The sequence below is a fragment of the Drosophila subobscura genome, chromosome A, assembly GCF_008121235.1.
Source record: "Drosophila subobscura isolate 14011-0131.10 chromosome A, UCBerk_Dsub_1.0, whole genome shotgun sequence".
NCBI classification, from domain to species: domain Eukaryota; kingdom Metazoa; phylum Arthropoda; class Insecta; order Diptera; family Drosophilidae; genus Drosophila; species Drosophila subobscura.
In genome coordinates this window covers 9449052-9728213 of record NC_048530.1, presented here as the reverse complement: position 1 = coordinate 9728213, position 279162 = coordinate 9449052, and the positions used below count along the sequence as shown (strand labels likewise).

The 279162-nt window shown below is 46.2% G+C and overlaps 31 protein-coding genes across 47 annotated transcripts; 16 read left to right on the top strand and 15 right to left on the bottom strand.

Moving 5' to 3' along the window:
• Positions 1–48258: 48258 nt before the first annotated feature.
• LOC117896615 (pyruvate dehydrogenase phosphatase regulatory subunit, mitochondrial) lies at positions 48259–52541 on the bottom strand. Its single transcript, XM_034805052.1, has 6 exons — positions 50674–52541; positions 50307–50604; positions 50014–50227; positions 49793–49946; positions 49605–49720; positions 48259–49525 (listed from the first exon to the last, which is right to left on the bottom strand). The coding sequence occupies exons 1-6, from the start codon at positions 52229–52231 to the stop codon at positions 49037–49039; spliced, it is 2829 nt and encodes a 942-aa protein (XP_034660943.1). The 5' UTR covers positions 52232–52541; the 3' UTR covers positions 48259–49036.
• A 5227-nt stretch (positions 52542–57768) lies between these two features.
• LOC117903297 (1-phosphatidylinositol 4,5-bisphosphate phosphodiesterase) lies at positions 57769–73445 on the bottom strand. 3 transcript variants are annotated; one of them, XM_034815229.1, is made up of 14 exons: positions 72728–73445; positions 72585–72644; positions 67105–67251; positions 66874–66953; positions 63784–64020; positions 63547–63713; positions 63182–63486; positions 62954–63118; positions 62517–62883; positions 60806–62069; positions 60559–60715; positions 60394–60483; positions 58521–58613; positions 57769–58489 (listed from the first exon to the last, which is right to left on the bottom strand). In XM_034815229.1, exons 1-13 carry the CDS (start codon positions 72905–72907, stop codon positions 58545–58547), a joined length of 3288 nt encoding a protein of 1095 aa, XP_034671120.1. In that variant the 5' UTR covers positions 72908–73445; the 3' UTR covers positions 57769–58489; positions 58521–58544. The 3 variants fall into 3 exon arrangements, with proteins under 3 accessions (XP_034671120.1, XP_034671119.1, XP_034671117.1); XM_034815228.1 differs by lacking the exon at positions 66874–66953 and adding an exon at positions 66462–66541; XM_034815226.1 differs by lacking the exon at positions 66874–66953 and adding an exon at positions 66462–66541 and having other exon boundaries at positions 63182–63713.
• Positions 73446–104421: 30976 nt separating this feature from the next.
• Positions 104422–105981, bottom strand: LOC117903302. Its single transcript, XM_034815235.1, has 2 exons — positions 104816–105981; positions 104422–104757 (listed from the first exon to the last, which is right to left on the bottom strand). Exons 1-2 carry the CDS (start codon positions 104855–104857, stop codon positions 104422–104424), a joined length of 378 nt encoding a protein of 125 aa, XP_034671126.1. The 5' UTR covers positions 104858–105981.
• A 142-nt stretch (positions 105982–106123) lies between these two features.
• Positions 106124–119604, bottom strand: LOC117903298 (nuclear RNA export factor 1). Its single transcript, XM_034815230.1, has 10 exons — positions 119126–119604; positions 118890–119050; positions 118721–118813; positions 109394–109915; positions 109215–109324; positions 107476–107512; positions 107167–107396; positions 106909–107086; positions 106323–106846; positions 106124–106246 (listed from the first exon to the last, which is right to left on the bottom strand). The coding sequence occupies exons 1-10, from the start codon at positions 119244–119246 to the stop codon at positions 106147–106149; spliced, it is 2076 nt and encodes a 691-aa protein (XP_034671121.1). The 5' UTR covers positions 119247–119604; the 3' UTR covers positions 106124–106146.
• On the top strand, positions 112061–119993 carry LOC117903304. The gene is made up of 3 exons (XM_034815236.1): positions 112061–112335; positions 112406–112554; positions 119983–119993. The coding sequence occupies exons 1-2, from the start codon at positions 112267–112269 to the stop codon at positions 112538–112540; spliced, it is 204 nt and encodes a 67-aa protein (XP_034671127.1). The 5' UTR covers positions 112061–112266; the 3' UTR covers positions 112541–112554; positions 119983–119993.
• LOC117903300 (probable 6-phosphogluconolactonase) lies at positions 112476–120917 on the top strand. Of its 2 annotated transcripts, XM_034815233.1 has the most exons (4): positions 112476–112554; positions 119983–120073; positions 120190–120680; positions 120747–120917. In XM_034815233.1, exons 1-4 carry the CDS (start codon positions 112552–112554, stop codon positions 120855–120857), a joined length of 696 nt encoding a protein of 231 aa, XP_034671124.1. In that variant the 5' UTR covers positions 112476–112551; the 3' UTR covers positions 120858–120917. The 2 variants fall into 2 exon arrangements, with proteins under 2 accessions (XP_034671124.1, XP_034671123.1); XM_034815232.1 differs by lacking the exon at positions 112476–112554 and having other exon boundaries at positions 119882–120073.
• On the top strand, positions 115180–115797 carry LOC117903301. The gene has a single exon (XM_034815234.1). The coding sequence runs from the start codon at positions 115275–115277 to the stop codon at positions 115683–115685; it is 411 nt and encodes a 136-aa protein (XP_034671125.1). The 5' UTR covers positions 115180–115274; the 3' UTR covers positions 115686–115797.
• On the bottom strand, positions 115745–117836 carry LOC117903299 (putative sodium-dependent multivitamin transporter). The gene has a single exon (XM_034815231.1). It carries the CDS (start codon positions 117601–117603, stop codon positions 115795–115797), a length of 1809 nt encoding a protein of 602 aa, XP_034671122.1. The 5' UTR covers positions 117604–117836; the 3' UTR covers positions 115745–115794.
• A 143-nt stretch (positions 120918–121060) lies between the features above and the next one.
• On the top strand, positions 121061–124693 carry LOC117903825 (zinc finger protein 629). Its single transcript, XM_034816274.1, has 4 exons — positions 121061–122197; positions 122254–123253; positions 123356–124056; positions 124138–124693. Exons 1-4 carry the CDS (start codon positions 121174–121176, stop codon positions 124203–124205), a joined length of 2793 nt encoding a protein of 930 aa, XP_034672165.1. The 5' UTR covers positions 121061–121173; the 3' UTR covers positions 124206–124693.
• Positions 124694–125137: 444 nt separating this feature from the next.
• On the bottom strand, positions 125138–127821 carry LOC117903826 (protein regulator of cytokinesis 1-like). The gene has a single exon (XM_034816276.1). The coding sequence runs from the start codon at positions 127504–127506 to the stop codon at positions 125359–125361; it is 2148 nt and encodes a 715-aa protein (XP_034672167.1). The 5' UTR covers positions 127507–127821; the 3' UTR covers positions 125138–125358.
• A 502-nt stretch (positions 127822–128323) lies between these two features.
• On the top strand, positions 128324–135112 carry LOC117903824 (AF4/FMR2 family member lilli). The gene is made up of 7 exons (XM_034816273.1): positions 128324–128626; positions 129100–129194; positions 129275–130042; positions 130123–130344; positions 130434–131797; positions 131870–131998; positions 132139–135112. Exons 1-7 carry the CDS (start codon positions 128613–128615, stop codon positions 133096–133098), a joined length of 3552 nt encoding a protein of 1183 aa, XP_034672164.1. The 5' UTR covers positions 128324–128612; the 3' UTR covers positions 133099–135112.
• A 4866-nt stretch (positions 135113–139978) lies between these two features.
• Positions 139979–141178, top strand: LOC117903178 (glycine-rich cell wall structural protein 1.8). 2 transcript variants are annotated; one of them, XM_034815035.1, is made up of 3 exons: positions 139979–140093; positions 140168–140519; positions 140623–141178. In XM_034815035.1, exons 1-3 carry the CDS (start codon positions 140082–140084, stop codon positions 141048–141050), a joined length of 792 nt encoding a protein of 263 aa, XP_034670926.1. In that variant the 5' UTR covers positions 139979–140081; the 3' UTR covers positions 141051–141178. The 2 variants fall into 2 exon arrangements, with proteins under 2 accessions (XP_034670926.1, XP_034670918.1); XM_034815027.1 differs by having other exon boundaries at positions 140168–140525.
• LOC117903151 (acid phosphatase type 7) lies at positions 141135–149486 on the bottom strand. Of its 4 annotated transcripts, XM_034815008.1 has the most exons (5): positions 149098–149459; positions 145540–145703; positions 145132–145475; positions 142692–143253; positions 141135–141440 (listed from the first exon to the last, which is right to left on the bottom strand). In XM_034815008.1, the coding sequence occupies exons 1-5, from the start codon at positions 149240–149242 to the stop codon at positions 141300–141302; spliced, it is 1356 nt and encodes a 451-aa protein (XP_034670899.1). In that variant the 5' UTR covers positions 149243–149459; the 3' UTR covers positions 141135–141299. The 4 variants fall into 4 exon arrangements, with proteins under 4 accessions (XP_034670899.1, XP_034670890.1, XP_034670906.1 ...); XM_034814999.1 differs by lacking the exons at positions 145132–145475; positions 145540–145703 and adding an exon at positions 143323–143833 and having other exon boundaries at positions 149098–149449; XM_034815015.1 differs by lacking the exons at positions 141135–141440; positions 142692–143253 and adding an exon at positions 144072–145055 and having other exon boundaries at positions 149098–149470.
• Positions 149487–149732: 246 nt separating this feature from the next.
• Positions 149733–152740, top strand: LOC117894498 (RNA-binding protein 4F). The gene is made up of 7 exons (XM_034801610.1): positions 149733–149886; positions 149952–150169; positions 150238–150413; positions 150490–151389; positions 151460–151897; positions 151967–152211; positions 152280–152740. The coding sequence occupies exons 1-7, from the start codon at positions 149863–149865 to the stop codon at positions 152553–152555; spliced, it is 2277 nt and encodes a 758-aa protein (XP_034657501.1). The 5' UTR covers positions 149733–149862; the 3' UTR covers positions 152556–152740.
• A 79-nt stretch (positions 152741–152819) lies between these two features.
• LOC117894509 (something about silencing protein 10) lies at positions 152820–154241 on the bottom strand. Its single transcript, XM_034801622.1, has one exon. It carries the CDS (start codon positions 154153–154155, stop codon positions 152851–152853), a length of 1305 nt encoding a protein of 434 aa, XP_034657513.1. The 5' UTR covers positions 154156–154241; the 3' UTR covers positions 152820–152850.
• Positions 154242–154531: 290 nt separating this feature from the next.
• LOC117900124 lies at positions 154532–157321 on the top strand. Its single transcript, XM_034810388.1, has 6 exons — positions 154532–154805; positions 154862–155482; positions 155563–155694; positions 155755–155837; positions 155904–156461; positions 156541–157321. The coding sequence occupies exons 1-6, from the start codon at positions 154641–154643 to the stop codon at positions 156857–156859; spliced, it is 1878 nt and encodes a 625-aa protein (XP_034666279.1). The 5' UTR covers positions 154532–154640; the 3' UTR covers positions 156860–157321.
• On the bottom strand, positions 157094–159183 carry LOC117900610. Its single transcript, XM_034811071.1, has 2 exons — positions 157430–159183; positions 157094–157371 (listed from the first exon to the last, which is right to left on the bottom strand). Exon 1 carries the CDS (start codon positions 158962–158964, stop codon positions 157573–157575), a length of 1392 nt encoding a protein of 463 aa, XP_034666962.1. The 5' UTR covers positions 158965–159183; the 3' UTR covers positions 157094–157371; positions 157430–157572.
• Positions 159184–159230: 47 nt separating this feature from the next.
• LOC117901256 (thioredoxin-1) lies at positions 159231–160263 on the bottom strand. Its single transcript, XM_034811984.1, has one exon. It carries the CDS (start codon positions 160137–160139, stop codon positions 159687–159689), a length of 453 nt encoding a protein of 150 aa, XP_034667875.1. The 5' UTR covers positions 160140–160263; the 3' UTR covers positions 159231–159686.
• A 222-nt stretch (positions 160264–160485) lies between these two features.
• LOC117901030 (thioredoxin-2) lies at positions 160486–161880 on the top strand. 2 transcript variants are annotated; one of them, XM_034811669.1, is made up of 3 exons: positions 160486–160627; positions 160697–161272; positions 161333–161880. In XM_034811669.1, the coding sequence occupies exon 2, from the start codon at positions 160710–160712 to the stop codon at positions 161217–161219; it is 510 nt and encodes a 169-aa protein (XP_034667560.1). In that variant the 5' UTR covers positions 160486–160627; positions 160697–160709; the 3' UTR covers positions 161220–161272; positions 161333–161880. The 2 variants fall into 2 exon arrangements, with proteins under 2 accessions (XP_034667560.1, XP_034667641.1); XM_034811750.1 differs by having other exon boundaries at positions 160697–161276.
• Positions 161881–161917: 37 nt separating this feature from the next.
• On the bottom strand, positions 161918–162826 carry LOC117900868 (U1 small nuclear ribonucleoprotein A). Its single transcript, XM_034811428.1, has 2 exons — positions 162375–162826; positions 161918–162308 (listed from the first exon to the last, which is right to left on the bottom strand). The coding sequence occupies exons 1-2, from the start codon at positions 162725–162727 to the stop codon at positions 162011–162013; spliced, it is 651 nt and encodes a 216-aa protein (XP_034667319.1). The 5' UTR covers positions 162728–162826; the 3' UTR covers positions 161918–162010.
• Positions 162827–166989: 4163 nt separating this feature from the next.
• Positions 166990–168504, top strand: LOC117900946 (28 kDa heat- and acid-stable phosphoprotein-like). The gene is made up of 2 exons (XM_034811554.1): positions 166990–167813; positions 168386–168504. Exon 1 carries the CDS (start codon positions 167107–167109, stop codon positions 167662–167664), a length of 558 nt encoding a protein of 185 aa, XP_034667445.1. The 5' UTR covers positions 166990–167106; the 3' UTR covers positions 167665–167813; positions 168386–168504.
• On the top strand, positions 168323–169306 carry LOC117901175 (apoptosis regulatory protein Siva-like). Its single transcript, XM_034811866.1, has 3 exons — positions 168323–168518; positions 168586–168889; positions 168959–169306. Exons 1-3 carry the CDS (start codon positions 168380–168382, stop codon positions 169020–169022), a joined length of 507 nt encoding a protein of 168 aa, XP_034667757.1. The 5' UTR covers positions 168323–168379; the 3' UTR covers positions 169023–169306.
• Positions 169307–169621: 315 nt separating this feature from the next.
• Positions 169622–184368, bottom strand: LOC117899854. Of its 2 annotated transcripts, XM_034810146.1 has the most exons (7): positions 184363–184368; positions 179343–179352; positions 171689–173765; positions 171061–171620; positions 170634–170993; positions 169985–170542; positions 169622–169918 (listed from the first exon to the last, which is right to left on the bottom strand). In XM_034810146.1, exons 3-7 carry the CDS (start codon positions 173727–173729, stop codon positions 169757–169759), a joined length of 3681 nt encoding a protein of 1226 aa, XP_034666037.1. In that variant the 5' UTR covers positions 173730–173765; positions 179343–179352; positions 184363–184368; the 3' UTR covers positions 169622–169756. The 2 variants fall into 2 exon arrangements, with proteins under 2 accessions (XP_034666037.1, XP_034665987.1); XM_034810096.1 differs by lacking the exons at positions 179343–179352; positions 184363–184368 and adding an exon at positions 174248–174339 and having other exon boundaries at positions 171689–174190.
• Positions 174392–177102, top strand: LOC117900038 (ATP-binding cassette sub-family B member 10, mitochondrial). The gene is made up of 6 exons (XM_034810268.1): positions 174392–174842; positions 174917–175123; positions 175195–175397; positions 175462–175743; positions 175806–176549; positions 176606–177102. Exons 1-6 carry the CDS (start codon positions 174464–174466, stop codon positions 176876–176878), a joined length of 2088 nt encoding a protein of 695 aa, XP_034666159.1. The 5' UTR covers positions 174392–174463; the 3' UTR covers positions 176879–177102.
• Positions 177264–179780, bottom strand: LOC117900203 (probable methylmalonate-semialdehyde dehydrogenase [acylating], mitochondrial). Its single transcript, XM_034810514.1, has 2 exons — positions 179610–179780; positions 177264–178982 (listed from the first exon to the last, which is right to left on the bottom strand). The coding sequence occupies exons 1-2, from the start codon at positions 179637–179639 to the stop codon at positions 177450–177452; spliced, it is 1563 nt and encodes a 520-aa protein (XP_034666405.1). The 5' UTR covers positions 179640–179780; the 3' UTR covers positions 177264–177449.
• Positions 181112–182647, top strand: LOC117901352. The gene is made up of 2 exons (XM_034812104.1): positions 181112–181378; positions 181444–182647. The coding sequence occupies exons 1-2, from the start codon at positions 181331–181333 to the stop codon at positions 181813–181815; spliced, it is 420 nt and encodes a 139-aa protein (XP_034667995.1). The 5' UTR covers positions 181112–181330; the 3' UTR covers positions 181816–182647.
• Positions 184326–199667, top strand: LOC117899707 (carboxypeptidase D). Of its 2 annotated transcripts, none has more exons than XM_034809960.1 (9): positions 184326–185187; positions 191177–191412; positions 191469–191948; positions 192035–192135; positions 194434–194551; positions 194620–195946; positions 196005–196228; positions 196293–197536; positions 197605–199667. In XM_034809960.1, the coding sequence occupies exons 1-9, from the start codon at positions 184705–184707 to the stop codon at positions 197793–197795; spliced, it is 4404 nt and encodes a 1467-aa protein (XP_034665851.1). In that variant the 5' UTR covers positions 184326–184704; the 3' UTR covers positions 197796–199667. The 2 variants fall into 2 exon arrangements, with proteins under 2 accessions (XP_034665851.1, XP_034665936.1); XM_034810045.1 differs by lacking the exon at positions 184326–185187 and adding an exon at positions 188843–189749.
• A 399-nt stretch (positions 199668–200066) lies between these two features.
• Positions 200067–221724, top strand: LOC117900785 (arginase-1). Its single transcript, XM_034811305.1, has 5 exons — positions 200067–200364; positions 200530–200733; positions 200807–200993; positions 219750–219849; positions 221271–221724. Exons 1-5 carry the CDS (start codon positions 200127–200129, stop codon positions 221628–221630), a joined length of 1089 nt encoding a protein of 362 aa, XP_034667196.1. The 5' UTR covers positions 200067–200126; the 3' UTR covers positions 221631–221724.
• Positions 209187–215401, bottom strand: LOC117900283 (protein elav). 5 transcript variants are annotated; one of them, XM_034810874.1, is made up of 3 exons: positions 215102–215401; positions 213018–213319; positions 209187–211545 (listed from the first exon to the last, which is right to left on the bottom strand). In XM_034810874.1, exon 3 carries the CDS (start codon positions 211471–211473, stop codon positions 209986–209988), a length of 1488 nt encoding a protein of 495 aa, XP_034666765.1. In that variant the 5' UTR covers positions 211474–211545; positions 213018–213319; positions 215102–215401; the 3' UTR covers positions 209187–209985. The 5 variants fall into 5 exon arrangements, with proteins under 5 accessions (XP_034666765.1, XP_034666524.1, XP_034666607.1 ...); XM_034810633.1 differs by having other exon boundaries at positions 209187–211481; XM_034810716.1 differs by lacking the exon at positions 215102–215401 and adding an exon at positions 214283–214408 and having other exon boundaries at positions 209187–211481.
• A 14-nt stretch (positions 221725–221738) lies between the features above and the next one.
• Positions 221739–223639, bottom strand: LOC117900699 (endoplasmic reticulum-Golgi intermediate compartment protein 2). The gene is made up of 3 exons (XM_034811193.1): positions 223221–223639; positions 222336–223151; positions 221739–222270 (listed from the first exon to the last, which is right to left on the bottom strand). The coding sequence occupies exons 1-3, from the start codon at positions 223339–223341 to the stop codon at positions 221876–221878; spliced, it is 1332 nt and encodes a 443-aa protein (XP_034667084.1). The 5' UTR covers positions 223342–223639; the 3' UTR covers positions 221739–221875.
• Positions 223640–224016: 377 nt separating this feature from the next.
• On the top strand, positions 224017–250174 carry LOC117903672 (serine/threonine-protein phosphatase beta isoform). Of its 3 annotated transcripts, none has more exons than XM_034816004.1 (6): positions 224017–224021; positions 225351–225413; positions 247867–248214; positions 248273–248616; positions 248694–248828; positions 248887–250174. In XM_034816004.1, exons 2-6 carry the CDS (start codon positions 225362–225364, stop codon positions 248998–249000), a joined length of 993 nt encoding a protein of 330 aa, XP_034671895.1. In that variant the 5' UTR covers positions 224017–224021; positions 225351–225361; the 3' UTR covers positions 249001–250174. The 3 variants fall into 3 exon arrangements, with proteins under 3 accessions (XP_034671895.1, XP_034671893.1, XP_034671894.1); XM_034816002.1 differs by lacking the exon at positions 224017–224021 and adding an exon at positions 227459–227857 and having other exon boundaries at positions 224748–225413; XM_034816003.1 differs by lacking the exon at positions 224017–224021 and having other exon boundaries at positions 224754–225413.
• The last annotated feature ends 28988 nt before the right edge of the window (positions 250175–279162 follow it).

Below are 279162 nucleotides of genomic sequence, written 5' to 3'. Positions count from 1 at the left end.
ACTCTGAGTCGGAGCTGAAATCCAGTTCTGGTCCTAGACCTCCCCTCTCCGCTCTCCGCTCTCCGCTCACGTCTTTTGCTCGTTGGCAAAGCCAAAACCGGACTGGGGGCTTGAGATATTATGTTTTCCGCAGCTGTCAAATTTGATTTGACAAATGTAAATAATACAGAGCCGGCGACAGATGCGAAGCGACAGACAAACAGATTGGCCTGGCCTGGCCTGGCCTGGCCTGGCCTGGGCCCATTGTTGCTCTGTGGCTCTGTGCGGCACTCTGTGGCACTCTGTTGCTCGGTGGCACGATGGTGGTGCCAATGGGAGTTGACATAATGGACGGGGCATGGCGTGAAGCGGGAACTCTGATTTACACTTGAAGCTGCGTGTTGAGATCTGATCATGATCTCGGTTCTAGCCACAGCAAACCCCGCGTTGCCCCGCGTTGCCCCGCGTATCAGGGGACAGGGGGACTGTTGACAGACACGCCTGAATGCGTTTCCCCCCAAACGCGGGAGCGGGCGAGTCGACCCGCATCGCAAATCTGTTTGCTGACTGACTGAGTGACTGCCTGGCTAATGGCTACAAATTGTCACATCAGCGAAATACAAAAGGCACAAAGCGAAGACAGGCAGAGAAAACAATTTCCGAGGCGATAAACTGATGATACTGGCTGGAAAAGAGTTTGCTAATTGGATAATGATTCGGATTTCGTTATGCCCGAGCGGCACGGCTCGGCTCTGAGAGATCTGCCTGGCAAGTGACTGACTGCCTGGCAGTGGGTGTGGAGGGTATAGCAGGGGAGCGGAGGAGGCTTTAATGGCCATGCCACTGCGGGAGAATGTGTTTGAATGTTTGCTTTGACAGATCACCACAACACGCCACCGGGCAGCTCTGTGGATTGGATGGCAGAAGAATAAATGGGGATGGGATGTTAATTATTTCAGTTGAAAATGCATCATCAAGACTCGAATGTAGACTCAGTACTCGATGCCTAGACTGACGCAAGGAAAATTCGGAATTCTTGAGTTTACTTTGCCTGATTCAAAGACAGCGCGAGGCCCGATCCCAAAGGTTCCCGCCAAAACGTGCAAAACTTAAAGCCAAATCCCATGCGCGGGTTTTGTTGATCCCAATTTCGGTGGAGTATCTGGAACACCAGCTATTGGAGCATCAGCCATAGCTCCAGCAAGAAAAGAAAGAGTAAAGAAAGGGAAAAACCAATCCAAATGCAGACTTAATCTCGCACCTTTATCTGCTCTCTGGCGCAGTTAATTATCTCCAATGATTTCTGTTGATTGTGGCTTAGAGTTGGTTTCACTTTTATGTTGGGGTCAGCACTGGGGGAGGGGGGTCGCACTTGTAACATTTATTCGCGGCTGAGGGTAGTCGATTTTGTTGCTTCTTTGCTTCTTTGCTTCTTTGCTTTTCTGGCCAACCAACGAACAAAAAAAAACAAAACAAAACGTAAAGTCTTGGCAAGATTCGTGGTCCGGAATGGATTGGCTGTAAATCTGTTGGGATCAATGGCAATCCGAATCGTTTTGGGTGCGAGGCGGTGGGGCGGGGACACACACTTGTACGCGGCGTGGATCTATGGATCTGTGGATCTCTCGATCTCTAGATCTGTGAATGTCGGGATCCGGATGTCGTGGACGTAGTCGTTGTTGATGGTGTCGCGACGGCAAAATGTACGGCAAGGTGGAACGACGTGCAACAGCGGCGATTGCTGGGCCGAGAACGTGTGTGTCCAAGCCAAAGGCAGCGTAGGCCGGTTCGTTCGGGCCAAGACGGCGACAGCGACAGCGACAGCCACGACGACGACGTCGACGGCGACAGCAAACAGCCAACAGCAGCAGACAAGAGCAGAGGACCTCAAGTCGACAGCGAAGTCGCGTCGCAACGGCAGCGTAAGCTGCGCGACAAAAATCCGCACAAAAGAGAGAGAGCAACAAAGTTGCCAGTGCCACAGTGGGCAGGGGGAGACTCTGCCCCCCCACACAACTTGTTCACCACACGCACACACACACACACACACACACACAGTCATACAGGCACACAGTCAGACAAGTAAAGTGAGAGAGAGAAGCGCCGCTTAGCCGAGCTTAGCTTAGTTTTTTGCTCCCTGGGCTCTGCTGCTGCTGCTGCTGTCGCCAGCGGCGGCTTCCACTGCTTGACAAGCATTTTGACACCGTTTCTTTGTTTAGTTTTTTGCCCTCTGCTCCAGCACCCAGCGCACACAGCACACACATCGCACACAGCGCCCAGCACCCAGCACCCAGCACCTTCTCCACCCACACCTAAGCCAGCAGCGGCATTACGCCTCCCCCTCCAGCACCCACCCACCCAGCCATGGCACCTACACCCACACCTACAGCAATCCTCGAGAGCAGCAGCACCCACCCGAAAAGTGATCGGATCTCCTGCTGAGCGCAGTCCGGGAAGGGGGGGTCCACACTTCTCGTCTCCTGTCTCCTGTCTCGTGTCTCGTGTTTCGCGTTCCATCCATCGCCCGCCATCAGTTGGCTTCAAATGCAGTCATGACTGTCGCTTCCCTGCTGCTCGCTGCCTGCTGCCTGCTGCCTGCTGCTCGCTGCTCGCCGAAACCCACCACAGCAGCGACGGCGCCAGCGGCAGCGACAGCGACAGCGACGCTGAGTTTGCAGAGTTAATTAGGCAATGGCGGCGTCGACTGAGGCTGAGACTGAGGCGGAGACGGAGACTTTGGCTTCGGTTTGAGTGAGAGGAAATCACTCGAAACCGGTTTTAGGCGGGCTGTAATCTTGCTACGAGTACACACGCACACAGGCACACAGACACACACGCACGCACACAAACATGTGTGACAGGATAACAACACGCAATACACGCACTTCGATTGCTGTACATTCGCATCCTTTGGCGCTGTTTTACTGCCGCGTCCTTTTGCAGCTGTAGTTCAGACTCCGCCATCAGTCTGCTCACCCCCCTCCCCCCCACGAACACACGCAAAACCAAAAGAACAACGGTACAATCCCACTCTCAGTCTGTGTCTGTGGGTGGCCATTTTGGGGTCCCGCAGGAGCCGTCGCGGGCTCCAAGTCTAGGAAACTGGAGCAGCAAGCAAAAATCGTTGAGATTAAGTCTGGGTCTGGAGCCCGTGGAGCGGCGTAGCGCCGAGCAGAGCCGAGCAGAAGATAAACAAATTTGCAAATATATTGGATGAGACATAGATGGAGGAGGGTCGTGGAGGGGAGTGTCTGCCATCGGAATGGGCGCCCATGAAACTGGGGAAACATTTAAGAACTTTAAGCAGACTCTCATAAGAACTGAAAGCAGATACACACATGCCTTGCCTTGCCATGCCATGCCTTGCCATGCAGTGGGAAAGGACTTTAATCAGATGAGTTGGCAGAATGAAATAAGTATGCAAATACCCGAAAGGATATGCGAAAGTTGAACTTCATGAATTGGACTAGGGAACTCTAAATGTTTCACGGCTTCAAAGTGCATCTGAATATTAAGCAAAACAAGTTCAGATGGAAACTCATTTGCGGTAAGTGTCTTCGGATTATTGAGTATTTTTAGGGGTTATTGATGGGAAACAGATTCTCTAAGGGGTTCCAAATTGGAGGCATATATGACAGCTTTGTCCCAATAAAGATGTTTGATATGTGGCTATGCTTCTATGCATATTTATGGATAACTTTTTTGACAATTTGTGAATGTATTTATTGTTTATGTTCCACAACACGTAGCATACAAGGTGCATCGAACTTGGATAAGTTGTGGAATGCTTGAGGCTGAATGTTGATTTGAATTGCCACCCAAGCCGCAAGCGTAATCCCCCTCAAACTGGCTGGAATTAGCATATCCTTCGAGACGATTGCAAGAGTCAGCGAGCAAAGAAATCTTTTGGTGGGTTGGCGGGAGAAAAATGTGTCATTACTGATACAAATGAAATAAGGGAAAGCACATAAACGGGGAGAAACGGCAGTAAAAGCCAAAGTGGAGGGTAGAAGCTGCTCAGGAGTGGTGTGTGAGGGGGCTTAGGGATGGCCGTGCAGAGATCAGACGTTTAACGGTGGCCGAGGCCGAGGCCCAAGCGAATCGAATGCCTTATGACACTTTCCCGCTGCGTCCTCGTCGCCATCTTCGTCTCCCGCCATCCACTCCACGCTCCGCGGAGCGCCAGAACGAAATGAATAAAATATGCAATAAACAGAAAGAAGCAAAAATATATGCAAATTCGCTTACAGCGACTCCTGGCTCTGGCTCTGGCTCTGGCTACGGCTGCCCTTCCTCACGCTCTCTCTAGCACGCCTCCGCCCTCGCCCGCGCCCTTGCCAAGGCCCTCACGTTCGGTCTCTCGCTCTGGCCCGTGCCCTTAGCTGTGGGCAGTGCGAGCGGGATGGCTGCTGAGCAACGCCCCCTGCAGGTCGACCATTTTACACACAGAGCCCAACGGTTGTTCGCCCGCCTCGCGCTTCGGGTGGCCGTGCAGGCGAGAGCGAGAGAGAGAGAGACAGTGAGAGCGCATTGCACACTGCGCCGACGCTGGGAGAGAGCAGCGGCGGGCGAAGTGCAGCGTCGACGTCGCTGCTTCATGCTCGTGTGCTCAGGTGTGTGTGTGTGCGTACTCTCTCTCTCTCTCTCTCTCTCTATCACTCTGACAGAATTGAGCATACTTTTGCTGTGGTGAATTTCGCTCTCACACGATCGCTTTGGGGGCGGAGTCTCGCTCTCTCTGTGTGTGTGTGTGTGTGCAAGCGAGACAAGACATAATGAGCATCGGCAACACACACAGCCAGAGGCTGCCAGCATTTTGTCACACACAAGAATGTCCTGGTCCTGGGCCTGTTCCTGGTTTTGGTCCTGGCTCCTCGTTCTGTGCAGAGCAAATGGCATCCTGCCTCCCCACGGCCTGTCCTTGCCTCATGCTGCTACGGACTGGCACTCCTTCTGCCTCCCTGTTGTTCCCTCCACTCGGCACCATCCTTAATTGTAGTTTTTGGCGCGAAATCCAATGCACAGGAATCGTTCATAGAAGTGCAATAGAGAATGGAGAACCCATGCCAAAAGATGGCAATGGCATGCAGGTATTCTGCCAAAGATACTTGCACAAAAATATCACATTAATAGTTCATCAAATAAATAGTAAATAATAATAATACAAGAACACAAATAAACTGTATCCCTATATATGTAATTCTTTCTTTCCTAACTAATATTTGGATTCCAACTATGATCATCCAGAACAAATGTAAGTTTTCCACTGCATGAAGCGAGTTTCCCCCATTAAATGTTGCATTTAAATGCTTTGCGTGATTCAATCTTTAAGAATACAAACACTTGGCAGCAATGCGCTCAGAAAAACTCGAGATATTTCGTGGTGTTCCAGATGGTGTATGTAAATATGTACAGATTTATGTATGTATGTATGTACATTTGTTGATGTTTATTATGGCATTTATTGTGGACACAATTGTATGATTATTTCTTCTGTTGCATCTTAATTGCTGTTTTATAATAAGAAAAGTTTTAATGAAACATTTGTTGAGCACAACAAGCAGCAGCGATGCCTATGACAGAGAGCGTCAGCCGATCCTGCTTCTATTTTTTGGCACCCTCTATTCATGACATTTGAGGATGAAGAATATACACACATACTATGTACATATGTACATACATATGAATGCACATTTGTTCATCTGTTCTGATTCAACAATAACTTGGAAATTATTCCTTCTTTAGAAGTGAAAGTAACGCAAAATCGGAATTTAGTTAAAGATTTGGAAGCAAGTTCGGGTGCAGCTTCGAGCAGTGTCGTTTATGCACCTTTGTTCCTCCCCCACCTTCCGAATGCCCCTCTTTTCCCCTTCAACTTTTCCACGGAAAGAGCAAAACCCAAGCCAAAATTTCATAATTAACAGTTTTCCTATTGCCTCTCTGACATTCCGCAGAAAAATACAAATTAAGCCGAAAAAACACTGGAGAAACAATTAGGAGCAAAAAAGAAACAAAAACAAGGCAAATAACGCACTGGCGAAACTTTTTTGATCAAAGTTTCATTCCATGCCTCCGCCCGCCCAACCCATTGCAGAGTCCCCTTCGGAATCCCTGCGAAATGGGATTGCCCACCATCCTGGCAGGGGAGGGCTGGGGAGGGCAGGCAGCAGTGAGGAATCCTCTGAAATGGCAGCTGAAAATTAACTGTAAAATGTGGCACAATGTGCAATTGTTGATAATGGGGCATGTGGCGCGCATATCCTCCCAACTCCCGATTCCCGACTCCCGATTCCCGATTCCCGACTCGACTCTGGCGCCTGCGCCTCGCCTGCTAATTAGTCGGAGGCTGGATCGTCCGCAGGGGCCTGGGCCTGGGCCATGGGCCATGCAGAGGTGGCAGGAGGAAGCTGTGCCCTTTGCCGTTGTATTTGCTAAACTTTGCATTAAATTTTGGCGCTGCCCCGGCTGCCCCGGCTGCTCGGCAATTAATTTGGAGGCGCAACAAGCGTTGAAAGCGTTGAAATGAAGTGTGACGCGCATCGGAAGGAGTTGCCGTTGCCGTTGCCTGGCAGCCAGATGAGTGGGAGAAGGCAGTGTGGATGGCAGGGGAGCAAGGGAGCAGCAAGGAGAAGGAAGCCTGCTCTCCCACCTTTTTTGTGGCGGCTGCTGCTGCTACCCCGTAACCCGCAAAGATTCTGCCTCCAAATGAGTTCACGAAGATGTTCCCAGGGTGGCGACTGATGGCCACCAAAGTAAACATTTGCTCAAGTAATTTGGGATTGTTCGTGTGTTGGCTTCTAGCTAGAGTCCAGATCTACGTGGCAGCCACTGTTCGCCATTATCCACTATGATGTCTGTTCAGATTATCGGGTATTTCCCTTGTCTATATGTCGACTCGATCCTCTGCTGACATTTGTTTCGCTTTTTGTCTCTTTGGCTGATGTCAATGTGCGTGACTTCGACTCCTCGACTTGCTGCTGCTGTTGCTGTTGCTGCTGTTGCTCTTTCCAGTTGCATCATTGAAGCATGACAGCAATCATCTCCTTTGCCTCACTTCTCCCCCGGGGCCCTTGCTGGCTGCTGTTGCCGTTGCTGTTGTTGTCAAACACTAGACAACAAATTGTTGTAATTATGTTCAGGTTGCGTTTCGCTTGTCGCTTCCCGATGTCATAATGCGTCTGGCCATCTCTCTCTCGCTCCCTCGCTGCCACGATGCCCCTTGCCTGCAATTATGGTAAAAGTTGCATGGGACAAAACAAAACCCGGCAGCAACAGCAACAACAATAATAATAGTAACAACGTCCAAACAGAAAGCGTTTCATTTTCAGTTGTGTTAGGAATTGACAAGAGAGCATTTTCTTTGTGCCGTGGTCGCTCCTTTTGTTTCGCTTGGCGTGGACAGCGTCGGACAAAAGGCTGAAAATTAATGTCGAAATGTGCAGAAAGCCTAGGCAAATCCAAAGCCGAAGCCAAGCATGCCCTGCAGAGGGCAGAGCAGACCAGACCAGAGCCGCAGCTACGAATGCCCTGCAAGTGAGAGAGAAGTCTCTTGAATGTGGGATGCTGCGGGGAAGGTAGCTGCAAAAATATCCATAAAACAATGCCATGATCTAGCATGACAAATGGTATATAAATGATGTAATAACTAACGAATCTGGACGATGGTCCACTGGCATTTTCATGATCTACTTATTGCCCTTGCAAGCCATGACAAAAAGTCAAGTAAAATCTTCAATTTCCGAGTGCCAAAATAATGATGTACGAATATCGTGGCGCTGCTTCCTTCCTTCACAGCTGACACACTCGGCCAGGAGATGGCGTGCAGCATGATCCATGGACACCGACACGGATAAGGAGCAGGGGGCAAGGAACATCCATGGAGACGCAGGGAGAGAGAGAGCGAGAGAGAGATCTTCGACATGCAACAAGCAGGGGCAGCGCCCATCCTCTGGAGGGGAAAGAGTTCACCCCTCGTTGGCTATTTTGATGATTATTAAACTGTCTCCGTGGGTCGGTCTGGGTCTTCAGAAGGGCAGCGAAGCGAGGAGATAATTATGAGATGCGCGTTGAGCTGTTTTGACCCCCCTCCCGGGAGACCCAGTAGTCCGGAGTGAGAATCGAGAGAGAATCGTTTGCATGTTCGTGTTTTGGCTTTGGTTACGCCTGAGTGTCGTGTCCTCCTGCAGCTCTCCAGCTCTGTACCTGTGCATGGCACACATACAAATGTATGCATGTGTATTTACTTTGTATCCTGCACACACACACACACACACGCACACGCACACTCGTACATAAGTGAAATGCAATTTAGCGTAAGTGCCTCTAGACGCGACAATTGTCGTGCTGCTGCTGCTGCTCCTTCTGCTGCTCCTTCTGCTGCTGCTGCTGGTGCTCCTGTTTCTGGACTGGACCCCCAGAACTTGCCTCTGGCCTGCTTACATATGCAAGTTCCGTTTGCCGCTTCCGCTCCAAAAGCAGCGCCCAAAATGTCACCCGGGTCGCCCACCAGCCCACGCTCCATCCATCCAACCATCCTCCTCCAAGTCGAGTGTCGAGTGTGTGGCTGGAGTGGCTCCAGGCACCGGGCACCGGGCACCGGGCTGCTGCTGTTCTGCTTTTCTGCTCCTGTGCGTCGTCCTGGCTAATGTGCTAATAATAATCACATGGCAGGAGCAGCAGCAGCAGCAGAACACCAGCTCGACATCAAATGGCATGTTAAATGTAGCCAGGCCCGGGCCCAGCCTCCGCCTCCGCCTGCGCCTCCGCCTCTCTGCATCATCGCAACCCATTCCCGGAAATATTTTCCACTCTCGGTCTCGGGCCCCGGCATTATTAGCTCTCATTTAGGTAAATCCCATTAAAAAAAACACACAAAAAACGAGCAGAGGGAAACCCGGGGCAAAGGGCCACAGCAGAGCAGCAGAACAGCGGAGAAAAAAAAGCCGAGCAAATTTGCCTCGTTTGACATTTGGTTGGCTGCATTTGGGGTGTTTGCTGTTTTTCTCGGCTGCACGTTTTGGGTGGTGTTAATGCAAAGCCTTTTACGCCACCACCCCAAAGCACCCAGCAGCAGCCACCCCACACAGCCCACTCGATCGAACCCAGCCCAACCCCACCCGAGAATGGGAACCATTCAGATTTTGCCCAAAAGCCAGTTCAAGTTCGTCAAGCCGCGAAGCAATTTTTTGCACAGGATTCTCAATTTCATTTTGCGAGAGCTGCGCGCAAATTGCCCCAGGAATTCGCGTGAGCCTTCCAACGGATTATGGCCACGAGGATAATGTCTAATTATTCGGACAATTAACTTGAACCAATTCGCAGCTAACTCTGTACTCGTTTCAATCGCTTGGCAGGCGGGTGAATATATTCGCAGATACTCAAGCAGCTACCTAACATTTTGCATACTTTATTATCTTACATTCAGAGTCATCATTTATGAGCAGCCATCATCCAGGTGTTCGGGCAGCCAAACTCTTCACTTGAACTCATTCTGGCCGCAATAATGATCTTTGAGTAGTCATCAAAATACTGGAAGGCACAAGCTAGCTCGAGTGTAGCTGGATCGAACACAAGACAGAAGAGGTGGAGACAGTATGTACGACTCTTATCATGACTCTTGAAGCAGGAAGTTCAGAGTGGATTTTACAGATCGTTCATTCAACGCCCACAATCCCTTCAAAATCTTAGCACTCGTTCAGTTGATTCGGTTCGAAGTTCCATCGTAAAGCTATCACCTCTTCGAAGTCCAATGGGAGTCCATGTCGTTCCATAATATATTCTTCGAAAATGCTTGCTGTCGCTGCTTGAACTCTGAATTATCTGGCGGGGTCCTCCTTCTAATGAGTGCGCAGTGCGAGTGGCAGCCAAGCCTCTACCCTCTACGCTCCCCTCCACTCCCTTCACTTGTGTGTACGAGCATTGTGTGCATATGATAATTATGTGAGCCCCGATGCCAGCCCCATTCAAAGGAATTCTCGATGGCCTTTTGGGGTGGCGGCATGAACGATGGGGGCCTAGAGTGGGCGTGGCGTGCGGTAAAATAAAATTGCACATTAGATTCTTGTGACAAGACCCCTGCCCCTGCCCCCAGCCCACAGTTGCGGCACTCCTGGCGAGGGCGCACAAAGCGTTGCAAGCGTCTGGTCTGGTCGGGTCTGGTCTGGGCTGGGCGAGGGGGTGTGGCATACACTGGCGAGTCGCGGGGAGGGAGAGGGGTCGCAGCGATGGTTGGAAAATTGTGCAGTTGCAGCCATAATTATTTTTACGGCACATTGCGTCGGTGCCATGGTCGGAGCCAGCCCCCAAAAGATGGAGACGCTGCCCGGTACAGTGGGGCAAAATGCGTCAATCAATTCCACAACATTTGCGCACTGTGGGGCAAGCTTGCTCACAGATGAAACTCGCATCCATGGAGCCCGAAACAAATGCAAGTCCCGCTGCCATCCGTCTGTGTGCTCCCTGCTTGCCCCACTGTGCTCGGTGGGCGCTGGAGTCGGCGACAATCTGTGCCCAGTGCCAGAGGCAGTGCCCCGCAGTCGATGAGGTTGCCACTGCCACTGCCACCTCCACTGCCACTGCCACAGTCGAGGCATAGAGAATAATAATAAAAATAATTATGCATATGCCACCCTCCGGTCTTACGGGTCCTACGCCTGGCGGCTGGCTGGCTGGCTGGCTGGACGGACTCTCCTACGCGGCATGGCGTGGCTGTGTCGCCGTATCGCTGTGGCTCTGCCTTTGCTGCTGCTAATTTAGAAGAGCATGCTCGACAGTAATTTGCATGCCAGTTCCAGTCGCAGTCGCAGTCGCAGTTCCAGTTGCAGTTGCAGTTGCAGTCGGTTGGGAGTGGGAGGGAGCTAACCCGAGACCCCAACCCGAGCAGCGGCCGAGAGCCACTTGTCTCTGCACACACACTTCGCTCTCTCTCCCGCTGTCTCTGTCTCTCGCTGTCTCTTTTGCCTGTGTGACAGTTTGCAGCGTCGACAATGCCGCCTCCATGTGTTGCCGTTGCCGTTGTTGTTGCCGTTGCTGTTGCTGTTGCTGTTGCTGCTGTTGTCTCAATGCAACTTTTGTACATATGTCGTTGGTGCTTGCTTTGCCTTTGCCGTTGCCGTTGCTGTCTTCTCCACTGGCTGGCTGGCTGGCTGTGCCGTGTCATTCACACACAAAGTGTGCGACTCTCGACTAAAATGGCATTCACTTGTGCACTTTGCTTTGATTCGCCCACATACCCACAGAGGCAGGGCCAGTGCAGTTCCTGCTCCTGCCCAGTCCCCCCCTCACCGTGCTCTGGCTTTGCCCGCGCTTGCGCTTGTGGAGTGCCACTAATTGAGGCACCCAACTGCAGCCCCCTGCCAGCCAGCCTGCAGCGATGGTGGCAGTCCCCAACTGGGGGGCCACCAGGCACAACTGTACCCACCAAACGCATCGCCATGGACTCGAGTGCAGCCCAGCAGCAGTTCCCGAAAAGTATGCCAATGCACCGACGATCGGCACAGGATCGCAGCAGGAGGAGAAAGAGTTCGCATATCCATAGCCAAGTCATCATCAATCCGTGCATCGAATGGACAACACTTGAAGGATTGCCTTTGCCTTTGCCTTTGCCATTTGCCAGCCACTTGACTGCAGTTTCATCTAGTTGCACCCCAGGATCAATCACAAGGCGAGTCCGGCGAGCGCTGCTTGCTCTGTGTCAGCTGCCATAGACATATTTTTGGGCATTTTGTCTGCTGGTTTTTTCTTTGTCAGAGCTCCACATGGGGGAGGAGGAATGCCACACAAAACTGGAATGCAGCACTGACAATGAGGGCATCCAAGTGAGCCAGAGCCAGAGGCAGACACCAAAGGAAACCGTAGAGCTGGCGACTGGCGACGGGCATTGGGTGCAAAATGCAAATGGTGGCCCCGGCTGAAGGCACTAAATGATCCAATGTGTGGCTGGTGTGGCAGGTTTCAGGGCAACGACAACACCTTCCAAAAGGCAAATAATGCAACGAGCAGCGAGCAGAGGAAGCGGAAAAACAGTGGCAAGAACAGCAGCAACAACAAATCATGGCAACGACAACGTCAGCCAAAACGGAAGCCATGCCAAAGCCTAGCAAAAAAAGAAAGAGAAGGAAAACTCTGGCAGAGGCACACAGGGACAGAGGCAGAGACAGAGTGCCGCACAGCGTGGGTGAGCGAGAGAGAGAGGGGAGCGACACATGCATCCACTTCAGTGGCAGAAGGAGGAGGCAGGTGGCACGGGTGGCAGTTGGCAGTTGGCAGCTGGCAGTTGGCAGTTGGAGGTGGCACCAAACTGTAAACTATGGAACCGCCATTGCTGCACAGCGACCAGCAACAAAAAGAGAGAGGGAAACCCCGGCCCCAGACTCTGACGAGGGGGGCTGGAACGGGGACTGAATGCAGAGTATAGGGAATGGCACAAGACCCAAACTCTGTTATGGATTCGGTGGGGTTTGAGACTCCAGCCTCGGCGACAGAGTTTTTATGGCACTCAGTCGCCTCATTGTTTCGTAGTTGGTTTCTGGCCACTGCCACTGCCACCTTCTCTTTCCTTTTTTACCACTTTCAGCGATACACTTGCCGAAAGGGCCACACTGTACCCAAAGTACAGTGCTGGCCATGGCCCAAACAGCCAACAGAGGGAGGATCGAGGCAAGGCGACAAATGCGATTCGGTTGGAGAAGTTCAACCCAAACGCAAGTCAACAATCTGTTGCCGATCCATGAGCACACTATACACCCATTTAGGTGTGTATTATGCACAGCTGTGAGTGTATCTAGCATTCGTATAGCCCGTAGATTCCATTGTAGATTCTTGCTGGAGTGTGGCCTTACTTTGTTCAGTTTTGCGTTGAAAGCGTTGCAATGGCGTGAAATAATATGCAAAATACTCTGCCACACACACACACACACACACACACACACACTCTCAATGAGAGTGAGAGAGAGAGAGAGGGAGCAAGAAAACAGCACTCTCATGGGGCACTCGAATGCTACCAGAGAAGGATGTACGAAGGATGGCTGGATGGGCTGGATGGGCTGGGCTGAAACGAGTGACGAGTGGTGTTGATCGCCGCACGGTTGCTAATTAGGCCACTTAGAGCTGCGTTGCAGGCACTTTTCGCAGGAAATCACAGCGAACGAACACCGAAATGGGGTGGAATACGCTTCGATTGCGGGCTTCGGGATTCGAAGTGCAAGAAGTACACACCAATACACGGCTCCAGGTCCGGCCATTATTGCCTAGTGCCATGTAAGTGGCGACTCCAAGGTACCGTCTGGATCTGGTGTGCTGTGTGGGGTGTCCTGTGTGTACTTGCGTGTGAAGGAGGTCAATGCATCATTGGCCTGCCACTTGACGCCACTCCCTCCCCCATTGCGTGGGGTTGCTGGGGGGTTGGGGGGTTGCGGCGACAGCTTTAAGCAGACTTAAAGCCCAAAAATCAAACCAATCTCCAAGTCCAAATCGAACTCGATGACTGAGCAAAGAGGCGCTCCCCATGTGGCTCCCAAGTGCCGCACAGATCAGCCTGAACTGAATTTGTCTTGGAACAAGCATTGAGAATGTTTACAAATTATGCAAAAGAAAGGCTTTCAGTTGGAATATGTTGAATGCAATTTAGGAGTGTATTTCCAGACAAACTTAGTGGCCGTTCGAGGACCTTTTACTAGGCAACCAAATCAGCGTTCGAAGAAGGATGCAAGTAGGTGGCTTGTAAGGCATTGCCTTTGGATCGTTGAATAAGTTGGATGGGAAATACAATTAAAAGTTCAAATGGCTTGCTCGAATTTGCATTTATTGGCTGGCTAATGTTCACTGCTCAACAGTTATGGGCGTAAAAGTTAACAAAAAGAAAGAGGAGAAGGAGAAGGACCAAAGAAAAGCAAGCAAAGAAGGAAGAGATGGAGGAGCAGCCTTCCCTTGAGTCTCTTTGACTCCGCAGTTGAACGACCCAGTGAGTTGTGTTGGCTTATCCTGCTGCTGAATGATGCACACCCACACATGCTTGCTGTTGTGTGTGTGTGTGTGTGTGTACGAATTTATATCCTTTTGGGGGCAGCTCGAATTACCATAAGTTGTCGTCGCGTCGTCGCAGCGGATCCTCTGATCTTTCTTCTGTTGTCTAAGTTTTCGAGGCAGTTCTGCCGTCCTACCGCTTGGGCGGATCAAACGCGCCGCATATCCTGTGCTTGAGTTTCATTCATTGAGCCAGGAGCCAGGAGGCAGGAGCCAGGAGCCAGGAGCCGTGGGTAAGCTTATATGGGGTCGCAGTCGTCCTGTTTCTCCGCTCCTGCGCCTGCTCCTGCTCCTCGTATGCGACTCGATTCGAAGGCATTGCCTAATTGGTTCAACGCAGAGAGGCTTAATTAAGTTGTTGCCATTGTTGACGTTCGTCTCCTCTTCTTTTTGCTCGCCCTCCTTTGTGACAGGAGTCTAGGCCGGAATGGAGATGGGGGGATCGCACCTGGCACCTGGCACCTGGCACCTGGCAGCGGGTAGTCGTAGACATCTGCCGCAGCTTCGATTCGCTCTGGAATCACAGCTGTGACGACACAAACAGTTCTTCTATTCGGAATGATTCGATCACTTTCATAACTAATTTCTGCCAAGCAATCGATCGATCCTCTCTGATCCTCTCGAACTCTCTTTTCCCCCCCTCAAACATTCTGTTGTCCAGTAAAAAGTGGAAGCGATTCATCAAAGATCACCTGCTCCAGGGGCCCAGGGGTCCAGGGGTCCAGGGCCATGCGAAAGGGTAAGAAGTCAAAAAAGTAGCAGACAATCAGACCATCAAACGATCAAACGATCATTTCGATCAGCCCAAGGACCCAGGCCAATCATAACTCCAGCTGAACGGACATTGGCGCGCCAGCGTTGACATCCACCAGAGATCCAGCAGATCCCCGGGATCTTTCAGGATCAGATCCACAGACTTACGAGCTGCTGTCAAGCTCAGGGCAAAGGCAGTGATGTGACCCTTTGTCCACTCTGCCTCCATAAATTGGCGACAGCAACGGCAACGGCACTGGCAGCGGCTCCGGCGGCTCCGGCGGCGGCTCTGCTCTCCACTCCATTGAGACGAGTTCAGCGGAAAGGCAAGTCAGAGTCAGGGGCCCATCACGGTGGTCTATGTATGTCAATTAAGAGGCAGCGACCGCTGATTTATGCAATTGCCCTTAGACAGAGAGACGGGAGCAGCGAGGAGATCCGAGCGAAGAGCCGAGAGCAGAGAGCAGAGAGCAGAGAGGCAGGAAAGAGCAGCGCCCACGGCTTTGGGTTAGATGAAGACTTGAACTGGGATTTGGAATTGGAATTGGAACTGCCATTGAGGGGGGAGCAACAGCAACTTCCTTCCGTTACAGTTGCCCCCCCCTTCACGAAAAAAGTACAATATTTTCGGACATTTGGGGGCCAGCTAATTGGCGGACGTTGCCCGCTTTGGGGCACAAGACACAAGACACACAGAGAGAGAGAGAGAGAGAGAGAGCAAAATGACAGGGTCTGGAGTCGAGGAGTCGGGGAGTCGGGGCACCGATAATAACTTCTTCAACGAGCGCCATGAAGTGAAATTATTCGGGTAAACATGCACGCTAATTACAAAACCCTCAAACGACCAACGAACGAGCAAACAACAACAACAACAACGAGCAACAACGAACGAGCAACAACAGCAACCAAAAAAGAAAGAATACCCAAGGAAGAGCAACTGGCAAGGGGGGCTGGGCCGGGCAGGGCGGGGCAGGGCAGGGCAGAAAAATGATATAATATTTTATGAATCAATTCACGAGAGCGCCAAGTGGACCACCGTCGCTGTCAGCGGCGACGCCAGGCAGGCCCCCAGTTACCGGTGTACCCCGCGAGTACCCCTTAGCCAGGCTCCACAGCCACAGCCACAGCCAGAGCCAGAGCCAGAGCCACAGCTTCAGCTCCAGTTTGAGCTCTGAGGCACACGAATATCGCCGTCGTCGTCGCCGTGGTCGTCGTGCAGTTAGCGAATGAGCCACTTAAAGAGCCACAAATAATAATAACGACTTTAACGACAACCACAACAGCCCAAAGACGAGGCCCAACCAAGACGAGCAGATCCGAGGCCGTCGCTGCCACACAACGAGCTGCCATCCACAGTGCCCAGTGCCCAGTCTCTGTCCAGCAACTGAGATCCCGTTCCCGTTCCCCGTTCCCCTCTCCCCACCTCGCCCCCTCCTGGATTCCACACACAAAGTTGAGCTTCGCGTCCGCCCGCTTATGACTGAAGTGAAGTTTCTTTTTTTGCTGTTTTTATTCATCTTTTTTGAGTCGTTTTTTTAGTGATTATGACGATGAGCATTGGACATTGGACATTGGCTTTTGGGGATTTTGGGGTTTGGGGTTTGGGTTTTGTGTGCTGTGGATTTCTGGGCCTTTGGTGTGGCATGAGAAGGGTCGTTCAGGGCTGGGATGGGATGGGATGGGTTGGATATTGCCATTGCCATTGCCATTGCCTCGCCCTAACAAGCATAAATGAACAGGTTTATTATGATCAGAACATAATGCTCCCAAAAGAGCTGCCACAGCCAATGGCTGTCAAACTGTAGCAGTCATTAACAGAGCCAAAGGAGCAGAACGGAACAGCAAACAAGTCAATCAAAAACGGCAAACAGCAACAGCAAAACCAATTAGATATATTCAAGGGCAATGGGAGCTTTAATTCGAATCTTACATCCAATTTTAATTTGTGGAAATATTGTGAATTGGGCAGGATTCACATCCTTCCGTTCTGGATTAAAAATGTGTCAGGAGTTGAAGACAAGTCGTGACAGCAAGTGAAAGTACGTTTAGAAGAATGAAATGAAGAAATGAATAGTACATTTCGACTTCATTTGGTAACCAAATACGCGAGAGATTTATTTTGAGATTTATAAGTTTGAGCTGAAAATAATTCCTACAAAAATTGGGAGGCATGAGCATAAAATGTTGCAATATTTGTACAGCATCAGTGCACTCATTGCAGAGATCCACTCCATGTAAATAGATGAGTAGGAAGTATTATTTTATGATTGCAATTCTGATATTGCACAAAGTACCAGAGATTTCCCATAGCGCACACTTGGGGCTTACCTGCAGCCTGCATTCCAGACTCGATTTCATTTCCCCATCAAGCAATTCATCTCGAACCCCAACGCAAACAAATTAATTTAACGATTTGCAAAGCGTTTAAGGGAAACCCTGCCAAGTGGCAAAGTTTGGCTTAGAGCCTTTGGTTAAGTGGACATTTGATCCGCATTGAATCACATCATCTGAGCGTCAGTTCCTTGAGTCCGATTTAATTCGTGTGTTTAAATCGAAGCTTTATTTCGATCGATTCGTGTGCGTGTGTGTGGCGTGGCTTGGCCTTTGTTTGAGCTCTCTGCAGTTCCATTGTATTCGTGTATTAGCTGTCAATCAATATTTGCACCTTTGACCCGACGCCTGCGCCATTATTGATGGCCGCCAGGCAGTGGCAGACAAGCGACTCACACCTCCTGGTCCCTTCTTTTGGTGCTTTTGGGCATGCGAAAATCATACACGAACTTTAACCGCAAATTAATACCGAATATTTGCTACATTTCGGCTTTGGCCAAATTCAGGTAACACAATAGACGTCGAAGTTAATCGTAGGCCATCCCGGCCAAAGGCTTTGTCTGGACAGATGTCAGGGCGGAGTTCAGGGACGCGTTCGGGGAAGAGCTTATGGGTGAAAGGATAAGATGTACTCAGTTCTTGCCATGAGCCAACGTTTTCCAAAGTATCCACTAAATAAAATAAAATATACCAAAACCAAAGCAATCCGAATTCAAATCTGATTTTCCGTCTTCTTGATTTGACGGCCATCCCCAGGCTCCATCAATGTGGGTCGTAAAATGTTCTCATTCAGCGGTTTTTAACAAGCCAACGAATCAAGTAGTCCCCAGCTCCAGCTCCAGTTTCTGTTTTGTGCCTCGTCGAGACCCTCCATCGATAGACCCATCACATCACATCGCATCCCATCGCATCACATCCGCGCGTAATAAAATGCACGCACGCACGTCCGACACCCAAGTAGATATGAAGATGTGGATGGAGGCAGGGGGAGGCTCGAGCGGAGAGGAATGGGAGGAGAGAAGGCAGCTACAGCAGCATCCGTCGTCGTCATCTAATCAACTCGGATCGCATCTCAAAGCCCTAAAAATGCCCACCACACGCTGATTTAATCACGTCAGCGCTTACCTTTGCCCCACAGCCACTGCTGCTCCCCAGACACCGTCATTCCAATCCCCATCCAGTCCATCGCAGGCTGCGTGTTTGGTCATTTGTAACACCTAACGGTTTGATTTGTGTAATCGTTTACCCCTCCCAAAGCATTATAATTACCATAAGTTGCTGCCTCGCGGTAGAGCGGTAGACGAAACGATATTTCTCGATACATAGAAAACCCATCAAGGGATCAATGAATCAATGAATCTATAGCCCCAAATCGATGAAAGGCTTTTGCAGTCTGTTAATTGAGAATTGACTTAAGTTGACCCATTAATGGATTTTGGGTTGTACGAGTGAATAAATATGAATGGGTCATGGGTAGGGTATGCCATAGATGGCGGAGTTGTCCCAGGATAGGTAATACTTACACATTCAATGCATCTTCCTCCAAGCTTTATCCTTTAGATGTATGATAGACTTAGGCTTATTTTTAGCTGAATATCCTGCTATTCCTACTGTGACAAGCAGCAACCGAGAATCCATAGAGTTGTAAAAGATTTTAGTAATAATTTAGGATCGATTTGGATGGTATGGGAAGTCATATGGGTACAGTGAGCCGGAGGTGCTCCTGCCTGTTGCATGGATGTTACGATCATTATTGTGTGTTTCTAGCTGTGTGGATCTCTAGCCACATGTCTGGAGAGCTGTTGTATCTGTGGAAGATGTTCTTTAATTGAGGAACAGTTACCCCCGAGTATCTGTTAGCCGTCCACAGCTCTGGACCTCCCCAATGGACCACCCAATCCCAATTCCAATTCCAGTCTCAACGAATCGCAACGGAACGAATCCAAAAACCAAAAAACGAGCCAAAAAAGTTGTCAACATTTTGGACGTTGTTGTTGTTGTTGTTGTTGTTGTTGGGGCTGGTGAATTTGTGCAATGTCCAGTGGCCAGCGGCGGCATGGGTAGGCATGGTGAGGCATGAGGCAACCACGGCCTGGCCTGGACCAGAGCTTCAGCTTGAGGTCTAGTGAAGGGGCCACCCACGCTGCCTGCTGTCAAGCGGGGGATTTGTTAGTGGCTGGAAGGTGCGGGGGAGGCACTTGAACAAACGGCCATTATTGTTGTTGTTCTTCTTCTTGTTGTTGTTGCTGTTGTTGTAGTCTTTCAACATTTTTGACTTGTTGTGATTATGGCGGGGGACGTCGTCGTAGTCGTAGTCGTAGTCGTCGCCAGCATCCCAGCCGCTGCCTCTCCCCTTTTGCTTGTCGCTTGTTGGGATGATGGCGACTGATCATTGCAGCAGCCACATGCCCTGCCAGAGGGTACCATGCACAAGAGAGGAGAGGATGCACCACCAAAAATATAACGAAAAGGAAGCACCATCCATTGGAAATAGAACTACTCCAAGATGTACATAATTCCACCCTGGACTCGAACGTTTGTTTCGATCTGCATCTCGGCAAAGGGTATTCAAAGCTTCGTTGAGCCCTTGGAACTGGGTTCCAGTCCCGCCGCCTTCCATGTTTCTTGTTCTGCTGTTGTTTCGTCTGTTGTTTTCGTCTCGTTTCGTCTCGTTCGTTCGTTCGTTGATTTCATAATCTCTTCCGTTGCTTTGCGGGATTGATGGTTTGAGGATTTGATGGTTTGATGGCTGTTGCTGTTGCTGCTGCTGCTGCTGCTGTAGATTTGTGGGTGACCGCGCACTCTCTAAAAACGTCAATCACTCAATTAAACTTAATTATAATTGCGAAGCGATGATGGCGGGCGAGCAGCAGCAGTTTATGGGAATGAAATTCAACACAACCAGCAGCAAAGCAGCAGCAAGCAGCAAGCAACAGGCAGCCGGCAGAAGGCAGAAGGCAGCCCTGCAACAAGAATCAATCAGCAATAACCACGAAGCAGCCACCAATTTTTAACAGACAACCAAAACTAAAGTAGAACTACGTGGGAGGCGACATGCAGTGGGACATTGATCAACGTTTGCCTCAGAAATCAGAAAAAGATCTTGGCAGTTCCCACTTTAACCCACAATTGATTCTCGCTGAAGAACTCAAAACTTTCTTTGCACCGAAATAAAAGATGTAAAGATGGGAAAGATTAACTGATGGAAAGATCTTCAAGTCTATCCTGTAGTAAGGGCAAATGGGGATGGCTGGAGCAGAGGTTGGCTAAGGGTTGGGAAGTTGTCTAGGGTTTGGGGGCTTGGGGCAGTCAACAGTCACTCCAATCACTTTGACTGCAGCTCATTCAGATTTCAAGCGAAAATTCGAAGAAAATTGTAAATGCACGAAGACGTTGCTGTCGCAGTCGCAGTCTCAGTCGCTCCCTCTGCTGCTGCGACGGCAGCTGCTGCTCCTCTGCTGCTGCTGATGATGGCGACGCGTCGCCAGCACTTTGGTATCAAATTTTGTTGCTTCGTTGTCCGTTGTCTGTGCCGTTTCTGCTGCTCCCCCTGCTCCTGCTCCTTCTCTTCACATTTTGATTGCTAGCCTGAGAAAATGAAAGACTGAAAGGCCAGCAGCGGCAGAGCTAAAGCACAGCTCCAGCATGACTTGCATGATGTTGTCGCTTTATGCAAAATGCCTTCCACTCGCAAACTGGCCACTCGCTGCTCACTCTTGCACTCTCTCTCTCTCTCTCGCCCTGACTCTCTCTTTCTCCTATTGCTGTGGCGATCCACGCATTTTGGGCGCCCACCCAGAAGACGAAGCGCGGGCCGAGCGAATGGGAGAATGTAGTGGAAAGACTGACTGGCAAGACCGGGGGGCAGTCAGTCGCAGCTCTTGTCATGCAGCAACGAAGCATCTCAATCAGAGACTCATTGCAATGGGAACAGGCTCTTGGAACTGTCGAGTGCCAATGTTCCCCTAAGCAAACGGACTCATTCGCTTCGATTTGCTGATTTTTGACATCTACAGCTCGACATTCAAACTGCAAATAAATATTAATTGTTATCTTAATGGGTTAACGGCAAGTGGGTGCTAGATGGCCAGTATCAGGGGGTGGGGGGACTGCAGGGGATAGGTCAGGCCAGTCCATTGTCCCATCCAGACTTTCACCTAGAGAGCAGCCGAAGCGTAACTCTCGCGATCTTTCACACACTCTGACCGTGGCTGTGGCTGTGGCTTCCTTTTGGGACAGACAGTAGCTATCCCCCACCCCCGCACCCGAACCCAACCCTTGCACAACAATTGCATTGTTCGCCGCGTGTTCGCATGAAACTCTTCCTCTACAGCTCTCTGCATCTTCGATACTCCTCGGTCCGGTGTGCTTCCAATCTGCTATCTCCATTATGTAAAGAGGCGACGCAACGTGTGGGCGTCCACGCCGTAGCGGCCACTGGAGCGGACAGTAGACAGCGGACAGCGGACAGTAGACAGCGGACAGGGGACAGCGGACAGGGGACAGTGACCATTGGAGCGCTGCGTGGCCGTTGTCACATATTTTTACGCTTTTGCGATTTGCGGCGGACTGCGGCGGACTGTGGCTGCCATTGTCTGTAATTAGGGGCGGCGTTTTGTTGTCGGTCGGTTGACAAAATGTTAGGCAACCGAGCAATTGGGAGGGGCACGAGTGGCAGGGGAGTTGGGGCGGGTGTGGCTGCAACAAAAAGAAGGGGGGCTGGTGCCCACAACTAGATGGCGGAACGGGAACGGGCAGTCTCGCTACCGCTTCTCTGGGAACGCTGTAGTTCAGGGAGTTTGCAGCTCAAAACTGCCATAGATTTCAATTCTCATTCACGTTTCCCCCCACGCTGCTGTGCAAGAGTTCAACGCAGAGTCCAGAGAGCGGGAGAGAGAGAAGGCCACAGAGTTGACGCAAAGATGTGACAGATAGTTCTCCTGTCAAGTTATAGCCATAGAAGGAAAACACTCTTAGGCAGAATTTTGTGCTGCTGGAAAGCTGCTTCTCTGCTGATGAGTTGGCCCGAAATGTGCTCCAGCTTTAGCCAGAAGTGCCGCACCATTAGAAAGAGAGTTTAAACAATTGCCTGGCAAATAGGTAGGAGGCGAGACGAGCCGCATATCGATTACACATGTACAATAATTCGCCATCGGAAAAGAGGGAATGGGAATGCGAGCGGGATTGAGAGTTGGAAATGGGAGTGGGAGGCCGTGGAAGAATGGGAAATTGAGTGATCCTCGCAGGAGTGAGAGTGTGTGCAGCCCAGGTAGAAGGAGCCCAGGGTACATGTGCTCGAGAGAGGCAGTCCTAATGGCCTTAAACGATTTGAAGCCAGTCCATTGTTGCACCATGCACCATGCCCCCTTTTGTTTGCCAGCACTTCCCATTCGGCCAGGGCACGGCACCCCCGCCAATGCCAGGGTCATTGTTGTTTGAGTATTTATTGTAATCGATATTTGGGCAATGCAACAATTGAAATCAATGAAATCGAGAACATTTTCAGCAAACAGCCAAACCAAAAACTGAAAACCAAGCGCCGAAAACCGAGAACAGGGAACGAGCAGAGAACACAAGAACTCCACTCCAGAATGTTAAGCGGAAAAGCAGCACACAGGATAGAATATAATAGAAGGGAATAGAATAAAACTCCCCCGATAGCGATTGAGGGCTTGCAGCAATTAAATCTACTTGACTGCATCCCAACTGCAACTGCAAGCCCGAATCTCTGAGCCACTGCCACTGCCACTGGCCACCCCCATCTGTGGGATCTTCGTGTTGGAGAGAGAGAGAGAGAGAGAGAGAGAGGCCACGAGAGATCTCTCATCGATCCCGACAGCTGTGCTGCCCTATGCCTCAAAATAAAATATTTCCAATCGATCAATTAACAGATAAATGCTATAAAGAAGCAGCCCAAATGTAGGTAAATATATCCCCAAATTCAACCTTTGGCAAGGGCTTTTAGTGATATATTTGTCTCGCATTTGTAGTCGATCTATGATAAAACTATCGATGCATTCAATGTTCATAAACTAAAGTAAGACTAAATCCAACAAGGAGTCTCGAAATTTGATTAGAAATCAATAAATGAATAAGCAAGCAAGCTGCCACCCGATCCACTCATTTGCTTGGACATCGATAAGACTTTTCACACTCGTGCTAGCTGGTGGCCCCAGGAAAAGTCTCTCTCCTCCACCCTCTCCCCATCCTGGTTCCTGTAACCACGTTTAGGCCTCGGGTCTCGGGTTTGGGCAGTTGTTTGGGCACTTTACGCGTAATTGACGCACATCTTCCCATCTCCAATCTCCACTGCCATTGCCGTTGTCATTGTCGCAGTCGCAGTCGTAGTCGTCGTCGTCGGTCTGTGCCCATTCATCAAAGGGGCCATCGATTGGTAGCCGGCGTGCACCCGTGCACCGCCCGAACAAGACCTATTATTTGTAGGTCATAAATTTTATTGCTCAACTGGCGTTTGTGCAATTAAATCTCAATGGCTTGACGGCGGCCGCCGCCTTTGTCATTTTAGCCATTTTAGCCCTGACGAACGACGCGTGTGCACTCGACAGAAAGAGAGACAGTGAGAGTCGTGGAGGGAGAAGCGGACTGCTGGCCACTCAATCGAGTAGATAGTTATCGACCTGCACCACCCACCCACCCATGCAACCCATGCAAGCCATGCAACAACGGTGCACCCCTCTGCCACCATTCAGCAGCAATCGTCCGTGTCGTCCCTGCAAATATTTTGACAGCAATTGCACGAATAACGACCGCCTGCAGTCTCGCGAGCTTCATCCTGGGACTCATCCAGCCACTGGTTACTGCCACAAGCTCCTGGAAGGGGCACGATCAGCTGGCCTTATCGCTGGCCGCTGCGTACCACAAATGTTTGGGTTTCTTGTCTCCCCGCTGGCATCTCCCACTTGCCTCCTCCCATCTCCCATCTCCCATCTCCCATCTGCGATGAGCCATCAGTGGCAGGTTTGAGGTGAAAGTAGCGCCCGCAAGACTCTTGATTGGTTCGATATTTTGTACATTTTGTAACGGAAATTCATGCGAATTTGGAAAGAAATTAGAAAGAAATTGGCCCATTCCAGTGGCACTGCTGCCTTGCGGCACAACAACTCACTCAGCAGATCCCCGTGCCACAACCACTTGCTGGCCGGTTGGCAATTCACGCAAAATGTTTTGTCAAAAGGGCATCTGGGGATGGCATCTCGGACATGGACATGAACATGGCTTAATGGACATGCAGATGACTGGCATGACGTACGACAATGTAGATGTAGATGTAGATGTCGATGGAGTCAGAGGTGGACGTGAGCCACACCCAAGTGGCGACCAGGCGAGAGCCGGACAGCATTTTCCCACAGGCGCCGGCCCAAACGTGCTACGTGTCGCCTTCAGGTGGCTGTACACCGTGCCCAACCTCCACCCACCAAATGCACAGCTGTATTCCCAGTTCATCATCTTCATTATCTTCATCATTCAGCTGAATGCCACTCCCACAGTCCACTCCCAATTCCACTCCCAATCCCAATCCAGAAGGCGCTTAGACAAAGTCAACCCTTTGATAAAGTTGCAGGACTGTGGGGAGGGGGATGGAATGGGAGGGGGATGGGAAGGGAAGTGCTTCTCTGTGATTCTATTAGCAATTTCTGCGGAAATCGACGCGCATCTCTAGAACCGTTATGGGCCAGACCCAGAGCCAGCCTCAGCCTCAGCCTCAGACCCTGCCCGACCCAATCCGGCCATCATCAAAGGGGAGCGCCACTTGGCTCTCGTTCCGAGCCGTCAGGGAGCTCTACGCTTGAGCGAAAACAGTAGCGCCAGACCCCAGACCCCAGACCCAGTTCCACTGGCTGCAAAAACAAATGCTCGAGTTCAAAGCCTAATGCGAAAAATTCGCAGAAATCTGTCATCGCCTTGTCAACGCTTCGTCATCGTCAGCGGCAGCACAGGAAGAAGCCACCAACCAGCCATCAGCCGCAAGCCCCCAAACAGCCCAAAGCCGAGAGAGTCGAACCCAATGCCTCTCCTCCCCCCCGCTCCTTCGCTTCTCCACCCCGACCACGACCCCGACCCCGACCCACTTCCAGTTTCAGTTCCCGTCGACCAAAGGCAAAGTGTGGCGCGTAGCCGGAGCTCCAATTGGCGCTTGACATGCCCCCGACAGACACCAACGGACGGACAAGCAAAAATATTGTTCCATCAAAAATCTCAGCGACAACGTTGTCGCATCGTTGTTGTTGTTGTTGTTGTTGCTGCTGTTTTTTGTTGTCGTTGTTTTAATCGTCGGCGGCGATCATATCAAAGCGGCGCAAATTTCCTGCCGGCAAACAGATAAGCAAAAGTGTAGGAGTTGTGTCAGGACTGGCACTGGCACTGGCGCTGGAACAAGGGACAGGGACAGGGGCTGGGACTGGGACTGGGAATAGCAGGCACAGAATACTGTGGGAAGAAGCTGTTTGGGGAGAGGGGAAGAACTACCAATGACCAGGTACAGGTCCGGCCTGTGACAGGAATCTCTGTGACAAAACATCAGCCGGTGGCGTCTATCAAATTGTTTTCCATACCCTAACCCAAGGTGGGTGTTCGAGCAGACATTTCAGGGGCTCTACTAAGAATAGTCTCAAGGAGTTGCTGTCAGAAACGTAGCAAAGGATTTTGCTGATTTTGTAAGCCTTTCCTTTGATTATTTAATGGCCGAAAAATCATCCTAGATCCACCTACTTTTTATCTCCGCTTATGAAACTGAAACTGTGGACATTTTTCAGCAGCCATTCAGCTGCTTGCCAGCCAGGACACAGCCCGGAGACGCTGCTAGAGCATCTCCTCGCACTGTCTGTGCCAATGATTTCTTTCATATTCTGTGCCCTGTTGCATGTCATTTGCCGCTTGTGTGTGGGACAGACAGTCCCAGGGCAGAGCCAGCGTCCGCTTGGCGCTATTTAACTTCAAAAGGCGCAGCGCAAACTGGGCGCAGAGCATTTAACGCCAAATTCCGTACAACAAAAGGCAGGCCAGGCCATCACATTCCAACCTGGTCGAAACAGCAGCCCCCCCTCTCCACCTTTTGGGGGCAGCCAGCAGCCAGCAGCCAGCGGGCGCATGCCACAAATTTTTGTCGTTAGATTTTTGTGCACTTAATTGCCGCAATTAGCGTGGGGCGCTTTGTAGTGATGCCACGCTGCAAGTGAAATGGTCCATTAAATATTTTTGGACTGTTCCCCCTAGCCCCCTTGCCCCTTGCCGCCCTGGCAACAGTCCCGTTGAGATCCCCTTTCCAGCGCCAAGCAAACAACCCAACATCCCATGACCCATCCACGTCCCAATCCCTGGCTCCAAGCCCGCCTGCCCCTCGCCAATTTGGCAAACAAAATGAAAGGAAACCCAGAAAGGGAGCAGCGGGGGGACAGGGGGTGGCCACAGGTCAGCCATGGGGCCCATGCCCAGTGGCGCCTCGAATGAGTGCATTCGTGACTCATTTTAACGATGCAATGAGTGATGAAACGAATACCAGAGAGCAGAATGCGCTGCAGCGTGCATGGAAGACTTCTCGCTGAACTCTTTCAGATCAGCGTTAATTGTTATCGAGGAGGGGGATACGTAGATACCCTCCTAAGACCTATGTACTCGCATTATTTGTGTTATTTGTGAGTGCACTCACTGCCCTGAACTGATCTGAACTGAACTGAGTGCCTGCCTGCTTGTTCACACGAGTGCCAAATGCTCGAGCTGAGCGTCTCAGAGCCGAGCCTCAATGCTCGCTGCCAACTGGCGCTGTCAATAAAATTTGCGTCTGCCCCAAAAGGCAAGGCCAGGCGTGGCAGGGGCAGGGGCAGTGGCAGTGGCAGGATGGGTAGCGGGGAGCGGAAAGCGGAAAGCGGGGAAAAAGGCGCCGACGAGCGACCGGCTGGCGCGCCTGTCGTGGCCGATCAAAATCAATGCGAGCCATGGAATTGCGAATCAATTGCCGGTGCCCCGAAAAAACAAGAAACAAAAACCTCAAGCTTAGCTTCAGCTTCAGCCAGAGCCCCACAGAGATCCAGATTCAGATTCAGATTCAGATCCACATCCAGGGCTGAGGGCTAAGGGCTGAGGGCTGAGGGCTGAGTTTCGGTATGGGAGTGAACGGTATCGGGCCAGACGCGACATCCAGGTCGAGGCAGCTCACTGGAGTTGAACAGTCGTCGATCAAAGACAAAATCCCGGCGCTCTGATCCTGATCTGCCGTTTTCCAGCTCAGAGCTCCGCGAGCATCAAGCTTCAGGCTTCAAGCTTCAGGCTTCAGGCTTGAGGCTTCGAGCCGAGACAATGAGCCTTGTGGCTTGCCTGTTCTTCCGATCCCGATGAAGACGACGCTTTGGCTCTTCTCTTTTTTTGGCGACAGCGACAGCGGCACTGACATGCCGCGTGCGGGGGCGCCGACCATAGAGGGGGAATACAAATACTCGGCCTCAGCCTCGGACTCTGACTCTGACTCGTACTCGAACGAATACAAATGCGAAAACGAGTGCGACTTCCAGGCCACAGTCGCGCAGTCGCACAGTATTCAAATGCAGTCAGAGATCTCAGCCAGGCGATATTTGGGATACCCTCTGGAGGTGGGGTATGTCCATTCCACTTCTCACTGGCTCTCATTTGGGCGGATGCTTCAGCAGGAGGCTATAGAGATCCCTCTGGTTAGGGTATTGCTAGCTTAGGTCTGTGAGCTGTGAGCTGACCTTCTTTATTGTTGTGTCTGCTGCAGCTTCTGGTGCCGCCTCACGTTTCTCGTTTCGCGTTTCTCGTCGTGGCGCTTGCAACTTGATCGATGAATGGTCATTCGGCGGCCGGCCTGCCCTGGCCCTGGCCCTGGGACACAGACATGGACTCGGGACTCGGGACTCGGCGCCGCTGCCGTTGCTAATCCAAGCGCCGCTTTTGAGTTGGGCCCAACACAATCCACAATCACAATGGCAACGAGAGAGACGGCAGGCAGGCAGTGTCAGTCTCAGTCTCAGTCTCAGCCTCTGAATCTTTGCTGGGCTTTTGTTTTTTCCTTATTTTCGGAAGCGTTTCAGCAGCCTGCAGCCAGCAGCCGGCACACACCGAGTATATTCCCTACGCCATGGATCCAGCATGCATTGAGTAATGCCCTAGAGAATTGGTAACCCCGAGTATTATCGATTTTGATCAAAGCATACCCAAAATGTGAAGCACAACACTTCTGTTTGCATTTATTGTGGTTAATTAAGTGTCTCTGCTCTTTGGTAGTTCCACAGGGACTAAATCGATTGGTGGTGACCCCGACTGACCACGTGCAATGCTGTTACCACTGCCAAGGTGATCCTTTGGGACTATACCACAAACTACCCAAATGCCATGACTCGAGTGAGTGGCTTGCGCGTTGGGGCTCTATGTCTTTGGCTATCTACCCATCTACCCATCTGCACATCTACCCATCGATCCAAGGATCAGCGAGGATCCTTAATTAGTCGCCCGAAAATATGATGCCCAATTTGGGTGGGTGATTAAGGCTCATTATGACGATTCCAATCGGGCGGGGCGCAACCTGTGTTTGAATGTTTTGACCACCGGCCACTCTGCAGGGCATCCAATGGATCGCTGTTGCTGTTGCTGTTGCTGCTGCTGCTGCTGCTGCTGGCTCGAACCCTTTATGGCCGGCAAATGCAGTTGCTGGGGCTGTGGCCTGGGGCCGGGGGCAGAGCCCCGGTCATGTCCACTTTGTTTGCCTCCAAATGACAGCTGATTGCCTTTCAGCGTGGATCCGTTTCGGTTTCAGTTTCGGCATCAGCTTCGGCTTCGGCTTTGGCATCTCGTTCCACGTTCGATGGTTCCGGGACGTTCGTTCGTTCCTTTTTTTTCGTTCGTTCGTTCGTTCGTTCTCAGGTTCTGTGTAAGCCGGCGCCTTTAATTGGCATTTGAATGATGTGCACACACGCCCCCCGCTCGGCTCTGGCTGTGGCTGTGGCTGCGACTGCGGCCTCTGCACCTCGTTGAACGGCTTATCACGCAGAAGCAGCAGCAGCGACAGCGGCAGCGGCAGCGTCAGGCTCTTATCAAACTTGTCGATCGACTCTGGGCTGGCGCTTATCTGATGCTCGTTTTGGATAAACGCATCATTATTACTGTCGCCGCCACAGCGACGACCGACGACCGACGCGAACACAAACACAAACACACACAAAAAACGGTACGAAAAGGAGACCGTGGAAAAGTAGAGAGAGAGCAGGAGATGGAGAAGAGAAAGGGCGAATGGGGGAAAAGGGTTAGGCGCAGAGCGCAACCATTGAAACCATTCCGAAGCAGCAGCAGTCGGAACAGTCGGAACGGTCGGTGGTCGCGATGCGTGCTCTCGCGTTTTGCCCTATCCGAAAAGGGTAGCTTAACTCCTACTAGCACTATGCCGCAGGGTGGAGAGAGTGCAGCAATTGGAGTGGAATATTCCCAGATGGATATCTGAATTATGGATGAATTGTAGAACTCCAGTTATCTATCACTAATACGTAATGTGCACCCACTTTTAAGCATTTATCTTATTCAATTGGATGGCCTTAGGTTGTTTTCCCATATCACAAGAAGAGAGTATTTAATGCTTCGATGCGCAGTCTCCCTTCTTCTTTCGCTCTGGTTCTTGTTCTTGTTCTTGTTGTTCTGATGTTGTTGTGGCTGTTGTTGTCATTATCGAGTGATCTCAATCGCTGCTAATTAATTTCTAGGGTATTTAAGTTAATTTACATACAGAAACGAATGCCATGCCCCCGACATGCACCCGCGTACAGCTGCCCGCAGGCACCAGCAGCGACGCGACGGATCAACGGGTGACCACCACGCTGTTCTGAGGAGTGGGCGATAACTTTAAATACGCACTGTACTGCACTGTGCGTAGGCGTAGGCGTAGGCGTTGGCTGTTGGCCGTAGGCGTTGGCTGTTGGCCGTAGGCGTCGACGTTGGCTGCGCTTAATTTCCGTTAATTAAAGTAAATGTCAGACAGACCCGCTCCCCCCCTCCTGCTGTGTCGTTGGAGTGGCGGTGGGAAGGGGGAGAGGCAAAGTGGCGGAAAAGCGTTCAGCTGACATTTGATTTCCGTGTCATTAAGCAGCTCCCATGCATCCAGACCCGAAGCAGTGTCCTGCATCGGACTGAGTGCAGCACTTGCCAAATTAGCCAAATACTCAATTGGATTGGACAAAGATAGTAAATGGGAAGAGCAGAAAGTACTTAAAGTTGCTTGAGAAATATGAATTGGTTCGGGGGAAAGAGACAAACAACCGAAGTCCCCCTGGAAAGGCATTTAGGAAGAGTCTAAAACACTCATTGGATGCGCGCAAAACTCTTTCAAGATATTTGGCAAGCTCCTTGAGCTGTCTTTGATACAGTGGAAGCACACTCTGACCTTGGACTAGAGACTGCAAAATGTAATGTTTAAACATGAAAGATCTGCTTAGGATGTGCTTAGGATATTACTATTGTAAGTTGCATATTGCTATGTATCTATAAACATATGCATACCTTTTACATGACTACTTGCTGTGGCTCGAAAGTCTTTCGCTTTGTCTTTCGCTGCTCAGCCTTGGCACTGTCCTTGAAGCAGGTTTGGGGGAGGTTGGTGGGGGGTGGGGCAAGCAAGCAAGCAAGCAAGCAAACAAAGTGGCTAAAGCACATTACAGATTCGATCAAATCGAATCAACAACAACTACGAGCAGCTAATAGCCCTAGCCCTAGCCTTAGCCTCAGCCAACTCCGTGGCCTCAGCCACCCCTCCGCCAGCGCCCTGCCCGTGGCAGTCTGGAGAAATGTTTTCCTTTGCTTTCATTGTGGCGAAATTGTTCTCCATTGCGAGACGCTTGCGATAAAAACTTAATAAATAAATTGACTTTATGGTTATGGGGCGCACACAGATACAGATGCCAACAGGGAGAGTGCGCGGAGGGGAGGGGAGTGGCAGCAGCAGCAGCAGCAGCAGCAGCAGCAGATTGGGTTAGAGATAGAGAGACAACAGCAACAACATGTGAGGCGACAGCTTACAATGTCCTCAATGGCTCATCCTTCGTGTTTGCAGTTGTGCCTCCTCCTCGTAGTCGCGACTCATCCTCGAGCTCGCGACAGGCTCGTGGCAGGCTTTTGTGTTTGCCACAAATAAAACCATAAATAAAACGCAAACGGCGGCGGCGGCGGCGGCGGGAAACCCGCTACCCCCTGCAACCCCCTGCAACCACCATGTAGTGCCCGCCCACCCCCTCGTGTGGCACAGTCATTCAGGATTCACTTTTATCAGGCGCAAAATGTATTCATGAGTAATTGTCACGCGGCCAAAGGACGCCGAGGGGTGAATGGACGAACAGGACAGGGCACGGGCTCCCCCCTGAATGAATGGATGGATGGATGGATGGATGGTTGGGAGATGGATAGATGAGTGAATGAATGGTCGGAATCGGTAGTAGGTCCTTCTGTCCATCGGTTTGAAATGGCTGCTGGATGCTTGGATGGAACGGACGGAAGCTATCGGCCGGGCGGAAGTGAACGAACGGCTGGCTGTACGGTTGGCGTTGGCGCTGGCGTTGGGCCACGTGATCGGAAGGAAACTCAACTTGCGAATTGAAACATCCGATGCAGACAGCGGGGAGGACAACAGCAACGACAGTGTCAGCTTCAGCTACAGCGTCAGGAAGGGCATCCCAGCATCCTTGGAAGCCTCATGGAAATCTCATCGCTGCGAAAGTGACACCAAATTGTCGGCTAATCTGCCGCTGACTTTTCAATTTTCCCCTGACTGGCAGCAACCACCAGCAGGCAGCAGGCAGTAGGCAGTAGGCAGCACACAACCCAACGCAAGCCCAACCCAAACCCAACCCCAACCCAAATCACTCAAGGGACGAGCTTAGCGGGCACAGACAGAGTCCAGTATCCTGTATCGGACGCCTTGTCACTTGAAGCAAATCTGCTTGAGCCACAGGACAAACATAAGTACTCGAAATAAATCGTAATTGTATCCCCTTTATTCCTATTCGCATTAGAACTACTTACGCGAATTATTGTCAAGGCAAGCATTTACATAGCTGAAAGAAGATTCTATTATTATTCAGATTACTTCTGGATAGATTTAAGGATAGATATCTCATGGTAAGCATTCAAGTGGATATGGATGCAGCCTTATGGAACCTTTTGCTTGCAGTTGAATTTGCAACACTTTAAACTTGAGACAAATAATATTAGGCAAACGTTGGGGCATCAATTGGGGAATCGCTTGGAAAGAATATTTGATCTGTGGCCAGTTCATGGCTCAACTTTCGAATGTATTTTGTGTGCGGATATTTATTAAATATGAAATGGAAAATGTGCAAAGAGCCCAGCCACGCCCCTCGTGATTGAATGTTTGATCTTGGTTCAGTCTTCGCTGATGTCATTCACGGATTGAATGGATGACTGACTGACTTCAGGTGGAGCAGCAGCAGCAGCAGCAGCAGCAGCAGCAGCCCATGGCCGATTGAGAGCCACTGACTCCACTCTCTGACTTTCTCCGTCACACACATTCGGTGCTTGTGTGTGTGTGTGTGTGTGTGTGTGTTTGTGTGTTTGAGTGTGGTGGCAGAGCGCCATTCATTGTTGTCGCTGCGCCCCGAAATGTTGTTGCTGTTGCAGCTTACTGGCAGCATTTTGTTGCCGGGCTGTGATGTGCTGTTTGTTTGTTGTTTTTTGCTTTTGTTTTGTTCTTGCACAAAAAATGTTTGACTGGCGCCACTTGAATAACTTTGCCGAAGATGTCGCTGGACGCCAGACGGACAGCGAACGGAGGGGGGAAGTGGAGGGGACTGTGCTCCTCGCCGTCGCCGTCGCCGTCGTCGTCGTTGTCTCGAAAATAAAGACGATCCAATCCGAACGAAAAAAATCGAACGAGTGCACACTTAAATGCAAAAGGACATGAAAAGAACACGACTTAAGGATTGCCCTGCCCCGCCTCCCCCCTCCCCACACTCTTGCTCTCTCGCTCTCTCTCTCGCTTAGCTCCTCTTTTATGTATTTTGTGTGCTTTGCGGGGCTGCCAACGCGCTTTTGTTTTAAAGCTTCGAAAAGGGGACCCGGCGCTGGGGCTGGGGCTGGGGCTGGGCCTGGTGCTGGGCCTGGATTGTTGGTGTTTTGTACCCCAGTATCCGAGGGCATTGAAGCCGCCGTCTTTGCCGTCCTCGTCGTCATCGTTTGATCAGAAGCCGATGCCGACGACGACGACGACGACGAGGACGCCGCCGCTGCCGCCTCAGTGGAGTTATGCGCCCGTGCCCCGTTGTGTGTCCAGGGCTTTGGCTACTTGAGGCGCCACCAGGCGGCGGCTGCGGCGGCGGCACCGTCTGCCTCATACAAAAATGCCATGTTTCCTCTCTCTCTCGCTCTCAGAATGGGTGGGGGCTGTTGCTGGCGATGGACCTGGACCTGGAGCTGGAGCTGGAGCGCGCTGTGTGTGTTGGTTGAAGCGCCTGGCGTTGGCGCTAAGCAACTCAGGCCAATTGGCGTCATCCTTCATGCCCAGGGTCCCACTTCTTTTGGGTGTACTATTCGCATACATAAGTACACCTACACACACACACACATATGTACATATGCCTGTGTGTGTGTGTGTGTGTGTGGCGAGGCACTTGCCGCCTTCATCCTCATTGGCAACAAAACACTAAATCAAATAGCCGCCACACGAGAAACATGAAGGAAGGAGTAGCAGCATGGGCAGGGGCAGGGCCAGGGGCAGGGGCAGGGACAGGACGGACAAAAACCTAGGCGGTGGTCCCTTGGATCCTACGCTTGGGCTCCCCTGTTGCTCCACCCCTCTCCCACGCCAAACTGTCGGCATATTTCTTGTTTTCATTATTTCACATTTTCATTTTTTTCTCCACCTCCCCTGCCCTGCCCGGCCCTGCCCAGCCCAGGCCCAGGCAATTCCGCAACATTTTGGCAATTTATTATTATTAGTTATTATAAAGTTAGTGCTTAGTTTTTTGTTTGTTTTCCTCTTTGAAATGCTGCGCCTGCCAGTGCTTGTCGAACTGTGAGCAGTTCCAAGGGGGTTGAACGGGACGGTTCGATCTCGAGGGAGCTGCTAGAGTACGGTCAGCAGGCACTCCGTCAGGGGCAGGACGAGAACTCTCTGCCCAACTGGGATTAAATTAAATTACATATTTAATCGCTTTTGAATGCCAACAGAGACGAATTAGCTAATGGCTAATGTGTGCATATTTTCCACTAATTTCCCTCAAACTGAATATTCCAAGTGCTTGTCAGACTGTAACTGCAGGCAGCCGGGTAGCTGAGGGTAGCTGAGGGTAGCTCAAACATGTCACACATTCCCCACATGCCACAGGGGGGGACGAATGGCAGATCCCAGGCAACGCCAAGGATGTGGAGGGACAGAGGCAATTAGCTTTGTGCCACACGTAGGCCAGGACATGGCTGCCTGCCTGCCTGCCTGCCTGCTGCATCATCATCAAAAATAAAAGAAGCGAAAGCAGCAGCAGCAGCAGGAAAAGCATCGCCAGAAAGCAGGTCAAGTGCTGCTCCATGAAGATGAAGAAGATGTAGAAGTGCCACCCCATGTCCACTCCACTTTCCACTCTCCACTCTCCACTTGCCACTTGCCACACTCCAGTCCGCATTTTGGACAAGTGGACTCCCATTAGGACAGGGAGCGGCACAGTGCTGGAGGGGGAACACGACACGACTGGAACAGCGGAGCAGCACCAGGAGTGAGAGTGAGAGTGAGAGAGAGCTTCAGCTGCTCGCCAGGATTACGATTGCGATGACATGACAAACATGACATGGCCAAAAGTTTGACAAGCGCTGAGCCGCGTTCAGTGCAAAACAAAAAAGCGACTCGCACTCGTATGAATGAACAAAGTCGCCCACGAGAGCACCGCCCATGCCGCCCATGCCGCCACCCAGTTGTTGATGTGACGCTGCTCTGACAATGGCCCGGGGCGGCTCAAGGACTCTCTGATGATGATGCTGAAACCCAACTGGACTCCTCCAGCCGCAGGACTAAAGCTGCACATGTTTGCATTCAATTAGAAGCTCTTGGGCAGGCTTTTGGGCCAATGCCCCGAGGCTTGTTTGCAGCAACAGCTGAAAATTAGAGCAGAGCCAGCCAGCGGGAGCTGCAGCCCCCACCAACAGAAGCAGGAAGAGGAGCAGCAGGAGGAACAGCAGCAGGAACAGCAGCAGGAACAGCAGCAGGAACAGCAGCAGGAACAGCAGGTGCCGTACCCAAATGCCCTGGGTGGGTGGCCAACCAATTGAGATATTAGTCGGGGCCAGACCGAAGCCAAAGCGAGTTCCATGCCCATTCGAAACGTTTCGGAATCGATCCCAATCGAGTCAAGTCAGAAGTCCATCTGTTGGCGCGGGGAGAAGGTGGGTTGGTGGTGGGGGGGGGGAGACCCTGGACGGCGCCTGGCCTGCAATTTGGCCAACACTCATTCATTATGTCTCACAGTTATTTGGCCTCTCTCCCTCTCCCTCTCCCTCTCCGGTCTCTGGTCTGCAATTGGATTCAATTTAGTTACGAGATCCCGCTGATGGGATCTACCAACCACTCAGTCTCTCTCTCTCTCTCTCTCGCTCTCTCTCTCTCTCTCTCTCTGTGTGTGGCTGCAGTTTGTCTGGGGAGGGGTGGGGGGCGTTTTCCAAGCAAAACGCCCAAGACACGAACAAACCACGCCAAAATCGATATGACTCGATTAACGTGGTTGGATCGCCGACGTAGTCGTCGTCGTCGTCATCATCATCATCGTCATCGTCATCGTCGGTGGTGCTATTGATGGCTGTGCGGGCTGTGGCTGTGGCTGTGGCTGTGGCTGTGTCTGCAGATGGAGCTGAAGCTGAAGCTGAAGCTGGGGCTGAACTCCAGTCGCCGCCCGAAGCTGCTGTTGGTGGTGGCGCCAGCCGAGGGTTGATTCAGTACTGGCTGCTCAGCTTTTCCACTTCCCTCTGCCAGTTGCTGGATTTGTGTGTTGCTTCGAGCCACAACTTTGCAGGCAACCCACCGTACAGCAGGGCCCAAGATCAGAGAGTCGGCCAGGGCCAGAGCCCGAGTCGGTGCCAGCGCCAGGCAGCTTCTACTTCTACTTTGCGTGGTCGCGTTCATCATTTTGGTGTCTTGTTTTGTGGGTTTCATTGCTTTGGTTGCCCCCCCTGCGCCCTGCGCCCTGCCCCCGCCCACTGCCCCCTGTCTTGGGCCTCCTCCTGCCCATCCTCCTGCTGCTGCTCCTGCTCGTTGTGGCTGTTGCCGTTCTTGCTGGCTGGTGCTTAAATAGCTGGGCGGAACTTGATGAGATGATGGGCAATTATCTGCGGGAGGTCCGCACACACTCACAAGCGCAGCAAGTCCACGATGAGTGTGTGTGTGTGTGTGTGAGTGTGTGGCACGGCGCACGGAGGGGCAACACAAATATGTCTTACAACGTTGCCCCGTCTACGTTTTGGGGCTGGCTGGCTGGCTGGAAATGCGATTTTGTGGTTGAGCTCTGCGCATGCGCGCCAGCTTCAGCGCCATCGCCATCAACGCCTCACACACAGCGGCCGAGCAGGCAGACAGTCGTCGGCGATGGCGTTGGCAGATGCAAGAGTGGGACAGCGACACAGACAGAGACAGCGAGAGTGCGAGAGAGAGAGAGAGAGAGGGAGAGGGAGAAAGAGCGATACGCGTGCGCACTAACAAGCGACGACAGCTGGGATCAGTGCGAGTGGAGAAACGCAGCAGCAGCAGCAGCGAGAGGAGGAGAGGAGAGAGGAGAGGAACGGAGTCCAAGCCACAGTCCGTGCGGCAGGTTGCGGCAGAGGGAGCATCGGGAGCATCGGGAGCATCGGGAGCAGCAGCCAATCATTGCCTCAAGGCCAATTTGGGGGACTGCAAACTGGGCCTGGACTTGCAGGGAGGCTGCGAGATGGGAGATGGGAGCGGGGGGCATGCGTATAAATATTTGCAAACACGATGCTGATCACGACGAGCGTCCAGTGCCACCAGACAGTGCCAGACCTGGACGCGGACCTGCGCCTGCGACTGCGCCTGCGCGCGGGGCAGCCATCGTGTGGCGTCGCTTCGGTGGCGGCTCTGACGGCGGCTAACCAAACACGATGAGGCGTTGTTGGCGTCATGAAACTACAAGCGGCCCACAAAGCAATTGACGATGGATGTGGACGTGGATGAGGGGCCCAGCACAGCTCCAAGACGGCGACGCCCTGGCGTCGAGCCTCGAGAGTCGAGAGAGCTTGGAGCTGGGAGCTTGAAGCTGCAGCTGGAGCTGGAGAGCTGCAGTCGGGCATAGAGTCTGACACGCTGGCATTCGATAATTGCTTTAGAAAGTATGCGGTCCTCCTCCGACCCCCCCTCGACGCTGCCACCGACTCCGAATCGGACCTCTGCCGCTTCGAACTCCGATTCTGGCTGCAACTTTCGCTTCGATTGGCTGTCCGCTTGGAAATGTACTCATCAAGGCAGGAGAGCAGCTGTGGAAGTATTGGAGGGGCATTTGCCAGGGGGGGGGAGCAAAACTGAATCAACTGGCAATTAATTACTTTGGCCTGGACTGTGGAAAAGACCGAAGACCGAAGACAATCCAGCGGTTAGCTGTGAGAAATGATTTCATTTTGTGGCATCAGCTAATTGGCCGCAAAACGCTTCAAAACAGAAGCAGAAGGAGCAGGAGGAGGAGGAGGGTGCTTGTAGGGAGTGGGGGAATGCAATCCGTTCCCGAAACGTTGCACAAACGATCCACAAGAACCGTTGCAACGGGTGGAGCCACTCACTAATGAGACTCTGCTGCGACTGCCAGTGATCTGGGGAGCAGAGCAAACCACAAAAGGATCTGCGGCCAAGCTAATAGTCACACCTATGGCAGGAGCTTGAAATAAATGTGTAAATCGAATACCTCATCCTATGCACAAATATCTAATCCAACGACACGGAGACGGAGAGTCCATTCTGCTTGTGTTATGCCGAAGGAAAAGCTCAAGTCCTCCAGGCAAGTCCTCCTCATTATTGGGGTTTCCAGTCTGTCATCAACAATCACAACGATCCCTAATGAACTCTCAGCCCATTCTCGATACTCACCCCTTCTTCTCCTTTTTGCGTGGCTTTGGCTTATCCCTACTTAGGCAGGAGTTCCGCTTGTAGCGTACTGCTTATCGGGATATCGAGGCATCGGGATCGGGATCAGGGTCGGGATCTGTGCAGTCGGCTCTTCAACTTAATTAGTGCACGCTCAACAAACCAATCATCGAACAAAGCGACTGAGGGACTGAGTCGACTGAGCCACTTCAGGATGTCAACCCTAAAACGACGCAGCTCGCAGCTCGGCAAAGCAATGGGAAATGGGAACGGGAATGGGAATGGGAGCACAAATGCCAAATGGCAAACAACAAATGGACAAATGACAAATGGAGAACGACGACGAAGAAGAGTCACAGATTCAGAGTCCGGAAACAGTTGGCCATATGATGATGTAGATGTAGATGTAGATGTAGTTGCAGATGTAGTTGTAGCTGTGGCTAGTGATGCACACATCCCAGATCCCAGTTGGAGGAGCAGCAGTAGCAGGAGCAGGACATCCATCCATCCATCCATCCATCCATCAGCCATCACTTGAGTTCACCTCGAGTGTGTGATTGCCATCAACAGCTTGATTTTAATTTGTGTGCTCCGGCTGCTCCATCCTTGTTGTTATCCTTGGTATCCTTTCATCTGCTGCTCTGATTCTACTCTGCTGCTGACTGCCGAAACAATGCCACTGTGTGTGTACCTGTCCCAGTATGTGTGCGCGTGTTTTTCCAACTGTTTTTTTGTGTGCATGTTGCCTGCGTCCTGCGGCCTGCGTCCTGCATTGGCACTTCCTTGCGGCGTGCAACGGAGCGGATGAGCCGCATAGTTGGCCAGCTAGGTGGAAAAATCAGAGCGCCGAGGAAAGGATGCTAAAGACGAGAAGGATGTGCAAAGGCTAAGGAAATGTGTGCGGCACAGTGGCTGCTCTACACAATGCGGCTGATGCCTGATGGCTAAGGATGAGCCCAAGCATAATTACTTTCAGTGCAATTATGCGATTAGTTTATAGGCCAATAACTTTCTAAGGAATCCACCATCCATCCACCTTCCATAGGAACACACACACATAATGGATGCGATGCGATGCGATGCGAGGGAGAGAGAGCGAGAGCGAGATCCTTGACTGGCAGCGCATCAAAATGTGAATAAATGGATGCAGATAAAGATGCAGATAAAGATGCAGAGGTTTATGCATTTATTTATATATTTCTTCGATTTGAGCACACAAATATCTGCGAGCGTTCGTCTCCGCCAAACTGCGGGGCCACAGAGCTGCAGATGTCCAACCCTCTGATCTCCCCCCCAATCGATCTATAATCCACATTGATTCAATCAACAACGGGGGGGCACACACAGCCATTTGTGTGGCATGAAGCGAGACTAACGCACAATTCGAGACTCGACTCGACTCGCCTCGACTCGTCTCGACCATTAATAAAACGTTATCAAAATTGGCTCAAGAGGAAGTGGCATTGTCTGTCTGTCTGTCTGTCTGTCCGTGTGGTGCCACCTGCCACAGCTCAGCGGGTGGCTGCTGCTTGGGGGGTGGCTGGGGGGTTTGGTGTTTGCCAGTGATATATTTTTCACGCTCATAAAATAAACGTCAACCATAAACCGTGACTAAGTCGGGAGACAAACAAATTACTAAATAAGCGCGCATCGAAAACTGGCTCCGACTCGTAAAGGACACCCATAACAACGCTCGTAGCCAGAGAGAGAGAGAGAGAGAGAGAGAGAAAGGAATGCGGCAATCATATGAGGACAAAGGCAGTGGCGTCGGAACAGCAAGCTGCAAAGGGGAATCAGTTCTGGAAATGTTTTGGTAGATACGAGTTGGATTGGATGCTCCTCCGCCCATGCAACCCACGTGACAAGTGGACACGGACACTGGACACAGGACACAGGTCCGAGGGAGAGATACAAATGTAGCCACGAGTGCGAGTATGTGCAAATAAATCCACTGACAGATAGCCGGACACAGCAGCAGCAGCAGCAGCAGCAGCAGCAGCAGCAGCAGCAGCAGCAGCAGCCACCACCATCATAGATGAGGGGCACACACCCCACATCCACATGTCCACCCATCCTCATGCACACATGCCGCATGCTGCATGCCGCATCCGCATACAAAATGTAAATATTTAATTTTGAAACAGTGTAACTAAAGGGATTTGAAACGCGCGTGGCTGCGGGGCAGTGGCTGGGGCTGGGGCTGGAACTGGGAGCAACGCGGAAATCAACGCAAAACCCGCAGCATTCGCTTCGGTCCAACCCATCAAGATCTGAGCGGCAGATGGGTAGGGGGAGACATGGAGGGGGAACTACTTGCCCTCGTTGTGACATGTGAAAAGTGGCAGTTTTCTTTTGCCACAATCCCGTGTTGTCGTGCAACATCTCTGCAACATCAGTCTTGGTTGGTTTCTTTGAGTTTCCGTCTTGGCAGGGCAAACGATGTCTCATCCAGTGTGCAGTGTGGGCAGTGTCCTGTGTCCAGTGTCCTTTATCCTTTGTCGCTTCGAATTTTTGGCTACTTTACAACATTTTGCATCGGTCGCTGCCACCCCTGCCCGGGCTGGCCACATAACAAATGACATGTGTCCGTGTCCGTGTCCGTGTCTGTGTCCGTGTCCCTTTCCCTTCCTGACTCTCTTCTGTTTTTATGGCAAAATAATATCAAGATAAGCGGGGCATTAGACAAAGCCAGCAGACTTCAACTTTGCTCTGCCTCTGCTCCAACTACTGCGGGTAGTCCCTGCCTCAGCCCTGTCCCTGGGGCGTACTTGCCTGAGAGCAGGACCTCCGCTCCGAGTCGATCCTTGGCCCCACAGAATCTCCAAAAGTTTCCCAACTTTTGTTATTTTCCCCTTTCTTTTTTTTGGATTTTAATCGATTGATTGCCGTGTGTTTAGTTTTTTATGCGGGGCTCCGGCTTCTGCCCTTTTCCAGCCTTTTTCCCTGGGTGTCCGTTCATGTCCGGATAAGATCAAATTGCAAATTGGCTTTGGCTTGTGGCAAACTTTACATTTCTGGCCCCCAGCCACGCAGTGAAATCGAAGATTTCCTTCGGTTCTTAGGCGCTCCTTGACATCGGACCAAGGAAATTGCAACCGCAGGTGAGGCGGCTATGTTTTAACGGACACACATTTATCTATGTATCTTCGTATGTAAACATGTGTAGCTGGGTAAGAGACTTTGCCAAAGAATCCAATGAACTTTTATGCTGCTGAATAAGTTTGAGGAACGAATGCTCAGTATTCGATCACAGTTGCACTTTCAAACAAGTACCTTAACAACCCAATTAAGACATTACATTATGGACCAAGCAGCAGGGACTATCAATGCACAAATTTACCTAGTGTTTAGCTAGTGTTAAAAGTCTTGGCACAGCCCAATCTCTTTAAGCGTCTCAGAGGCCGTGCAGGTAATAAACGCCTTGCGAGCAGACTGCGGTGTCTTATCAGCCTGTCCCTGTACCTGCTTGAATGTCCTCCAATTTGCTGCGCCACATACCACTGTGTGCACCGGGTGTAGGGTGGAGCCTCGCACATGCCACGGGCAGCTTGTCACCTGTCTCAATGCTCGATTTATGGCTTGTTTTATCAGCGATTCCCCAGCCAGGCAGTGGACATATGCTGCTGATTCTTCTGTTTATAAGCCACCGCAATTGCTGCATCCGTGGCCCACACTTTCTGGCCGTGGCGATTTGCCATAAGCCTCTACCAAACCTTGGATAAGAAAGACAGAAGACTTGTGGGCCTATAGGACTCCGGCTCTTCTTCAGATTTTCCTTGTGGCTTGTAGATCATCAAGATTGCAGCAATTTTCCACCGCATTGGGAAGCGAGCTGCACCCTGAACATAGCGTTAACGATTAACGCCATGTAAAAGTATTGCCCCAAGAGGCAATGCTTTCAGCGTGGCATTGCATACCCTGTCAATGCCAGGAGCCTTCCTCTTTGCTAGAGACTTGATGACCCCAACAGTCTCCTCAACCCTGGCTATAATAGGCAAGGACCGTGTAGAGGTGTCAGTAGACTGTCAGAGGTCTCTCCATGCTGCTCTGCCGTTCCTTATGCTGTTCCTCGTTTCTGGCAATATCGCCGATAGGACACCGGATGGGAGCCTGTCTGATTTAGTGCACTTCCAAAGCGAATACCCAGCATCCACTGTGCAATCCATCGACCCCAATTCCTGCTCAAAGAGTTGCTTGGACTGTCTCCTATATCTCTTCCATAGTAGTTCCATAGTTCACAGTAGTACTCGTAGGATTCGTTGCACTGTTGTTCGCCTTGTCAGATGCATCAGACATCACCCAGCAATAGTCACAATGGTTCCTGAGTAGCTTTCATCGAGTTTGCAGAGGAAATACACAACTCTAGGATCTGTTCGAGAATTGCATCTATTGCCTGAGGGTGTGGTGGGTGTGGTTGCCGCTTCTACAACTTTATTGGATCAATCCAGTGATGGCCATCAAATGTTTTGGCAAAGGTTTAAAGACCGCAGAAACAGCGGGAGATATTCTAATCCAGTGCCAGTGGCCGTGTCCTCACAATAATAATGATATCAACAGCAGCAGCAGCAGCAGCAGCAGCAGCAGGAGAAGGAGCAAGGGAAGGACCAAGGACAGGTCACACCTCTTGACTATGCTATGCAAATCCCTGCGCTGCTTAATTTGCTCTGCGTTGACAGCAATTTAATTTCCCAAAGCCATAAAAGTGTAATAAAATTTTCAATTGTAACTGTTGGGCGTGGATTTGGGATGCGCCCTGTGTCCCGTGCCCCGTGCCCCTGCCCCTGCCCCTAGCCGCTGAGATTCGGGGGTTGGCCGGAAAGCGATGCTGGGATGCTGGGTTGAGGGGATTCTGGATCTGATTTGGATATTGGATTCGGTTCTGGTGGCTGCACTTGGCAGTGCGCAAAAGTGACGCAGTCGCTGCCAATGACACTGTCATCTCCTGCCACCCATCAACCCCTTCCCCACCCATCAGACCACAGAGAGAGAGAAAGAGAGAGAGAGAGAAACCTCTTACGACAGCAGCAAAATCGGCGGCTGGCAGCATCCTGCTGACGCCTGCAACTGGCTGACGGGCTGCCTTTTTGCCTGCCACTGTTCTTGCCTCATCAAGCCCAACGCAACCCAACCCAACCCACAGGCAGTGGCACAGCCCCCACCCGCCGCGTGGATGCAACCCTCTCTCGCACATAAATCACAGTGACAAACTCGTCGCATGCAAAGGCGCGGAAAGCGGAGCGCGTGCCGCAGACACTGCCCCGGTGACGTCGACTGTCTGCAGACACAGTGTCCCAGCAGCGAGTGTTCCATGGATGCATATTCATGCTCATTGGCGAATGGTACCCTTGGCGACAGGTGGCGAGTCCTCTGCAAAGCACTTAGAGCTTGCCACAGACATGATTGTGATTGAAAGTACAACCTTCCGCAGATGTGCGGAGAGTACCTGCAGATATTCTCAAAATGTAAAGGAAAGTCTAGGCCTACAAAATATCCCTAAAGGTCACTCGAAACCACAATTATAAAAGTAGCAACACAATCCACATAAGCAGCTTCCATTTTCGGTAACTAAAGTCTGTATCAAATCATTGGCTTTTGTTCTATTTTTGCTAAAATTTGACTTCGTGTATAACCATTTTGGTTTCTTACAAATTTTGAAAATACAACCAAAATTCCTGCTGTATCTTGCACCACTGTGGCATCTGTGGCACAAGGCTCTGTGCGTTGTGTAACCGCGTATTAAAATGTTCCCATTCAGAATGGCTTGACTTTGACACCCACACCCACAAACACACCCCAGCCCCAACCACAACCCCAACTCCAACATCGAACCCAAGCGAACCAAACCAAACCGAACCGAACCGAACCACTCCCGATCCAATCCGAACCGATCTGACGCACGAGAGTATTCAAATGCAATTTGCTGAAAGTGCGCATAAGAATCTCATAAACAAATTAGTCTTGATTTGGGTTTGGTTTTGGTTTGGGTTACAGTTTGGCTTTCGGCTTGTGTTTTGCGGGAAGGGAGACAGACAATCTCTCGGTCTCTCACTCTGAATCTGGCAATCAAAGGCTTAGGCTTAAGGTCACTAATAACTTCTTGGAGCGTGGAACGTGCCCGGCACTCGAAAGTTGTAATCCCCCACAGACCGAACTGGCTAAAACTTGTCGCCATCCCATCCCCGTCCTCCACCCGACTATTGACAGACAATCAGCCACTTGAGAGGAAGCATACGGTCGGGCACGAGAACAAACAAAAAAGCCAAAGGAAAAAAAAACCAAAGCTAAGGCGAGAGTTGAAATCAAAGCCGAACCGAACCACAAGATATCACAGATTTTCATTATGAAGCATTTAGGCAAACTCCCAGACAACCCATCTCCCCCCCCCAAAAACTCTCTCTCTCTCTCTCCCTCTCTCTGGCTACATTGTGGTCCAGTCCAGGGGTGGCATGGCCCATCCTTCAGCGCTTTTTGCTGGACTCGCTTCGGGTTGGTTCGTTTCCCCCTCTTCGATATCTCTGCAAATTAAATTAGATGCTTAATATGCAGCGGGCGTTTCATTTGTTTTGCGGCTAGAAAATCAACGTGGAAAATTAGGCAAACAAAGCTCCGGCAAATCCCAGCGGGTGAAGGATGAGGATGTGGATGTGGATGTGGATGTGGTGGCACAGCCCCAAGGCCCTCGGCCCAAGTCCATTCGAGGCCAGAAGGAGCTTAACCTCTAATGAGGCGCATTACTTCTGGCCGGAGATTTGAAATCATTATACCATCGAAACAAATCCTCAAATCCTGCCCCTGCCCCTGCCCCTGCCCAGGCATTTGTTAATTTTGTGCAAACATTCGGAACGGGGGGTGGCCAGTGCCAGCGCCATATCCATCCCATCCTCAAGCTTCCCCTGACCAGCGGCATATCAAATATTGACTTTGTGGAGCAATGAAGAGAAGACAGTTTAAGATATGGATAAGGCCAGATACTGTGGATACTCAGCGAGTCCTCCTGGATAATTCTCCTGTCGAAATCCCCAAAAGCAGGATGAAATAATTCAACTAGATCCCTCTCTCCTCCCTTCCCTAGAATTCACAATTTAAACGCAAAATGTTAATTTGAAATCATCCAAAAATGCTACACATTTGGCATTTACAGCGACGATATTCAGAATAATTGATAAATGCATCGCATCGCATCGAAAAGATGATTGGATTGTGTTTTATTGAGTGCATTGTAGCATCTGAATTTTGATGGAGAGTTCTTATGGCTTCGACACAATGGCCATATCTGCAGGTATAGTGGAGGTTGAAGTAATGTTGAAGTTTCCAACAAGATTTCTGATATCTTTGGCATTGAAGTTGTATTCTATGGCATCGTACAATTTTGAGACCTAAGTTTTTTGGTGTTTTTAATTCGGAACAATGAGATCTACTAATCCCTAATCCCTAGTTGCAAATTAACAAGTTTTTATATGACGCCAGGAAATAATTGTTTTGAAAGTTTGGAATTATGAATACAGTTTTAAAATCAAATATTAAATAGATATGTGCACATGTACCATGTGGTTTTAGACCCTTATTCCAGCTCGATCGAATTTCATCGAGCCACATTATTGAAAGAGCCAAAATGCCTCGGAAGCTGAGGCAAATGCCATGATAAATGCAATTAATCCTTTTTCAGGACTGCATTAAAATAACTTGAATAAAAACAAGACTGTGTAAAAACAAGTAATAATTCTAGCAGAATGTACCTTGAAGTATATTCTCCACTCCGCGAAGACATCCTCGAGGGACATCCAAACGAGCACTGCAGTACTTATGATGAATGTATGGCATGATCAAATGTTTAGCACTCTCTAAGTAGGGTCTGGTGTTTGATGTCCATATCCTGCTGTTGCTCCCATCTCTCTCACTCTCCCCTCACCTCCCTCCCTCCCCTGGTCTGTCCGCTTGTGTATGTTTGGCTAAGAAATTCAGGCGTGTGCTAATGCCCAAAAACTCTCTGGCCAAAGATTTGTGCACATGTTTTGGCCAAGTTTCGATGCTGTGCTTTGCTGCCTGAGAGCCTTGGCTTGTGCTTTCCTTCCGCTTGGTCCACAAACTTTTCCAAGAGCCAACTTCTGGCTACTGGTGGTCGTCATCATCGGCGACGTCGACGACGACGTCGGTGTTGTTTCTGCCCCTCAACCCTTTCCATCTCATGGGACTTCTGATGCTGTGGCTGCTGCTGCTGCTGCTGTTGCTGTTGGTTTATCCTGGGGGCACTTTCGGCCACGCTCGGCTGGCTCTTGGCCTGGTCTTCTGTGTTGCGCCAGCCGGCCCTGCTCTCCGGTCTGCTGTGTAGGATTACAAACTATCTTTTTGTTAGTAATTAGCTGCACACGATAAACGTGACATTATTATTGTTGCCAGTTGTGCAAAAGTTTCGGCTCTGATCTGCTCGGCCGGCCTGGCCCCAGCTGCTGTCTTGCGCCCCATGGCCACCCGCCTGCCACCATCCTGCTGCTGCTGCTGCTGCTGCTGCTCCTCCTCCTGTTGGCTCTTCACTAAGTCTTTGCTTGGCTTGATTTGTTGCCATCGCTGCACATTTGAATTTTTGTGGAGCTGAACTGAGCTGAGCTGCGCTGTGTGGAGCTCCCTGTTCTCGTTGCCGTTTTACAAATGAGCATTTGTTAAATCAAAAATTCAAGTGGCAACGCCGCACTCCGGCGCCAGGGACAGACCCCAAGTCATAGCCATGGCCGTAGCCGTAGCCATTGCCATGGCCAATGCTGCAGCCAGTGCACTAGCCAACAGCCAGCAGCCACAGACAGGGACATCCCAAAGAGAAATGATCAATTTTGAACTGGCGGCAACGGCAGCGGTTCCTCTCTTCTCCTCTGTCCTCTGTACTCCCCCTTCCCTCCTGCATCATGTCTTGTAATTTATGCCCATTTATTGTGTGGTTGCTCCTACCGTCTTGGCCTCATCTTGTGGTTTTTTGCTGTTGTTTGGTTTGTTTTTAAACGGACCCCGGACAGGCGGCGGCAGCCCGTTGCTGCATCTAGAGAGAGCAATCAGCAAATTTGCATACATACTCGTATGTCCAGGCTCTGATTCAAATACAGATTCCGCTTCACTCACCCTGAGTGGGGTATTGGTCTCTTGCTCTCAGACTGGGTCCCAGTCCAAGGCGGAGTCCGCCTCCGAGTCCGCGTCCGAGTCTAGGGTCAATTTCAATTTGTGGTCGCTCTGTGGAAAAGCGGCGACAAATCGCTGTCAGTGGCGCCATTTCTGCGGACCCATATACAAATATACATATGTACATGCATACATATATTTATATACATATGTAGCATGTATTTATGTACATACATATGTGGTATGTATGTATGTATGTTCACCTCAATGATTGTTTCTGCGGCACAAATGTTTTCGCTGCAGAAGATTGCTGCCATCTTAAAGGAATTCCTCCAGAATTTACTCCCGATCAACCATTTTGGCTATGATTTATTAATTCCTTTCCCCTTTCCGTCCTTTTGCATTGCATATACTTTGTTGAGGCATCGATTTTGACACTAGTAGTACATCAAATAGATCAGGTATTTGTACATCCATTCACTTCTGATGTGACTCAAAGATTCTAACGATCACTGGCAGTTCCAGCGGAACACCTACAGGCTTAAGTTGAAAACTATTTAAAGTCCTAATCTATTTAACCACTTTACCAACAGGTAATCAGTTGCTCTGCTATCTGTCTCCCTCTCCATGTCTCTCTTTTGGTACCTGGCATAGAAATCACGAACTCGATAGGAGATTGATTGAAGGAGTTAAACCACCCGTACAGTAATATTCGCCCCAGAAGAGGAAACTGAGTCCCACAAATGAGCATTTGTTCGTTAGAAGGCTGATATGTACTGACTGATCTAATCCACAGGCCAAAGGCACTGCCGACCGAGGGGCACTGCCGCAAGACGTGCAATCCGATTTACCATCGCACGCACATTTAAGTAAACTGTAAATTTATTGACACAGGTCCATACGTACGACATACATAGAACATATGTATGTACATGTACATGTATAAAAGAAGATGTAATAATAATAATAATATATTTAATATGTATACATACATTAATGTACACCAGCATCAATGCACACCAATGTGAAAAATAGAAACTGTAGAACGTTGTGTTAGTAAAAATCTGATTATAAATATGTATATTGTATGTCTTAAAGAAAAGCTTTCGCTCAGATCGACCCCTAGACGTATCCCCGTTCCCTCTGTTTTATTGTTTTCTTTCTTTTTCATTTTGTTTTGTTTTTTTACTAGAGGCATTTTTGGCTAAATTTGCCCAAATGCCATCGCTAACAATTGCAAAGCAAAGCTGATGGATGGAGGCAAGCTTTGAGCAAAAACAAAACGTTTCCTTTGTGCCAGACTTAACAATGTGCAACAATTCAAAATCACCGGAAGATCATCCAATATACACACGCACACACGCACACAATCGTGTGTATATCTATGGTATAGCTATAGCGTACATCATTTGGGGTGTTGTATCTGGATTAATTGACGCACTTTCACACAGAAAAAGAAAACAAAGTCCACATCAGATCAGATCATATCGGATCAGCAGAGTATGTGGGGGGGGAAGGCAGGTGGGAGGGTTCGATGATTGAGCAAACAAATGTTATTTGTTGTCTCCCACTCCGACACTCCGACACTCCGTCTCTCTTCGTATCATTCGCTGGTGGAATTCACTACATCAAAATAATATCGCTTGGCTTTTGAGACTCTCGAGTTAATCTAGAAACGAAGAAACGAACGCACGAGCGGGGGGATGCCAGGGCTTATGGCGCTCTGGTTTTGGCTCTTTGTCCTGGACTTTCTTCTCAATGGCCCACGCCGGTACCGCCGCCGCCGCCCCTTGTCACCGTTGTCATTGGATTGAAGCTAAAGGACAAGAGATCCGCCTGATCGGGCTTGTCGCGCGTCGCATGGTAGGCCTCGCGCTCGCGATCTGGGAACTTGGTGGGCAGATTGGGCGAGTGCAGATTCACCTTGGCCTCGAAACGGACACCGGCCACCTCCACCTCATAGTGGCCGGAGAGTATATAGTCATTGGTCACGGCCAGCTCGCGGCCCTGGTCATCGAAGTTGCGCACAAAGCCGAGGCAGACCTGCTTCTCGAACGTGTAGCCGTAGCCGGTGGTGGTGGTCATGCCCACGTAGACGCCGTCGCGGTAGATGGGCTCGCCGCCCCAGCACCACATGTCCACCTCGTGGTCGTGATCGTTGAGCAGCAGCTGGACATACATTCGCGTGACGCCCTCCTCCCGCTGCTTCAGCAGCGCATTGCGTCCTATAAAGTCGATGGGTTTCTGCCAGGGAGAAAAGGAATGCCACGAGTATAAATAGAAAGTACTCTGCACTCCTGTGCATCCTGCGCGCCATTCTCACATTGAACTTGACACGCCAGCTGCGGCCGCACTCCAGTGGCGTGGTAAAGGTATCCAAATCCTGGCCCCAGAACGCGTAGAACTTTTCAATGCGCAGCGCACGCGTTGCATAGTAGCCTGGAAGGATGCATTGGATAGCGGATTGCAGATTAACAGATTGGTGAACAGATTGCTTGACCGAGCACTCACCTGCATGCTGGATGTTGAACTTGTGCCCGGCCTGATACAGCCTCGAGTAGACGTGCAGCGCATACTCGTTGGGTATGTACAGGACGTAGCCCAGCTCGCCCGTGTGGGTGATGTTCAGGACACGGATGCCATCGGCCAGGCCCACATCGAGTTCCTGCAAAGGGTTCAGGGAAGAATGAGCACCAGTGCAGCAGCAGGCACCACTCTCACAGCATACCCACCTTGTAGGTGAAGAAGGGAAAGTTCTTGGGCGTGAGATCCGTGTCGGTGAGTTCGGAAAGCAGGATGCGCGAGTAGGGGCCCAGGATGCAGATGGCCGTGTACATGGAGGTCACATCCGCCACATTCACCTTGGCCCGCAGATGGTCCGGCATGTGTTTGCGTATCCAGCACATGGAGCGCGTCTGCTGTATGGTGGGTGCAATCATCATGTAGCTGAGGAGAGACGAAATGCATTTGGGATTATAGCGAGTGGGAGCCAAAGCCAAAGGGAAGGAGGAACTCCTTTGCTCACTGTCGCTCCGAGAGCCTGGCCAGCGAGCAGTCGTTCTCGTAGCCACCGTTGTGATTCTGCATGCCCGTGTGTATGATGGAGCCCACGGCCACGTCCACATCGTTCGAGCAGAGATATTGGAGCAGCTCGACGACCTCGTTGCCCTTCGACCAGAAGTCGTACTTGGTGAAGGAGCTGTAGTCGGCAATGCCGACACGTTCGCGGCACGCTCGATACTCGGATGCCACGTGGTCGAACCACGGCGGCTTGCCAAATGTCCTTGTCTGGGCAATGCGGAACCGTGGCAGACCAAACTCATCTACAGATGGAGGGACACAAATGACAGATTACAGATTACAGAAAGGACTGTGACTGACTGTGCACCCACCTTGCTTGTCCTGCTGGTCGAAGTAGTTGGCACGCTCGTAGCCCATTGACTGGCCAAAGACGGCGCCCGCTTCCTTCAGCTGCGGATAGATGGGCGACATGCGCAGGTTGCGCCCCGTCTGGAACTCCTCGAAGGGATAGTTGATCTCGAAGTGCTTGCCGGGCGCCTCCTTGCAGCGATCGCGCAGGAACTTGCGATTGTTGTGCAGCCCCAGGAAGCGGCTGATGTCGAGGATGTGCAGGTCGAGATACGTGGAGCCCTTGGTGATGAGATCGGTGAGGACGCGGCCGATGCCGCCGGACGCCGACACGCCCATGGTCTTGTTGCCGGCGGCCACATAGTAGTTCTGGATCTCCGGCGCCTCGCCCAGTATCCACTTGCAGTCGGGCGAGAAGACCTGCAGCGAATTGGTGAGCCTGTCGAGGCTGGCCTGCCGGAACGAGGGCACGCGCACCAGCAGGGCGTCCAGCAGCTCGTGGAAGTGGTCCCAGTCCGGCGGAAACTGGCGCGCCGTCTGCGACAGTGGGATAACCCCATCCTCGTACACCATCTTCGCCTCGCGCTCAAAGCCGCCGGCCAGGATGTGGCCCTCGCACTCCCGGAAGAAGATCCTCCCGTCAAAGTCGCGCACAAATGGTGTGTTTGGGTCGAGGCCCTCTATGGGCTGGGTGTGCAGATAGTGGTGCTCCACCGCCTTCAGGGGCACCTTCACCACCGGCTTGGACAGTGTGCCCACCTCGCGGGCCCAGAATCCGGTGCAGTTCACGAAATACTCGCAGTCCACATCACCGGCCGTGGTCTCCACCCGCTTCACCTTGCCGTGCTCGCTGTGGATCTTCTTGATGGCGCAGTGCTCAACGACCTGTACGCCCAGGCGACGGGCCTCGTCCATGTAGGCGTGGCACACCAGATGGGGATCACAGACGCCGTCCTCGGGTATCCAGAGACCGCCCTCGATGCCGTCCAGCGAGAGCAGTGGGCAGTGCTGCTGGCACTGCTCGGGCGAGAGAATCTCACAGTTCATGCCCCAGGCCACGGCCTGGGATTTCATGCGGTTGAACGAGGTCATCCGGTCGAAGTTACGGGCCAGGTTGAGGCTGCCCACCTGCCGCCAGCCAGTGGGCAGGCCGCGCTCCGTCAGTCGCTTTATCAGATCGATCGAGTACTCGGCCAGCTTCAGCTCCGTGTAGCTCGGCTCGAAGCGCCCGGCCAGGCCGCAGGCGCTCCACGGCAGCTCCCCGCCCACGCGGTCCTGTTCGATGAGCAACGTCTCGGCGCCCCAACCCTGCAGGCCCAGGTGGTAGGCCACCGAGGCGCCCGTAATGCCGCCGCCGCAGATGACGACACGCGCCCGTCCGGGCAGTTGGCCAGCCAGCTGCTCGCTCAGATCGGGCGCCTGCTGGGGCTGGAACTTGCGCTTTCGTAAGACCTGCTCATCGGCAGGATCCGTGTGCCCGGTGGCAACACTCAGAGTGCGCGTGGACACGACACTGCGGCTCCACACATGTCCTCCGGCTGGGATCGAGCGGCACAGGCCACCGAGCAGCACCCTATACATGACTTTCGCTCTCGCTGTCGCTCACGCTCACGCTCCCGCTAGCAACTCGTCCGGCGTCCGGGTCCGGGCACTTCCCACTGCACCCACGCGCAGACACACACATACACGCGACGAGCGCAGGTGTCACACGACCCCGAAATGTCACAACGCACTCGGACTCGGACAGGGATTGATGGACACGAGGTGGGCTATGCTCCTGGGCATGGAACGGGATCAGTTGATTGTCTGGAGGGTTTCACTAGTGCTGGGGGCAGGTGCGTATCGCTAGCAGCTGCTAAAAGTGTGCAAATTAATTAACAAAATACTACTAATATCACCCCTGGTTTTGTTTACGTTTTGCAAGCAGCTGTTTTTGAGACCGCGGAACTATCGATAAAATATACCGAAAAATCTTGAAAACATACCGTAAGAATACCGATGAAAATCATATTGCTTGATTTTGATGTTCTGTTTAATACTACTACAAAGATAGAACTTATGGCGCTCAACGAATAATTTTACTAGATAGTCGATTTAATTGTCCACAAGACTGGTAAACTTTTCTTTAAATAAACTTTAAACATTTAAAGCATTTACCAGAGGAAGCACTTCGAAACAGGGTGGCAGGGCTAGGATTTTAGGAGAAGGGCGGAGCAATAGTGGCGCCACCTGGTCGGGTTATCCGGGTGTTCAGGAGAGATGATAGATCTGAAGAGCACAAAACAAATCTCTCCTGTTATTTTTGTCAAATTTTGACAGTTACCTCTTTGCACAGTGGCGCCCACGCGATGAAGACGGTCATTTCTGGAACTAAAATAACGTAGTTCGAGAATTGGCCGATCTGTGTAGGGACGCCACTGTGAACTTTTAAAATTGCTTCACTGAAATGGTCGAAAACAGGAAAATTTTCAGACAAAGTACCAGGCGAACAGAAGTCAGTAGAAGGTAACTGGTTTCCATGTTTTTTCACTGTGTCAAAATCTGGATGCTATGAAACCGCAATTCATTTTTCAGTCGCCAAGTAACAGCACGCCATCAGCAACAACCAATCGGGCGGCGAATTCGAAACGGATCCGAACCTGTTAGGAAAACTATGAGCCACGCACTGCTTTTCAGTTAAAGATTTATTTATTAACCACCAACACCCATCAACTTTATGGATATTTGTTTTTTTGTACAACTTTGGTTAAATTGTGTTTAAATTGTATTGGAACGGGCATGCGTATGCAGTTGGCTCGTTTAACAACCAAATTAACAAACGTAAATAGCACACAAAATATGAAGTTGCATTCGAGAATTCATCTAATTGTAGTAACTGTATATTTGTATGTTTTATGTATGTATATAATGCATTGCCTGTGTGTGTGTGAGTGAGTGTGTGTGTGTGTGTTTTAACATCTATATTGTTTTTAATTAGTTTTGGTATTTATTTTCCGCCAGATTGTTTTCGTTTCGTCTCGTCTCTTGCTCCAGCCGAACAAGTTCCTATACTAACATTTCGTGGCGCAGATATTTGTCATTTTCGTAATCGTTTTGCTCGGGAGCAATTGCATTGCCTATCAACAACAAATGGAAAGTGTGTGCTAAACCATGTACAATGTATGTTTACATCGTGCCGAGTCGGTGATGATGAAACAGAACTTAAATTTTATATTTGCTGTGTGTGCACTGTGAATGCTCGGGGGTGGGGTCGGGACAAATGCGCTTACAACTAAGTAAATCGAAAATAATTGCCCTGGTAGAGGGAGCTTCGTGTTGGCTTCGCATCGGGCCCCTAGATCAAAATCAAGCCCAAAATGAAGACTTGTCAATTGGCAAACAATAGACAGAAACAGGATAAACCAAAGCGAATACAAAAATCAAATGAAATCAGTACTCGTACTGCCAGTAACACGTACATATACGAGCAGGTGCGGGCGGTAAGTGGTGTTAGGAATCGGTTTCTAGTATTTATCGATTGCTCGCTCGATTGTTCATCGGTAATCATAATCATAATAGCTCTAATAATGGTACATAATCATAATAAGTAGTGTAATATATAGTTCATAGTATATAATCATAAGTTCATACGCAGCATTGTTAATACATACAAGTTAATATAATTTCTTTGCTCCTTGCTCCTAGCTTCTTTCTCTTTGCTCAACTACCTTCTAGCATCTATCCTCGGATATCTTCGGATCTGATCTCGATAAGCTATAGATCAAACATTCTGTAGTCACAAGAATATTTATACAGTGGGTTTATGTTGGTTGGGTATAGTTGGGGGCGGGGGCTCCATTCTCCGCTCTTACCATTTCACATGGGTGGGCCATCAAATGGTTCAATATGGAATAGTAATTGTGTTTTGTATTTGCATGTCTGGCAATCGGTGTAAAATATTCGTAATGTTGATCCCACCCCACTATCTCTCTCTCCTTCTCTCCTCATCGCATACTACATTAGCTGAGAAGCCCAGAAACTAGCGTGGCCTTATTTTAAGACATTCTTTTAGGCATTTTCCAATTGGATTGGATAGCGAAAGCGATACTCGTCTTAGTAGGTGCTCTTACGACCAAGTGAATATACATACATACATATTTATCCTATTTAGTCTATGCTAGATTATATTCGGTCAACAAGTGAGAACCCAAAAGACCAGAGGACGCCACAAGGGCGGTACCGGGTGGCTTTAAGCATGAAAAAAACAAAAAGAAAGAAGAATTCGAAAAGAAGAATATTAACATGGATCATTTGCAACGGTTTTTTTTCGAATCGAATTTAAAAAGTCGGTTGATTTTATGTCTAATTGTATGTAGATTATACATGTATCTTGGATTTATTACATCCATGCCAGCTGGCGGCACCTGTCGGAACGAACTATCTGCTCGTAAAAAGCAACAGAAAGCGCCACTTTGCGCTTGCATGTTTCATACCGTTCAGCTTTTGACCGCATCTAGTTCGATAATAAATCGCTATAATTCACCAAAGGCCAAAGTGCAAGTGATATCGAACTTAATTTCTTATCATTTTCTAAAATCAGAAAACACACTGAACAATTTTAAAATACGAAACGTACTGTGTACACCCATGTGAACACTAAATCATCTCTTTGTCCTCAGACGACAAAGCTAATTCCCAACCAACTGCCTGGACTGTACATATGTAAATGTATGTGTGTGTGTGTGTGTGTGTTGGGTGTGTGCCAGGATTTTGAGGACATGTCACGTGTGTCGACTAAGAGGCTAGGCCTCTATCTAATGTATAAGTACAAATAAATCAATTAGTTTGCAATTTTCAGTTGGAGGATGTTCATTTCATTTAGTTTTTGTTTTTTAAGTTTTTTTTTTTTGTTTTTTAAAGTTTTTGTTTTGTTTTTGGTTAACATTGGGATTGGCACATTATATTACATATCATACAAAGCTTTGCATTCGTTTTTCCTCCACATATCTTTTCACCTCCAATGCTCGATTTTCGCTCTACACACATTTTCTCAACGAAAACACAGAAACTCCGTCTGTGGTGGGGAATAAAGACTAGGGACGTGGAGTGAGTGAAAGAAAGATTTCATTTTCAAGGAGTGTGTTGTTAGTGTTGGATAAGGCCGAAATAATTGAAAGGGAACTTGGGTGAATCCTTTTCTTTCACATTTTCTAGGGTTTTGCTTTTTGCTTTTCACTTGCATGGTTTTGTTTGTTTCGTTTCGTGTAATAACATGTAACCGCTTATCACATTCATCAAACTTGCTCAATTCTCTAAATACACTTGTAGTCGTAGTCGTAGACGTAGGTTAAATATACATACAATACAATACAATACATCGATTTTCTGTCGTACAATAACCTTGTAATATGAGTTAACTAAATGGTTTCGTTTCGTTAATAGCACAGTGTAAACTTCTTCGCATTCATCTTCCTCATTAATCATCATTCATCATTCATCAATCACTTATCATCTTTGGGCACATTCACATCCACAAATATTTCGATTTCGATTCAATTGGGGGCAAATAACAGGTCGTAATATGTGTAGGGGGGATTCATGTGTTCTGTAGTGTTACATTTCCTTTGTTTCTTGTTTCTTGATTCACTTATTTTGTATGTTTAAGGTATTTTAAATATTTTTTGTATCTTTTTGCAACAACTACAATACATACAAACTTCAAAATTCGGGTGCAACATAAACGGTCTGACCAACGCACAGTTTGTTTCATTTCTTCTTCGTTTTGTTTCTATTGGTTTTCATTTTTACTTTCTATTTAGTGTATAACTATATTTATGTATGTGTATGTGTTTGGTGTGTGTGTGTGTGTATCTATATGCTTTGGCTACTTTTCTACTCTTCCTTAGCAGAGAAACGGAAATCATGTCTAAGGAGAACTCAAAACCAACACAAATAAACACAACAACAAAATAGTTTACATTTGATGTAAAGTTCAACAAGTTTCTAAGTAGTTTCCATCAGCCCTTATAAATATACATTAATATATCTATACATATATAGATTTGATTGTGTATTTGTGTGTGTACTTCTGTGTGTGTGTGTGTGTGTGTGTGTGTGTATATAGTATATCATCCGGTAGGGGTGTTTCATTGTTTGAATTTCACACATATCTTTCTTCTCTTCTTCTTTTTGTTTTACATGTATGTATATGTAAGTAGTACTTAGGTTTTCTATAACATTTACTTAGCCAACTATTTTTTTCAATCGAGAGTTCGAGTTACGAGTTCGAGACGCCTATGACACTCCATGCCATGCCGAAGGAGAGGCTCCTCCTAAGTATACTCTTTTCCTTTCCTTTCTCTTCCTTTCCTTTCGAGAAATAGCAATTGGTTTTCCCACCTCTCTCTGCTGCTCTTCTGCTATTTTTATTTGTTGAAAATAAATGCTTTAGATTTACCTTTTCCTCACCAACAAATAAAAAACAAAAAAACACTGCTGCAATGTCTCCTGAATCGCCACTGAACTCGTATTTCTATAGAATCTTTTTGTACTCCCCCCCTCGTGTATGCATCTCTTATATTTGTTGTCCAGCCTCACCTCTGTGTGGGGCTTTTTGTTTTTACTGATGTAGCGATTACTCTGTGTTGTTTGCTGGCTTGTGTTTTTAAGAGGGGGGTTACACCGGGCTTCACACTGGTTACTGGCTTACTGGTTAATTAGGTTGCTAAGCTATTAGGTGGAGAATCGGAAACTCATGTAAGTAGTTCTCTTGAAACGTACGATTGTTGGGGAAGAGAGGGGGATTCTTGTGTGGGTTGGGGACATATTTATGGGATTCTTGTTGTTGGATGATTATATTTGTATATGTGTGTGTACTGTGTGTGAGTGCAGGGGGTACAGTGCATTCCATAGTCATCATATATCATGATTCCCCATGGCTATGACTGCATGCCTGGCTCCACTCGTATCTGCATCTGTGTGTAGTTTCTGTGTGTGTGTGTGTGTGTGTGTGAATTGTGAGTGGTGGTGGTGGTGGGGGAATCTAAACTTATCGGTGTACCGTTATTGTGTGGCTAGCACAAAAATACCTATCAAGTGTTATTTTCTTTTGTTTATCAGTTGTTGATTTTTTTGGGATCTTTTTGGTTTCGTTTGTTATTAAAAAAAAAACAAAAAAAATAAATTACATTGAGTTGGAGAGGGGAGCCAAGCCTCGGCCCTTTGCTGTCGCTGTTGGCAGCATGGCCTCCACCCCCCTCCCACTCCCACCTGCCCCTAAGTAAAATACATATAATATGTAATCCTTCAACATCAGCATCTCCACTAACATCATCATCAGCACTATCGGATGAGCGTGTTCCATTTCATTTTCATTTTCATTTTCAGTTTCATCTTCATAAAGATCTTAAATAAATATAAAGCACAAAGTGTTTGACTTTCCAGTTTGAATTCTAGTTGATAATTACTACACAAACATATACATATGTATGTATGCTTAAAGGCATTTACATATTCTATACATATGTACGTATGTAGTATATAAATATATGTATGAATGTTTGTATGTATGTATATAATATATTCTATTAATCGTTTCAAGATGCTTGTGTCTATGGGTATGCGCGTGTGTGTGTGTAAATACGTTATATAAATAAGTATATATGTATGTGTATATTTATGTATCGACTATGCTTCGTCGTCTTCCATCTTCCATGTTAATCTTCAGCGATGATTCAACCATCCATCGGACATCCGATCTGGCTATCAGATGCCGATGGATGCACTTGCAATCATTTATATAACTTGTTGTATTTTCTTTTTGGTATGTATCTGTCGGTGCTCTCCTCCACGCCCTGTGACCTGTGACCTGTGACATGCCCGTGTGACCAGCCTGTGTAAGACAACAGGCCACAACTTAGGCATAAAATTCCGTTTTTCCTTGCGTCTTATAGGCCTCCTCCTCGATTTTGTACATATCCATAAGCTATGAAGCGGCAGCGTCACAAACAAAAATTCAAAGGATATTTCCACACAAAAAATATAAGCAAGATATAAAGAGAAGAAGCATGTGTATGCATGTTCGTGTGCGTGTGTGTGTGTGGATAAAGAGAGATAAGGAAAGAGAGAGAGAGAGAGAAAGAGAATTTGGTTAACTTTTGCTTTCGGTTATTTTCAATATTAGGGCGACACAGCAAACGATAAATGATAATGCTTAGCAGGGCGTGGCAGATCGGGGGGCGCTTCACACAAACAGATAGAGAGACACAGAGAGAGAGAGAGAGAGAGACACACACAGAGAGATATATAGAGATAGAGAGAGAGAGAGAGAGAGAGAGAGAGAAAGATAGGGAGTTCGATAACGAAGCTGGCAGATGTGGGTATACAGGATTCAGGTGGGAACAGTACATCAAAGGACACTTTCTATAAGCTCTTTAACAGGAGGACTTTGGCAGGATGGAAATTATCTGTATGCATGAAGTATAAAGTGACACACACAGAGTGAAGGACGCGGAGTGACACAAAAAACACACACGGAAAAGCATATAAAAAGCACAGAGGGTAGGGGAAAAGCAAATCCAACAAAATGTTTGAACAAAATATTATCGAAATTCTATCGAAAAATAATGAGTCACCCAACGGATCTCCGTGTGGATCGTGGGCAGATCGGACGGTGTGGAGTGCAATGCCAATCCATCATGGCAGCGTTGCCGGATTAGACAGAGGTACAGTCGGAAGTGGTTCCGTTCCCCTAGGCTCCATTCTATTATTATTTAAATCAAATGCCTGATGAATACAGACGGAAAAATAGGCACTCTAATTTGCGTTTATGATTCTTGGAATACTTTATATTTAGATGGAACGAAAAATCACGCAAGTTCACACCTACATCTACCATAGATCCCAGTGGGATGTCAGAGGAATACGTGGTATGCTAGGCACCCGCATATTTCCTCAATGCATCATCGAAAGTTCGGCAACGCGGGAGCCAACACTCCGACTGATTTCCACTTAACAATCTTCTCAATAAAAAATCGAAACAAAAACAGAGTATGACACAAGGGGGTGGCGGTGGAGGGGGGACAGGCAATCGATGAATTACAATAGATAGATATATATATATATGTATATACGACTACTATATATGTATATACGAGTATAGGAAATAGTTTGTATAGATAATTACATCTTAGCAGTTAGTTTGAAAGTTTAGCAGCTACTACGACTGGTTACTGATCGATTATTGATACAGATTCAGATACAAGTTGGGTTGGGTTGTGGGTTTTGCGGTTCGATTCGATTCGATTCGAGTCGATTCAATTTAATATTTGATTCGGTTAGGTGTGGTTGTGGTTCATTGGTTATCGTTATCGTTATTCATTATCGGAAGATGCATCCCCAGGGCCGCTACTCCGATACTCCCATACTCTCTCACAGCACTGCACTGCACTCATCTCATCTGATCTGATCTCATCAATACGGATACGGTTATGATTACGGTTACGGTTACGGTTACGGATACGGATACGAATAGGGATGCATTTCTTTTTCTGTTCGTTTCTGTTTCGGTTTCGACTTGCTTTTAGTTGTTCTATTTCAGGTTATTTTTGATCTTTTATCGTTTATGTTTTTGCTTATATCGTTTATCGTTTATCGTTTATGGTTGATCGCTCTCTAGCTGTTCATGGTATGGTAGGTATAGTTGTCTAAAGTACAGTCTCAATACTGGTTATAGTGTCGGTTTCAGGCCGTGTTTCGTTCAGTACCTTTTGCACATCGGTACTAAATTCCTCGACCTGTTTCGAGTGCGCCAGCTTCAACTTCTCCATGGCGCGTCCCTGCTTAACGCCGATTTGCTGCAGAAGAGAACGACAATGGCATGAGTCACAGACTTGATTCTATAACAAGTTTTGTGGATTTCATTTACTTACCTTCTTCTCCTCCATGAAGCGCTTGACATTATTCTGACGCTTCTCGCGCAGACGACGATCCTTCTCGTTCTTGGTCTTGAGTGTCTTGTCGTTCTGTACCTCCTTGGCGGTATCCGCCGAAGTCTTTGCCTGCTTGGCATTCAGTTCCTTCAGATCCCTTCAGAGGCGACACGAAAAAGAAAAACAAGTTGCAGTAATCCAAGGAGAAATTAAAGAGGGAAAGATGGAGAATTGGTGCGCGGCATACCTGGCATGACGATCCTCCAGCTGCTTGATCTGGGCCGCCTGTACGGTCAGCATGAGGGCCTTCATGGCGTCCTGCGAGTCCTGGACATGCTGGCGCAGCATATCCCACTCCTCCTTGCGGTGGCGGGCAATCATGTCGGTCCACTGCTTGGTCTGGTCGTTGATGGCGTTCTTGATGTTCGCATCGTTGCGAATGTCGTCTTTGCTCTTGCCCTTGATCAGCTTGTCGATGGCCGCGTTCTGGGTCTTCTGGACGGAGGTGCGCTCCTTGGCGTGCTTCTTGCGCAGCGTGTCCAGTTCCTTGATCTGCTTCTTGCCCACCTTCTGGAAACCCTTCTCCTGGCGCAGCGACTCAAGCGTGACCGGCTCAAAGACCAGCGGCGGCTCCTTCTTCTCCTCCTCCTTGGCCTTGCCGGCATCCCGGGCGGCCCCGCCGCTCTGCTCCTCGATGCCCAGGGCCTTCATCTGCTCGTTCTGCTGCTTGGCAGCGCCGGCAAAGCCGCGCGGATCCGACAGCATGGCCATGAAGTCCTCAAAGCCATCAGGTACGTAAATCTTCAATTCGATGTTCACAAACAGCATCGGCAGCGACATCGGGAAGTTGGCCTCTGTGCGCAGCGACACGTGGCGATATCCCGGCTGGAGTCCGTCCAGCGGCAGGATCCGCTGACCGATCATCTTGCCACTTTCCTCATAGACGCCGAACCGCAACACGGCCAGATCCGGCAGCACCACCTTGCGGAACACGAACGGGTCCTCGTTGTAAACTGGATTCAAGCCGTTGTTGGGCACCAGACGGGTGCGGAACTCCTTCTTCACGGTGTCCGAGGGCAGACCAAACATGTCAACCTCCACGTAGGTGCCCACCTTCTTGTCCGACAAGAACTGTCCGGCAATCACCTTCACCGAGCACATGGCCGCGATCACGCCGTCCACGGGTGCGTCTGCGAACGGATCGAAGTCCTTGTCCGCACGCCGCATAAAGTCCGGCTTCAGCAGGTATCCACATCCGCCATTGTACTCGAACTTGCCCTGATTCAGCTGCATGGGCAGATCGGAGGTTTGGAAATTTAGCGACACCATCTGGCAGCCGGCATTCCAGAACACCTGCGGCATGTAGTTCGAAGAGTCCGCCCGGGTGCCCTTCGGATAGATGCGCGACATCTGGCGCTTGTTGTAATTGACAAAATCAATGGAGCTCTGCTTCAGATAATTCATGCCCGCCGATTCCGCAAACGAGGACATGTTGTGGGCAATGTTCTTCTCTGTGGGTGGCAAAGAAACGCATATACAAGAAAATCGGTTAAAGACTCATTTTGAAACATAATGGAAGTGCGTTGACAACTCGAACTTGATCGTCCTTGTCCATGATCATTACTACTGGTATCAAAATGACTACTGGTATCTATCAGACCACATATACTAATCTCATCGAAGTTTTTTTAAACTTAATCGATCAAAATCGAAGAAATTTCTACTACAAAATTGTGTTTCCCATCGAACTTCGAGGATCTAGCATAGATGAACAAAGTAGCATTTGAATACCCCTGAAATCGAAGTGACCTAACAAATAATCGATACATATCGATTATTTATCGATTTAAAACAGTCATTCCTATCGAACTATATCACTGTGCTTATAAACTTAATGGATAAAATGTCAATACGATTTCGATAAAGCTTCGATAAAATATCGATAACATTTCGCTTACCGATTGCCTTATCGAAGCCCTGGAACTTAATGGGCTGCGCATAATTGACCATCGATGAGAGCCAGGGATGTACATTGGTGGTGGAGCCACTGTAGTTGGCCGCCGCTGCCTCAGCCTCGGCACCGCCACCACCCTCGGCAGCACCATCGGCAGCAGCTGCCGCCTCGGGTGCTGGTGCGGGTGCGGCCGCAGCCTCTGGGGGCTTCCCGGCACTGGCGTCCTCCTCGGGATCATCATCGGTCTTCAGTTCGCCCTTCAGCCACAGCTCCAGCTCGACCTTCTCCACGTCGGGCTTCATACGCTTGTTTTTGATGAGTATCTTCTTCTTCAGCTTGCACGGCGGCGGCAGGGGCAGGCCCGGATCCAGCTGGATGATGAAGGAATGCCAATATCCATGAGTGGAGGCTGGAGTGAGGGGGCTGTGGAGGTGCACTTACCGGATGATCTGCGAGGGGTTCCTTCAGCAGCAGCTCCCCGAAGAAGTCATCACAGTATTTGGCCAGCTTGTATTGCTGGGCCCGATTGCAATGATTCTCAAAGGACAGAATCACCGGATACTCGGACGAGACAAAGGCGCAATCCGCAATGGCCTGGATGCAGTCCTGCAAAAGCCAACACGTTCAGAAATTGCACACACATTTGGTGGGTTGAAGCTTGAAGCTTACCTTGAAGAGAATTTCCGTGCAGTAGGCATGACCGTGGGTGACAATCGGCTCCTCGTCCTCCCCCTTGCCGTTCCAGCAGTCGAGCTCCACGCACCGACAGCCGGCGAGCAGCGTTTGGCGGTACATCTCCACGGAGCTCTTGCCGCCGATCTGTCGGCCGGACAAGTAGGTGTTATGCGAGCTATTGATGTAGTAGTGGGCCAGTGGCTGGTCCATTTCCATGTAGAAGTCCAGTCGATCCAGGAACACGGGTGCATTCTCATCGGACATCAGATAGCGCTTGAAACCGTCCAGCGAAAGTTGAGCTGCAAATGAGCAGAGAATATTACAATAGCAGCACGCGAAATAAGTGCAAGGACACTTGCCGTTCTTCTTTTTCTCTTCGTCCAGCTCATAGTCGTTGATGATCTCCGTGCAGCGCTTCTCTTCGTAGAGCGGAAAGAGGATCTCGTTCATGCGCGGATCCCGCTGCTTCTCGTTCATGAACTGTATAAACTGCTCCATGCTGATAAAGTCCTGTTTACCTTTGGTACTACAATAGTGGGGGAGGGAGCGGAGGATTAGCCAAGTGATTATCCCCGAGTGTGTTCGGCGACACCTACATGGACGTGAAGAGCTCCTCGATGTCGTTGCGTGGACAGACCTTGTGGTAGAGGGCATAAAACTTGTCGAAAGTGAACTGATCCATGGTCATGGTGGCATTCTTGTCATCCGGCAGACCCGCATCCTTGATGCACGTGTAGACCAGCTTCTCGGTTTTGCCCGAGGCGAATGTTTTTGCCAGCGTCTTGACCGGTATCTTGCCGCTCTTCTCCACGCAATAACTCAAACGCATCCAACTAAGATTTGGATAACAGATGTAAGTATATCCCAGAGTATCTTTAGACTAATTAAGACTCTAAATAACAGAAAAACCAACACTAGAAAGCAACAGCAACTGGATGGATAAATACTTATTTGGGTGCATATTTGTGTACATACCTTTAATGACTCTGACTTAAATTTACAGCAAAGATATTAATTGAAATTGAGTTGGCAAAAAGACTTTGTAAGCTGATGCTGAGACTGGGACTGGGACTGAGGCTGACCTAATCCACTTTTAATACACCGATGGCAGTAAAATTAACATTTAATTTGTAATTTAGTTAAACGCTGACACGACCCCGTATCCAATATCCAATTTTCCAATATCATATTGATTGGCAGATGATTAACGACGTGCCGGCCATCGGGCCTGCAGTTGCCTGCCCCAAAAACGAGGCACAACCTCATAACTAATTGAAATCGAATCGACTTGAATTTGAATCAATTTGCATGGATAACCGCAACCGGAACGGAGCAACAGAACGGAGAGGATACGTGAGAGACCGCCTGCTCGCCTGCTCTCTGTGTCCATGTCAATGTCCATATCCGTTCAAGCGATTGCATGTCGAACTCTCGCTCGGGTGGTGGGTGGTGCGGGTCTACCGCCTTTTAGGCCGTTTAGGTGCGGGTCAAGTAATTGCGACGGCACCGGCACCGGCACCGGCTCCATGCCCCATGCCACCCAACGCTGCATGAATGACGCATGAATAATGCAATCAGAAACAAATTGCAAAGTAGGACAACTAATTTACAATGGCAACATGCAACGGTCGTGTTACCTACATGCCACTGCCACTGCCACTGGAACAGGTGTTGGGCTACCACGTCCGTGTGGTTAACACGGTTGTTCGATTGCAACACACATCCCAGCCACCCCACACTATCCTGCCACCCTTTTGCATTGCTTTACAGAACAGCAGCTGAAGCTGAAGCTGAAGCTTAAACTGAAGCTGAAGCAGTGCCGTGCCACTGGCAATGCATATTCAATGAACCACATCTCAAAGCTGCCAGATCCCAGATCCCAGCTCCCAGTTTCCCGAAGAGTTTCCTTTCCTCATTTTCCTCCGGCCATTGACCACTGACTAAAACTGAAACTGAACTGAACTGAACTGAAACTGAATGCAGCGGCATACAAAGTACCAACTGGCACGAGTATTGTAGATATATATAGAGCAGAGCTCCAGACTAGTGAAAACTTTGAGCGGTTTAACCCAATTTTGGAGATGTTGCCAGCGCATTCCCACCCATCATTTCCACAGCAATTTATTCAACGAAAATGCCCCAACAGCAACATTGAAACAAGCCAAGCCGAAAGATGGACCCACAACCAAAGCCAGACGCAGTCGCAGTCGCAGACCCCGAACCAGAACCAGCCCGAGACGAAGCAAGCATAAATATCCACGGAAATTGACTTTTTTCCTGGCAGGGTATATCAGGCAGCCACAACAGCAGCAACAAATAAACAATACATGGAACTACACAATATTCCATTATGATAAGATAGAAAATTATCAACCAAGTAACCGGCAGCTGGATGATCCCATTTATTTATACTACAATTTATTCCCATCTACACTTTCTATTCCTCCTCGTTTATCTTCCTATTCCTCGTTTTTAAAGTTATTTTGTTGAATGTTTCACTATTTTTTGTACACACCTCCTGAGCTAGGCAGCTCCGTCATAGTCCTAGCTAGGTGTCACCATAGCCGTTGCTCCCTGCTTCCGTTTTATTCGCTTCGATGGGAATGGGAACAGCAGCCACTGGGCCCCCATCTACACCTCCCAAGCCCTGGCCTGTCCTATCCTATCCTATCCTGTCCCCCAACCATTTCCCCAGCCCATTTCTCTCTGTGTTTTGTGGAGCAGCTAACGAAAATGGCAGGAAATGCAAATTAAATGAATTTATTTTGGGTTGAAAACAGAAACAGAAACAGAGCCACCGACAACGACTGCGAATGGGTTTAGGTTTGAGTTTCTGTTTGACTTTTTCCATGGATCAAATTGCAGCGAGGTATTTCCCGGAATCGCATAATGACCAATCAGGAATATTAATGCTGCCGGAATGAGAATATTTGAGTGGAAAGTGTAGCCATCGATGGAGAATTGGATATGCGCGGATTGTTGTCAGTTTTCATTTTAAAGTTTGCCATCTACCAAGAGAGAAAAAGGTCCATGTTCATTCGACAAGAAGGTTCCTACTGTACTTACCCAGGACGCAGGATAACCAGAGAATGGTGTTTGATGGACTAGCATCTGTATGGAGGTGTCTCCAAAGCAAACATAAATAGTCAGACGAGCAACGAGCAACGTCCAGGCTGGTCTTATGGTTACGCATCTTACTTTTATACAGGCTTTGGTGAGTCACTTAGCTAGTACACAGGAGGGTATCATAGATTCAAGCGTGTTTCGTACTTACTGCTTCATCAGGTTGGTGCGCGGACAGACATTTGTGGCGCGATTGTTATGCGTTATGATACGCAAATTCGTTTGCCAACTCTGTCTCAAGAGACACACAAACATGAAGTGATAATAGAGAGCAAGAGCGTGACGAGAAAGAGTAATAATAGATAGTAAAGAACAAACGCAACAGCAACATGCAACATGCAACAGATGGAGATAGAAAAAGAGTCAATATAGAGAGTAAGTAAAGAAGTGGGTGGTAGATGAATGCAATTGTGAGAACTCGTAATCGAGTGACGGTGAAAGAAAAGAAAGGGAGGAAGACCCATCATGCAGACACCGCTCTAGGTCGGGTCGAGTCACACGCAGAGTTACAGCACAGAACAAAGAACCCATAACCAGCAGGGAATGGAAGGAAGTGGACTTACTGTTTTCGCAAACACATCATGGGACAGATATTATTCGCTTTGACATTATGGGTGATTTTTCGGATGCCATCTAGCCAGATCTAAAAGAGTAGAAAGGATTGATTGTCGGTGATGGTGATGGACACAAATGTGATATGATATTCAGATATTCAGATGAAGGGAGAGAGATGCAGGAGAAGTACTGTCAGTTCAGTCGTCCCCTGGCCGGCCACTCACTCACTTGGCACTTACCTTGGCTGTTGCCGCGTCGGGGCAGATAACATGATGATATGTTATATTGATATAGTCCGTGTTCGAGCATATAGTGAGAGATCGCTTGTCCAGCTCCGGTATATTGGTGCCATTCTTTTTGGTCACTTTATCCAGTATCTTGGGATCCTGCAAGCAAAAAATCAACAAAAAACGAACATAAATAAGAGATTAATTTGCTCAAGCTGTTCTGCCCTGACTGCAATCTGGGCACAAAAAAAGGGAAACAGCAGCAGCAACAACATTAATCTCGTGGGTCGCATCATTAATCAAGGCGTGGGCATCAAAGGGCATTTATCAACATTCAGTGCAGCGCTCGAATGCGCATCGGAAGCCAAAAGCAACAACAAAAAACAGACGTCAGACGTCATATTTATATATTTGACCTTGCCCTTCATTTCGGATTTCGGAACTCAATTTTGGAATCGAATTATATTTGCCGCAGTGCCACCAATTATTTTGCCACCCTCCAATTTATTTTTTTGTTTTTTCTCGGTATCAAGTAAACAACATTTCCTATTTATAGAAAAAGAGAGAGGAAGGGCGATACTCGTACTCTTAATTGCATTAACTTCACTGCGCCCACGGTTTCTTTGATCCGTAAATATGGTATCCGTGGTAAGGCTGGTAACACGTACACCACTCGACAATAATACCCCAAATCAGTGTGAAGGCGGGGAGCACTTTTCGGATTAATTGTTCCATAAATAAACTACATATACAGGAAAGTAATGCGATTATTGTGGCTTCTCTGCTTCCTGCTTTGAGTTCTCACTCTCTCTCCTGCCTCTCCTACTCTCCTTCTGTGGAATGCTTAACATTGAAACATTTATCCTTAGAGTTTGATAAAACATTCTTGTTTATGATGGGGTTTCAGTCGTTGCCTTTCTGTCTTTTTCTGTTGGTTATCTGTCGCTGTCCATGTCCATGTCGCTGTCTGTCGCTGTACGTGGAGATTCTTGGCCAATTCTAGCATCCTTCCTGGACGCCTTGGGGCTCCAAACCACCCACTTGAATGATTCAGTTCTTGTAGGAAATTGAATTATGCAAGGATCCCCCTGCTCGCCTCCCCGCATTATGGACAGGACACACACTCAAAGGCTCAATCAGTTCGAGTGCAATTTGTGTGCAAAAAAAAAAGAGAGAGGGGTTACACAGAGAGTGACAGAGAGAGTGGGTGTGGGACAGGGTTTGAGCAACTGTAGCATACTTTCCAGTGCTAAATAAGTCGGCTGCTCCTTCGTCTCCGTCTCACCCCTCCCTAAACCGAAATAAAGTGAAAGCAAATGTTATAAAAGTTTTTTTTGCTCCATTCGGTCTTTCTTCCATTCTTTCATTCTACAGTGTGTGCGTGTGTTGGTGTGTGTGTGTTTTTTGCCACTTGCTTTGCTTTCAATTTCCATTGTTGTTGCTGATTCTGCTGCTGCTGACGTACTTTTTCCGCAGAGCAGATGAGCGCCAGATGGAGCAGGGGGGTGGGTGACAGCAGGCGGAGAGTGAAGCTGCTGGCAGAGTGGGGATGGCAGATATTGAAGTGCGAGTGTGGGGAGTGGATCGAAAGGAGGGGGAGGGGAGACGGAGACGGAGATGGAGGAAGAGGCGGATACGGAGACGAAGGCAGATGCAGAAGCGGAGGCGTTAGCTAAAACGGTAACAGAAACGAAGGCGGAGGCAGAGGCGGTGGCTTTGACGCTTCAAGCTGGGACTTCTTGCATTATTGAAAAGCTCAAACAGGAGGCGGGGACCAACAAAAGAGAGGAAGAGTGAGAGAGCGTGTGTGTGGGAGTCCGAAGAGGCTAACAAAATTGCATTCAAGGTATATGGAAAAAAAAGGTAAGTCAGAACAGAAGATAACTTTGCGGCTATCCTATTTTGGATGCTAATCATCCATGCATTCACCTGGGATATCAAAGCTAAGTCACACTGGGAGAGAGAGCGCAAGAGAGAGAATGGGAGATTGGATGGGGCCACCTCGCACCTCTTTCATTTTAATGTACCTTGAATGCAACGTAGCTCGAAATGATTTCGTTTTCAATATTTCGTTGTTCCCCAACCACCCCCGTCCTACCCATAAATCGCATCTCTTCTGCCCCTCCTCCTCCTACGCCTCCACCGCATTTCACTTCTCACCTTTCCCTCTGCATCCTCACCTTGCGTGTTTCACTCGTTTTTCAGTTATCACCTCTTGCCCCCTTCACTCTTCACACTGCGCTGCTAGTTCTCACCTCAACTCAACGCAGCTCACCTCTCCTCACCTCTTCGTTCCTTTTTTGTCTTCCAGTGCCCGTCTGTGGCTTACTCTTTCCCTCTCCCACTCCCACTCCCCCTCTCTCTCTTCACATTCTCTCTGTGTGGCAGCGACACGAGGCTGCTTTTAATGGTCCATTGTGCGACTGCCACTTAGGAGGCTTTGACTCGTGTATCGGTCTTGCACTCAAAACTCTAACTTCCCCCTACATCCACTTGCTATTTCTACCCCTCCGTCTCTATCTCCTTCTCTTTCCTACTTACTCCCACACTTTCCCTTCTTTCCGTGTGTTTGTGTGTGTGTGTGAGTGTGTCTGTGTGTGTGGCTCACTGATTTAATATTGATGACCAAACATTTCAAGTGATGGCAGAGCACTAAACACACACACACACACACAGAGAGAGAGAGAAAGAGAGAGAGAGAGAGAGACCCCGCCACCTCCCACACCTCCTTGCCCCTTTGAGCCACACTTCTCCTGCTGTTGCTGCTGCTCCTCGGCCTTCCCCTCCTTCTCCTTTTTCTGCTCACATGGCACCATCCTTTGGAAAGTTTTTGCATCTCCTCCGACTTCCGTTTTTTCTTTTGGCCATCATCTCATTTGTGGTCAACATTTATGGCACGCAGCAACATGCTGACATCCTTTTGGTACTGTTCCACCCGGCACTCCTGCACACAGCTATAGCTACACCCACACATACACACGTGCCCACGTACATATATTAATAAATGTATCTTTGATCATTACACCCATTTCTTGCCAGTTTTGCTCATTTTAGCTGCTGCTGCCACTGCTGTACGAGTGGCGAGTGTTGCACTTTAGAAAAGCTTTCTTCAATCCACAACTAAACTAAATACATTTGTAATTCATTAAGTATTTCATAAATATAATGCAAATAATGCATACATATCAATCATCGCTTAGCTTCCGCTTGAATATCAGACAAATAAACCATCATGAATTAGAATATTATGGTTCCGGCTGGAAGTTTTTGTCACAGTGGGAAACCTTCCTTTTCATGGTCTTATGGGTATTTTTCTTGTGCATTTCTCTGGGTTACTTTTTTTGTGGATTTTTACACTTTAAAATTTGTTATTTAGGTATTTTAACGGCTTATTAAACGCCACAATTCGATCAAACTGAAAGTGACTAATCAGCTTTTCCGATATGTACCTTTACCTAGCGATAATCTGCCACCCGGCCTCAACATTCGACCAAACTTGTTTTTGTGCTGGAAATTATACATTGTATGAGGAACAGTTTTATGAATTTAAAAACAAATCGCATTCAACTTCAGCGGAAAAAGTTTGTCATCAAAGTAATGAAGCAATTTATGTAGAAAACTTCATGAATGTTCATGAATGGAAATGTACACACTCGGACGAGTGCATTAACGTGAATTATGAAAACAGAACAGAGAAGCACTCGCCCATCCATTAAGCTGCTTTGGCAGATTACATTTTCTGTTGAATTGTGGGATAATATTTTGTTATCGCCAAAAGTTTAATTTTTATTCCAAAGAAAACTGTCAATGAAGTCTGGCTGGTTGGATGCTGTTGCAGCAGGATTTCTGGCTCGACTCTCTCCCTTTCATCCGTCACATATTTTCCCGCTGCCGCAGAATTCTGAGAGCTGAATTGAAAGGGTAATTCGAATGCCAATTTGCTCTCGAGAGTTTCAGTTGCATTTTCAGTTGGTTTTGAGTTTGTCGGTGAACGTGCATAAAACTTTCTAATGGAATTATCTCCCATCATTCTCTCTAGACACGCAAAAGGCATGTGGAAGGCTTTTCGAATATGTCTAGCTCAAAATTCGGTTCAAGAATGTTTTCCCTGAAAATTAAGGCAAGTTCCTTTACTCGACACGCCTTTTGGGGCAGCACACACACACACACACATCTGTGCATCGAATCAATGGAACACCTGTATCGTTGTCAAAGGTCCGGATGTGTGTCCGGCTGTGTGTTGCACTGTTAACCCAATTGCTGTGGCGTCTCTTCCTGCTGCTGCTGCCCCTCCTCCTGCTCCTCCCATTGCCACTCCTCTCGTATGTCGTGCAGCAAGCAGTCTTGTGGCTTGGCATATTGGCCAGAGGCCAGGGCGTGTCCGTCCTGGATGAATGGATGGATGCACTTTTCCAAGCCTCAGTTTCACTTTCACTTTCACTTTCTCTCCTCCCTGTGTTTGTGTGTGACCCATTAAAATGTGTGTCATCGAGGTGGCATGGGGCATGGTCGCTAGGCGGCAAATCTAAATTAGTTAGCAGCAGCACCTGCCGCAAAGATAAACCCGTATACCCCTGCACCTTGCACTGTGTATAAGTAGATCTATAGGTTATTTTGCCGTTGACTCTCTCTGAGCTCGCTTGGTCGTAAATTTCCTTTAGGATACCCCGATGTTCACAGAGAAATACAAACACAAATACATCACTCGGTGTATCTGTCCCGTTCTGTCTTGTCCGCTCCACTAACAGTTTTGTTGCAATGTGTCATGTCTGGCGAGGAGGGGGGGGGCTGTGGGACGTAATGGTGTGAAGCAACTGGGGCGTGGCCGGTCACCGGGTGACAATAAATCCAAACGCATTGGAAACGAAAATGCCTTCAAGTCGACGATACGACGACAAGGACGACTTTGATCCCAAAATGGCTCCGGCTGCAAAACAATTGAGAGCAAAAGTGACATATTGACACATTAACAGACACACACGGACTGCCACACTGCCACAGACACTCTGCCACATCCACACACGCTCGTTTATGCTTGTATGTATCTATTTTTGAACACATGGATAGTTGTATGGCTTTGTGTGTGGGTTGACAGGAGGAAGGAAGAGGAAACTGCAGCTCAGTCAAAAGTTGTTTGCATAGATTAAGGCTGTGATGAGAATAGAAATTGGAACAAATGAGTGAACAAAACTGGCAGCAGGCACTTTGACAGCAGAGAGAAAGTCCTGCTGCAGGCAAAAGACATATAGACATCATTCCCACCATAGACATTCCTGAATGATTTACCCTCAAAAGAACAATTAGGTTGCTTTTAGTTGTGGATTGATTGCAGAGGAAGGTTTTCAGTTATTTCGATCCGAAATGCAGCTGGTGCAGCCAGAAGTGAGTGGCCAAAAAGGACATGTCACGGGCAATGGTTAACTTTTGGATGGTACGAGTAGTAGCATTCCCTTAATAATTATTCGAATGAAATTCTCCCTGAAGATACTCACCTTGGGTGTGCCGCCCGCACGAATATCGCTCACTTGGCACAGCTCAATGACATCGCCATCCTGCGCAAATGGAGTACAAATGCAATAGATTTAGAGATCAGAAAACAAAACAGACTTATGATTATAGTCTCCTCAACACTTACCCGACCCTCGCTCTTCCAATACAAAAAGAATCCATATTCATCGACCTTGAAGAGGGCATCGCGCTCAAAGTCGTTCTCCTTGGTCTCCTTCTCGTTCTCGAACCAACGATCGAAGACACAGCCAGTGGTCAGCTCCGGCGGCACCGGGATAATCCAATCGAATTCGTACTTCTTGGTCATATTTGCTACTCAGCTTTACAGCTCACAGCGTACAGCTTAAAGCTCCACAGCTTAACAGCTCACAGCTCACAGCTCGCAGCGGGGAAGGAGGGCTCACAGCTTTGCCTTTGCCAAATGTGGGACCCACGCATAAATATCTCTGCGACCTCTTTGCTATAACCTATATCCTATCTATGCTTTGCTGATCTCTCTCTCTCTCTTTTTGTGATTTATCTTCTCGGTGCTTAGTTCTGGAACATGTTCGATATATTTTGAATTCGTATGCTATCGATTGTATCCCGTTTGTTGCGGTTCCTGTGTGTATATCGGTGTCTCCGTTTGGTTTTGCTTTCAGTTTTGTGTGTGTTTTTGGTTTATATACATTTGCGTTTATTGTAGAAGATCACATGGTCTTCACAGCAGCAGTCCATGCCCTCGAAACGAGTGGGAATTGTTTGTTTGGATAATTGAACTAATTCTTAGGGATTTTCCACCTGCAACGTGCAAGGTTTCCACTGCCTTCCGCGTTTCCGTTCACTGGTTATGCAATCCGTTTTAGCTGCAATTAGAAAATGGAGAAAAATACACCCATTAGACAGACATAGGAAACCTGATGGTTAGTCCACAAAAACAATCCAGCTGTGAGGCATGCAGCCACACAAGCAACCCACAAGACAGACAATCGGACAGCGCGACAGACAGACATACTCGTATTGTGGAGGTGGGAGCGTGGTCTTCGATAATTGTTGGTCAGGAAATGGAAACGAAATTCCAGCTCCCACTTCCTGTAGCTTGTCTTTTCCCCCGTGCCACACACACACCAACACACACACACACACAGGTCGAGTGCATTGTCGAACCATTTCCAATTTTGAATCGAATGTGTGTGACCTTCGCTTCGTGGTCGAATGTCTCCACCATTTCTCTCCCATTCTACTGTCTCTACTGTCTCTGTTTTCATTTCTGTGTGTGGCCTGCCATCTCTGGGTCTTGTTTCGGTTTTGTGTCCTTTTGTTTTAGTTGATTTTTTCGGGGAACCCGAGACCCGGAACCCGGTACTTTCGAGACTAGCAATTAAAATGCTTCCAACCATATATTCATAAATCCTCAATTATTAAGGGGAATCGATTGCCTCGTTTCCAGCATGGAGCATTCATCAAAGGGAATGCTGAGTGCTGAATGCATTTTCAATTGGGATTTTCATCGCTTATGGGTGTTGTCTTATTCCACAATCAATTCCCATTGGCATATTCGAGTAGGAGAAACGCTTCGTAGTGGTTTTGAGCTGATTTCGATTCGAAGGATTTTTTGTTTGTGTCGTTTTTGAACAGGATTAACAAATTCTGGCATGTAATGAGATTTTCTATTGGGTTATAAGCCTTGACTGGTTATGTATAAGTTTCTTATTCTTATTCAGAATTGATAGTGTTAAATAAATTTGTTATCGTTTTCGAACCGGTTAAGGACACCCATTCAAGCCACAATTTAAAAGAAAAACTCACTTAAAAAAAGGGAAACATTTTGATAATCTCAAAGGAACACCACACTCACACAGGTACAAACACTGCAACAAAATGGAGGCACACACACACAGGATTCGATACACACTGGCAGATCCTCTAGAGCCCTAGCACATTGAAGCACTATCAGACTTTGGTTGATTTTTGGGGGCAATCTGTTGGTTCGACCACAGCTGGTTGACTGACACAACGGTTGAGGCTGAGTCTGAATCTGAGTCTCGTTCGAGCCGGAAGCCACGTAACATCCGATTTCTTGGACAACGCTTTTTGACGTTGGCGCCTAATGGAATTAGCTGATGGCGTCAGCGTTAGCGGCACTATGGCCGTGTGGCAGTGTCAGGGCCATGACCGCAGAGGTTCGCTTCGATTTCTTTGGGCTTTTGGTTAGCACTTTTTCGGAATCACATTGGGGGGCTTCTTTCACTGCAGCCCACGGTCATAACCTCGTGCACCTGACTTTGGCGCGGTTTTTCCTCTCTCTCTCTCCTCTCCTCTCTCTCTCTGTGTGTGTGTGTGTGGGAGTCACCAAGAATGGGACTGCTGTTGGGCTGCTGTTCTGGTGGCTGTGGGGCTTTTGGCTGTGCTGCTTGTGCTCGTGGCGAAGTCAAGTGGCTGGAATTTTCTTTTGCATTGTTGGCGTTTCAATTTGTTAGCGGGGCCATGCCTACTGATTTTTCTTTGTGGCGGCGGCACCCACCCGCACCTCCGCCCCCTTGATTCCTCGTCGTTTGGGGCTTCTCTTTATTTATATTTTCGACAGCAGACGCGACGCTATGCGACGCGACGCTCTCCAGGAGGCGTCGAGTCCTTTGTGTGTGACATTTATGCCCGCAGCTGGTGGCCCAACCAATGGTGGACTCTGAGCAGTACGAGCATAGCTGACTGATTACACTCGTGCCCCTTGCGCCAGCGCCCCCAAATCGGGCGCCCCCTGATTTCCTTTACGTTTCTCTTTTTTTTCGGAGCACCTTCTGTGCTGTCATGTTACACATGACTTCAAATTCAATGAGCTGCAAAATTTTCGCTCATTGTTAAAGCGGGAAGCTCGTTAGACTTGGGGAGCGGGTTGTTGCGGTTCGGGCATCCTTTTGGCTCTGTCCAAAAATAGTCCAACGAGCGTTTAATGAATTTACGCTCTTTTGCGCTTTTGAACTTTCAATTTCTGCGAGCTGCCAGACAGAGAAAGACAGGGAAACGGTGAAGGTGAAGGTGGAGGTGGAGGTGGAGGGAGTACATCGCCAGCAAATGCACTCGTCTTGGATTACAATTTGCTGCCTAATGAGCAAGGAAGCCCAAGGTCCCAGCACCCAGAAGCCAGCAGGCAGCAGGCAGCAGCCCGAACTCAGGACCCAGGACAAAGGCCCATAACTCAGGGCAGAGTTGGGTTTCGCTTCGTTTCGTCCTAGTTTTGTGTGTGTTTGGATCTTTCGGGGAATGGATCCAGGCATCTCCTGATTATGCTGCTGCTGCTTCTGGGCTCCTGTGACGGCCATTAAGTGCAGATACCCAAGGGCACACGGGCAAACGGCCGCTCAGATTTATTGAGAGTTTTCCCCCTTCCTTATTTTAGTTGCAATAATAATTATGTTACAGCCAGAAATGTAGGGGTGGGTAGGGGCGAAACCTGAGTTGCATTTGGAAGCCCTTGAAGGATGGGGTCCATTCCATTGCTCCTGGTTCTGTTGGTGCCACGCCTTAGCCACCTGTGTATCTGTGTGTGCGATGAATCGACCAGAAATTCGGCTCAAGTGAGGAATAGAGTGGCAGGGGGAGGAAGAAGGGGGGAAAAGGTTGAAAGTAAAAATAACCTGCATAAACTTTCCCTCAAAAGGACACACACACAACGTGGCAGGAGGTGGCAGGAGTTACACTGCCTCACGTACGCCTCAGAAGTGTGCTACAAATATGCTCATTACGTGCGCGCCAAGTGCCAGCAACTCCAGCGTCCTGCCCGCACATGCCACCTCCAGCCATCCAGCCATCCTGCCATCCTTCCGCCCCTTAACCCTGCCACAGCGACAATTGCTCAATTTATTATTGCATACTTTGCGGCCATAAAAGTTGCGGCCTGCCCTCCTCTTGTTGCATGTCCTATAAGGGCCGGGCCTCGGCTCGGCTCGGCTCGTTTGAATATCCTAAAGATACACATATTCTACTTATAGACAGGAGGAGCATTCAATTTGCGCCAACTTCTGCACGCGACATACACCATTTTTTGTGCCCAGGCCAGCATTTGTCTGTGGCATGCAACACAAGCGACTGGCGAAGTTACGACTGGAGAAAAAGGAAAGGGGGATAAGGGGAGAGGAAAAGATGTTGCAAATATTCATAGAAAACAGCTTCGAATTCAAGCAATTATTATCCTCACTCTCTCTCTATCTCTCTTCCACTGGAGCTTAGCAGTCAAGATTGTGTTCAGTCTCAGCCATAAAAGGGCTTACAAATATTCTCTCTTCTAATATTTTACTACTCGTAGTCGTAGTTTCCCCTCTTAATTATTCTCTTTCTCCCCAAAAACTTATCTTGCCACTAGAAATATTCAGTAGAGTTTCCGTAGAATAAGCCACAGAATGAGCTCCAAAAAGAAATTAACAAACACAAAAAAAGAGAATAAAAAAAACATTAAAAACCCAAACATTTTTGCGGAAAAATGTTGAGCATTAAGAAAGGCTAAAAAAAGAAACCGAATTGTTCTTTGTGGCGTCAGCGTCCTGTGAGATGTGCTCAGAAAATTGCTACTGAATATTTTGGAAAACGAATACCTTCTGCAGAGCTTTAAGATAGTGCCGTGGGTGAGTTGGTCGTGAGTTTGCTCCAGTCCTGTGGTAATTTGAATCCAAGTCGTTCCTCCGAGTCTCTGTTAGTGTCTCTCGTGGCGTCCTTATGGGAGGCTTATGGACAAAGTTCAATTAAACTTATGGACAAATTTCAACAGCAAATCGAATGCCATCTATGCTCGAGAATATGCTGCACTTTTGCGCCCAATGCTGATGAGGTTGGATTTTGTTTCTTGTCTCGTTTTGTTTTGCTTCTAGTTTCCTACTTTGTTTATCGATGAGGAGATGTGATTGTTTGTTTCCTGCTGCTTTTGCTGCCTCTGCTGCTTCTGCTGGCCATTACATTTACGAAATTGAATTTGCGAGTCCATACAATATTTGTGAAATTGGCATTTAAATATTTGATGAGCGTCCAAGCCCCAGAGAAAGTGAAGAGAGATGCGTGGATTGTGTTCCCGTGCCCACTTCCCACACCCCATGGCCGGGCACTGATTGCACAAATGAAATATTGAGTAGAGGGAATCCCTTTGGGGATAGGGTTTTGGGGCGAGGGCTTCTGCGAGGGCAAGGGTCACACAACTTGACCTTGTTTTTTGGCATCCATCAACATTTGATGTCATGGCATGGCGTGGCGTGGCGTGGCGTGGCATGGCATGGCATTGCATGCACTACTGTCTCTCCATTCGCATGGTCTCACTCCGTCCATCTATCCTTCCATCCATCCCGTCCGTCAGTCAATCAATCAAACGCTCACTCAATTACATCAATCAGTGAGCAGTGCGGGCTGGGACGGGATGGCAGTGCCGGGAAATGTAATCCAAAACCCAAGTCCAGGACATATCCAAAAGGGCGGCAGGCGGGCAGCGGCTGAAGGCCAGACCAGAAGTAATTGCCGTGCGATAAACAAAGTCCTTTTTTTCATTGTATGCACAAACATTTGCTAGGCGAGATACAGGATATCCATCCACATAAAAATACACAAGCTCAGAGGGAGGGGAGAGAGAGATGGAGATGGAGATGGAGAGTGCGAGAAGCAGCTTCTCTTCTCTCTGCTGAAAAACGAAGCTCTGGTGAAATGACATGGAAATGCAATGAACAAATTTGCCCAAATCATTTAACCGAATGCAATTTCGCTCTACCCATGCACTCTCCTTCTCTTCCCTTCTCTCTCTCTCTCTCTCTCTAGATCCAATTTTGTGTGTGGAGATTGCGGATTTTCAGAGTTTTGAATAACTTTTTTGCCCGTTGCTAAATGAGAATTTTTCATTTAATTAAAGCAAAGCACACACAATATTCTACATAAATATTTATGCATATACAGTACACATTTTTACCTGTGTGTGTGTGTGTGACATTTTATGAAATTCCATCAAAATGTAAAAGGACAGAAGGCAGCAGAATGAGCAGCAGCAGGGCCATCAGGCAGAAGGCAAAACTGCGTGGATGCACATCAACAGGAAACAGCATTTAGTTGACTCCGATCGGTCTCTCCCGTTCTCTCTCTCTCTCTAAGCAATTTCAAAATTGATATATAACACATAGCACCCCCATCCCCCATCCCTCATCCCTCTAGTTGATGTGGGTCACTCCAGTGTGTTTGCGGCAAAGGAATGAAATTCCCACAAAATTGTACAGCAGAATGCTGTGCCTTCCCCCTCCGCCACACAAATGGGTCAGGCGACCTTAAGGTTGTACCTTAAGGATGTCCATCAAAGACTTATATGTCTTCAATTAATATTCCATTGGCAGTGATGATTCAAGTAGGTTAACTGGCTGGGATCCGCTAAGGATTGATCCTTATATTGCTCCAATAAAATATTGCCTCGGGCTGGGAATAATCCATTTCTATTTTGATTAAATGTCAATGTACATCATAAAGGGATGATTCCACGTGAGTATTATCGCTAACCGTTTCAAGCACACCCACACGCACTCACACACCCACACAGCCACACATTATGCGGCTACAGATGCAGATACATTTACAGGTGATAGTAGATACAGGTGACCTCGTCGCCAGATATACGGGTGCGTGCTGATACTGTGGGAACAGTTGGGTGGGTGGATAGGTGGGCGCTTGGGGTGGGATACGTGCGATGCGTGGGAATATGCAAAGTCCCCCGTACCCACACCAACCACCACAACCACCCACTCCCCCAGCAAGACACTCGCTTAGGCACGCACCATCCGTCAACAAAGGGACAGCGGGACGAAACGCATGTACCGAAATGGCAAAGGAAGAGAAAAGATTCAGGGACAGGGACAGGGGCAGGGGCATGGACCTGAAGGTGGGACGCAGCCAAATCAAAACTGAATGATGGGCGTGGGTGGTGGGTCTTGCGGCATCCTTCAAACAAACTGTCAGCAACTGTCAAAAGAAGTTAAACGAAACCAAAAAGAAAACCTGACGACCAAAAAAATATATACATATAAGAAAGAAATAAAACAAAGGAGCAAAAGGTCCTGCGGAGGGAAGAAACAGAACGAACAAAAAAAAAGTGAACTGAAACAACATTCGACAGCAGATCGTTGGGAGCGAACGGAACGGAAAGGAACTATGGCCCCGTGTGTCCGTGCCTCTCGGGGGACTCTGGGTTCTCGGCCTCTCGGGCTTTGTGGCCCCGCTGTCATATGGCTTACAGCTGTTGGCAGCAGGCAGGAGGCAGTAGGTAGGTGGCAGGAGGCAGTAGGTAGGTGGCAGGAGGCAGGAGGCAGTAGGAGTGCCCGCCCTGCCGCCCAACATCAATGTGGCACGTAGGCGACGGGCGATGGTTGCTTTGCCGGTGGTTTATTTTTAGAACAAAAAAACAAAACAAAAAACTTCGAATCCCCAAATCAAAACAATACATCATCAAGGGGGCGGGAAGCATTGCTGAAAACTGGAATGCCACACCCCAGTCCCCAACTACCTATAACCTTTGTTGCTGTTTTTGTTATTTGTGTGTTGGTGTTGGGAGTCCTTGGGAGGAATTGTGCATATTAAATACATAAATGAGAGAGGAAGTGAAAGTGTAGGAGCCCGAGAAGAGAACAGAAACATCAGCAAGACTTTAAAAAAAAGACACGAGATGGAGACAAAATTATCGTCAAAGTTTAACTCTCTTCGGGAAAAAAGGAGAGATCCACGCGACACAACGAACTTTTCAAATTCTTTAACCGGGAAACGGATAACTCAGCCCTTGGGGTTTCTATGAACACCACAGAAACTCACTTGAGTAGAACTCAAACGAGTATCAAGGGAATAAAAAAGTAGATCCCATAAGGATTCAAACGCTATCCAAGCTGTTCATAATCAATGCCTAACTCGGTGCATAAAATCCGTACTTGTTACTCCCATCAAACGGATAGAAAATAGTTTCACGGCTTAATTTCTCAGAGGTGGGTGGAAAACCACACCGAAGAGAGGAACTTAAGTGGCACCAAAAAAACCCAAAACAAAGTTCTGGGTTTCCTTTTGGATCAGAGGAGGAGCCCATTCAGCATTTATACCTACACCTACTAATTTCTCGATAATTTCGCTGGGCTCGTAAAATATACGGATAGCAACAGTGGGATTTGTTTTTGTTGTTGTTTGTTTGTTTGTTGTACTCGCAGAAGGACATGGGAATTTAGACGCCTGTGAGCCTAGTTGAGTGGCTCTAATAGACATTTTATCGATTGACCGTGTGGACAATTTGTATTTGATGAGCTTTTAATTGAATTGATTTACTTTCGCTTTCGCTTTGCCTTTCATAATTTCCCTTTTTTCCTTGCTTATAAATACATATATTTGAATACTCGTATATAGTTGGAAGGGGATGCATACATAGATTTACCATCGCTTGTGGCTTTACCTAATGCACAAAGCTAATAAGTAAGAGCAAAAAAAGCCAGATAGTGTCCAGTCCAGTACCCTCCTAAGTACTCTTTCGTAAGAACAGTCCAAAATTAAAACAAAAACTAGAGGAAAATTCAGTGTTGTGCAGTGTGGCCCCTCAAGTATTTTGTATCCGAATGAAAAGCAAACGAAACCCAAACCAGAGTCAAAGCCAATGTCAGAGTAAGAGACAGAAACCGAGTACAACTTAATACAATCTAATAGAGAGTATCTGATAGAACAAAGAGCCAGCGATCAAGTTACAAATTGGAGTAGCCAAGTGGCAGGGCAATTGTCAGAGACAGAAGCCCAAAAAACGTTCTCTGTCTTGTGCTGGCAGCAAGAAGAGTTCATCTCATTGCGTTTTCAGGCCCACAAAGTCCACCACCAGAGGGACCGACAGACAGACAGATACAGATACAGATACACGGGCAGATACAAACAGAGACACTGATGGAAATGCCAAAAGCATCAGAAACAGTGAGGCACAGGAGGCACAGCCAACAACAAAGTTTCTTTTCCCATCAAACAAAGTTTACATCGAAAAGTTGTAATTCCGTGCACGATGGCTCCATTTTCCTACCAGTGACTAACCTACAAACTGCATTGAAAACAAGTTTGTTTCCCAATTTTCCGTCCTCGCTGTGTTTCTTACTACGAGAATACTTTCATTTTTGTTCGTTACGTTTCTCCAATGGCCTCCGGATGCGCGCCACTCTATAGATTCTGCATTCTTTTGTCCTGCGGGATGCAGCTTTTGTTGTAAGCCGTGAGCATAATTTCATTTTAATACTTTTTAAGCGCATTAATTGCAGGGGAACAGGGAGAAACAACGAGAGAGTGAGAATGAACTACACCAGGGAGCATTGAGATGCAGTCACTTGCATTTTCATTTCATTCCCAATTCATTCAGTCATTCAGACACTCGTTCATTCATTCTGAGAGCTGCTCTTGGCTCTTTAGCTCATACGAGGAAGCCACTCCATCGTATTGTCCTGTCCTCCACTTTTAAGTGGATAACCATGCGAGGGGTAATGCCATCAAGTGAATGCCAAGAATACCCTAGGGAATTCCCCTCCCACTCACTGTCCCACTGTCTCTTTTCTCTCTCTTTCTCCCACTATCTATGTATTTGCGAATATGCAAATAAAATATTTCTGTTTACTCAATTTGTAAGCTTTACTGCCAACGTCATTAGTTCTCGTTCCTCTGTGTCATCTCTGTGCTCTCTCGCCCTCTCTCCCTGTCTCCCTGTCTCTCCATCTCTCTATCTCTTTGGCTGTGTGGTCCTGGGGCCCTTGAACAGGATTCGTAATGCAGTTTCACGTCAATAGAGCGCATTGTTGGGACATATTACGGGGGCCCTTGGCTTTCTATGGGCCCCACTGGTTGGCTGCCACTGAAAACTGAGAATTTTGGTGGGGTGGCCGGGAGGGCGAGGGATAGGTATCCAATTAGGAAGCTTAGGGAAAAACCTCGAGAAAATACATACATATGTACGCTCAATACGGCCGTGGAAGTGTTTTGTGGAGGCAATGGAAAATGGCCAATTAGCGTCAAATATTGGAAAAGAAATGTTTCTTTTGTAATAGTAAATTATCGGCAATTCAGTTATTTTGTGAATTTCATGTGGATCCCAATAGGATTATGTTTAAATGGGTTTCTTACCAACCACAAATTTTGTATGCAGCACAACTAACAGAACAGCAAAATATGTGCGTGGAGTCCATGTGGATCGTATTTTGATTCTATTTACATTGATATTTTGCCAAACAAAATGTGTGCCTCTTGGCGAGGGGGCGAGCTTAAAAGACGTGTTGGCGTAAGAAGTGCTGTATGTAGATATAGATGTAGATGGCAAATGTAGAAACAATTTAAAATTTGGAAAATAACCCTTAAGGTAAAGATGTACTACTGAGTACCGGGTATAAAAGTTGTGACGCGTAACAAGCGTCTCACACGTCCCTTCTCTTTGTATATAAAGTTTAAAGGCTTTAAGCTTAAAAGTAATATCAAAAAATCAGAATTGTTGTGTGGATCGTATGTGAAATGCATCTCACAATGTACGCCATTGCTATTTCCATCGACAATTTGGAATGATAATGACGAGCACGAACACGTTGCCTGCTCCCAATCGGTAATGTGTCAATATCATAAATTAGAGCAATCTATAAAGTGCAGAGCATTTACGACCTGGTTCTCCGACTGCACTAATTAACAGAGTGACAGATACATAGAGAGAGAGAGAGAGAGAGAGACAGTCAAATGCACATTCCTTGTAAGCAAGGAGACAGATGGACAGGACGAAATGGAACGAATCGGAACGGGATGGTCAGCGTCAGCCTTCACCTGAATGGACGGACAGACAGTGACGCCATTGCGACATCCGACCCGAACAATTTTGCAATCGAGAAGCCAAACCTGTGTGTGGAAACTGCCACCGTTTTGCCATCTCCCCCACCCTTTTCAGAATCCCCGTGTGCCCACACACACACACACACACACACACACACACACACAGACACACGCAAGCCACTTTGATTAGCGGTGTCGTTGAGTGCATCCGAGAGACCGTCGTGTGTGTCTGTAAGGAGGGAGGATGGTAGCAGCAGGCAGCAGGTAGCACGAGGCAGCACGACATGGAAGGTGGAGGATGGATTGCATTACGTATACGTAATCAGCTTAGTTGCTGTCATTTAATCAAATAATCAATGGCTCCAGCCCCTGTCCCAGCTGCATCACCTCCTTCTGTGTTGACCTCGACCCCTTTCTGGTTCTACCTCCGCCAGCAAATAGATCGACAGCAATTGAGCAACTTCGCGCAGATCCCCATCCCCAAAGACTCATTGTATTTTCCACTCAACATAGTAGCCTAATAGACTTACTTTCGGCATCCAAAATAGTCAGTAAAAGGAACCCGAACACACAGTGATTTTGTAACCAAATTTTTTTCGAGGACATTTCTCTGCAGAATGAGTGATTTAGAGGACTTTATCCCACTAAAAATATTAATTTGTCGAGTGGTTGAGGATCAGTTAAAGCAATGCCAAGACGGAGAATTGCCAGTTGAGGTTTCACCAAACAATGAGAGTCAATGCCCAGAGCTACACAAGTCCCTTGTGGACGCAGTCAATAAACGACTGACACACGACCGGCAGCAGATGCAAAATCTTGAGCGTGAGTTGACCGAGACTCGCGCCCTATTGGCGGAAGTCCGTGAGTGCGTCCAGAAAGCCAAGAACGATGTCGAATTTGTATTGGAAATGATCAGAGGTGCTGCCGCGACACTCGAAAAGGATTGCATGGAGGATTCAGAGTTGCCAGAGGAGCCAGAGGAGCCAGCTACAGCGATGCCAGAGCAGCCCAAGCAGAGAGTGTTGCCAGAGAAGTGTTCGGTGAAGCGAAAGATGTCCTAATATCCAATCCGATTTCCCAAAACTACAAACATGAACTAAATTCTTGTCAATTAAATTACCAATAGCCAGAAAATTATGAATTAAGTGGAGATGAATCTAGATCAAGTCTCTTGAGTGGCAATTGCATCTTAAGCTACAAACTCTGTCCGTTGTGCGTATCTTCTGGCAAAGTGACATTTTAATGTTGACTCGTGGCTCCTGGTCGCTGATTGCGTATATAATTCCTGGCTCCAGCCACTGGCACCCCAAACAACGGTGTCCCGCTGTGGTGTCACTTTGGTCTGGCTCTGAGTCTTGGTCTTGGTCTGTCTGTTTGTCTGACTGTCTGACTGTTCCCCCCTCCTGTGTATGTGTATCTCTTTTCTGGGAATTTGGCTGCAGTCGCTGTTTGAGCTATTTATAGTCTGTCATTTGAATGGCAGCAGCATTCCAGGCAGCAGCAACAGCAGCAGCCACTGCCGCAGCCCACGCACCCGCTGAGTGGCATAGTGGCATAGTGGCATAGTGGCATAGGGAGACGGGACGCCACAGTGCGGGGATGGGACGAGCTCTGAATCGTAAACACATTTCCCCGTTACACGTGCGGACATTTTGTTTAGTTAGTTAATTTCTTTGCATAGCTGTGTGTGGGAGTGTGTGTGCGTGTGTGTGTGGCCCCGCATTGCGCATCGTAATTACATAATGATTTATTTTCGCATACAATTTACTCGATTATACACTTTTCAAATGGTTGAGAGCATTTCCAATTACAAATTGATTTGATTTTATTGGAACGGAACTCCCCAATCATAGCCGATGCATGCGATTGATGATGAACAATAAATCCCTAAACAATCTTTAGACTACAATCCTTGCGAAGAGATACCAGATAGGAGAGTGAAGCCAGAGTTGCCAGAGGGTAACCAGAGTTGCCAGAGAGTATAAAGAGATGCTTGAGATGCTGTGAAATTCATGCCGGACTCTAACCTTTTCTTAATCAAAATAAATCATAGAATATCCATCCCACATAGTCGCGTATCGGATCTTTAAGGGTATCCATTAGGTTGCTATGTTTTGTTGTTGTTGTGTACAGAATATGATGTGTGTGTTCTGTTGATTTATTTACATTGAATGCGAGGCCATCAGCATCATTGAAAATGCTGTTTCTAATGCACGATGCCCAGCCCCATGTGCAACAATGTTATCGGCGGATGTATTGATCACAGGGACGAGTGTTTTCGCTTCTCTTTGATCCCCCCAGAGCAAATTGATTCTCTCCTCTCCGCAACTCTCTTAATTGAGGCAGTGAAATTAATTTGATTTATTTATTAGCTGTCTATTATTTGTTTATAAACAATTAAATCGAATGGAATGCGCATTTGAGGTCTATGAACATTTCAAGCGCCACAAAAAAGCAAAGCCAAAAACCAAAAACCAGCAACGAGAATTATTTTTATGGCAAATATTTATCTAGCAGTATTTTAGCTGCTAATCGAGGGGGCTAAAGATGGGTGGCAAGGAGGGAACTGGGCCTGTCAAAGGCAAACAAAGCATCGAAGGTTGCTTAATGCTGAAATATTAATGTACGTTAATTACACAAAGGGGGGTGCAGCTGCTGCTGCTGCTGCTGCTGGCGTAGCGTGGCATCTGCCAGAGATTCTGAATCCGTGGGTATTATGTTGATGCCAACAGCCAACAGGAGGATCATTGTGTCTGCATCAAACAGACTTTTAGGTCCACTTTGTGGATCCACAGGTGGAATAAGTACTCAGATAACCTTCAATAATCCCATCGCTAATCATCAGCTAAGAGTTGGGGTAACCCTTTGGATACCTTTCCATATTTCTAATGATTTGTATCTCACAATACTTTTTTTACTTTCATCTGCTGTGTATCCCCTCTTTGTTGGTTTCTTGAGCAGCAGAACCAATCGATTATATTGGGTGATTAGACTATTGTTTAGTGTGGGTTATGCATCCCAAAATTCTCATAGAAATTTCAATTTTAATTAGCATTTTTGGGTGCACACACAGCTACAGCTACAGCTACAGCTACAGCTGCAGATATGTACACAGAAATTAAAAGATACACAAATAGAGGCAGATGCAAACTGATGGACAGATATATATGGTATCCCGTGCTCGTGTACTCGTTTGCTCGTGTACTCGGTAGGCAGTTCATTTATTCGGTTCTCTCGCCCGTAGATTACGCATTTTGTTTATTGTTTTGATGAAGTGATGTTTCTGCCACTGCCACTGCCGCATGCTGGCTGCCCCTTCCCCTTCCCCTTCCCCTGCCACTGCCTTTTCTCGGTTTCTTTTGTTATTCTTAATTTATTTTTACTTCTACGCCGCCTTCTTCGTTCCTTTTTGAGGCAGAAAATTAAGCAATTTCCATGGCGACCAATGCGAAAACGGTTAAGCGCATCAAATTACGAGACCTCCCCCCTTCGCAGACCCGCCTGACCGCCGCCTGGTTAAGGAAAGGTTAAGGCCTGGTCCATCAAAAATTGTGCGTACATTTAATTGCAAATCAAAACCAAAGCCAAAGCCAAAGCTAAAGCTAACTCATGGCTAAAAGTAAATACCAAGAAGATCCGCACTCGCGGATGCCCGCTTCTCATATTTATTTGCTGTATCTGTGTGTGTGTGTGTGTAAAGTGTGTGTGCATTTGGTCGACAAAATTCGCTAATTGGACTACTGGACTTGGTTTTCCAATTAACAATCAAAGGCCACCCACAGTTTCCTGGCACTGGAACAGTACGATAACGGTAGATCCCTTTCACTTAGGGTGACATTTACTCAGCAAATGCTGTGCCCAAAGACCTACCAGCACAATAAAGTATCTCGGGGATACAGACGTTCTTCACGCTTTGATCAATACATTTTCTTGCTAGAATGTTCCACAGTCCATGGTGGCTCTTCGAAGGTTACCCAAGGGATAAATCGACTTAGTATTGACTCTACAGGATAGACAAGCGCTTCCTTCAGTAATCTATGCACACATAAACGTCGATATCTCGTCGTACCACTCGAGTCCACTACAATCGATAGTGAAACAAAACATAAGACAGAATGCTAGAATGGCAGACAGAAGAGCAATAAATAAATTTAGAATGCCCAAAAGTTAATGAGCGGCACCGGAAATTATTTTCAGCGCCCCATCAACCATCAAATGAAAGGCAGAGGCGCAGAAAAAAAAATTAATCAACACATGGGAGGGCTGGGCTGGGCTCCGCTCTCTCCCAAACGGACAACGAACGGCCAGGGGCAAGGAAAAGCGCAAGAAAATAGTTTAGCTTCGTCAATATTGAGTGGAAAATGACTGCCAAGCCAATGCTTTGGTCTCTTCCAAAAAAAAACCTGCAAAAAGCCTGCCCAACACCGCAGCTCCAAGCTCTTTTCTATCGCTGATCTTGGCTTAAAGCCACTCCACTCCCTGTCAAATGTAAATCCGGAGCAAAGAGTCCTTAAATGAGTGACGCGACACTCACCAGATGACACTCCAGACGTTTGCACGTCATTCCGAGTGAGACAAGAACCCAACAGAGTGAGCAAGAGCGGGGATATACGAGTGTGGGAAGTGTGGAAGTGGGGAAAGTGTGGAAAGAGTGAAATTTGAGGGGATATTGGGGAGTCAAACCAATGACAAATAATTAATTGCGCACACTTTCGACGTGAATGGCTTGTGGATGGAATGGATGAATGGCTGGTTGGTTGGTTGGTTGGTTGGTTGGTTGGTTGGGGCGAGACAAGCAACCGACTATCCTCGTAACGTATCCATTTATAAACAGAACACAAACATCGTCTGCCAAACTGAAGGGCAGCATGGCTGCGAAGGCAGAGTGGCGGTATGGCTGGATGGCTGTGTGGCTGAAAGGAAGGGTGGATATTGCTGTTGGTGCTGAACTGCTTGAATTGGGATATTCATTGAGGTCCTTCTATTGGCACCAATTAACTTGGGCGTATTGTGTAAATAATGCGTTAGACATGGTTAGACATTCATGTCGGCCCATAGACACGTCGTCGTCATCGTCATCGTCGTCCCTGTGCTCCTGCCTCGTCCTCTCGATACACGCATTTGATTGCACTCACCAGCCAGCCTCTAATTGAAGACCGGGCTAAACGGGATACACGACCATATACACGGGTTAGTAGAGAAGACATTCGAGTCGTCCTGATGGGCCTGTTGACATTGATCCCTTGTTTGTCTCATGCCTTATGCGTGATACCTAATGCCGCCTACCTCATGCCTCATACCGATTCTATATGATTAGATATGTCGGTGAGTGCTGCTTGAATGGTTCAATGCCTGAATCTATGTCGGATGCTGTTGCTTCTTCGGGGTAATTGCCATCAAATCGACAGATAAAAAGAGGCCCGGCCCAACAAAGAAAACATAAAAAAAGAGGCCACAAAAGGGACCCCAGGCTCCAGGCTCCTGGCTCCCGGCTCCAGGCTGCTTCTTCCCACCACCCCCTTTTCGGGACTTTTGTGCATATGAGGGGGCAGAGAGGCAGACCGAAAGAGAGGAGAGAGCGGAAGAGCCGCACAGCTGGATACTTTGTAAATCATTAGTCAAACAAGAGAAAGCGACGCTGCCTGCCCCGTTGCCTGCTCCTGCGGCATGGCACAGCGACATGCGGTACGTGGGGGCCACCGCTGGAGTGCAGCTAGCAGCCTAGCTCCCAAGATGTCATCAGCATTACGGCGTCAGCTGGATGAGTGGCGATCCATTACCGCCATTATTGCCATCAGAAGCCATCAAAGTTGATCATTGGATCGAGGCAGCGCGGCGGCGACTTTTGGGCTACAAATAGAGAAAAACATTCACACACAGTGCCACAGACGGTGTGGCAGTGGCAATGGCAATGGCAATGGCAGTGCTAGTGCCAGTGGCTGCCCCTAATGTGAAAGTCAACTCTCGTTCACTGAGAGAAATTGCCGTGCAAAGACAAATCGAATCGGCTGAACATCGTTTCAAATGAATCGCTTATGAAGCGGGTGCGAAACGGTTATGGGAAATTTAAACCACAATTCCGCGAATATTCCCGTTTCCCGTGGAACTTGTCTCAGTGCAAAAATCGACTGCTGGCAGTGCTGCAAGAAGCAGTGGAGGCAGGGCGCGGCGGGTGGCCAAACGACAGAAAGGTGGAAGAAAATGAAAGGAGGACAAGGCAGAGGATAGTGTTGGCGAGGGGTGTGCGCTGTGTGTGTGGTGGGAACACGGCACTGAGGCCTGGGATCTGGGGTCTGGGGTGTTTTCGGTGTTGGTGGCGCGGCTAATGACGCCGACATTAGGCGGCCGTTTAATGTATGTATGTGCACGTAGCACCGTAGGTCCATCCAAACACACACACACCCCGTACACTGTGAGTCCCTCCTGCTCTGTATTCTCTTATGTTTCTTGTTTTTCTTTTTCTCTCTGTGTTTCTCCTTTATTCCCGCTATCTTTCTGTTGCTTGCTGCCGCTCTATCCCCCCTGTCACTCGCTCTCTACTTTTGCATTCGCATGGAAGTCAAGGCGCAGGCAGACAGAGGACAGGGCAGACAGGGCAGGGCAGGCTGTCGGCAGGGGGCTGAGCGGGGCAGAGCAGACAACGCCGTCAGATGCTTGAGCATTACATAAGCGACGCAAAACTGTATGCTACACTTTTTGATGGCCACCCATCCATCCGTATGTGTGTTCGTGTGTGTGTGCTAGTGTTATTTCTGTCCGTGCCAAAAGTGGAATAATGAAAGAGGAAGAGAGGAAGCGAAAGAGAGAGAGAGAGAGAGACCGAGCAGCAGCAGCGTTCGAGGGTCGGACAAGGATACGCACGGCACAGGCACAGGCACTGGGACAGGGCGCACGGCGCACGGCACGCCACTCAAAAGCCATAAGCCCGGCAAATTAACATGCCCCAAAATTATGACAAAAAAAAGAAGGAAAAACGAGGCTGAAAAACAAAAGGGATGCCCCTAAAAACCTAAGGGGAAAGCGCACCCCGAAGGGTCTGCCCCGCCCTGCCTGTAAGCCGAAAAAGGCAAAAGTGAGATTAGAAAACTTTTGAAAATCAAATACAATTTTGGGAATACCCTACAATCGGGTCGGCTGAAAGAAAACCCCAAAAGCGTGAAGATATGAGAGGGGGGTGAGGAGGGGTAATAACATATTCACCCCCACATAAATATATTCAATTGTATTTCATTCTTGGACCATTGTTCATTTCATCTAATGAGCGGTATAAATGTCCCCTAAACAAATGACAAATTGTGAGTCACGTGTGAATGTGAAGGTGACACAACGTGTGAGTGTCCTCCACCAGTGTCCTGGGATGGTTCTCAATTATTCAATTCAATCATGATAAAAGTAATTAAAAGGTCACAGTTCACTGGGAAAGAACGAGAAGAACCGTGTCCGACCCATCGCCATAAGAAAAACCTCAACCGATTCATTTCCAGTCAGTTAGCGGGTCATTAAAATCTGTTTAACCCTTTTGTTGTGCCGCACAGAGAAGGAGGGAGAGGTGGAGACAGAGAGCCATCGACACAGTGGGTAAGGGAAGGGAAGGGAAGGGAAGGCAAGGGCAGGGAACTTCAAGTGCAGATTATGCCTCGGAAGTAGACACAGAAGCAGAAGCAGAAGCTGCAGACAGAGAAGCTGATGGTTCTGCGGTGTTGTTGTGGTGGAAGTGGGCCACTGACTCACCCATCCACCCACACACGACATGTAACTGTCATAATCAGGGACTGCGGACACGGAGCATAAACTCGAATGGGGAGCAGCAACAACAGCAACAACAGTCCTTTTTCATTCCACAAACAAAAAACACAACAAAACGAAACGAAAAAGGAAAAAGGTATAGTTTAATATCCATTTAGCATGCTCAGTTCCGTGCTGTGCTCTCTGTTTTGCTCTATTCTGCTCGTTCTGTCTCCAGTTCTCTCATTCTTTCTTTTGGGGATAAAATTCCCAAAGTGATTATATTAATACAACATGAGCCACAAGTGTGTTGCATACTCCCAACGTACGTTCCGTACGTTCTGTTCGGGTACGTTGAGGCGTGCCGCATGGGGCGACTACCGACAAATCCACGACAAAACTTTTACCCCCTCGCGATGCCAGCACATATGAAATATACATAAAGCAACCAACCAACCAACGAACGAGCGAAGCAGAATAATAATAAAATAATAAAAACCCCGAAAAAGAAAGAAAGTTTTCAGCTTACCCCAGCCACGGCCCCAGTGTCGAAAAGAACGCTGAGGTTGAAACCAGGATCCCACACACACACACACAGCAGCAGCCCAGGACCTGGGTCTTAAAACCAAAGAAATTAAGGGAATTAGGAGGCAAAAAAGGAGCAGAAGGAGGAGCTGAAGCAGGATATGTGTGGTTCGCTTTTGGTAATCGATTCTACGGTTTTGGACACAGAGAAGTTTCCACAACAAAATGCTCTTCATGCTCATTTCCAGCGATTTATCGATACAATCATTCGAGCTCAACTATCGATTGTTCAATGAAAGACCAAAGCATTGCCAGGATACGCTTTTATCTACACTATATCTACAGATTTGTACCAATTTTTATCTCATTCCTATCAATATTGATCGCTCCTCTATTGTTATCAATTCATATACGATTTTTAGCGTCAATTTGATCAATTTTTCCCATATTAAACACAAGAACTTACCCAAAGCATTCAGCATAGAGCTTAGAGGTCCTGCCAAATGGCAACGAGCTGCAAATATAATTTAAAATAAAATTATTCCACATATAAATACACATATTTGTATGCACATAGATAGAGATCCTACAGGTATGCCACACACATATCTATGTACACATGTACATTTGTGCATTCAGGTTCTCATGTTTGAATGAGTCTCTCATCCTCTGCATTTGGCCTTAATTTTTCAAATCAAAAAAGGGACCAACTAAAAAGTAAAGACAACCAACAAGCGGAGAAAAAAGTCTGTGTGTGGAGGTCATTCCATGTTGCATCTCCTGAAGATGACACTTTCACTCTCTCTCTCTCTCTCTCTCTCTCTCTCTTGCTCTCTCTCTTCCGTACACTTCAATTACTTTCCCTCTCTTTTCTACACACACGAGAAAGAAATCCACGCTGGTGCCTAATGAACTAAATTTCCATTTCTTGGCCCGCCTTTGGACCATGTTTTCATGCATTGAGAGAAATGACCAGGCTGACTTCCGTCCCACTGCTTTATGTAACTCGAGACAAATGTATCCGTTCGTTCATGGGGAATACAACATTTACCGACGTGGGACCCGAAGGAGTACCAGGTGCTCCATTCAATTATGAAGAATGGATCGCTTGCATTTGGCATATCTGATGGATAGGCTTCTATCTAATTATCTATACCTGTTCTGCTCATTCAATCTCATTTCAAGAGGATGCAAAAAATGTATCTTTAAGCTTGAAAGATCTTTCATTGTTTGCAGTGTATTAATCTTCATTCTGCTGTACGATTTCTGCTCCAGCTGCTTTTTCTCCCACCTTCAAATGCTGCAGAAGCCAGTGGCAGAGACAGGGGGTTCGGATAAGGATACGGATGCGGATACGGAGAGGCGGCGCCTCTTTTTGCACTGCTGCTTATCTCTCGCTCTCTCGCTCTCGCCCTGTGCACATTAACCTCTTTGTTAATCATTTACAAACAAATGCAAATAAAATAAAATACAGAAGGGCAGAAGGGAGGTAGGTAGAAGGCCGGAGGCAGAGCAGGCTAAAGCAGGAGGCAGAAGCCGGCAGGTTCTGGTATGAGGATGACGCTCAGGTAAGTGGAGTAGAAGGAGGCGACGTGGCTATGCAAATAAAAACCCTGGCAAATGAGCAGCGAAATTGCAAAAAAAATAAAATAAAATAAAATAAAGACGAACTATGGAGGAAAGAGGGAAGTATGAGGAAGGCTGTGGCACATACACGCTGATGGGTCCTGAAGTGCCACGCCTGCAGACGCCCTTCACAGAGTCTCACAGAAAGGACACAGGATATGTTGCTGTTACACCTAGAGAAATGTATGACCTTAAACGACTACAAGGCAAATCCCCTACTGTGCAAAGTTAAGTCTCACACCGTGAGAGAGAGCGCAAGGAGAACTACAGACTTATCATCCTTAAACTCTTAGTCGGTCTTCCATTTAAGCCCTTCCCTCTTCAGCTAAGCCATACTGTGAGAGAGAGCGAAGAAGAATTTGAGCATCACAAAAAAACCAACAAAAATCCTCTTTAAATTCTTGCATTCCCCCATAGAAATCCCTCAACCTCCGCATTCACAGGTAGGACTTATTGAAAGGGTCAAAAGTTCTTGGGTTTTTTTCCCCCAGTGTAGACTTTCGGTTCCACATCTTTCTGAAGGTGGAGACGGCAGGGAGGGAGATTCCCTTTCCTTCACAACAAAAAACATTGAATAATTCAGTTCCAACTTTTGTGACTCTTTTGAGTGCAAATTGCAATTGTGGATGGTCCAGAGATGATGATGATGATGATGACGATGACGATGGTCTACTCCATATCCCTCTGCGTTGTAGTCTTGCTGGCCTGTGTTCCTGTGGCGCTCCTGTGCCTCTCCTGTGTTGACTTTGTGGAAACTTTTAATCAATGAGCAGGAGGGTGGGACTAGTCTGTCCTGCTGCTGCTGCTGCTGCTGCTCCTGCTGCCGTTGACGGGGTTAGAGGGCAATGTTCCAATTTCAGAACTGCTTTCATATGCAAAAGATACCCGTAGTTAGTCGTAGATATTCCATAGGCTGCTGCCTCCTGCTGTCCGGCCACTAGCCTGTTTCTCACATTTCTGCGCTTTATATCCTGGTTTTCTCTGGCCTCATAATTAGTTTGATGATGTTTGTACATGCCACACGCCGCTGCCACATCATCATCCTTCAGACCAGCCTTCATCCTTCGTGGTTTTGGTTGGACCATTATGCGCCTCCTCACTCCCACTCAGGTCTCTCAGGGCTCTCAGGGCATTCATTTCGTTGCCCTAATGATATTTTAATTAAAACTATGCAGCCAAGGACACTCTTCTCCTGTACTGTACTCTGCTCTGCTCCGTTCCCACTCTCCCACTCTCTCTCTTTCTTTCTCTCTCAGTGAGTCAATCAAGCGGACATGCCACAACCCCCCCTTGTGGTGGGGAGGAAAGGCAGTGAATCTCTGAGTAGGGAAAACCTTTTGGCTTTTCACGCAACACGCGGATGCTTTAATAAAATGGTTCACTTTGCTCTCTTTCTCACTCACTCTCTCTCTCTATCTCTCTTTCTCTCTCTATCTTTCAGCGTGCGTGTGTGTGTGCGTTTTAAGTTGAAGACTGATTCGATTTTCCTCCTTGATTTCCAGAAATCCCCACACCCCATATCACAGCCCAAGCGGAGGCCTTCCTGCCTGGCAGGAATCTTTTGATCAAATGGAAAGGCATGTCCAAAGTGTAAACGTATCCCTGCGCTACCTGTATCTTAAGTGCTCATAACAGCCACTTGCTGCAGCTCTCGGATACAGATTATCATATGATTGGCCCCTTCAGATAGTTATCACTGCCCAAAGATACATTTCGAGGGCTTGACACGCCATTGAGATCCGCTTGAATGAGCACAGCAGATACAAAGATGCTCAAAGCAAATCATCTATCAAAGACGAATACTGCTGGGGTCGCATGTTTCTTGTGGGGTCACTCCTATGTACCTTCGAAAGGATTCGGACTCCCCTCGATTGCAGATGCATCTGCAGATACCATTCGAAGGAAATGAGGATCAAACCTAGATTTATATACACAATTACATTGGACATAAATTCCATTAGATGTATCTTTCGTTTTGCCAAGATACATTCTGCATTAATCGATGCAGATACGACTCATTTCCCGTATCTGTCCCGTTTCCGTATCTAATCTACGTTGTATCTGCTGCCCCTGGCCTCTATCTGTCTGTGTAGCCGCCGTCTGCCACGTTGTACTCGGGTAATTGCTTGTCCGGGGGTAAAAAAACGTATCTGAACTACACTGCAACCCCCAGTGTTTCCCGCTCCCGAATCTATCGTACATCTGCAGCAGTCTAGCCCCGGCACCGGCACCGGCACCTGCCCCCAATCCGTCGTCTGATATCACACAAGTCTCCGGTGTTCCCAGTGAGCATTTATCAGGCAGCAGGACGATGACTATGATGAGGACGAGGACGAGGACGACAGGCGACGGCCGTCAACGCCATGCCATGCCATTCCATGCCATGCTTTGCGCCTCCTCCTGACGGTCTATTTGCAAAGCGTTCAAACTGTCAAAATGGCGTGCGGTGCGGTGCGGTGCGATGGCCATAAAAAAAAACCCAAAAGGAAGAACCAGAGGAGCAAAAGCCAAAGTCAAAGCAAAAGTGAAAGCGAAAGCCCAAGCAACGACGTCAGTAAGTCAATAATGTAATTTTCCTCGTTTGATATTTTCGCAATGCCGACAGCAGAGTGAGAGAGAGTGAGGGAGGGGGAGGCCTGCTGCGACTGTAGGGACAACTGGGAGTGAAAGTGAATGACGGAAATGAGTTAAAGGCGGAATCATTAAAGGAATACGGTTTATGGCGCGGTGGCATCATCAGAACGAGCTTCCCAATCATCGGATGCTGTTGCACTTGTTTTGTGTCCAAAAGAAATAATTAAGAAGCAAGAAGGAACTCCATCACCAGGATGGAGAGCCCATCAGACCATCAACTGCATATAAACCAATGCGAAGAAAGATACGAAATGATTGGAGAACGGGACACACAATTATTTTCAGTGTATTAATATCTGACGATGTACACATGTACATAGATCTTGGGACAGCATCGAGTGCATCTATTGAAAAGATATTTTTCGTTGTCTTTCCGCTCTTTAAATCTCAGGCCAGCATGAAATTTCGCTAGAGATAATTATAAGAATAAAAGTTAATGATTTTTTTAGCTTTGCTTATGGATTCTGGAAGGCATTCTTGAATCACTTTGTTTTTGTTACATATTTCAAATACAAATTGGGTCACACTCATCCATATTTCATTTTCCACTTGGTCTCCATTTCTCTCTCGCTGCCTGCTCCGCGGCTGCTGGTCACTGTCCAACTGCATCTCTCGTCACTTTGCTCACTTTGCGGTTGACCGCAAATTCCATTCAAGTTCATTCCGAATCGGTTATCCTACTCAAAATGGTAAAATGGGGATGGATTCCCGTACAATTAAAGGCCTACAAAGATAATAATAATACTAATTTCCTTTCCTTTTCAGCTAGGAATCTGAATGTGAATGTTTTTTAGTGGCAGAAATTATTTAAAAGGATCCCAACTAACGATGGGAATCGGAATATACATATGTATGTACATATGTATCTGTCTTAATATGTATCTACACTTCTTAACTCCTTTCGCTTGAAAGTGACACAAGAAATTAAGCATACGCCGCGTGTATACTGCTGCACGTACATTTCACTGAGCGTTGTGGTGGGGAGGGGAGGACCCCAACGCCAGTTGATTGAACAGAAGCGGTGGCGGCTCCACTCGGGCGATGTGAACTGAGCCGGATGACAAAAGGCCCGCCGAATTGATGGCATTAACTAGATTAACACATAATGCAATGCGAGAGCCCGTAATTGTCAGTATGTGCGCGCTGCCTGTGGCCTACACATGGGTAGGTATGAATTGGGGGGAGCTTACAATGGGAATGGGAATGGAAATGGGACTGGGACTGGGACTGGGACTGGCACTGTTACTGGGAGGTTGGTGACCACACCACATAATCATCACCACCATCATTATCATTGAGAATTTGCATACAGCTCATCGGATAATGGTGGAACCTGAACATCGACAATACCGACAAACAAAAGGGGTGTACTCTGTACACAATTGTAGTATACAAAACCACAGCCCAAAAACTCAATTTAAACAAAATCATTTGTAATTAGCTGAAATCGCCAATGCAATGAGAGAAGTTAGTTCAGTATGTATCTCCTGGATGGATATAGAAAGATGGATGAATGTGATAGTACTAGCTGGAGCACCTCAAGCAAAGTGCTATCTCTGCCACTTGATAAATGATAAATGTATGATAATTCCGGTCTGTTATTTACTGCTCACAACATAATAAATACATCAATGTGCGCTTACAGCAGCGATACCAGCAATTTTCAGTTGGTTTTATTCAGTTTTTATTATGGTATGCGGGGGAAACCTTCAATGCTCTGAATAAAGAGTGGTTTACATGGAACCTCAGTTGGATACCATTTTACAAGTATTTCTTTCGCTATTTTCTTGGAATATTCGATTCGATTCAATCCAACATGGGCTAGTGATATTGTTCAGGAGCATCAAACATAAGCATTCTCTCCCTTGCTGGGGAACATCCGTTTTTCTTATCAGATATTTTTCTAAAATTTGTGGATACTCTCTATTTTCTGTACTTTTGGAGAGGCAACGGCTGGGGTTAGTCATCGAGTGGTGTGAAATTTCCCAAGAATTTATGCAAGCGAATTATGAATCAAACAACATTCCTCCCCTACTGTATTTCCTATCTGTTTTTAGTACCCCCTGTTGCAGAGGAAGCATTATGATTAATGCTTAATGATTATAATGATTATGATTAATGCACAACTTAAGATCAGATATTGTTTATACATATGAAGTTATATGGCCAGAATGAGCATAATAAGTCGAAGGGTATTTGCCATCAAGTATCGATACATTTGGGGTATTCTTTGGATTAACAAAAAAAAGAAAGGGTATCGATACCTCCACAAAACAAAACAACTAAAGAGCATGGATGCCTTCACAAGGTATATGCTTCTTCTCTCCTCTTCTCTATCTCTTTCCTGCTCTTTTCTATTGATCTTAACCGTTAATCGATGTGTGTTTGTGTGTGTGTGTGTGTGTGTGTGGCTGGGTGTTTGCTTTATTTTTTGTATTTGTGCTTTACTCACGTATTTAATTAGTTTCTGGTTTTGTTTTTCCGTTTTTCCTTTTTTGTTTGCTTTGCATTCGCACATGTGGGTTTGAGAAGCATTGTAAGCAGCTTTTGGCGCTTACTGTTTTAACAGCATTGATCGAGGAGAGCTCTCTTGCCTCCTCTCTCTTTCTTATGCTTGCGCTCTCCGTTGTTTTTCTCTCTCCCTCTAGCACTGACACCTGATTGCCGCTTGGAGGCTAATGAATTTGTTGCATTTTTATCACACGCTCTTTTCCGCTCTCACTCTTATTGTTTCTATCCGTTTCTTTCTCTATTTTCCACTGGAAAGAAATACAACACTTTGATCGCAACGAAATGTTTTTGCAAACTATAAAAAAAATCAACAAAAGAAAACGTTTTTGTATATTTTGTGTAGGCCCGTGCCCGTGTAGCAAAGGCGGCGGCAGAGCCAGCGCCAAACGAAACCGAAACCGAAACACGTTGCCTGCTCCCCTTAAAACCGTTCTTCTACTTTCCCGTTCACACTCTCTGCTGACAACCTCACTCTCTCCCTCTCCCCTCCCTCCCACACTTGTGTTTATTGCGAGTGCGAATTTTCTCCGACTAGCGGGAAAAGCTCAGCGCATTGCTCAATTTCGCGTTCCATTAATGAGCCCTGCAAATGCGAGAGAGATAAAAAGAAAAGAGAGCCCTGCTAACTCGAATGGCCGTCCCTTGTATTAAATATACCTTGTTTCGGACTAAAAAAAAACAAAACATTGCCAAGCTGTAGAACATGAGGGTGAGGTTTGCCCAGAAAGCTCTCTTGCAATTGCTGCATTACGTGCGACACAATTAGAACGATATTGAAAGAATAGCCAATTTAGAGGAGTGGGTGGGCATACACACACCTCTCTTAAGTACACCTTGGCACCTCTCTCTCTCTCTCTCTATCTTAAATCTGTGGTTGTGTGTGCGTGCGTGGGTGCCAGCAGCCGTCTGATCGTGGGAGAGAGAGAGAGAGAGAGAGAGAGAGAGCCAGAGCAAGTGCAAATATGATTATTGTTCTTGTTCCCCACCCTCTCTCTATAGGGGGATTTTCGATGAGTGTGGCTGTAACGTGGATCCATTTGTTTGTTATTGTAGCTTTTATTGCACAATCCATATCGCAGCAGCAGCAGCGGGAGCAATTGAGGGAAGCAGACAGCAACGCCAGCGTCGGGAGCAGCCCGGCAGAAAGCAAACAAACAAACGCAGCGGGAAAAAAGGCAGGAAACAAGAACAACAAACATGGGCGAAACGTGAGAGGTGCAGGCACCAACACTTTTTGATACCCTTACAAACGCATCGCTCCGCCAAGAATCTTTTTGATTGCAACTAATTGTTTGTTGATTAGATTATCTCCAAATCAGAGATGCCAAGTTTAATCCAGATATCTTCCAAATCCTATGCGATCCGACATCTGGCCAAAATCATAATACTCTCTCATCAAAAGTGTATCAGAGCACCAAGAATTTCGAACCCCTGCACCTGTACGATGTACCCTTAAGAAAATGTAGTACATACATATGTACATATTTACGCACATGTATGTACATTCGCATGTATGTACATATTTATGTATGTATGTATGTATTTCCATATCTAACTGCTGGTGTACTTCTGCCGCAACTCTAATTCTGCTGTCGTCGCTGCTTCTATTTTACAGTTGCTGTTAAGGGAAGACGGGCGGGGGCTGGTGCCAAAACAAGTGTCTGGCTGATGCGGTGTGCTGCACAAACTGTTATAATAGGTGGGCTGGGAGAGAGAGATTGAGTGTGGAGAGGTGTGAATTCTGTTTGCTCATCCACTTCCCGGCCCCCCTCCACATGAGCGCACAAGTAAATTGTTTCTAATTTAATATTTTGTTTACATTATTTATTCATTTATTTATGTATTTGCGCCGATTTCCTCCTGGTTCCGCCTTCCGTTTTTGACCCTGGCCCTCCCCCTACGCCTCTGCATCCGCCCACTGAAGATTAGCTCTCCCCTCAGAGGGTGGCGTATCTATGGGCACATGCAGCTCTTCATAATCATTGGGTGCATTCAGGAGAAACTTCCACAGCAGCACCGCACTGCCAGTCATGCCCGCCAAGCGGCGGTAGTGGCTGTAGCTGTCTTCTTCGTCCGCTCCGTGCTCCACGTCATGCCAAAGCCACCTGTCACCCACGTCGAGGAGCAGGCGCCGAGTACCTCGAGTATTTCGACGCCTTCGCCCGCCCATTCCTGCAGCCGCATGGGCATGATGTCGCGCACCCAGAGCAGGCGGATGACGGCAGATGTAGTTGTGTAGATGTAGGGTATCTCTGGTAGCCGCCTAAGCAAGTGGATCAAGACGGCCAGGAGCAGTGCAGATTTGTTCGATTCGTTTCGAATTGCAATTGAATACGGGGAAATTTAGAATACGATTTCGAATGAGAGAACGTTTTTTGTGATTGTTTTTGTGAACGACTTGTGATTCCAGGCAGGGGTATCAAGGCCCTGCCTTAGCAGCCTTCTGAGATAGATTGTGGTCTTGCTTAAGGGATCAACACTGAATGCATTCCAACGGATCGGTCGAGACGATGAGCTTCCTCGTCGACCCCTTCCTGTATGGTAGATGTATACATAGAAAGGAGGGCCATACCATTGTCCATTGTCCATTGTCCACTGTGCCTGTTGCAGTACCAGATGCATCTCTCCATGGGAATCGAGGAAGCTTTTCCCACCCTGTTGTACACACATTCTTGAATCGACAAAGCACACACATCCTTCCCTATTTTCAGAGCGGATCTACCCCCCCTACATTCCCCCTACAGTTGCAAAAACCAGTAATGAACCAGTCGTAACGTTTTTTTTCGAGCCACAAGTGCTATACTCCATAAGTAATGGGGCATACAAGTAGCTGGCACCATTTATCACTGTGATCGTTCTAATCGAAGCAGCTACGAGCATGTGAGACAATTGTTCGATCGTGCTGAGGAGAGAGAAAATCAGATAGACAGACTGACTCCTGTGTGAAAGTTTACAAGGATATACAAATCTGCACTATTCATTTATGTCCTGTCAACATTTTACTGACAATTGGCAGTCCCTTCATTCGAGTCAGGCCCTGGCCTGCGCCTAAAAGCAGACAAAGCATGCACTCGCTCAGGGTTTGTTTCTGACCGGGTGTGAACGGGAACTGAACATAGCCAGCCATGGGCATGCAATTGATCAAAGAAATGCTCTTACCAGTTTCTGCTCCACACTTTCTCCTCTGATCCTCGTGAGGATAGCCGCTTCTGCTTCTACATATGTTGCACTTTCTTCTCCTCTCCTTTGCTGCTCTTTTCTTCGAGAGGAATGTCCTTATCTCTACCTTCCCTTCCGAAGGATTTCCTGCTGCTGCCGCCGCCGCTGCTCCACGTCCGCCGCTCTCGTTTTCCTTTTTATGCTGCTGCTTCTGGCTCCCTCGATGTTTGTTTATATTTATATTTATCTTCGGTTTCCTTTCAGGTTATGCACTTTCATTCATTTACCGCTGCAAACACAATCAAAAAAATTGACAACAAAAAAACACACACCGAGAGGAGCACGAGAAAATTTGTTTACACGCGCCACACGCGAAATAAATAACAAAAAAAAATTACTCTGCTTCTTTTTGTGGTCGGTCGGTCGGTCTCTCGCCTCGCTCTTCGTCTTCCTTTATCTCTCTATTTTTCTGCCTCCTTGCCGCAGAGAGCGGCGGGGCGGTTGGTTGGTAGGCGCAAGAGCAACAACAATGTGACGGAGCGGGATTATTTTGCGGGTTTTTGGGCGGGGAATGGAAATAAGAGAGCGGACAAAAGTAACAGTTAACACAAAACAGGAGTCGCAATTCGCGCGATTTCTTTTGGGGATTAGTTTTTCGTAGGAGCAGCTACCAACTTTTGTCTCCGGCTCTATCTCTGGTTCCGGCTCCAGGGGCGAGCTGGCTGGCTGGCTGTCTGTCGACTCGAGACTCTGGTCACTAAAGCTTCCTCTACTGCTTCTACTGCTTTTCCTCTACTGCTTTCTCTACTGCTTCTACTTTGCTTCTACTGCTGCTGCAATCTGTTCTGACGCTTTTTGAGGCCGCTGCTGCTACTGCTGCTGCTGCCTGCTTCGCCTCGCTCGCACGAGTCAAATGTTGCTGTGGTAGTGTGACGGTGGGGACAACACAACGCGAGCGGGCGCCACGAACCATGAAGAAACTATTTAAGGTGGGCCCGTCGGCTTTTTTGAGGGAAACGTAACAATGCTGTCAATAAGTGCGAGTGAAAGGGCTTTCGCTGTAAGTGTGAGTGAAACGAGTGTGTAATGGAGTGTGCGCCTGGAGCACTGAGCTCAGAGGGAAATGACCCGAGGAACGCTGCCGACGACGGGCCCTCCTTTATGGTTTCTTCATGCCACGAACCTGCCTCCACGAATAAGGTATTTGGCATATACAGTGGGGGTCGGGCTTTCGGGCCTCGGCATGTTGCTGGAAGCCCGTGCAAATGTTGAGTGTACCATATTTTTTGAACAAAATGTCCCATAATATATGTACATATGTATATTGTGTTGGTACACATTAAAATTCGGTATTTTATTCTTAAACAATTTTCGTTCTCGTTTTATTTCTGAAATTATTTATTAAATACAATTCTAACTATTAAAAAGGTGCAAAAGGTTTAATTGAAATCAAAGACCTACTTTCAATAAAGTCGCTCTTAAATCGAAAATAAATTGTCATTTTTTGCGCATATTTGCGCATCTGCTTTTTAAACAGTTTGTGTACATTTTTGATGCATATTTTGTAATACACCTTTTAAAGGCTTAACTAAAAAACATTCCAAGATTTTTATGAAAATGTGATCCAATTTTACCGCATATTTATATGTACAATGTGGCTGGCATGTTGCAAAAGCTCCACCTACCTCGTTGTACCAATAAACACTGAACATGTATTCCAGCAACATGCAGATTTTTTAACAGCCCAGCAACATTTTCTGCCAGGCGAGAGAGAGACTGAAAGTTGAGAGAATTCAGCGCGGGAGACAGAGAGAAAGAGGGCTTTTTTCTTAAGTGTTGGCCAGTGCTGCCATCTTAGCTTATTTCGGGCTAGTTTAGCTTTTCTTAAGCGCAGCCAAACCATCGATGGTTCCCTGCCATTGCCCAGATTATATTGACTCTGACGTTCTGGCAGCACTGCTGTCTGCGAACGCTCGAAGACGTAAGAGCTTTTGCAGCTGCTTGGCTCAACAGGAAGACGCGAAAGGAAGGACCTGGGACCAACCCCTTGGCACAACACGCGTCAGAGTCAACAAAGCAGCGGCAGCAGCAGTTGTCGTCACTTTTCTGAGGTTATGCATGCGAGCGTTTGTGTGTGTACGTGGGTGGCTGGGGGGCGGACTCTGAGCGACCCTGACAATGAGCCCCTCCCTCTATCCACCTACCTCAACGCCATGCCCTTTGCCCCTGTTCCATTCATTGCGACATCACTTGGCGTTCATTTAATTTAATTTGTCGCATCTTAAGCTGCTTCACGAGCAAGACTTCCCCATCCCTACCGCACACATGCAGGACCTCACTCATGTCTAGTCAGCCGTCACATGTGCCGGTCACAATGCACATATGTACATACATGCATATAAATGTACATATGTACATAAGTATGTATGCATTCACAACAGGGGTCATAAAGCACTCACATTGTATACCGTGAATTGGTATTTAAGTGCAGGCACCGCAATGACGTGAAACGCTTTTAAGGTGGCAGGATGATTTTTTTTTGTTTTTTAGTACATTGCGCGCTTTTTCATGCACTTGGCAGCCCGGTTCATGTCTAACGGTCTGGCAGCAGCACCATATTCGCAGCATGTATGCAATTTCAAAATCTGCAACATCTTCAAAAAAGTTACGTATCAACCTCCATTTGTCATGGAACATTATGACGGCGAATTTAAGATTTTAATTTGAACTTTTAATTTTAAAATAATTATTTTAAAAGACACACGACACAAATAATAAAGTGCATTATTTACTACTTGTAGAAAGGAAATATTTATTATTCGTAAAGAGATTTACTCTGTCGTGGCTCTAAATCGGCATTCTATGAATTCGATAATGGACGCCATTTTCCTGACTTTCAGCAGCAAGCAGAGCCTCGCAATACAGTTCCTCAATAAGCCTGAGCCTCTTTCTGTTCGGTGATTCGCAATCGATCTGATTTGGTGCGCTGAGTTCTTCGTCTCTGGGCCTCGGTTCCCCAATGCCATCCTCGTAGAGGATTCCTCCTTGCCCTGCACCCATGGTGTATTCCCAGTCGGGGTTCGTCTCCTCATCGATTGGCAGCTGCAGCGGCTCCTGCCCTGCGTTCGATGCCTCTGTGGCTCGAGGAATTGGCCTGGCTACTAGTGTAACAAAATGATTCATCTGTTGGTGTTGGAATTGTGGCAGAGGTTCCAGTTAAATGCTTCGTTCCCACACTCACTTCAATCAGGCAAACGATGCACAGCACAGGGATCAAAAGCATCTTGTGCTGAAAATTTATAAACGACTAAGGACAAACGAAAGCTAACAAGTGATTGTTAGTGGAAGGCACACTGGGACAGAGCAAAGTAACCAGTAACCAGCCAGACCTATTGGTCGATGCAGGAACATGGAAACAAAAGAACGATCCCAACTACCTTTTATACCTCACCCAAACAAACATTGATCTGAAATTGAAATGAGTTTCGAGCAAGACCAAGAGAGCCTGCTCCTTTCTCTAAATCCAGGGACTCTCCGTACATTTATTCATTTAGTTACCTAAACTATAATTAACCACGCACAATCTGTACACACTCTGCTGTATGTATGTCATGTGTAATTTCTAATCTCATTGATTCACGACTTATGGACTAGGGCTCGTGTGTGCCAGGGAGTTGCAATTTTCTCCAGCAGCTATTTGTTGCTTGCGCTATTACTTAGTTAAGGAAAACAGGGCAAAACATTCAAAAAATGAACTTCTTTATCGCTATATCATTATTACATTTACAATAATCGATCATTAGTTGTTATGTTTTTGTCTGTTTTCTCTTTGTTTGTTACTTTTTTTTAACAAAAAAACTCTTATGGGATAATCTCTCTCCATCTCTCGGCTATTCAATTTTGATTGAAGATAGTGTTTTCATTTTGTTATTTTGTTTCTTGTTTGTCGTTGGTTTGCTGTGTTTGCATTTATACAATTTTAAGGCTACATGGAGGGGATTTTAATTTGGGTATGGGTTTGGGTATGGGTATGGGGTGTATGCCTTCTGTGCCAGACTTGATTCAATTTTGTTTTTATTTCTTGTTTTATTTTGGGTGTTTAAAAACAAAATGGAAACAAAGTACATATAGTGCCCGCCCGCGCCCTAGTTGAACGCTCGAGAGAGATGCGGTTCCATCGATCCATCGAGGGTCCACGTCTAGGGTCGAGGGTCCATGGCTTAAAACGAAATAACTTAACCTATCAAAGGGTGGGGGCGGCGGTTGGGGCTCGCTGCTGGCTCATTTCAAATAATAATATATTCGAATATCCAGCTATACATATTTATATATAGATTTATGTATATTAATATACAAAACAAACATTTCACAGAGCCCTGGCCTGGCACTGCAGCGGGAGGTGCAGTTTGTGTGTGTAGAGTGTGTGTGTAGGCTGTGTTTGTGTGTGTTCGAAGGATATACATTTGCAAGGGATCTGGTATGCTCTGTTCGTGTGTGTTCACTGCTGCTTCTCCTCCTGTTGCAACTGCGCCAGCCACTGTTTTTTGTCATTGCTGGGCCAATGTAGCAAATCTATTTGATAAAGGCCTCTGGCGGTATTTTGTTCTCCTTGAAGAGTTTCTCAAACACAAATCCAGCGTGGTTATAGTCCCAATTCGTCTCCTCCAGGCACCTGCACAGCGACAGATAGAAATATATTAGATATATTAACCTCCTGCTCCTCCTAATGTCCTCCTCGATCTACTTACTTCTTACTCCATTCTAGATTCATTTGACTCTGTGAACTCATGGCCTGAACCATTTGTATTTTGGTTGCTTCATCTGTCGCTGATCCGGTGCTGGCAAAGGCGGTTGGTGGCTGAGGCTGGGGCACCCCGGTGGGGCTGCTCAAAGCATTCAGGGACAATGAGCCAACTTCTGGTAAGATTGCAACCGTGGCCGTGGCCCCGCCGCCTACCGACCCCAAACGATTCTGTAGCGCGGATGCGGGTGCAGTTGCCATTCTCGAGCCTGTGGTGCCGCCGCCGGCAGCAGTTGTGGCACCGCCGGGAGCTGGCTGATGCTGCGAACGCTTGAACTCGCGCACCTGCTCATTCGTGGCGGCCGTTATGAATATCGTCTCGTTGCGTATGCAGAAGCCAGAGTTCTGTGGCACCACCACAAACGTGCGCATAAAGTGGCGCAGCTCGTAGGCGTTCGAGGTGGATGGCCTATCGTCTTCGCCGTTCAGCTCCTTGAACAGACCCGTCACAGTGAACACAATCATTTGGGGCTGAAAATAGGAGCACAATAGTGATTTGGAATGGCTGAATGGCTGGCAGGCATTATGCTTACGTTGTAAATGGTTAGATCGACGGTAAAGGTGCGACGCTCGTGCAGCGTTCGTGGCCATTCGTTTAGGGTTGCCACACAGGCCAGTCGGCCGTTCTTGAGCAGCCTCGTGCGATGGTCATCGCGTTCATGGTTCACTATGCGGCGAAAGTTTCGATTAAACTTCCAAAAATTGTTCAATCTGCAGAGCAAACAAAAGACAAAACAGATTGGGGGAAATGCAATTGGAGATTTTGGACATTTTGTTGAAATTTTCCTTACCTGCCCGCATGGCCTGCATTTGGCATTGTGATGGAGAGCATGGCATGCTCGTGATACGCATCTAGCAGGGACTGACGGCTCTCCATATCGAATATGTTAAAGTATTGATCAAGGAATTGGCGCACCACATCGGCACCGCCATTATCGCACAGAAATGAGGCCTGCGTCGTTGGCATTGTTCCGGCTCCGGCCAAATCGAAGGCAACCACCGGTCCCAGTGATTCCCCATCCTATTATTTATGCACCGATGTGAACAGAGAGGGGGGGACTTAGATATTATCTGTCAGATATTATATTAGTTATTCGTACCAGTTTGACCAGCTTGGGGAACTTGCGTCGTACTTCGCTGTAAATAGTTTGATTGGGATAGGCGCCGTTTGTGGTTCGGCATTAGCATTGTGACGATGTGATGTGAACAATATTACAAAATGAAATATATACAATTTTACTCTATAGGCAGTTTCACACTGCTCACAGCTGGAGATGGACCCAGGCCTGGTCTGGCCTTGAGCCTTCGGCAGATCCTCCCACCTTTAACTGCGATAACTGCCCGATAACGAATCGACGAATTGCTCAACTTATTGCAGGAGCTTTTGTTTGAGTGGGCAAAGGCACTTGGATTCTGTGTCATTTTATCTGATATTTTGCAAAAGGTTCATCCAAAAAAATGTAAGCAGCAGCGGAAAAGGACTCTCGAGCATTGAATTGTGCCCTTGAGCATCTTTTTTATAGGTTATACTTTTTTTTATATATTTTTTTCTACCTTTTTTCTTTTCTTTTATCTTTTTTTAAGTCTTTTTTTTTAAGATCAAATCCCAAGCAAAGAAAAATGTGTGCCTGCAGCTGGCACGCAGGAAAGCTGTCTGCTGCATTACATCAAATGGCTGAGATTAGGTTCGATGCGGTTTCGTCTCGTACGTTCGGTTCGAAGGGCGTAGATCGGTACGGGGTCTGCTGTTGCAGCTCGCAAAACACACACACACACGTCCACTCCACAGGCAACTCATGCGCCCAGGAGCCATACAAACAATTAACAAAATGTGTGTTGCTGGACCCGCCCTCGCCCGCACCAATTGGCGTGTTGACGCCAATTTCTCCTTGTCCCTACGAAGCCACACCGCCACCGCCAACGACGCTTTCACCACCGCCGCCCCACAGGAGACAACACAACAGCACAGAGCAACGCATCTCCAACATGCGCAAACATGTGGGCTTTCGACTGCGTGCCTGTGTGTGTGTGTGCGCGCGAGCGCGTCTGAGGGTTCTGAGACGGGGTATGCGGCGCGTGGGTTGGTGTTAAATTGTGGTTGAGTGGTTTTGGCTACTAATATGTGCCGTTATGATGTTTCATTTTCATACCAAAATATGTTGCATGTGGGACGTTGCCCACACAGTGGACACATGCGTGTGTGTAGCCTCACAACAGCTCGTTGTCGTGTGTCCGTGTTCGTGTCTGTCCAACGGTCAGATTCACGTTCAGTCCTGTATCAAACCGCTGCATCAAACCTGCGTGTTCTTTCTTGTGCTTTTGTTTGAGATTTGACCATGGGTTTTACATTGTTTTTTCTTTTCTTTTGTTATATTTTTTCTTGCTTTTCTTTCTATTTCTTCTTTTTGCTCTGCCTGAAAGCCCTGTTCTGCTTTGGGGTCTGTCTTTGCTTTGCGACAGACAACAGCCGATGAGTAACAGTGGAAACCTTGCCACAAACGAATACATTTGCCCAGTCAAATACCGTTATGCTATAACTTAAAAGCCGAATGATCATATAGAATGATCTACAATCAAAGTGAGGACACGGAGAGGGGGAGGAATCTGCACTCGGTTGGGGACGGTCCCCAGCTATTTCAAGAGCAGAGTGCAGCAGCCTAGTGTGGATTCTAGGTGGAATGGGAGACAACTCAAAAAGTGGAAATGGAAATGCAAATTCTATTCCTGTGTGTAATGACTCTCGACGAGGTGTCTCCCACGTCGACTGGACGGGCACACGAGGACACGAGCGACAGCGACATCCTCTAGAAAAAGCCAAACAAATCACACCATAGTATACCTGACAAAATGCTGCGAGTCCTTGTAGCGCGAGCGGCACGGATTGTTACGCAGCACCAACTCAACAATGGGCAGATTACGAAACACCAATAGATGCGCCAGCGAAGGGAGCTGCGAGAAAGAGACAGGATACTCGATAAGCCATGGTATTGATGATAGAAGGTATTGATGATCTCTCACCTTATTTTCACCCAAGTAGAGTATCTTGAGGTGCGGCAGGCGCTTGTCGACACGTCTGAATGCCTCCATGGACACCAGATTGTTATCATTTAGGTTGAGGGCCTCCAGATCGGGTATATTGTCGCACATGATATCGAGAGCGACACCCATTACATTGGCCCGAAACAGGGGGCAGAACACCTGCTTTATATCGGGATCGGCATAGAAGCGCGACATGTCCAGGGCCTTGGTCTGGGCATTGTAACGCTTTGCCATGACCTGCTTCATGCGCTCCTTGAGGGCATCGTCGACGGTCACCAGTGGAATGCCGTTGCGCACGCGCGGCGACAGGCGAAAGCCATCGGGCAGCGTTGCGTGCTTTCCCAGCTGTTGGATACGCTCGGCCACCTCAAAGTCGTCCACATAGAAGAAGACGCTGTCACGTTCGGCTCGCCAGAACTGGGCGGCAAAGGAGTGCGGAGATAGCGCCGCCAATAGAGAACGCAATAGTACATCCTTCCCGTACATCTGTCCATTGTGTATCTGCAAAGAGAGAGTGAGATATAGACATTGTACACATTAAGATACGGAAGCGCGTCAGTGTGGACTCGTTATAGACTAGAGATAGCGACTGAAATCGTGTCATCTCTTCGTATGACTATAGCCCACAAAAGTGTTCTACTTTTGCTCTACTTGCTTATGGGTAGTATACCCTATCCCTAAGTGGGCATGTGGAGCATCATTGGAAGCTATAACGCCGAGTTTTGAGCTCTGCTATAGCTGAGGCATACAGAATAATATGAACTATCTTCAGAAAAATGCAGCGAATCTAATCAAATAGTTTGATCATCATTTGTTTAGTTCTAGTGAATGCCGATAATAGATTCCTTATTATTATATCACGCATCATGTGATCGTAGGAAATTCATCACTGCACGTGTATTACATTTTCCTGGTGAACGCGCCCAATCTATAGATACCGTATGATCTCTTTTTTTTATTATCGATAATTGCCATGGGGTACAGTACCGGTACTCCACTCCCATTGCTCTTTGTTCACATAATTAGAATGGATTCCAACCCATTTACCTTATTGCATACATATCTATGTACATATGTAGATATTTGCATAGCATTTCCGAATCTGTGGCTAGCCGTTTAATTAGTTTTTGGGGCTTATCGCTAGCAGCTCTAGTGTCTCTATCTCTCTCAGTGTCTATTTTTCTCTTCTGTTTTGCTCTCTATCTATCGCTGATTTAATTATGATTATGATGAGTGTATGACAAACACACACGAACGTACGCACACCGCAACCAGCGGCAGAACACTCAGAGATGCACTCAGAAAAATGAAGTAGAATATTTATATATATGTACATATGTATGTATTTATGTTTACCAATAAACATTTATTGTTTTAAATAGTTTGTAATATTTAAAACCAGTATTAATATTAATTTCTCCCTTTCTGTTAAGAATTTCCAATTTCAGGCATTTTTTCTCTGTGTGTAGAGACAGAACGCGAGTGCAGAGGAGGAAACATTTACTGTTTCGAGATTCGGAGTTCGAAGTGGGAGTGGAAGTGCTGAGGAGTAGGATACTGTGACTCTGACTCTGAAGGTCAGGGCATTGTGTGACAGTTATCAATATCGGTCACTCGGCTATTATTATATTCGTAGTATCTAATCGGTGCTTTGTGATACACAACGTATAAGTATGTACACACGTACTCGCAGACCAAGAATCAGTTGAATCAGTTGAGAGTAATTCAATTTATATGATCGTGTTTCGAGCACAGTCAAACAACAAACAAAGATGAGACCTCCTCACGTCACCTCATGCAAATAATAATCGGGCACCATACTCCTTGGCATAGGTATCATAAAAACAAGATAGGTCTACAATCCTCGCCGCACACCCACCCACCCAACCCAGCCACTCATTCATTGCGCATTAGTGCGATAAATTTATTTATTACGGGGCATTAGTTATGATTATTTTGGCGTCTCTTTTACGAGTATACTCCACTGCCATGCCGGCTATCCAGGCCATACCCCTCTTAAAAACTGTTTATAGGTTTTTGTAGGACTAGCCACATTGCATGGGCCATAGGATCCAAATTGTATTCTGTGAATTGCCCTAGAATTTCATGGGTTTTTCCCACGTGAAATGGGGATCGTGAGTCGTCCGGCTGGAGTGTCCATTCATCATTAGCAACCCTGGCTATCGGTTGTATGTTGTTGGCGCGCACCTGACCTATCGGAATGTTAACCGTTAAGAGGCCACACAAGGCTAGACACTGACAGACCGACAGACAGGCTGAAATATTGCAAAGGCTTTTGCAAATAAAGACGATGACTGTATTCTGTATTCTGTATTTGGGAGTAGGATGGTACGGTGGAGGGGGAGTACATTTATTCGTATCTACAATATATGTATAAAGAATATAGCTATATTTATACATGTATAAACCTTTTTTTTGTGTACCTTCATACATATACGAATTCCCCATTGTATTCCTCACAATACGGAATACAAGCGGAGCACTGAGACATATTTCTAGAATTGATATGGAGCTATGACGCCTCTGTTTCTGTTTCTGTTTCTGCCTCTGTTTGTGCTCTCTGCCTCGGTCGCTGTCATTGCTGGCAGCGACGCTGTCGATGGGTTGGGGCCCCGTGGGGGCCCAGCAAGTGAACGAACACCGGCAAACGGAACGGAACAGCACGGCACCGCACGGCATTCGATGACAGACGTGCGAAGTTGAAACAGCAGCAAAAAAAAAACAGAAACAGAAACCGAAAGCCACCCAGCCACCCACCCAGCCACCCACCCAGCAGCTGAAGCTCCAACATCCCAACCTTCCACAATATTTCCACCATACCGCAACCAAAAATGGGAAGCTGTTGCTCAAAGGATTTGGATGATAAGCGCTCCTGGAGTCCCGAGGAGACCAAGAATGGCGTAAGTTATTTTCTGTCGAAGGAGAGACAACAGAGAGATCACAACGCCTCTCTCCCTCTCCCAACCACAGAGCACCACATCGACCATCATTGCCCAGCCCATGGATGATGTGGGCACCACCGGAGTGTTTACCCTCACACGCACCACCACAACGAGCACGCAGCAGAAAACGGTGACCACCACCAGCGACGGCGACCAGGAGTAGCCAATGGATAAATGGTTATAACTGCAACTATGTATAGACCCTACCCCCACCCCCTCCCACTCCCAACCCACACCCCAACAAGGGGGAGCCATCATTATTATTGTACATATCTACAATAACATCATAATTATTATTATTTTTTTTGTAATATTTTTTTTTGTCGTACCATTTTTTGTGGCATTTCAATGCCATGTGTGGGGGACAAGTGTGTTTGCTCGAAAGAAAGAATGAGTCGAGACGAAGTGATCTTACCACCCAACTGTGTGCGATCGAGTGCGGGGTATAGAGAGGGTATACCAGGACAAAGGAGAGTAACCACCAACCATAACCATGTGAATATATGAATCAAGTGAAGGTGTTATTTGTTATACAATTAAATTCCAATTTTATAAAATAAAAATAAAACAAAATAAATAATAAACCGCTGAATCGTCGAAAAATGTTGCAATTGCAATCTCCACCCAAAAAGCAAACACCAAATCCAAATCCCACAACGAACTTCTAAGTTTAAAGGCGGCAAAATTAACGGTGAAGCAAACAAACACAAGCGCAAACAAAGAGAGAGCCAGCGAGCGAGGAAGAGCAAGAGAGAGATCAGGGGACAGACAGGGGCCATGCCAATTTAATTGGAGAACGAGATAAGAAGAACGATTTCAGCGGATCCAACGATCCAACGCATTGCTGGCCGATGACATCAGGCGATGCACAAAAGAACGGCAAGGCAAGGCAAGGCAAGGCAAGGCACACCAGACAACAGACGACAGACAGGCGCAAGAAGCGAAGAGAGCAAGCGGAAAATCACAAAAACAGAAACATAAGCAAAGAGAGGGAGATGCAGAGAGAGACGTTTTGGGACGCAGTGGGTGGCTTACGGGTGGTGCGTTCCTTTCTCTGTCCATGAGTCAGTAAGTGTTCCGGCACTGCTCTAGTTATCAATGGGTTTTGCTATTCGTTGTTTTCGTTTATGGTTTAGGCCACAATGTGACTAAGACCCCAGCAATGAGCCATGAGCCATCGGCACGTGTCAGCCGTCAGCGATCAGTCATTCCACCAGTCACTCACTTCCAAAACCATAAAACACATAAAAACAAACAAAAAACATACCTACGGAATGTTTAAGCCCATCTCAATCGCATATCTCTCATGCCATTCAGACAAGTACGAGCACGCTTGTCTGTCTACTTACTATATGAATGCATTCGGATTCGCATTCGCATTCACATTCCCAATCCCATTCGGACTCGTATTTGGAGATGTGCATCAATTAAGGAAATGCAAATTGAATCAGCCAGCAATTACAATTTGCATTAAATACCACTTAGGCCGGCAGCGTTGCCAGACTGTTGGCCAATAATTATTACCCTACTTACACTAGGGCTGCGTTACTGCGTTTAATTCATATGGAACGAAGTGTGACAGCTGACCTTGCCGGTGAAAATGCGAGAAAGATGCGTCAAAATAGACATAGAATCCTTAATTTGGAGATAATCGTATCATTATAGTTAAGACAATTCTTAAGGAATTGTCGGAACACTTGAGAAACCTTAGACCATTACAAACGATATTCGCATATTTTTTGTTTAATTTCTATAATTCGATTGCCTTTCATCAAACTAAGCGCAGCTCTTTGTTCAATGTGAACGCTCATTCTGCGTTATTGCGCTCATTTCGACTTAACTGCGCTCATTTCGACTTAACTGCGCTCACTTTAATCTTTGCGAATTTTTGTTATGATTGTTATTTTATATTTTTTAGCAACGCCCCAAAAGCCGGCAACAGCAAAGTGATCTATAATTTTTCGCTTTCAAGAATTCTATACCCCCTGCCCTTCCACAGGGTATACTAGTTTTAGTCACACAACAAAAAAAAACATCTATGGATTAGTCTCTGATTTATGAACACATATTTCTGGAACAAATATTTACCAGGACGCAATCATTGTTTTCGTGGTGAAAACAAAATCCCCTACATGACATGAATTTTGTTTATGAATTCTTAGTCTGCAAGTCACTGCCTCAGTGATCCTTAATTTTATATGTATGTATGTTGCAGATCATAATGTATAGCCAACGAATACTGCCTCTGGGGTTACATATTTATCTAGGGGGTGGCTATCGAGGTATGTAGATAAGATAAGGCCACAAAAGAGAGCAAACACCATTGCATGGGCGAGAGCACAAACTGCGCAGATACTAATCGTGAATTGGATCGCATCGCCTTGGAACGAAGAACCGAAAAGCCAAAGCTAAAATCAAAATCAAAATAAAACGAAAGCACAAAACAATTAAAGAAATTTTGTGTACTGGAAACTGGACAACAGACGCGAACCCAACTTATGCTATGGCGAAAGAGAGACAGACACACACACACACGCACACATTGCACATGTACATATGCATGTACATAGATAAAATAATTGAACGACCCTACCAGTGACTTTTCAATCAACAGAAATGCTGATCAGAGGCGAAGGCAGAGCCGGGCAGGGCAGGGCAAGGCGTGATAGAACACAGAAATTGGAGCGCACCCCGGAGGGACCGAGGGACCGATATAACGAGAGACCATTCCCCGATCGACGGGAAGAGGCAGCAGCAGCATTTCAGCAGAAACTGAAACTGAAACAGAAACTGCGGCTCGGTTCGGTTCGGTTCAGTTAGGAGGCGTATTCGTAGTGATTCAATCGAGCGCGGGTACTCAGTGCAAAGGCAAAGCTTCGTGCAATCGGACGGACACAATGGAAAAGTTTCCGGGACTACTGGGGCTAGGACTGGTGCTCGCGGGTCTCCTGCTAGCGGCAGGCACTTTGAATGCCCTGCCCATGACGAATGATCTTGAGCTGGTGGCTGCCTTTGATGCCATGGAGCCAGTACCAGAAGCAGCAGCAGCAGCAGCCGCCGCCCAGCCATCGCACATTTCACGCATCGCTGCACGAGGCAAAGTAGTGGCTACCGCCCAAGAGGATCGTCCGGAGCTGTTCAACACCATTGTGCAGGAGCTGCAGTCAGCTGGTGTTTACACGGCCGAGCGCCGGGATCTAAACACACTCAGCTATAAGGAGCTAACCCGCCTCCTGGGCCTGTGGCACCTGTCGTCGGGTCGCAACTATTACGAGGCGAGTGCCGCTCCCGCAGTGACCGCTGGCTAAAGTGCGACGCTTCGTCTTTTCGATCGCTTGTTTTGTTTTTGCTCATTTATTATTATTGTGTTGCCAAAAGTGTAACTTTGAAATAAAGAAAGACAACTGCTCCGCTACGCTACGCCACATCCTTTTGCTTTTCCCATTCGATCTGGTCGAGTCGCGGCGGCGTCACTACGGCAATGCCGCCAATTTCCGAGCTAGTGCCGGTGACGACCAGCCGCGGCATCTGCCGTCTCTGCAGCCGCTTTGCCAGTGGCGGCACAAACAGATCGTGCTTGATCAGTGTGCACTCGGCGTCCTGGTAGATGCGCCGATTGTCGTCCCACTTGAGCAGCGCACACAGCCAGGAGAGCAGCCAGCCGCCGAAGAAGGCCACCAGGAAGCCCAAAGCGGCATACCACATGTAGCTAATTCTGTACAAGTAAAAGTAGTCCTCATCCTGCCGCTGCGCCTTTGGGAAGAATGCATCGCGTGCGTAGGTTTTGTCAATCGGACATCCCTCCGTGGACATGGGCAGGCTGACCAGCGGCGGTTTCGGCTGCCCGAATCCAATCCAGAAGCACAGAGCCAACGAAATGAGCAGCCCACCGATTGCGCCCTTCTGATTGGCCGACGTCACATACATGCCCAGGGTGAAGAGGCCCAACAGCGGTCCCCCGATGATGCCGAAAATTGAGAGCGCCGCCTGCAGCAGTCCGCCAATGGAGCCAGCGAGGAAGGCCAGGCCAATGCACAGCAGGCCATAGAATACGGAGAGCAGCTTCGAGTACCACAAGGTCTGGCGGTCCGTGAGGCTGCCACCGCGACTGGAGCAGCACTTGAAGAGCGGCTTGAGGTAGTCCTCCAGGGTGACGGCCGCCAGGGAGCTGATGATCGAGCTGATGGTGGAGAGGCTCGCACAGAAGATGCCCGACACAAAGAGTCCCGCCAGGCCGGTGTACTCGCCCATGGTGTCCACCACGAAGAGCGGCATGACCTGATCGCGCGAATTGACTCGTCCCTCCAGGACGGGATCGCACTGGCGGTAGTACCAGTAGATGCACAGTCCCGAGAAGCAGGTGCTCAGGCTGAGCAGACAGAGGATTGGCAGACACCACCACAGCGCCGCACGGGCAGAGCTCAGATTGCGGACGGCCAGCAGGCGCTGCACTTGGGTCTGATTGACGCCATAGATGGCCAGGTAGGTGGCACAGCCGCCGAGGATCTGGGTCCACCAGGTGTGCCGCTCCGTTGGATCCACACTGAAGTTGGTGAAGTCGATGCGTCCGTTCTCCTGAGCCGTGCGCCAGATCTCGCCGAGGCTGCCGGCCTTCACCCACGCACAGATGATCACACTGAAGACGGCGACGAACATAAGCAGCGACTGATAGATGTCCGTCACGAGGACGGCCTTCATGCCGCCCATTGTGGCATAGAAGGTGCACACGACGCCCACAATGACAATCGAGAAGATTTGATTGACGCCCGTGACGGCCTCCAGGGCGAGGGCAGGGGCATACACCACAATGCCCATGTAGAGGATCATTTGCAGCGAAAAGCTAACGGAGGCGGCCAATCGGGTGGCATAGCCGAACCTCAGCTCCAGATACTCGTAGACGCTGGCCGTCTTCAGGCGATAGAAGACCGGCAGGATGAGGTATGCGGCAATGGGCGTGGATAGCACATACGACAGATTGATGATCACGAACATTGTCCCAAACTGATAGTTCTCCATCGACACGCCCAGTATGGTGATGGCCGACATGAAGCTGGCCATCAGACTAAACGCCACCGGGGTGACGCCCATCGAGCGGCCAGCCAGCAGGTACTCCGTGGTGGTGCTCTGCCTCTGGCCCACGAACCGATAGTAGAGGCCAATCAGCACGGAGATGATGAGCACCACCGCCAGGATGGCATAGTCCCAGGCTCCCAAGGTGGCTCCCATTTCTTCTTCACTCTCTTCTCTCGCACTCTCCGTGTTGTAGTTGGGGGTTTCGTGTATCTAATCGCACATCTAATCACTCCCGAGTGTGATAAGTGGATGGTGTGGTCCGTGTCTGGGGTCTGCCACGCCGGCCTCTAATCGTGCCTCTTGAGATTCAACGGCAGCGCGCGCGCTCGCAGTTTCACAGTCTTTAGCGTTTGCCGGCCGTCGATGAAATGAAAGGCATTGCCCAATGACCACAGCCAGAGCCAGAGCCAGCGCCAGTGCTCGGTTCTGCTTTGCTTTGCTGCCAAGCGGGCCTAAAGGAGCACCGTCAGCATAGTGGCTGGCAGCTTTCTGCTTTCTGCTTGGGTGTTTTTTATGACACCGCCGAGAGAGATAGCCGTGTGCCGTGTGTGTATGGTGGGCGGCGGCGCTCACAGCACGCACCAAGCGGGGCCGAAGGTAACACCCACACCAGAAAGGGGAACACCTAAAGCATCCACAGACAGGCAAGCAGAGCAGGCAGACAATATTTCGGAGGAAACATGCTTAAGCCAGCGAAAGCTGGGGACCATCTACTGGCGGCAGGCACTGTCCGTACAGGCAATGGCCCCGTACCCGAATCGACCATAAATATTTATTTGCTTGCTTGCAATTGTAATTGCTGTGACCCTGCCCTGCCCGCCCCTCACCGCTCCGCACACACAAACAACGTGTGTCTGTGGCTGCTATTTAAGAGTTTCTTGTTTACATTACGATTTTAACGATTCAAATTAATTAATAAACACAACTGAGCAGAGACGAGGCGGGCGGGGCTGGGCGTCGCGGAGGGACAGTGTCCACAAGTGTCTCTCTATGGATGTTGCGAAATTCGGGAATCTATTCCCAGAGACCAAAGACCACAGACCAGACACCGATCACATGTGTGGGTGTGTGTGTGTGTGCCTGCGATAAGCTATAAGCTATAAAGGATCCCAACTAACATAGTTCCCTGATTACGTTTCAGCCCATAAATCTGTACGTTGAAGAATTGCCAGCTCTAAATTGTCCGCAGACGATACATGGATATCTATATGGTTGTGGTTCTCGCACTATATGGATTATCATTTACTTTATGGCTATGGCTGGGACTTACCGTGACTTGATACCACCCGAAGGTGTTGGGAATCAGTTTGCCAAATTTTCCCCGTGGAATCGGTGAGCCTCGACGGCGCAATGCATTACGATCCTACGCAGAGAGAGAGGGAGAGAGAGACATGCAAGATTAAATGCACATGGCGGGCTTTGGTGTCAGTGTGTCTTACTTTAGCGGCTGTAGTCATTTCATTCATATCATCATCCTCATCCCAACGACGCAAATCCTCCATACGCAGCTTGACATCTTTTTTGTGTGGAAATTGTGGCGGCTTAAAGCTAACGCGTCTCTTGTTGCGGTCCTTGCGACGTTGCTGGTCATCGCCATCGGCTAAATGGTTTGCGTATTTGTATATTTAATTGAATATCATAATTATAAAAATGCTACTTGCGGATTTGCACTCACCATCAAAATCTTTTAGTGCAGAGTAACGCGAGCCTCCGCCACCGCCGCCATTGCCAATATTGTTGTTATTGTAGCGCTGGCTGCCACCACCGCCGCCGCCGCCACCGCCGCGTTTAGGCATTTTTTCTGTTGTTTTTTTCACGAAAAGTAAATATACTATTTCTCAGAGCAAACGCACACGTTGTTTCGTTTCGTTTCGTTCCTTGTCAGCAGCTGAGTGGTTGCTGTTGTTGTTTTTGCGCTGACTTGTTCGGTTGTCTTTTTTTTTCTTGCTCTTTTTAGTGCCAAAATGCTAGCAAAAAAAATGCGCGCTCTTAGCTCGTCTCTAAAACGCGTTGTGTTTGTAATTATGGTATGTGCTATCCACTTTTTGATTTGATGCCTTAATGGCACTTTACATGCATTTATTTTTGAAAATGTTTTATGGCGTTTACACAATAAAAAAAATGAAACGCAATTTAATGAAATTATTTAAGGATGTGCATGTATCGATACATTTCGCCCAACTGCTGGCGATAGCTATCGAGTTGAGAGGCTTAGCTTCCCTGGGACATACATCGCATGTCGCATGTTTGATTTGTTGATATTTGTTTGCTTAATATGGTGTTCCCATAAATCAGCTTGATAATTTTAATATTAAGTAATAATTATCATATTTCATTTAATTGTAGCGAAAAAATCGCACTGATATCAATATTATATCGCATCACCTGTACAAATATTATTCGCATCGATAACATGTTTTAATATCGATATTTTAAACATTAAACAAGTCGGGTCAGGTCCAAGGTGTTAATATTATTTTCAATATGCCCAACCGAAAATGTTCCTTCAACGTGAGCTTGGCCGAGTCCGAGGATAAATTGATTGATAGCCTTAGCAATCTGCTGAGGCGTTGCTCCGAGCAGGCGAAGGATAGGAAGACAAATTTCAGCCTTGGCCTCTCAGGTGAGGATCGGATCGAATCGATCTGAGTGTGTGTGTGTTGATAAGCTCAACTTAAGGTGACCTTGTCAGGTGTCTCAACTTTCGATCACTAATCTCAACTGTTTCTCCTTGGACAGGTGGCTCCCTTGTGAAGCTCTTAACAAAAGCCCTGAGGAGCAGTAGACTGGACACCAGCAACTGGGAGTTCTTCTTCTGCGATGAACGCTATGTGGCTGATGATCACAGTGATTCCACCTATTGTGCTTATAGAACCGAGTGGCTGAGCCAGCTACCAGACATTCTGGACTTACAGTTTGTCAAGGCTGACACCACCAAGCCGCTAGATGAGTGTGCCGCCGATTACGAGGCGAAAGTGAAGGTCAAGGTGGGTCCCAGTAATCTGCCACAATTCGATTTGTTGCTGTTGGGCATGGGACCGGATGGCCACACATGTTCCTTGTTCCCCGAGCAGCCGGCTACGCTCGAGGAGACCTCGCGCCTGGTGATTCCCATTCGAAATTCCCCAAAGCCGCCGCCGGAGCGTATCACCTTTACTCTGCCGCTGATCAACAATGCCAGGGATGTGGCATTTGTGGTGACCGGCGCCAGCAAATCGGATGTAGTGAAGGTGGGAACAGTCGAGTCTCAATATGGTTTACTGCATTTACTTCTTTAATTGCCGTTTTTATTGCAGCGCGTTTTCGTGGAGCAAGACAAACAGTTCCCCGCAGCATGGGTGGATCCCACAAGTGGCCAGCTGACCTTGATTGTGGATGCGGGAGCTGGATCACAGATTAAGTTGTAATATGCCGGATTTCCAGGATCGAGAGGTTTTTGTAAATAATAAAGGTTTTTATCAATCTTAGATTGGAATTTAAATTTTTAGAGCGGGGCGCCATATGTTCGTACGCGATATTTTTTTCCATTCTGCATATCGATGTGTGGCTTAGTGTGGCCACACTTGGCAATGGAAAGAATTCTCTCAGAGTATGATCGCACTTAAATTAGCAATAAATCCCAAAAATTGGTAAAAAAAAAAAAAAGGAAATGCAGTAGCAGCGGCAATAATTTGTAAATGCATATATGCAATAACAATCAAAATCCACACCCAAACAACTGCAATGGCCGCCACAGGCTCAGCCCAACCAGTGCCGGCGGGCGGCAGCTTCGATTTCGATGCTGCGATTGTCTGCCGCATTTGCCTGCGCAGTGTGACGGCAGTGGGCGAGGAGATGCACTTCATCTACGACGAGGCGCCTGTGGAGCAGGGAGCCAATCTCGCCCAGATTCTAAACGAGTGCACGCGCTACACCTGCGACCGATTCGACGACAAGATGCCACATAAAATGTGTGAGCAGTGCACCAAGGCGGCCCGCCACGCCTACCGTTTCAAGCGGGACGCGGAAAAGTCCTACTGCTCCCTGATGGCCTTGCTGGGACGTACGCTCAACAGCAGTAGCTCCGATGTGTGCACCCAAACGGAGCAGGTGGCCCTCCTGCCCTGCGGGATGTGCCATGACCAGTTTCTGAACAGCCTGGAGCTGCGGCTGCATCGGAATAGGGTGCACAAAGCAAGGGACAATGGCAGTAGCACTGGCACCGGACCTAATGCTAGTGCCAGTGAAGGGGCGGTGGTGCAGCAGCTCAAGTGCAAGTTCTGTCCACTGCATTTCACGCATCTTCGACAGCTTCGTACGCATCTGGCACGGAGTCACAGCCAAGCGGAGCGTCTACAGTGTCCCCACTGCCAGACAGCCTTCACCCGCAGGGATCACATGCTTCGCCACATACGCAACATACACAAAAAGGAGGCAGACAGCACCTGGCCGCCGCTGGAGGACGAGGCAACGATGCAGAGCTGTACCGGGGATGAGCTGGTGTCGGCCGAGGTGCTGCTGAACGAGGACGAGAATGACGAGGGCGATGCCTATCAGTGCAATATCAATCCCATATCCAGCAACGAGGAGGAGGACGAGCTCAATGACGAGGAGGCCAAAAATGAGCTGTGGCTGCACATCAAGCCGGAGCCCTGCCTGGAGGCCGAGGATCTCCATCTGAAGCTCGAGAAGAAGCTGCGCCGGCGCAAAGGGAAGACTGAAACTGAGGAGGAGCGGCGGACCACCAGCGAGGCCGCCGCTGTCAAGGGTGAGTCGCAGTGAACCCGTTCCTAGATCCTCACACTAAATCCTCCTCTCCCCCAGATGAGCCTTTGCCCAGCGCAGACACCGCCGTTCAGGCGACGCTGCACATCAAGGAGGAAAGCCAGCCGGCAGCTGGCAGCTTGAATGATGATGAGCATGAGAATGAAGGACGTGAGCAAGATGACTTCATGGATGATTCTAGGCGCCCCGAGGTGCCGCTGGAGCTGCCCCTCAGTGATGAAGATGGGGAGGAGGAGGATTACGAGTATGGGGATGAGGATGAGGAGAGCGACCTGGAGGACGACGACCACGATGAGGATGATGGAGAAGAGATGGACGAGGTGCCCCCGGAAGGCGTAGATAAATCCAATTTGGAGATCGTGAGGGATTACCTGAGGAAAGGAAAGCCCCTGAAGCGAAGGCGTCGCAACAAACAGAGCGGAGAAGCGAATCCAGAGAATCGCTGCGATGTCTGCCAGCGGACATTCTCGCGCCATTGCCACCTGCTGCGGCACAAGCTCTCACATCTGGAGAAGAAGCCGCACAGCTGCCCGCAGTGCCCCAAGGCGTTTGCGCGCAGCGACCACCTCAAGGCCCATGTCCAGAGCTTGCACAGCAACAAGGAGCACAAGTGCACGCTGTGCGAGGCCGCCTTTGCCCGTCCCGAGGCCCTCGACCGGCACAAGGTGAGCAAGCACAACGGCGAGGGCCTGGTGGCGGGCAGCAAACTGAATCTCCAGCTGGCGGAGCACACCTGCGAGTACTGCTCGAAGCGTTTCTCCAGCAAGACGTACCTGCGCAAGCACACGCTGCTGCACACCGACTTTCTGTACGCCTGCAAGAGCTGCGAGGAGACCTTCAAGGAGCGCCAGCAGCTGCGCGAGCATGAGAAGAGCCACACCGGGCAGCGCAACTTCCTGTGCTGCATCTGCGGCGACAGCTTTGCCCGCAACGACTATCTGCGTGTGCACATGCGGCGGCATAACGGCGAGAAGCCGTACAAGTGCCGCTACTGTGTGAAGGCCTTTCCCCGCGCCACCGATCTGAAGGTGCACGAGCGGTAGGTACTCCTTCATTGCATTTCCACAATGATCCACGCACTGATCGCTCCATCTACAATTTCTTTCCGCTCGTTTTCGGTTACGTTTCCTTCCGTTTTCAGGTATCACACGGGCACCAAGCCCAATCTGTGCAATACGTGCGGCAAGAGCTTCCATCGGGCCTACAATTTAACCATCCACATGCGAACACACACGGGCGAGCGGCCGTACATGTGCGACCAGTGCCCGAAGAGCTTCACCCAGAGCAATGACCTGAAGGCGCACATCCGTCGGCACACGGGCGAGCGGTACAAGTGTCCGCACTGCGATGCCTACTTCCTGCAGCTGTACAACATGCGCAACCATTGCCTGAGTGCCCACAACAAGCACATCGAGACGAAGACGGGTCGCCTGCAGCGCACAGGACTCCTCGAGGATGCCACTCAATCCCACCTGACCACTGTCGTGATGCCCCCCGTTCGCTATCAGTCGTCGTCTTCGTCGTCTGGGCAGGATCCCAATCAGCAGCTGGAGCAACAAATGGGTGGGCCTGTGGCTGCCATGGGTACGGGAATCGATGGCTCGTCCGCCACCATAAATCATCATCATTCGCCGCCGGAGGCTGCCTCAGCGTACACTGTCTCGCCTGTGACAACGGGGGCTGTGCCCACAACATTAGCAACGTCTGCGGTGGCGGCGGCGGCGGCGGTGACCACTATCGATGGGGTGGCCTATGCACCCGCCCCGGCACCGGCACCGCCAACGCCAACGCCTGTGAATGCAGCACCATTCGGTGCCTTCAATTTTCCACCCGTCGTCATGGGTAAGCTCTCCGAAAAGTGTTCCAAAAGCTTGTTTTGTTGCTAAGCTAAATATTTCCTTCTGTCTTCCTGTCTGCTTGCAGCGCATCTAATGTACAATCATGCTGGTGGCAGCCAGCACAGTCAGAGCGGCAGCGAGACCGGCAAATAGCTGCAGCTGCTGCTGCTGGCACGCACAAACCACAGGCCACTGGCATCACTACATGCCACACATCATCGGCAGACAAAAAACTACTATTATTCCAGTGCAATCTTAAGTTTCTCCGCTTTTGTACATAAGAGCAGCCAGTGGCTGGGACTAGCTGGCAACTTTCTCTTCTTTTAGAATCTTATGTGATAAGAAAACATATATTAAGAGCCCCACCCACAGTTGACGTCACTCAGAATGCAGCATCCAACTCCCCAAAAACCCACCCCACACCTCCACACAGTACATAAATGAATGTATTTTATAAATGCTTAAACCTATTATTTGGGGATGGAATTTATCTGCCTAGTATGAAGGAAGTTTGTAGAATGACGCCCCCGAATTCCTCTTCTGCATTTATTACTCTCTTGTTTCATAGCTAACTTTCCCATATTTATTTTATTGAATTATACACACATGAAATTGTAAATTAAAAAAGATTTCTTATGCCTGAAGCAGTGGCGTTTCATTTTTTTGTTTATAGCGTTAAGTACAACAACAAAAACCCTCTTTAAATTTTCACAACATTTCAAAACTTCTCTAAAAGGTCATTAAGGGTTCACATACTTCTTAGTGAGTGTCTTTAATCGTAGATAAAAGACTTCTTGTAGCTATGATGAACTCGGTTCACATTTTGAATTCTGTGCAAATTTTCTTGTAGTTTAAATTGCTTACTAAAAGCAGGAAAGCGCCAGCAGTTCTTGCTGCCATTTTGCTCTGGTTGAGAATTTAATTTTATCCTACCATCAGGTGGAGGTTTTCTTTCGTTGGTAAGCTTTGAGCGTTGCCTCCAACTAAGTTGGCGGGGAGTTAGCCTGGATAGTACCATCCAAGCTCAATCTCGAGTTTTCCTATATTTAGGATTCTTCGACTTCGACTGATAGATAGATATATGAATGGTTGCTTGTGCGGTTCGGTTGGTCCTTCTTACGGATAATTTTAATTTTTATTCGGCCAACATCGAAAACAAATGAAACAGAAAACAGTCAAAAGGTAAAGGTAAATTTAGACAAAGTAAACATAGAATCCAAAAAAATAATAGAAATTCGAAGTTCCAGCAGTTAAGGCTACGCTGAATTGGGAGTTGGAATTGCGAGTATTAATTGAGTGGATAATCTCATCGTGGATTCTGCCACATGCGGCTCTGACGAGGCGTCGGCAGATTCAAATGATTGCCAAAGCGAGGCTTCTCCTCCTGCTTATTGGCCACCTGCTTGGACGGTGTCGTGGGCACCGAGGCCATCGAATTGTGGGTGCGGTTCGCGAGGACATGGCGGTTCCGTGGCGCAGCCAAACGATTGCGCTGACGATGAACCCCACCGACGGGCAGCACCGAGGAGCGACTCGTGGGCACAAACTCCTCATAGGAGATGCCGGTTTCGAGTTCGTGTTCGTTTTCGTTTTCGGTCGTTTCATCGGTCATGTACTCAGCATCGCTGGGCGATGTGGTGCACGGCACCGTTGACTTGGTGCGCGGCTTCTTGTTCGAGCGTGTGCCAATGCTGCGTCTGCCCAGTCCCCCGCTGCGACGCAATGTGTTGTCCAGGACACGCACCCGCTTAAGCGGCGACTTGGACACCTTAAGCTGGCTGTTGGCCAGCCGCTGGGCGACAGCCGGCGAGGGACGGATCGAGTTCAGCGAGCTCATCAGGCTGCGCTTGGCATTGGGGGTGCGATAGCCCGAAGAACTGGCAGCCGCTGCAGTTGGATTTAGACGCTTGTGCAGATTCCCAGTGCTCTTGGTCATGTTGGGCGCAGTCAATTGGATTGTTGGGGTCTTGCGCAGCGACATTGTCGATGAGGACATTGAGGACATGTTCTTCAGGGTTCGGGGAGTGCGTGGGGCCGTTGAGCCGGCAGACGGCGGCGGCATCATCAGTTTGTGGCTGCTGCCCGGTGCTGTGCTGGTCGGGGCCTTCTTGCGGACCGAGCCCAGCTGCTTGGCCTGGCGATAGCGCTCCCATTCGCCGGCCATCAGCTCCAGTATGTCCTCGCCATACACCAGGAATGGGCCATGCGATTGCACCTGGTAGGCCTGAACCAGTTCAATGATCTGCTGCTCAATCTTGGGCAGCTTCGAGGTGATGGCCTTCCGCTCCTTCTCCTCCTTGAGCAGCTGACCGCCGCGATTGTTGAAGCGATTCGGCTCACTGGCCTTTGCCTCCAGGGCCTGCATGCGCGACCACAGCTCCGCACGACTCTCGTAAAGATCGAAGATCTCCTTGTTGCTCTTGTAGAAGCTCTTCAGGTCGTCCAGCTCCAGCTCGTGCAGCTCCAACAGGTCTTCGTTGTAGTACTTGCTGTAGTAGTTGGAGAAGCGCTTGCGCTCCTGCTGGCTCTTGAGCGTCAGGTCCCACCACTTGCTGATCTCCACGCGCAGCTGCTCGATGAATGTCATGAGGTTCTGACTGCGCAACGCCTGGCAGCGCTCCAGCTCCGTGTGCAGGATGTCGTATGTGCGCTGCGTGCACTCGGTGGTCTCGCGCACCCGACGCATGACGTTCTCGTCTGTCTCCTGGAGGCGATCCCACAGCACGTGGATCTTCTCGCGCATGTCTTGGATCTTGGAGCGCAGCTCTTGGATCTGCTCGGCATAGGAGTCGCGCAACTGTCGCAGACGCTCTAGGGTCTCTGGCGTTAGATTGTGGTTCAGATCGTTCAGCAGGCGATCCTCGGCCTCGGTCTGGGGCATCAGCTCCAGCATTTTCATGTCCTGCTTGATGGCCTGGCGCAGCTGGTGCAGCTCCCTCTGGCGCATCTCGCGCTGCGAGCGCAGGTTGTCCAGATGGTCGCGAAAATCTTCCAACTCTTCGGGCAGGGGCAGCGGGTCTGCCAGTAGGGGTCGCGGCAAGTCGCCCAGCTCCTTACAGAGTTGCTCCTGCTGCAGCAGCAGCTCGCCAATCTCCGACCGGCGTTTCAGGAGCTCCTCGCGCAGATGCTCAATGCTCTTGTCCAGCTGCAGTTGCCATATGATCAGCGGCACATCGTCGGGGCGCTGGCCAATGTCCACCGTCTCGTGGAGGAGTCGGCTGAGATCGTTGGCCTCGGCCCGGAGTGCGGCAATGTCGTCGAGGATGGCCGCCTGCTTCTCCCGCGACTCGGTCAGCAGATCCGTGTAGAAATTGTCCGCGTGCGCCTTGAGTTTGTGTAGAAAGTCCTCGCATGTCTTCGGCTCGAACATGAGGGACCACATTGAATGGAGCTGCTCCACATGCTCGCCGGTTATCTCAAGGATCTGTCCCTTGATGGAGGTTGGGTCAATCATGGCTGATTGAAGTACTGCTTGTCTTCGGCTATCGAGTGAAATTGATGCGCGAACGATTTTTCCTAATTGCACAGATGAGTGACGCCTGTTTTTGTGTTTGCACAATGAGAATTTTTCGTGCCTGATGGTGCCTCATGCCTCATGCCTCACAGCACAAGGAGTAGTTCTGATTGACGTCTATATTTCTACTAAGTTAGTCGAGTGTTTTCCGAGTTTTACAGAATTTAGGACGGAAATGTTTTTACTCAAAGCAAAATGCCACAGCACAGACGCGAATGACGCCAGACGAAATTTCGGTAAATTCAAAATGAAATGGCGGCGGCCGCAGTCATGCCAACTTATTATTATATGTGTTTATGGTGAATGGCAAATACCGAAATAGTGGTACAAAATACTGAAATATTCGCTAAAATACAGCGCGCTGCCAATTATGAGATAGCAATATCTAGGCAAAATGTAAAAATATCGTACTGCAACTACGGTTCATGACTTGCATACACATTATGGCTATTCAGAATAAGATTTCAAGCTCAACAAAAATCAAACACTAGCTAAAAACGACGTTTTGAATATGAATAAAGGGTGGCCAGACCTGGCCGTTTCGATGCCCACTCTGCATATATACTGAATATACCAAACTCCTCTAGCGCGTTAATGTTTTTCACAAATAATACAATAAAGTCAGTTCCAAAAATAAGCTAATCTTCTAGAATATTGATGAATCAATCGGATAAAATAAAATCAACGACCACGGTGTTTTTGCGTATAAGATGATATAGTTTGGTATATTTCCGCGGGTCAGCCGGCATATATTATCGAAAAATCCGCGGTCACACCGAGCCCGGACTGCATCCCTCTAAAAATTGACATTTTTGCCTGTGAAAAAAAAGAATACATTTTCTTGGAAGTGTTTTGTGTTTGCAAACACGCGTGCATGGCTAAATGGAGTGATAAAAAATGCACTGAAAAAATGTACAATATGGTATAATCGGGTCGCACAGAAAGTGGTGGACATTCGTTGTTCCACTTCTCTAAATAACACACGCATACACAGACACGCCGCCGAGTGTCAACAGCTGCCCTGGCCCTGGCCACCCGCCGTCAAAATGTCGGACATTAAGTAAGTAGCCCGAAGGGGAAAATTCAAAGTGTGAAGAGGAGCCGCCAGTCGATTAATTGATTATCAAATGCACCATATATCAGCATAAAAGAAAAGTGCCTAGCAGGGCTAGCGTGTGTGATGAGTGGTTGGTTGGTTGGTTGATGAAGGAGGGTGGGAGGGCTTGGTGTTCCGTTCCTCTATGTATAACACATTCATGGTGTTTTCGCAAGTGTGAGTGTTGTGTGTGCGTACAGTTCTGCGTGTGTGGGTGCAGGAGCGAGTGGAATTTCATGTCCGTCGTGTCGCCCCAACAAAACCAATAGGTTTTGTTTTTTGTTTGTTTCTGTATTCAGCCAAAGTAACCAAATATTCAACGGGATTTTTCTCATTTCTATTATTTGTGTGTGTATGTGTGTTGATGTCGGGGTGGTGGGGTCCCTCCTGGATGATGGAAGATGATTTTCATATTGCATTTATTTTGAAAATTACAGCGATGATTTGCTTAACTACGAACTACTGGGCGACGACATCGATGATCAGGCCCTGCTCGGAGCCGATGAGGATGAGCTGCTCCTTTCGGACGAAGGTAAGTTGTGGGTGGTAGTCCCATTGTCCGGCTGTATGTAATGGGGACAAATAATCCAAGCGAATCGAATATCTTTGCAGAGCTCGAAAAGGATGTCACCAGCGAGGTGAAGCAACAAATGCGCGCCGAGGCCGAGGAATGGGCCCAGGAGCAACTGCGTCAGCATGAGCGCAAGCAGAAGGCGCAGTCCGCCGCCTCAGTTGAGGCATCAGCATCAGAGCCAACTGCAGTAGCAGCTTCAGCTGATGAGGAGACAGCATCCTCCACAGTGGTTACCACAAAGACTCAAAGTCCAACTACTGTGGTGGCACCTGCCCCAAAAGTCCAAACAGACGCCACAGTGGTAGCGGTTTTGGCGGAAACCACACCACCGTCAGCAGTGGCTGTGGAGAAAGCTACAGAAGTGACAGCCACTATGAGAAGCGCAGAAAAAGGGCAGCCACAGTCGAAGAAGGAAGCAACGCCTCCGACTCAGGCAAGTGGCAGTGGCAGGGCCAGTGCCAAGGCCATCGCAAACACCACTGGCATCAGCACCAAAGAGACAGTAGCCAGAGATGCTGCGGATTGCACAGCCAAGCAGAGCGAGGCTGACAGTGAGAGCGAGACCGGACTGGGACTGGGACCTGCTTCATTGCTGGCCTCTTCCCAGGAGAGTCTGCCCAGTGGCAGTTCGGCATCGGAGCTGGCCGACCTGCGTGAGGATGAGGAAGAGCGCGAGGAGCGCACCAACTACAAGACTGGCAGCGAGCGAGTCGAAAGCAGTCACAGGCAGCATCAGGAGCACTCCCACTCGATGTCGCCATTTCAGCAGCATCAGCAAATGCAGCGGCGACACCAAAACCATTCAGGTAAGTGTCCAGCCCATTACGCCCAGGAAATGTCTACAGGAATGTCTACAAAAGGAATCTATCTCATTCTATACCCACAGACAAGTCACGAGTGGGAGGCGGTGGACGATTCATGCACGGCCAGCAGCAGCAGCAACAGCAGCAGCAGCAGAATCAAATGGGCAAACCGATGCGAGGTATGGGCGGTGCACGTCATCACCTGCTGCGCAATCCCACGCCCATGTTCGGGACAATGCAACAGCAGCAACAGCGCATGGGGATGTCTGGGATGCCGCCTCCACAGCAACGATATGGCATGCCGGGTAAGACTTCAGCCACATCCTTGATCCATTCATCCATCCATCCATCCAGCGAGAGCGAAAACTTGACAAGTTTCCTGCACCAATTCCAGGACAATATCCGCCCAACCAGCCACCCAACCAGTCACAACAGCAGCAAGCACCGAACCAACAACAGCAACAACAACATAATGCTCCTGCCTCTCCCCTGCTGAATCCCTCGCACATGATGCACCACAATCACAATCCAAACGGAGGAATACCACCGCATCTGTTGCCGCATCCCCATGAGCAAGTGCGCGTCGGTCTGTTGCAGCCACCGATGTCGTATGCCCCCCAGCCGGGCGGCTATCGGAATGGGGCGCTGCTGGGACCAGGTCCGCCACTCCTGCCGCCAACTGGCATGCGTCCGCCACTGTATCGCAATGCTGGCCCGCCGCCATCTGGCTATGGCGGCTATGGGGATCACGGCCATCCGCCACCACAGCATCCGCCACAGTTTATGAGGCCGCACAATGGCTGGAGGCCGCAGGGGGACGGAGCACGCATGCCGCGTCCGCCCCTGCAGGCATTGCCGCCACACATGATGCCAGGTGCGCCGCCCAACTATCCGAATGGGATGGTGGGAATGCGCGGACCACCACCACAACAACAGCAGCAGGTTCAGCAGCAGCCGCCGCCGCCTCAGCCGGTGCGTCCTCCACAGCAGCAACAGCAGCAGCAACCGCCAAATCCTACTCAACAGCAGCAGCCACAACCGAACGGTCCACCGGCACAACAGGGTGGAGGTCCAGCGGCCATACCGCGTGTCAGCAAGGTGCTCATTAATCCGAATTTCAAGGGCGGCGTCGAGGCAGCCACCAACAAGTTCATCAAGGAGACACACTTCATGCCGGCCATCAACAGCGACGAGGAGCTGCTGCGCCAGCAGGAGGAGTTCATCAATAAGAATCGTCAGTACTTTGAGAAGCGGCGAATGGAGCGCTCGCCGCCACCGGCTGGCTCCAGTTCGAGCTCTGGGGCAGCCTCTTCGTCGGTGCAGGCTGGGGAGCGGCGACGCAGTCGTAGCCGCAGTCGTTCCCGTGGTCGCAGCTATTCGCCAGCCAAGCGTGCAGAAAGGGAGCGGGAGAGAGAGCGGGAGAGAGAGCGTGAGCGAGAGCGTGATCGGGAACGTGAGCGCGAACGTGAACAGCGGTATGGAACGGCCAATCGGCCAGTCGGGAATCGTGGATTCCGACGCGTTGCTAGCCGCGATCGAGACGAGAATCGCAGTGGAGCGGGTGCCACGCCAGGAAGTGCACCAACACCCAGTGCCGGTGGAGGCAGTGGCGGCGGCGGCGGAGGCGGAGGCACTGTTGTTCCCAGCAAGAGACGTCGCAGCGGTTCGAACGGCTCTGTGAATCGTAACCCCTTCTCGGGAGAGCCACGCGGCCGACCCTCGGACACTGGCGGTGGTCGCACCGCAGTCAGTGGAAAGGTAATAGTCCGTAAAAAGAAAATTACTTGACTTTCCTCTAACCTCTAACCTTTGCACTCTACCAATTTGTAGGCCAGCGAGGAGGATGAGGAGACTCGCATCTATCGCCTGGAGATTGAGAAGCAGAAGCAGCTGCGTGAGAAGATATTGCGCGACAAGGAGCTAAAGCGTAGGCGCGCGGCCGAGGAGAAGCTACACGAGGTAAGTGCCCCGACCATCCTAGTCATAAGTCGAGCCTCAAAAATTGTACACATAGTGGGGAGTGCCACGTCCGCGTGGAGGGGAGGGATAAGCCTAAGAGATACGCAAAGAACCAACCAGAAAATCAAATAACTTTCTAGGACAAGCGCGCCGAACAGCACATTTCGCCAGGCCGTGACGAGAAGGAGGCAACTGGTGCTGGACTAGCAGCACCACAAAAGCAACGTCCGGCAGCTAGTAGCCATGAGCGCAAGGTTATCTCGCTGAAGCGTCGCGAAGACCTGGACCAGGCGGGGGGCAATGGCAACGGCAACGGTGGGCGCAGCAGCAGACAACAGCAAACATCATCGACGGCGCCCGCTCGCAAGCAAGTGACGGCGGCCAAGATAGCGCCGGAAGCTAAACGGAGTATAACCGAGCATCTGGCGCCCACCCCAAAACCGCAGCACGGATCAGCAGCGGCCGCCGCCCTAGCAAGATCGAGTTCTGGCGGAGCTGGTACTGGCGGTGGTGGTGGTGGTGGTGGTGGTGGTGCAACTCCACCTACCACTTGCAAGCCACGCGATACGCTGCGTCTGGGCACGCCCAGCGACGATGAGGTTGAGCTTGACTACGATGATGACGAACTGATGCTGGACGAGGAGGATCGTCTATTGGCCACACCCTCGCCACCACCGCCCCAGCATCAGAGTCAGCATCAACATCAGCATCAGCAGAGGGCAAGCAGCAAGCGTTCGGCCACGCCCGATATGTTGGTGGTGAAGCGCACTCAGAAAGCCTCCCGAGGTGGCAACTCGTCGTCAACGGGCAGCTTTGGCTCCTCAAATAGGCGTGTGGTGCTGAAGCCCACCAGCAATGGGAGCGGCGGTGTAGGTGGAGATCAGCAGCAGTCTTCTCATGGCAGGCAGCGGGATAGGCGACAGCGTGGGGATGACCACATACTGCAGAGGAAAGGGAGCAACGCCGGAGGCAGCAACTCAGGAGGCATCTTTGAGCGTCTGGAGAAGCGGAAGGCAGCATCCTCTGGAGGAAGCGGCGGTGGGGGCGGACACAAGCAGCGTGGCCGAGGGCCGGCCCGCATTGTACTCAAGCACGATTGAGGATTCTAGAAAGAGAAGGAGAAGGGGAAGAAGATAAAGATTAAGATAAAGAAAAAGGATTGAGGCAGCAAAAATAGAATTAAGCTTTAAATTGCAAAGTGTAACAGATAAATTGTATAATTTTTTTTATATTTAAATTCTATTCTGGCCGATCAATGTTGCAGCTTGGCATTGACGGAATGGCATTAGATTTGTAAGCTCTAAAGTTGCAACACTTCAAATTGTTGATCCGTAGATCTGTTATTAGTAAGAGTGAGCCTAAGCCCTATTGTGCGCGTATACGGCAAGCTTATACATATATATACATATAATATATAACAATACAAAACATAAATTGTATCTATTTACATAGATATAGAGATATTGAATTAGATTTTAAGTGTAAAGTTCGTATAACTATGACTAAAACGTGCTTCGTTTTCTTAACAACAACAACAACAACAAACAACAATTGTATTTAAATATAGAATTAAGTGAATGGGATATGCTTTAAGCTTGACCTGAACAACATCAGAAAACAGAAACAGAAGAAACATAACCATGGACCCCAAACCCAAACCCAAACAACCACAAGACAGACATATATAAATTAAGTGGCATTGGCATGCAAACAAAACCATTAAATAAATTTATATATATGTACACTTAGATATATAGTACATGTACTAATCGTATATATCATAAAGGATATATACATAGTATGAATGCAATTTTAGTTGTGAATGAGTGTCTCGTTTCTAAACTAAATTAAGCTCAAATAACGAATGGCTTCAATCAGATGTAATGACTCTTAACGCCTCTTCGAATTAATTATTGAGAAATGATAATGAAATTTAATACCTATCGACATCTATCTATCTACACATTATTTGTTATGTGTTATTTTTGTATTTTGTATTTCTTTCGATTGTGTTGCATTTTGTTTTGATTGTGTTTTTCCCCATTAGAAAATAAGGTGACAATTCTTATAACAAGGAGGAGTATTGGGCTTTAACTCTAGATTCCATAAAACTAAACAAAACCCGAAAATGAATAATATTAAATGAGACAACACACAATTACACAGCCCATCCATCCGCCACCATTTCCATATTCACTCGATAATCGCATAGACAAATTTACATCGTGCTACACATACATAAATATTTATATATATAAAGATCTATATGGATCCGTTTAAGCGAGAGAGCGGACACTAACCCAAGGAACACCAGCCATAAAATCCATTTACGATTCTTGTTAAATTATTACCACACAGACACACACACAAACTACACTACACCATACACATCTACATATAAATATTGAAACCGCTGAAAACTTTGATATAATTGGCACAAAATTGTGTGTATATTAAGACAGGATTCAAGAAAGAGTAGCATACTATTCGAAACTTAAGAATAAGCTCCATTAAAATGATGTTAAAGAGTCAGAGAATGTATTGAAGCAACGAGCTAAATAGATGAAGGATAACTAAAGATCAAAGCAAAGATACATGCCATGATATGATATGATATGATATGATATGCCTGCCTGTAACAATACACAATATACGGAATACAGAATACCGAGTAACGACATAATCTAATCAAAGCGAATCCTAATGTTGGCAGGAGGAGCAGGCTCTTCGGTTTACGATTGTAACTTCTTGTCCTTGAGCATATTTTTGTTGTTGAAATTGTATTAAAATTGTGACCACATATAGGAGAAAAATAGTACACAAAGAGAGCACGCAAAAGATTATTCAATGCAAGAATATCTACATAAATGGGCATGCAACAAAAATAAGTGAAAATGGTATCGTATATATGTATGTATGCAGAGATACGTATGTATATCTACGTATATAGCTCTAATAATCGTAATGCTACACAATATAATATAATATAATATATGGATTAATAAAAAACAAATTATATAAAATGCATACGTAAAAAACATGCAGCCTGCATAATTGTATAGAAAACATTTTAAGTTATTCCACGCCACGTGATTCTAGTTTTGTAAGAACAAAAGAAAGACATAACTGAACAAAACCGAAAACAGAATCCACACACACTCGTTGTGTTGTGTGGGAATATACATACAAGTAGTACATAACGAACATTGCAAAAGTAACGATTCCAATCCAATCCAAGCAAATCCGAGTCTGTGATTATTTTTATATTATTATTATTATTATTACGCAAAAACTACAACTACAACTACTTACTACTATATTACTACATACATAAATGACATTTCAACCATCTTATCCCTTAGACCGATACAAACACACACACACACAATCCCCCAATATACTATGTTTCGTGTCTACTTCCCAACCCCCAGACAACACCCGTCCAATCCACTTTTTACGATCCGATAAACCTTATTGTTTTGTACCCATCTATTTCTATATATCTAAATCATCCATGAAACTAGATACTAAGTGAGTTGTAGTGGACTAGTCCACTTCTATGTCCACTTCACATCCAGTCCAAGTGTGTGGTGTGACTCGTATGTATTTACTTATTTGTAAGTTTTATTTTTGGGGGGGAGGGAGCCTTTTATACACACACACACTCCACACACTATCATCTGCATAATATTAGAGCTCTCACTGTCTAACCCATACACTCAATCCATGTACTTATCATGCAGCATACCATTTTGTATAGTTAAGAACGACAGACAACTCGATGTTACTCTCTACTATTCTAGCGAGTGTGTGCATGTGTGTGTGTGCTTTACATACCTCCCCCCACCCTGATGTCTGCACGATCCTAATCGTATATTTATTATAATTTTAAGATACTCGTATCTACACTCACTACTACATACACACACACACCTGTAGATATTTTTGTTGTTTAGTTAGCTTTTAGCGAAATGATTTTTTTATTTTTGTTAAAGTTTGTTAATCTAATTGTGTTTATAACTGTTGTAACCTCATCCCATACCCAATACCCAGCACCATTCCTAGGTGCACCTTTCCATCGAGAAAAATCGACGTCAGTGAATGACAGTGAAAGCGCAACTGTACCCCCTTCCGACTCAATGAAATTCATCATGCCATCCCTCTCATATTCACGCACACATCACATAGTCTGTCGCTATCTTTTTCTCTTCTGCGCTCTGCTCGCCCGATGCCGACTCGCTCTAACTCAAACGCCACCACCAGCAACTACAAAAACCACAACAACAACAACAACAACACACCGGCACCTGCAGCAGCGCTGAACCGGGAACGCAAGGATATGGAGCGAGAACGAGAACGACAGGGAGAGCGAGAGCGAGAGCGTGAGCAGCAGCAGCAGCAGCATTATTTAGATTAATTTTACTCAAAGGATTAATATCGAATATATGAAACCGTAAATTAATTTTCTTTCAGCACAAACCTCTGTACAAATTGAACAAGAAAAAAAGAGAAAAAAATGCAAAGAAACGTACAAAAAAAAGATAGAAAAGAAAAAGAAAAACGAAACGAAACTAAAAACAAACAATGAATCAATGAAGTGAAAAGATCTAAAGAGAGACAAACAAATCACACACTAAATAGTTAGAAGAGAGATGGGGCAGGGCGATTGGCCGTAGCCCGGCTCTATCGTGAGGGAAGCCCCGAAGCCGGAACCTGATTCTGGGCAAAAGAACTTTTGAAGAAGACTTAATAAAATTGATATATACACGAATGCATACATATGTATATATAGCGGAAGCGACAGTCAGTGTCCCATATATATATATTTGTGTGTACGTATATTTTTTACAGCAATCAAATCAAATGCAAAACTCTTTTCATTTTCGGGCGGGTGGTGAACAATGGATCTTACCTGCTGTGTGAGTGTCCCAAGTGCGACCCAGTCATTGTCCGACCCACAATTTATGACCCACCAGCCTGGCTTAAATTATTCATTGTTTTTGCTCTCTATCGGCATCTTGCCTAACGAATGGATTGGGATGGGAGCTCATCATTAGGCAACAAATTGAGTGACTCACAGTCGTGTCACATCCAATGCGGCGTTGATTCATTTATTACCTGCAAGAGGATCACAACCATCATAAAGATCGTTTCTTCCGCTCTCTGATGTAGTCAACAAATCGACCATCTCCGGCACATCATGTACCCTGCCTTTGCATTCAGTGTGTCCTTCCGATGTCTTTTCTCTCCATCTTTTAGGCAACCTCCAGACATCCTCTCTACATTGTCATCTTCATATTTGAGCACTCTCCTTTTCCATCACATTCTGCCGGCTTCTAATGCCAGGGTCATCATGTGTGTGAGGGATCTTTAGTAAGGCCTGGGCTTGGACTTGGTCTTGTGCCATTGCAGGGGTTCGCACGATGCACATGGATAATCGTGTGAAGTATTCTTGGTCTTGGCCAATGGTCTTGCCAGTAGATATGCAATTATGCAAAGTGCAAGTTCAACGGAAAAGGCCATGGTTTCATTTCATTTTGTTTTGTTTTGTTTTGTTTTGCTGGTCGTTGCCGTTGTCATTGTTCCCCCATGAGACGCGAGATTTTGTTGTACAAGTGCGAGTACCTGCACCTCCCACAAAACCCAAACCCAAGCTCAAACCCAAGCTCAAACCCACGCCCCATGATCATCATCATAATTTTCTGCTTCATTTGGCCTGCCTGCCTGCGGTTCTCCTCTCGTCTGGCGAGCACTTTCTGTGTTGTTCAATTATAATTAAATCTATTTGTAAATATAATTGGGGGGCGTGCAATGATGCAACATTGCTGTGGCTGTGGCTGTGGCTGTTACTGTTGCTGTTGAGCGTGATTTGGTTTTGTAAATTAGAACATCGAAATATGTTAACGCCCCCTCAGGTTTTCCAGCTCGATGCTAGACTCCTCCATATCCATGAGCATTGCGTATACGCCGCCTGTGCTCTGTGAACTGATGCCTTGGCTCTGGTGGCTAATAAGGTTTTAGGCCTCGGCATTAAAGAATCATTGTCTCAGTGGCAGTCGCCGTCGCAGTCGCTGTCGCTGTCGCAGAGTTGGGGCCAAAAACTCTCAGGCCCATGTACACATATAGCCATGGCCAAGTGGAGTCATCGCCTGAGAGTCGGGGCTCCCAGTTACTTGGTTAACACTTTTCACATGCCCGCCATGAAGAACAATGTTGCTCCACTCATGTACGGGGAGAGGCAGCGACACTGACGGCGACAAGCCCAGCCCCAGCCCCAGCCCCAGCCACATCGAGATCGACAGCCACAACTCTGACTCTGACATGTATCTATGGATGATGACTATCGCCATTGATACACGTATCTGTATCTGTATCTATAACTAAAGTGGGGGAGAGATTATTCTATTATCGGGTAGAATCAAAGTTACTCTTTTGGAAACGCTTTATGTAATGCTCTCCGGGGATAATCTTTGGTGACGCGCAAAAGTCAACTGTGGATGGCGACCAATGCCTGGGGAACTGCTATTTTATAGTCTTTGAAGGATTAAGAAGAATTATAGTTAGGAGTTGAATCCATTTAGATCCAATTTAGGCATTCTTTCGTCTACATGCTGAAAGCTTTCGGCGTCTTTCAACTGTATCCAACACGATGTAAACATCTTCACAAGTGTATTTGCAGCCATCCACTTGTTCTCTGTCCATGCCCATCTCCATTTCAATATATTTTTATGATTCCAGACCGTTACATTTCCAAAATGAGTCACCCTCGGAGACCCCCAAATTGAGGGGGGAGACACTTACCCCCTGGGCAGGCCTCTAACTGCCCTCGCATAGTTGTTAACAATTAACTCCTTTGTTGCCGCAGATCCGCTTGGTTTGGGTTTCTCTTTTCTGGCAAGTAGTTTTGCAGTACTCCGATGACTAGAGACCCGAGATTTAAGTCTGGCTAAACAAAGACCTGAAAAGTGAAAATCCCCTACCCCGAATCCAGACCCAATCCAGCCCCAAGTGCGATTTGAATCCACTCTCAATGTGTCACGTACAAAGGTACGAGCACTTGTCCCCCCACATTTTATCCAACTAAATCGCTGAATCGGAGGGAACTGCACTGCACTAGATCTAGATCTAGATCTAGATATGTACGGGTAGATGATGATCGGCTAGGCACTCGTACTACGTTCGGTTGTTTTTGGCCTGATTCATTTTGTTGCGGTTTGATTTTTGGTTTTGTTTTGCTGTTTCTGCCACGACTACGAGCATTTTGTGTGTGTTTTATGTTGGGCAATTAGTTGGCCCAGGGTCAAGTTAATGATTCAATTAGCATTTGTCATCATTGTTGTGGCCGCTTGCCGTTTGAAGTGCGGGTGGGGGGGGCTATAATTGATACCCAGATCGTGGGAATATTGATAATGATGGTGCAACGCGGCCCTCCTCGCCGCAACACACAGAGTCAATCATATGTAGATCAATTGTTGCGAGGGGGTCCATGGGAGTACTGAGAAGTCGACCCGTAGCTTACCTTAGTATTGCTTCTAGGATGGGATAAATCTATGAGTAAGGAATACGGAGACTCTGTGTCAATGGATATTTTGGGATTTGTAAGAGTGTTTGCAGCAGAAAAGCAGAATAAACCAATGAAGTTCTTGAACATCCACGAATACTGGATAAAATGTATTCCAAGAAGGCTCATTTGATATTCTATGCATATACAACCATCTAGGGGTGTTGCAGATCCACTAAATCCCTATCCGAATTAACATGTTCCTAGAACAACATCCTCATTCACAGGAAAGACATTCGCTTGGCTCGTGTCATTCCACCGAGCAAGAGAGTTCGATCAGCTCCAACATTACAGAACTCTCTCAACACTCCACCAAAACTTCAACTGGCAACAGAGAGAGAGACGCAGAGGTAGAGAGAGAGCGAGAGCGAGAGCTTATGGCCCATTCCGTTGGGTATAAAACCGAGTGCTGGGGCGGCAGTCGGATCATTAGACAAGTGTCAAGTGGCGCGTGCGCAGTAGCCAGAGTTCCAGCCAAGACAGTTCCAGCAGTGACCAAACACCCCCACAGGCGTCCCCAACATGAAGTGCTTTGTAAGCCAGGAATCACTAGGATTACCTTACCTATGGGATCTAATGAACCTCTCCGCTTGTGATTGATTTTGCAGTTCGTTCTGGTAGCTGCCAGCTTGACGCTGAGCTCGGTCTGGGCCGAGGACACGGCGGCGCTAGAGCCGGCTGTGGATGCCCCTCTGGCCGATCAGGATCAGGTGAGCGCGGCCAGCAACTATGCCCCGCTGCAGGAGAAGAAGCAGGAGAAGCGCTATGTTGGTGGTTACGGTGGATACGGCGGCTATTCTGGCTATGGTGGTGGAGGCTACGGCAGCCCCCTGGGAGCTGGCTATGGCGGCGCCTATGGAGCGGCCGGCTATGGCAGCGGTGTGGGCTTGGGCGCTGGCGCCGGACTGGGCGTCGACAGCTACTACAATCCGTACAGCTCCCGGTCGCTTGGAGGCCTAGGTGAGGGTGAGCGCCACATGGAGTCTCCTTGCTCCCTTTGCTCGAGCTTCAGCTCGTCCTTTGCCGGAGTGATTAACATTTCTCTTTTTGTTCCTCCTCACAGATGGCTCTGCTGTTGCGGGCTATGGAGGCTACGGCTCTGCCCTGGGTGGCTATGGATCGGCTTTGGGCGGCTACGGCTCCAGCCTGGGCGGCTACGGCTCCAGCCTGGGCGGCTACGGCTCCAGCCTGGGCGGCTACGGCTCCGGTCTGGGCGGCGTCGGCGTCGGCGGCTACGGCTCCTACAACTCAAATCCCTATGCGCTGTCATCGTACTACAATGGACGCGGCCTGGGCAGCGGCATTGGCACCGGCACTGGTTATCCCTACTACAACACACGATTCGGAGCCGGCGGCTATCCCTCCAGCTACTACACGAGCAACTACGGCAACAGCGTCGTGGGTGGCGGCCTGGGCGCACTGGCCGGTGGAGTGCCGCCCATAGGCTCCGGCTACAACTACGGAGCGGGCATCTCGGGCACTGTCTATTAGGCTGGTCCCTCCCGGCACTCGACATCCATCCGCTCATCCTCGCCCAACGCCCAACGTTTAACATCTAAGCTTAGTGGAATTTACTTTTTTTTTTTTTTCTTCAACTTTTTTTTCTAACTTAATTTCTATTAAAAAAATAAAATGCATAAAAAAAACATAAGTAGCAGCACGAGAACAATCACCAATCCAGGCCAGTCCTGTTACATCGAAGGAGCAAGCACAAGGTGTAAGGAGTGTAATTAAAGTCAGTTAATCGACGGTGCCGTAGGAGCCATGAGTGTCCTTGATCACCCAGAAGGAGTCCACAATGTCGCCGTTCTTGTCGTCGGATACCTGCTCAAAGTGCAGGTGGGTGCCATTATGCGCCTTCAGACGGGTATAGCCATAGTCCTGAAACAAAAACAAATAGAGCATCAACGAGTAAACGAGTAACGAGTGAATCTCTACGATTGATCGAGACTAAACCAAGCAACGATCAGCTTAAAGACTTGATTGAATTGCATACAAATCACTTGATATTTAAGCATTAGAAATACCATTTTTATGTCGGAGATATAATCACGGAAAGACAAGAAATTGGGTGGCTGCTCTTTTGCGGAAAACTCAAAAGACATACTAGAGACATACTTTTGGTCTATACAAATTCAAAGAATCTGCCCAAGGACTGCCCAACTAAATCCCCTTTGGTATGTGCTTTTATTTACCCCCTAAACACCCCTTCGGATGTGCTTATATCCACCCATTAAATACCCCTTCTCCCAATTTATACCCCTTTGCTATGTGCTTTTATCCATCATTGAAATCCCCTTGTTTATGTGCCTTTATCTCCCAACTAAGTCCTCTTGGAATGTGCTTTTATCTTCCATCTAATCCCCTTGAGATGTGCTTTTATCTACCATATTTATACCTTTGGGGTGTGCTTTTATCTACCATCTAAATCCCCTTTGGTATGCACTTTTGTCTACCCACTAAAACCCCTTCGTATATGGTTTATCTCCCAATTAATACCCCTTTGGTATGTGCATTTATCCATCATTGAAATACCCTTCGTTATGTGCTTTTATCTCCCAACTAAGTCCTCTTGGAATGTGCTTTTATCTTCCATCTAATCCCCTTGAGATGTGCATTTATCTAACAAATTTATCCCTTTGGGGTGTGCTTTTATCTACCATCTAAATCCCCTTTGGTATGCACTTTTGTCAACCCATTAAATACCCCTTCGTATGTGCATCTATCTCCCAATTAATACCCCTTTGGTATGTGCATTTATCCATCATTGAAATCCCTTTGTTTATGTGCTTTTATCTCCCAATTAATACCCCTTTGGTATGTGCTTTTATCCATCATTGAAATCTCCTTGTTTATGTGCTTTTATCTCCCAACTAAGTCCTCTTGGAATGTGCTTTTATCTTCCATCTAATCCCCTTGAGATGTGCATTTATCTAACAAATTTATCCCTTTGGGGTGTGCTTTTATCTACCATCTAAATCCCCTTTGGTATGCAATTTTGTCTACCCACTAAAAACCCTTCGTATGTGCTTTTATCGACCAATTAAATCCCCTTCGGAATGTGCTTTTATCTTCCCAGCTTTCTTGCTTTTCATGCCCATCGATCCATGATCAACTAGATGTGTAACGTACGTTGCTGTGAAAGGCATTCCATGCGGGCAGATCCTTGGAGAACGGTTCACGTTGCTCATTGCAGCCGGCCGAGCCTGTAATGATCTGTATGGGGGCCTTGGAATTCGTGTACGGCTGCTGGGCACTGCCATTGTAGACCTTGAAGTCGTAGATGGGCCACAGGCGCGTGTAAAAGTGCTCGTGGGCGAAGATCTCAACGTCGACGCCGTGCTTGTAGAAGAGATCTTCGAGGCCGAACCACTTGATTAGAGGCAGACCCTGTCGGATGTACGTCTCCAGTTTGCCATCGCAGTCGTATTCCTTTTCGTCGCTGCAGTACATCGGACGGTGGCCGTAAGTAATGATCCATGGACGCTTGGCGCGATTCTCCGGCCGATTGGCCTCAGCCAGGTCGCGTTCCAGCCACTCGAACTGCTTCGTCAGCAGCTTGACGCCGTAGTTGAGGAAGTAGTAGACCTCCGTCGAGAAGGAGACAAAGTGCACGGGCCCCAGATCGAAGCTGTACCACAGGCTGTCCGTCTCTCCGGGCATGTTGAAGCGCGCACGATAGTTCGAAAAGTTGCTGAAAGATAATGAGGGATTAGGATGGGGTGTGCCACGTCAGCAGTTGGTTTGTGTGATGTCCACTCACTACTTCTCCTCGTGATTGCCCGGACAGACCATGTAGGGCACGTAGGCGGCAACCGTTTCGATCTGACGCATAAAGGCATCGCCCACGGCCGCATTGTTCGTGTCCATGTCGTAGGCAAAGTCACCCACATGAATGATGGCATCATACATGCCCCGTTCCGTGTCCTGCTGCAGCCGACCCAGCGACTGGGCATTCTCGTTGCCCATGTCCCCGAAAATGGCCAGCGAGGGTGACCAGTTCTCGCCCGCCGGTGGCGTCTTAAAGCTAAACACCGGCGACCAGCCCAGCTCACTGCCGCAGCTGTACTCATATCGTGTGTCCGGCTCCAGGTCCCTGAGCACCACATTGTGCACGTACTGCTGGCGAGCCTTGCGTCCGCCATCAACGAACCGCTGCCAGCTGCCACGCACCACAGTCAGCTTGTCCTTGGCATAGCTCCGCGCGTAGCTCACCAGCGAGGCATTGGGAGAGCCGCGCGTCGACCAGGTCACCGTAATGTCCCTCAGGCTGTCTGCAATGGAAATGGATTGTTTGTGGTTTAAGCTTGGCATCAAATTTAAGAAAGACATGAAAGGGAGCGACTATGCAGTGGCTTTGGTAACTTTATCTATAGAGTGAGTACATTCTGCACGATCCCCTGCAGCTGTCCATCAACCATTCAAACATTCTGCCGGCTTTACCCATTTCGAGTTTAGTTTTAATTGATTTAGTTTTGGTTTTATTCGCATGTCGCATAAAGAAGAGAGAGATTGCATACATGATAGCGATGATAGGCGACACAGATACAGGTATACAGTTAAAGATACAGCTACAAATACAGATAATTACAGATATGGAACGTGATTCGTTATAAAAATCCACTTATGCGGGACTCGTACAGGATACTTTTGTGGTATATACAAAAATACAATAAAAAATAAAACCACTACAGGGGGAAACCTTGAATACATCTTTTGTCAAGATTTTCGGGGAGATTATCACAAAGTTTCCAGCTAATAGCAGAGATCAGGCATCAGGCATCAGACATTAGAGATCACAGATGGGACCCGTAAGCGCCGTGCTTGTCCTTGACCACCCAAAAGTGGTCGATGACCTCGCCCTTCTTGTCATCGGAGACCTGTTCGAAGTACAGGTGGCTGCGATTGTGCGCCTGCAGGCGCAGATAGCCAAAGTCCTGGCTGTGGAAGGCGCTCCAGGGTGGCATGCGTTCGAGAAAGGGTTCACGGCCCTCATGGTTGCCAGCAGCACCCGAAATGATGTGAATGGGCGCACCAGGATTCACATACGGCTCGGCCATCGAGCCATTGTACACCGTATAGTTGTACATGGGCCACATCCGTTCGTAGCAGTGCTCATGGGCCCACAGCTCCACGTCCACGCCGTACTTGTAGAAGAGCGGCTCCAGGCCGAACATGTCTAGAAAGGGCAGACCCTTCCGCACGACAGTCTCGTGATTGGTGCAGTCATCGCTGTTGGCATTGCTGCAGTACATCGGACGATGTCCAAAGGTAATGATCCAGGGACGCTTCTGGCGATTCTCCGGCCGATTTGCCTCGATCAGATCCCGCTCCAGCCAGTCGTACTGCATCACAATCTGCCCGAGGCCGTACTGTGTGAAGTAGTAGAATTCCGTGCTGAAGCCAATAAAGTGCACCGGTCCCATGTTGAAGCTGTAGAACATGTTCTCCGATCCGCCCGGCATGCTGAACCGATTGGTGTAGTGCGAGAAGTTGCTGTGGCAATGATGTAGGATGTGGGATGGAGATTAATCTGCACTCTGATTCGATCTGCACACTGATCCACACTTACTACTTCTCCTCGTGATTGCCCACACAGACCATGTATGGGACATAGGCGGCCACTGTCTCCACCTGGCGCATAAACTCATCGCCCACCTCCCCGTTCTCGTTGCACATGTCGTAGGCAAAGTCGCCCACGTGGATGACGGCGTCGTACAGGCCACGCTGCGTCTCCCGCTGCAGGGCCGGCAGCGAGGCGGCATTCACCACACCCATGTCCCCGTAGATGGCCAGCGAGGGTGACCAGTCGCTGTGGCTGAACTGCGTGCGGAACCAGTAGGTGGCCGACCAGCCCAGCTGGCTGCCACAATGGTACCGATACGTGCTGTTCGGCTCCAATTTCGTCAGCGTCACCTGAATTTAGTCACCGGGTTAGTGGGCCGCAGCGGGGGATGGAGGATGGTTGCTGGATACTCACGCGATGGATGTACTGTGTGGCCTTCTTGGCTCCGCCATCCACAAAGGCTGTGGGTCCATGCGGCGACTTTGCCAGTTGCTGTAGTCCCTCGATGCCGAACTCGCAGATCGATTCGTTGGTGTTGTCGCGCGTGTTCCATGTGACGACCATTTCGAGCACGCTTTCTGCAGGAGCGGAGGAGCACACGACAAACCGAGATTAACTTTGAAGCTCACAAACACACTCGCACACACGCACGCACGCACGTACAGACCCCACCACAGCCTCTAACCCCAAGGGCGACAAATCAAGGTGAATTTGCTAGGCTAATAACTTATTCACCACGCTCAGAGAGACAAGCGCTAGAAAGGGATAGAGATAGAGATATTGATAACCGAAAGAGAGATTGCCCTTGCAAGTAAATTCACCTTTTTCTTTTGGTTTGGGTTGATAAAAGCAGTTTAATGAGACGATAGGTACACAGAGATACAACAAGCCAACAGGTCGTAGAGATCCGACCATTAAGTTGAGCCCCGGCCAGCGCCATTAGGCATCGATGGAACAGAGTGGGTGAGGGCTAGGGACTCTACTCTTTCACTGCAATCTCTAAAAGGCAAGTCAGTCTTTTGCTTCGATTTTAACAGCGAGAAGTTCCATTAATTCAATAGAAAAATCTTCTATAAGATGCAAAGATTCTATAAGATTTTTAGCGATTGATTTGTAACATCTTAAGTCAATTTTTCGCAACTTACCAAGAAAATGTATATCAAACGTTTTGTAAGAATTCTCTACACCATTTTGGCCTATTTATGGTGTAAAAATACTTGGAAACGAGTAACAAAATCGCCAAAAGATAATATAGACTCAAATGAAAGCCAACTACAGACACGCTAAAAAGGGAAACCTGCACAATGCTGTTCTCTACGATAATATATAAGTAGACATGAATTTGGACATCAAGCGTACATAAATGCTACGCAGATCAGACGGACAAGCGAGCTACAGCCGCAACAAATACACAGAAATAAAGATAAACTCAATGTAAACTCCCTGCTCCACGTTCTGTTCCGATCTCCATGCGAGTATGGGGGCGGGGACTCTTAAAATATAAATTTCTAGCATAAGATATTAACATTAAATGCACTTGCATAAGTAGTTTCCATGTAGTACAATTGCAATTGTCTAATTAAAATACAGTTTTTTGTTTGTTCTGGGCTCGATTTGGGGGGGAATGTTATGCCGCCAGGTAAAGCTTGTTCCTAATTTGTGTGGTTGTGTAAATGTGCGCTACTAATACTGCCAGTTATCCTACAGTTCCTACTGTGGTGCCATAGGTTCTTCGGTTGTTTACCGGAGACTCGTTCAGCTCGTTGGTTTGGCCTGCGCTTCAGTTCTAGTTCCGATTCTGATTCTGATAGCTGCCGTGATGCGATTTGATTAGCCAGACTTGGTCTATGATGGCTCCGTTCTGATCATCGGAGACCTGCTCAAAGTGCAGGTGAGTGCGATTGTGGGCCTTGAGGCGCGTATAGCCATAGTCCTGGCTGTGGAAGGCACTCCACTCGGGTATTTTGCCCTTGAACGGCTCACGTCCCTCATTGCAGCCGGCCGAGCCCGTCACAATGTGGACCGGTGCGCCGGGATTCTCGTAAGGCGAGTCCTGGAGAGTTCCGTTGCGCACCTCGTAATCGTAAATGGGCCACAGTCGCTCGTACGAATGCTCGTGGGCCCAGATGGCCACATCCACGCCAAACTCGTACAGGAGCGGCTCCAGTCCGAACATGTGAACGAAGGGCCAGCCGACCCTGGTGAGGGTCTCCGAGTGGGTGCAGTCGTTGTCGTTTTCGTTGCTGCAGTACATGGGCCGATGGCCGTAGATGATGATCCACGGACGCTTCGCGCGATTCTCTGGCAGATTGGCCTGCTCCAGGTCCCTCCTCAGCCATTCGTACTGAAAGACCAAAGTCTTGACGCCATAATTCATAAAGTAGTAGACCTCCGTCGAGATGCCGATGAAGTGCACGGGCCCCAGATCAAAGCTGTAGAACATGTTCTCCGTCCCACCCGGCATGCTGAATCGGGCCCGATAATTGGAGAAATTGCTGCACGGAAAGCACACGGTATTAGCACACCTGTCCTGTACCTGGACCTGGACTGCTCCTCAACCAACTCGACTACTCACAACTTCTCTTCGTGGTTGCCCGGCACCACCATGTAGGGCAGGTAGGCGGCCACTGTCTCGATCTGTCGCATGAACTCATCCCCGACGCGCGCCTCCTTCGTGTTCATGTCGTAAGCAAAGTCACCCACATGAATGATGGCATCATACATGCCCTGCTGCGTCTCCTGCTGCAGGCGGGCCAGCGACTGGGCATTCTCGTTGCCCATGTCCCCGTAGATGGCCAGCGAGGGCGACCAGTCCGCGTCGGCGGCGGGCACCGTGCGAAACTGATAAACGGCCGACCAGCCCAGGCCACTGCCGCAGTGGTAGGCATACGAGGAGTTCGCCTCTAGCTGGCTAAGCGTCACCTAAGTGGGAGGGAGGCAATGAGAGCGGGCTGGATGAGTGTCTGTTTTGTCTCGCGATCGGACGCTGCCCGCTAGGCGCCTACCCTATGGATAAACTGTGTTGAGTGCTTGCGGCCGCCATCCACGAACTTGGTGGCCGTGCCTTGGGCACGCTGATTGAGCCTGTAGGAGGTTGACTGTCCGGCCACTATCAGTCCGTACTCGACAATGCTGGCCGTGTCCGGCGGCAGGCTGCGCGTTGACCAGGTGACAACCATCTCGCTGGCGGTGCGCTCTGGCGAGGTTCAAGCCATGTGGGAATGTGGGAATGGAATGCAGAAAAGAGAAACAAAACTTGAGCAATTTCGTTGTTGGCCAAAAAGAGGGTGGGAAAGGGAAGTACCGTTCAAAAAGTGCATCAGAGGCATTCAAGATCAAATGTCATTTGCTGATTAATTTATATTGCTTTTGTTTGCTTTGTTCCGCAGCTCTTTTGTTTTCTTATCGCATTCTCTGCCTTAGAAACTAGCACACATATGCTGCTCGGATTACGCCCTTATCGCTGCGGCTTTGCCGCCCCCTCGCCACTCTCACACACGTCTCAAGACCCAGTTCTATAATTGGAAATTGTATTTATTTTCCCAATATGTTTACTTGAGCTATCTATAGCCATAACAGCTGCAAATCATTCGATAATAGATTTTCTCCCCCGGCCCCATCCAAAAAATGTGTGTGCGTAAGCTGTACTTAAAGCTAACTGTTTTTTGAGAGAGATTTATGATAGAGTCACAGAGCACTGGACAACTGATAATTATAATTAGGCAACAGTTCCGCTTGTTCACCCGAGTGCAGTCAGGCTTTGCTCCATTTGGAGCTGCAACAACTGGCACGTTCCCATCGCCCTTGGGAGTGGAGGGGATCAGTGCGCGATTTGATTTGCTTGCAATTTAGTACTGGGATGGGATAGTACAGTCATTTGGACACATCATGCAAGGCATGCACACAACACACAACACACATTCATTCTCACACGAACATAAAAAGGCAATTTATGTAATGCAAAAGACTCACCGCCAAAGGCCAGATGCACTTGCTCCGGCTGGTAGTGGACAATCTGAACCTTGTCCTGCTCAGCCGCCAGCACTTGGGGCATAAAGCAAATGCCGGCCACCAGGAGCAGCGATGACAGCATCAGCAGTTGATGCAAAGGCTCCATTCTGTTATTGTTGTTTTCGTTTCAGGTTTTTCCGCTTATTGTTGCACTTTACTGGAGCAATAACATTGCCAAATCACAACTGCGTCGTTCTTATATGCCTTCGTTGTTTTTTTTGTTTGTGCTTGTTGTGTTGTTGCTATGGCCACAGCAACGTGACGGCGCGTACGTTTACGGGAATAAAAACAATCTAATTCGTGCGAGGAAATATATAGGCAAGTGGCAGAGCGGGAGCAGTGTGAACGTTCGTACAAACATACATCAATATTTTTCGGTTGTTGACTTATCGAAAGTATAGATTGATAAATCTCCAATAATGTCTTTCGGTACATATATAAATTTTAAAAGATTGATTTATTGAAATAAAGTAGCTATAAATACTTTATTAGCTCGCGGAAATTTCGCATTTTAGGGTAGCCGATATTTGCGTCAAAAGTATCGATTAGAAAGATTGTCCCAAGACTATGGCAAGACTGGAATTTTAACATCTGGGCACACCAAAAGCAGATTTATTTCTTTCTCAACAAAATTATTAAGAATTACAGTTCGCGCGTAAAAAACATTTTTTATGTTTCGTCAAGTCTGCAAATAAGACTACCATTAAAGAAAACAATTTGATCAACATGGATAGTGACGCAGCTGAAGAGGTGAGTGCACTTTTAGTTGTTGCTTGAAGGAGCCTGTGAAGTTAACATGAACAACTTTTGTGCAGGCTCAAAATGCCGGCGATTCGCTCAGCAACGTTGCCCCCATTGAAATAAGCTCGGATTCCGACGAATCCGATAGCGATTCTATGAGCTCGAGCGGCTCCGACTCCGAATCGCTGGTGAAGGAAAAACAGGAGCAGGAGTTGAAGTCAGAGTTTGACAATTTTTCAAAATATAGTAAGCTGACGCACCGCCAAGTGATGCGGATGAGCGAAATTGCCTTGTAAGCGCAAACACTACTTGCACGACCTGGCCACAATTCCCCCTGTAATGTTGTTGTTTTATCTGCAGCATTCTGAATGACTACGATATGATTGTGCAGGCTGCTGTGCAGTACAAAAAGATTGCCACTATGCCACCAGAGCTATGGCGCAAAGAATTGCGCGTTCGCCTCCTGGTTACCCAGTCTCGCGAGGAGCACATTGCATTCGAAGAGGCCTGTATCGAAGCCTTGAATTCCTACTACGGTAAGCAAACTCAAAGCACAGCACAGCAGCACAGCCGCTGTTTGCACACCTAATTTATATCCTGTCCACCTGCTAGATGTTGATTTGGCCAATATGATCTGCAACTATTTGTGTGCCCAGAAGAACATTGAAAACATCTCACTGTGGTCGTCGCTGATGTCCAAGTACTCCTTGGAGAATCCTGACTTCATAGAGAAATTGCGAGAGCTCTTGGTCTCTGCACCGGATGCTGACAAAAATGCCGAAGCTCTCAAAGCGGCGATGGAGACTCGCTGCATTAACTGGGACTTGGATGATGCCAAGTGCGCAGAGTTGGCTGAGCTATTGGATCAGTACAAGAAGAAGTTGAGCCCCCTCGTAAATTATGATCGTGAGAGCTTGGAGAGCTTCTCCCCGGTGCACATTATGCAACTGGAGGAAATCAACAATATGGACTACCCGGACGAGATTCGCGATGCCTTGGGCTGCACAATATTTGAAATAACCGTCTCGAATTTCCGGAGAGTCGAAAGGGTCTGGCTCGACTACATCAACTACACCAGCAAGAGTGTAGAGCGCCCGACAGGCGGCTATCAGATAAGCAGCCCCCTGGAACTGGCCAAGCGTGCTGCGATGAGCACAACCAGTCGGCTGGTCAACCACAAGCTCATTTATTTGATGGAGACCGAAGGCTACACCGTGCAGGAGGTGGATAACGTGCTGGAGGGCATCCTCCCCCGTCTGGAAATCAACGCAATAGAAACGGTGGAGCTGCATTTGGACTACTTGGCGTACAGGGTACGCAACTGCGACCTATCGGACATGGATCAGTGCACCGAGGTGCGCCAAAAATTCGATGCGGCGTGGAACACACTCTCCGATTTGTATGGCGAGAAGGCCGACAACAGCTACGAGGTGCTCCAGCTCTATGCCCAAGTGGAGTATTCCAAATTTTTGAACCCAGAACAGGGATACAAAGTCTGGGAGTACATCATGTGTAAGTGTTTGTTGTTCCTCTGTTGCCATCGGATCGAATTAGTTGTTAAATATTCGTTTTTTGGTTGCAGCTTACGAGGATAGCCAGCGAAGCGGCTACCTTTGGATGACTTGGGCCCAAATGGAGTCCGAATTCAATGGCGGCGCTCGTTGTCGCGAGATTTTAAACCAGGCCCTTAGTCGGCCTGTCCTGAAGGATGGTCAGTTTGTTCTCGAACAATATCGTCGCTATGAGCGTTGCCACGGCGACTACAAGTCCATCACGACATGCCAGGAGATAAAGCTGCCCGCAGAGCCCCACTGGCATCAATTCAGCCGTGAGCAGCAAAGAGGGAGAAAACCCATGAGAACATCGCAGCCACCGCTGCGAGCTCAAGCAGCCACAGCAGCACCGCGTTCCAAGGCAGCAGCAGCAGGAGCACCACGTGCCAAGGCAGCACCAGCTGCACCACGTGCCAAAGAAGCAGCAGCCGCAGCAGCACCACCCCCAGGAGGTCTCAAGTATTCAAGTGAGTACTTAAGAGCCAAAAAATATACGAAATTTGGTATGCAAACAAAGATTCTCCTTTTGATTGCAGCTGAACTCGAAAAAACCAAAGTGTTTGTCAAGAATATTATGCCAACTGTTACAACTGAGACGCTCACCGAACTCTTTGGCACCTGTGGCACGTTGAAGGATGTGCGGCTTGTGGAAAAAAAGCTACCTCCCATTAGTCGGATGTACAAAACACGCAAAAACATTGCGTACATCGAATACGAGCAGGCCGAATCGGCCCAGAAGGCTGTTGAGCAATTGAATGGCCATAATCTAAACGGATCTGTGGTAAGTTGTAAATGAAACACTAACGAATGCAGAGAGCGCTTATCATTGCTGTTGTTTTCCGCTGCCAGCTGTCTGTTGCCATTTCTGATCCACCACCAAAGACGTCGATTGTCTCGGCAGCCAAACGTCGTACGGCTGCCACATCGCTAATACCGAGCGTTGTGCGCCGTGAGATGGTGGCCAGCAAGCGTCGCAAGGTGCTGGCACTTGATAATGAGACAGATGCGGCCACCAAGACAGACGATGGCCAGAGTGCAGGCACACAGCCAGACTCCTCAATAACACCAGAGACACCGTCGGAGAAGCCCAAGTCAAACGAAGATTTTCGTAAATTACTTGGCTAAAGAAAATGCATCTAGAATTTATTTAGACATGTATATTAGAGATAGTTTTTAATTTTAATTTGTTCTCCTCAACAGACGATTTAATTTTTTTTCTTCTTTTTTTAAATAATTGTTAAAGAAGGGAAGGGAACCCCCAACCCAGCAGAGCCACGCGACCCAAGAATACGCCATGCGTACGTACCGAACGAACAAGTTGAAATGTTGTTCCCACCCAGTGCCGCAGTATATACAAAAACAAAGGAATAAATGTACAAAAAATGTATGCAGAAGAAAATATTGCATTTTTTTCCTTTATTTATGTACGGAATTTAACGCTCTTGGTTACTGTGGCCTTAATGCCGGACATTTCGCCGCCATAGCGTTGCGTCTCTTTGCGTACAGCACGAACGGCGCCCTTGCGGCGGATGAGGGCCTTGCGGTATTTGCCGCGGTGCTTCACGCGGGGATTGCGCAGCTCCTTCTTTCGGTGTGGCGTAAGGCCCTTGTTCTTGGCCATTTGATACGTGATGCCGCGGCGCACTGCCTCAGCTTCAGGGTCGTCGTCCTCCTCCTCAGCCTCGTCCTGGTCAGGCGCTAGCTGTGCCTCATCATCCTCGTCATCGCTGCTGCCATCAGTGGCAACTTCAGCTGTCGCTGTGCCGTTCTCTTTGGCGTTGCTCTGCTCGAATCTGTTGAGGATCTGCAGCTTGGCCTTGCGCTGAGCCACATCGAGGACTGTGAAGGCATCGCCATCCTGGATACGTTCGAGCAGCGCCTCCAGCTGGGGCTTAATGAACGTTTCATAGCGTGGCGTCAGCTGCTCACGCAACTGCTTCAGCTGCACGAGGCGCTTGACCACGGGATGCAGCTTAACATTGATGCGTCTGGCCTTGAGCAGCAGATAGTAAGAGACGTTTGAGCAGTAGGTGGACAGGACGTTGTGGTAGAGACTGGCGAACTGCAGGGCCGGCACCATGGGCACCTGATGGTTGCGCACGTAATTCAGCACGGGCGTAATCAGCTGCTGGACCTCGCCCAGATGCAGCTGGAAGTCCTGGGTGAGGCCTAGGAACTCGGGCGAGTCCTTCTGCAGCAGTTGCAGGCGCTCACGCTCCGTGAGACCCGTCAGATCGGCGGTCACCTTGATGCCCTGAGATTTGGCGACATCGCCATCAGCCTCATCGTCACTGCTGGCAGCGGGCACATCGTCTAGCTGGAAGTCAGCCTCGCTGAAGCGCTTGGCCAGGCGCAGCTGAATCTTCTTGGCCTCCTCCTCCTCGGCCTTGGCTTCCTCCTCTTCCTGGGCATTGTAGCTGCTGTAGTCGGGGTCCACAAAGTCTGTGTTGTAGTAGGTGCTGCGCTTGCTGCCCCAGTCCATGGTGTTTGGCAGGTGGCCATCGTCATCGTCGGCACCTTCGATGTCGCTGTCGCGCATCAGGTCAGCCACATTGTCATCTTCGTCCTCATCGTCATCGCTGAATGCCAGAATCTCCTGTGGTGCCGATGCGTCTTGCTTGCGCTTGTTACGCTGTTTACGCAAGTCTTCCAGGATCTCGCGCTCGTCCTCATCATACTCCTGCTCGGAGCCGGTCAGCTCATAATCATCTGCTTCGCTGTCCATTCTTATTTTATTATTTTAATTTAATAACAATTAACAATTCCGGCCACAGCACGTGCGCTGTAAACAAACTCAGAGCTGCTGTCGATAGCGATATTTTTCAAAGGTATAAAATTCATCGTTGCAGTGCAGATACATCGCTACAAATTGGCGCTGCCAGACTGCTGCAGCGACCACTGCATTGTCTCGGTTGACAAAGCATTCGAATGAATATATGCTCTGCACTGAAAGAATGAAATGAAATGCAAGAAAGAAAATAAACATTACAGTACAAAATCCAAATATTGTAAAATGTAATATAAATATGAGATTACCGATAGTTGAGTAGTAATCGATTTACTCACTAGAATTCCGTTACTCGCTCAGCGCTGCCACCTAGTCCAATCGGCGTCCCCGCGCACATTTATATTGTGCGACGTCGTTTGATGCTTGTGTGCATTAAGTTGGCGAAAATCGTTAAATAATACGTGAAATACAACAAATGAAGCATGGGTAAACTGACGCAAATATACCAAGCAACCAATGGCACCATTTGCTTTGCTGAGAAACAATGGGATGTGATGCGCCTCGTGCAAGAATCTTTGACGCGCTTTGAAGGCACCGCCATTGTTGGCTTTACACCATATAATGCAGCATCTGTGTTCGTACGGCAGGTAAGTGCTGTGACATAAGCAAACAGAATTTGCACCAACCATTGGTTCGTTTTTAGGCGGAAGCTGTATTTGAATTACCAACCCCAGAGAGTGAAGTCGACAGCAGCGATACTGACAACGAATGCGCTCCGTTGCTGGGCAGCCGCAAATCATGCGCCGATAACAAAAAAGACATTTTCTATCACAAGATCCAGGCAGAGCCCGACTCATCATCCGATGAAGAACCAAAGCCTGATACGTCATTCGATGAAGAGGCACAGTGTGTTTCGTCAGTCGAGGAACAGGCAGAGCGCGACTCATCATCCGATGAAGAACCAAAGCCTGATACGTCATTCAAGGAAGAGGCACAGTCTGTTTCGTCAGTCAAGGAACAGGCAGAGCCCGACTCATCATCCGATGAAGAACCAAAGCCTGATACGTCATTCGAGGAAGAGGCACAGTATGTTTTGTCAGTCGAGGAACAGGCAGAGCCTGATTCGTCACTCGAAAAAGAAGAGAAACGCCTGTCCGGTGAGCCTAAAGTCCAGCTCGTGAAGCCTTTCAAGCTTGATGGCTTGAACGGAGAGGCCACTGCTGGTGCTACTTCGACTTACGACTACGATAGTGATGACGACGTAGGAGAGCAGCAGGAAGAGAAATGGGACTACCGTGGTCAGGCCATACCGAAGTGCTGTTTGGTCAGTGGACGGCATCACCCGACACAATCTTTGTCTGTATACATATATAAGTGTCTCTTTTCCTTTTTTTTTGTGAGCAGACGGATTCAGTGTACATGGTGGAAAGACCTAGTAGTGCGGCGATGCTGAACCAAAAACTACCCCGTTTCACCATGTGTCCCATGGAAAACGCCGACTACTTTAAATTTAAATTTAAAATACTTGTAACCAATGTAAGTGGAAGCAGCAGCTGTGGGATCCACGCTAATGAACTTTCCTTTCTCTCGTTTCAGGTGTATAGCCCATATCATTTTTGGTTCCAATTCGCAGAGAATCATTTTGCTTTCGATCTGGAAAATCTGCACATGGCGCTCAAGTAAGTTGTTGTGTATCTCCCCCCCAGCCCCACCAGATATATTTTTGTATTTATCTCTATCCGCAGTGACTTTTACAACAAAGAAAATGTTAACAACTTGAGTTTCAACCAATACCGGATGCCAACTCCTCAATTTTTCTTACGCCCTGGCTACATTTGTGCCGCCCAATCAAATTGGGGTGGCTGGAAGCGGGTTCGCATTGTTTCCGCACCGCAGGAGAATGCTTCGCATGTTTCCGTCTTCTATGTGGACTATGGCCGCCTGGAGCAGATCTCGCGCAGCGAGCTGCGCTTTCTACCACAAATTTACACCACAATGCCGGCCATGGCCGTTAGGGGAGCCCTCACGCATCTCCATCCGCTGGCTTTTAAGTGGCCTGCCGACGTAACGGCGACGTTCCGTGACTTAGTTACTTCTTCGCAGAGCTATGGCCAAATCATTGAAGTGGACGACCTGGACTGTATCTACTTCATCAAAATGTACAAAAGCAAACTCTCGGACGAGTCAATGCACAGCTCTTTGATTCGGATGAAACTCGCGGGCGAAAGCGATCACTTTTGCAAGCAAAATATCCAGAAGCATTGTGGCCGCCGCATTCGCTACATTTGCGAGCGTCTTCCCTCGTGAGTACTCACCCCTTTGCGAGATCCATTCTGAAATGTTCTCCTGCTGAACTCTTTCCTTCTTCTCTCCATCGTTTAGCTTTAAAATGCTCGAAACCGGTGTGGTTGCTATAGATGGCAGCGATGAAGATTTCAATGGACTCATGTCTTTCCCATCGTATTTCAAGAGATTTGAGATTCCCCCAAGCGACAAGCCACTTCGGCAGGACCTGGAAAAGGCGCTGCTAGACTGGATTGTTGACTACAAAAATGGGGAGATGCCCTGGCGGAAACTGGAGAAGGAGGCCGCGCTCAAAGCCAAGGAGAAGAATGATCAGAAGTGGCTTTTCTATAAAGAAAAACTGCAAAAGAAGCAGCTCCAACTACAGGCCATAAATCCACAGATGGACGAGGATTAGCACATAGATTACATTGCCAAAATAATGGAGAAGCCAGAGATGTGGCAGAGAGAGAAGCAGAACCAACAGAGCCTTGGGCCCTAGGGCGCCTGATATTACAAAAGGAAAATAATTTGTAAACACAATTAATTACAGTGTAGAAGCACTGTCCCTAAACAGAATATTATCCTTCCTAATTTTGTGTTTGTTTTTTTTTTGGCACTTTTTTTTTACTATTTTACCAGCAACCAAGAATGTTGCAGCGACTTATTTTTAATCATCCAAAATGAAATATAAATTTGAATATATTATCTCTGATTCTCTTCCTTTTCTCTGTTTTTGTCTGTCTGTAGTTGTGTTCCGCCGGTAGTTGTGATTCCGTTTTGGGCAGTTGCCCTCTTGGACACGTGTCCGGTCCGCCATTGGGCAGGTAAATTGACGTCTCGGGAGTTACAATTGCAATTTTTTGGCTCTCACTCTCTCTCTTTTTGGGGGTTTCAAAAAAGTAGAATTGTAGCCGCCTCGCCAGTGTCCTGGAGGATCAGTGTATGAGCAATAGCATGTCCCATGCATGTCTACACCATTGCTTACCCTTTCGGTGGAATCTGGCTCTAAATGTGGAGCACAGATCCGGTCACGAGTCCAGTCTAGGACTGGAATCTCACTTAAATTTTGGTTTGTTTCTAATTGTTTCTGTTTTCGCTTTGTTGCTTCATCGCTGGGTCCGGCAGCATTTAGTGGTTTGTTTTACGGAATCTGAAGGGTGGCAGGTGGAACTCCTGATGCTGCTGCTGCTGCTGTAAATCGGTGGGAGTGGGTGCAGGGACATCCAGATCATCGTAACTGCTGCTGGACGAGATGCTTTCGCTGGCGCAGACTGGCAAGGTGCCGTCCAGGAGCCTGGGGAAGGCCTTGAACCACGGCAGGGCCTGGGAGATGCGGTGCCAGTTGTTCTTGTTGTTGTTGTTGCTGGTGTGGGGCACCGGATCCTCCTGGATCATTGCCACTTGCTGTGGCAGAGTTGTGGTGGTTGCCTGGGATGTGGATTCCTGCGGGGCTGTGCACACATCGGTCTCCAAGTCATCCTGCACTTCAGATGATGTGGCCGGTGGCCCCTGGTCCTCCATCGCGGTGGGGGCGCGGCTGCTGAGCGTACAGGGGGCCAGCATGTGGCCATGGCCATGGTGACCAGATGACTCGCTCTGTAGCTCCAGCCCCTGCTGCTCCTCATCATTATCATCATCGCCCTCATCCATCTGGCTGGATAACTTAACAGAATCCTGCCCCTGGCCGTGGGATTGGCCCTGGGCCTGCTTGTGGCGGCACTGACGCCTCATGTTGCTGCAGGAGCGCGAGTTGCCGTAGTTCAGACGCTGCTTGAGCATGGCCATCTTGGTCAGCTCCGGACGCTGCAGCCGTGACATGTTGATGGCCGCCGCTGGCTCCTGCTGGCCGGAGCTGCCAGAGGAGCATAAGTCCATCGAGCCAGCAGCGGCGGCGCCCGCGCCAGTGAATCCACCACCAGAGAGACGCCGCTGCCGGCTGCTCACGATGCGCTGCAGATTCTGCTTGGACTGGGCATTGCCATAGCTAATCCGCTTGGCGGCCCGCTCCCGTCTGTCCGCTGCCGCACGCTTCGCATCGGCGGCCGCCTGCATTTTGGTGGTCAGCCGCAGATCACTGCGTAGGCTGTGGCCCGCACCGGCCTCGGCCAACTCGGCATTGCGGCGCGAGATCTCCTTCCCCAGCTCCTTGGCACGTGCCAGCGTTTCCAGGCGCTGCAGGTACTGCTGCTGCTCGACCGTTGGCGCCACTAGCTCCTGTCGACGGCGTCGCTGCATGGCCCTGGTCGTGGCGGTCGAGGTGCCAGCGTTGCTCGCGCCCGGGCCAGAGACCAGAGGACCTGCGCCGTTGTCATTGGTCATAGGTACTGGCCCCTCCTTGATCTCCTCGATCTCGCGGAAGAGCCGCTTCAGCCTCACCTGGCGCATCTTCAGCTCGATGGTGCGATCGTTGAACTCCTGTATCCGCTCGTACTCCTCCCGCAAACGCTGCAGCTGCCCATTCCGCTTGCTGTTGTTGTACATGCGGCGGAAATACGGCGTCGACTTGATCTGGTACGACATAATGGATGCGATTGCGTTGCTGCTAACCCGCTAACTGCTGAACAAGTGTTGGGTTTGTGTCTTACGAATTATCTTTGAGTTTTAATTGTTGTGTAAACTGCAATTGAGAATTTAGCTGCGTCCTAAAGTTTTTTTATCGGGCTTTTACTACGACGAAATTTGGTTTTTTCATGTGAATGTGATTTAATATGAATTTTCCTAATGTAACTGAACTCAAAAGCCAAGCCAAAGCCAACTAAGAAAATTCACAGTTACATTTACCATACTTTTTAGTCAAATTTGGAATATTTATTATTAAAGTTTAAATCGAATAAATTATCAGTTAAAAGGCATTTCGAGTAGTTTTTTCTTCTTTACGGCGGCATTCCAAGCTTACATAACACGTTAAATATTAATCAAATATGGTTTAAGGGCAACATTTTTGTATCGCATTTTCGCATCACAGATGCACGACTACATACATACGCAATTTCTTGTTTGTTCTTTTCGTTTTCTTTTCCTCATGGTATGAGACTGAGGTTATGTTGAGGCGTAGGGGAAGGGGGCGCGACATCGCAGATGCCTCGCTTACAATTATGTGAGGTTATGTTTGAGATAGTTTTCGCAGTTTCCACACTGAAAACACATATTTTCTTACATTCTAAACATACACAAAGACATTTTCCCTCCTTCGAGGGTTACAAAGACACATAACGCACATTCAGTAAAATAAATAAGTTAGCTTAAAAATTTGCGGTCAAGCCTGCTCTCTCCCGCTGAGGCTTGATTAGCTTTGCCATCGTTTTCATCAGTTTGTTCTCATCTACGCCAGCGATGCGGGCAAGGCGCTTCTTGCCCCGCAGGAACACAAATGTGGGCATGCAGGTGACCTTGTATTGCTCCACCAGATCTTCGTACCTGTCCACATTGATCTTGAGTACCACAGCCTCGGCAGAGTACTTCTCGGCCAACGACTTAACAGTCTTGCTGATGTCTCTGCATGGCTTGCACCAAGTGGCGTAAAAGTCCAAGACCACAAGCTTATTCTCGGCAGCATCCATTTTCTTCTGAAAGTCGTTCACGCTACGGATGCAGGTCATATTTGACCAAATGGCGTAAAAGTCCAAGACCACAACCTTATTCTCGGCAGCATAAATTTTCTTCTGAAAGTCGCTCACGCTACGGATGCCGGTCATACTTGGCACGCGACAAATTCAACAAAAACTGTATAAAGAACTTTGCAGTCTCGTGTTTAGCTCAAGCGGATGGACGCGAAGCCTTGACGTTCATTTTTGACTACTTGTGGGTCCGCGTGGTCCCCGGGATTGCCTTTTATAGCTTCGTTCGACTAGCGGATTATGGATTATGGAATTCGCGCCAATTTAAGCTGGAATTCGTGGAATTGCAGTCCACTCTTCCACTCTCTTTTACTCTCTTTCTCTCTCACCTTCAAAATGGCGCGTAGTTGGTGTCATACGTAACTACGTAGCTTGCAACACCCAAATGCAGCACTACCCAGCACTGCTGGAAATCGGGAAAAAATTTGAAATAAATTAGTGCATAAAGTAGGCCTTGATTTTGGAAAAGTCTAGGCTGTATGCTACATTCAGTTCTTTGCTCCAGCCGGATTTCAGTCGTTAGTCGCACCTCAACCGTAAAAGTTGTTTGATTTTTTTCTAAATTCGTAGGTCCCGAAAAAAAGTGAAAAAAAAAAAATTGTTTGAAAAAATTGTGTTGCAAATTTTTCTTTTAGAACTTTACTAACGATGGTGCATCTGGTGCAGAGCTGTGAGGATCTCGATCAGCGGGTCCTCGATGCCGGCGACAAGCTAATCGTGATCGACTTCTTTGCCAACTGGTGTGGGCCCTGCAAGATAATCAGCCCCAAGCTGGAGGAGCTGGCCCAGCAGTATGCCGACAGCGCCGTCATTCTCAAGGTGAACGTGGACGACAACGAGGATATAACCATCAAGTACAACGTGACCAGCATGCCCACGTTCGTGTTTATAAAGAACGGGGCCGTAGTCGACATCTTCGCTGGCAGCAACTCCGACAAGCTGGCCAAGTCCATGGAGAAGTATGTGGCCAACGGCTGCGAGTGCCAGTTGGAGTGCGACCAGCTCAACGACGAGCCCGGCCCCAGCGAGGGGGGGAGCGCTCAATCAATCAACTCAATCGAATCGGTGGCTGCCGAGGCTGAGGATGCAGCTGCCGCCGACACCACCAACGATGGCGTAATCGAGGCCATCGACCAGGAGGGTGTCCTGGAGAATTAAACAACCTTACAAAGCCTTAGCCGCAGCCCCACACCACACAAAAGCACAGCAACGTAAGTAAGTTATCTGAACAAACTGCAGTTCAAGGATGTAACAAAATTTGTAATTTGTAGACACCAAAAAAAATCGGCCATGAGGCCATCGACCAGCAAAAGGCTTCCTGGAAAACGATGGCACATGAGCAGCAGAAATGGTATAAGCAAACGGCATATACCATTTTGTGTGACACTAAACAGCCAGCAATGCAAAAACACAAGAAAACAATCCAAGAATCAACAACACAAACTAGAAATGGTAACAATTGGCGGCACAATCAGCCAGCCAAAGAGCCAACAACGTGGATAACTTTGAAGTTATTCTAAAACATTGTTCGATGCTATCGACCAGCAAGGGCTGCCTGGATTTCGATAGCAATCTGAGCAATGGAGATACACACGCTATAAGTAATGATTACCCGACTGTCTATAGGTGCAATGACAGCCAGACGACATGAATTCCATGCGTAATTGTGCGGGGCTACCAATTACGCATGGTGCACCCCACACACACACACGTGTGTTAAGAATTGTTCTTAAAAACTAAACACTAATTAACTTGCAATAACCACAAATTGTTGAATTGTTAATAATGCTGACTAAACATGAACACATATGGAGAAGAATTCCGATAACTTTGTTTTGTTTATAATGGTTTGGTTTTTATTCTATTTAAATTAGCATTTTTATAAAAAAAAATGGACTCGGGGCTACAGGGGGAAGGGCGTTTGCACTACAGCCGTGGATGGTGTGATCCTACTTCTTGGCGAAAGTAATCTTCATGGCGTGTGTGGGTGTAATTTTGAAGCCCTGGAGCGCCTCCTTTGCGGCATTGCTCTGCAGTTCGGTGGTGAACTCCACAAAGGCAATGTCGTGGCGGTTTGGCACCAGGCGAACCTCCTTGAAGCCGGGGAACTGATTGAACAACATCGACAGCATCATCTCGTTGGTCTCCTCCGGCAGATTGGTAAGGAATAGAATTTGATTTGGCGGCTGCTCCGTTTGAGTATTTGGATTCGAATTTTCAGTGGTGACCGGCTTCTTCTTCTTGTCCCTTTGGGCGGAAGCACAAATATTTGATTATGGTTTCAGCATGCGAATGGGAATTGCGGCTACTTACTTTTTGTCATCGATGCCCGGTGTCGGCTTTGGTGGCTTCACCTTCTTGGGGCGCTCCTTGAATGTGCCCTTCAGCTTCGCCACTATGTCCGAGTCGCACTTGGAGTAGGCGATACGCATGGGCTTGTCGTAGAACGGGAAGCCCTGCATTGTACGCAACGCGTTGGATGCACTGCCAATCTCTTTGAATACAACAAATGCCTGGCCGCGCATTTTCAGTGTCTTCAGGGCGACAATGTCGAGAATTTGTCCGAACTGCGAGAAGATGGCATAGAGGGACTTCTTCAGCTCCTCCTTCTTGATCTTCTCGTTCAGGTTGTTTATGTAGATGGTCTGATTTGGGCGAACATCCATTTTTGTTGAAACTTTGTGCGAAATTTAATATAAAACTATGTTTTTGATCAAAAAAACACAGCAGCTAAGAAAAAAATGCTCCCTTTTATCAGTGTTGTGAAACAACAGCCGGCACCACGAACGCGTTGTTGGTGTGACCGCGGAATTATCGATAAAATATACCGTCAGACCCTAAAAAATATACCAAAATATACCTTATCATTTTAAAAATATACAAATATTGGATATTACTAGCTTGCAAAGACACTTAGCACTGAACAATGCATTTTTCATTATATGGTCAGAGAAATTCTTTCCTGTGCCCAAACGACCGGAGAAATTCTCTCCTGCGTCTGAACGGTCAGGGAAATTCTCTGTCAGACGCTCTCCCGATCTAAAAAAAATACCGATATATTTAACGCTCTCCGACAGATTTCTGCGTTAAGCAAAGAAATACGCGCCTCTATTTGAAATAATTTCTTTACTTTCTTCTCCTTATATTATAAAACATTACTTTCCTTAATAATCACACTTTAAATGTTTTTTGGAAACTTTTTAAATATCTTAGTTCGTCCGCAAAAGAATGTAAAGAATTTTTCCGTATGCTTTTGTGTGGCAGCGTGTTGTCAAATTGTCGTTATGTCGATATTGCAAGCCTTAAATAGATATGAACCGATACTGTAATATACCGAACAGTTGACGATAAATAAGCCCAGTACTCAGGTCCGAAAACAAGTTTGCTAGCAAACTGTGCAATATATTTTGCTAGCAGCAGAGTGTGACCAGAGGTGAAAACTCGCCAAATTTTTTTTCGTAAGTGCTATATACTTCGCTCTGTGCACAGTAACAAAGTTTTGACCAAAGTAGACCAAAGTGCATGCTCTCTAGCCTAGCACTCAGATCGAAAAATGGATACAAATATTATAGATTAATGAGGTTATATTGATTTTATTTGCATTTTTAATTTTTTGAGCTTATTTGAACGCATGTAGCATCATATTGCCAAGACCCGGCTGGGCTGTTTACAATTTGTTTTTGGCTGTTTTATTTTTGGGGGCAAGTACTGCTCCACTTGATCGGACCGAGGAGGGGCGAAGGCGACGTTTTGGGCTCGAAACTATCATATTCTAAGTCATATTTTCAAACTGCGGAATGTGCAAATGTTGATTGTCCTCCTTCTCCGTTAATGCAAGAGCCGCCAGTCCCACTAAAAGTAATCACCTGCATGGATCCATTTTTCTTTCATTGTTTTATTAACCTTTTATTCACTTATCACACATATCAAAAAGAAAACAAAGCCACCTCTGGTCAGACTCTGCTGCTAGAAAAATAAATAGCACAGTTTGCTAGCAAACGTGCATTCAGATCTAGTTCGCTTGAGTGTGTCATTGAAACTTTAGCTCCATAAATAGTCCGATTTAAAAAAAAAAAAATAAAATGTGTTCAAATATTTGTGTTGGTGTGCGTCCTTTCGGGTCCTTTGATGGTTCGTCGTGTCAGGTGACAAATGGCTGTGCCTTAGAAAGCCGCAATGGATCCTCTGTCTTTGGTGAGCGTGAAAATCATAGAACAAAATTCAACATATTCCTAATTCGTTTGTCCTATTTGAAGACTTTGTGTTCGACCATGAGGCATCGAACTTGGAGCTTTTCAATTGCATGGCAAAGCCTATTGTGCACAAATTGATATCTGGACTGAATGGCACAATAATTACATACGGTGGGACATCGACAGGTATGCAAAATGCCCATCAATCTGTAGCCTCGCAGGAATTAAAGTTTCGGAACTTCACTTAGGCCAAACCCATACAATGCTGGGCGATGACCAAAACCCGGGGGTAATAGAGCTGGCAACCAAGGAAATATTTGAAACGATTGGCAATGAAAAGGAACGCAGCTTTCTGCTGCGTCTTCAGTTGATAGAAGTAAATAATAAAATCATATCCGATCTGATTAGAAAGAGGCAGACTGAAGTCCAGATAACAGATACTGGGAATGGTAATGTGAAGGAAAACTCCGAAGAGTATTTAGTGAGCAGCAAGGAGGAGCTGATGCAGTGGCTCTCCTTGGGGAAAAAAAGCGCTCCAAGCGCTCGCACGCCATACTTCGCATTGTAAGTTAATCCTTAGATTGTCTGTTGCATTCTCCATTTACATATTTCCTCTACTTAGATCATCGAGTCGCGCTCCATTAGTGCTCAACCGGATGATCCAGTCATGCAAAGCGTTTTCAATTTGGTGGATCTGGCTGGACGTAGCAACATAATGCACATGTCAAACACCATTGTTAGCTTCAGAGACCAGCAGCTGAATCAGCTACTGCGCACGTCTCTTGGCGGCAATTTGAGATTGATTTCTGGAAGTAAACATTTTTGCTGGTTATTTACGATTTCATTAAATAATATTTAACCGACAAGAACCTTACCTTAGCTGTCTGAAGAAGTCAATTTTCTTTCGATGCTCAGTCACCAGTTCTATCTTGAGATGATCATCCATGAATTTGAATGGGCTCGAGGTTATGCTGTAGAATGGCAAGAATTAATACCCAACAAAAGCATAAAAAGTAAAAAAGTACAAAAGTATAAAAACAGTCCAGTGCACTCCATGCAACCATCTTGCTGTTCATCAATTCGGGAGCTACCTAGCATGACTTGCTCCTCCTTGGCCAATTGGTCCCTGAGCTTCTTTATTTTCAGATCTTGTTGCTTAATCATTGTCGCCTTGTAAGCTACCAAGTTGACCAGCGGCTGGTTGGATACTTCTCTTACTCGACTGGCAAATTGCAGGTGGAGGATGATCTAAGTAGAGGAAATATGTAAATGGAGAATGCAACAGACAATCTAAGGATTAACTTACAGTGCGAAGTATGGCGTGCGAGCGCTTGGAGCGCTTTTTTTCCCAAGGAGAGCCACTGCATCAGCTCCTCCTTGCTGGTCACCAAATACTCTTCGGAGTTTTCCTTCTCATTACCATTCCCAGTATCTGTTATCTGGACTTCAGTCTGCCTCTTTCTAATCAGATCGGATATGATTTTATTATTTACTTCTATCAACTGAAGACGCAGCAGAAAGCTGCGTTCCTTTTCATTGCCAATCGTTTCAAATATTTCCTTTGTTGCCAGCTCTATTACCCCCGGGTTTTGGTCATCGCCCAGCATTGTATGGGTTTGGCCTAAGTGAAGTTCCGAAACTTTAATTCCTGCGAGGCTACAGATTGATGGGCATTTTGCATACCTGTCGATGTCCCACCGTATGTAATTATTGTGCCATTCAGTCCAGATATCAATTTGTGCACAATAGGCTTTGCCATGCAATTGAAAAGCTCCAAGTTCGATGCCTCATGGTCGAACACAAAGTCTTCAAATAGGACAAACGAATTAGGAATATGTTGAATTTTGTTCTATGATTTTCACGCTCACCAAAGACAGATGATCCATTGCGGCTTTCTAAGGCACAGCCATTTGTCACCTGCCACGATGAACCATCAAAGGACCCGAAAGGACGCACACCAACACAAATATTTGAGCTAAAGTTTTAATGACACACGCAAGCGAACTGTTCTATTTTTTGTTTGATATTTAATCGCTACAGCGAAATTTGTTGGTCCGCATTGACCAGGTACTTCAGTTTTGTGTTGAATATTACAAAAAGTTACTGAAAATTTTGAACTCGAAAAAAGAGTTGTTTGCCGAACGAGCACTAGAATTAGAATGAAGCGAACTGTTCACGAATGAATGAAATTGACTTGAATCAAACAGAAGCAAGTGAAATTTAAATTTCAGGGCATACTTTGATCAAATAAAATAAAAATTTGATCAAATTAGATTCAGTTTGCCAGTGTTGACAAGTGCATGCAGAGTTTCTCAAACTTATTGCACACTAATAAAAATTTGTTTTCCAACTACCCAATCGATATTTTAATACAAATTAAGGAATGGCTTATATGTACATATGTCCATATGTCAATAATTTATTTATTTATTGTATACTCTATGAATCTGTGAAAATTTGAGATTGATTTCTGGAAGTAAACATTTTTGCTGGTTATTTACGATTTCATTAAATAATATTTAACCGACAAGAACCTTATAGTATATATATATTCTTGATCTATTACTATTACTACTACAATATATATATAAATATATATATATATATATCTATCTATTATGTTGGATATCTATTATACTATTTGGTTAGTGTTAGTAGGCTGTGCCTTTCCATAGAATTGACATTGAGCCATATATTTTTAGTCTTCACTAAAGTAGTGAACTGAAACTTACACTAGGGCCTTAGAGAATTATTTACTTTTCGAGAGTTGTCGTGGTGTAACCTTCAAGGAAAAGGACGATAGATATCTAAATTTTGTCTATTTTGTGTAATATAACCACAACTGCTATACAATGCCTCGGCAGAAGCAGGTAACTCACAAGGGCAAGTCCCGTGAGTTTACGCCTGTCGAGGAGATGCAGCAGGACTGGGAAGAGCATCTGAAGGAGACTTCATTGAGCAGCGATGAGGACAAGAGTTCGTCGGATGATGATAGCCATGGCCAACATGGAAAGACACTACGACCTAAGGGTGTCCAAAGCTTGATTGAAATTTCGAATCCCAACCGCTCAAAGTCGCCGAATGCCTGGAAAGATGAAATTTGCGACGAGCCATTGGTGGTGTCGCCGCCAAAGCCAGGCCGTGGACGGGAAATGCGTCGCAGTCCGAATATAAAACTATCCGGAGCTATTCAAGCCGATCTGGATCGTCTGGCCGTTGTCCGTAAAGAGCGTCAGCAGGCTGCCCAGCGGCGTTTCGACACCAAGAAAGGTGACCGAGACCGCTCGTCATCTAAGTCGTCAAACGGCGGGTCTCGTTACCTAAAAAGTTCCTACGACCGCGGCGCTTATGTGCAAAACTCTGCGGGGCCGCAGAAACTAAATCGCAAATCCATGCTCAAAAAGAAGTGATTCACGCATGTAAATCACTTCTACCATTAAACACACAACAAAAATATTCTACAACAAAACAAAACGCTGGCAGTCAAGCAAAAACAAAAATTGTGCAAACATTTCGACAACAAATATTTCAATAGCTTATATTCAACATGATTTAGCAGGTGAGCAAAGCAAAAATTGTACATATGTATTTAAATACTCCACTTGGACGCAACCTGCGCACCATCGCATATGAAAACTTTCTCACTAGCGGTACAAGCTTTATCGTTTTGCAACACTTAATGTAGTTGGAAACTCAGCAGAGTGACTATTTAACAATATGTTAACATTAATTAATGGAAATAGGGTATACAAATGCCCATACTATACTAAACCTACAAGTTGACAAGCAAGATATTGTCAAATTTTTTGGTTGACGTTTTTAGTTTAAAACTTAATTTGGAAACATTCTAAAAAAAAGGAAGTCGTAAAAACTAGCTAATCTTGTGGAGAATTGATTGATAAATCGGCTAAAATTACAGTTTTAGCTCTGAGACTCTTAACTAGCCAGAACAATTAAATAGAACATCAAAACGCGGACTTTAATTTAAGATTACGATTTATTTACGGTGTATTTATAAACTGAGAAGGTATATTTTGGTATATTCTTGAGGGTTTTGCGATATCGATAGTTCCGCTGCTATACTGCAACTCAGCTAAAGTTCTTGAAGTTTTATTTTTAAATATTATGCAGCGGCCGAAATCTGGGAAACGCTCACGATCACCTAACGACGACACATTGAACAATAATAAAAGTCAAAGTAAAGTACTCGTTACCCAGAAAATAAGCGACAACTCAAATCCAGAGAAAATGAAGCAAATTCATGGTAAGTTAACTACAAATTAAACCGCCAAAAATGTTCAGCTTAAGAAATATTAAACCAAAACTTGCAGAGAAAACTCACAAGCTACTGTTTGCGGCTGCCGCTGCCACCCCAGATGACGGTGCCATCATCATCGCTCCACCACCTGAGCAGTTTAGGCTGTATGGACTTACAGGCAACGGTGGTATTACCATTCGCAACTTGGCAAACGATGTCATAAATCCGGGGTTAGAGCGCAGGCGCTCGCGCTGCTGCCAGCGTTTGACCCTTATACACGACCGTTGTGGCAATTGCACTGATGACCTGTGCGAGGAGTGCGGATACTCGTGTCGCGAGTGTTCCACGTTCATTTGCCGCGCTTGCGTTACCGTATTGTGAGTAAATCCATGTGTGTTTGTGTGGCAGCGGACTAATCCATTTTTTTCTCTGTGTCGCCCCTGCAGTGGAAGCAATCCCGAAGAGGCCGACGATCCGTTGTGCGAGCGCTGCCAAATGTATTTCGCTTAGGTCCGTCATCCGTGAATCGGGCCCGGTTGCTTCCCCTCCACACACACTGCACACCTACACACTCATCATGTTCAAGGACCGGGGAAGTTGAAACTGGGCTTCGATTCACGAACACAAACAAACATACACATACATACATACTTCATGTAAATAAATAAAAAACTGGTCATGGAATCCACCACAGAGCCACCACCACACTATACAAATAAACACCTTCCAAAGAATGAGTGGAACTTTCTCAGGATTCCGGACCAGGCTTTTTATAAACACTTGTAAAACACGTATTTTCTGTTCTTCTATATGTTGGATTCCAAGATGGCGACTCGGTACGGTACATTTGCGTGTGTGTTGAGAGTGCCGCCGTGTTGTTAGTGTTAGTGTGGTGTAGTGTAGTTATTTGGACACATAATTTTAAAGCTAAGCAAATGCAATCCCTGCTGCAGAACTTTTCCCAGAGGAACTGCTGGTGCAGCACGGGACACGCTTCAAACGCAATATTCTCCGCAAATGCGATTGTTTGCAGCAGCATTGAGGATATTGACACGTGGATCTCTATCCTCAGCAGGAACGGGACCAATGAGGAATAAATTCCAGCTGTGTGTGTGTCTACGCCTTTTTATTGGCTTCTTTATTAGTTTATGTATGTATGTACATGTGCTAATGTCGAGATAAATGTATTTTGGGGAGCAACAAACAAACAAAAATACGAGGATTTCCTTAATTTTCCTCCTTCCTTACACCTTGCCACGGAACTTGTGATACTTGTCGTGATCCTTGAGCAGCCGGGTGTACATGTTCGCCCCCGCTGTCGTGTTGTGCCGCAGTATGAACTGTCCCGACCGGTGGTCGCTTATGCCAATCAGCTCGTGGCACACGCGCTCCATATTCACTTTGACCTGCAAACAAGGAACGACATGGCAGCCTCTCAGTCTGTCTCTCAACGGAGAAAATGCAATACGAACCTTCTCGAAGATGGTGGTTGGGCGCTCCGTTTCCACCATTTGATTGATGGTGAATGTCAGAAGGAACGGGGCGACTCGCTTCAAGGGCAGCGACTGTGTGGCACCAATGCTTGCCATCACCGTCGCCAGCTTGAGGCCCAGATCGGCGAGTCCGTCTAGCTCCGACTCGGTGAGATCCTGGGCCCGCTGTCGGCCGGATCGATAGCCGACAATGGCCTTGATCAGAGTCTCACAGACGGCGGACAGCTGGCCAGCCCGATCGGACACCAGATTCGAATGCTGGCGCAGCAGCACCACACAGTTGTCAGTGAGCGCCGCGTAAAGTTGGCTAAAGTCGTTCCAGTTGCCGCCGCGCTCGATGAATTGATCAATAGCCACCACACTCATTGTGCCGAACAGGTATTCCATGGACTCGTTTGTCAGCGGCACTGTCCGGTTGTTGGCCAAGTGGCCCTGAGCCTCCAGCAGGATGAGGGCGAGGCTCTTGCTGTTGTGGCAATTGTCCTTCAGGCGGCCAGCCACATTGGTGCTGACAATCTCAAAATGTTTGTTGATCATCTGCCAAAAGGGAACCAGGTTATCATCAGTTCAAATTGAATAAGGATGGGGATGGGGATGGGGATATATGGCCAGTGCAAACAGGACTTACTGCTCCCTTGATGGTGCTCACAGAGCACTTGGCAATGAAGGATAGTATGGTGAGGACATTCTGCAGCTCAATACGCTGGCACGGGCTCAGGGGCGAGGGTAAGCCCTGCACCTCCGAGGTGAGCGTGAGCAGCAGCACCAACAGATCCTCTTTGGTCTTGTAGCCAATGATGAGCGGAAAGGCCAGCTCCAGGCAGCTGACATCCAAGGCCGCAATGTCGCCGGCCGCTATATCCGCGTAGAGCTGCTTCCAATAGCTGCTCAGCACGAACTCAACTTCGTCTGGATCAAAGTGCAGCTTCTGGCGGTGCGAGATGGCCACATTGAGCAGTCTCAGGGCATGGGGATTCTTGTAGTTTAGCTGCACAAAGAAGGGAGAAACCATTGCTAGAGGGCGTTCCTCAGGATCAGGCACGAGCGACTCTCACCGAGTGTCCAATGTAGATCTTGCAGATGCGTCTAAAATCCTCATTTATGGGTTCCACCTCCTCCTCCTCCTGTGCCGCCTCGGCTGTCCGGGCTGCCCTCTTCTGCTTGTCGGCCCGATTGACGCAGCTGCTGACATAGGTGCCGTAGCTCTTGATGGTTTCATCCACAAAATGTTTGTAGTCCGACGTTTCCTTCTTCTTTGATGGCCGAAGCTTGTGCGCCACAATCTGGCCAAAGATCTCGAGCAGCGGCTGCACCAGTCGCTGCATATGCTTGGCATGGGGTCCTGTGGCGGCCGCTGTGGTTTCAATGGCCAGCAGCAAGAAACGTAATGCCTTCGCGGGCAGCTTCATGGTGCCGCCCAGCTCCTCCTTAACGTACTGCGAGCAGCTGTTGAGGAACGCCTCGCTGCCAGCTGCATGTAGGCGGATGCAGCGAGCAAAGAGCGTCTCGTAGAACTTCCAGCCAGTCGCCGAGCTCGTGGCCACCAAGGACAGCAGCTCCCGCAGCTGTGGAAAGTGGCTGCAGATGGCCAGCGGCTGACCAAAGTGCATCAGATCTGTTGAGTGCAGAAAGAAAGAGAATTGACTTTGCCGAAGGAATGAGCGGCTACTCCACTCCACTTACCTATCAGCTGCTCCAGCACATCCATGGCCTGCGCCTGCTGTTCGCTGCGGCTCAGATCATGATGGAGGGCCAACAATGTCAGCCAGAGACGTGACTTAATCTTGCCGGGCAGCTCGTTGTGCTGCTGTCCTTGCAGGAACTCAATCAGCTCGTGGGCTGGGGGCAGCTGCAACTCCTTGCCGGGCGCTGCCCTCTTGCGAATGGTGGCCACCAGGTGGGCCTCCTCGGGCAGCTCTTCCAGCTTCAGTTTGGCCAGCAGCGAACCCTTCACATTGGCTGCCCGCACAGCCGCTGCATAATCGCTCAGTTGCTGGAGACAAAGCAGCTCCACGCACTCCGCATCCTCCATGAGCGTGTCCCGATCCATGTCGCTCAGCTTTTGTTGGATGCGCAGCTGCTTTTGCTGACGCGTAAGCATGTGCAGCTGCTGCTTGCTGACCACATCGGCCAGAGCCTCCTCCGCCAGCCAGCCGCTGTCGACCAGTTGCTGCTCCAGGCGCTGCAGGCGCTGGCCACAGGCGGTCTTGCCGAAGTTAAAGACCCGCTGCTGGATGAGCCGCCACTGATCGGGTGGCAGGAAGTTGCGGCGTCGCTGGGTGTGCGTCCGGGGCTTGGCGTCCGTCCAGTAGTGAAACAGGAGCACCTCGTAGCTGCTGGCCCACTTTAGGCACTCGAGAAAGGCGTCCATGGAGCGACGGTTGTGCTCCTGGCTGAGCAGCAGGCGGCCAAAACGCTCCAGCAACTCGGCCGTGCGGTTCATCTGTTCGTCCACCTCCTCCAGATACAGATGCAGATGCTCGGTGAGGCGGGTGCCCTGCAGATACTGACAGAGCATCGCGACGATCAGCTCTCGGGCAAACTCCTGGTTCGCTGGCAAAATCTCCGTGGGTGGCGTGTCCTCCAGCAGCTCCACCAAGGCGTGCAGCAGCGTCTTCCAAATGACCATCGACGGCTTCGCCTTGAGCAGACCGACCAGCCCCGAGAAGGCCGCACCGGCCGTATGGCTGGGCCAGAAGTGTGCCAAATGTTTGAATTCATCGCTGCTCTGTCGTTCGGGCTCCGACACGCTTACCGCTGGCACGCAGTCTGCAAATATCAGGCTGATGAAACGCTTCTCCGCGTCGTCAAGGTCTTCGCTTGTCGATGGCTCCGCCTCCGTCTCGCGCTTCCTCTTGCCGGGCGCCCCTGTCGCTGGCAGCTGGTATTTGGCCAGCCAATCCTTGAGCGACTTGAGCAGGTTCATAATGAAGCGCTCGGACCGACTCAGACGCCGAAACATGTCCAGCAACAGGACGAGGTACGCGGAATACAGATGCTCCTCCTCGACGGTCCTCTTGGGGGCCGTCATCATCCAGATGGTGATCTGATAGCTGCTCGACTCGAGCAACAGTGGATTCAGGCGCAGTGCAGAGCACAGCACCATCAGCACTGGCCGCAGATGCTGCTGCTTGTGTGCCTTGACCAGCCGCAGCAGTTGCTCCGATACATACACAAAGGCACTGACTTGTTTTCCATTTTTCTTTTTCTTCGGTTTTGGTTTTGGTTTTGCCTTTGGCTGCGTCGTGGTCTCTGTAGTCACATCCATTGCATCACTCTCCTCATCAGAGGATTGTCTTGGTTTTGTGTCTTGTTCATTGATCGTCTGCTCCTCCTTTTCCAGTGGAAATTGCAGGGACACGTCGTACTTGCGCAGAGTCTCCAGCAAGTAGGCAACGAGGATCAGACCGTGCTGTGGCCCGGCGGCAGATTTCTTTTCGAACACCATGCGAAGGAGTTGGGAAAGAGTGGCGGTGTTGTAGCGGTTGTTCAGCACGCTGCACTCGAGGAGCAGCAGCACCACGTGCAAAGGCTGCTTGGAGATGCGTTGCGGACAGAATTGGCTCTCGAACTGCTTCTCTAGGCCGGCCATCTCCTCGATGCAGGATGACTTCAGGTTGAGGATTAGCTCTACCAGGGGACGCACCGTCAGCCCATCGTAGCAGTGCCGAAGCATGCGGACCTTCTGGGAGCGGCGAGCGATCTCGGTCAGCTGCTTGATCATGGCCACAACGATTTCCGCGTCCGTTTGCAACTCCTCGGCATTTCCTTCAGCTCGTAGCTTCAGACATCTTTGCTGGCAGTCGAAGAGTGTGCCGTAGCAGCGGCAGATTAGTGGGAAGTCCGCTCGCAGCACATCCTGGAGCAGATCAAAGTTGAACATGCTCTGCAGCAGCTTGAGGGCAGTGTTGTCCAGACATGTCGCGGGATCAATGGTGTCCAATAGCGCCTGGATCAATGAGGCCTTGCAATCCTGGCTGACCATGCCCGGTTGCGCACGCAGCTGGAACAGTCGCATCAGCTGGGCCACCGGCAGCTCGTTGCCGGGCAGGGACTTGGCCAGCCATTCTATGAACACTTCGTATTTGTTCGGATTCGTGTAGTCCACAGATTGCCACACATTCAGGCCAAACTCTACACGTTCCGGATACGGGGTTGCCTCGTCCGTCAGCCAGGCAATACATTCTGCACAATGGTACATGTTGTTAAGTGTAAAATTCCGCAGTTAGCGACTAAACTTACCTTTGCCTGAGCCCATGTTGTTTACTAACCAAAAGGCGCACGTGTTGCCGCGCGACCAGTGTTGGGCAGCGCTGCTGAACAGTGTGACCAAGCTTGAAGCACGAACAGCTGTTGGGATTTTGTTTTCATTTTCAATTCACCTGAGCTGCTTCAGTTTTTGTTTTTTTTTTAATCTTTTTCGTACGGCTGGGGCGCTTTGGAAACACAGTCAACACGATGATACTACACTGTACAAGACTGACACAAGGCCCATCGAGCCTACTATTATCGAGAATCAACAGAGCTGGACCCGCTCTGAATTTGTACAATTCGTTGACGAGACCGCTGTTACGACGATACCAGTTCAACCTCCGACCACCGCCTGGAATACCACAGCAAGCGAAACAGCGAACAACAATCCTGAACTGTTGGAGTGGCAGTGCCTGTGCCGGCTTTGGCTCCTCTGTTCCAAGCCTGCGACGCGGCCTGGCACAAGGCGGCAAAGTGTTGGTCAAAAATGTTAAGAGTGCCCCAGCACAAGCCCGTTCTAAAATGGGCAAGTCCGAAATTGGGCGTCTGCTCGCTTTGGTCGCATCGGAGAAGTGGGTGCTCCTAGGTAAGCGAGCGCATCCCATTGCATTCACACAAACCTCTAGATAATAAACCACATTTTCATTTGCATTTTAACAGCGGGAATCGCCTGCCTAGTGGTCTCCTCGGCCATCACCATGTCTGTGCCGTACTTTCTGGGAAAGGTCATCGACATGGTGTTCAACAAAACCGGCATAAACAACGATGCCCTAGAAGGCCTACAGCAGTACTCCTTGATGCTATTCTTTATCTTCATTTTGGGCGGCCTGGCCAACTTTGCCCGTGTCTATATGTTTGGAAATGCCTGTAAGTAGAGACCCAGCATGAGGATTCTCAGTCCAGAACCTGCAATCTCCCTCCCTCTCCATCTCTATCAGCTCTGCGCATTGTGCGCCTACTCCGCTCTCGCCTGTACGAATCGATGCTCATGCAGGAGGTCGGCTGGTTCGACACAAAGGGTACCGGGGAGCTTATCAATCGACTGAGCAACGACACCTACATGGTTGGCAATTCACTGAGCCAAAATGTCTCCGATGGCCTCCGCTCTGTGGCCATGATTACCGTCGGTAGCGGCATGATGGTGCGTAACCCGTAAACCAACAAACTGCCATGTTTCCCCATCCTAATGCGCGATTTGATTGCAGATTTACACATCGTCACAGCTGGCTATGGTCAGTGCACTTGTGGTGCCGGCCATGGCTGGCATGGCCATTGTATATGGACGCTACGTGCGACGCATCACCAGGAAGGAACTAGACAAGTACGCAGAGATAATGAAGTATGCCGAGGAGCGTTTCGGCAATGTAAAGACGGTGAAGACTTTCTGCCGCGAGCAGCAGGAGGTGGTCTCATTCGATGAGAAGCTAAATGAGGCACTGAAGATTGCCTACCAGGAGACACGGGCTCGATCGATTTTCTTTGGCCTGGTGAGCCCCACTTCTATTCCCAGTCCCTCCTTGTCAGTGTCTGACCTTTGTGCATTCCTTAGACCGGCTTCTCGGGAAACTTTATCATCATATCTGTGCTGTATTATGGCGGCACCCTGGTACTGGACAATGCGCTGAGCATCGGCGCCCTCACCTCCTTCATGCTGTATGCCGGCTATGTGGCCGTCTCCATGAACGGCCTGTCCAGTTTCTACAGCGTACTGAACAAGGGAATCGGCGCCTCGGAGCGCATTTGGGAGATTCTCGATCGCAAGTGCAGCATACCCATTGACGCGGGCCTCATGCCGGCATCCAAGCCCATTGGCGAGGTCGGCTTCCACAACGTCAACTTCACCTTCCCTTCGCGACCCGACAGCTACGTACTGAAAGACTTCACGCTCAGCCTGATGCCCGGCCAGACAACCGCCATCGTTGGTCGCTCCGGAGCGGGCAAGACGACCATAGCCCTGCTCCTGCTGCGCCTGTACGATCCCCAGGGGGGGATGGTCACGCTGGATGGAATGGATTTGCGCACCGTCAATCCCCAGTGGGTGCGAAACAATGTGGGCGCTGTCAGCCAGGAGCCGGTGCTCTTCTCTGGCACTATACGTGAGAACATACTGTACGGCGTGAATGCCGGCGAGGACCAAAGCGAGGAGCTGCTGCAGCGCGTTGTCGAGGAGGCAAACATTGGACAATTTACCAGCAAATTGCCGGATGGCCTCAACACCCTTGTGGGCCAACGTGGCATGATGCTCAGCGGTGGCCAGAAGCAGCGAGTGGCCATTGCCCGTGCGCTCATAAAGGTATGATAGGATATTATCCTGAAAACCTCATCTAATGAAACATTTTGAACCCCCAGAATCCCACCATACTCCTACTGGACGAAGCAACCAGTGCCCTTGACGCCGTCTCCGAGCAGTTGGTGCAGAATGCCCTAGATCGGCTCATTCAGGGTCGCACCGTGTTGACAATTGCCCACCGTTTGAGCACAATCCGGAATGCTGACAATATTGCTGTGCTGGATGGGGGTCGGATCGTGGAGCAGGGCAACTACGACATGCTGATGGGCATTGATCGGGGAGCCTTTCGGGAGCTGGTGGCCAGCCAGGCCTTTGGGGGTCGACCCTCGTGATTTTGGCGACTATTTTATACAGTTTTTGGGGTGTAGGATTAGATAAGATTGGTGTTAGATTAGATGTGAAATTAGAAGCCATCGCCTGCCACACGGCTGGCTGGTGGCTGGTGCTCTTGATTAGGCACCCTCAAGATCCAGGGGGGGGTGGCTATGTGTTCAAAAATATTCAAATGCTTTATTTAATCTAGTAAAATACAGAATTGACCGTGTTAAATGAGAAATGACTTTCAAATCGTATCGGAAAAACTGCTTTAATTCAGATGTCCAGCAGTGCTGGAAAGGGGCCACTTATGAAACAGAACAGTGATGGAAAGCGCGCCAGTTCGCTCATAGAGCATGTGTGTCGTTGAGTCTTCAAAATTGTTTATTGTTTTCGGTTTCACATTAATTTCCTCTAAACTTTCATCTTAAATCTAATAAACAGGCACAAAAATAAATGCAATAATTTCTTTGTATCTAGATTCTATCTATATACACGTCCTGTGCATATATCTAGAAGTTCAATACGTGGAACAGTTTCGCCTCGTCATCCTTCTCCTCCTATTTCGTCATTCGTTCAGCCACCGCCCTACTTCATGGTGGGCATGGCCACGGCAGCCTGGGTGTGGGTCACATCGGTCTCGCGCCACAGCTGGGTGACGGTCTTGGTCTGAGTGTAGAACTTGATGCCCTGCTTGCCGTAGAAGTGATGGTCGCCGCGGAAAGAGCCACGTGTGCCGGTGAAGGAGAACATGGGCAGGGGCACGGGAATGGGGACATTGACGCCGACCTGACCGGCATCGATCTCGTTGACAAACTTACGAGCAGCCGCACCGTTGGTGGTGAAGACAGCGGTGCCATTGCCATAGGGATTGGCGTTTACAATGTCGATGGCATCGTCCAGGTTGTCGGCCTTGAGGATCACCAAGACGGGGCCAAAGATCTCCTCAGTGTAGCACTTCATGCTGGGGGTGACGTCGCTCAGGATGGTGGGTCCCACAAAGTAGCCATCCTCGAAGCCGGCCACGCTGACCTTGCGACCGTCGAGAATGAGCTTGGCTCCCTCCTTCACGCCGGATTCGATGAGGTCGTTGATGCGCTGGCGACTGGCGGCACTGATTACGGGTCCCACATCGGTGCCGGGAACATGGCCGGCGTTCACCTTCAGCTTCTGGGCACGCTCCACCAGATCGGGAATCCAGCCCTGGGCCTCTCCCACAAACACGGCCGTGGACAGGGCCATGCAGCGTTGACCAGCAGCACCGAAGGCGGCACCAGCCAATTGGTTCAGGGTGTTCTCCTTGTTGGCATCGGCCAGGATCACGCCGTGGTTCTTGGCGCCCATGTTGCTCTGCACACGCTTGCCGTTCTTTCCAGCACGCTCGTAGATGTACTTGCCGGCCTGGTCGGAGCCCACAAAGGACACGGCCTTGATGGCGGGGGCATCGCAGATAAAGTTGACTGCGTCATGCTGGCCGTGAATCACGTTGACCACGCCCGGGGGGCAGCCGGCCTCGTTGAGCAGCTCCATCAGCAGCATTGTGGCGCCGGGCACTCGCTCCGAGGGCTTCAGCAGCATTGTGTTGCCGGTGGTGATGGCCACGGGGAACATCCACAGAGGGATCATGGCGGGGAAGTTGAAGGGAGCAATGCCAGCGGTCACACCCAGTGGCATAACCAGCGAGTATGTGTCCATGTCGCGAGCCACATTGGCCACCGTCTCGCCCATCTGCAGGGAGGGAATGCTGCAGCAGTGCTCCACCACCTGGAGTCCACGCAAAACATCGCCCTCGGCATCGGCCAGGGTTTTGCCCTGCTCCTTGGTAATGTTCTTGGCCAGCTCGCCCATGTTCTCCTTGATCAGAGCCTGCAGCTTGAACATAACCGCCTGACGGGTCAGGATCGACTGGCTGCTCCACGACCGGAATGCCTTCTTGTTGGACTCCAGTGCCGTTTGCATCTCATCCTGTGTGGCCTTGGGCACACGCGTCACCACTTTGTTTGTGGCCGGGTCGTGCACATCGATCCATTCCTTCGTCTTGGACTCGACGAATTTGCCATCGATGAACAGCTTGGTGGTGGGCGCTGCCGAGGAGTAGGCGCGTTGTGTCAAGAAGCGGGCCTGCAAAGGGGAGAGGAGAATATACTACATGCAATCGCAGATTGGATTCCATTTTATCGGAATTCCCTAACCTCAACTTGTACAGTTAGATGGTCTTTGGTAAGGGGGGTGGGGCCATCGATGACCTGATAGCATTGACAATGGGGGGGTTGATCGGCCACGCCTACTCTTATCACTGGGCCCACATCTGGCAGCAAACATGCGTTTTAATGGCTTCTCAGGCCGTTGGGTGAGTGGAAATATTCGCCCCCAAACACGGCTTATCGCGTTTTATTATATTTTATGCCATTTCAAGTGTTCTGCTAATTCTCGCTCTGTTAATTGTTTTTGCATTTTGCGATCGTCGCGCTATCTTCTCCGCTCTGCTCTGCTGCTGCTCACTGAGCGGCATTACGTAACATGTGTTGTCAATTGGCATTTCTTTTTCACGGCCACACACACGCACATGCACACACACACTCATAATGGCACACAGAGTTGTAAAGTGAGAGTGGCAGGTCAGTCATTCACCGAAATGGCTGTTGCACTTTTACATGTCTATGCAAATGTACATACATATATACACTCTTTGCAACACTATACTGTAGCTGGCGCTTATCGATAATAAAATCATTTGCCCCCTCTTACCTCAGCACCGATTGCACGCAGGAGAGCCATCCTGGTTGGGGATAGAGAGATGTGGGTGGATATGGGCAGGAGTGTACGAGTACGGGCCGTTTCTCGGTCAGAGGTTTGGGGATCGAGAACGAGATCGCGTGCTGTCCAAACGGTGGTTCCACTAGAACTGAAAGCAATTGCTCTGAGGCTGTGCCAAGTCGAAGGGGCCCGAGCATGTGTATGGTGTGATTGTTGATATACGAGCAGTGGCTGTGGAAAGGTTGGAGGGGGCCAGCGGGGCTGGACAGACCGTCGAAAAGACTGTCAAACTGGATGGTGGTGTTTGGTTATTGCGAGCGGCGGTCAGGTGGGGGTCGGAGGAATCCGCCTCAAAATGTGCTTAACGATAGCACACACGTCAAAACATACATACCTACATACATATATAAATACACACCTACAAACGGCTCGAGAACCTGGCGTAGCAGCTGTTGTTCTTGTTTTTGTTATTCTTTGGGGGCTCGAGGTTTCATTGTGTTGTATGTGTGTTCGCGCGTATGACGGAATAAGCTAACATATGCATGTGTGAGTTTGTTTTTGCGATGTTTGTCTTTTTCTCGCTACCGGGGGGTAAGGAGCATGAGTTAAGTCGAAAAGTCGCACACCCTTAAGTTGTGAATGACCATCCCGTGGAAATAAGAATTACCATTATCGTTTATACAATTCATTCATATTTTAACAGGCCGACAGGCTAAAGTAAAAAAAATATATGTACATATATGTAAACATTTTATACCACTTCTGCCACCATCTCATTCCTAAGAGCATTCAATATTCGGTGCGACGCAAAAAAATGTGTATTTATACTCGCGTATGTATGTATGTACATATGTACATACATATGCATGTATGTATGAATGTTTGTACTCCAGTTTAGTGTATTGGCTATGGCACGTGTTGGATGAAAACAACACAACATACACACACTCAAATAAAATGCCTAAATATGATTTATTTCAATAAAATAGAAAAGTGCATAGAAAAACTGAGTCGCATAAAATAAGTGATGGGTTGACAAGTAAAGTGTAAAAAATTCAAGTATGTTTGTATGTATGCAACGTGCATGTACATCAACAACAGACACCAATATAAACATAACGGTAAACACAACCAGATGGGCCATTGGCTTAAGCACTAAAATATCCCAAACGCTTCTTAGGAAATCCGATTGCCAATCAAAAAAAATATGATTGTCTTATTTTAGGCGGAAACTCGAAATGCTCCAGGAAATCGTTTAACCCACATTCAAATTCCTGTGTAAACCGGCAGCAGAATCCAAGCAAGAAGCCTAGGCTTGTGCTTACGCTTTTCCTTTTCACTTTCCACTCTCCACTTTTCGCCAAGGTAAACAAAGTTGCGCCTGGACTTCCGCTTCCTGGTCAACATAATTAAAACTACTTTCGCTGTTGGCCAGAGTTGCCGCCATTCACAGGATACTAGTGCGGAAGCAGACGGCAGCAGGACTCCCCAACATGTGTCTGTGTGTGTATGTGTGCATGGGGCCCGAGCGTATAAATTGCCGAGACCCCCGCAGGATTCGCTTTTTCGCTCGGATGCCACCAACGCAGCAGCAGGCAGGCGAGCGCGCTCCGGCCCGATAGAAAACCTTTTATTTTGCTCAGCCAACGCGCTCCTTTGTTGCCATATGGCCATGCCACCACAGCTGTGCTAAGGGAGCGACACCAGCAAAAATGGAAACCGCCACGGGCTATCAGGATATTAGCGCCCTGGAAAAATCGGTATGTAGTGTCTGTCGATATCTTTAGATACAAAAGATTTGTGACGCGTAAAGCTCCCACTGCAGGTGGCCAATGCTGGCTCCCAGCTGTACACGATGGCCCACAAGCTGCACGCGGTGGAGCGCAGCCTGGAGCAGACTACAATGGAGCAGATGGACGAGATGGAGGTGATGGAGCTGCTCGAGTCCATGACCGAGGTGAAGAACGAGTACCAAAATCTGCGCAAGGACATCCAGGAGGTGCAGCAGCTGCAGCGTGACGTCAGCACCTCGATACGCTTTCAGATGCGCAGCATGCAGCAGACGTTCCAAATGCTCAAGAAACGGATTGCCACCTCCCAGGAGCACAAGCAAAAGAAGCAACGCCAGCAGCCGCGCACCAACACTAACACCACAACCACCGAACTTCCCGCCATCGTAACTGCCAATGAACAGTAGGCGGGGCGAGGCGGGGGCCCACTAGGAATAGGACTAGGACTAGGACTGGGGCTTAGGGTTGGGATTAGGCTTGGGCTTGGGGGGCAGTGCTTGTGGCCTGGGCAATTTATGAATATTCCATGATTTTTATTGATTGGCCGGCTGCTAGTCAGCTAACCCGAAACAAAGCCCCACAGTAGTGGTAGTAGCAGTAGTCAGCCCTCCCTCCCTCAAACCCAAAGCAAAGCAAAATGCTGAAAGAAATGTGTCAAATCTGGTGGATAGAGAGAGAGAGAGAAAGAGAGAGAGTGGGACACCAGCCGCAATCGAAAGCAATCAACTGGCTAATGGGCACTGGATACAATATTGATATCAGGAGTAACAAATACGAAGCATTTAGACTCGAAACAGAAGCAGATCCTCTACTTTATATATTGTAAACACACACACACACAGCAGCACACAGAACGTGTATCCTGTATCCTATACCCCCCCCCTCCTGTGAGGACCTAATGTAAGCGCAAGAAGCACTACTTTATGATGCAAGGAAAACCAAATGTCTGATACCATTTGAATGGGAATGCACTTTTCAAAATTTGCCTTAACATAATCGTATTGTATTGTACTCATTTTTGATACGACACGTTTTAAAGTACATATAAAACGTACATATGCAATTATGTACATACATATATAGATGCATACATATGTATACATTAATTAGTCTTAGACGTATCATTATCATTTATATTTTAATGATACACAATTGCAACCTATTTTTGGCTAGTTTGTTCGTTTTTTGAATATTTGTTAATAGATTGTATAAGCCAGAATTTAGAAAATTAAAATTTAGAAGGCTCACCACCATGGCCAGGGCTCATTTTAAATTCTAAACCAAAAAGCGCCCAGCCCATCGTCGTCAGCGTGCACTGTGAATGGCAAAATCAGTTTCGCATCAAATCGCATAAAATACTGAAAAAAAATACTTTTGCATCCATCAATCACACGTCGCGTGCATTTCTTATCTAACAAAGTGTACAAAAATTTATTTTATATTCAATTTGTGCTGAAATATCTATCTTAATATTATTGACAAGCGGATATTTGCGGTATATTGCTGAGTGTCAGGCGGTAAATTTGATCGGTCACACTGTGCATAGAGAACGCAAAATAGTAAAATGGTACAATTTCCGTATCAAAACTAAAAACTTGACTTGAAAAAGCCTTCAGCACGTACAAACTTGATTATTTTTTTTCGGTTTAAGTCTAGTACTCAGATCGAAAAAAAACTTGCTGGCAAAATGTGCAATATATTTTGCTAGCAGCAGAGTGTGACCAGAGGTGAAACAGCATTCCGTACGGTTACACTTCTCAGGCAGCTGTGTTGTTTACCTTTTTGAAAATGTGTGAAAATTAAATAAAAGGGTAATAAAACAATGAATGCAAAATGGATCCATGCAGGAGATTATGTTATTGAGACTGGCGGCTCTTGGATGATCGGGCGAGGAGGACAACCCACGAAATAAGCTACGACAACTTTGATTAAACCCATATCTGCAGGAAAGAAACCAGGACGGTCGTTTGTCTCTACATTTGAGTATTATAAATCATATAAATATGTGTACATTTATGGAAACCCATGAAACGATACCATTTGCATATTCCGCAGTTTGAAAATATGACAGAGACTTTGCATATGTCTGGGAATAACTTCTGCAGCCTTCTTTGATTGGTGGAGCAGCAAGGCCGTGCCAAGGAATATTTGCGCCCGTGGCAAACTTGTAAAACGGCACCTCTAGCACCCTTCCTATTCAAAATTGGATAGTTTTGAGTCCAAATCGCCGCCTTCGCCCCCTCACTGCACAACCCTGTGGATCAGTATTTGGTCCCAAAAGGAAAAAAACGTAAAACCTTTTGTTAACAGCCCAGCCCGGTCTGTGGCTTTGCAACATAAAGCAACTGGCGTTCAAATAAGTTAACAAATTAAAAATACATATAAATTCAATATAATCTCATTAATCTAAAATAATTGTTTCCTTATTTTGCCGTTTGATGGCCTTAAGCTCGTTTAAAGGCACGGTGGTCATTTGTCTTTTAACTTCAGCGGCATTGTTGCCTCCATGTTGTTGAGACTTTACCCTCTGTTTGCTAGGTACCCTCTCGGAATAAAGAACAGATCTATATTTGTCGAGCTGCTAGCAACATACCAACGAATACCACACAAATACTATCGGTACCACAAAATACTATCGGCTGACATTCTAGATTTAGTCGGTCTGTTTTTTTGTCGATCTGAGTACTGCCTGGCGCGCAAACTTTCTTATCGCTTCCAAACGAATATCATCCCTGAGTTTTCTAGCTGCCCTTTTTTTCGATCTGAGTACTAGGCTCAAGTTGCCAAATTGTTTAAATAGAGCGGGGCTAAGTGGGCTGAGTTCGTTCTTTGGTATATTTCGGTATATTTCTGAGGGCTGTATTTTATCGATAAATCCGCGTAGTTTATTGTTTTAAGTTTTGTGCATTGAAATTGTTTAATATTGTTGTTTGTGGAAAGAAAATATGTTTCACTGCTGCGGTTCTCAGTCGTTTTATATCGCGTGATTTCGGAGTTTTTGTGCAGTGACAGTGTGACTAACGCCAACAGGGCAAAAGCACCTGCAGAACAAGTTGTTTCGTGTCTCTGTTCCTGTTCTGGCTTGTGTGCCAGTTAGTTTCAGTATTAGAGTGAAATATTGGCAATCATTTGCATATCAAAGAAAGCTGCCAGCAGAAAGCTAGCCACAAGTGCAGCAGCACCTCGTTCAGCGACTCTCCATCGCGCCTGCGCCCCCGTTTGTTGTTGCTGCTTACGTGTCCGCATCGGCGGGTCGGTCTGGTTCGGATCGATCTGCTCTCGAGATAGCAGATAAAATGCGCGTTGGCGTTTTTGTGATTGCGTGCCTGGCCCTCGTAGCTGGCTCGCCGGCCCCCGTCCCCGCAGAGTACAGCGAGAGCGCTGCGGTTCAGGTGATCGAAGAGACGGAGAGCTTTCTGGCGCATCCACACTATCTGGACAATGATGAGATTGGCGCTCTGTTTGGCCAGCTGGCCAAGGACTATCCCCAGCTGGCACAGACCTACACAGTCGGTCGTTCCGGGCAGGGCAGGCCAATGCATGCCCTAGCGCTGAACGCCCCACCGGCGGACGACAAGAGTGGGGATCTGCTGCGCCCCATGGTCAAGCTGGTGGCCAACATTCGTGGCGACGAGGCGCTGGGCCGCCAGATTGTCCTGTACACGGCCGAGTACCTGGCCAGCAGCTATGAGACGGACGACCAGGTCCAGCGGCTGCTCAACACTACAGAAATTCATTTTCTACCCAGCTGCAATCCGGATGGTTTTGCCCTCGCCCAGGTGAGTCATCCGCTACGGGCACCCCGTCCCAAGCCCCATCTATCTATAGTTCTGGAAGAAAGTGGCTTGTGCCACAAAACCACTTTCAGAGCCAAAAACAGGGGGTCAAAACAGCTGTGGCGCATTACTATAAATGTAACAATAGCGAAAAGTGAATGTAAATCGGATAAATTGTTTGCTCCGACTTGCCCGCTCCACTTCACCGCCAGATCAATCCATGAATCGACACTACTATTCCACTCCTACCCCTCTCTCGCTCTCTCTCTCTCTCTCTCTCTCTCTCTCTCTCTCTCTCTCTCTCTTCACTCTCTTATTTCCTTTGTGTTTTGTTGCTCTGCCCCGCTGCGTTTGGAATCTGTCTGTGGTAGAAAGCCAGAGAGTGTCTCTATCCATTTGGAATCCCCTACCCCTCCCCACACTGAACTATAGTTGTACCATAAGTGACCCACTTTTTCTGGTTGAAGTCAGCTGTGATCCGGCAATTAGCATCTGGGAGTTTCATCTGATATTATCTGGTGCATCATTTACTCTCTGGTACTCCACACGATGGCCCTCCGCATGTCTAAGTCAAGTGTTTGGGCTGCTGCTTCACGAGTGATCTTCAATTGGTATTTTAGAGCTCTTCAGTCGTGTCAAGTGTAATGTGGTATGTACAGGGGGAATAATCAGTCTGTTCGTTTTAATACTCGTACAAGAATTTCTCCTGAAAGTATTTCTGATTCATTTTGAAGCTGGAGTATTCATATTGAAGTGATTCTTATTTTGTTAAGTCTTTTCATACCCGGTACTCGATGAGTAAATTGAGTATATTGTATTTATGGGGAAAATTGGATGTACACATGTAACGCACAAAAGGAAACGTTTCCGATCAGCATCAATAGCCATGTCTGTCCGCCCGTCCGTCTCGTTGAGCGCCTGGATATCAGAGACTATAAAAGCTAGAGCCACCTAATTTTGCATCCAGATGGCTGAATGCTCACACTGTTACCAGATTATTTCGCCCCGACCCCACAAAGGGCGAAAATCTGCTGTAAATTTCGAAAAAAACACTAACGTACAGATACACTGAATGAATAAAGGGTATAAAAGCTGAGACGCGTATGAAGCGTCTCACAAGCGTTCCTACTTGTTTCTGTTCGAATTCCTTAAAGTAAAATTTAAAAAATCAAAGTTAAGTGCTTGATAAATACAAATCCGATTTTAAGCCAAGAGAAAAACCCCTCAAAATCACCTTATAGGTGCCTCAAGCAACCATGGTGACAATTTTATAGTTTTGCTGCCACCATATGCTGTTTATTCCCACAGTATGTACACAGTCGCGTTAGGGTACTTCCCAATGAATTCAAACAAAATATTAAAAACGCCCCTGCCTCTGTTGGCTCTCTTTTATTTACAATAACTCTGCTGTGAATCCCTGATGCGAGCAATTATAAATACATATATGCAATTAAGAAGATTACGTATGTGCATAAATATGTACAAATGTACATACATACATACATATGTATGTACATACATGCATTCACCGAAATCGATATATTTGCATCCCTGTGTTGTTAACGTTGTGCTGCTAGAATCATTGAATTTTCTGGGAAATCGAGAGGCGGAACATGAGAGCTTTATAAACTTGGAAAGATCAAACTTCAGGAGAATAAATAAGCTAGAGCGATATGTATGAACATTCCGACTATAAAATACCCAAAACTATGAGCATTTCGATTGCATAGCACACACAGATTGCGATATTGTCATGGCTTGTAAATCGACTGTGAGCACAAAAATATATAAATAAATATGGCACTATACAGTGACCATTTGTGGATGGGGTGGGAAATGCTTTCTGTGGGTTGTACATCTTCACGAATACGGTTACCATTTTTGCCTCAACGATAAGGCGCATTATAGTAAACAGTTATTATTATCAGCTGTCTGCTGGCTGATCATCTCCTCTCTCTCTCTCTGCCTATGCACCTTTCTATGTACATACGTCTGTCCACTCTCTTCTTTGTTGAGCTTTATTGGTGCTCAGAGTAAGCTTTAAACTGCGCCATACATTGACAACAACTGTTTGTAAACAGGGTATTAAGGGATATTTCAATATTTTATCAGATTTTCAACCAATTTTGGGTAATCCAAAGAGCAACAGGTTAAGTACATGCGTGCATATACCGGGCGCACACCTCGAGTGGTGGCAAGTCAATGTTCGTGTCTGATTAGATTAGAGTGTTGTTAAACAAATATGCCAAGTGCTGGGTGTGGGTTGGGTGACAGTTTTACGGCCAGCCCCCTCCGATAATCGGGTGGATGGATTTAAGGCCATCGACGGTCGCTGACGTCATTGTGTTGCAATTGCAACACACAGCGACCGTTACTCTGGAAGCAGACCGAAAGGGAGGCGGGAGGCCCCCGTGCAATTATCTTTCAGCAAACTGGTTAGATGTCACAACAACAACAACAGCTGTATGGCAGTATGCCACCGTTGACGCTGTCTGGGCGATGTGTTGTTTTGGTTTAGTTAATTTCATTTTCCTGCAATTGAGACACTTTACGAGTGAATACAACCGGTTCGACTGTGGTTGTGGCTCTCGTTACTATTCTTCCAGCTGGAGCCCCGCGAATTTACGCGTACTTTGACGATTACTTGATGTTTCCAAAAGTGGAAATATCATTTGAAATCAACCATTGGAATCAAGAATTTGTTTCCACCCTGTTAAGGAATGAAAACACTTTTTGTAAATACTTATGTATGTATGTATGTATGTACGTTTATTTTTAATTAAATAAATGGGTAAATATTATTTCATATTTTATAAAAATATCAAAAATATAACAATAGAAAAACTCTTAAACTTAGCATATTCCATAGCGAATGGAATTATGTAAAATGAATTAATTCGCGTAGAGCATTGCAGGCGTCGTTGTTTGTCACAGCTGTGTGTGCCGGGAAGAAGTGCGAGCAAAGTTGCACTACTGCGTGATTGGAAGAGAAGCTTTGAATATACATACATACATACGTAGAAAGAAGCTTTTTGCCAGCTATCACCTCCGCTTTCGTCGATCCGATCCACTCAACGGGAGTGTAAATTTCCCTTGAATTGCGCTCTGCTGATAACAACAGCCCTAATGGCCTGGGGAATTTTGTTTATCGATAAGGAAGGAACGCATATGGAAATTAGTATGTACGCATGAATGTATGGGGATTGTGTTTTGTGTGTGTGGGCGTTTGAACCCACGCCAGGAACAGTGGCAATGGGTGGGCTGGCTGGCTGTGACGTCAAGACTGTGGGAGAGTTATTGATTTCTTGCTAAAAATATCCTTTTCGCTGACGTACAACGCAAATCCGAGTTGCTCTCTCTCTTTCCTCCTTATCTCCACTATCTCCCTTTGGCGCACCATCTCTCTCACTCTGCTGTGGCTTAGCGGCGACTGCGCGCTCACACGCGCCGGCGCCTCGGTTGCCATCTGGCAACGCTATTCAACACTCAAATGAAACAATAATAATCATCATTGAATCCGAAAGCGACGACAAACCATTAATTTACACTCAAATAACAACGGCGGTTCGAGAAACGGTCTAAAATACATATATGTACATATGTTCATATGTATGTACATATATAACGGCAGAAGAAGGAAAACTAAAAAAAAAACATTTGTCTCTCAAGCTCTCTGTGGCGTGTAATTTCCCTGCAATTAACGCGCGCTTTGCTTTGCGCCGCTCTCAGCGGAGTGCTGGCGTCGACGCTGGCAGAGGAGAGGTAACAGGCACAGCGACAGCAGCAGCCAGCCCCATGGGCGCTTAAGGCCAATCAACGCAGCAAATTTTCAAGCAGTTCATTTTTCGAAGCTGAGCTGCACCGACCACCAGACGACGGACCGGACGACGACGTCGACATCGACGACCCCCCCAGACGACCAAGACGAGGACGTGCGGTCGGAGGGCTATCCCCCCCCAAAAAAAAGCAGAAGAAAACCAAATAAGAACTGTATCTGGAACATCCAGCATTCAATTTGCACGCCCGTGATAACAAGCAATTGAGGTCATCTCCCCCGTAGCGGCTGCGAAGACGGGAAGACCGGCGTAGAAGCGGAGGCGAGTCGCAAGAAGATGATGGCACAGTGGATTGTGACTGGCCTGGCTTTGGCCATGGTCGCCCAGCTGGTGCCCAGTGGACGGGGCTACATAATCAAAGAGGAGGAGGGCTTCCTGCAGCAGCCCCACTATACCAGCCAGGAGCAGCTGGAGGATTTGTTTGCGGGCCTGGAGAAGGCCTATCCAGAGCAGGCTCGCGTCCACTATCTGGGCCGTTCCCTGGAGGGCCGCAACTTGATTGTGCTGCAGATCTCGAAGAATACGCGGCAGCGCAATCTGTTAACACCGCCCGTCAAGTACATTGCCAATATGCACGGTGACGAGACGGTGGGACGGCAGCTGCTCGTCTATCTGGCCCAGTACCTGTTGGGCAACTACGACCGCATCACGGATGTGGGCCAGCTGGTGAACTCCACGGACATCTATTTGATGCCCACCATGAATCCCGATGGCTATGCCCTGTCCCAGGTACGTTCGCTATCCAGTACACTAAACAGTACGCGCTGGCGGGTCACCTGTTTGCATACAAACAAATGTGTCTGCTACTCCACTGTGTGCCGTCCTCGTCTCTTTCGGTCGCTGGGAAAAATCAATAATTGTGAAATTTCAGAATACAAAGAGAAGGAGAGTGGTGTGGGTGAGAGTCTGCGGGGGCGTCGGGATAAGTGAGGCGGCAGAAGTCCTCTCTCGCTCTCCCTCTCTATCTCTTTGCTTACGTTGGCGTTAATTTCGCACTTATTATCTGATTGCGCTAGGCCCAAGCACAGTCCCTTTACCGCCCTCTATCTCTCTCTTTTCACCTACTGCCACGCCACGCCTGAACATCAACAACTGTTGACATATTGCACACACCCACGCAAGAAGACATGCATAGACTATGGTTAATATTTCATCCATTATCTTTCGCGTAGAAAAGTAGTTTGCTTTTTGTTGTTGCTGCTGGATCATTTTACCGTTTAGCAAAGGGTTCATTCCCGATGCCAGGAAACTGAAAATTGATTGAGAATGTTGACTCAAAGAGAGATGAAAAGGGAGAAAAGGCTGCGTGTGTAGTTCATTGAGCACAAAGGTCTTCCTCTCCGACGCAAATAACTGTTTTCCCACTCCTTCCATCTGTTTATTTGGGTGCGAGAGAGCAAGAGTAGGCAGCCAACTGCTTGTCACCTGTCCCGTCCCTATTCCACCCATTTCATTCTTAATTGGAGTTGAAACTTTCTGAATTTACATACATATGCAGAATGCACAGTGGAACGGGCGTGTGTGTGTTTACTTCTGATGATCGGTGATCGGTGGCGTGACTGGGGTAGTACACAGTACATACATATGTACATACATATGTCGTTTCCATTATGGCTGAACATGCTAGTGACATTAGCCATTTAATTCGTCCATTAAATGATATAATTTGATGATTAGGCAATGGAGGAGATTCAACTCCAATCCATCCATCCATCCATCCATCCATCAGTCCTCGCTTTTAGTTCGGTCGGTTCATGAGCGTTCAATAAGATTGTGCAACAGCTGCTCCAGTTTACAATATTTGCATTCAGATGAGTGGAGGGCGGAGGGAGGTTTACGTATCTGCTGTTCTGTTTTGATCGTTTGCTTGCTTGTTCGATTGCGCAATATCGTTATCGAATATCGATTATGACTCTCCGAGTGGTGCGTGGGGTGAATGGTGTAATCAGCAGAGAGAGGAGAGAGCCCCGACCCACCTGACCGACATGCCAAGCAGTGCAATAATTCGGTCAGGACTGACCTGAATGACAAATAAAAACCCACAACAGAGAGAGAGAGAAAGAGTGAGAGTGGAAAACAACTGATATGAAAGAGAAATCCATACTTATGCTAATATTTACTCTTTTTTATACCCCCTCCGCCTCTTCCATTTACAGGAAGGCAACTGCGAATCGCTGCCCAACTATGTGGGGCGTGGCAATGCAGCGGGCATCGATCTGAACCGCGACTTCCCCGACCGCTTGGAGGAGCCCCATGTCCACCAACTGCATGCGCAGTCCCGCCAGCCGGAGACGGCCGCTCTGGCCAACTGGATCATCAGCAAGCCGTTCGTGCTCTCGGCTAACTTCCATGGTGGAGCCGTGGTGGCCAGCTATCCGTACGACAACTCCATGTAGGTTTCGGTTTGAATTTGATTATGGGTTTGACCATTCGTCACTCCTCTTTTAGTGCCCACAATGAGTGCTGCGAGGAGAGCTTGACCCCGGATGATCGTGTGTTCAAGCAGCTGGCGCACGCTTACTCGGACAACCACCCGATCATGCGGAAGGGCAGCAACTGCAACGACTCCTTTGCCGGCGGCATCACTAACGGCGCCAACTGGTACGAGCTCTCCGGCGGCATGCAGGACTTTAACTATGCGTTCAGCAACTGCTTCGAGCTGACCATCGAGCTCTCCTGCTGCAAGTATCCGGCAGCCAGCACCCTGCCCGCAGAGTGGCAGCGCAACAAAGGCTCGCTGATGCAGCTGCTGAAGCAAGCCCATATCGGCATCAAGGGCCTGGTGCAGGATGCCAACGGCTATCCCATCGGCGATGCGAACATCGTTGTGGCCGGCCTGGACGAGAAGCCCATTCGGACTTCGAAGCGTGGCGAGTACTGGCGCCTGCTCACGCCCGGCCTCTACAGCGTGCATGCGGCTGCCTTTGGGTGAGTGACTGTTCCCCCCTCCCGCCCGGTGTTCTTTCCAGCCTCAGTACTGATTCTGTTTCCCTCCGCCTCCATCCAACCTGCAGGTACCAGACCAGTGCCCCGCAAGAGGTGCGCGTGACCAACGACAACGCGGAGGCTCTGCGCCTGGACTTCAAACTGTTGCCCGTCGAGACGAACTTTGATGGTATTAGCAGTTTATACAGTCCCTATTTTTTCTAGAACACTCGCGTGAGGCGTGCGGGGTGACGGTGAGGAATACCCAGTCACCGCCAGCACCAGCGACAGCTATCCACCCATTTAATGTGCATATTGCTAGCAAACATTTGAACCGATCGATACCAATGCATCAATAGAGTTTATCACCATGCCACCCCTGATCAGCCACCCCAGCACCTGCTCTCTCTCTCTATTTCTCTCCATATCTCTATACGCACAGCTCTAAGCGCTCTCCAAACTGTATCTCGAAGCACACAGCACAAGCACCTTTCATTTCTGTACATATATTTCATTTGGTGGGGGGGTGGACCATCTTCGATTCGCTGGCTGCTCTAAATATAAATTGTTTTCGGCAAATCGGGCTGGGAGATCTCCTCCCCCAAAAGGGAAATATGTATTATTTTTTTGCACTGTACTACATTGCGTATATTATGTTTCATTCTGGAATCTCCTTGTTTTACGCCACTGCCAGATTACATTTTGCTCATTTTTTTGTTCCTGCACCGCACACACATATCTCACTCTGCACCCACAATCACACACACACTCACACACTGATTGATTATAATTCTGAATACCCAATTTGATTTGTATATAAGAACGAAACGAAACGAAACAGAAACCAAAAAGCAAAAATCTAGAAAACGACAAACACGAACAAAATGCAATAAAATTAATGAAATAAGCAAATTGTACTTAGGAACTTGTAAAGAAATCAAAACCCACTTGAGGTCATCGAATGACTCACGATCCACGACAAAAAACTAAAGGAGGAGGAACAACGAGTGTTTCCCTTTCATTCTGCCCATATCCCGGTACCTATATACAAAACATATTGTGGTACATTTTAGAGAATGCACGAGGAAGCGACGAACAAAGCATAGAAACGTATGCACCATTATCTCAAAATATATAGAGACATAAACACCATCTATAAAGATTGTTTGTGAACGAAAAGGACTTGTTCAATGCATTACAACTTATACACAAAAATGTGTGAGCCTACGATGACAATTGATAACACCAGCCCCTATAATACAAACAAATAATAAATATTATGTACACACACATGCAAATACCTAGAGCGAAAAAAACAAGGCTCGACATCGAAGAGAGCGTGTTCCAACTAACAGTCAGAACAAAAATTATAAAATATATATATATAAATGTTTATATTCGATTAAGTGTGTATGCAAATATCTATACAATACATGCATATATATATGTGTATATATATATATATATATGTATATATATAAAAGAAGGATATCTCTCTACCTTGTAATGTATCTGTCTATCAATATGCATATTTATGAAAAGGATACAACCCAGAGACAATTATTATCTACTATGCACTATGAACATCTGTCTATTTGTCTATTACACGAGTATTTAATGGATAACAAATGTGGAATGTGGAATGTGGAAAACTATCGCCTATAGTAGCAGTCCATCATCCATATATTGTCCGTACTTAGAATGGGAATGAGATTTGAACGGTTTGAGCGGTTGATTCTTTGGCAAGGGCAAAATAAAATGTGGATTTTAGCATTGGTGTGTTTTATTTTCACCTCATCACGAAACCATACCACAACATCATTTTATCTGTTAACATTTCTTCGTTTGTTCATTCTGGTTTATATTTTGGGTTCAATTCTCTCAAACTCATCCTTTGTGTAAATATAGTTAAATATTTGTATGATATCTACCCGCTGATCCGCTCTGCCCGTTAAAGATGTTTTGCTGAAAGTAGATGGAAATTATTTTAATGAACTCTAATGAAATTTTAATTGTATAATCAATCAAAGTACCTAAAACGGAACGAAAAGAAACGAAATTAAATGAAGAAAATTGCAATTCCTGTGTGTGTGTGAGGTGTGCCCCAAATGTATGTAGATATGTATGTATGTATGTACTACATGTTATAATTACATACATACATCTATAGGGGGATGCATCTCCCGATGAGGAAGGTTTTATCACTTCTTTGGCATTTTACTTGGATTTTATTCTCAATAAATGTGAAAATAAACAAACGAAATTATGCATCTGCTTTCGCCTCTTAGACGCACTACCCTCCTCCCCCCCAGCGCCCCAACAGCTTTCACCATTGCACCGGCATGCGGCAAACCCAACCCCAACCCTAATCCTCATCCTCATCCAACCTTCGCATGGCTAATCTTACGTACACATACATATAAACTAGCACACACACACAGATATACTGGAACATATCCCTAATCCATGTCCAAATCCACATCCGTAGGCAACTTCCGCAAGGTGAAGGTGGAACGCGCTGAGCCGCCGGAGGCTAGGAAGGAGCAGTTCGACGGCTTCCTCACCCACACCGTCTTCGAGCACCACAACTACACGGCCATGGAGAGGTGAGTAGTACCTGCCGGGAGGATGTCAGGAGTACCCATTCCATTCCCTGCCGATCGATCCTTTGCAGCTACCTGAGACAACTGTCGGCCAGCTATCCGTCGCTTACGCGGCTCTACAGCATCGGAAAGAGTGTCCAGGGCAGGGATCTGTGGGTGCTGGAGCTGTTCGCAACACCAGGATCGCATGTGCCCGGTGTGCCCGAGTTCAAGTACGTTGCCAATATGCACGGCAACGAGGTGGTCGGCAAGGAGATGCTCCTGCTGCTCAGCAAGTATCTGCTGGAGCGGTACGGCAACGACGAGCGTGTCACACGGCTGGTGAACGGCACGCGGATGCACTTCCTCTACAGCATGAACCCGGACGGGTATGAGGTGTCGCGCGAGGGCGACCGCACGAGCGGCCTGGGACGCGCCAATGCCCACAACATTGATTTGAATCGCAACTTCCCGGACCAGTACGGCACCGACAAGTTCAACAAGGTCACCGAGCCGGAGGTGGCTGCTGTCATGAACTGGACACTGTCCCTGCCCTTCGTGCTCTCGGCGAATCTGCACGGCGGCTCCTTGGTTGCCAACTATCCGTTCGACGACAACGAGAACGACTTCAACGATCCGTACGCGCGCCTGCGCGACGCCAGCATCAATGGCCGCAAGCTGAATCCGACCGAGGATAATGCCCTGTTCCGGCACCTGGCGGCAGTCTATGCGCAGGCCCATCCCACCATGCACCTGGGCAAGGCGTGCGAACTCTTCCAGAACGAGCACTTCGCCGAGGGCATCACCAATGGGGCTCAGTGGTACAGTGTCACCGGGGGCATGCAGGACTGGAACTATGTGCGCGCCGGCTGCCTGGAGCTGACCATTGAGATGGGCTGCGACAAGTTCCCACTGGCCCGAGAGCTGCCCCAGTACTGGCGCGACAACCGCGAGCCGATGCTGCAGTTCATCGAACAGGTGCACCACGGCATCCATGGCCTGGTGCACAGCACCATCGGTACACCGATTGCCGGCGCCGTTGTCCGCTTGGATGGGGCTAATCATTCCACCTTTAGCCAGACGTTCGGCGACTACTGGAAGCTCGCATTGCCCGGCCAGCACAACGTCACCGTTCTGGGGGACAACTATGCCCCGCTGCGCGTGGAAGTGGAGGTGCCGGCAGCGGAACCCTACAACATGCGCCTGGACGTTACCCTCATGCCCGACGATCCCCAGCACTGGGCGTCGGCCAATGACTTTCGCATAATCGAGAATGTGGTGAACACACGCTACCACACGAACGCCGAGATCCGCTCCCGCCTGGCGGAGCTGGAGAATCAGAATGGACAAATCGCAAGCTTTGGCTATGCGGACAACGAGTTCAGTCGCTACTTCAACTACCTCAAGATGACATCCGATGTGAGTGGGTGTCTGCCTCCACAAGCGCACTCTTCTCAATGTATCATTTCCCCCACAGATTGGTGAGCCCGAGGAGCACAAGTACAAGCTGCTGGTGGTGAGCTCCATGTACGACACAGCGGCGCCCTTGGGCAGGGAGCTGATGCTGAATCTCATTCGTCATTTGGTGGAGGGCTACAAGCTGCAGGATGCCACCGTAATGCAGCTGCTCCAGCGAACTGTCATCTACTTTCTGCCGCAGACGGAAAAGTTCCCGGAGGTCTTTGACCTGTACAACACCAAGTGAGTGTGACCCAAGATCGAACTCTAAGCCTGAACTCTAAATCTCTTGCCCTTCTCTATGTAGCTCCTCTGTGTGCGACCCCGTGCTGGGCGATGAGCTGGCCGAGCGTTTGCTGAGTCCCGAAACGGAGCCGGGACGCGACATGCTGCTGCAGTTTCTGCAAAGCGAACGCTTCGACCTGATGCTCACCTTTAGTGCCGGCAGCTCCGAGCTGGGCTTCCCGCGCGGCGACTCCATACTGGAGAAGTTCGCTCACAGCATCCAGCGCACGGAATTCAACTACTCGCCGCTGCAGTGCAGCGCCTCGGCCACCAGGCAGCTGCATCGCGAGACCAGCGATCGCCTGACGAACCTTCTCTACAAAATGTACAACCTGCCCATGTACACACTGGGCGTGTCGTGCTGCCGCATGCCCGCCCACAAGCAGATCGCCTCGGTGTGGCGCAAGAACATTGACAAGATCAAGAACTTCCTGGGCCTCGTCCAGACCGGAGTCACTGGCCTTGTGCACAACAATGAGGGCCAGCCGCTGCGCGAGGCCTTTGTCCGTTTGTTGGAGCACCAAATGGTGTACAATGTGACACGGAATGCGGCTCGCTTCCAGCTAATGCTGCCCCGCGGCCTGTACGGCCTGGAGGTGACAGCGCCCAACTATGCGTCGCAGGTGATCAAGGCCGAGGTGCAGCAGGGCCAGCTGCTCGATCTGGGGGCCATCCGCCTGCACCCATTCACCCTGATACGCGGCGAGGTCGAGGAGCTGCCCAGCAATAATCCAGCGCTCTCCGTGACGGGTGTCGGCTCCAAGTTCACGACAAGCATTGTCGGCGTCGTCCTCGACGAGGGCAACCATCCCATTCGCAATGCCAAGGTGTCCGTCAGTGCGCCGGCAGGGCTCGAGCGGCTGCGCAACTTCACCAACAGCCTGGGCGAATACCGCCTGTCCGCCGTGCCCCTCGGCACAGTGAGCCTCAAGGTGGAGGCGCCGCGTCACTTCGAGGCCACGCGACAGCTGCACCTGGCCCAGGGAGGACTGCCCACAGAGAATGTCGTCTTCCATCTGAAGTTCAACGAGCATGTGTTCGGTCTGCCGCGCTTCCTCTTCATCATCTTTGCCAGCATAATGATCATCGTCGGCGTTGTCGTGTGCGTGCTGTGCGCTCAATTCTGGTTCTATCGTCGCCATCGGGGCAACAAGCCGTACTACAACTTCTCGCTGCTGCCACAGAAGAGCAAGGAACACTTTGACCTGGAGGAGGACGATGCGGGCGATGACGGTGAAACGGAGCTCTTTCGTTCCCCCATCAAGCGTGGGTTTCCATCACTTTCACAACTGAATGATTTGATTTAGATTTCATTTGTGTTCTTTGTTCTGCAGGTGGCATGACCATTCAGCCGTACTTTGATGAGGAGCATCTGGAGCGAATTCTGCACACGGATGAGGAGGATGACGGGGACGAGGACGACGACGAGGATGGGCCGCGCATGGAGCCCGAGTTGGATGTGGCCGATGACAGCGGCGATGAGATTGTCATGCTGCACCAGCATGGCAAGCCGCGCCGTCACTAGGCAGTGGCCCAGGCCCGCAGCTCATCCACAACAGCAGCAGCAGCAGCAGCAGCAGCAGCAGCGACAGCAGACAGCAGACAACAACACCACACAACAAAACTGTGATTCAAAACGTTTTCAAGAAAAGCCCAAGCAAGGCATTGATTGCTCTTCTTTTTTTTTTTTATTTTTTAATTAATTTTACAGCTGCGGCAAACACTTCCTAAAAGGTTAGAAAAAGTGTTATGCAAAGTCTTATGCTGATGCAATGGTTTCCCTTTCAATTGAGTTGATAAAAGAATTCCAGCCGCAGCTGTAGCCGCAAATATTTATTACCCATTTACAGGATACCAAGTACCGATCACGGACGTGTTTTATGTGCTGTAAATGTAGCTAATAATTATGAATTATTCGATATGCATTATTTATGAGAATGTATTCTTCTGCCGCTTGCGATTTAATATTTAGGAAAATGTTTTTTTGTAATTATATTCGCCTGCAATGTCCAGCTTTATATAGAAAATGGCAGAACTCCAGCCCAGCCCAACCCAGCCCAGCGTAGCTCAACTCCCAACCCCGCTCTCAAGCCCTGGCGAATCTCTCAATGCCTCAATGCCTACCCCCATTACCGCTCTCTGCTGGAGAAGCCCTAATCGTAATTGTAATCATAATCGCAACTTAACTTAAGACTGAGAGCCTACTTATGCAATTCTAACCAGAGTACAGAAGAAGCAATTTTAAAATAGCAGCAAAAGAAGACACGAATCTAGCGAAATAATTGAAATTTATACAACATTGGCTTATATACATACGCATATGTACATGCATATGTATTTATGTACATAAGTACATATATTCGGTGACTGCCAAAACAAAGATTCCAGCTTACCCTTTCGTGCTTACAGCGCGTATCACAGCAATATGAGAGGACACGGACATGCAGACAGATTGTAACTGATTGTAGACCCAACAAACTATTCGTAACCATTTAAGAATTTAAATTCAGCCAAGATTTAAATGGCAGCTACATACATATGTATAATTTTATAACTTTCTAAATATTTGTAAATTTTGATTATGGTTCCGTCACTTGATATTTAATAGCCAAGCTAATTGCTATTACATAATATATAACTATAAATTTCTAAATGAAAGACAAATGTATTACAGACATAAATTGAACCGCTGATGAATCGGCATGGTAAACTAATTAAATCAAAATTAATCTTAGACAAAGTAGATAACTTTTGTTTGGAAGCCTGAAGTTTAATATGCCTTGTGCTAGAATGTGTGTAGATAACTGAGCTATAATTACAAATTAAATTACAATATTTATGTCATACTCGTTGCTCACTTTAAGAACTTATTCCATTTGAATTCCGTCTTCAGTTCAAGTTACAAACCGAAGTCTGTACTATTTCCGATCTGTTTCCGATGTGTCTTCAATAAATCAACCGTCTAAATACATGGAAAAGCACTCAGAAAGTAACGGCCCGAACATAACAGTTAACAAATGGCCTTGATACCCTCTTAAATATACATGTACATGTATAAGTCCCCCAAAAAGTTAACAAAACCAAATGCAAATCTAAGCAGACAACCCACACATATTTATGTAAATAGCATATACATATATCTACATTATATACATTGCTGTGGCACTGCATGATCTTAAATACTTTTACACACGAGACAAAGCAAGCAGAAATCGATGGAAGGAGTGATGCTATGGCGGTATATTTAATTAGCCAAGGGTGCAGCATTTACTTGCATATGTATCCATGATTATTTGTATATTGTATGTACTTCTATCGTATACATATCCACAACAAAAATATGGCAATTATAGCTATGTAAGCAATTATCTGAATAAAAGCATAATGTACCTACCTATTTAGCTATGATTAACCTTTACGCATGGCATAGTCCTAGTTCGCATCTATATCGGAGGCAATTGAATCAGTTTACTGATCAAATGAATCACATGGCTCTTTATGGCAGCACTCCCATGGTGGGGTTGTAGCGAGAGAGAGAGAGTATCTACAGCATTGTCCATTGTCATCGTTGTTGTCGTCAGTGCCGCCAGGATCAAGGTTATCTGTAGCGCCTTATCGCTGGCACAACATCGTAAGCTTTCAGCTCTCCCATTGACGCTCAGTTTCATTCGATGCCATACCCATAGTCGGGGGCAACCTTCACGCGGCTTCAAGCACCGATCTGAACTGTCGCCAGGCCATTATCAGACGACGCCCTAAGATGATAGTTGTCATCTGGCAACGTTGTTGCCGTCGTCGTAGTCGCCGCCTCTGCCTCAGTTGTGCGATTTTAAGCGAAGCGAGAAGACCAGCTAGCATGTTGGCGAGACAAAAGTTAGCGTCAAAGTGTCTGAGCCGCCTCGTGCGCTGCAAGAGCACCACCAGCATTGCCAGTGGCAGCCACTCCAGCAGGGCTAAGGCCTCCGTGGTGGCCGAACAGAGTCTGGGCATCATTGGGGTTCCGTTTGCCAAGGGCCAGGGCAAACAGGGCGTTGAGCTAGCGCCTGATCTGCTGCGCCAGAGCAATCTGCGACAAGTGCTTCAGAGCAGTCACGGTGAGTGGAGTGGAGTGGAGTGGAGTGGAGTGGAATGGAGTCGAGTGGACAATTACCCCACTGAAACCCAAAGCCAAGACAAAACCACATTGAAATTGAATTGAATTCTGAAACTTTATTCGGCATTTTCATCGATGGGATCGATCGGACACCATCGATGGTTAGATGGACTTGTGATCCGGGACTATGGTAACCTGCAGTATACCGTCGATGAGACACTGTTGCAGCAGCAGCGCGTCCACTATCATCACATCCGCAACTATGCCGACTTCATGGCCTGCAATCGGGCCCTGATCGAGCAGGTGAAGCTGATGCTGCAGCAGAATTCGCAGTTTCTGGCCATTGGCGGTGACCATGCCATCGGTTTCGGTGAGTACGCGTTGTGTACGCGAATATTCTTGGGTGTGCATCTGGCTGATCCGGGTCTGATCCACTTTTGCAGGCTCTGTGGCCGGTCATCTGCAGCATACACCGAATCTGTCTCTGGTGTGGATCGATGCGCATGCGGATATCAATCTGCACAGCACCTCGCAGTCGGGTAATATACATGGAATGCCTGTCTCCTTTTTGCTGGAGCAGCTTCGCACAACCTGGCAGCATGCGGGCCTCGACGAGATCGCTCCCAACTGGTGAGTGCCGTCGCTACATCTCTCCATCTATGATCTCCACCATCTCTGATCTCTCTGAGTGTTGCATTGATTTATTTATTGGATCGCTTACATCTAGACAGAGGAGGGCTTACGGCTATGGTATGGCTATGTTCAAGTTTTCCTATCAGTTGGGTCTCTCTCTGTTTTGGGGAGGGTTCTGGGGGGCTGGGGCTGTTTGGTGTGGGGTGGTGGTGGGAAGTGGTGGGGCGGGGCTTAGGCGGGGGTCGGCGGCCTTGGCACCTTATCACAGTTGGCTTAACGGTCTACAAATATTTTGTTTTAGATTTTACTTTTTGATTTTCTTTTTTCACTCTCTCGCTTTTTGCTTTGATTCTCTTTTGTTTTTCGATTCTTTGGATTTGGATTTTGATTTGGTTTTTGTTTTTGTTTTGTTTTTGTTGTCTAGTTATTATTTTTAGTTTTTCTTAGGTTTTGTTTTTTTTCTTCTATTTTTTGATCTGCGTTTGCCTCAGTCTTTGGTTTAGTTGCTATCAACCTTTCATCGTCTTATTTATAAAGTTCTTTACAATTAAATATTGCTTTTTGGTTTGGCAGTTTAGTCGTTTTGCTTCCGAGCTTGGAAAATTGTGGGCTTCGAATTCTTTTCTAAATCGAAACAATGAAAAACAATTAACAGAAACGAACATTGACCGAGACCCGAAATCGGATCCGGTTCGGAGATCACCCAAAGTCAAACAAATCGTGTGAGGATCAAGGGATTCCTCTGAAAACAAACAAAAAGTAATTCGAGCACTACGATCGATTCGGCTGCGCCACGATTTCTGTTCTATATACTATATGGTACACATACTTGTATATGGCGCTCTAAGCTAGGTTCAAACGACTATCGGAGTACATTTAAGGCTAATAACACATACATACATGACCTCAACGGGTGTCGGATGGTGTCGGAGCGGGCAGGGGCTGCGGCTGTGCTGCATGGGTTGGGCTTTGGATGGGTTGATGATGCTCTACTCAAAGAAACAAATCAAACCGATAGATAAAACCCAAAAAACTTAGTTTCAAATCAGAAAATTTAAAGCTCGCCTTCGCCTTTGTATTGAATTTCATAAGTAGTACAGCTTAAGAAAGAGTAAACTCAAGAACTGATCAAATATCACAGATCCACATCACAAAGAGCGGACAATTTGGAGGATAAACGAAAATCTAAATGAGATTTGGGTATAAATATTTACATGACGACACATCACACAGATCCCACAGAAAAACCAGATAAATATACAGTTACCCATCATCTGTTTAACTTAAAGTTCTTTTTTTTGCTTGCTTTGAGTGGCTTGGCGGCTTGGGATTGTAGATTGTGGATTGTGGATTGTGGATTGGATGGAGGGATTGTAGATCGTGAATTGGCTTGTGGGGATGGTGCAACATTGCTTGATCAAAATCAAATCTAGAAACTAGAAAAAGCTCTCTTGGAAATGGAAAAGTATGTATCTGTAGCTAAGGTTTTTTTCTTTTTTCATCCGAAGTGTTACAATAAGTACAGCGTTACGTAGTGTGTATCTCTGTGTGTGTTTGTGTGCTGGGGTGTGCTTAGGTGTGGCTGTGAGTGGTAATACACAAGTACTATGTATGCATGTACATCAAATGTACATACAAACATACATCAATCGATGGGGAGGCTTGGGATGTAGTAGGAGTATGGGATTTTCCGTGGTTTATGCATTAAATAATTACAATCAATATTAAAGTTTAAAGTATCAATGAATCAATAGAATTACACAATCATTATCGGCTTTAATCAATTAACCAATTAACTAATTCAATCGAAGAAGAAATGTGTCAAGTGTTTTCTATTCTTTTGTTTTTTTTTCGGTTTTTTTTTTCTTTTTGCATAAATTCAATTGAAAATCGAACGAACAACAAGAACACACGCCTGAAAATAAATCAAGAGAAAGAAACAAATTAGAAAATGCTTTATAAAAATATATTATTTTTTTTGTTTTTCTTTTTTTTTGTTTTGCTGCTGGTATTTCTTGTGTTTCAGTTTTCGAGCTACAAATAGATTAATAAAAAGAGAATTGAAATCATTTAGTGAACTCATCAGTTACTTTTGCTCTTTTGAATGCCGACAAAATGTTCATTTGGGGTGTGGAAAGAACTTGTGCCAAAAATTGTACACAGCAGAGTTTTGTTCGGATCGGTTTTTGTTCGATTGAATGGTTGGTTCTATGGTTGAGAATGGTGGTGGGTGGGTGGCTCTCTGCCTCATCTTCTGCATCGTGTCTGTCTGTTCTTCCTCCGATTTTTTTGTCTCTCGAATTACTTACCGAAAAATCAGACGAAACAATAAAAGTATGTGAGGTACAACAATACAACAATAACAACGGCAACAAGAAACAACGAACTGAACTGAAAAGATCTGAAAACGAAAATCAGCTACCCTGGGAGAGATACTGGCGCGGATGGGGAAAGTAGTACGGGTACGAAATCAACAACTCAAATGTCAAAATCAGATCATATTTGGTTCTCCTCCTTCTCAGCCATTGACAGCCATTTTGCGATATTTAGCTTCCGGCTCATGGGTACAGTGGGACCAAGAAGCGTACGTTCAAATTACACTGAGCGAAATCATAAGAGCATAAGGGCGGGGGTCAACTTTTTTAGCACACAACAAACTGAAACAAATTTCGGAAAGAGAAATATATTTATAGAGAGAGAGAGAGAGAGAGATAGTGTCCGTGGGTGTGTACGTGTGGGTTTGTGTGTCAGTGTGTGATGCACTGCAACAAAATATTTATGTGTTTGAGAAACGAATACCAAAGAACAGAAGGCAAGGACAAAGATGGGACCCAGAACAGACCAGTGCTTAAAAAATCGTAAACTTAAACAACTTAAGAACATAACAGTCGAATTGAAACTGAAAAAGAAAGAGACAGACTACTAAAATGAATGAAACTTGAACAGAAACGAAAACTGAACAGAAACTTAAGTCGATTTAAACCAGAATTTAATCGAGCTTAAACAGATACTTATAAGGACAACAAATTGACGAGAAACTGAAAGGAAAAGAACCGAATCAGATACAGATACCAATTTGAAGGAGTCTAAAACTGATTTGAAACCTGAATCAAAGAATAAAATGGAAACAGAATCAATCAAAATAAAGAGTTTGGTGTGTTCTGATATATAAGTACTATATAGAGAGATATATATATGCAAAAAGCAAGAAAAACTCATAATTATATATTTTGAAATACATTTATAATATTAATATCTTCTTTTCTCTTTTGCTTGTATTCATTTTTTTGGTTTTGTTATTTTTTTTTTGGTTGTTGTTTGGTTTGGTTTTGTATTGTTTCCATTTTGAAATATCATTTGAAATGTGTGATAAATATTATTAATTAATTAATCGATATAAATATGTTAATAAAATAAATTAAATAGTTTCATCCTCATCATCATCATCGTAATCATAATCTTTTTATATATTTATATATATGTGTATATATATATTTATATATATCTGTTTTTTTGTTGTTGTTGTTGCTGTCATGATTATTAACGGTATCATTTGTGTAATAGTATCGCTATCGTTATCGGCATCGGCATCGGTTCGCCAGGCATTGCCCGGCTCACCGCCCTTTGAAAATTATAGATAAACTTCGATCTAGATGTGGAACAAATCAGGTCGTCAATTGTTTAAAAAAATTACAAAAAGGTACAGACACAATTAAGCAAAGATACAGACTCAAAAATCATACAATCAATTACAATATTAGTCCGAGCGAGGCGCAACTGTACTTCCGCCACAGGCGTTCAATTTCTGCTCTCTGGCTCTGGCTCTGACTCGGCTCAGTCGTACCACTAAACTAAACTAAACTAAACTAAACTAGGAATAAGAATCGTGATTCATTAAGCATAATGGCATTACACAAAATTATAAGTACGAGTATTCACCCGTTTTGCACACAAATAATATCGCATCTTCTAAACCGAAAGAAGAAAACATATGGAAATCGTTTTAATTGGAATGCATTTGGGGTTGGGGAGAGAGTCCTGCCTCAGTGAGAGTCGCGTGCGAGTCGGGGGGATTATGCTAAAACTAGGCCTACGACTAGTACTGGGGCAAATGTCTTTTTCTGAGATCAACGGTTTCCGAGGGCTTCTCTGCTTGACTAGCTCTGTGTCAGTTTGTGTGTGTACGAGTATATGTGTAAAAAAAGAGAGAAAAACAAAGGTGGAAAGATGGAGATAAAGAGAAGGATATACGGGCAGATAGCAAGCCCGCCCCTGGGGCTGTGGTCCAGTTTTAAGTCCAGTGTTCAGGGTACAGTCCACTCGCATAGTAGTATGATAAACCGTCGAGAGTTTCGGAAAAAGAAACGGAAAAAGAAAATACAGAAAATAAAGGCAACATAAATGATACAACTTAAAGAAACGATAAACAAATAAACAAATTGAAATATATATAATATAAATAAAAATAAGTTTGCGAAAATTTCCATCAAGTGTTTCATTTATTGAAAATTTTTTCGTTTTGGCTTGTTGCTCTTGTTACGTGTTCGGTGCGGAAATCAAATGAAATCATAAGTGTAAACGTAAATATAATGGATATTATCATAGTCGAGCACAATTCCACAAATCGTGGCGTTAAGTTAAATCAAAAACCATAAAATACATAAAAATCAAATTGGAAAATAAAATCAAACTAAATCATAAACATAATCATAATTGTATTTGTAATTGTCATTCGATTTGATGGTAACTTCGATTCATAAGGATCGAACATCGCTTATAGGTGCATTACTGAAAGTACTACTTCCTCCAGTTGAAATTACAAATCGAAATCGACCTTGAAACAATGTTAAAATTTGGATTAAGAAAACAAATTATAAAATACAAAATTAAAATTATAAATTAAACAAAATATAAATGTTCATCGAAGGGCCCCAAAGAGGGAGAGGGAAAAAGATATAGGTGGAGGGACGAGTGAATTGAAACATTGGCCCAGAGTTGCATCTGGGTGTGCCACATAGCGGTCTCGCATTCTCCTCCATCTTGCTCCATATTCTCTCTCCCGCTGCTTGTTCATGTTTGAGTGTATGTGTCAAAGTGTGTGTGTGGGTGTGTGTTTATGGGCTTGTATAATTAGGCTATATTCTTCATCAAGTTCCTCTTCGCTTTGGTCGAAAGTCAAAGGAATATTGAACTCAAATTGCATTACATTAAATTACATAATTCATAAAAAATACAATAAATAAGTTTGTTCTGCTCTTGGTTCCGTCGGTTCTTTGTTCGATCACTTAAATTACGTAAAGAAAAAATGATGAGAGGTATAAATATAAATAATATGCATATCCATTTGAACAGACATAATGTACATTGAAAAATCGCTTACATTTGTAAAATTACACGCAAAAAAATATATGAAATCTTGTATATCTTGACCTTGTTATTTCATGATTTTACAGAATAATAATGGGGTTTAACTGCACGATCGCCATCGATCGTTCGCTTCTACCCTTCTTATTCATCACATTATTTTTTCTTCTTTTTTTATTTATTTTTTGTTGATATTTCTGATTCTTATTCGACTTCTTATTTGTTTCTTATTATTGAAATTATAATTTGTAATTGTTAAATTGAGATGCATGAAATGTGTTGCTGTTGTCGTAAATTGCAATCTATTGCACAAGAATTATAATTAATACAATTAATTAAATCATTGATGACAAAAAATAAGCATACATATAGATAAGGTAAAGAATGGGTTAATTAAATAATATATGTATGTATATATGTAAATTTATATATAGCATACACATAACACAGATATATATATATATAGAGGCATGTACACATTAAAAATTCAATTAAAACGGATTTCCTAGACTTGTTTTGCACTTTCCTTTACATGATATACACACTGTATATTTACATATCTGTATAATGTGTATTGTGCTATATAAATAAACTAGCAGATTGTTTAAAAATGTATAGCAGGTTGGCAGGAAACAGCAAGCAAAAAGTCAGGAGAAGAGCGCAAGGACTTGATCTCGTTGAATATATTTTTTGCTTGCTCTCTACTGCGTTTTGTGGGGCGAGGGTGTGGGCTTGGCTCAATCAATAAATCAATCATTTCGCTATGCTTAGTTTTAGATATAAATTGTCTTGGTACTTTTGGTTTGATCTCCAATTTAACTCTCTTTCCTCTCATTTACTGCTGGCTCAAATATTGGTTTTCATGCTTCTCTACATCCTCATCTCCTCCTCCTTTTCCATCTCTTCTGACTAGATTTCTTGTTGCAAATTTTGTTCAAACAAAGAAACAAAAAAAAATTCCTTTCCTTGTTCGGCCTACAGTTACAAAAAAAAGGTACTATATTTAGGGATATATGGTAAACATATAAATATATATATATTCTATAGAGCTAGGTAGATTAATCATAAGCAGAATTCAATCAATTTCTAAGTGGCTCCTCCTCCTACTCCTGCCCCTTGCTGGGGATTCGGTTATGTTCGGTTCAGTTTGGTTTTGATCAAAACTTAAGTTAATAATTTTCACTATTCGGGGAGAGAGAAATCAAATTCGGGCACTCTCTTTGGTTCGGGGAAGGGGGGTTGGGCATTGGTCTTTTCTATAGTTTCATAAAGAAATCAATATAGATTAAAACACAAAACATTGTTATAAATATGCATGGTTTGGGTTAAGGTTTGTAGTCTGATTATGGATGAGGTCCGTTCTTGTCAGGTTATGGGAACTGTTAATGGATCTGTTCTGTTCGGTTCGGTGTATGCGTATGCAGGAGCCTCCATTTCCGATTTGTACACAAAGCAAACAAAGAAATCAAACAAAACTTAATCGAAATACAGAATACAGAATTCAGAATTGAAATCATATATGGCTTACGGTAGAATATATATCTGTGTGTCTGTTTGTGTTTTTCTTGTGTGTCCACTCTCTCGCTTAACAATCAACAGAAGTAACCAAAAGTTTTCAAGTGAATAAAACTGATGATAAATCAACGCAAAAGTTTTTTGGGGTTTTTCTCGGGGTGGTACGGGGTGGATGTGCTAAGGGTTCTCCCATCTCGCTTGAATTCTATTAACTTTTCGCTTAAACTTACTTTGCTAGAGAAAACGCTTTGCTAATGCTTTTGTTTATATGTACCTATTTCATACATAATTGTATCCCTTTGCTTTTAATTTGTTTTAAACTTTTGTCATATAAAAATGGTCTGTTTTTTTTTTGTGTGTGTGTGGTGGCTGTACTTGTTTGTTTTAGTTTCTTCATGTTTTGTGCTACGCTTTTGTCTTTTGGTTAAACGCTAAAAAACGGTGTGGTTTTTAGCAAATATTCGACGCTTATTTGCTCCTTGAACTATACATTAGATAAAGTATGCATGTATGTATGTATATATTGGTTGCACGCATCTATATATCCATATAGATGCATGCACACACTTGACATAGTTATAGTATTAAATATTCACTAACAATTATTTACTTTAGTAAAACATTTCAAATTTGCGCATAAATTATTGTATTACTCTTGCTTTTCTTTACGTTTCTTTCCTCTTTTTTTACGCCAAGTTTTTACAGTTCTAACTGCTATTAGTGTGTGTGTGTGTGTGTGTGTGTTCGTGTTTGTTTGTGTTTTGCATGTGTGTGTGTGTGTGTAAAGGACACAAATTAAGCTTGATCTGGGTCTGACATTCCTCTTATCTTTCACATCACTTTACTCCCTAATCTCCACTTTAAATGTTAAGAACATACACAAAAAAAGAACACTAACAAAATTTGTAAAAGTTTATACACATGTACACGTGTATATGCACATATTTAGGTGTATATCTATATGGTAGATATATAACTATCATGCGATTAGACATATATATATATATATAGAAGTATTGAACTTTTTGTTGCACATCGCTTAAGTATGTAGCTTTTTGTTTCTCTTGTAATACTGTAGCAGCCTCCATGTTGAGTATACATATATACTATATAGAATCTTCAAATACTTTGCCAGAATCACCCTGCAGCATCAAGCCGAACCGATGTCCTTCGGACACCAACACACACAGACACCCTATATTGTTATCATATTGCCTAGACACTGAACTCGATTAGTACCTTCTTCATATTCCTCGCTAATGGTAGAAAATTGTTGGAGTGTTATACTAACAGATTTCTTGTCTGTTGCCAGTTTTTGTTTTGTTATTTGTTTTGGAAGATTTCATTGCTGTTTTACTTAATTTAAATACATTTTTAAAATTCTTTGCTTCTTGTTTTTGTTTTCTTTTTGCTAGTTTGGAGTTTTGTTAAGAGTTAAGTGTTTTTCTCTTAATGTTTTCTTTGGGGGCTTTTCTTCGTTTTGTTGATTTCTTTGTTATGCTTTATGCCTTCATCTTCTACTCTTTCTTCTTCCTTCTACTCGTATTACTCTCTCTCTCTCTCACTTTAGCTGTTTCGTTTTGTTTTAGTTTATGATTCTTTACTTAAATGCTAAACAAGAAGAATTTTGCTATTGCAACGGCTTTTTGGCGGAGGTGGCCTTCATCAATTTGGGACTATTCTTTGGGATTTAGATTCGAGTCTTGTGGTGGTACATTAACGGATTACAGGGTGGTCGGGATTGACAGGGGTTTACAAGGATGTGGGCCGCCCCTTTCGTTGTGTCGACGCTTGAGAGAGAGTCAGTGTTGGTACTTCACCTCCTGGCTGCCCTTTAACGAGAACCCTCTCGCATTTACATGCTTTCTTTCGTTCTCTTTTTGTTTTTTGGTTTCGTGTGTGTTTTACACATACTCTTTGTTGCGCTTAGTTACCGTTATACCATGCATATTTATATATGTGTGTGTGTGTTTGTAAGTGTGAGACTATGTGTGTTTGTGTGTGTGTGAGTGTCTCTGGGGGAGACTAAGGGGAACTGCGGATGTGGGAAATATAGTGTAGACTATATGTAATTACGGCCCTCCCATCCTCGCGGATCGGGGATCATCTCCTACTTGGCCTTGTTGGTCTTAAAGCTGACCTGAAGCACCCTATTGCCCATGGTGTAACCGTTGAGGGCGCGGATGGCCATTGCCGCCTCGTCGTAGTTCGTCATGGAGACGAAGCCGTAGCCCTTGCACTGATTCGTTGTGGGATCCTTGACGATCTTCACGGATTGCACTGCCCCGAAGGGACCAAATAGCTGCCACAGGGCCGCCTCCTCTGTCTCGGGCGCCAGATTGTAAATAAAGATGGGATAGGCGCCGCCCGGTCCGCTGGCCAGCGTGGTGGCAGCCGCCGCCGCCGCGCCCAATCCGTTGGGCAGCATCACGTCCAACATGTCGCCAGCCATGGGCGAGAAGCGGGCCAGCCCCTTGTTAACCGGCGTGTGCATGGCGCCACCAATGCGCCGCACCAACTGCGGATTGAGGAACGCGGGCAGCTGCGGCTGGATGATCTTGCTGGTGCTGCCGGGCGTATTGGAGAACTTCACAACAATGGGGTCCGTGCAGCTGGAAGGCGTTGTGCCGTTAAGGGCGATAATGGCCCGAGTGGCCTCCTCACGCTTGTCAAAGCGTATGAAGCCCACGCCCTTTGTCTGGGTATCATTGCCGGCGTTCTGAAGGATACGCGACGTGATGATCGCACCGAAGGGGGCAAATATTGCCTCTAGCTCCTGCTGGGTCATTGTCTTGGGCAGTCCGGACACGTACAGATTGGCGCCCTTGATGGCGTCCGAAGAGGGCCGTGCAAAGGACACCTTAATCGTCTTGTTCTGCAAGCGGAGACCATTCAGCACGTTGACCGCCTGCTCGGCATCCTGGGGCCGCACGTAGTTGACGAAGCCATAGCCCAGGCTCTGGCCCTTGCTGGGCGCCTGCGGATTCAGCGGATCGATGTAGACCTGCGACTTGTCACGTATCAGCTTTACGGACTCGATCTCGCCCACGCTGCTGAAGAGGGAGCGGATCTCGTCCTCCGTCATCGTCTGCGGCAAGTAGTTGACAATCAGGTTTGTGCGCGTCTCCGTGCTGCCGTTGCTCCCGTTCTGCGGCACTCCGGCATTGCCGTTGGTGTTCGGCGGCGGCTGCGGCTGGGGCACTACCGCTTGCTGGACCTGCTGCTGCACTTGCTGCTGCGCCACCACTGCTTGCACTTGCGCCTGCTGCTGCTGCTGGACTTGCTGTTGCACTTGCTGCGCCTGCTGCTGCTGTGCCTGCTGTTGCTGGGCCACGGCCTGCTGCTGTTGCTGGAGCTGCTGCGTGACTGCGGCGGCGGCCGCGGCCACCGCTTGCTGTGTCTGCTGCTGCTGCACTTGCAGAATCGCCTGCTGTACCTGTTGCTGCTGCTGCAGTTGGGCGGCGGCGGCGACAGCGGCCGCATTCTGTACCGGGGCGGTGGCTGCATTGGTGGCTGCCACGGCCGCTGCGGCGGCTGCACTCTGCATCAGTTGTGTCTGTGTATCCACTCCGCCGGCGGCTCCTGTGTTTGCCATCATAAAGTCCACTGGGTGAGGGGCAATCGGTGGGGTTGAGTTGAGTTGGATGTGACGATGGGGCGATGGCGGGACCAACGCAGGGGGAGGCGTATGGAAAGAGTAGTTAAATGTCAAGATTAAACCATTTGCATGTTGTGTTAGTTGTTATACAGCTACTGCTACTAAGTACGGTGTTAGTAAGTTAGTTATACTTAATATTCTACATATTTAAGTGGCACCAGGGAGTCAAATCACTTTAAGGCGTGCTCTTGCAGCCCTGGTCCTGGGGTTAGCTCTGGGGTTAACGGTTAGCTGAAGGAGCTTTGCTCACTGGCGCCACCCAGCGGCCAACTTACTTGTTCTATCTATCACTTCGCACTTCTCTTCTCACAGTCACCCACGCACTCACTCACTCACTCACACACTGACCCCCCGCTGCACAGAGACCAAAGCACTCAAAAACAAACACAAGCACACACCTCGCCGCTGTGGAAAATAACTTTTCTGATTTTTGCTTGTGCTTTTTCTTGATTTTTCTGTGTTCTTTGTTTCTGTTTGGATTCCGTGTGCCTAGATTGGGTTTTGCCTTTTAGCGTACACCGTTCTTTTTGTTTCAATTCGGTTACTGTTTCAATTTCAATTGGCTCTCCTGGTCCTTTAAGTTTTGTTCCTTTTCCGCTGCAAGAACAGATCCGCTGCGTACCAGGCACACGATGCTTCTGAGCGCAGGAGCAAGAGCAGGACATGGCCGGGCTCTTTCATTCAATGCTCTTTCTCCCCCTTCTGGAAACGGGAAATTGTTACAGGCACACACACACACCGACATATGCACATATACATAGTTTTATATGCCCCCACCCAATCCAGTTATGTAATACGGGAGAGAGGGCAGGATACAAAAGCGCACCCCTTAACGAAAGGAAGGAAAAGTGCCGAAAATTTTGTGTTTCAGCGAAAAATGCGCAACCGCTAGTCATTCATTTGAGTTAGTAAAACCCCCACCCACCCCACACGCTCTTGACCCGGTGTGAGCCCAAGTGTGTGTGTGTGTGTGCATGCTGGCGCAACGCTGTTCAAACCAACCCTTAGAAGCGACCAAGAAGCAAGTTGTAATAATTCTGTTGCAAGAAAAACAGGAAACTTGCCGCGGCTTAAGGGTTAAATTCACGCAGTGAGCATTACCACCCCACTATGTTACATTTACATGAGATGTGGCAACGCCGTAACGGTAACGGTAGTGGTAACGGCTTTTACTTGCGCCTATTCAGCCGCAATTCACGGAACTAGTTGATGTTAGGAGCTGATCAGATGATCAGTGGAACTAATGGTTCGTTTACATTTGTAGGCATTGAACCAAGAGCGGTTCCGATTCGCACCTTTTCTCATATGAGTCAAAAGGTTAAATGAACGAACACACACACAGACAAAAACTCTCTTTTCAACAATTTCAGCACCGCACCCTTTCTGCAATTTGTCCTTATTTTATACCTATGTATACACACATAGACGATATAATACATACATACATATGTACATTCTCTTCTTCCCCATCTTCAAATACTCACTTGTTTTCTGTTTAGTTGGTTACAGCCGTGTCGTTGCGGGGTGTTGGGGCTGAGGGAGGTAGTCCACGGATTTGTATATTGCTGCTCGATGGCCAGAAAATGCAGGAATTAATGTGTGCTTTCTCTCTCGCTGGACTTCGAATCCTGGATTTACGCGCCTGCGCTCTACACGGCGCTGCCTCCTCTCATTCACTCTCCTGCTCACTCTCTCAAACTGGACCAGGCCTCTCTTCCTTATGCAGTTTTTTGTTGTAAGGCCAATAAATAATCGCTGGCCCCCTCGTCGTCGTCGTTGTTGCCGTCTGATGTGAACAAAAACAAAACAAAAAAACGGTAAAGAATAACAAAACGAATGTAGCGGTAAATGTTTGTTTGTATGACTTTGCTTGATCGTTAATCGATTCTATCGATTTACAACACACCAAGGGAGACGGGGGTGGAGAAACACAAACACTTTCGGAGTACGAAAAATTACATTTCACTCGAAAAAAATAAACATCAACAACAAATGTACATACATATGTGCATATACATATGTATCGGCAGTGCACATATTTTTGTTGTTATACAATTTCTGTTCCACTAAACGGATGGATTGCTATTTTTGCCATATTTCAATACTAATGCTGATCTTAACTCTCGCTGTCTCACTCTCTCTCTCTCTCTCTCTTTCCTTTGCACAGTGGCTGCTGCACTGATTTGAATGGTGTATGTATGGCGGGAAGAGCAGGAGGCCGGGAACAGTGGCCATCCATCCTCCTCCCTCCCTTACACACTCCTTTCCAAAATACAATGTATGGCTGCCTCAGCTGCTATTGTTATTATACATACACACATGTGTATACATATATGCATACCTACATGGCTGCGTGGGTTTAAATTAGTTTTTGTTATATCGAAACAGTATGGCACGCACACAAACAGCGAGTCAGGCACGCAGAGAGAGAGACTCTACTCACACACACATAAAAGCACTTTGTATCTATAGGGTTTTGTTTTTGTTGTAACTAAAGCACGCGCTTTGCTTTTGTTTTTGCCTTAATATTTTGAGAAACAATTTTTTGTTCTGCGTAAATCTCTGGATGAGCGGATGGGCATGGATGATCCGATCTGCTTGGAACTGTTCTAATTTGTATTTCCGCGCGTTTTCTACGCGTTGAGTATTTCAGCGTGCAACTACAGTCACATACAAAGGCCTTTTGCTTTTTATGGCAACCGGCGTTTTGTTTACTATTAATTTTCTTCACTTTTGCGAATGCCCTCACCTTCCTGCCCCGACACACACCCACTTCAGTTAATGGATAAAACGTCGACTACTTTTGGTGTTATTTTTTGTTGTTTCTGGCTCCGTACAATGCTCCTTGCACCATAAAATCGATATGCTAGCTGCGCCCTTTTCACAGCACTAGCACTAGCGGGCGCTCGCTCTCTGTCAAACATACAAACACACATGGGAGGCACAAGCCATGCTAAATAGAAGGTACGGCAGTAGCAGCTCTCCCGGTACCACAGCTTGCTTTCCTCACCCACGTCCTACCTTGTATTAAACGTGCCCTGGCGAGAGAGAGAGAGCGTTTACAGATACACAGCACATAGAGCGATGGCAGCTTCACATTAGCAATAGATTTTTACACCACTACTACTACATAGAGGGAGCCAGAGAGAGTCTACGTTGGTTTCCCCGGCTGTCTATCCAGGCGCCCCACAACCCAAAAACGATCACTCTCAATCTTACTCTCTCTGGCCCTCGCTCTCTGCATCTTTCCCACAACTTCTGACGCTACCTTTGTTTTTGTTGTATGCCAAATTGCACATTGTTTAAGTTTTTATACCCAAACACACACTATAGCAAAAAAAAAAACCATGGATATAATATGCATGCATGTGTACACTCAAATATACACTGTGTATAATTGCACAATTATGCAGTGCCGCACGTTCATTTTGGCAAACAATTTAAACAATTTTTTGGTTTAGCAATGTGTTTTCTTTGTAGCCACAGTTGCTGTTGTTGTTGTTGTTTGATAGAAACCGTTTAGGTTGCACAAGACGGGAGCGGGGTCCGGTATCCGAGAGATTCTTACATTTAGTTTGGTTGCTGCTGCTGCTGCTGCTGCTGCTGTTGTTGTTGCTGTTGCCACGGTATTGGGTTTCCGTTTCGGATTTGTTGGTTACTTTGTGTAGGAGACCAAGAGGTTGGTTCACAACTATGATTATTTTGCACTACTTTCGAAAAAAAAATCAATTGCAAAAGAGAGCACACATGGAGCACGAGATTGTTAGTCGTTAGGTGGCAGCGCGGAGCGGGTCGGAATTACTTTTCAGAATTCTGGAAATTTTGTTGTTGTTTCAATCGCGGCGCCCAAAAGATTGAGGCGGCAAGGCCGTTTCCTATACAACGACGCCCCTTCGCTGCCTCAAAAAATTAGCGAATGTTGCTCGACCCTAGTTGCATGTTGCTGGCAGCCCCGTACGCATGCGGCTGCACAGTGTTAAGGTATGGAAATTGCTATACCCTGTATACTCTGCTGTCAATAAATGGTATTGAGCTGTCCATTTTGTTAGACCTATTCAAGTAAAAGCCCAAAATAATGCAACAGTGTACCAATTTTAGATATCAATATTTCCACGGTATTCAAATGTTGCAATAGTCTACTCTTCATGAATGTTGCTATACAACGATGGCATGTTGCCGAGCTCAACATATCAGAGAGAGAGAAAAATATCAGAAAGAGAAAAACATCAGAGAGAGAGAGAGAGAGAGAGAGAGAGAGAGAGAATGAAATGGCAGCGCTGCCACAGAGTTGTCGGCTTAACGTGTGTTTAAATGGGGCTGCATCAGTCTGGCAGCATTCGTTTCGGTGTGACTTTTCGCCACATTTTGACAATATTTATGGCCTTGCAGAGGATAGGATTTGTATGCGCTTATCTACATACATACATATGTATATTCTTGATTGCAGCCTTAAAGTTTGTTTAGCAGTTTCTTAACTTTGTATAACTGACCAAACTTAGTTTAATGTTCGATCCAGCCCTGCGTTTGCTGCCCCATTTAGATAGGCCTTAAAAAGGGCGTCGGTCAGGCTGATCGATCAATCCGCAGGCGAAATGTTCCATTTTGCAAAGATTTTTGGATATCGAAACTACGTGCGCATACATACATATGAAAGAAGTGTGCAGGGCCGATCGTCCAGGCTGGAAATCAACGTTCTCTGAGCGTATTCCAGTGAGGTCGTCAACCGTTTTATGATGCACGCGACCATTATCCTTGCCAAACAGAGAAGAGCAGCTAAGGGCTGTTTGGCGTGTGTACGTTTTCGTTTTTGCACTGGCGACGGGGACTGGGACTGTGAGTGTAGCAACCACCAACGCCAGCAGGGCAGCCAGCTCTGGGGTTGTTTCCGCCCTGCTTTAGAATTGTACACCCTCTACCACCCGGCCGGTCCGGACCCAGTTCTAAGAGGCAGTTCAATTTCAACTCCAATCCAGCCGTGCGTGCACGCGTATTGCGTGCATGTCCTTAATTGCGTCTGTATTCAGCACTCTCTTGCACACACACTCACACACACACACACACAGTCGCAGTCAACCTCCTCCCCCTATGTACTTCCTGTTCGTGCACTCCCCCCACCGTCCTACCATCCATTTTAATGTGCTGATTTTTATGGTTGCGCTACCCTGTTTTACGTTTTCTGTAGCCTGTTCCTGTTCGAATTCACTGAAAGAGACTGAACGAAACGTCTCGCGAAATACAATAAAAATTGTAACTCAGCGGTCTTTTCGGTCTTGGGGGTGGTTTGTGGCCTTTGTTGGGCGACGAGGCGATGCCGGAGATGCCGTGGATGCGGATGCGAACTCAGACAGATCGGCGTCGCAAGTGTTTTGTTTGCAAGAAATGTAAATACATATGTAGATGTATATGTACGTATGTATGTACACACAGTGCTTATATTTTTGCATACAAATATGTATATGTAGCCGCGTTATACATTGATGATATATTTATTTCTCGTTATGCTTTTATTAATTAAAATGGTGAGTGCACAGCTGGTATTTATGGATTAAAAAGATGTACATATGTAGATACATATGTACATAAGTATGTATGCATACATACATATGTATGTGCTATTTTCATTAAATGGTCATATTTTCGTTCCTTATATTTCTATAATTCAACGTAAGCCTGGATGCTCATCCTTATTTGATGTTCATTTGATTTTCCTTTCCCTAATCCTTATTTGATGTTCATTTGATTTACGCGTACATACCAAATACTATGTGTGTATGTGTGTATGTGTGAATGTGTCTAGTCTCCAGGTAAATTCTTGCAATAAAATGTTGAAGCACACAAATCGTGTTTAAACTTGATGGTCGCTTGGTCCAATAAATGTTCTTCGTTAAAACGTTAACAATCAATCAGATTCCCACTTTAATCTATGTACCTTAACAGCTGCTGGACTGCTTTTAGCCGCTGGCGATCAACGGATCGGTAAGGCAGTTTGCGGAGAAAGGAAAATTGCTATTCCGATAAGCTTGCACTCATAAATTGATCTTGAATATCGCCTAGTTCTTATCCGCAAGGATAATTGATAGTTTTTGATTTTGCTAACGCGCAACGCAACTTTATTCAAGCGTGTGACGGCGATGTCAGAGATGGCTAATAGATGTCACGTGCTTGCTGTTGGCTCTTTCTCTCTTAAGCTACATACATGCTTATGCATATCCCGACCCCCTAGATGCCGCATCCATCCTGCAGCTTCTTTTAGGGGGTGCCCATAGCATACCCCAAACAGTAGGCAATAATATTCGTGTGCGAAGGGAAAGGGTTGCCTAATCCGGCCAAAATAAAACAACAACAGAATATTACAACAAAGCGGGATTAAAAAAGCAGAACCAACACAAGATTACAATAATACAGGGGAGAAAATGTAGAAGCCAGGGGATGTTGTTGTGGATGGGCTGAGCTGAGCTGAGATGGGAGTGGAATGGAATGGAATGGCAAGGAGTTGGAGTGACGTGACGTGACGTGAAGTGGAGTGTAGTGAAGTGAAAGGGAGGGACACGCACATAAAACACAGCACAACCGTTGCACAGGGAGGCGTGGCCCACCCTTACGCGAGTGCTTTCGTATAGCCCAAAAAGTCTACACATGTATGTACATACATAATGTTCGTAGTCTAGGAGACAGCGCAGCTCGTTGCAGGAGCAGGAAAGGAAAAGGAGCTGGCTGCCATGATTCATCCTCGGGAGTACGAGAGCATATGCATATGGGCAATGGAAATGCAAATGCAAATGCAAATGCAAATGCAACCCCCTGGTCACCCATTCCTCATACATATTTACATACATAAATGTACATAACGATCCTCGGGGCGCTTTTAACTTTGCACGTTTCACTGCACAAGAGTGGTACTACTCGTGGGTTCTCGGCAGAACCAACAACGACACCGACACCGACACCGATCCCTATTCCTATCCCCTTGCAGCTGATTCGGACAGATGCACTTTTTCCCCGAAACTAATATTAATAATCATAGAAATTACCATAAGACACAGGGGTCAAAGTCCAGGCGCAGACACCCAGAGAGACAGGGAGGCAGAGAGACAGAGAGATTGAGACTGAATGCGGAGGGTTGGCTGAAACGATCGCAGGACATTCGGGGACATGCTTGCTGCATGCCATTTGAATCGTGGCATGTGTTTCCTTTGCTCCCTCTCCTACCCGTCTCCCTTGCTGTTGTGTTTCTGTTTCTGCTGTTGTTGTTGTTGTTTTGTGTGTCTTTTTCTTTACAAATTTGTGCAGCATTGTCCATTGACTCGATCGGCAGTGTGCTCCCGTTCTCATGCCCATGAATGCCCGTTCCCATTCTGATTCCCCCTCCCAATCCGATTCGGTTGCAGATCCGAGGGTTCCCTCGGCTGCCTGCCACCTGGCTTACTAATCCAGCAATGCCAAATGATAGCGGGTGAAAGGAAAGGAATGTTGAATTAAGACACAAATGTTGGCCCATCCACTCGGGTAAATAGGATGCAAGATCTTTGGAGAGTTGGTGAAACTTACAAATACAAATTAAATTTAAATACTTGCAAAAAGGAAGCAGCCGGAAGGGAAACCATGCAGCCTCGGGGATCCTTTTCGATTATTATGACTCCGATTTAACATCGTTTTGGCTGTAAGATCATGCAGAATGTTGAGTTCAGAGAAGCGATCACTCGCTGAATGTAAGTCCATGCAGAGCAACTGCATTTCAATATCAAATGATAGGGAAGAAATGAGTTCTTTTCAAAGTTGGGAATACTCTTGGGTAATATTACGATCGATAAACCACTTTTGAAATCGCCAACATACGATCACATACGAAGCTTCATTCGTCTTCGCGTTGTGTTGGAGTAAGGATCTTTGCCTGACCTAACCCAAGCTCACTTCTGGTGGTGCAAAAGGGTGGTGGTGGTTGTGGTGGTGGTGTCTGCACTTAAAGGACTTCCCCTGCTGCTCTTTCTTCTGTTTCGATTGATCCTGTTTGCCCATTCAACTGGAACCCACGACTATTTGTTTACACGACCGTCAGCTCGTCTGCTCGTCAGCTGTTTTGAGGTTCATGCACCCCATTTTCCGATGCCCGATGCCCGATTCCCGATCCCTGTCCCACACAATCGATGATGTGTGACTCTGCCTAATGTTCTTAGTTTCTCATTTTCTTCCATTTTGCGTCTTGTTTGTCATTTCAGTTTGCCGAAGGATCAGTTGGTTTACATTGGACTGAGGGACATCGACCCCTACGAGGCGTTCATATTGAATAAATTTGGAATACGCTACTATGCCATGGATGTGAGTAAAAATCGAATAGCTAAGACCACGAAGAAATGTGTACGGGGAAAGCGAGCGAACGAGCGAGCGAGCGAGTGCGGTGACACCTCTGTAGGTAGTGGAGGTAGAGGGAATATGCCCCCTCTTGTCGTCCGGTCCTGCCAGTTGTTGTATAAATTGTAAAATTCCGGTTTCCCACTCTCTCTCTCTGTCGCTCTGTCGATCTGTCGCTCGCTCCCTGTTCTAGCAGGATCAAATGACACGATCGTGCGTGACTGCCCCGAGCATTACACAGTATGTCCGGGTGTCTGCGTCTGGCTGTGTGTAATGTTGTAAGCTTGGCATTTATAGGGGTTGCCCGAGCAGGACAGACAACCTCCCTACGGAGCCCTACCCCTAAATCTGCCCCCTCTGCACACCAATCCACCAGGAAACCATCGATGCCAACCCCGCCCATCGCATCTCATCCCATCCCATCCCCCGTTACAAGCCTCGCTCTGGGTACTTCCGATCGGTATAGATTGGCAATGGTGGTGGCTGGCTATATGCTGTATGCTGTATGCTGAATGCTGAATGCCCGAAACGTGCGCAGCCACATCCGTCGTTCGCATCCTTGTCAGCTCTCCTCGTTGCCCATTATTTATGGCTCGTGCAAAATCGAAGCCTGAAGTCTGTTGAAAAATAGTTTAATGTTCGCTGCCGATAACCAGAGCTGCAAATTTATTATAGTCTCATTATTGGGAGGTAGAGGGAGAGGGGGAGAAGTCGGGCAGTTGTCTTCCGATGTCTGGGCTAAGAGCTCAGCGCGGCTGGTACAGTTTGCCATAGAATGATGCTGAATGGCTGCAAATGTTGGGATAGTTACTCACTGATAGTCGCCATTTAGAGCATTCAAAGCTTTTATTCACGCTCTACTCTCTCTTCGTCACACAATCGCAGCTCTAAGCTTGGTATTACCTGAGCATAGCCAAAAATGCGACCATAAACACACGTCAACTGTTTACCCATGAAAAGGAAAACTTTCATATTTGCATGCATAGTAAAGTCATTCGATTCCGTTTCATACCTTACCAGCTATGTACATACGCTAAGCGACAAGAATCTGCGATCCATAAAGAACACTTTGCTATAAAAAACGAGTTGCTATAAAAATATACTGACTGGGTAACTGTTCTTTTCCTTGTCCACGTTACCGGCTGATGGGAAGGAAACTGCTTTCTTTGCTTATTTTTGCGTTCTTGAAGCAAATATGAAACATGAGAAATGCAATTAAATCATTAATCACAGGGAATGGCCAACGCCATCAACTATCTCTCTCTCTCTCTCTCGCTTGCTTTCTTCCTCCAGGCCTCACTCATTGCACTTTCTCTGTCCATAAAATGCTGCCCCTTTAGCCAATCTTTTTGCTTACATTTTTAATTTTTGTGTCCTGACTTCTGCAGACAATCGATCGCGTGGGTGTGCCGAAAATCATCGAGATGACTCTGGATGCATTGAATCCACAGAACAAGATACACGTCAGCTTCGACATTGATGCGCTGGACAGCAATGTGGCGCCCAGCACCGGCACTGCCGTTCGCGGCGGCCTCACGCTGCGCGAGGGCATCAGCATTGTGGAGGCGCTGCGGGACACCAAGAGGGTGCAGGGCGTCGACCTGGTGGAGATCAATCCAAAGCTGGGCAATGAGCGGGATGTGCGCACCACCGTCGAATCGGGCCTGGAGATCCTCAAGAGCATGTTCGGCTATCGCCGCTCCGGCCACTGGAGCAACATCGATACCGGCATCCTGGGAAGCGATTGAAGCGCGCCCAAGAACGCCCAAGCAAACATCCATTCACCATGAACTTATCCATATCTACATTTTGTTTACAACAAGAAATGTTTCATATTTCGTTTGTTTTCCTTTTTCTTGTTTGCTTGTTTTTGGCGCGCTTAATCAAATACACTAAGGGGAGATTATTAAGAGAGAGATTTTGAAGTTGCATAGCCTAATGTGGGACAAGGGGGAGATTCGACTTGGGCAGCTCCGCTCCGCTCCGATCCGATCTAGAGGCCAGCCTTGGGCGGTGCCGTGGGCAGATACGCCGAGATGTCCACGTTGGCCATCCTGTTGGCCGTCTGCAGCAGCTCGTTGACGGGCATCGCTGGCTGTGGCGGTGGGGAACTGGCTGCAGGCAGCACTGGGGCCAGCGCTGCACTGGACGGCGGCTTGCCCAGGCGCTGGTAGAGATTCGGGGCAAAGGTGCGCAGCAGGCAACGTTGCAGGCAGAGCAGCAGGGCGTTAATGGAGCCCGAGATGACAATGATACCCGATATAATGGAACAAAGGCGAATGGCAAAGTTTACCAGATGGTCGCGATCATTGCTCACGACTATCTTCAGCGCTGACCAGTCGTACTTGAAGTAAATGCCCGGCGAGCCATACGAGTTTCGCTCCGAGTCTAAAAGGAAAGCGAAATCAGTAGAGGAGGGATCAAGGAGGGGGAACTCCTAGTTTCGGGCTCACCTAACTTCCGTACGTTCTCGGTGACGGCATATTGAAAGGTATTGATTGTGGTGAACGTCTGATGGATCTCCGTGGGCACCACCTTGAGAAAGTATTGCACTGTGGTGGCCTCTTCGTGAATGATGCTCTCGTCCCCCTCCAGCGGCTGCACAATGCGCCGCGAGTACTGCCCAAAGCTGAGCCGATTGATGCGGTGCGTGAAGTTGGCCGGCATGCGGCGCAGCTCGATCACCCAGTGGTCCTCGAACAGCCCCACGACGGGCTGGGCGCCGCCCACTAAATGCAGAACGCCGGCCACCTTGTTGATGCCCAGAGTGCCGTGCAGTCGGCAGGCATCAAACTTTGTCTCCGGCTGGCCATTGGGCAGATGCAGCTCTAGGCTGGCGGGCAGAGCACCTGGAGGCGGTGCCACGGGGCCAAGGGCCGAGCCCGCGGTGGGGTCACCCTTCATGGGATACGGATCGCGCATGATGTCCTTGAAGAGCACATCGGCCACCGAATGGAACTCCTCGCGCAGATAATGGTTAGTCATCTGAATGGACTGAAAGTGCTGGCGATCCTGGTCCGACATCTTCCACCAGACGCCCTCGCGCTGCAACGTGCCGTACGCGAAGACATCCTGCTGCGTCTCGTCCATAAGGTCGACACCCGAGAGGGCGACGCAAGGCATGGCCACCGTGATGTCCACGTGCATCTGCACCTGCTCGTCCAGCGAAATGTCCGGCTCGAACAGGTACACGACGTCCGTTTCATGCCAGTAATAGTGCAGCTCCGTGTACACCAGATACACAATCAGCAAGCGGCTGAGCAGGCTCACTGTGGAGGGGGAAAACACGACAATGAGCTGTGCTGCTGCCAGCAAGAATGCAACTTCTTCAATCTTACGTGTCCCGCCTATTTCCGTGGTCTCTGTGTACTTCTCCGGGACCTTCTTGAAGGCATCCAGATTTCTGGCAAAGTCCAGCAGATTGCTTTTGTCGCCACGATAACGCAATGTTGCCGTCATTTTGCTTGGCTGAGGAAGGAATGTGTGTGTTGTGTGTGCAGTTGGAACGCGTTAATTGCGGCCCGTTTTCGGCATGATTGCCACGTACTCCACAAGCTCTCGGCACGGCCCAACTTTTTGGACACCAAGCGCCCCCAAGTCCCGGAGGCTTATGTGCTTGTGGGTGCCGTTTGTCGGTCCACTAGGACTATGGCCTGGGCACTCTTATCTTGGGAAAGTGTAATCTTATCAAGAATAAACAAAGACGATCGGTTAAATGCCACAGATAATTTAATAGCCGGTTACAGAAACAGCTGTTTAGAATATACCGTCAGGGCCTCGTAAATATACCAAAATATACCATTGCATCTTAAAAATATACCGTTAATATACCGTAGTCCTAAATCAAATTCCTCGACTTTGATGTTCTGTTTAATATTACCAGCTAGTTGGGACTCTCAGCTTTAAAACTGTAATTTTACTCGAATCATCATTAAATTCTTCACAAGATTGGCTAGTTATCATGATTTTTTTTTATTGGATTGCTTACAAAACAAGGTTAAAACTAAAAATGTCAACTCAAAAACTAGCATTGAAATGTAACCACGTACGTAATTCTTGATAATATCCCTAAAAGGGAATTTGAAAACGTATGAAATTCATTAAATATACCATTATATACCGATATACCGAAAATATACGTTGAACTTATTTTCGTAGTCAAAATTTCTTCAAAAGTGTGGTCACCCTGAGTGTGACCGCTTTTTCACATATACATCCGCATTTTCCAAATTTATCACCAAAAGAGGGCGCTCGAGAGACTTGAGATGCAAACTCTATTGGAACACTGTCGGTGTTGACCATTATTGGTATATAATGGTATATTTAAGCAAAACGGCTTTTTGACATTATAATAACGAACAAGAAAATGAAATTTCAAATCAAAATCATTTAGCGGTATTTCATTTACCGGAAGGTATTTTTGGTATATTTCTGTGGTTTTCTTTAGCTCACATTTTAAACGCAAATATGAGGATCATGGTATGTTTGGTAACGGGGTGGATTTTTTACGCCTCCTTCTTCTCAGTAACTTTCTAGTGGGAAATTAAAAAATCGTGTTTTTAAAAGCTTGATAGAACATTTTATGAACAATTATTTTTTAAACTCTTTCTTCATGTTTTTTTTAGGCAAGGGAGAACAGAGAGATTAAAATAAACTACTCTTCTTGAATTATAATCAATCAACCGAATAAAAATATATGTTATCGCTGGGGGTCTTAATTAGCTTGTAATATTAAATCAAAAATACAAATTGAGAAATATTATCTTACTCGGTATATTTATGGAATAATATTGGAATAGGAGAATACATATTTCGGTATCTTTGTGGGGCCAGACGGTATGTTTTATTGGTAAACCTCCGGGCACACTGCTTGCCTATCACAAAAATTAAATTGGAAGTGTAATATTGTTTTATCGTGCCACTATATATAAAAGTGAATGGACCTCGTTCGCGTACGAGTGTGCAATTTTTTTTCTGTTTGTCTGTGAACATCAGTGACACCCCCCGCGCCCCGCATACAACTACCGTCGCCACGCCGCGCAACGCAGCAACAGCAACAACGACAGCAAGAAGCGGCCGCAACAACAAAACAAAAAGTGAAATTGCCTTTTGCGGAAACCAACAAAAAATAAGAAAAGAATTAAGTACAAGCACACACACACACACACACACACACCACACGTTGAAGCAAGTGAAGATTGTTGTTAACACGGCACCCGTGCGTGTGTGTGTCCGTGTGTAGGTGCGGTTGTGTGCGTATGTTGTTGCGTTCCAACGCAAAACCCAACAACGAAAACAAAACGTTCCAATTGGAATACCGCCTGCTAAGAAGAACAGCTGGCCCCACCAAAAAACAAAAAACAGGCGGCCAAGAACATTTTAGCCCAAAAAGACCATCTGAACGGGGTCTAGCAGCGTTTTCTAGACGAAAAGTGAAACATCTGAGCGGTGGCCAAAGAAAAACGAAGCGGCTGTCATAATGGGCGATTTCGATCTGAATGTGGATAGTCTCATCCAGAGGCTGCTGGAAAGTAAGTACCGTTCCCTGATCGATTCCTACAATAATATATCCCAATATCCCACTATCCCAATTCCTGATTCCCTATTTTTTAATTTATTATTATGTGTGCGTGTGTGTGTGTGTGTCCGAGCGGGGAGAGCGCCACATATAATGAATGATTGCATTTTCCAATTATTGCACATTGTTCGCTGCTTAAATTGCAACAACAGGCATACTAAAAGCAGCCGCAACAACAAATTGCCATAAAGGTCTCTCCCTCTGCTTTGACCATTTGAATTTGACTTTTGAATCAATTAAGAATTTAATTGATTTTCATTGCTTCTCTGACAAAAAATGCAAACAACAATAACAGTGCCCCAGTGCCAGCAGCAGTAGCAGTCGCAGTCGCAGAAGTTCCATTTCCACCAAAGGGGGGTTCGGTCGTTCTGGTCTCATTAGTTTTTACATAACCCCAACAGAGAGTGAGAGAGAGAGAACAGCCAGCAGGCAGCATCGCATCTCTCTGTTACGATCACTTAACAGAGCTCTATTGCTCTCCCCCGCACTGCCACTCTCTGATGAGTCGTAATCTGATGACGTCATGACCGCCACGATTGTGCCCGTCTGTTCAATGAAACGGAAAAACTGATAATGCGAATGATTCAAAAGAAAAAGAGCACCCACTAGAGAACCAAAACGAAATGACTGGGGGGAGCAGACCCGAAACGACAAAGAGAATGCGAGTCACATGAGTGCGATAAGGAAAGTCATGGCGTAGAGAAAGGAGACTAGGTAAGAGAGAGAGAGAGCAGAACTTCTACCGTTAAATACGTAGATTTGGTTAGAGATGGAGCGGATCAGCAAAAAGCGAGGTCATATTTTGATGTAGGGTTAAGCTGGAAAAGATGGAGAAATGCTAACTGTTAGATGGATTTCATTAGAGATGGCCGCCTCGTGAGAATTTCCAGCTGCAAGACTGCTGACAATGTTTATGGCTTTCATTAGAGATGGGAGACTGGCAACTCGGATCGCTCATTTCATTCGGGTTTCTAGCATATGTATGTAAAAATATGCGACTTTTCTCGAAAGCGTTAAAGCGCTAAAAAGTTTACATTTTTGCTCTCCTTTTCATACACTTTTGCCTTCTTCCGCTTTGCTCATCCCACTTTTCAACGGCTGGCCGCCACCTTACATCCCACATCTCCTAGGGTTGCCGCTTAAGCCTCTTAGTGCCTTTCCCTTTAGCCGCTTCTACCAGTGTTGGATGATATGGTAGAGAAAATGGTTGAGGGGAGGGAACGGATCCAGCTTTAGCTCTGGCTGCCAGGGAAATTGCATTTCAACATTGCTCTTTTTCGGTTTCTTGTCCATTTCCGGAATGAGTTTTCTTCTTCTTTCCCTCGTCTTCTTTTTCACACCCTACAAGAGGTAAAGAGATGAAAAAGGAAGAGAATTTGTTGACGCTTAAAGGTAGACGCATCAAGGTCACCAAGTAGGCTAGGTCATGACAGCCGCCTCCGTACATCCTTGACTAAACAAAAATGTCATTAATTTTGATCTACTCAACGCCACGTACATAGTACTATGTGGCGTCATCAGGCCTGTGTCATCAGAGCGGCAGAATTGGCGGATTGGGTACAAAATTTCATTTGTCAAATTACAAAATGAAATTGAATTTTTAGGGCACTTTGGCCGGGCGGTTTCTCCATCATCGTTATCCCCAACCCCTCGCTTTCGCTGACATCGTTAAGGGGTGGGTGTAGGTTGGTCTATAAATATCCACAATGAAAACCCTGGAAAATCCTGCAAGTTATAGATACAAATTTGAACAGAATCTGCCGAAGTCAATCCTTAATCCTTTGTGCGAGGATGTTTGTGTGTGGTTGTTGTTATTTTAAGTTTTCACCCAGCCTGGACCCAGCCACTCCTACCTCAACACCTACTGTCTCCCTCTTTGGTTTTGTTATATATTTAACTCTATAATATACTATATCTATATGTATGCATACAATATGTATAAATATATGTACACCTGTACTGTGTATGATCTGTGCAACGACAAACAAAAACATAAAGATTTCAAAAAACAAAAAGAGGCCGAAGAGCATGCCCAGAAGCTGCTCATCGCTCAGCAATTGGCCGCTGCTGGTGGGGCGGCGGTTGCCGTTGCTGCCGCAACTGCTACTGCTGCCGCTGCCGTTACCACCGCCGCTGCAACGTCATCGTCATCAACCAGCACATCCGCTGCCGCTACCGCGGCCAGCAACAGTTGTTTGGGTTCGGCCGCTGGCACCAATCACGATCCGCTGGAGGATCTGACCGAACAGCAGCGCCGACTGCTGCAACAGTATTCGATATCGCCGCCCAGCGAAACGATGATATCGGCCGATGGCGATCAAATAACGGTGCATCATCCGCGCGAGGAGCCAAAGAAATCTCGATTGAAATTGCGTGACTTTTTCGTCGCCGAATTCGGTATTACCTAAAACCCCCTTCTTTGATTACACTCTCTGATGATCAATCAAATCAATCGTCACAATTTGTCAGTCCATCGTGTGTTGCAAGTGCAAATGCAAGCGCCAAATCAATATCCCCTCCCTTCCTCCACCACACCATCCAATCACCGCACGTCAGCAATCTCTTGGGTTATCCGCTTGTTGTACTTCAGAGCCCCAGGGATGTGTGCTGTATGTAATTTCTGTCTGTACTTTCCCATCATCTCATAGGGTATTTCATAGCGCTATATCGCTTTCGATGTTGTTGTTGTCTTTTAAATATTTTAAATTGTGTAAATCACAGCTTCAGATTCATAGAATTAATAGTATCCATAGAATATGCTTATATGTATGTACATACATACATATGTACATACGTGTACGTGCCGTAGTTTCCGTGACAGAAAAATGTGTGTGTTTTTCCACAACTGCAATTGCAATTTCAATGCCAAGTGCTTGACCGCAAGTGGACCGCCCCTGTATCCCCTGCCTCTGTTATGCAATGCAACCCCACTATAACTAACCCAAACACCCAACCCCAATAAACCACACAGTAAAATCCCAAATTGCTTGCATCTAATTGTTTTCACACGAAGCCAAATCCACAGTCATCAAATTGTAATGTGTGAAGCATATTATATAAATCAAATTCTATGATGGCGGGGGGTGGACTCAGCCACTTGCTATCCAAAAAAAGCAAAAGGAATCTCGTTGAATGCGACACGCGACACACGTTGGTGGGGAGCGCACAAACAGAATTTCCGCTGATAAACAATAATCATAAACTAGACAAAAATTGATTGGCGTTGGAGTGGCGGCGCAAAAGAATTTGCTGAATACACTCACTCGCAGATGGATTGGATCATACCTTGAATAGATTTTGTCATTTGATTTGTTAGCAAATGTTTTATCTGTTTATTTTGTTTTGGTTTTGTTTATTTTACTGTGAACCATTTATGATACTCCCGCGAACAAAACTCTCACCAATGATATCGAATTATAATGAAATGCGGCACTTTTTTTCCTACTTTCTGGATAATTGCGAACAACAAGACTCCGCTTGGGACCTTTGGGAAAATATTTATTGTAATACAGAGCTATTCGATTTTATAAACCATAAATGTTTTTAGTTCGTGGAAAACAAAAAAGATTCCATAGTACCCTCCCTCCCAGCAATAAAAGAGGGTATCAAAAACGTCAGCGACGATGAGTAAGAAAACTAAAAGTAAAGAAATATTCAGCAGTGACAAGCAGAAGCGGAAACAAATAGCGGGACTGGGACGCCCTTTTCTCTTTCTCTCTCTCTCCTTCTGCATGTCTGTGCCTGCCTGTGCAAACAAGTTCATTCACGTGACGACTCTCGTGTTATTGTTATTGTGTCGTCAGCATTTACACAGCTAATCAGCAGTGATGCCAGAATTTTCTTGCCAATACAAGCTAGATTCGGACCAAAAATAACACAAAAATGGCTAAAAACAAAAATGTATAAGCTTTCAATTTGGCTTATGTAGACTCAAGCCAACCATGCCCCCGCTTGCTGCTCTTCTGTCTTCGTGAATTTGTATGGCAAAGTTTATCTTATCAACCAGCCATCATGAAAATGTTGTTTATAAATAATGTTTGGTCATTTCACATTCATATTTCTCACACACGAAGCATCGAAACAAAGTTCCCACCATGAATGACATAAAAAACTTTTTGCAATATTTTTAAAGCAGTAATAAAGCCGAGAAAAAGCCTCGAAATACACATGTAATGCTAAAACAAGCCCATTTGTCAGCACTGCTAATCAGCTGCAGTGCTGCCTAAATGAAGCAGCGAAGAAAGAGACCAGAGGCAGAGCAGAGCAGGGCATTCAACGAAGGTTACAACTACTGTTAGTCCACCCCCTCCGTGGCCCATCTTTCGACACAATCGCAAATGCGACGACACTGTCCAACAAAAGGTTTTGAAAAAGTTGAGAAATAAAGAAATATTTTAAATAATAATTAGAAGATTATTTCTAATGATTAAACCAGATTAAATTTAATAGTTGCAAAATTTGTATTAGAAACATATTAAAATTTTGATTGTTTTGGCTGCATAGTGTTATTGATTGCCGCGCAGAGTGTTAGAGGGGATAAAGTAGTACATAGTATGTATGTACATATGTATGTATGTATGGGGCTTTAGAGCCTATCCCTTTCTGTGTCACTCTCTTGAGGGCACTCTTTGTGCCTTGAATAGCAGTGTGCCAAGGCCCATGTTCCTCCACCCATATACGACGAGTATGTAGAGTAGGAGTCAAGCCCGCCAATCCTTGTCCTAGTGACAGCAATTTACGTGCACGTGCCTGCACCCCTGCTCTGAAAAATATCCTTCGTTATTTCTGATGCATTTCTAATGTTTGTATAATATTTGTATAATTGAGTTGGTTCTTTCTCCTTCTACTTTGGCTTCTTCTCTTGTGTGTCTGGGCGACATCGTCAGTCCATTTCATTCCATTCCAATCGTTCCATCGCCACTCAGTATTGTCATCGTTTTCGTGCTTTTGTTGATTGTTGATTTATATTTTTTGTTGATTGGGATGAAGGCATCTTCGTCAAGTCTGTTTGTTGTGGGGTGCGGCGCGGCGCCACTGATTGAAAATAGAATTTGAATGTCATAACCTTCACTCGAGTCAATTCTCGTACAGGGTACATATACTCGTAATACTCGTAATAATAATAATAACAACCACAAGTGGAAACAGCAGGGAACGACGCAGAGAATTGGAAAATGGCAATGGCAAATAATAGGATCAGGAATGGTAACCAAACATTGCGTGTCTAAGGAGGATTCTGCTCTCTCTTTCTTTCTCTCTTTCTTTGGTTTGCTAATGCGCCTCTATTTCCATTTAAGTGCTTTTTGATTAGCTTTTACTATTGACTTTTGGGCACATGTGTACCCACGTGTGTGTGTGTTGTGTGTGTGAGTAATGAGTACCACTACAGTTGCACGCACCATCCCTAGGAGTCGGAGCCTCGTTGTCTCCTGTTTGATTTACTATTTTACTGCTCTCACATGCGATCTCTTAAGTACTTGCCTGTAACTCGTTAAGCCAGTAGATAAGTATTAGGTATCTACTTCTCTATTTGCTCTCTCATTCTGGATTCTCGAATGACGAATGACGTTGATCCGAACTGTGAACAAAAGGGGATCCATTCTCGCTTCGAGTGTTAATGGGATCTCACGTTTCCAGCTGTTGAGCGAATCTTTCAATTGATCATCGTCACGTTTTCAGTCACTCAACTCTTTCATTCATGAATGAAAACGGCTTGAATCTCTCTCGTTCTCTCTGTATTTTTCTCTCTTTTATTTTATCTCTGTTTGCAGATCTGCTGATCAATTATCTCCGTTATATGCCTCTGTTGCTTCAGTAACTTCTTTTATGAGTGCTATAAACACCAAAATTATGGCAATTGCATTCAAAATCTAAGATTAAAAGCAAAGAGGAGGGGGGACAACTCAATAGAACGACTTTCAGTGCTCAAAGATGAGGGAGAAAACAGGAATGGAACAAAAGTTTGTTCATTAAAAATAGAAAGAGCAACAAAACGTACGCTTCATGCATGCTTGAGCACAGTGAACCCAAAAGCCCCAAAAGCCCCCCAACCGCCTCCTCGAATTATGCGAACATAAATGCACACTTGAAAAAAATATATCATCTTCCTCCACATTTAGGCAATTTCTTTATTAAGCAAATGTAGCAAATTGTTCCTATACAATTTTTTAAGGTAAATGGCTTCGTTTGTATAGGAAATTTTAAAGTAATTTTTGCATTTACAAACAATTTTTCTTTGGTTCATCTTTAGACATTTAGGAATCAATTTCTCTGAGTGTTGTGTACTTTTAAGGCAGTAAGCGCAGCAGTTACTGTTACAGTTATTCCAACAAAAACCGTAGATGTTTTTAATTACGATTTTACTTCCCTTTCTCTCCTCTCTGCTTTGCTCTACTCTGCTCTGCCATTGCATTTCTTTCTTTCTTCTATTTTTAAGAGAGTTACAACGCGGCTGTTATATGATATGACACCATAATTCTCACTAGTGTCCACAAGTGGCACCTGTGACTACACATATTGCACCCTTGTGGATGAGCCCCATGCACTGCCCTGCCGCCCTTGCACTCAACTTGTCGCGCGTAGCCAGATAATTTTTTTTTGGGATCTGTTGCGTTGATGTTTGTTACAAAAAACAATCTGATATTTTTTGGATGTGAAATACATACATACATACATATGTACATAGTTATGTAAGTACTCGCATTTTTAAGGGTCACATTTAGGACCAATTTCTGTTCCTGTGTTTATTTTCTACCTGGACACTGATTGGTCTCTTGTTTGGGCTGCTACTCTATTTTCTTGCACTCTTCATCTTTGCAGATTCTATTCTTGGGCTTGTAGCTCCACTTGGAGTAGCCTTTTACCACTATCCCTGAATGCCAATTTTCACACTGACCCTGGCACTGTCCGATGGAAGCTTGTAGCCCCAGATCGCACCCAGTTTCTTCGTTGAACGCCACACCTTTACGCTACCCTGTAACACACCCTGGGCTCTAAGTCCTCCCTTGAACCGGGCCTGCCTCACAAAGCTTTTTGTCACATTGCGTGCACTTGGCGAATAAAAATGAGCGACAAAAGAGGAAAAAAGAAACACAGGGTGAGGGAGCAAGAGTGTCAGAGGAAGAGGAATGCAAAGTGTGGCAGAGTAGTTGTTAAAAGGGAATGCCAAAGAGAGGTTATGTGGAAGGGGTTATGGGGGGTTACAAGAATTGCCAGAGGCGTAAAAATGTTTGTAGCTAATGACATGTGTGTGTGTGTGTACGTGGGTGTACTCACATTTTGAAGGTCACCCCATGGGATAGAGTGGAATGGGGTGGCGTTGGAGTAAGTATTACAACCTGACCATTTGACCCAAAAAAAAAGAAGTGTAATTTCTCATTTATTTTTCTCTGACGAAAAAACACACCCAAGTACGACGGAGTAGCAGCGGAGTACGATGGACTAGTAAAGGGTCTCCACGATTATACATATGTACATATACTTTGACCTTTTGGCTTAGTTTTCTCTTCGTTCTCTCTCGCTCTCTCTTTTCTTTTTGTTATTTTTGATGCTCTCTATCTCTCTTCCTCCACTTTTCTTATTATTCTTTCTCGTTGGATTCGGCAGATGAAACTCCCACCAGCGAAAGGAATGATTTTTTTAAATTGTAATACAAAACTGCACACGACCGTGAACATCTTTTCTAAAATGAATTCTGAAAGATTGAACCTTCCATGTAACTCGTTTATTTATTTATTTGTTGAAATGCGAGGTTCTTATTTCTAATGTTGTGTTTACGTACGTCATAGTATAATATGAATAAGTAAAATGATATATGTACTTACATTGAACATATGTATGTACATATGTATGTTTTTTCTTATTTATGAGGCTATTAAGGTTCTTTTGGGCTGTGAAGATGTCAACATCGATCTTTATAGCTTTCATGAGTAGTTAATTAAGTGATTTTAGAATTGATTTAATTTTCTCGTTTTTTTCTTTCATCTGACAACACATCATTGTGAGCTTTTAAGTGGTTTATGTACATATGTACATAAAAATATCCCAAAAAAAGCTAAATTAATCTCTCTAAATGTTTTGCTACATGAGGTGTAGTCCAAAGGTCACGCCTCCTGTGTCACACACCTGTGTGACAGTGGGCGTTTCAGTGGAAACTTTCACTGCAATTAGGGTTCCATATTTGTAAGCCTTTGTGTGTGTGTATGTGCCTTAAATTTTCAGCTTTCGTACCTTTGCAAAAACGCAAAACGCAGTTAACGCCTCTTGAGTCTTTGACGTCATAAGGGGTGGTCAGCACGTAACCCCTGTGCCCCACTTCTTTTCCAAAACTTTTGTGCTGGTGATGGTGTGTTTGCGGTTGCCCATGATTTATGAGACCCACACAGACACTGACGTGGACGCAATGTGGGATTGCAATTGGCATGACGTGTAATTTCACTTAGGTCAAGAGCAACTCTGTGTTCCGTTCCGTTCCGTTATGTTCAGCCAAGCGTTGCCACCTTTTCTAAGTAGTTCTAATTGCTGACTGTACCCCTGTACTCTGTTCCCTCTCCCGTCATCTCTCTGGGTTGCTGGGTTCCTTTCTCTACTCTGTGTGTGTGTGCATGCAATTTTAATGTACCCATGGCTCTTGCTACATTCATGAGACGCAGACGGCCCTCTGAAAATATAAATCAACAAAGTTCCTTCCTTCCCATCGCGAAGAGAGTCCTGGTGGAGAGGGAGGGGGGTCAGTCGGAGCCAAATGTCGCAGCAGTCGCACTGCATAAAATATGACTTGGCCCCGCATTTCATCGATATAAAAGTGTGTCGGGGGGCAGGACGGAGATCCCTTCTTCATTGCGCTGGAGCACGTTCTCTGACTTTAAGCCGATTATAAAAGTCCCAACAGGCAAAGAAAACAGAAACCAATATGCCTTTAATTGGCCAGCAGCACAAGGGACAAGAAATTCCAGCCAGAGAAATATCGAGAAGTTGTGGAAAATACTCAATTAATTTTAAGACGCATATTTCTTTTAGATTTTATTTCTCTCTTCAAAATGAAAGACAAACAGAAATGAAGTGTCGAATACCCAATGATTGGATGCATTTTTATGAGCCAGACCGTAGATTTTTACAAGGAAATTCAAAATTAGGGCTTGAAGCATAACAAGATTGAAAATTATAGCAAATCAGAATATGATCAACAAATTTTTGAACAAGAAAAAGGGAGTTTTGAGCCAATCCCAACATCCTAGTGTGTTTTAGAGGAAGTGTGGCACTGAAACGTGCCTTAAGAACAAATGATTTGAAAATCATTTCCGAATGTCCTTAAAATTAAAATTCGTATTAAACAATTTAAATACAATTCTACCGAAACCTCTTGGCTTCTTATTTACAGCGTCTATCGTGATGTTGTTATCTTATTTTCCTCTATTTTCGTCTCTCCTTCTTTCTTTTGTCATGGACTCAGCCAAGTTTCAATAGAAATTTCCAATCACACATACTCTTGGCACTTTTCTTATTTACTTGTTAGATGACCTTGCACCAGTTTACCGCCAAGTCATTGCTCAACTTTGCGCCTACTTCCCTACAACCTGTCCCACATGACTCCGGCGCCCAAAACCCCCCGGCACGTGTCTGCAATGAATATAACTTTTTTCTAAAGCATTTCTGGGCTTATTTTTATATCAAAAATTGAAGAAAGAAAAAAGTTTTCGGTCAAGAAAGCCATGTACCTTGACCTTTAGAGGCCTTTGCAGCCCCCGAGGAGCCACCTACTTTCACACAAACATCAGAGAAAAGTGGGAGTGGCCAGGTAATGGCAAGCTAATGGGGGAGTTCCGGGGTGGAGCGCCCATTATCAAATGTGCGAAAGCCAAAAACGGAAGAGTAGAATTTGAATGGTGAATGGAGTAAGGAGGCAAGGGACATTAAATATCCTATTTTTGTAACCCTTAAATTTCAACTGAAAGCGAACCGTCTTGCTTCCGAAGAATGAAACATTTTTTCATCTAGAGAATTCTTGAAGTGCCTCGACAAAAGTTGAACGAGAAGAAATATGACATGGAATTTCAATCGTTTTTGTCCCTGGCTAAACGACAGGCTAAGGTTGCACCCACACATCACCGCATCGTGCCACATCACACCACAGGGAAGGGCAGCACCACCCTGGATACAGGGACATAAGACACCTCCCCTCCCACGACTTTCACACTCTCACCCTGAGCTGTCGCCTGAATGTGACGTTGAAAAATTAAACAGCGACAAAATGTGAAAATTCAATGAGAAAACAAGAAAATGGAAGGTTAACTTTTGGGGACAACGCTATGTGAGAGAATGCTTCCCTTAAATATGTGCAAATTTCTATATTTTTAGAGAAAACAGATTAGAAATTGTAGCCCGAGCTGAATCTTACTGTAAAATTAATGTTTAATTGCCAGAGAAACAAGGCCTTCAGGCTGGAGAATAGTAAACACATCAAGGGAAAGGAAACTATTTGGAATACCAAAGATCTCTTAGTGAGTTTAGATTGAAATGTATTAAAAAACTATCATATGTTCCTCCATACAGATCGGAGGGGTTGTCATCCTTGAAAGGGCATTAAAAGAACAGAGAAAAATTGTTGCTTCTATTTTCATGGACACAAAAGTAAGGACTCGTATAGAGGGTGGCACCTGGTTGTTGTTTTGTTAGTGTTATGATTCTTAATTAGCAAATAGTCAATGCAAATTGTTTGCACAATTGTTTGCCAAGCAAGGGATTCCATGTCCAATTGTTTAAACAGCTGCGGCAGACAAGAATAATTGAGTGGAGGTGGAATGTGCAAAGTACTGAGAAAAACAAACAAAACCACGAGAATGGTATCGCAATAAGGACTGGGGATGTGAAAGAAGTAAAAACAAACTTTTAACCAAATAATTAAATATAAAATAAACACAAGAGTTGTGTCTATGGAATCTACACGATCATTGAGGAAATGAATGTACATCCACATTGGTTTGCTATAGTTTTAAGGCTATTGTAAACAATCCAAAGATTTGAAAGGGCACACACCACAAAAGTGAAACAGTTTGAACTCAAGCTGCATACCATTTGTCGGTCATTCATAAATTTCACTCAATTTGATAAAAGATCTTCCACGGAAGTGCGACGGCTGGCGCAAGAAGCAAAAGCAAATTGGGTTAATCGATGACCTCCAGTCAAATGGAAATGAAAATGGAATTAAATCGAATCGAGAGAACGGAGCAAAAACCACAGCAAGAAAGTGCTCGTATGGTAGAAGCACTCCATTACTCATACGCCATGTATTACCATTCCAAAAGTAGATGTGTTGTCGCTGTCTTTCTGCTTCCTTGCTGCTGTTGCTATTCTCGATATAGTTATACCCTTGCAGCGAGAGTAAAACACTTTCGAGCATATCTTTTGTAACATTTTCGACTAATAATAATTACTGCGTTTATTAGCATTCAAACTAATTTCTCTTCTACTTTGTGATCAAACGTTTAACTGAAAAAATTGAATGGTGATCGGACATTAGTTGACAGAATGATCGGCTCCTGTTAGAAAAGTGATCGAAGGAGCAGGAGTACCGAGTGCCAACTAGCGGAAATATTCGAAGAAAATTACAACTTTATGTTTGACATTTTTTGATTTTTTAATCAGAGATGATCAACTAAAATATTTAAAAGTTTTCATTTTGTCGAACTGTCTCGGTCGTTTTGTGAGGGTATTGATTGACTCGGTCTTTTCCTCCCCGTTGTGGCTGTTGTTTTGGATGTTCTGTTGTTGTATTAAATGTGGGGAGAATGAATGACGATTTTTAAGGTCGTTCTGCGTTTGTGTGTGTCTTCCAATTATTGGCGATAAGATAAGTTGGAAAAGCGCTTACAGCGGACAAAATGGAATAAAAAGTAAGAAAAACAGAAACAGAAAACAGAGACGCAGTGCGAGAGAAAAAGAGAGAAACACATGAATCAGCCCAAGACGGGGGAAGGCTGTCGGTGGGTGTTCGGTGTTCGGGTTGGCCAACAATTGGCAAAAGCTTCCGCCTGGCGTCCATGACAACAATCATAACGAGTCGCTAATTAAGCAAAAGCTTCGAGTAAATAAAATGGAATTTGTACTCGCAGATGTAGAAGGCAGCCGCACATCCACATGCAGCACCCCCAACCCCACCCACACTTTTTCTACGTTTTATACGATATACGATGAAGAATCCCTTGAAAGTTTTCCTCTGGTTTTGCACATTCCGCACAGCAGAAATCATAGTAATATTACAGCAAGCAAATATAAAGTTTAATTTCGTTGCTAAGAATCTAAGTTGAGAAGAAATATTACTTGCAGTGGATACAATTCTCAGAAAGGGGGTTTCAGCATTTCAAAGAAAATGTTCTCTTAAGTTGAAAGAATGAAACAGTGGAGAGCATTTTCAAAGACACAATCTTAAAGGAGTCTCTCAGTGAGACTTTTAGTTGCTTAACAACACGACCTTCAAGGATATTCGTTGCGGGGCCCAAATGAAGTACAGACCCAAAACTTTGTTCACCAATAAAACAGAAGACATAAAATATTTCCTCTCCAGCAACCATTCCGCTTGGTTCTTTTCCAGGCAATCCTTTGGGTCGATCAGCCCAATGGCTTAGCCGCGGACTCGTGCTGCTGGCGTTGTGGTTGGGGGGATTCATTAGGCATTCCTTCGCTGGTTATAGCCCTAACGTTGCACCGCTCGATAAATGGCCAACGGGCGACAGCGTCCGAGTCAAAGCCAAATGAGTGCAGATGTTGGAAAAATGGCAGAAGGCAGGAAGCAGAAGGAGGTGAGGTGAGCAGACCTGAGGAGAGGAGAGAAGAGACGAGCGGGGTTTGAGAGGGGCAGCACTACTTACAGAATCGATCGCACGCTAAGAAAGAGGCAGAGAGAGAGAGAGAGAGAGAGTGGAAGAAAGAGGCAGAGAAATGCCATCGTTCGGTCCGGCTGTCCGAGCACCATGCCATGCCCTGCTCTTGCTCGTTTTGCCTTTTGCTTTTCTTTTGTGTTTTCCATTTTCCAATTTGCCAGCAAAAAACCCCATACACACACACACACACACACACAAAATGTGGCAAAAACAACAGCAAAAAGAACAGCAACAGCAACAGCAACAGCAACAACATTCACCGAATGCTGTATGCTAAAAATAAATGTTTATTTTATAAGATTTTTAGTTTTTTCGCCGCCCCTCCTCCCGCTGTTTCTTCTGTTTCGTTTTGGTTGTTGTTGCACGCGCTGAAAACTTTTTTCGGATTGTCATTGTTTGCCGCTCACTACCAATGCGTGTGGCAGGAGGCGGTGGCATGCCAGCAGAGACGCCGGCGGTGGGTAGGCAAACAAGCCAAAGGAAAAAGGAAGGAAAACATGCCCGAAATATGGTTATGTGTGTAAAAAGTTTCGTACATTTGTACTCGTATGCGCATAAGTTAATAGATTTCCACTGGCAACGGTATTCGTAAAATCATAATATTTGCATTTGAATAGCATTTACCGACCGTATGGCGGAGTCATCTAAAATGTTTCTGTATCTGTGTGCCTGTGTGTCTGTGTGTGTGTTTTCCATAAACAATATCTGTGTTTTTTCCACACAGAATATCATATGGTGGGTACACATGAAAATATGAAAATATATAAATATTCCCTGCATATGTACATACATGCCAGAATGAAGACTTCGCCCTGCCTTCACAGAACAATATATGAAATATTTGTGATTCTAGCATTGTGCTGTGTTTTATTCCGTGGATTTAAAGGCTAACATCCTCTTACCTTGTCCTCCCCTGAAATATTCCTAAAATTATGCCTGAACTTCCATATTTTTCTCTCCTGTATCCTGTGAATTTCTAGCTCATACTCTCCCCCGCCTAACAGTTGCAAGTATTCAATGTTGTTGCTCTTATGTTAAGCGTTCCTCTGTTGTTAAGGTCAAGAAGATTTTTTGTTCTCTCCTTAGACTCGGTTCAAGTTGTTTCCCCTCTCGGATTTCCCCATTTACCATATGGCGTGGACTTCTCTCTCTGTCTTTGTCTTTTTCCGCTATGGCCATGCTTTAAACAGTATTATTTATTTATTTCATTGCTTGTGTGTTTGTTTGCTTTTTGCCGCTTCTGGTGCTGGTGCTGTTTCGGCTTCTGTTTGCTGATTTTGCTGCCAAGTCAGAAAATTGATTTTTATAAATAGCGCGCATACGCAACGTGGTACGCACTGAAGTGTGGAAGGCACATGTACAGTCAGTCTGTTCGTCCGTCCTTCCGTCCATCAGTCGATGAGTGTTCCTTCCATGTGCAATGCCTCGAATGGCTTACAGTGTCTACCAAAAGTTGCACAAATTTCATTCGATTCAATTTCAATTTTACTCTACGAAATGAGTTGGAAAGTGCTGCTGCTGTTGCTACTGCTGGTGGGGCAACAATTTTCTCTGTTCTCTGTGCACTTTTCACTTTGATTCGATTGAATTTCGGATTGCGATTCGTTTGAGATTTTCCTATTACTTTTCCACTTTACGCGGGTGTTACGAAGCTTTTTCCCGGATACGCAATGCGTTTTCGTTAAATATTTAATGCTTATGATTAGATTTTGATTTTCTAGTCCAAGGAGAGCCCAAGGCAACGTACCGTGATGTCTTTGCCATTAAACCATTTCCATTAAACATGTAAGTGGATTTGTGGGTTATCTGTTACAGAGCAATCATCCCGGTAATTGTTAGCTCTTAGTAATAATGGTAATTGGCCAATTGAATAGGTCCTTCACTTGAATACAATCATGGATGGGCTCCCATGTGTTGTTTGTAATATTTTAAGCCTACGATTTGGTGGTAGTCCCCTAAATGAAGGTATTTATTCCGTTTACAATTAAACTAATGATTGGATTTCGACTGTATTATGTGTACATACATAATGCATATATAGGTAATTGCAGTTGATAAATGAATGGAATATATTTATGTTTGATCTGATTTATCCCAGCCAGACATTAAAGTTAATCAACCATTATCAGTGCAGCATTCATTCAGCTTGTAAAGTGGGTTGTGGGACTGTTGTGTTAAGTTCTTGTGCTATATTTCTTGTTGAACTCCACCCCTCGAGAAAATTGCAGTCTACAATTTACAGATTTTAGTTCAGTCCAATATATGTATGCAATTATTTACTGTTGGTTTGTATATGTTCATATTTTCGTTACAACGAAAATTGAATCGATTTATTTTGTAGTTGATATCGCCATAAAAATATGAATCGATTAATTTAAAATTCTCCGAATTCTACAGCCACACTTCGAGTATGTCTGTATGTACCTTTCTTTATCTCATACTTTTTCCTTACCTCAAAATCCGAATTTGAACTCATTTTGGGGCAATAATTTGTATACTTTCGTATTCGTACATCTTTTCGTGGTATTTTTAGAAGAATCTCCCCATTCCAATTACCCCATTACCCGATTACCCCATCACCCCATTACCCCATCATCAAATCATCACTGTTGCAGGCAAAATTAATTTCCACTTTGTTTGGTTTTCAGTTTTCGAGAGTTTTCTGGTCAATTTCATTTACAATTATTCCCCTAGAAAGACCAATTGCTGATCAGAGATTCGACTGTGTGCTGCATTTTTTTTGTTATTTTGGTGAGGACTACGCATACGCCATGTGTGCAACCCTCAAAAATGTTTAGCTGTGATGTAAATGCCGTTATAATCAGCGCTAATGTGCTTAAATAGGGTAGGGCTGAGGGCTGAGGGCTGTGTGAATTTGTGGTAATTGGGCGAGGGTATGGTGGTGGAGGTGGAGGTTGGTACCTTGGTTACCTAATGCGTGCTGCCCCCCAAGCCATCATCACATTTGGTGCTGTCCGGTTCGTTTTTGGTGTAACTTTTGAGCGAACTTTTCTTTCGCTCTTAGCCCTTTTTCCTTTTTCTGGTCAGCCAATTAGCTTGGGACCCTCCAGGTGCCCCTCCCAAAACACTAGACACCAGTCTCCCGTACCCCATCTATTTCTGGGTCAATGTTAAACGGAAGTATTTACGAAAGTTGATTTCGACCGCTTTTCCTTTAGGAGTTTGGTTTTTTGTGTTGGCTAAATCACTTGAAATCACGGAATCACCTTTCCACGCAGGAGTGGCAAAATTTGCATTTTGGATTACAAGTTCTGGGTCTGAAATTAAAGGTATTTTAGGGTGGCGGGAGGTAGTGCCATCACCCATCCACTCTCTACTTGGTTGCTTCATGTCGTATATTAAAGAACAATGATTTCGATCAAACCATTTCCGTTTCGTGCACAACCATTTGCTTGATGGAAAGGAAATCTTTTCTTCTTCGGGGCACCCATTAAAAACAATTTATTAGCACAGTTGGCGTAAATGTATATAATATTATTTCGAATTATCGCCTTTACATTTTAACCAGTTAAAATTCCCCGAAACGCTTAAGTTGGAAACGGCATATATTTCGCGACTTTTTCCCCTAATTCCCATATATTTAATACACTTGATAAACACCGAAGTAAACGGTTAAGTTCTAACCGGTTGAAAAGGTTCGAATCTCTTTTGGGAATTTTTCTTGTTCACAAAAAAGCGAATAATTACGAAAATTATTTGAATAGAAATGCAATTCGGATGTGGATGTGCGCTTGAAGCAATATTTTATGCCCACAGGAAATACGAAGGCCCCTCACCGTAACCAACAACCAAGTGGGTCAATGGAAAACGGAAACATTTACGGAACCAATTCGCATATGAAATTTGTGTCTGATTTTTGGCGGCGCCCAAGCGGTCGGTATGCAATGAATATGGGAAAATGGATAAAGGGCAATGCACAATAGGGAAAATGGGAAATTTCAAATGAGATTTTCTTGCACTTGTCCTTAATCAACGGACGGGCAACCCTGGCCTGGCTTGGCCTGCCCTGGCCTGTCCCTGTCCTGGCCCAAAGGCGTTCATTATTCGTTGCCTGTTGGCTGTTGTTGTTGCTATCTTTTGCTTCATTTGCTCGAATTTCAACTTGAGCACGCAAAAAGGACGGTGGCAACTAAGCCCAGGCCGGGGCATAGCACTTAATGGATAAGAACAACAACAGCAAGAACAGTGTAAAAGGAATGGAAATTTTGTGCTTGTCAAAGCATTAAAGCCAAAGGTCATGAAGGAGGCCTGAGCCCAGAGTTCTAGTTGATCCTGGTCCATATCCGCATTGCCCCGAAAACATTTCATCACACAGAGAAAATTACTATTGGGTGGTGGACCTGTGTGTGGCCCTGCCCGTAGCCCTGTCCGTGTTGCCATGGCTGACCAACCTGTTAATTAAATTTTAAGCTTACCTTCGCACATATTCGATGGAAAATTAAAATTGAAAATAGTATCCCAGTTGCGGTGCGGCCTGAAAGCATGGCCGCCTGATGGCATCCTACTTTTGTGCGGTGTCCGAATGAATTAACGGTTTGATTGTTGAACTGAAAGGCAATTTCAACGGTAAAGTTATGGCAGAGAAAAGATGGAAATTTTTCAAAAACTTTTTCAGAGACATTTGATTAAATGAATGCATTCAATTGCTATAATTTACAAGTGCAGTCATTTACAGAACGTCTTCACATCCGTTTGGGTATGTACCGACATCCCTTGGGATCTCTTGGTGGGGTATGTGGGGGTGGCGTTGCTGATGATCCACCGAAAACCCTTTGCACCGGCACCGACTTTGGTTTAGCCCAGAAATCCGTATGGGAATACCCTCTGGAGTCAACCCACCCATCCTGCCTCTGCATTCTGGGTGGGGGCAAAAAGTATTCTCTGCACTTAATTTACTCTCGCTAAACTTTTTGCCCCCTCCCCACTGTCTTTCTGTCTTTCTATCTTTCTCTTTGCCCCGCCCACTGTGTGTGTGTGTCCACAAAGTTTCATCTCTCGGCAGTTTTCCTATCTAAATGGCTTAACATTTTCATTCAGTTGAGTTCCCCTGCAGCCCCTGCTCCCCAGATTCATCTCTAGATTCAGTTTTGCTGAGCGGAAGCTGAGCTCCAAAGTTTGCTACCTCTGAAACGCCGTGGCACTGGTGCATTGGGCACGGGGCATGGGGCAGGGAAAATGTTTAACTTCTGGCAGCGGCTGCTCCACTTTTTCCGGCTCTGGGCCCCTGAGAGTTAATCGGGTCATAAAATGGCAGGCACAGAGTCTCCTTCGTTGCTTGCATGTGTGGGAGGGGTTGTGGGGTGGCCACAAAGTGCCGACACCTGCGACTCCATCAAAAGTCTTCAGTGGATAAAGCCAAAGGGGAAAAAAATGATGAATTTCGTTGGAAGATTAATGAATGAAAGCTGTTGGGAGGAACGTCGGATCAGTTTTTGAGGATAAAACTCTCAGATGTGGCTGCTCTTTATTTCTCCTTTATTAAAGACCCTTACCAGGCTGAGCTTCTGATTATTATAGATGTTATTCTCTGGGGGAAAAATATGAGTATCCCAGATTTCATGAGGGATCAACAGCGAAAGTTATCTGTGGATGGATGCCATCAAACTGTTGCATTGACACCAGTCCCACATCCTGCGCCATTCATTTTCAAATCAGAAAAAGTAAAAAACAACAGACGGGAGATGGGAAACGGGTAATAAGAGGAAGGGTATGGTAAGGGGAACGGTAAGGATGATAGGCTTCAGAGTGATGAGATGGAGATAGTGGGGGGAAATGCGAAGAACTGTTAATCGTGATGAACCAGTTAGAGATGTGACAGGAGCAGATGAGGCCGGAAGTTGGATGCTGCACAATGCCCCACATCCCGTGTGGTGGAAGGGGTAGGAGTACAACAGCTCCTGTAGAAGTCACATGCTAAATGTTACGTGATGCTCTGCGTCATCGTCTCCTCATGTAAAATGCATGAACAAAACAAACATGCGCGTCTTTTTTGCTTACGCATAATGTTATGGCACCACCCAGGCACCCAACCACCCAGGCACCCAACCACCCAGGCACCCAGCCGCCCCACCACCTACCTCCTTAATGCCCCAACCTCGCCCCAACCCCTTGGTGATCTCTTCTTTATGCTGACAAATGCCTGACAGCCAGAAAGGGAGGGTCGGGTGGGAGGCAGGCGGCAGGAGGCAGAATGATTGCCGAGTGGAACATTGCGGAAATTTGCATAAAAATGAAAAATAAAGCAAGCATCCCACTTTCGTTCTCCCTCTCTCTTTCTACTGCTATCTATCATCTCTTTCGATATCTCTGTCTCTCTTCCGCTGTGTGTTTTTTTTGCCGCATGTGTGTCATGTCATGCCACCAATATTCCAGCGACAGACAAGAAAATGCGACATGTGGTAGCGCTGTGATTTGCAACTCACGCAACTCACGGACGGAACTGCATTCGTTCGACTCCGTGAAGATGGAAAACCAACACAAATGAGACTCAAGAGTGCGACGGCATCCATTAACAAACGGAGGAGACCATTTGTGCAGAGACTTTTAGGCAATAAAAGTCACAGTGAACACAAATGGCAAATTAGCCATGCTCCGGTTGCAAATTGTTTGCCTTCGCTAGTGTTTGATTTTCAAATTGTGGTGCGATATTTCAACTGAATACTGTTGCTGATACACACACCGTTCCCAAAATATTCAAAAAGCCTACGGAATATTATGATAAACCCGCCCCCAACAGACTGTCGAGTGGAATAATCATGAGACAAAAGCAGATGTTGCTAATAAAATTTATGCGCCAGCGAAAGTAAATCTTTTGGGATAACTTTTGGCCACCTACGCTGGCATCTCCTTCTACTATAGGGCCCTTAAATTATGCGGAATCCGAGAGGTAGAGAGAGAGAGAAAATGCAACAGATTTTTTCTTAAGACCTGTCGCAGCTTTTGCATAACATAAATGGATTCCACTTTTCCACCACGAAGATAGAGTGCATGAACCCCTTTTGACTTGCATAATTTACGAGTGGAACTCCTTTGCCCTCATCCTCGTCCGTTCTGCCGCTGACTGGAGTGCCCGGGATTCCCAGGACGCCGCAGAATGGGAAAGGGAATGTGGGTGGGATGAGGCGGAGGGGCTGTGGAACTGTATGCTAATGCTAATGCGAATGCTAAGCACATGCTGCTTGCAGCAGCTGAGTGCAAACACAAAAAAAGTTCACGAAAAATGAACTTTGCCCCGCATTTTCGCATTTGATTAACTGCCCCCCACGTCCTTCTGGCATCTCCTGTTAAGGTTTTTGCCCTGATTATACAGAATGATGAATGACGCTAGAACGTCTGCACAAAATGGAAGATATAATATATCAATGGTCTGTAGAAATATAAATGTATATATTTTGTAGGGGAGCTATTGTGATCATTAATTCTTAGAATCTTTAAGTCCATCACCCATGAAAGCTCTATGCTAATTTTGCAACTGCGTTCACTATCAAATGCATTCATAGGAAAAATCTTATAATTATTTGCCATATCTTTACACGTTCTTTTATATGTTCACAAAATTCAAAAATGGATTTAAACACTATTTGAGTAGCAGAGTTGTGAATTATTTTTATACCCGGTACTCGAAGAGTAAATAGGGTATATTGTATTTGTGCGAATAACGGTTGTATGTAACGCACAGAAGGAAACTTTTCCGACCCCATTAAGTCTATATATTCTTAATCAGCATCAATAGCCGAGTCTACGTCTGTCTGTCTGTCTGTCTGACAATAAAAGCAGAGCCACCAAATTTTGCATCTAGACTTCTGTATGCTCACACTGTTACAAGTGTATTTCAAAAATTAGCCCCGCCCCCTTCCGCCCACAAAGGGCGAAAATCTCCCAAACCTACAATTTTAAAGGTAAAAGAAAACTAAAAACGCCATTCCGTAGGGAATGACCTTATCTATCGAATCGGATCCGATTGGATCATTATTATAGCCAGAATAAAGAAATTAATTTCCAGTGGCTAAACCCACCCTGTCCCGCAGCTTATATTTGTTTTTTGCACATTCTCTCATTCACACTCTGCTTCTGCAGTGTGCGGCCTCTGCCTCTAACCGCTAAAGTGCAGATGTAGTACTGAGTGCCGGGTATAAAAGTTGTGACGCGTAAGAAGCGTCTCACACGTCCCTTCTCGTTTTAAAATACATTCGGCTTGTTTTAAAATTTTAAATGTCTTTGCTTTCGAATCTAGTTTGTTTCGACTCTGACATTATGTCACCACAGTTTTTCCTGCCTTCTAGTTTCCAGTTTCTTTACTGTTTACTGAACGCACATTTTCCACAGCTATTTTATCGACACCCAATCAATTCCATTGAATGGCAAGTGCAAAGGACTTTTAACACATCTCGAGTGGTGGGCGATAACTTAAATTAACCATTTGCCAGGAATGGGAGGCACATCTGCTGCAAAGTGCATTTCCTGATGCTTTGGGGCAACGGTTTTGTTATCCTTGCACCATCCTGCAGTCCGCACACCCCACAGCCCATACCCACCCGCACAGTTCTCACTTGGGTCACATCCGGCTGCAGATCCTTCTGGTCCTTTGGGGCAGTGCTGCGGAGCTTTCGACCCAAATCGAGATTTGGCACACAACTTTCCAGGGGAGGAGGAGTGTGTCGCCCTGGTCTCTTGGGCTCTGGGTCTCTGTTCGCATGGACAGCATTTTTGGGGGGATATGCAAATTTAATTAAATTTTTGTCTGCACACGCACACAGATGCGACCTAGTTGTTCGTGAATGGATGGGGCTGGGGGCTTGGTGGGGGATAGAACTGCACAAAATTAATTGCAGGAAAGTGTCAGGGAGAGGGATCTGATACCCGTAATCGTCTTCAAGCAGAGACAACTTGCAATTATCCAGGGAACAGAACAAAAGAATGGGCCACATGCAGCAGTTGCACATTTCTTTTTTTTTTTTGCATACACACAAATGTATCAACATATCTACATACATAAATCATATTTTTATACATACACATGTATGCAGCGGCAGAGACTGACTCCGTTGAAGGTCGGACGTCGCCCACCCAGTGCACATTCATAATGCGCCACAAAGTAGGCAAGCATTTGTTGTGGCATTGTTATACATACATACATATGTATGTATGTATCTCATTCCATTCAACCTACACATATGTAAGTACATACATATGTATGTATGTATGTATCAACCTTCTTCGTCATTTGTCATACTGTTTGTCCTCTCTCTGTCTGTCGATTCGTTTCGTTTCGTGCTCGTTTGTCCCCCGTCCGCGTACCCATATCCGTATCCGTATCCGTATCCGTATCCGTACTCCTCTGTGTATTATTGCCAGAGTTAAATCTTAGGTTAAGCTAGAGTTCACTCAGACACACACATGCATATCTCTCTGTGTATATGCTAACTACTCATAACTAGTACGATCTGCAGGCCAGCTCCAAAACAAAACTAACTGAATGTTTCCTCCCACCCAAAACCCATTTTGCAGTGCGTAGCTGTCGTACCGGCAAACAGGTGCAGATGACCGAGGCGGAGGTGCGCGGCCTGTGTCTGAAGTCGCGCGAGATATTCTTGCAACAGCCGATACTGCTGGAGTTGGAGGCACCGCTGATCATCTGCGGCGACATCCATGGCCAGTACACAGACCTATTGCGGCTGTTTGAGTATGGTGGCTTCCCGCCGGCCGCCAACTATCTGTTCCTCGGCGATTATGTGGATCGGGGAAAGCAGTCGCTGGAGACCATCTGTCTGTTGTTGGCCTACAAGATCAAATACCCGGAGAATTTCTTCTTGTTGCGCGGCAATCATGAGTGTGCCAGTATTAACAGAATTTATGGTAAGTGCATCGATTATCATTTTGTAAGATTTATTCATATATTTACGATCCCACTCAGGCTTCTATGATGAGTGTAAGCGCCGCTACAATGTAAAACTTTGGAAGACCTTCACAGACTGCTTCAACTGTCTGCCAGTGGCCGCCATCATCGATGAGAAGATATTCTGCTGCCACGGCGGCCTCAGTCCCGATCTGCAGGGAATGGAGCAAATTCGACGCCTAATGCGGCCCACAGACGTTCCGGACACTGGGCTCCTGTGCGATCTGCTGTGGAGTGATCCCGACAAGGATGTACAGGGCTGGGGCGAGAACGATCGTGGTGTGAGCTTTACATTCGGTGTGGATGTGGTTTCCAAGTTCTTGAATCGCCACGAGCTTGACTTGATTTGTCGTGCGCATCAGGTGAGTGTCCGAGCAGCCATCTTTCTATTTAATTGATAATTATCCGACTTTGTGTTTGCTTGTGTGCCTTTCTTCAGGTTGTGGAGGATGGATACGAGTTCTTTGCACGTCGCCAGCTGGTCACGCTATTCTCGGCGCCCAACTATTGCGGCGAATTCGATAATGCTGGTGGCATGATGACCGTCGACGACACACTCATGTGCTCATTTCAGGTGGGATATTTATTATGAAACTTATTAAACCTCTAATGTCTGTTTACCCTTTGTTCAGATATTGAAACCATCCGAGAAGAAGGCAAAGTATTTGTACAGTGGAATGAACTCGTCACGACCCACTACACCGCAGCGAAGCGCCCCAATGCTGGCGACCAATAAGAAGAAATAATATATCCATCCGCTTCCATTTCCTTAAAGGTTCAACAACAACAAAAACAAAACAAAAAAAACCAAACAAACAGAAAGAAAACACTTGTATACATATAAATACATAATTCTATATATATACTTATATGTATTGAAAATCGAAAATGTCAAAATCTACAGTGAGAGAGTGTTGAGAGAGAGGAGAAGGAAAATAATTGTTAACATCCATCTCTCTCTCTCTATGTGCATATGGATAAACGTGCATGTGTTATGCAACTGTACTTGTATTCTATCTATCGCTATCAATAATCATGTGTGAATTCAAAATTCTTTGTTGACTGTCCCTTTACCCATACCAATAGTATATGAAAACCCAATCACAATTGAAAGTCCCGAAAATTCAGAAAACTATCTAAATTAAAAAGTACAGAGATGTTAAGCCATGAATTTAAATATAGGCACATTAATGTAAACTACATACATATACTATAATCGGTGTACTTCTAAATCTACACTTAACTACAAAAGCAAACGAATGCGAATGCGAAATCGAAAGCAAAACTAAATGCAAAATTGTAAGTTAGATGCTATCCACTCCTTCATTTCCACGAACCAAACCCAAAACCCAATCTAGCTTCAATTTGATCCACCCATTTTTCAGTTATCGTCTACATAAGTGTGTGCATTACAAATTTTTCCTACAAAAGTTGATCAACAACAACAAAAATAAACAAGAAAAAGTAAAAAAAAAAATTATATACAAACTATGAAAATAAAAGGAAGGATTATCTACCACTTAAGCTTAATACAGTTGTACGCTGTGCGCGTGTGTGTGTGTGTATTTTATTTATTATTTACTTAGGAATACGAATAGTAGATGATGTTCTATTGTTTATTTGATTTTTTTTTTGTCATTGTCATTTAATTAATTTATTGCCTAAACTATACTACTTATAAACAAAGAAAAAGCAACTAAACCTTAAACAGAGATAATTCAATATTATATTCTATATACTTAAACATATATTTTTGCGTTGTACTATGTTTAAGTGACGCGAAAACTGTTAACTGCTAACCGGTTAATGGGCATTTAAGGACACTCGACTCGAGGCTTGTTTTCCCCATGAATCCATACCAATACCTAGCGAAAATCCAACCTAACTTTAACTTTAACCTTAGCCTCACACACAAACAAAAAACGAAAACAAACAAACGATAGTTGGAAGAAAAAAACAAACAAAAAACTAAAAAAAAGGAGAACAAAAGAAAACGAATTTTGAAAGCATTGAAAAAGCATTACTTCAAGTACTTGAAACACCAATTTTTTGTGCATCTTTTATTTATACAAAAATTCGAAGAAGTAGCAGAAGTATTTTGCAGATTGAGGGGTATAGATGTAAATATATATATATTTAAAATATATATATATAAAGAGGAGAAACGAAAGATAAAACTAATTTTTTTCATCGTCGTAACTTATTAGATTGTAGTGCCTTTTTTGCCTCCCAAAACAACAAAAACAAAAACCAATAACGAGAATATAAACTAACAGAAAATGGTTTATATGTATACAGATCATAAATATATATATATATATATACAATACATACATAGTATACATTTTATATGCAACAAGGCGGAGATGGAGAGAGAGAGAGAGAGAGAGAGTAAATGAGGGACGGATGGAGTACGAGGAAGATGAAGATGAAGATGAAGAGGGTCAAGAAAAGCTTGTGGAAAACAAGTCAATTAATTGCATTACAAATAAACCAATAAATAACAAAAGCAACAAACAGAAGAAACGAACAGTGAAACAATATCGTATTTCTCTCTCTTATTTGAGCGTCTGTTTAGACCCTCTCTGATTTCGGATTTCGGCCAATTAGCAAAAACCCATTTCCCATAATCTGTTAAAGCTAAAGGAGCCGCAGCTATATACATATATAGATATATATATCTAAACAAAAATATGAATTAAAGATGGTATACAAAATACTACAAATGGCAATGGCCATGCGATAACGAGAGATGCAATGAGATAGAGACCGAGAGAGACGAGAAAACGAAGAAATGGGATAAACAAATAAATATATTTATTATTAAAAATCAAATACAAATTAATAAAAACTTTATGTAAACAAACCTGCACGTGTTTTTCTCCATATAAATTATTTAGTTTCTCAAAGGTACCGTGGCTTCGGCCAACGGAAGTGAGAGACCATATTAGTGTTTTATTTTTTAATTTATTGCCGGCACCACAGGCACGGTTGAATATGAGTGTAAAACTAAAATACAAAATACGAGATATACAATATAAATTCCCATGCTGCGGACGTCACAGCTCAAGCAGCACTGTCCGCGCAGCGGTTCCCAATTCTGCCGCGTCAGCTACCCGTGCAGACGCTGTCGGCGGATGTTTATGCAATTGATGAAACTCGATGCCCGTCGACTCCAGCGCAGTATCACCGTTCTTAAAAGGTACGAATTCCGCTAATACCATGCACCTGGTGGGGAGTGTTAGCTACTCTCCCTTTTCAAGAGTGGTCGCCCTCGAACCTCTGAAGTTCTCTATCAGCGCGTTGACCTGGACCAAATCCCTTCTCCTCTTGAGTAGGGAAATGCAATCGACGATGATGCCGATGGCTCCACAGAAAGCTAGTCCCACTCCAATGGTGAGGATGGGATTCACCCTGCGCATTGTGGTTCGCTCAATATCCTTCATGTAGTTGAGATTGTCCTCGCTGAGCTGGTTTGGGAATGGTAGGCTCAGGACCTTATGGGGCCCCGTGATGTTCATGGCAGGCACCGAGGCCATTTCGGCAGTCTGGTGTTTGGTGTTGCGCGATGCCGGAAACGGGAGCCGTTAATGGTGGCTAAGTCATCGAAGGCGACCAGTTGCGTCCCGGAGGTTTCAACCAACGTATCGGAAGCACAACTGATCGTAGCGGGTCTGTTGTTGACAATAATGACCCCATCGTTGACGAGGGTGATAGGATCCAGGTAGCTGGGTTGAGAGTGACAACGCGCAGTGCCTCCAGAGTGTAGACCCTGGGCGCAGGAGCCCTCTAATTTCCTTTTGCAGAAGGTGGTAGTAGTCGTGGAGGTGCAGCCCGTAACGGCTTCCGAACTCGGCTACGACGTTGTCCATAAGTTGCAGTAGGGTACCGTTGTGCTCAACCGGGAGTAGCGTGACCTTCTTACAAGCTAAACTTAATCTAGGACACTCTGTAATGAAATGGATAATATTATTTGATTGTAAACCCTTAATGCTGGATACTTCTGACAGTTTGGAAATGGTGACCCCTGTGAATTGTTTAGTGAGAATGGATTCTATGCCAGCATGGTAAAGTAGAGAAGGGCTTACCAAGTTGGCTTTGGCCAAGGTGATTGTGTTTATGCGCGGCCGGCTCGCCGGCTATGTTTCGGGTAGGTTCAGAATTAAGCTTCAGTTTAAGATTTGACAAATAAATTAACGGATCGTTCACATTAACTCCGACAAGAGTCGTAAAACCTTTATTAACATAATTACATTGTTGATCCTTAAGGGCCAGCAACATAGAGGGCTGTTCGGAAAAAATAAAGCTTGTCAAAGAATTTGTATTTCCCCTTCGCTGATAGGTTATGAGTTGGGACAACAGAAACAAGGTCGAATACGAAATTTAGAGTAGGAGAAAGGGTGCTAGGCATGGTTAAATCTAAGAGCCGCCTCGGGAACAAGTTGACTCCGCTATAAGTGTAACAAGCTGTAGAGGCGCACTTGGGGACAACAGTCCTGATTAGAGGGAGGGCGGTCCATAAGGACAACCTTAGATAGTTGCACCGGTTAGATTTCAGAAATGTAGTGGTGGTGGTACTTATAATTTCCTTAAGTTCCGTATATTTTATTTTACATTTTTAATCCGCAGGTTTCTCTGGGTACTTCACCTCTTGACAATAGTTGCGACCCGCATCACTGACTACTCCCACTCCCACTATATTCCCATCACAGATGGGACTGTACTAGTGTGGGAGGAGCTAAATTACAATGGACACACCACATAACCTTTTTCCACCACCTTTTTCCAAGATCCCAAATGAGAACACTTTTGGAAGTTGACTCAAACCATGTCAAAGACATGCTAACCAACATTGGGGTTCACTATAGGCTAGCAAGGAGTCTGGACTTCCTAGGAACGGCCCTCAAGGTAGTGGCCGGTACACCAGACGCCTCTGACTTGGAGAATATTAGGATCACGGAAGCGAAGCTGGTCCAATCAAATAATAGACAGATTTCAATAAACACAAAGATCCAGGGCCAATTCAACACGCTTACAGATACGTTGAACAAGATTCTTAGCATGGAAAGAAAAGAACACATCAACACTGCCCATTTGTACGAAACAATTAGCTAGAACTAGTGTAGTATGCATATATATATCGAATATCTACTGTACCAAGAGTACTTAAAGTGAACACACTGTAACACTTCGTTGCAGTGTTTACATAAACAAAACCCCGGCGGCCGAAGTATAAGTCGATCACAGTAATGTGCAAGTGTTAGCATTCTGTTACACGCGCAGGCCACTTGACCGAACTCAAGTATATGCATATATCCCTGCGCTCCAGCTTAGAGAGCATAATTATAAACATATAATACATAACATATATATAACCGTCTCTCTGCTGCCCAACTGTGGGCAGCGCAGCGATCGGACTTAGGCTTAATTATAACCTAAGGAAAAATGTAAAAGACAGAATCAACTTGACGTTGGAAGCGGCACCTTCGCTGCTCCCAACCAAATAAAAGATACTAAATCTTAAAGTGTAAAAGATATACATATTCTTACAATACAGTGGAAAAGAGATACATATTCTTACACTAGAAATATCAATATAAAGCAATTCAGCCGAAATGTGATCCATCTGGCATTGGAAACAATTGCCGCCGTCCGAATTATAACGTCAGCATATTGACCATGCGACGTACATATGTATAAGTCGGAGTGCAGGATTCCCACGCTAATGTGACACCTGCATGCAATAAAGATTATTAATGACAAGTACGTCAAACAGCAAAGACTCATTACATGGCGATCCTGCCAGGAGCCCAATTCATACTATAAAAATAATTTTTGTTTGGTCTCAGAGGCGTTTATCGCCAGATACCAACAAAAAGGAACCAATAAACTAAACAGGGCGGACGCTCCCAACGACTCCTACTACAGAGGGTACACTGTACCAATAGAGTAAGCATAAATATATCAGCAACACATTGTTGCAATACACAAACAAAACCATTGCAAGTGAGCGTGTAATATGATCGCCCACTTATGAGCTAAGCTAAGTCAGCAGTCCCACGCTGACCACTTGTAGCATATACATACATACACATATACACATATGTACACAAGACTCTCTCTCCCGATTATGCTGATAAGACAAAATATGTATGAAGCTGCTCCGCTGCTGTCGTAACCGGCAGCGCAGCTATGCGGCTTAGCTATAAGAATATATTGAATAAAACATTCAAAAAAACCCAAGTCAAACGGCACAGACGTGCCAGTGCATTACTGTAGTATGCAAGTTAACAAGAGTTAACTAAATTCACCACTGGGTGGGACGAATTCTGCATTATTGTAAAATGAGCAGTTTCGTCACCCGTGGGATCGCCGTCGTCGCGATCGCCGGATGCCGGCCGCCACTGGACACCACACACGAGGCGCAAGGTCAGCACTTTTGCTGGGCAGTGACGAGCGCCGTGGCCGGCAGCTAAGGGTCTGCAGCTGGGAAGTTTAGAGTTCTTAAGTTAGTTTTTTAATTATCTGTAGTATGCATATATATAGCCAATACCCACTGTACCAAGAGTACTTAAAAGGGAACACACTGTAACACTTTGTTGCAGTGTTTATGCAATAAACATTCCCAGGCATATTCAGTGCGACGAAATACGATCACACATATATGCCTGGTACTACATTAGTGCAGCGTCGGCATGTATAGCATAGCCGACGGCACTTGAATATGATCCACACAAGCATGTGGATCTTCCCCTCGCGCCCCCCGCTATCAACAGCGCTGGGCATATATAACAAACATATAAATGCGGCCGCTCCGCTGCCGGCGTTGCTGGCGGCGCAGCTACGCTGGCCCTCAGCCATGTAGAATTTAAGAAACATACAAAAGAGCATTCAATAAAATTATATCAAAAATGACGGATGTCTTTTCTTTAAAATCCCTATCTCTGGAAGTTATATTTACATGGCGACCGTGACAAGGAAAAAAAAAAAAAAAATAAATAATTCTGCAAAAACGGTTTTCACGCAAAAACAAAAGAAAATGTGCATTTAAAATACACTTCCAAATACACTTCCAAATGTAATTTTTATCAGCTGAAAATCAAATCGTCCAACATGGGTTTAGTAGACACCAAGACAGTGGATTCCACTGCAAATGTAATTAATAAAGTAGAATCAAAAGAAATTGATTTAGGCTTTACTAATACCCTGTTGATAATAATTGTTGTTATTTTGTGTGCTAACGTCTTTTTCAAAATTTATAAGCTGCACAATAAATGCCTTAAAAAGAAATATTTGAGTAAGGCTAATGATTTGGACAAAATATAGAATTTGAAAAGGAAAAATAAAATGACAACTCTAAACGCAATTAGGAATGTTTATAACAGGGACCCAAATTTTAAAAACAGAATTTTACAATTGGTCTCAACGACCCCAAGGAGCATATTAGAGCTCGAATATATGTACATGAGTACATTTCATTTAGAATTTTCGCCCTTAATAGACTGTTCAAAAACACAAAAAGCAATTGTGTTAACTACCATTCCAGGTATTGTAGTAAAATCAGTAATAAATGAACATTCGATACTGGGCAGAGTAATTGACTTTGCAATATTTAAAACTTAAAACCAAGAATGGAATGGCAGGAAATTTACAAATCATTAGAAGAAAATAAAAGTAGATTTGACAAATCATACAAATCACTTACACAAAATAGGACAATACAAAGAGCTACAGTGAATAGGCATGCGACCATATTAGTTGAGTGTTTCAACGAGGCACGTACACTAATACATGAAAATAGAGAACGCATAAAAGAACAAAATTGGTCGCAGGTATCAAAATTTTTGATCAGACTTCGATCAAATTTGATATCAATTCAAAGGAAATTCAATTTGGATATTTCAATTCCAACAGTTTTGAATACTCCATTGACAATAGACATAGAACAACCCGGAACAAGTCAAACTCAAGAACTTGACCGAGAAGTTGAATCAATTGATCAAGAAACAAAAGTGGAAGAAAAAGATCTACACGATCTAACGATCCAAGCTGTATTAACAGTACCACAATATCAAGATCAAGAATTGTCTGATTCCGATTCACTGAATAGTGTGATAGAACAAAAACACATCAGAATGGCAGACGACACAATTGCCCAACGGGCATATATCAAAGATATTTCGCACGCCATACCTGAATTTAACGGACAAAAACTTTATTTGCAGCGATTCATAACAGCGATTAAATTAGTTAACCTAACAAAAGGCCCTTATGAATCTTTAGCAATCGAAGTAATAAAATCAAAGATTATAGGGTCAACACTGTACAAAGTTCAAGAACTTACAACAATAAATGAAATTATAAAGAAATTACAAGACACTATAGTCGGTGAAACGTCTGACGTAGTCAAAGCAAAATTGGCAAAAGTATGCCAAAAGGAAATACTGCAACCCAATTTACCACAGAAATCGATAATTTGCGAAAGCTACTTGAAGCTTCGTACATCGATGAAGGACTACCAGCCGAACATGCCGATAAATTCAGTACAAAAGAAGCCATTAGCACAATGGTTAAAAATTGTGAGCATGGTAAACTAAAAACCATTTTAGAAGCAGGTAACTTTACGACCATGAACGACGCCGTCGCAAAGTATATACAATGTAGTACTGAGATGACTGGCAATGCTAATTCAATATTGTACACGCGTAGAGGACAAGCTTATCGCGGTAGTAACTACCGAAGTAACTATCGAGGTAGAGAAAATGGTCGTGGTTACTACAATAACAGCAATTCAAACAGGAACTTCAATTACAATAACAATTATCAGCCAAATAATTATAGAGGTCGTGGTAATTATAGAGGAAATAACCGTGGTAACGGCACATCCCATAACAACCAAAACTACGTCAGAAATGGGAACAGAGGACACAACAATAATGTCCGTGTTACCCAGACGGCTTCGGGAAACTCCCAAACTCCTTTAGATACTCCAAACTATTAAAAGCAAAGGTTCAAACCATCAATCTCAATCTTAATATTTTCGTGTCATTTAACAATGCCAATACAGGAAAACATCTAACATTCCTAGTAGATACAGGAGCGAACATATCGCTAATAAAAGAAACTTCAGATGTCTTCAACGACATACAAATAAATAGTAAAATAGATATTCAAGGCATAGGTGAAGGTATTATAAAATCCCTAGGCCTTGCACCAATAGAGCTACAGACAGATAAATACATAATTCCTCACAATTTCCATTTAGTAAACAAAAATTTCGCAATCCCATGTGATGGAATAATAGGGATTGATTTTATAAAAGCATTAAATTGTCAAATTGATCTAAAACCTTCAGAAGACTGGTTTATAATACGACCAAACAATATAAACATTCACATTTATGTTCCAATAACATACAGTTCTGGTAACAATACAATACTTCTACCAGCAAGATCACAAGTTATTCGAAAAATAGAACTAACTTCAAGTGAAGATAATGTTCTAATTCCAAACCAGGAAATCCAAACTGGTATTTTTGTTGCAAACACAGTTGCAACCACGCAAAATGCGTTTGTCCGATTACTGAATACGACCAGTACCGACCAATTAATTAATATAAATAATTTAAAATATGAACCACTTTCGAATTACAATGTAGTTCAAACAACTTCTAAAATCAGGGAACAAACTGTCCTAGCTCAGCTCAAAAAGAATTTTCCAGCTCCATTCAAACAACCATTAACGGAATTATGTTCCAAATATAGTGACATATTCGGGCTTGACACCGAATCAATAACAACAAATAATTTTTATAAACAAAAATTGAGATTGAAGGATGACGAACCAGTATACATCAAAAACTATCGAAGCCCGCATAGCCAAGTTACAGAGATCCAGAAGCAAGTAGGAAAATTAATAGACGACAAAATAGTCGAACCGTCCGTATCAGAATATAACAGCCCACTATTACTTGTACCAAAGAAAGCCCTTCCGGGCACTGAACAAAAGAAATGGCGATTAGTAGTTGACTATCGTCAAATAAATAAGAAACTCTTGTCAGATAAATTCCCACTACCTAGAATTGATGACATTTTGGATCAACTAGGTAGAGCAAAATATTTCTCATGCCTTGACTTAATGTCAGGTTTTCATCAAATTGAACTAGAAGAAAGTTCACGTAATATAACGTCTTTTTCAACGAGCAATGGCTCATATCGCTTCACGCGATTACCATTTGGTTTAAAAATAGCGCCAAATTCATTTCAGAGAATGATGACTATTGCATTCTCTGGACTTGAAGCTTCGCAAGCATTCCTATATATGGACGATCTTATAGTCATTGGTTGTTCCGAAAAACATATGCTCAAAAACTTACAGGATATTTTTGAGGTATGTAGGAAACACAACCTAAAATTACATCCACAAAAATGTTCATTTTTCATGCATGAAGTGACCTTTCTCGGCCATAAATGCACTGATAAAGGAATCTTGCCAGATGACAAGAAATATGACGTCATCAAAAATTATCCAGTCCCGCACGACGCGGACAGCGCTAGAAGATTCGTTGCATTCTGCAATTATTACAGACGTTTTATTAGAAACTTCGCCGACTATTCCCGGCACATAACCAGATTATGTAAAAAGAATGTTCCATTTGAGTGGTCAGATGAATGCCAAAATGCATTTTTACACTTAAAAGAGCAACTCATCAAACCAACTTTGTTACAATACCCAGACTTCACAAAAGAATTTTGTATAATAACGGATGCAAGTAAGCAAGCGTGTGGAGCGGTTTTAACTCAAAACCATAAAGATCTCCAACTTCCAATTGCATACGCGTCCAGATCATTCACCAAGGGCGAAAGTAACAAAAGTACAACAGAACAAGAATTAGCAGCAATTCATTGGGCAATTACTCATTTTCGACCATATATTTATGGAAAACACTTTACAGTGAAAACGGACCACAGACCACTAACATACTTATTTTCAATGGTCAATCCTAGCTCAAAACTTACACGCATGCGGCTCGAATTAGAGGAATATGACTTCACAGTCGAGTATCTAAAGGGAAAAGATAATTATGTAGCAGATGCGTTATCAAGAATAACCATCAAAGATTTACAAGAAATACACAAAACAGGAACAATACTAAAAGTCACTACCAGAAACCAAAGTAAACAGAAAAATTCCTGCGCAGGAACAGAAAAATTAGATTTGCCTAGGCAAACTCTAAATAAAGCTTCTCAGCCCAACGTATATGAAGTCATTGTAAATGACGAAGTACGAAAGGTAGTGACCTTGCGAATAACAGATTCAAAATGTTTGCTAAAACATGGAAAAAAAGTTATAGCAAGAATTGATGTTGGCAATATGTACACCAACGGAATTCTCGATTTAGGTCAGTTCTTCCAAAGGCTTGAATTACAAGCCGGTATACTAAAAATTAGCCAACTCAAGATGGCACCGAGCGATAAGATCTTTGAAACTATTTCAATAGAATCTTTTAAAATAATGGGCAATAAGATACTAAAATCATTAAGAGTAGCGCTACTCAAGCCGGTGACCCAAATAAATAATGAGAAAGAAAAAGAAGCTATACTGTTTACATACCATGACGATCCCATACAAGGAGGACATACAGGCATAACAAAAACCTTGGCCAAGGTCAAAAGATATTATTTCTGGAAAGGTTTAACTCGCGATATAACCAAGTACATACGAAAATGTCCAAAATGCCAAAAAGCGAAAATAACTACGCATACTAAAACTCCATTAACAATAACTGATACACCTGTACATGCTTTTGACAGAGTGATAGTGGATACAATAGGTCCATTACCAAGATCAGAAAATGGCAACGAATATGCAGTCACTTTAATCTGTGACTTAACAAAATATCTAGTTGCCATCCCAATTACAAATAAAACCACAAATACGGTAGCAAATGAAAAAAAATTTATTCTGAAGTACGGTCCAATGAAGACGTTCATCACGGACATGGGTACAGAATATAAAAATTCAATCATTAACGACTTATGTAAATATCTAAAAATAGAAAACATAACGTCAACAGCGCACCACCACCAGACAGTAGGAACAGTAGAAAGAAGTCATAGAACTTTTAATGAGTACATACGTTCATACATATCGGTTGATAAGACTGATTGGGACGTATGGCTCCAATATTTTGTCTTCTGCTTCAACACTACACCATCAATGGCACATAATTATTGTCCATATGAATTGGTATTCGGTAGAACACCAAATATACCAACAAAATTTTATAGTATAGATAATATAGCACCTATATATAACATAGAAGATTACTCTAAAGAGAGTAAATATAGGTTAGAAATAGCTTATAAAAGAGCAAGAACTATGCTCGAGGAGAATAAGAGAAGAAATAAAATTATATATGACTCGAAAATAAAAGATTTAGAAATAGCAGTAGGAGATAAGGTTTTATTGAAAAATGAAACAGGTCATAAGTTAGATTTTAAATATACTGGACCATATAAGGTAGATAGTATAGGAGAAAATGATAATATAACAATTTCAAATATAAAAGACAAAAAACAAAAAGTACATAAGGATAGACTAAAACTTTTTTACGCATAGATAGAATTAGTATGGCCATACATAAGTATATCTATAGGAATATATCAAATCTTTTTAATTTTCTTTACTAAAAAAAAAAAAAAAAAAAAAAAAAAAAATTTTTTTTTTTTTTTTCTAAATATATTTTTCTAAATAACTATCATATTAAAATTATAAAATAACTTCATAAATATTACGTTATTTTTTTTCAAAAGGAGGGAGATGTAGTATGCATATATATAGCCAATACCCACTGTACCAAGAGTACTTAAAAGGGAACACACTGTAACACTTTGTTGCAGTGTTTATGCAATAAACATTCCCAGGCATATTCAGTGCGACGAAATACGATCACACATACAGTTGCGAAAAAAATAATAGCACCACTACAACACATTTTGTTCTTGGAAAAAAAAAAAAAAAGCAATTACTGTTGCGATTTTTTTAAATTTTTAGTTTTTTCATATAGTTAAGTATTCACCATTAACAAACAAAGTGTTGCCTTTCTTCAAAATTCTGTCTTTATATTTTTTTTTTGAACTTTACGAAAAAATACCACGAATATGGCGAAAAAAATAATAGCACCGTTAGCACTATTTTAAGTGAATATCCGTAATTTCGCGGAATTGACTTTGTATAAACCACGTATTTATTAGTTTTAACTAATATTTCATTGTTTCTATCATAAAAGCTAATAATAATCATTACAATAATACGTGGAAAGCTCTGAAATGCGAAAAAGCGCGACCCTTGCAAAAAATTTATGTTTGACGTAAAAACTTGCAGAGAATTTGGTCAATTGGTAGGCAGTTTCAATAAAATGATTAAAAACGCCTTAAACTATGAAGAAAAGCGTAAAACACGTGGATGAAAACGATCTATGACCCCTTTTGGGGTCAAAAGGCTGATTCGCGAGAGCAAGAAGGTTCCCTTCAAGGCTGCTATCGAGCTTAAAAAAAGAGCTTAAAATAAAAGCGACGGGCTAGAAAGTTTGGAAATATCTTAGACAACATAGCCTAAAAGCCTGTTGCCCAAAAAAAATCGCACTTTTAAACGCCAGACAAATTACTAAGCACATGATGTTTGCAACGGAGCATGCCAATTGGACATCCCTATAATGGCGCATAAATTTTAATGTCAGATGAGTAAAAAGTGTTTTATTTACTGAAAAGGGATCTCGATCATACTTAAGACGTTCAAGGAACACCAGTACACCAAAGAAAACCATTAAAAATAAAAGGTTGAATTTAATGGTATGGGCCTGATTCTCTTACTATGAAGTAGGGCCAATGCATTGACTATAAACCATCATGGATCAGCACGTGTCCTTGAATTTCATGGAGACAGTAATGCTACCCTTTGCAGAATACGAAATTCCACTCGTATGGGTCTTTCAAACGGAAAATAGCCCCAGCATGAAAGCAAAGGAATGGTTCGGGGCCAACACTGAACGTGTTAAAGTGGCCTGCACAGTCGCCTGACATAAAACCGATCGAAAATCTGTGGTCCGACGTCCAGAAGGCAGTTGCTGATTCCAAACCAACCACTGTCGGATCACTTTGAGAACAAATTCAAGAGTCCTGGTCCAAAGCTCCCCAAAAGCTATGCCTGGACTTAGTGGATTCCATGCCAAGACGCTGCGCAGCTGATGTTGCCAAAATAGGACACTGAACTAAATCTTGAATGATAAATATTGATTTAGAATTAATAGTTCAAAAGTGTTAACTAAGAAATTCATTACTTGTTGGTCATTTTTTAAATTTTAAATCCATTTTTCAAAAGTGGTGCTATTATTTTTTTCGCCTAATTTTACGAGTTTCTCTAAAGTTCCTTAAATAACTTAAAAGTCTTACAAAAAAGGTGATTTTTTTTGTTGTTCCCAGATTTGTAAGAGTCTTCCCTTTCTAAAAATGTGCTCAAAGTTTCCTTAAAGTTAAAAATGTGAGTTGGGCAACTATTTGAAAATTGCTTGTGGTGGTGGTGCTATTATTTTTTTCACAGCTGTATATGCCTGGTACTACATTAGTGCAGCGTCGGCATGTATAGCATAGCCGACGGCACTTGAATATGATCCACACAAGCATGTGGATCTTCCCCTCGCGCCCCCCGCTATCAACAGCGCTGGGCATATATAACAAACATATAAATGCGGCCGCTCCGCTGCCGGCGTTGCTGGCGGCGCAGCTACGCTGGCCCTCAGCCATGTAGAATTTAAGAAACATACAAAAGAGCATTCAATAAAATTATATCAAAAATGACGGATGTCTTTTCTTTAAAATCCCTATCTCTGGAAGTTATATTTACATATCAGCCGAGTGGGGATGACATACAAAGTCTCGCCTTGCGGAAATTAATCTCTCATTCCTTTGTTTAATATAATCAATAAATAACACGGTAATTCCCGTAGAACATTTAAACATTACTTATACCCCTGCGCTCCAGCTTAAGAGAGCATACTTATACACATATGTATAATACATAACATATACATATATTACCGTTTCTCTGCTGCCCAACGGTGGGCAGCGCAGCGATCGGACTTATGCTTAATTAGAACCTAAGGAAAAATGTAATGAACAGAATCAACTTGACGTTGGAAGCGGCACCTTCGCTGCCTCCAACCAGAATAAAAAGATACTTAAATTCTGAAGTGAAAAGTGTTACATTTTATTACATGTTATTACATCGTAGCATTTTGCAATTATTACAGACGTTTCATTAAAAACTTCGCCGACTATTCCCGGCACACAACTAGATTATGTAAAAAGAATGTTCCGTTTGAGTGGTTAGATGAATGTCAAAATGCATTCCAATAGTCCATAAAGGACTCCAACTTCCAATAGCATATGCATCACGTTCATTCACAAAGGGTGAAAGCAACAAAAGCACAACCGAACAGGAATTGGCAGCAATTCATGTGGCAATTACTCATTTTTGACCATCTATTTATGGAAAACATTTCACAGTGAAAACGGATAAAACATAACAGCAAATATATTAAAAGTCACTACAAGACGGACAAGTAGACAAAAATCCTGCGCAGGAAAAGAAAAAATATAATTGCCTAGGCAATCTCTAGAAAAAGCTTCAAAGCTCAACGTATATGAAGTCATTAACAATGACGAAGTACGCAAAGTAGTGACCTTGCATGTAAAAAGTAATTTATATTTTTTCAAACATGGAAAAAAAATGACAGCAAGATATAAAGTTAGCGATTTGTAAGTTAAGAACTAAGTACATAAGTTATTCCCTTTTTTGTCTTACTTTGTCTAACACACAGCCTTAAGCAATCTGTTGCCCTCAGCAACAAAGTAATATTTTGTAAACAATGCTGACTCGCTATCAAGAGTTCTGCGCGCAGCAACTGTAAACGGACACCGTGTTGCTTGCGCAAGAATGCTGAGTCGGCACGCCGACTCGAGCGAATGGCGTGATGCATTGACTTTGTAGGGCTAACTTAAGTTCAAATATTTTCTGCAGCCTTGAGTCTGAAGAACACAGTATAACCAAACAGTTGAGTTTTCTAATAAAGTTCTTGTGCTCCGGTAACTCCGTGAAAGTTTTATTATTGAAGTTATAATTGTTGACTAAGCATTAGCTAGCAACACACACAATACTAAATCCCATAGCAGCTAACACTGCCCACCGACGACATCCAATTACGCACCTGACGTGTCATCTACTAGAGCCTTGCCAGCAGAGACTACGCGGGACCGGATTGGATTAACTCATAGCAGCTAACACTGCCCATCAACAACATCCACTTACGCACCTGACGTGTCATCTACTAGTGCCTTGCCAGCAGAGACTACGCGGGACCGGATCGGATTAATTGGCGCCCAACCAATAAATAAGAACCCATTGTCATGTAAGTTCATAAGTGATTTCGGTTTGAAAAAATTATTACCGATACGTGTGATCTTAAAAAACAAGTAAAGTAATATTGCTGCTTTTTCTGTCAGCATTTCATTTTAAACGTTGCATACTTTTGCTAAAATTTGTTGCATACTTTTACCAGCGTTATTTTTTCAAAAAACATTGCATACCGTAAACAAAACTATTGCATACTTTTGTTGAAAATCGTTGCATACTTTTACCAGCGTTTTTTTAATAAAGCATTGCATACCCCACACAATTAATTACTGCATACTTTCGGCAGCACTATATTTTTTGCTGCATACCCTTAACAAATTTTATAATAAATATTGCATACCCCAAGTTACACTATTTTCTATTATTGCCAACAGTTTTACATGCCGACCTTTCACGATCGGCCTAAGTTTTGAAAAGTGCCAACCATAAGCCAATGAGTTGGAATTATAGAGAAGTAAAAGTTGAATATAATAGTGACGATAGTTGGGAGGGGGAATTAAATTGCTCAGTAGATCCTACTCCAGCAGACACCGCTGCAATTGAAGAAATGGAGTCAGCTCAACTTTTGGCTATCGTTGAGGGTGCCGTCAGGCAAGCTTTGGCGCAACAACAAAATCAATTTCAAGCACAAATAACCGCCTTGGCTACACAAGTACAGAGTTTGCAGGTGGAAGCGCCCCAAATCATCACATACGAGAAAATTTCCGTCGATCCCGACGCTAAATGCGATATCCCCTTAGACATTATTAAGTCTGTGCCGGATTTCACCGGTGCGCAGGACGAGTATGTAGCATGGAGGCAAGCAGCCATCTACGCGTACGAACTATTCAAGAATTTTCCAAAGAGCACTGCACACTACCAAGCGGTTGCGATCATTAGGAATAAAATCAAAGGCTCAGCTGGAGCCTTACTAGTGTCTCACAATACTGTCCTTAATTTCGATGCAATACTAGCTAGGTTAGATTGCACATACTCGGATAAAACATCCTTGCGTTTGTTGAGACAAAGTTTGGAGTTAGTCTCGCAGGGCGAAATGTCCCTCATGCAATACTACGATGATGTTGAAAAGAAGCTCACGCTCGTCACCAACAAAATCGTAATGTCTCACGACCAAGAAGGCGCCGATTTGCTCAACCGGGAGGTTAGAGACGACGCCTTACACGCTTTTATCTCCGGGCTTAAAAAGTCATTGAGAGCGGTTGTGTTTCCTGCACAACCAAAAGATCTACCATCCGCTCTGGCCCTGGCCAGAGAAGCAGAAGCTAGCATTGAGAGAAGCATGTTTGCCAACTCTTACGCTAAAGCCTTGCAGGACCGAGCGCAAATTGCTGAGGGTAACAAAGTCCGTGCCCAAGGCAAACCGACCAGATTTAACAAAGATGAGCAAAATCAGGAGAGAAATCCCCATTTTGTGAAGCGCCAAAAGGGCGGGCCCCAGCCCCAGGCCCCTAAAGACAATCAAACCGAGGCTCCTCAGCCCATGGAAGTTGATTCTTCCTCCAGATTTAGACAAAAAACCGACTATAGCAAGCGTCAGGCTAACGAATCCAACGCACCAAAACACAAGAATTCGTCAGACCGTTCAACAGGTCAAAAACGCCAACGCGTTAACAATGTTGTACAAACAGACTCCAAAGAAGCTGTAACAGAGTACGACAAGGCAGCCAAAGAGGCAGTTGAAGAGTTAGACAGTGAGAACGAGTACGCACCTGGTGACGACTCGGTTAATTTTTTAGGGAACACTCCCGGCTTCCGTACATCGAACGGCGGTTGGCTGGGAGAACTCTGAAAATGTTGATTGACACTGGCGCGGCAAAGAATTATGTTAAGCCCTTAACAGAGCTAAGAACCATAACGCCGGTCGCCAAGTCATTCTCGGTAAACTCGATCCACGGGTCTACCGAAATCAAGCGCAAATGCTTGATGAATATTTTCAAACATACCTCCCCATTTTTTTTCTCCTCGACACCCTAAACTCTTTCGACGCGATCATAGGCTTCGACTTGCTAACACAAGCCGGGGTCAAATTGAACTTGGAAAAAAATACTCTGGAATACCAGGGTATATCCGAAAAACTCCAGTACTATCAATGTGCTGACGTGAACTTCACCGATGTCAACGACATCGTAGTTCCCCCTTCCGTAAAGAAACAGTTCAGGGACATGATACTCAGAAACAAAAAAGCTTTCTCAAATGCAGATGAAGCTCTCCCTTTTAATACTGCTGTTGTCGCTACAATCCGGACAGTAGACAACGAGCCCGTGTATTCAAGATACCCGAGCCTCATGGGTGTTTCTGACTTCATAAACAAAGAGGTCAAACAACTATTGGACGATGGCATAATTAGGCCCTCCAGATCGCCTTATAACAGCCCAACATGGGTGGTTGATAAAAAAGGCACTGACCCATACGGTAACCCAAAAAAGAGGTTGGTAATTGACTTCAGGAAATTGAACGAAAAAACCATACCGGACCGTTACCCCATGCCGAGCATCCCTATGATCTTAGCAAGTCTAGGAAAGGCAAAATACTTCACTACCCTCGACTTAAAGTCTGGGTATCACCAAATCTACCTTGCGGAGCATGACCGCGAAAAGACTTCGTTTTCAGTAAGCAGCGGCAAGTACGAGTTCTGTCGCCTACCGTTCGGCCTGCGCAATGCAAGCAGCATATTCCAAAGAGCAATAGACGATATCCTGAGGGAGCACATAGGGAAGATTTGCTTTGTCTATGTTGATGACGTCATAATCTTTTCTAAAAACGAAACGGAGCACGTTCAGCACATTAACATTGTGCTAAAATGTCTACTCGACGCCAACATGCGTGTAGGTCCTGAAAAGACTCAATTCTTCAAAGAAAGCATTGAATTTCTGGGTTTCATTGTAACCAAAAATGGAGCAACATCCGACCCCAAAAAAGTTAAAGCCATTCAGGAATTCCCTGAACCAAAGAGTGTCTACAGTGTTAGATCCTTCTTGGGGTTAGCCAGCTACTACAGGGTTTTTATTAAAGACTTTGCCGCTATAGCTCGTCCGATATCGGACATACTTAAAGGGGAAAATGGTTCGGTTAGCAAGCACGTATCAAAGAAGATCCCTGTTGAATTCAACGAAGTTCAACGCGAGGCATTCCTCCGTCTGCGGAATATTTTGGCATCAGAAGATGTCATGCTAATGTATCCAGACTTTCAGAAACCATTCGACTTAACCACGGATGCTTCGGCCAGTGGAATTGGTGCGGTTCTCTCCCAAGGCAATAGGCCAATAACGATGATTTCTCGCGCTTTAAAACAAGCCGAACAAAACTATGCCACCAACGAAAGAGAGTTGCTGGCCATTGTGTGGGCTTTAGGCAGACTGCAGAACTTTCTGTACGGCTCTAGGGAAATTAACATTTTCACAGACCATCAGCCGCTCACGTTTGCTGTGGCAGACAAGAACACAAATTCCAAGATTAAAAGATGGAAATCTTACATTGATCAGCACAATGCCAAAATGTTTTATAAACCAGGCAAAGAAAACTTGGTGGCGGATGCCCTTTCAAGGCAAAACATTAATGCTCTACAAGATGAGCTCCGTTCGGACGCTGCAACCGTTCACAGCGAACTCTCCCTGACCTACACGGTCGACTCAACAGACAAACCATTGAATTGCTTTAGGAACCAGATTGTCCTGGAGGAATCGCGTTTTCCACTAGAGCGAAACTTGTTGCTGTTTCGCAGCAAAACTCGCCACCTCATCAGTTACACTGACAAAAAAGCACAATTCTTGATACACTCAAACAAGTTGTGAATTCTGGAGTCGTAAATGCAATACTTTGCGATCTCCCCACGTTGGCAAGTTTCCAACACGACCTGATTTTACTTTTCCCTGCTACCCAGTTTTGGCATTGCAAAAATTTAGTGCAGGATGTAACGGACAAAAACGACCAGTTAGAAATCATAACTGCCGAACACAATCGAGCGCACAGAGCGGCTCAGGAAAATATTAAGCAAGTACTCCGTAACTACTATTTTCCCAACATGGGCAATTTAGCCAAAGAAGTAGTGGCGAACTGCAGGGTCTGCACTAAAGCCAAGTATGATAGACACCCGAAGAAACAAGAACTCGGGGAAACGCCTATACCAAGTTATACTGGTGAAATGTTGCATATTGACATTTTCGCGACAGACAAGAAACAATTCTTGACCTGCATAGACAAATTTTCCAAATTTGCAATCGTCCAACCGATATTGTCTAGAACAATAGTCGATATCACAGGCCCTCTACTACAAATTGTTAACCTTTTCCCCGCTACCAAGACAATTTTTTGTGATAACGAGGCAGCGTTTAATTCCGAGACCATCACTTCGATGCTCCGGAACGCCTACGGCATTTGCATTGTAAATGCGGCCCCGCTTCACAGCACCTCAAACGGCCAGGTGGAACGCTTTCATAGCACTCTGACCGAAATTGCGAGATGCCTCAAGTTAGACAAGAAAATCAGCGACACTACAGAGTTAATCTTAAAGGCTACGATAGAATACAACAAAAGTTTGCATTCAGTAACCCGCGAGAAACCAATTGAGGTTGTTCACGCAGCAGCCGGTGATCGTCGCGAAATCGTCAAAGACAGGCTAGTTAAAGCACAGCAAGACAACATCAAAAGATGCAATGCATCCAGGCAAAACCGCGTTTTTGAGGTAGGAGAAAAGGTGTTCCAGAAGAACAACAAGAGGTTAGGGAACAAATTAACTCCCTTATGCTCAGAGCAAAGGTCGAAGCAGACCTGGGAACGTCTGTCCTCATTAAGGGGAGGGTGGTCCATAAGGACAACCTGAAATAGGTGTTCCACCACAATTAGCTAGTAAGTCAAAGTAGAGTTAGAATAACGTCCTATACTGTTTATCCATTTCAGGTTTGTACTCACTTTACTTGTAGTACTAGCAGCGGTAAATGCTCGGATCACCGACTTCTCGCATGCCAACTACATTCCGGTCCTAGACGGGGAAGTACTGGTGTACGATCAACGTAGCTACCTGAGACACTCAAGTAACATTTCTGAATTTAGCAGTATGATAGATGAGACCGAAAAATTGTCCGATTCCTTCCCACAGTCGCATATGCGCAAATTATTAGACGTAGATACAGATCACCTTAGAACTATGTTGTCCGTTCTTCAAGTGCATCACAGATTTGCACGAAGCCTCGATTTCTTAGGCACTGCCTTGAAGGTTGTTGCTGGTACCCCAGATGCTTCAGATTTCCTAAAGGTCCGCATTACAGAGGCTCAGTTGGTGGAGTCTAATTCCAAACAGATCATAATAAATTCGGAAACTCAAAAACAAATTAACAGGTTAACGGACACTATCAATAAAATTATCAGTTCCCGCAAAGGCGATTTGGTTGACACTCCTCATTTGTTTGAAACACTGTTGGCAAGAAATCGAATACTTAATACAGAAATTCAAAATTTAATACTCACGATAACGTTGGCAAAAGCAAACATAGTAAATCCAACAATCCTTGATCATGCCGATCTGAAATCACTTATTGAACAAGATACCCCAATAGTTAGCTTATTAGAAGCTTCTAAGATTAAGGTCCTTCAGTCCGAGAATATTATCCACATATTAATAGCTTACCCCAAAGTTGAATTTAAGTGCCAAAAGGTCTCTGTCTACCCCGTCTCACATCAACAAACCATTCTGCGACTCGACGAGGACACGCTGGCGGAATGCGAAAGGGATACATTTGCAGTTACTGGTTGCACTGTGACTACACATAACACCTTCTGCGAACGGGCACGGCGCGAAACCTGTGCTAGCTCCCTTCATGCGGGAAACACCGCCAACTGTCACACCCAACCCAGCCACCTGAATGCAATAATGCCTATAGATGACGGCGTCGTGGTAATCAACGAAGCGACAGCGCGCGTCAGAACTGACGATGGCGCGGAAGTGACCGTCTCAGGAACCTTCCTGATAACTTTCGAACGGTCTGCAGCTATCAATGGCACGGAGTTCATAAACTTGCGCAAAGCATCAAGCAAACAACCTGGCACCGTGAGATCACCACTCCTAAACATCATCGGACATGACCCGGCACTAAGCATACCACTCCTGCATCGTATGAACGTCGACAACTTGCAGTCAATTATGGACTTCAAGGAGGAGGTAATTGCGGCTGGCTCACCTAAATATTGGTTCGCAGTTGGTGCAGTCCTGAACGTCGGACTAATTTGCTCATTCATCCTTTTTATGGTACTAAGGAGAAGGCGAGCATCATTGAAGATACAGAAGGCTTTGGACAACTTTAATATGACGGTCATCATTCTGAGGGGGGGGTAGTTAAGAACTAAGTACATAAGTTATTCCCTTTTTTGTCTTACTTTGTCTAACACACAGCCTTAAGCAATCTGTTGCCCTCAGCAACAAAGTAATATTTTGTAAACGATGCTGACTCGCTATCAAGAGTTCTGCGCGCAGCAACTGTAAACGGACACCGTGTTGCTTGCGCAAGAATGCTGAGTCGGCACGCCGACTCGAGCGAATGGCGTGATGCATTGACTTTGTAGGGCTAACTTAAGTTCAAATATTTTCTGCAGCCTTCAGTCTGAAGAACACAGTATAACCAAACAGTTGAGTTTTCTAATAAAGTTCTTGTGCTCCGGTAACTCCGTGAAAGTTTTATTATTGAAGTTATAATTGTTGACTAAGCATTAGCTAGCAACACACACAATACTAAATCCCATAGCAGCTAACACTGCCCACCGACGACATCCAATTACGCACCTGACGTGTCATCTACTAGAGCCTTGCCAGCAGAGACTACGCGGGACCGGATTGGATTAACTCATAGCAGCTAACACTGCCCATCAACAACATCCACTTACGCACCTGACGTGTCATCTACTAGTGCCTTGCCAGCAGAGACTACGCGGGACCGGATTGGATTAATTTACACAAGACTCTCTCTCCCGATTATGCTGATAAGACAAAATATGTATGAAGCTGCTCCGCTGCTGTCGTAACCGGCAGCGCAGCTATGCGGCTTAGCTATAAGAATATATTGAATAAAACATTCAAAAAAACCCAAGTCAAACGGCACAGACGTGCCAGTGCATTACTGTAGTATGCAAGTTAACAAGAGTTAACTAAATTCACCACTGGGTGGGACGAATTCTGCATTATTGTAAAATGAGCAGTTTCGTCACCCGTGGGATCGCCGTCGTCGCGATCGCCGGATGCCGGCCGCCACTGGACACCACACACGAGGCGCAAGGTCAGCACTTTTGCTGGGCAGCGACGAGCGCCGTGGCCGGCAGCTAAGGGTCTGCAGCTGGGAAGTTTAGAGTTCTTAAGTTAGTTTTTTAATTATCAGCCGAGTGGGGATGACATACAAAGTCTCGCCTTGCGGAAATTAATCTCTCATTCCTTTGTTTAATATAATCAATAAATAACACGGTAATTCCCGTAGAACATTTAAACATTACTTATACCCCTGCGCTCCAGCTTAAGAGAGCATAATTATACACATATAATACATAACATATATATAACCGTTTCTCTGCTGCCCAACGGTGGGCAGCGCAGCGATCGGACTTAGGCTTAATTAGAACCTAAGGAAAAATGTAAAAGACAGAATCAACTTGACGTTGGAAGCGGCACCTTCGCTGCCTCCAACCAGAATAAAAAGATACTTAAATTCTGAAGTGAAAAGTGTTACATTTTATTAAATGTTATTACATCGTAGCATTTTGCAATTATTACAGACGTTTCATTAAAAACTTCGCCGACTATTCCCCGCACACAACTAGATTATGTAAAAAGAATGTTCCATTTGAGTGGTTAGATGAATGTCAAAATGCATTCCAATAGTCCATAAAGGACTCCAACTTCCAATAGCATATGCATCACGTTCATTCACAAAGGGTGAAAGCAACAAAAGCACAACCGAACAGGAATTGGCAGCAATTCATGTGGAAATTACTCAGTTTTGACCATCTATTTATGGAAAACATTTCACAGTGAAAACGGATAAAACATAACAGCAAATGTATTAAAAGTCACTACAAGACGGACAAGTAGACAAAAATCCTGCGCAGGAAAAGAAAACATATAATTGCCTAGGCAATCTCTAGAAAACGCTTCAAAGCTCAACGTATATGAAGTCATTAACAATGACGAAGTACGCAAAGTAGTGACCTTGCATGTAAAAAGTAATTTATGTTTTTTCAAACATGGAAAAAAAATTACAGCAAGATATAAGGTTAGCGATTTGTATACTAATGGAACCCTTGACTTAGGTCAGTTCTTCCAAAGGCTTGAAATGCAAGCCGGTAAACAAAGAATCAGCCAACTCAAAGTGGGACAGTGGGAAAATATCTTTGAAATCGTTTCAATAGATCAGTTTAAAAAAATTGGCAATAAAACATTACGAACATTAAGAGTAGCGCTACTCAACCCGGTGACCGTAATAACAAATATCAACGAAAAGAAGCAATCTTGTCTACATTACATGATGATCCAATTCAAGGAGGACATACAGGCATAACAAAAACCTTGGCCAAGGTAGAAAACATAACGTCAACAGTGCACCACCACCAGACAGTAGGAACAGTAGAAAGAAGTCATAGAACTTTTAATATGTACAAACGTTCATATATGTATATCAGTCGATAAAACTGACTGGGACGTATGGCTTAAATACTCTGTCTTCTGTTTCAACACAACACCATCTATGGCACATAATTATTGTCCATGGGAATTAGTATTTGGTAGAACATCAAATCTACCAACTCAATTTTATAGTATAGATAACATAGCACCCATATATAATATAGAAGATAACTCTAAAGAGAGTAAATATAGATTAAAAAAAGCATATAAACAGCTATATGATTTAAAAATAAACAATATAGAAATAGCTGTAGGAGATAAGGTTCTATTAAAAAACGAATCAGGACATAAGCTAGATTCTAAATGTCCCCTATACAGTAGAAATACACCATTTATACCTTTTTATTAGAATATTAGAATAACTCCATGACATGTCACTCATTCTATTCTTTTGCACATTTGGTTACGTACATTAAATAAATAACACCGTATAACCAATACCCGTGTTGTATTTAAATATTACTGGCGCCCAACGCGATCGAACAACCACCCCCGACAGAGTAAATTAGTGCGGAGACAACGCCCGCTGAGTGAAAATCGGTGAAAAGTGCAAAGAAAGAAAACCGAAAGATCGACAGTATCGAGTGCGGAGACAACGCCCACTCAAGAAAAACTAAAGAATTCAAAAGAAAAGTGCAAATCATCAGGCGCGGAGACAAAGCCCGCTGAGTGAAAATCGTCAAGAAGTGCAAAGAAGGGTCAAACCAAAAGACCAAATAACATCGAGTGCGGAGACAAAGCCCGCTCAAGAACAGATTAAAAGAATGTGGAAACTGTGGAGCACGGAGACAACGCCCGCTCCAAAACACGAAGATTATTATCGAAAAACCACGCCCGCGGGAGGTCTGTAAATAGATCGCCGCAACACACCACCAAGCATCTAAGATCACTGTGAAAAAAAGTGCGTGCATCAATTGCACTCAAAAGCTCGTAGTCTCGAGTGTAAATAAAAGGCATTTAATCAATCCCAAACTGCAACACCAGAGCGGACGGCTTTGGGCAGCGGCGACGATAGACGAGAAAAGAAAACAACGCCGAACAATGAAAGAGCAGCCACCAAGAAGTTGTGCCGACTAAAATCAAATTAATACACCAAGTAGAAGATAATAAAAGAGGAACATGTCACCCGTTGAATATTTCTGCCTCCTAACAGTCTTGACCTTGACAGCCATGACCGACTCAAAGCTGACGGACTACACGCACGCAGACTACATCCCCATAATCGACGGACGGACAGTAATATGGAACGAGACCTTCTACATAAAACACTCCACGAACTTGACAGAGTATGACCGATACACACAAGAGACAATAGAAATGACTGACGTTTTCCCACAGACACATATGAATGAGGAAAATATTAGAAACAGACACGAAACACCTACTGACGTTGACTGCGGCTTTAGGAGTTCATCACAGGCATGCGAGGAGTTTGAATATCCTGGGGTCAGCGCTGAAGGTAATCGCAGGGACTCCGGACTTCGGTGACTTACAACAAACGAGACAGGTCGAGTATGATTTAATAAACGCAAACAATAGACAGATAGCCACAGATTCAAGGACTCAAACACAGATAAACACTCCCCATCTATATGAAACTTTCCTAACTAGAAACAGAATGTTGACGCTCGAATTGCAGAACCTAATGATCGCCACTACTCTGGCTCAAATAAATATCGTAAATCCAGCTATCATCGATGGCAATTTGAAGAAAGGCTCCGCCGATATCAGAGCAGCCCAACTTTTGGGCGCTGCAAATGTGAGGGCACTAACTAATAAGGAATCGATCATCTTTGTATCATCGTGTTGAATTTAAATATTACTTTTATACGGCACCCAATTCCTAGTAAAACTGATCACCGTCCATTAACATTAGAAGAATATACCTTGTGGTGGAGTACATAGCAGGGAAAGAAAACTTTGCAGCGGATGCGCTATCCCGCCTAGAAGTATCGGATTTGAAACATTTGACTGCCAAGGCAGCCCAAATACGCAAAGTAACATCACGGTCGAAAAAGTATATAAGTAAATCTGTACCTTGACGGTTTTTTGAAATTGTACACTTTTTCTGCATCTGCCATCTACATTACAGAGAAACAGAGTGTGAATGTGAGAATATGCAAAAAACAAAAAAAGCTGCTGGACAGGGTGGGTTTTGCCACTGCACATTTATGTATTTCTTCATTCTGGCTATTATACTGATCCAATCTGATCCCAATCAAAATTCGGTGATCTGCTGATCTTTCAAGCTCCTTGGTCTTTTCTGATTATACCTTTTGTCAATGTCTGTCACTCGGAGGCCCTCACTATCGCAAACACTTGCCTTGTCACTCATATGGTGCGACCTGATACGTTTAGCACTACCCTATGCAAATAAAAACACTGCGTTCTCTAAAATAAATCGCGAGGGGCAAGAGAAACGCCTTCTGTTTGTCTTTTAAAGACTCCTCACTGTTTGGTACAAATTCACGCAAGGATAAGAACTATTTTGGGGAACTGAACCGTGATTTTTATTGGTTTTTATTTTATTTATTTGTTATTATTATTATATTTCTTTGTACACGGGGATTTGGCATGCGCTGACATAAAACCCAATTCAAAACAATTCACTTACAATCTTTATTTTTTCCTCTGGCTGCTGTTCATAATAAATTAATTAATATTAATTAAATTGTCGACCGGTTGAGCGATGGTCCACGGTAAATGCGTCGGCTTGTTGAATTTAATTTGTTTGAGGCGAGGGTGGGCCGATCAGCCTATTCTTTCCTTGTAGAATTTCTCGGTGGAAGCGAGGGATTCCCTTCAGCTCCTTTTTTAAACGTTTAAACGTTTTATTTCTTTCACTTTACGTTCTCCAGCACAGGTAAAAATGCATTTTCTGTACGACAGAATTTCTGCAAGTTTCTTAGATGAATCGAAACAGTGCGTTAGCGACGAACGCTAGTGCCGGCACTACAGGCACGGTTGACTCTGAGTGTGAAACTGAAATACAAAACACCAAATCTAAATTGGCATGCTGTGGACGGCCCCACAGCTCGAGCAGCGCTGCCCGCGCAGCGGTTTCCAATTCTGCCGCGTCAGCTACCCGTGCAGACGCTGTTGACGGATGTTTATGCAATTGATGAAACTCGATGCCCGTCCACTACAGCGCACTATCAACGTTCTTACAAAGTAAGAATTCCGCTGATACACTGCAGCTGGTGGGGAGTGTTCATTTACAAATGTATATGTGTACAGCTTTGTTCAGTGAAATAGTAGTGCCGCACCTCACCACTTTCAAAACTATTTCCAAGACATTTTCAATCATCCAAATTAGACGAGTGATACCTTTTTAGAAAGCCTAAAATGTAGACATTAGAAATCAGAAGGAAGGAAAATTTGCATTCCATCTTCTTGTTATTCATGACTTTACAAAAATACCCATGAAAACTGCTGTTCAATGAAATAGTGGATTTTTTGACAATCGAAAAAAAAAAAATGTTGTGAAAGACTCCAACGCCAGGCTAGGAAGTACCACTTCATATGAACTGGAACTCATAGGGCTCAACCCAACATCTGATGTCTGTGAACGCCAAACCTATTCTCTTTGTTATTTCTTACCATATTATACAACTTTACACTCATCCGTCAAAAGTATGTTTTTTCACTGTGACATATGTAAGTAGCTCATCCACATGCGTTTTTGCAAACGTTAGATGGATACCCCTATACTCTCAGAACCAAACGCGTAGCTTTCTGGGACTTCATGCAATTAAATAATTTGTTGAATTATTAAAAAATTTGTGTATTATGTTGAAGTACTTGCACTCAGCACTACTATTTCAATGAACAGCCCATTTCAAGGGTATGCGTTAGAAGTTATAAAAAACTAGAAGAATGCATGAATTTAAGGTGGTGCGGCACTCCTATTTCATTGAACACAACTGTACATACATACATACATGCATACATATGTACATACGTACACGGATCTTATAATGCTCACATGTCTCGGAACAGAACCAGAACTAGAACTTTAAAAACGAAGCTTTTTTCCAAAAGTGCTGTAAATGGTTTAGTACTTTATGGGATTAAACGTCAATCCCAGGCTTTTTGCGCAGAATTATAATTAACAATTCAGTGACAAGCTAAGTCCAGAAGAGCTTGCAAAAGCTTTTTCCTCGAGCTTAACAGTCAAGAAGAGTACAGCAGAAGCTTTGCTGCCTAGCTTTTCGGATATGCAGAAAGCTTTCTTCGGAGTTTCTGTTAACTCCAGTTATTCAACGGACAATGCGACAGAATTGGGCTGCCCCCTTGCCTGGCGCTTGGTCGGGGATCGGTCAACGCGGGACCCATGCTGCTTGCCAGAAAGCCAAGCCATGTTAGCCCGCTAGTTCGCTTAATGGTCAAACACGGGACACACAGGCACAGTCAGATGATGGGTAGCCAAATACTTTAGAACTCCCGCTGGGGGCGCCAATGCCAACACCCCCGCCCGCTCCAAATGAACAGCAAATGCTCGGCAATCATCCGCTGAGTCGCAATTCAAAGAGAGAGAATGAAAACAAGCAGAAATGCTGGCTAGATTTTATGCTAAACATTTATTGTATTATGTTTTCGGTTGTCCTGGCGCGGTAGTTCTGTCCCCAGAGCCCTGGAGCAGCAGAAAGGACCAGCCCTGTGCCATCTCTTGATACGGTGCACCATCAATCAAGAGGCCCTCACTCCCATCTGGCCCCCGGCCCTGGTGACAAAACAAACAGCAAGAGAACAACGCCAACAAAACAAAACATTAAATAAAATAAAAAATGTGTTGTGTGTGCTGGCAAAGCTTCGCTTAGAGTCCAACTCTTATTTTATGGAGTATATATTTGATCAATTCTTAGGTCTACATAAATGGCCATCTATTAGGCAGTTAAGGTGTACAATACAATTATTTAATAATACACAAAGGTATATGTATTTATGTATTTTGTCTGTGTACAACTCTGTTTGTATGCAGGTAGAGCTGCTGAATTGGGTGCGAGTTAGGATCTCCATGCTCAGTGTACTCGTAGAAATGCATCACATCTGATTTTACTTTTATTTTATAAATATTTATACTTATTCTAAGTATATTGTATTTAATGCAATTACTTGTTTGTAGTTCTTTGTATTGTAGTTTCTTTCTGGCTAGGTTCTTGAAAGCAACAAACACACACATTGGTTTCTTATATTGTTTATTGTTAATACGACTAGGTATGCTTACCTTTCTTTAAGAAATTTGCCTCTAATTTACGAGTATATGCAGCTATGTAATATGTCTAATATGAGTATGTATGTAGATTGTTTTAGTGGCTAAATTCATAAATTCTGGCTTATTCAATGTACTTGCTGTTTGGCTCAATAACTCTCTAGATACTTATACACAGATAAACTATATGTAGGCATGTACATGTTTATTTTTGGGTAAATTCATATGATTATTCATTTAAAATCGTTCTATTCATTTAGTTAGGACTTTGCTTCTTGTTTGATGGTTTTGATCAGGCCATAAAACCAGACTATATTCGCCAGCGGACCATTTTTGGTTGCATAAAATGTGGGACTTTCCATAGAAATCAATCAATGAGTGGAGGCACCATCAGGCCGCATGGCAAGACATATTTTGGACTCATTTGGGCTTCTTGGGCGGCCTGCATCAAAGCATCGCGAAGCATCAATAAACTTTCAAAAACTATGGCTATGTTCAGACGGTTAACGCCTGGGTTTGTATCGTAGTACACCGAGATGGAGCTGCTCCCTAAAATTCGACCCT

Bases quoted from the DNA above. Each gene is read 5' to 3' on its own strand.
- LOC117896615 (XM_034805052.1), bottom strand. From the start codon at position 52,231: ATGTATAGGGTGCTGCTCGGTGGCCTGTGCCGCTCGATCCCAGCCGGA. The intron at 49,721-49,792 runs GTGAGTGCTCGG...GCATCCTTCCAG, and splicing joins GTTCAACATCCAGCATGCAG to GCTACTATGCAACGCGTGCG. The intron at 49,526-49,604 runs GTGAGAATGGCG...TCTCCCTGGCAG, and splicing joins GCTGGCGTGTCAAGTTCAAT to AAACCCATCGACTTTATAGG.
- LOC117903297 (XM_034815226.1), bottom strand. From the start codon at position 72,907: ATGACCAAGAAGTACGAATTCGATTGGATTATCCCGGTGCCGCCGGAG. The intron at 64,021-66,461 runs GTAAGTACGAAA...TCCAAATCTTAG, and splicing joins CGCACCAACCTGATGAAGCA to TTGGATGCGTTTGAGTTATT. The intron at 63,119-63,181 runs GTAAGCTTCAAG...TGGCTTTTGCAG, and splicing joins GCACGGAAATTCTCTTCAAG to GACTGCATCCAGGCCATTGC.
- LOC117903302 (XM_034815235.1), bottom strand. From the start codon at position 104,857: ATGCTTTTGATCCCTGTGCTGTGCATCGTTTGCCTGATTGAA. The intron at 104,758-104,815 runs GTGAGTGTGGGA...CAACACCAACAG, and splicing joins GCATCGTTTGCCTGATTGAA to ATGAATCATTTTGTTACACT.
- LOC117903304 (XM_034815236.1), top strand. From the start codon at position 112,267: ATGGGAAGCTGTTGCTCAAAGGATTTGGATGATAAGCGCTCCTGGAGT. The intron at 112,336-112,405 runs GTAAGTTATTTT...TCCCAACCACAG, and splicing joins CCGAGGAGACCAAGAATGGC to AGCACCACATCGACCATCAT.
- LOC117903301 (XM_034815234.1), top strand. From the start codon at position 115,275: ATGGAAAAGTTTCCGGGACTACTGGGGCTAGGACTGGTGCTCGCGGGT.
- LOC117903299 (XM_034815231.1), bottom strand. From the start codon at position 117,603: ATGGGAGCCACCTTGGGAGCCTGGGACTATGCCATCCTGGCGGTGGTG.
- LOC117903298 (XM_034815230.1), bottom strand. From the start codon at position 119,246: ATGCCTAAACGCGGCGGTGGCGGCGGCGGCGGTGGTGGCAGCCAGCGC. The intron at 109,916-118,720 runs GTAAGTCCCAGC...CTCTCTTTGCAG, and splicing joins TCGGGTGGTATCAAGTCACG to ATACACAATGGACAGATGTA. The intron at 107,087-107,166 runs GTAAGGAAAATT...TTTGCTCTGCAG, and splicing joins AATGCAGGCCATGCGGGCAG to ATTGAACAATTTTTGGAAGT.
- LOC117903300 (XM_034815232.1), top strand. From the start codon at position 119,935: ATGCCCAACCGAAAATGTTCCTTCAACGTGAGCTTGGCCGAGTCCGAG. The intron at 120,074-120,189 runs GTGAGGATCGGA...CTCCTTGGACAG, and splicing joins TTTCAGCCTTGGCCTCTCAG to GTGGCTCCCTTGTGAAGCTC. The intron at 120,681-120,746 runs GTGGGAACAGTC...TTTTTATTGCAG, and splicing joins GCAAATCGGATGTAGTGAAG to CGCGTTTTCGTGGAGCAAGA.
- LOC117903825 (XM_034816274.1), top strand. From the start codon at position 121,174: ATGGCCGCCACAGGCTCAGCCCAACCAGTGCCGGCGGGCGGCAGCTTC. The intron at 123,254-123,355 runs GTAGGTACTCCT...TTCCGTTTTCAG, and splicing joins GATCTGAAGGTGCACGAGCG to GTATCACACGGGCACCAAGC. The intron at 124,057-124,137 runs GTAAGCTCTCCG...GTCTGCTTGCAG, and splicing joins TTTTCCACCCGTCGTCATGG to CGCATCTAATGTACAATCAT.
- LOC117903826 (XM_034816276.1), bottom strand. From the start codon at position 127,506: ATGATTGACCCAACCTCCATCAAGGGACAGATCCTTGAGATAACCGGC.
- LOC117903824 (XM_034816273.1), top strand. The intron at 131,798-131,869 runs GTAATAGTCCGT...ACCAATTTGTAG, and splicing joins GCACCGCAGTCAGTGGAAAG to GCCAGCGAGGAGGATGAGGA. The intron at 131,999-132,138 runs GTAAGTGCCCCG...ATAACTTTCTAG, and splicing joins CCGAGGAGAAGCTACACGAG to GACAAGCGCGCCGAACAGCA.
- LOC117903178 (XM_034815027.1), top strand. The intron at 140,526-140,622 runs GTGAGCGCCACA...TCCTCCTCACAG, and splicing joins GCTTGGAGGCCTAGGTGAGG to ATGGCTCTGCTGTTGCGGGC.
- LOC117903151 (XM_034814992.1), bottom strand. From the start codon at position 149,242: ATGGAGCCTTTGCATCAACTGCTGATGCTGTCATCGCTGCTCCTGGTG. The intron at 148,322-149,097 runs GTGAGTCTTTTG...GAACCTCGCCAG, and splicing joins AGTGCATCTGGCCTTTGGCG to AGCGCACCGCCAGCGAGATG. The intron at 148,048-148,130 runs GTAGGCGCCTAG...CCTCCCACTTAG, and splicing joins CAACACAGTTTATCCATAGG to GTGACGCTTAGCCAGCTAGA.
- LOC117894498 (XM_034801610.1), top strand. From the start codon at position 149,863: ATGGATAGTGACGCAGCTGAAGAG. The intron at 149,887-149,951 runs GTGAGTGCACTT...ACTTTTGTGCAG, and splicing joins ATAGTGACGCAGCTGAAGAG to GCTCAAAATGCCGGCGATTC. The intron at 150,414-150,489 runs GTAAGCAAACTC...TCCACCTGCTAG, and splicing joins AGCCTTGAATTCCTACTACG to ATGTTGATTTGGCCAATATG.
- LOC117894509 (XM_034801622.1), bottom strand. From the start codon at position 154,155: ATGGACAGCGAAGCAGATGATTATGAGCTGACCGGCTCCGAGCAGGAG.
- LOC117900124 (XM_034810388.1), top strand. From the start codon at position 154,641: ATGGGTAAACTGACGCAAATATACCAAGCAACCAATGGCACCATTTGC. The intron at 154,806-154,861 runs GTAAGTGCTGTG...GTTCGTTTTTAG, and splicing joins CATCTGTGTTCGTACGGCAG to GCGGAAGCTGTATTTGAATT. The intron at 156,462-156,540 runs GTGAGTACTCAC...TCCATCGTTTAG, and splicing joins ATTTGCGAGCGTCTTCCCTC to CTTTAAAATGCTCGAAACCG.
- LOC117900610 (XM_034811071.1), bottom strand. From the start codon at position 158,964: ATGTCGTACCAGATCAAGTCGACGCCGTATTTCCGCCGCATGTACAAC.
- LOC117901256 (XM_034811984.1), bottom strand. From the start codon at position 160,139: ATGACCGGCATCCGTAGCGTGAGCGACTTTCAGAAGAAAATTTATGCT.
- LOC117901030 (XM_034811669.1), top strand. From the start codon at position 160,710: ATGGTGCATCTGGTGCAGAGCTGTGAGGATCTCGATCAGCGGGTCCTC.
- LOC117900868 (XM_034811428.1), bottom strand. From the start codon at position 162,727: ATGGATGTTCGCCCAAATCAGACCATCTACATAAACAACCTGAACGAG. The intron at 162,309-162,374 runs GTAAGTAGCCGC...TTCCGCCCAAAG, and splicing joins CCGGGCATCGATGACAAAAA to GGACAAGAAGAAGAAGCCGG.
- LOC117900946 (XM_034811554.1), top strand. From the start codon at position 167,107: ATGCCTCGGCAGAAGCAGGTAACTCACAAGGGCAAGTCCCGTGAGTTT.
- LOC117901175 (XM_034811866.1), top strand. From the start codon at position 168,380: ATGCAGCGGCCGAAATCTGGGAAACGCTCACGATCACCTAACGACGAC. The intron at 168,519-168,585 runs GTAAGTTAACTA...CAAAACTTGCAG, and splicing joins GAAAATGAAGCAAATTCATG to AGAAAACTCACAAGCTACTG. The intron at 168,890-168,958 runs GTGAGTAAATCC...TCGCCCCTGCAG, and splicing joins CGCGCTTGCGTTACCGTATT to TGGAAGCAATCCCGAAGAGG.
- LOC117899854 (XM_034810096.1), bottom strand. The intron at 171,621-171,688 runs GTAAGTGGAGTG...TGCACTCAACAG, and splicing joins TGTGCTGGAGCAGCTGATAG to ATCTGATGCACTTTGGTCAG. The intron at 169,919-169,984 runs GTTCGTATTGCA...CCTTGTTTGCAG, and splicing joins CAACCACCATCTTCGAGAAG to GTCAAAGTGAATATGGAGCG.
- LOC117900038 (XM_034810268.1), top strand. From the start codon at position 174,464: ATGATACTACACTGTACAAGACTGACACAAGGCCCATCGAGCCTACTA. The intron at 174,843-174,916 runs GTAAGCGAGCGC...GCATTTTAACAG, and splicing joins GGAGAAGTGGGTGCTCCTAG to CGGGAATCGCCTGCCTAGTG. The intron at 176,550-176,605 runs GTATGATAGGAT...TTGAACCCCCAG, and splicing joins TTGCCCGTGCGCTCATAAAG to AATCCCACCATACTCCTACT.
- LOC117900203 (XM_034810514.1), bottom strand. From the start codon at position 179,639: ATGGCTCTCCTGCGTGCAATCGGTGCTGAG. The intron at 178,983-179,609 runs GTAAGAGGGGGC...TCCCCTTTGCAG, and splicing joins TGCGTGCAATCGGTGCTGAG to GCCCGCTTCTTGACACAACG.
- LOC117901352 (XM_034812104.1), top strand. From the start codon at position 181,331: ATGGAAACCGCCACGGGCTATCAGGATATTAGCGCCCTGGAAAAATCG. The intron at 181,379-181,443 runs GTATGTAGTGTC...CTCCCACTGCAG, and splicing joins TTAGCGCCCTGGAAAAATCG to GTGGCCAATGCTGGCTCCCA.
- LOC117899707 (XM_034809960.1), top strand. From the start codon at position 184,705: ATGCGCGTTGGCGTTTTTGTGATTGCGTGCCTGGCCCTCGTAGCTGGC. The intron at 185,188-191,176 runs GTGAGTCATCCG...TTCCATTTACAG, and splicing joins ATGGTTTTGCCCTCGCCCAG to GAAGGCAACTGCGAATCGCT. The intron at 191,413-191,468 runs GTAGGTTTCGGT...CTCCTCTTTTAG, and splicing joins TATCCGTACGACAACTCCAT to TGCCCACAATGAGTGCTGCG.
- LOC117900785 (XM_034811305.1), top strand. From the start codon at position 200,127: ATGTTGGCGAGACAAAAGTTAGCGTCAAAGTGTCTGAGCCGCCTCGTG. The intron at 200,734-200,806 runs GTGAGTACGCGT...CCACTTTTGCAG, and splicing joins TGACCATGCCATCGGTTTCG to GCTCTGTGGCCGGTCATCTG. The intron at 219,850-221,270 runs GTGAGTAAAAAT...TGACTTCTGCAG, and splicing joins TACGCTACTATGCCATGGAT to ACAATCGATCGCGTGGGTGT.
- LOC117900699 (XM_034811193.1), bottom strand. From the start codon at position 223,341: ATGACGGCAACATTGCGTTATCGTGGCGACAAAAGCAATCTGCTGGAC. The intron at 223,152-223,220 runs GTAAGATTGAAG...CCCCCTCCACAG, and splicing joins CACGGAAATAGGCGGGACAC to TGAGCCTGCTCAGCCGCTTG. The intron at 222,271-222,335 runs GTGAGCCCGAAA...CTTTCCTTTTAG, and splicing joins CGAGAACGTACGGAAGTTAG to ACTCGGAGCGAAACTCGTAT.
- LOC117903672 (XM_034816002.1), top strand. From the start codon at position 225,362: ATGGGCGATTTCGATCTGAATGTGGATAGTCTCATCCAGAGGCTGCTG. The intron at 248,215-248,272 runs GTAAGTGCATCG...GATCCCACTCAG, and splicing joins CAGTATTAACAGAATTTATG to GCTTCTATGATGAGTGTAAG. The intron at 248,617-248,693 runs GTGAGTGTCCGA...GCCTTTCTTCAG, and splicing joins TGATTTGTCGTGCGCATCAG to GTTGTGGAGGATGGATACGA.